General features: G+C 53.0%; 6 protein-coding genes across 7 annotated transcripts; 2 read left to right on the top strand and 4 right to left on the bottom strand.

The window, feature by feature from the left end:
• Positions 1–45,326: 45,326 nt before the first annotated feature.
• IQCF2 (IQ motif containing F2) lies at positions 45,327–46,103 on the top strand. Its single transcript, XM_075547920.1, has 2 exons — positions 45,327–45,347; positions 45,732–46,103. Exons 1-2 carry the CDS (start codon positions 45,327–45,329, stop codon positions 46,101–46,103), a joined length of 393 nt encoding a protein of 130 aa, XP_075404035.1.
• Positions 46,104–56,290: 10,187 nt separating this feature from the next.
• LOC142447304 (IQ domain-containing protein F5-like) lies at positions 56,291–56,734 on the bottom strand. Its single transcript, XM_075549001.1, has one exon. It carries the CDS (start codon positions 56,732–56,734, stop codon positions 56,291–56,293), a length of 444 nt encoding a protein of 147 aa, XP_075405116.1.
• An 18,658-nt stretch (positions 56,735–75,392) lies between these two features.
• On the top strand, positions 75,393–75,761 carry IQCF6 (IQ motif containing F6). The gene has a single exon (XM_075549000.1). The coding sequence runs from the start codon at positions 75,408–75,410 to the stop codon at positions 75,759–75,761; it is 354 nt and encodes a 117-aa protein (XP_075405115.1). The 5' UTR covers positions 75,393–75,407.
• Positions 75,762–119,218: 43,457 nt separating this feature from the next.
• GRM2 (glutamate metabotropic receptor 2) lies at positions 119,219–127,836 on the bottom strand. Its single transcript, XM_075548999.1, has 5 exons — positions 127,390–127,836; positions 123,980–124,817; positions 121,217–122,292; positions 119,513–119,693; positions 119,219–119,292 (listed from the first exon to the last, which is right to left on the bottom strand). The coding sequence occupies exons 1-5, from the start codon at positions 127,834–127,836 to the stop codon at positions 119,219–119,221; spliced, it is 2,616 nt and encodes an 871-aa protein (XP_075405114.1).
• Positions 127,837–131,919: 4,083 nt separating this feature from the next.
• TEX264 (testis expressed 264, ER-phagy receptor) lies at positions 131,920–159,051 on the bottom strand. Of its 2 annotated transcripts, XM_075547443.1 has the most exons (6): positions 158,970–159,051; positions 158,090–158,147; positions 155,881–156,172; positions 146,921–147,142; positions 135,278–135,446; positions 131,920–132,489 (listed from the first exon to the last, which is right to left on the bottom strand). In XM_075547443.1, the coding sequence occupies exons 3-6, from the start codon at positions 156,136–156,138 to the stop codon at positions 132,200–132,202; spliced, it is 939 nt and encodes a 312-aa protein (XP_075403558.1). In that variant the 5' UTR covers positions 156,139–156,172; positions 158,090–158,147; positions 158,970–159,051; the 3' UTR covers positions 131,920–132,199. The 2 variants fall into 2 exon arrangements, with proteins under 2 accessions (XP_075403558.1, XP_075403559.1); XM_075547444.1 differs by lacking the exon at positions 158,970–159,051 and having other exon boundaries at positions 158,090–158,438.
• Positions 159,052–165,165: 6,114 nt separating this feature from the next.
• On the bottom strand, positions 165,166–256,731 carry RAD54L2 (RAD54 like 2). Its single transcript, XM_075547441.1, has 22 exons — positions 256,561–256,731; positions 213,016–213,199; positions 191,608–191,809; positions 190,718–190,821; positions 190,256–190,372; positions 189,810–190,036; positions 188,906–189,088; positions 188,677–188,810; positions 187,330–187,526; positions 186,144–186,486; positions 185,466–185,643; positions 184,496–184,747; positions 184,224–184,342; positions 182,972–183,090; positions 178,723–178,822; positions 177,481–177,686; positions 176,923–177,095; positions 176,333–176,529; positions 171,707–171,906; positions 170,631–170,720; positions 168,436–168,528; positions 165,166–166,509 (listed from the first exon to the last, which is right to left on the bottom strand). The coding sequence occupies exons 2-22, from the start codon at positions 213,143–213,145 to the stop codon at positions 165,515–165,517; spliced, it is 4,359 nt and encodes a 1,452-aa protein (XP_075403556.1). The 5' UTR covers positions 213,146–213,199; positions 256,561–256,731; the 3' UTR covers positions 165,166–165,514.
• Between the last annotated feature and the right edge of the window lie 28,821 nt (positions 256,732–285,552).

Genomic DNA, 285,552 nt, shown 5'->3' with positions numbered 1-285,552 from the left:
TTTACACCGTGTGTGTGTATTTATGTCGTGTGCGTGTATTTACGTTGTGTGTATGCATTTACGTTGTGTGTGTATTTACGTTGTGCGTGTATTTACATTGTGTGTGCATTTACGTTGTGTGTGTGCATTTACGTCGTGTGTGCATTTACGTTGTGTGTGTATTTACGTTGTGTGTGTATTTATGTTGTGTGTGTATTTATGTTGTGTGTGCATTTACGTTGTGTGTGCATTTACGTTGTGTGTGTTATGTTGTGTGTGTGCATTTACATTGTGTGCATTTACGTTGTGTGTGCATTTACGTTGTGTGTGTATTTATGTTGTGTGTGTATTTACGTTGTGTGTGTGCATTTACGTTTGTTGTGTGTGCATTATGTTGTGTGTGTATTTACATTGTGTGTATTTACGTTGTGTGTGTGCATTTACGTTGTGTGTATTTACGTTGTGTGTGTGCATTTACATTGTGTGTGCATTTACGTTGTGTGTGTATTTACGTTGTGTGCGCGTGCATTTACGTTGTGTGTGTGTGTGTGTGTGTGTGCCTTGCGCGCTCAGTCAGGTTGAAGATGGGGATTTGTTTAAAGTGGAAGTTGGGAACAGAGAGGTAAGGACCCCAGACTGTGTGCATGGGGAGCATTCTAACCCTGGGGTGGGACGGAGGAGGAGAGCAGGCTGTGGAGCCCTTGAGGCTGAGGTGGGCGGGAGCGTTTCCTGACTGGGTCCCTCTCTTGTCCCTGGAACCCAGTCAACGAAAAAGGAGCCCTCTGACTATGTGGAGGCCATCGTGAAGGTCCAGGCATGGTGGCGCGGCACCCTGGTACGCAGGACGCTCCTACATGCGGCGCTCCAAGCCTGGGTCATTCAGTGCTGGTGGCGGCAGAGCCAAGTGCGGCTACTGGCCAAGAGGCGGCAGGCAGCTCTGGATCACTATGCCCGGATAGAGTGGGCCGTCGTCCGAGTGCAGGCCTGGTTCCGCATGTGGTGGGTCCGCAGGCGTTACTGCCGACTGCTCAACTCGGTCTGCGTCATCCAGACCTACTGGCGGTGGCGGAATTGCCACGCCCGCGGCTTTGTCCAGGGCTGCTACGAACTCACGGCGACCCAGCTGCAGGTTGAAGTTGAAATCCTTTTTGGCTCACTGATTTGTAGAATGAGAGACTGCATTCCCTTCCCAATAAAGACCTGACCAGGTGTGCTCCAATTCCGTGTCATCCGACCTTTTTTCTGGCAAGCCTCATGTGATAGGTAGGTTCATGGTGCCAACCTGGCCAATGGGAACATGTAGGATTGATCAGGTCGCAGTTCGATTGAAGGACAAAGAGATAAATGGCTCTGTAAGGCCCGCCCCCTCTCTCGCTCTCCGGTGATCAGAGCGTGCTGGGACGTGCGTGTGTAGCTGTCTCTGAAGCTAGTTCTCTGCCTCCGCCTGTGAGCTACACTACCTGTGGACCAGGCCAATCTGTGGATCGTGATGCTCCACCAAGGCCTGCTTTGCCACGCCGCTGTGCGTACATTGCTTGAGCTGGAGGCTGGCGGATTCCCTGGTCTTGCATGGCTGGAGTTCGGCGTCCCAGCCGGGCCTGCTGCCTGTGGGCAGACTCCGCTTGCCTTGCCCAGGGAGGACTCTGCTGTCTGCTTCCTTGACCTTGGACGAGGCAGCCCATGTGAGTTGAAGGACTTCTAGTCTAGTAACTGTTCCATGGAAGTGAGTGGAACTGAGCCCTCTGTCCTGCTGTGTGGACTGATGAGCTGTTATGCTCCTTCTCGCTGTATAAACCTTTCTTCATGCATATAAAATCATCAGTGTCCTGCTCTTGTTTCTCTAGAGAGCCCTAACCCTAACACACCGCAGGAGGGGTCAGGGACAATGATGGCAGGTGTCTGGCACCTCACAAGGAAGTGACAGTGTTCGTCAGAAGCCCCTTGTAGAGAAGGACTCAGAGCCCCATGCCGGGTGAAGGGAAGCTGTGATTGATCCGGGATGTCCACAGTAGACGAGAGTGTTGGGGACCTGGGGCAGCCACAGCCTGCAGCTCCACGGATCCTCGTCGACTGTGGGATACGGTGCCCCCGGAGTTGTGCAGCAGCACAGGGTGTGGGGTGCGTGTGGTGGCATCCCTGCCAGTTGCCTGTGGGGCCTCGTGTCTCAGGCCCTGCTTCTTCTTCCTCTCTGTACCAACAGGCACTCCCTCCGAGGAGGCCGCCCACCCGACCCCCATGATGTCCCTCTCCTGTCCATCTGGGGGATTGTCCAAGACTGATAATTCTTAGAATGTTGATGGCAACAAATGTACAAATGTGCTGGACATACAAAGGATGTATGTATGGACTGTGATAAGAGTTGTACGAGCCCCCAATAAAATGATAAAAAAAGACTGAGAATTCTCGTTGGCTTGTTACACTGCCAACGCTGCCTGACGCTGACGTTGGTACTGGGTTCGGGTGCTGTTGCTGCAGACATGGAAGCAGACAGTACTCCCCTGGACTCGGCGTCGGGTTGTGGTTGGCTAGGACACTGACTGGAGAAGCTGGAAGACAGGGCGCCCTGACGATCCCACGGCTAAGCGGGGGGGGGCCGGTGGGGTGCTGCCAGCTGCGGCATAGGGGTGCAGGGAAGACGTTAACAGGCGGGCACCACCGGAGGGGCAGCTTCCAAAGCAGGATTTATAAGGGAGAAGAGAAGACTCGGATCACACTCCCCATGAAACACCACCCCCGAGGCAGCCACCTGCCCCCCTGTGGTGGCATAGTGTACATGTTGAGAGAGGAGGAGGACCCACGCATTACCCATGGACGCCAGCTTCCTCCGCAGCTTCTTCTGGGTGAAAGGACACTGGAGAAGCACCCCAGACGTTCCCAAGGGCATCTCTCAAGCAGAGGAAGATACCCAGCGGCATGCTGTTGAGATCTTCAGGGGACTAAACACCCCTTTCACACATGCGAGGACCTAGAGGTGGACCACCCAGAGAGATTTACGGAACCACGAGCCCCACCACCGAGACACGCTTGGGGAACCACTGGGGAGCAGGGATGACCAGAGAAGCCAGAACGCTGTATACTCTTATCTAGACAGGACACGACTGTCCAAACCCATCACACCCGCTTGGAAGCCCTACTCCGGCGGCAAGAGCCTTGGAGGTCAGAGAAGCGAGTGAGTGACAGAGTGGAAATTGGGCTAAATTTCCCACCTGACTTAAAGGAAGTGACAGCAGATGTTTGCTCAGCAGGTTCATAGCAAGTTGTAAAATGAAATCTATATTCGTCTTGAGTATGCAAGTATTAGAAGAAGAAGAAGAAGAAACGGTATCACGTCTGGATCATTTGAGATTGGTGCGTGGCCGCTACAACAGAGAGCCAGGCAGGAGTTGCTCGGGTAAATTACAGGATGATTTTTACCTTCCTGATAAAGAAGCCTGGGAGAAAGCAGCTCAGAAATGGTGCGGTAGCCCAGCCAGCAGGGAGCCAAACGCCTGTCTGCCCACCCCCTCGCCCCTCTGGCCACACTCACACTCCCTCTCCTTCCTAGGGGGCACCAACCTGCCCTTGGACTCTTAAGATAGCTGCCAAGGAGCCAGCCGCCATATCTGCATTTCGGCAAAGAGAAGGTAAAAGCGGGGAGCAAAGTGTTCTCCTTAGAGAGCCCGCGGGTCATTCGCTCGAAGGGCCAAGGAGCAGGGCGACCAAGGCTTAGCTCTCCTGGTTAGCGAGCCTGCGACCCCCATTCTGCTGGAGCCTGCACGAGGCTGTGATGAGTTGGCACCAGCCCGTATTGTTCTTATCGAAGTCACAGAAGGGAAAGGGAGAGACTAAGGAGGCGTCTCGGGCAGATGTCTTGGAAGACACGCAGCCGGAATGTCCCTTGGACGTGAGCGTGGCAAGCCTTGGTCCCCTCTACTCCGGACCTGCTGTCAGGAGAGGTTGGTCTCTGGAGAAGGACATTGTGCTCGGGAAGCAGGAGGGCGGCCGGAACGAGGAGGACCTTCAAAGGGACCAATGACAACACGGGCTCCAATGTGGCCACGGTTTCGGGGACAGTGCCAGACGGGACCGTCCTCCTTCTGCGGGGCACAGGCTCTCCACGAGTCCGTGCCAACGTGGTGGTGCCTGAAAGCAGGTGAACGCCAGTTCTCCTTGGCGGCATGGTCTTCCGGAAGCTCTCTTTGCCAAATGCGGGAGCAGAGAACACAGAGGGCAGGTCAGCACTTGAGCATTCGAGTGTCCGGCCTTTGGGGAAGGTTCCCCTCTCAACCTGGCTAGGCCTGAGAGCCCGAGAGCAGGTCACGATGGAGAAGGAATGGAGCCCAGACCCCGAGATGGGACCATTTGAGTTGAAGCTACCCTCCTCTCCCCAAAGATCTTGAATCCCCAGATCCCTCTGAGCCAGAAAAGGTGTCACACCCCCACCCCAGCTCACTGATGGCGACGGGACAGCTGGGAAAAGGAGACGCAGACTGCAAGGGGAAATGACTCAGGGAGCCTGGAGCCTCCGGGGGCGGAACCTGCTGCCACACCCGCAGCCGTGCTTCCTTCATGAAAACAACAGGATCCACGCACTAAAGACCTGGGAAGGTTTTGTGACGCTGCAGCTGAGGTGCCAGTTTGTAGTTGAAACTCTACAGAACAAGGTGCTATCTTAACTCACCCCAAATGAGCGCCCATCCGAGAGGAAGCAGAAGACCTGGATCTTGGAGCCAGGAACGGGCGGGAGTGGTCATCTCCTGCGGACTCTTCTCCCCAGGTCCCGATTCGAGGCACTGGGTTTGTTTTAGCCTCACAGCTCCCGCGGGTCTCCTTGGAAGTCCTGGTGTCTGGACAGGGAAGGTGCTCATCAGAGGGCGCCCCAAGGGTCTCCAAGTCATGGCTGCGCCACGCTGCTCTTGCGCCAAGAGACAAACAGGGCGTACAACGCGTTGCCCAAGATCACAGGTGTCGTTCATGCCGGTTAACAGGAGGAGATGAGGCCTCTGGTGGTCGGGGGGCAAAGCAGACGCTGACGGCTGCCTAGGTCATTCTCAGGGCCGTGGCCGTGGCCACAGCCCTCACATGTGGGACAGTGCGTGGTGATCGGGAAAGCAGGTCCTGTGGGACGAAGCTCAGGCCATCTGCTTGCCAACCAAGGCCAACTGCTAGAGCAACCCAGATCCTACCAGAGGGGCGGGGGTGGTTCTGGACAGCACAGCGTCAGAAGAAATCAAGGAGCGTCACTGTCTGGAGACCCACTGTGACATGTAAGCATGTCTCTCGGACACTTCTCTCTCACGTTTTCCCAGGAAACAAGACCAACCCCAATCTTGAAGAATCTGTACCTACCCCCTGCTTAAGCACTACTGGGTAATAGAAAACAAACATTTGTTTTTCTTGAATCAACTGAGAATGAAGACACCTCCTGCCCAAACCTTTGGGACACTGCAAATGCAATGCGCAGAGGATTCAAACCACAGAAGAAACGACAGGCATGGACAAACCGATGCCATCGTCCCATATCTCCCACAAGTAGAATCAGAGTCGCAGCATAATAATCTGCAGCCACCAGGCGGAAAGAAACGGTGCCGAGCCCACTCACCAAGCTCAGATCGTCACCTCAGCAGCACACAGATGAGCAAACCAAGAATGAGGACTGGACGCGAGAAGACACTTCACCAACGAAGACAGCTGGGCAGAGGCTCATCCAAACAGTGAGATAGCGTCTCACTTCGGCGTTAACAGCAAAGTTCAAAAAACCCTCAAAAACATCGGCCAGCAGATGTGGGTGAGGATCCGCCCGGAATCCTCGTACGCGGATGGTGGGCCCGCAGCAGGGTGCCACCCTGTGGGCAAGGGCATCGGATGCCTCCTTCACAAGCGGAAAATAAAAATAGCAGACGGTCCAGCGATCACAGTGGTTGGTGTGTGTGTGGCTTCAAAAAGTACCTGGAAAAATGGAATGAAAGATTACCGGAGTTCTGAAGGCCCTTGGTGTATTCCAGAGGAAGAAGCTGAAGTGTGAGTAGATAGATACAATCACACCTGCGTTCGTGGCGGCACCATTCGCAATGGCGGAAAGATGCTAACAAAGGCCCGTCGGCGGAAGAACGGACAAACAATCTCCTGCACATCTGCACATGGGATGCTGCCCAATGAAATGCACCACAGCACGGACGGCCCTGGAGGCCGTCACATTAAGTGAAACGAGCCAGTCACAAAAGGACACACACCGCATGTGTCCCCTCGTCTAAGAAGCAAGAGAAGGTTTTCACATCAACAGAGAGTCTTGGGTGCCTACCAGGGCGATGAAAAGGTAGATTACGAACTAGAGGAGGTTGCTGGGTACCATGTAGCTGGTGACGAGATCTTGCTGCCGTCGACTTGATTCCAGCTCAGAGGACCGTCTGAAACAGCGAACTCTTCACAGGAGTAGAAAGCCTGGTCTTCCTCCCATGGAAAAGCTGGTGGTTTCACACTGCTGCCCAGCGTGTGACCACGACAACACTCCCTGGGTGACAGACATGAATTTGGGGGAAGGAGGAGACAAGATACAAGAGGAAGGGAGCCAGCAATTGGCAGAGAAGCACCAGAGAGGTCCAATCATGAGGACTGCTGGGGTGGCTTCTTTCTTTCCCAGGGGCTCTCAGTACAATTCCTATGCAACCCCCTTTCACCCCCCAAAGGAGGAATGATGGAGGCAGGGAAAGACACTGGGTTAAAGGCAGCAGAGGGAAATGCTTGTGTACAGGCACTTCTGTCGCGGTGGATGCATGCCTGGACCATGCTCCACTGCAGGTAGACACGCAGGGTAGACACCCCGGTTGAATGAATGCAGCCCAGAGAGTGGGTGTGTTGGGCTACTGTCACTGAAGAGGCGAGACCAGTGACACGTGTGTATGTATGTATGCGGAGAAGCTCATATGGAGAAAATAGCTCACGCAGTTGTAGCAGGTTCCAGGCTGTGGGTGAGATACCAAGTTAGAGTTCTCCTGAACTCAAGAAGCTGTAGGGCTTGATGAACTAAAGATTGACAACAAGACCACAGGCTGTGGCTGCAGGAGCAAGGAGCCCAGGTGAGCAGGTCAGGCTCCTGCTCCAGCCGGGAATGTCCCCAGGGTCAGTAGGTCAGATTCGAGCAGTCGATGACTCCCAGGATTGGCAGGCAATATGGCAGGCCTCTGGCTCAAATCCCAAGAACTGGAGGTCAGTGCGTCTGTTGGAAGATCCAGGACCACAGATGGCCCACTCTGCCGGCTTGTGGTGGCAGTCATCCCCCCAGAACCATCAAAGACCTGGACTTGCCTGACCTTCCAACACCATAGACACACCACACAGCTCTCTACGGCACTCCCCTCCCGGAGACTCTGTGCTAAAACAAGTGTGTCTCCAGATCCAGGGTCTTTTTACAGGTGAAGCAAACTCAGGGGTAGCCCTGTAGCCCCATGTTTAGGTCACCAAGTGGGGTGGGGTGGGGAGAGGTCAACAGAGGAGGAGGAGAGAGGAGAGTCTCTTAGGGGCAGCCCTGGGGCAGTGGATCTCAGATGGGCCACTCAGGGGTCTTGGGTCCATTCTCAAAGTCCACGTGCTAGCACCTCCTGGCTGGCGTACTGGGCATTCAGAGGCAACACGACCCCTCAGATGGGGGATCCCGAGACTTTGGGAATCTACCGTTTGACCTGTGGGAAAACCACGTTCCGTCCCTCTTCCTCATGTTCCCAGCTTCTCTCATTTCTTCCTCTGCTTTCTCAGGGCCAACCCTGTTTCACCCCCTCACAGCTCCCAGCCTCCTCACCTCCGCTCTGGGGACTTTCAGCTCCAGCCTCTGCCTACCTCCATCCCCCTAGGCGGTGTGTGTGTGTGTGTGTGTGTGTGTGTGTGTGTGTGTGTGTGTTCCTGGGAATGAAGAGAAGGGTCCATGGCCCTGAAGACTTCAGGTCTCCCCAGAGAAGTAGTCTCAGGTGGAGATTCCATCCATTCGTTCAACCCTCAAGGGTTAGACACTCACTCTGGGGTTGCAGCCGGGACCCGCCCTCGGGAACCACGGAGGCAAGTTAGTCAGCAAACCATGTCCAGACTCCATGATTCTAACTGATGCAGACCCTGCAGGCAGCGTGGAACTGCCCTGTGGGCTCGTGAGACTGCATCGCTTCACGGGGGTAGAGAGCCTCGCCTTCCTCCCTCGCAGCAGCTGGCAGTTTCCAACTGTTGACCTTGGCGTCCGCAGCACGGCGAGGAGCCCACGAAGCCCCCAAGACTCCAGTCAGCAAACTACAAGCAGAGCCGATGGTCCCACAGAGGAGATCTAGAACAAGGGACTAGGGGTCCCTGGGGTGCAGATCTACACCAGGTTCACATCAGGCTCCTAGGGGAGCCCCTGGGAGTACAGCTGTGCCAAGGTCAGCATCTGAGGGTCACCTAGCTGGGATGTCGGGGCGGGGCATAGGCAGACAGCATGGAGGAGGGAGGCTCTGTCTTAGCTCACTCCTGGGGCACACGCCTTCCTTCCTCTGCTGGCTGGCGGAGGGGACCGGTGGCATCTCGAGGGAGTGGGTTTCATTCAGACACAGCGGCCCTCCCCCCATGCTATCCTTTCCACCCCTCCGTGAAGAGGAGGCGTTTCTACTGAAGCCTCTGAGGGGGTCCCGAGGAGGCGGTGGAGGAGGCGCGCAGGGGGAGATGGGAGCAGAGCCCAGGGTGTTGTCACCTCTGCCCCCGAGGGCCACACACAGTGCTCATGAGGGGCCTGTCATCCTCACCTAAGCTCCAGGCGGTCCACCCCCAGGCCAACTCACCTGGAGCCACAAGTCCGCCAACAGCCCCACCCTGGGCTTCTTCCCTCCGTCCTGGGCTCCAGCCTCCTCGTTTCCGGGCTCCAGACTGGGCTCCTCCCTGAACTTGGAGCATCGAGCTCCCATCCCGCCCGCAGCGCTGAAGGTGCCTCGGGTCCCAGCACAGAGCTAGATCTCTGTCATAACCACGACGATGGTGGCCATTTCTGCCTTTATTTCCATCATTTTGAGGGTACAATTTAGGGACATTAATGATAGGCACGGTGTTGCAAGCCATCTCCACAATCGGTTTCTCATTTCCCAATAGACATGGAACAAGAAACTGCCTATTCTTTTGACCCCTTCCGCCTAAGTCCCGGATCGACTTTTTGTCTCTCTGCATTTGCTTCTTGTAGAGCAGTGGCTCTCAACCTTCCTCATGCTGTGACCCTTTCACACAGTTCTTCATGTGGTGGGGACCCCCCTCAACCATAAAATTGTTTTCGTTGCTACTTCATCACTGTCATTTTGCTACTGTGATGAATCGTCATGTAAATATCTGATATATAAAATGTATTTTCATTGTTACAAATTGAGCATAACGAAAGCATAGTGATTCATCATAAAACAATATGTAATTATATATTATGAAATATGTATGTGTTTTCCAATGGTCTTAGGTGACTCGTGTGAAAGGGTTGTTTGACACACAAAGGGGTCACGACCCACAGGTGGAGAACCACTGTTCTGGATATTTCATTTGAGTGGAATCACATGACACTTGTCTGAGTCATTCCAGTTTAGCAGAATGTTTTCAAGATTCAACCCCTGGGGCAGCAGGTATCAGAACTTAATATCTTCTCAACAAAACTGAGTTTGTTTTCGTTGCTGCTGTGAACATGCACAGAAGAACGTGTCAACTCAGCACTTTACACCCGCACTGTTTGCGGACATCAATCGCACTCTGTGGGGTGCAGGCGTTTGCCCCACCCCGAGACAGACGCACTGCTTCCTACCAAAGCCTGGCACAGGTACAACTTCAGATCCATAGCCTGATGGAGCAGAGTAGAAAATCCAGAAAGAGAGCCTTCACCTGCAGACAATGGATTTTCCACAAAGGGCCAAGAAACAGCAATTGGGAAAGAGACACCCTCTTCAACCAACGGTGCTGGAAAAATCGGATCTACGTCTGCAGAAGAATGAAATGGGACTCGTGACTCCTCCTGCCCCCAAAGGAACTCAAAGTGGATTAGAGACCGGCATGGAAATTCCAGACCTAGAAGGAGCATCGATGAGACCACTGGGACACGCTTAAGGGTCCCATGGCAGGAACACACACACACACACACACACACACACACACACACACTCACTCACCACACGATCAGTGGAAGACAAAACAGGATCGGGACTCATTAAGAATAAGGCCCTTGTGCATATCAAAAGACCGCATCAGAAGAGTAAAACAGGAACCCACGGATCATTAAGATCCATCAAGTCTTGCAGCACCTCCATCAGAAACAAACAATCCGACGAAAAGGTGGGTGAAGTCCATGATCAGAGAAGACGCCACAGAAGACACTCGAGTGGCGGATAGATACATGAGGGAATGCTCTCGATCACTAGCCCTCCGGAGACGCACAGCCAAACAAAGGAGAAGCCACCTTACAACTGCAGCGACAGCACAGTTTACACTGACAGCGAGCGGCACTTGCTGGCGAGGGCGTGGAGAGACCGGAACTCCCTCACACCCTGCTGGAGGGACCGCCAACAGGCACAATTACGTAAGGAGACAGGATCCTTCCTGAAACACTTGAGAATAGAAATAGCGTAGCACCCAGCAATACCGCTGCTGGGCATAGACCTCAGAGAACACAAGCAGAGACGGTCTCCGATGTTCCAGGAGCTGGAAGCTGGACACAGCCCAGATCCCACCCGGTGAGGGACGGATTAAGAAACCAGGGTCTGTACATACACACGGTGAGACACCCACCACTGTCTCCCTTCCCCCACGTTTCTGTTGTTGTCTCCCTGGGTGGGGGTGGGGGTGGGGGTGTTATATGTAGATCACTGTGATTGGTTCCCCCTTTCTTCCCCCAATCTTCCCCTTACCCTCCTGGTATTGCTACTCTCATGACTGGTCCTGAGGGGTTCATCTGTCCTGGATTCCCTGTGTTGTGAGCTCTTGTCTGTACCAGTGTACGTGCTCCTGTCTAGCCGGATTTGTAAGGTAGAATTGGAGTCACAACAGGGGGGGGCGGCAGATATATTTTTCAATCTAGAATTGTATGCTTAACAAAATGATCAGATTTGAGAGTAGGCAGGAAAATCTCTACAAGTGCACCTTCCTTTCCTCTTCCTTAGGAAGTTGTCGAAGGGTGGGCTGAGACAGTGAATCCCACTGAGAGCGGACTACGGACCGTCACTGGGTGGGGCTGAGAACTACATCTCCCAGAATGCCCCTTGCTCATGGGTTTGGCTCTGAGCTGCCCAAGAGGAACGTGCCAGAGATTCTGGACAGCAGCAAGTTTCCTGGAGGTCCTTCTGAGGGTACAGATGGAGGTGAACAAACAGACACCGAGGTGCACAGGGGCATCCAGCTTGTGTGTGTGTGTGACCTACAGCGGCCCCTGCCCCATAGCCAGCCCTTTGCTGGATGTGGCCCTGCAGAGGCAATGCCTCCTGCTAGAGCAGGGGTTCTTAACCTGTGGGTGGAGACCCCCTGGGGGGTTGAATGATCCTTTCACAGGGGTCACCCGATTCATAACAGTAGCAAAATGACAGTGATGAAGTAGCAACAAAAATAATGTCATAGTTGGGAGTCAGCACACCATGAGGACCTGTGTTAAAGGGTCGCGGCCTGAGGCAGGTTGAAAACACTGCCCTAGAGCTCTCCACGACTGTCCCTCTACAGCCCATGCCAGCAGGTGCCGAGGTCTCCAATGCTCCAGCAAGCTCTCCCTTGTCCACCCCTCAGGGCTCCCTTGGGGCTGGCCGGTGACTTGCCCTCTGACCTTCCACCAGTGGCTTTCAGATGGTCACATCCTAGCTGCTCCCACTGCTGCTTAGAGCCCACAGTGGCTCTGCTTCCGGACTGGGCCCTGCAGTACAGGTCAGACCTGGAGACAGGGAGTCTTTGCGAGAGGGAGACAGCACATACGGAGAGACAGGCCTCGGGGCTCTCAAAATAGCATGACCCTGACAGGCTATCCCAATGTTAGTAACATGTCCGGGGATAAGTGAATGGAGATGAAGTCGTTGAACAGTGAAGATAATCATGAAGCCCGGGAACAAGAACAAGAGGAGGTGTGGTCCAGCACACTGCTCCTGAGCCACGCACAGCCGGCAGCCAGTCACATTGGCGGAGGCCCGACCTGTGGGGCCTCTCACCACCGGGGAGAGACTGAGGGGGGCAGAAGCTCCCTTCGAGGCAGGGTCGGCCCTTGACACTACCTGGGAGTGAGAATTAGGAATTTCCCATGGAAACGTGCTCTCAGTGTAAATGGAAGTATAAATAGTTATGAGTTGGACATGGTGGCCCCAGACAGGGGATTCGGTGTCCGAGAGACATGTCAGAAGGCACCTTAAAAAATGCTTTATGGAAATAATTTTTAAAGTGATTTACACGAAGTCTTTTAAACAAACACTTCACAATGGAATGCAAATTCCCTTGATGGGAAAGATCACCTGCAGGCTAATAGAGAGCACGAGGCCAGCTGCGGATGGCTTGTTTCAGAAGATCCGCGGGAGTGAGGCTCTGTGGCGAGGGCGGGCGGTTTGAACAGGAGGAGCTTCGAGATCCTGTGAAATGAGCAACACCGAGGGGAGCATTAACGGATGGGTGACAGTCTGGAGCGGGATCGTGGCAACAGTTTTAGTCCACAGAGGGGATCCAAGGAAGTCATGCAAAAATCAGCCAGAGAATGAGGGGAATCGGTGAAAGTGTGGAGCTAGGCTAGGGACGGGACCGGGCAACGATGCCCAAGCGTGCCATGTGGCCAAGATGAGGGAACAACAACAAGCTGCAGCCACAAAACGCACGTGCAGCAGGAAGGCCCCGACCCGGTCCAGGGGCTTCCTCTGGAGGAATCTCCCTGCGGCTCCAAGGACAGCAGGAGCCATCCCGCCCTCCACTTTCCCAGCAGGAAACAGGCACAACGGGGCCACAAGCCACGTGCCTTGTCAGAAACATGCAAACGAAGACAGCAAATGACATCAGGTTGCTCAGCAGACGTTAGGAAGTGATGGACAGAGGTGAGGTGGCCCTGCCTTGGTGGAAAGCCAGCTGTCAGCTTGCAGAGCGCCGAGCTGGTGACTCGGCAAGGCCAGCTCCCTGGAGATTCGCAGCCAGGTGTCTCCCTGGAGAATAGCTCCCACAGCTGCTCAGAGACGTGGGGGAAGATGGCCCGGCAGCTCCATCTGCTATCGAGACGATGGAATGTGACAGGGACGGTAATTCATCCGAGGAGAAAATCAGAGATCGGCTGGGTCCTGGCTACATATGGAGTCCTTATCCGGTCGGCCAGCTTTCATATGTGTGTAAACATTGTCCAAAGGGGAAGCAAGCAGAGGGAGCCCAGGCCATCCGGGCCTAGCACTCCTGTCGCCATGGTGATAGCAGCTCAGAGCACACCTGGCCCAGGTGACATTAACCCCATTGGGCAGAGCGGGGAAAGGAAGTGGGTGGGCCTGTTTGGGGGTGAGCAAAATGCTCAATCATCTTCCGGGTGGGGAGCTGAAGGCCACTCTCATGAAATGGAGTGGGTTTGGCTGCGAGTTCCCCAAGGACAGTGGTCTTCCACCTGCCTCACACGACCCTTTCATACAGTTCCTCGTCGTGGTGACCCCCCAACATAACATTATTTCCGTTGCTACTTCGTCACTGTTATTCTGCTACTGTGATGTATCGGGTGACCCTGTGAAAGGGTCATTTGACCCCCAAAGGGGTCGAGACCCACAGGTTGAGAACCACTGCCAAGGACATGAAGGTTAGCTGGCGAGGGCGTGGTTGGGAAAAGCAGTGGGGGAGGGGCTGCCAAGCTGGAAGATCTCACGGACTCTGCAACGGGTGCCTGTTCGCTGCTGTCGCGCAGCCCCTGAGCCGTGGTGAACTTTGCTATGAACTTCGGCATGAACCGGCACCAGCGCCGTGGTCGCCATCTTCACAGGGCGACTGCGCCCACTGCTCTCATTGAGGACCACCCTCCACTGCACTGTCCTGATACCTCCCTCCTGCATCGGCTCCTCCTGGCCCCTGTCCTAAGCAAGGAGGCCAGACACTAAGTTTTGGTTATTCGTAAAGCTACGCAGGTGAGTGGTGTTTAAATGCAGCGACCCAGGAGGTCAGGCTCCTCCCCTTCAGAGCTTCCTCTCCAGTTGTTCCAAGGTATAGATGGCCGCCTTCACCTCGCACAGCGTTCTCACCATTCCCACCGACCCGTTTCCCCTGCTCCCTGAGAAGGAATTCTCAACTGCTCAGGCTCCTGCAGGTACAGGTGGGTGACAGGCATTACTGTGATAGCAGGGTGCTAGTCAGTGACTGGCTGACCTCAGGGGTTCCTTTTGGTTCAAGGTCTGAAGAAGAGTACCCCAGGGAAATGGGCCCAGGGGGTCCTCTGATCTCAACCAGGACAGGCAGTCTGTGCTTGTGCTCTTTTGCTTGGTTTGGGGGTTTTGTTTTTAGTATTTGGTTTATTTTTTGTTTGGGGATTGGAGGGTTTGTGCGACAACTTCATCTGTGCTACAAAGGAGAGCCTTCTCTCCTCTAGTAAAAGAGCTGACATTGCTGAGAACCAGGTCCAGAGTCTCATTATACGAGTGGCTGATTTACAAAGACAGCTGAATTGCAGATCTAGAGTAGCGTCTGAAACCAAAGTAAGGGCATTAATTGGGAAAAGTTGGGACCCTGAAACATGGGATGGGAATATATGGGCTGATGATCCAGAAGAAGAGGATATTGAGCCCTTAGAAACACCTGAGCAGATTAGCCAAACTATTCAAGTTGATATGCCAGGTGGGGCTGCATCAGTAGCATTACCTGAGGAAGATGCCTCGAAGATATTGCTGAGAGCACCCAGGAAACACTCTCACCACCCATTATTTCCACTAGACCTGTCACTAAAGTCTCAGAAACCTCCTACAGGTGAGGTTGAGAGGATAATCCAAGAAGAAGTGCGCTACACACATAAAGACCTGCTCGAGTTCTCAAATACGTACAAGCAAAAGCCTGGGGAATACCCCTGGGAATGGTTACTCAGGGTGTGGGATACTGGTGCACGAAATGTAATAATAGACCGGTCTGAGTTTCTGGATATGGGACCCCTAAGCACAGACTCTTCTTTCAATGTCTCTGCGAGACAGGCTAAAAAAGGATCTAAGTCTTTATTTGGTTGGTTCAATGAAGCATGGACTGCCAGATGGCCTAGATTAGACCAACTTGAAGTACCTGACCTCCCTTGGTACACTGTAGAGGAAGGCATCCAAAAGCTTAGAGAAATTGGGATGTTAGAATGGATCTATCAAGATATTCCCATAGATCCAAAAAGGGGGTGTCCTGAAGACATACCCTTTACCACAAACATAAGGAACAAGTTTGTGAAGTGGGCCCCAGCATCTCTTAAGACTCCTGTAATTGCTATTTTATGTGCACCAGGATTAACAGTGGGCACTGCCCTAATCGAACTCCGACATTTGCCCACAGTGGGGCTGATTGGTCCCCGTGATGGTAGAGGGCAGGTGTCAGCACTGAATCAACAGAGACAGGGTGGGCGTGGTTATAATAGACAAGTTTTCAATAATAATCAAAGCAACCTGTCTCGTGTGGAATTATGGCATTGGCTACTTAGCCACGGTGTCCCTAGGAATGAAATAGATGGGAAGCCTACTAAATATTTACGTGATCTGTACAGGCAAAAGAATGGTAGATCAGGTGAACAGCAGAATAGACAGTCACGATTGCTCAATCAATTCCCAGACCTGAGCCAGTTTACAGACCCAGAACCCCTTGAATGAAGGGGAGGTCAGGTCCCTTGTAAGGAGGATCCTGCTACATCACTGAAGGTTTATACTGTTAGTCTTTCTTCTAGCCTTCCCCAAAGGGACCTGCGGCCTTTCACAAGAGTGACTGTTCATTGGGGGAAAGGAAATAATCACACTTTTCGGGGCTTACTAGACACCGGCTCAGAACTGACACTAATTCCAGGAGACCCAAAATGTTTCAAAGGCCCACCAATCAGAGTGGGGGCTTATGGAGGTCAAGTTATCCATGGAGTTTTAGCTCAAGTACGCCTCACTGTGGGTCCAGTGGGCCCCCGGACCCATCCTGTGGTTATTTCCACAGTTCCAGAATGCATCATTGGAATAGACACCTACTTTGGATATGGATTTGCCTTCCCTGCACGTGATGCTTCTGCCAAAACTACTCTTCGTGGATTTACAGAATGCCTCATCCACCGGCATGGCATCCCACATAGCATTGCTTCAGATCAAGGAACTCACTTTACAGCAAATACAGTGCGGCAATGGGCCCATTCTCATGGAATCCACTGGTCGATCATGTTCCTCATCATCCTGAAGCTGCTGGCTTGATAGAACGATGGAATGGGTTCCTAAAGACACAATTACGGTGCCAACTAGGTGGCAACAACTTGTGGGGCTGGGGCAATGTTCTCCAGGAAGCTGTATATGCTCTAAACCAGCGGCCAATATATGGTGCTGTGTCTCCAATAGCCAGAATTCATGGGTCCAGGAACCAAGGGGTGGAAGCTGGAGTGGCACCACTCACTATTACTCCTAGTGATCCCTTTGCAGCATTTTTGCTTCCTGTCCCAGCATCCCTGTGTTCCTCAGGCCTGGAGGTCCTGGTCCCGAAGAAAGGAACTCTCCCACCTGGAAACACAGCACGTATTCCACTGAACTGGCAGCTGAGAATGCCCCCTGGGCAATTTGGACTTCTCATGCCTTTGGATCAACAGGTCAGGAAGAGTGTCACCGTACTAAGTGGTGTGATTGATCCTGACTACTGAGGAGAAATTGGACTGGTGCTACATAATGGAGGTAAAGAAGAATATGTCTGAAATCCAGGAGATCCCATAGGCCGACTCTTAGTGTTACCATGCCCTGTGATTAAAGTAAATGGTAAGTTACAGCAACCCAATCCTGACAGGACTTATAATGACCCAGACCCCTCAGGAATGAAGGCCTGGGTCACCCCGCCAGGCCAAAAACCACAGCCAGCTGAGGTGCTTGCTGAGGGCAAAGTTAATACAGAATGGGTAGCAGTAGAAGGTAGTTCTACCTATCAATTACGACCACATGATCAATTACAAAAGCGAGGCTTGTAATTGTCAATGTATAGTCTTTGTATGTGATTATTGCATATATTTCCTTTGTTCAAGTATGATATATCAGATATAATTTGACTCAGTGTGTTTTCATTTATATGTATGATAGATGATTGATGATAAGTATAAGTGTGATTTCATTAATATCTGGAAATTATATAAGTATGTATGGGTAAAGAATTATGTACAGGTGCCAGGTTGGCAAGGGGTAGATTGCGATACTTTATTGTGCCAGTCTGGCCGATAAAGACAAGTAGGATTAATTGAAAGGCAGAGGGATAAATGGCTCGGTGAGCCTCACCTTGCTTGTTCTGTGCCTCAATTTAAAGGGGTACACTACCTGTGGGATGCCTAGCCTGTGGACTGTGTTGCTGTAAGTTGAGGTCCCTCCAATCCCACAGGATTGGAATATTCGTCTCTGGAGCTGGGGACCGACAGTTGGTGACCTGCCTTGCTGTTTGCTACCTGGGTATATATAGCCCAGCTCTCTCTACAGAAGGGGACTGGCAACTGGTGGCTCTCAAGCCTTAAAGGACTGCTAGTGTCTCACTGCTTTATAATTTAACTGTTAATTTCTTGTATCATCTATCTGTATATAATTTAACAGATCATTTCTTATATTATATATCTATCTTTATAAATATATTTATATATAATTACTAGCAATCTGGTTTCTCTCTCTAGAGAACCCTGTCCAACACATAGTTCTTCTGGGTTAAGGGTAGATGAAGCTGTGGTTGGTGGAGACTGGTGCTTCCCAAAGTAGGCAACACCATCTTTTTGGGGTTCTAGAATGATCCAGGGGCTGCCTACACTCTATCCTGGATTATGGGATACAGAACAAAGGTTTCCATTGCGAGGAGGGGCGCTGTAGCCAAATAAGTTTCAGGACCAATGGCACAGATGATATCCTGTAGGTGAATTTCTCCTTTGAGTATTTGGATTTCTTCTTCCTATTTTGTTCTACACAAGTCAGGACGTAAAATTGTATCATATGCCCATGTTTCAGACCCCAGACCCTATCAGAATGCAGAACATCACATCAACTGCACATTGCCAACTGACTGAGGTGTCCCATAGGACTAGGGTCCTCTAGCGGGTGCACAAGCAAATGTGGCGAAGAAAGCTGATGGTGCCTGGCTATCAAAAGAGATAGTGTATGGGGTCTTAAAGGCTTGAAGGTAAACAAGTGGCCATCTAGCTGAGAAGTAACAAAGCCCACATGGAAGAAGCACACCAGCCTGTGTGATCATGGGGTGATGAAGGGATCAGGTATCAGGCATCAAAGGACGAAAAAATCATATCATTGTGAATGAGGGGAGTGCGAACCCAAAGCCCAACAGTGGGCAACTGGACATCCCCTTACAGTAGGGGTGCGGGGAGGAGACGAGCCAGTCAGGGTGCAGTGTAGTAACGATGAAACATGCAACTTTCCTCTAGTTCTTTAATGCTTCCCCCCTCCCACTATCATGATCCCAAATTTGGCTAGACCAGAGGATGTACACTGGTACAGATAGGAACTGAAAGCATAGGGAATCCAGGGCAGATGATCCCTTCAGGACCAGTGGTGGGAGTGGTGATAACGAGAGGACAGAAAGAAGGTGGGGTAGAAAGGGGGAGACCATTACAAGGATCTACATATAACCTCCTCCCTGGGGGATGGACAACAGAAAAGTGGGTAAAGGGAGACGTCAGACAGTGTAAGACATGACAAAATAATAACTTATAAATTATCAAGGGTTCATGGAGGGGGGCAAGGAGGGAGGTGAAAATGAGCTGGTACGAAGGGCTCAAATAGAAAGCAAATGTTTTGAGAATGATGATGGCAGCAAATGTACAAATGTGCTTGACACAATGGATGTGTGTATGGATTGTGATAAGAGTTGTGTGAGCCCCCAATAAAATGATTAAAGAAAGAAAAAGACTAGGGTCCTCATCCCTCAAACCCAGACACCCAATCCTGAAGGTATCCCTGACTGTGAGATTCATAAAGTTTTCATTTGCTAATTTTTGGAAACAAATCCCAGGGCTTTCTCCCTAGATTACCTTAGTCCAGAGCGCTACTGAAACCTGTCCCTGTTGGTGGCCCTGCTAGTGTATTCGAAAGACTGGTGGCATAGCTTCCAAAATCACAAGCAACTCACAAGCCACCGCAGTCCAAAAATCTGACCGGGGGGCGGGGGGGGGGAGCTGTTGTTAGGTGTTCACAGCCACCCTGCGTATAACAGAACTAAACACTGCCCGTGGTCCTGACTCATGCTCACAGTCGAGCCATTGCTGAAGCCACCAAGCATGATGTCCTTGTCTGCGGACTGTTGTCCCCTGTGAGCATGACCCAAAGTGTAGGAAGCCAAGTCTCCCCATCCTCCCTTCTAAGGAGCATGCTGGCTGCACTTTACCAAGACGCAATTGAGTGTGGTCTGGCAGTCCACGGTACTTTCAATACTCCTCAACAGCATCTTCATTGAAATTCTTTCCTCCTCCTTCAGCCTGTCTTATGCGGTGCCCCTAAGTTTCACATGCATACACGGAGACTGAAAACACCGTGGCTTGGGCCAGGCACACCTTAGTCCTCAGTGACATCCCGGAGGACTTCGAAGACGTCTCGGGCAGCAGGTTTGCCCCTGATGCAATACGTCCTTTGATTTCTTGACGGCTGCTGCCCTGAGCATGGGCTGGGAATCCAGGCAAGACGAAATGCCTGACAGCTCCACTCTTGTGTCCGTTTACCATGATGTTACCAGTTGTGAGGATGTTTGGTTTTCTTTACATCGAACTGCAACCCATACTGGCTGCTGTAGTCCTTGATCTCCATCGGCAAGCAAGGTGGTGTCATCTTGCATATTGAAGGTTCTTAATACGCTTTCCTCTAGTCCCGTTGCCACCTTCTTCTGCAAGTAGTCTAGCCTCTCTGATGATTTACTCAGAGACAGATCGAATTAATATCGCGAAAGGATACAATCCTGATCCACACCTTTCCTGATTTTAAGCCACACTGTATGCCCTTTTCTTTTTTTTTTTTTTTAACATTTTATTAGGGGCTCATACAACTCTTATCACAGTCCATACATATACATACATCAATTGTATAAAGCACATCTGTACATTCTTTGCCCTAATCATTTTCTTTCTTTCTTTCTTTTTTTGCTGTATGCCCTTTTCGGATAGAAGGACTGCCTGTTGGTTGGTGAACGGGCTCCTCCTGGTTCGTGTACAGGGTCTGCACCAGGACAATGAAGCGTGCTGGAATTCCTAATCTTCCCAATGCTCTCCATGGCTTGTGGCGATCCACGCTGCCGGATGCCTTTGCATAGCCAATGACGCACAGTCAACAAATCTCTGGTGCTCTCTGCTTCCAGCCAAGATCCATCTGACGCCAGCAACGATATCCCTCATGCCACGCCCTCTTCTGAATCTGGCTTACATTTCTGGAGGCTGTCAACAGACTTGTTAACTGATATTCAGCAAAATTTTGTTGCAATTCTTGTTGACTAATATTCAGCAAAATTTTAATTGCGTGATACCGGCGCTACTGATAACTTCTGAATTCCATTGGGTGTGTTCCTCTTGAATGGGCACAGATATAGGTCTCTTCCGGTGGATTGGCCGGGTAGCTGTCTTTCAAATTCCTTGGCATTGACAAGGGAGTGTTTATAGTGCTTCATCGACCTGTTGAAGCAGTTCAAATGGCACTCTCTAAATGCCTGGAGCCTTGTAGTGACACGGCGGTTGGGCATGAGGCTACTAACCGCAAGGTCAGCAGTTTGGAAACCACCAGCTGCTCTGCAGAAGGTGGTCAAGGCTTCCTACTCCCACAAAGGGTGATCGTCTCAGATGCCCCCAGGTGCTACTGCGCCAATGGGAATATGCTGGCAGCGTGCTTGCTTGCTGCTGACTAATGCCTTCCATGCAGCTTGGACTTTGTCCTGGGCCCCATCAATTCCTGATTGTACACTACCTCTTGAAGGATAGACTGGTGACCAGTCCTCTCTGGTAGGGTGACTATGTATTTCTTCCTTCTTTTGATGCTTCCTGCATCCTTCAGTATTTTTCCCATAGATCTCTCGATACTGCAACTCAAGACTTGAATTTTTCCTTCAATTCTTTCAGCTTGATGTGTGCTGAACAGTTCTACTTTGTTGTGTTCTGATTCCATGTATTTGCTTTTTTGTAATACTTTATTTCGTCTTCTCCATCTGCCCTTTGAAGGTTTCGTGCAGCGTTTTGATGTCGTCATTTCTTCTTTTTGCTTTAGCTGGTGTACAATCAAGAGCAACTTCCAGAGTCTCTTCTGACATCCACTTTGTTTCTTTCTTTCCTGTCTTTTTGATGGTTTTTGTTTTCTTCTTGTATGATGCCACTGATGTCTTCCAACAGCTCATTGGGTCTCTCTCTGTCGGTAGTGTTCAGTGAGTCGCATCTGTTCTTGAGATGTCCTCTAAATTCAACATAGAGGACATTTACAAAACTCAGAAAGACATGACAGCTAAGTTGACACAGGTTTGTTTTCTGGGTGGTGGTGGTGGGGGAAGGGGAGGGGCCCATGTCAGTCTAACACAGGGTCACAGTTGCCCTTGTGACATCATGGCTACTTCCTCCTCCTCCTCCTCCTCCTGCTTCTCCCAGGCAGCAGCAACCGAAAGGGCTTTTGGACACCTGAACCACTGTCCCCAAACCATGGGGAAGACATACTCTGTAAGACGGGCTAGACCCCCCGAGCAGGGCGGGGGTTGCTCTAGGACAGGGGAGGCACTACATGACTCCCAGAACCCAAGAAAACAGACTGCGGGACCTTGGGGGCTGCTCACGGAGGCTCATCCTCACCATGCGCTCCCCACGTTCTAATTCCAGAAGTCTCCTTCATCTAAAAAGTCAGTAAAGAAAGTGGGGTTCAAGGTAGGTGGGGCCCTAGAATGAGAGAAACACAGATGTCTGATCCTCTGAGCCCAGGGACCCGGGGCGGGGAAGATCCATCTCTGGCCCCTTTGGGGCGGGTGTGTGTGTGTCAGGGTGTCATCTCAGTATTATACTTTTGTCCCAGGACCCCCCTCCCCTCCCTATCCTGATCAAGCTGAGTTAGGAGTGGAGGAGATGGGGGTGGGGAGTAGGGGGCTGAGAATCAGGGTGTGGAAAGTCCACAGGGGAGCTGGGACTTAGCACAGTGGAAAAGAGAGAAGAGGGAAAGGCAGTGGCCTGGACTTGGCCGTGTGGCAGTGACTCAGAGGTAAGCGATGGTCTTCTGGAAACAAGTGAGGTCAGGAAGAGACCCCTTAGGGCAGCATCGTGGGCAGGCTCAAGCCCAGGTTCAGGTGATGACTGCCGCCACCGCCACTGCCCGTCCTCAGGAGGGCAGGAGAAAGGCAAGGCTGGAAGAACTGGTGGGTCCAGTGTGAATGCCAGGGGTTTCTCACACCTGTGTCTGGTGGGCTGAGTCAGAAGGTGACTCCCCTTCTCCTGTGCACCTGGGAGCCCCACGGGGCAAGCACAACCTCCTGACAGATGGGGCCTCGGCCGCTCAGTAGGTGGGTGGGCGCAAGCACGCCCACCATCACCAACAGGAGAGCAGCAGCGAGCAGACTCATGTATCTCCTGGGTCCTCGGAACTCATGGAAGGAGAGAAAGTCGGACTGTAGTGCTTGAGGGTCGGGCATGTCTGGCAGACCCGCGGGGCTGCTGTGAGGCACGAATCCACCGGGAGTCCTTGGTTTTGCTTGCCCGCTGGTTTTTGGCAGAGCCACACTAGTGGGTCGTGAAGCTCCAGGCCTGTTGGCAAGGCCTAGGGACAGATTGGTGACAGACATTACAGTGATAGCAGGGTGCTAGTCAGTGACCGGCTGACCTCAGGGGTTCCTTTTGGTTCAAGGTCTGAAGAAGAGTACTCCAGGGAAATGGGCCCAGGGGGTCCTCTGATCTCAACCAGGACAGGCAGTCTGTGCTTGTGCTTTTTTGCTTGGTTTGGGGGTTTTGTTTTTAGTATTTGGTTTATTTTTTGTTTGGGGATTGGAAGGTCTGTGTGACACTTTCCTGCCATGTCGTGGCTGAGGAGAGTGGTCAGTGGCAGTAGCCAGGCACCATGTAGTTTTTCTGGTTAAAGGGTAGATTGAGGGTGTGGTTGGTGGAGACTAGTGCTTCCCAAAGTAGGCAATACCACCACCTGGCGGTTCTGGAATGATCCAGGGGCTGCCTATATTCTGTCCTGGATCATGGGCTACAGAACCCATCACCAGGAGGGCACTGAGTTAAAGGGAGCAGTGGCCAAAGAAGTTTCAGGGCCCATGGTGCAGATGGTGTGTCCTACAGATGAATTTGTCCTTGTGTACCTGGCTTCCTTCTTCCTCTTTTGTTCTGCACAAGTCAGGGCGCACTGTTGTTTCCTAAATGGCCACACGCCCGTGTTTCAGACCCCAGACCCTACCCACCAAGCAGCATGCAGAATGTCACAGTAACAGCGATGCGACACCAACTGACCGTGGTCCTCCTCCTCCAAACCCGTTGCCGAGGCTGCAGATGGAATTCAGGCAGGGGCTCTTGGGGAGGGCCTCCCCTGCTGTCAGTGCTGGAGGAGGGCCCTTTGTCTCCGCACTTCTGCTCCTGGGTCAGCTTTAGCTGGTGTGGCCTCAATTGCCCTCCATCTCAGCCTCTCTCCTTAGCTTCAAGATAAATCTTGAAACATGGAATTCATTCTTAAATGTTACAGTATCCTTGAATTTGTCGCTCCTGGCGCCGTGAATCCTGTGAGAGTCTCTTTTCCATCAGTGTCTGCACAGCGAGCTCAAGTAGAACAGGGTGGGTGGCTCAGGGCTGGGCTGTGTCTCCCTCCATGAGAGCGAGGGCCACGATGAGCTGGGACCGGCTCACAGGCACCTAACAGCGACAAAGACAGTCAGCCCCTCAAAGGGATTGCCTTGAGACACACTCCCCAGGTGCAGTCTCTCCAACACGAGGTCGAAGCCATTCCCAAGTCAGCCGGCAGCCAGCAGCACACACAAAGCAGGACCCACTCAGGGCCCTGGGGCCCAGCCGAGGCTCCGAGACTCTACCTCTGTGTTGTTGTTGTTGTTTCCCCCCTAACCTTTTGAGTAGGAGCTAATCCAGACAGCGCATCATTCCATCGTTCGATCATAGCACGCAGCATCGTGCAATTGCTACTCAAATCAGTTTCAAACGTTCTGTTCCTTCTTGAACTCCCTGCCCCTCAACCCCCGTAGGGAGCCTTATTCTAGTTGTTTCCCTATCGGTTTATCAATCCCGGGTGACTGTCACTTTCAGGGAGTACAGAGCCCTGTCTTTCTGTGGAGAGGCCCGTGGTTTAGAACTGCTGACCATGAGGGTAGCAGTCCAACATTAACCACTACACCAATAGACTCCTGACCACTAGTGTACATTTGAGAGAACGCAATTCAACCTATAACAAGCCTCACGTCCACTTAGACGACTGGTACTGATCTGTTTCTGGACTCTGTCTGAAGACACACACACCTCTGACGTCTCCCAGAGGAGAGCTCTGCAGTCCACCAGGCCTCTGCCCTGTGCTCTGAAACACCACGGTTCTACCCTGCCCACTTCTCACCTGCTCCCCCCAACAGGTGTTTAGTGACTGGTCTTGTTTGTGATGGGTCCTTGGATAGCAGAAGACTGTTCTGATTGGTGTGGGGCTGGGAGGTGGCGAGGAGTTGCCATGGAGCACCCATACAGGGGGTGCTCGGAGAAGCAGAGGACAGAGGGCATTGCTGTTGTCAGGGTTGGGTGCCGTCTAGTCAGATCTGATCCCTGGCAACCCGGTGAACCACAGGACCAAGCACTGTTACCCTCGAAGCCATTGTGGCAGCCACTGTGTGAGTCACTGCCTCCTGAACACCAGAGAGATCAGGATGCAGGAAACATGCAATTGAAAAATGGAAGACCATTGCATATCACTGAAAGTCAGGACTTACCCAAGTGGGCACAAGTTCCGGGGGAGCGGAGGTGCTCCCCATTCAGTACACAACACGGGGTCACAGTGGCCCTTGTGACACAGAGGTTACCTCCCCCTCCATCCTCCTGCTCCTCCCCCAGGTAGGAACAACCAGAGGGCTTTTGGACACGTGAGCCACTGTCCCCAAACCGTGGGCAGTAAATGTGTGTAAGACGGGGCTAGACCACCTGAGCACTGGGGAGGGGGGTTGCTCTAGGACAGAGGGAAGCACTAAACAACTTCTAGAACCCAAGAGAAGTGGGGGAATAGTGTGGAGGGGCTGTGGGGACTCCACAGAGGCCCGTCCTCACCACACTCTCCTCATGTTCTAGTTGCAGAAGTTTTGTCTATCTAAAAAGTCATCTTCAGCTGAAGAATCAGAGAGAGTGAAGCTCAAGGTTGGTGGGGCCCTGAAAGAGAGAAGCACAGATGTCCGATCCCCTGAGCCCAGGGACCCAGGAGGGGGTGGCATACATCTCTGGTCACTCTGGGGGGTGTGTGGTGGTTCAGGAGTAGTCTCAGTATTATACTTTTGTCCCAGGACAAGCCCCCCCTCCCCGCCCCATCCTGGTCAAGCTGAGTTAGGGGTGGAGGAGATGGGGGTGGGCTGAGAATCAGGGTGTGGAAAGGCCACAGGGGGGCTGGGACTCAGCACAGAGGAAAAGAGAGAAGAGGGAAAGGCAGTGGCCTGGACTTGGCCGTGTGGCAGTGACTCAGAGGTAAGCGATGGTCTTCTGGAAACAAGTGAGGTCAGGAAGAGACCCCTTAGGGCAGCATCGTGGGCAGGCTCAAGCCCAGGTTCAGGTGATAACTGCCGCAGCCGCTGGTACCGCAGGTCCTGGGGGGAGAGGGGAGCTGGATAAAGGCAAGGCTGGAGGAACTTTTGTGTGGAAACCAGGGGTTTCTCACACATGCGTCTGGCGGGCTGAGTCAGAAGGTGCCTCCCCTTCTCCCGTGCACCTGGGAACCCCATGGGGCAAGTACACCCTCCTGACAGACCTGCGGCGGATGCTCAGAAGGTGGGTGGGCGCAAGCACGCCCGCCATCACCAACAGGAGAGCAGCAGCGAGCAGACTCACGTGTCTCCTGGGTCCTCGGAACTCGTGGAAGGAGAGAGTCGGACTGTAGTGCTTGAGGGTCGGGCGTGTCTGGCAGACCCGCAGGGCTGCTGACTGGACAAATCCATTGGGAGTCCTTCGCTTTGCTTGCTCGCTAGTTTCTGGCAGAGCAGTGGTCGGTCTTGAAGATCCAGGCCTGGTGGCGCGGCACCCTGGTGCGTCGGACCCTCCTGGCGGCGGCCCTGCAGGCCTGGGTGATTCAGTGCTGGTGGAGGTCCGTGAAGCAGAGGCGGGCGCAGCAGCGTCTGCACAGGCTCTTGAAGGGCTACGTGGTGCAGGAGCAGGCCGCCGTCCGGCTGCAGGCCTGGGCCCGCATGTGCCTGTGCCGGCAGCGCTACCTGCACCAGCGCAGCGCGCTCTGCAAGATCCAGGATCCAGTGAGTCCCCTCACCTTCCACACCAACGACCTGGTACCTGCGGAGGGCAACCCCGTGGAGTTCCACATTGAGATCCTATCTGTCTGAAGTCCCTGCGGGGTGGGGAACGGGCTCCTCTGCCCCAATAAAGGCCTGACTGGGTGCTGTGTGTGAGCGTAGTTCTTATGAAGCCCACGGGGACCTGAAGCACGGAGCCCGGGCTGCCTCCCCTCTGAGGTCGGCTGGTACTCCTGGGCCTGCTAGCCACAGGTTCCGCAGTTCAAATACCCTGGCTGGTCCACGGGAGAAAAATGAAACTTTGTAACATCCCCAAAAGAGTTACAGCCTCAGAAACCCCCGCAAGAGTGGTTCGACTCGGACATACAGGGGAGCTTTGAGTAGGAATTGACTCAATGGCAGTGAGTTTGGTTTTATTGGTTTTTTTTTTGGGGGGGGCGTAGCAATTGAGAAGTTGGGAGATACTGTTTTCCTTCTCCAATTGGGGAAGGTTTCCATGGGGGTCCGTCCCTTGCCCCAGCCCTGTAGTGCCCAACACCCGCACTCAGGCCTGGCAGCGCCCATCAGCCAGACTATGTCCAATCAGAAACAGAGCCCCACGCAGGAGCAAACGCAGCCACAGCACAGCCCACTGCTGGCTCCTGAACGTGGCATTGACAGGCATGTTCCTGACTATTCTGGGGGCTGCAGCTTATGAGGGTCTAAGTGCATGTTCTGCTAGCCTATCAGGTCCGCTGGGCCCTGGACCTGGCACTTGGGACCTCCCCGGAGACCAGTGCGTGAAGTTCGATCCCGGGCTGTCGTCCACGAGGAACTAGCAGGCTCCAACCCCGCGTGGCTTGTTGGTGTCGGCGATACGCCACGCTCACGCACGCCCGGCAGCCAAGGGTAAGCCCCGGCTTTACGAACGCAGAGTCCCTCAAGGAACGGCGAGAAGGACCACCTTAAGCAAAGACGAGAGACACTTCGCTCCAGAGAGGAAGCGCGAGATGAGAGGGGACGTCGTCTTGGGGAGCGAGGGCTTCTGGCACTGTCCAATGGAAGGGGGTTTCCGCTTGGCCGAGGGCCAAGCGACTTCCTGATTGGTTTGCTGGCCGCTCTGCCGATGGCCAAGCGACTTCCTGATTGGTTTGCTGGCCGCTCTGCCGATGGCCAAGCGACTTCCTGATTGGTTTGCTGGCCGCTCTGCCGATGGCCAAGCGACTTCCTGATTGGCTGCTGAGCCTGTCTTTGGGTCCAGCGGAGGCTTTCAGCTTTAGCTGGGCTGCTGCTCTGGGTCAGGCTGTCTGAGGCTTGTCTCCGATACGGCGCTGCGTCAGGACTGTCACGAGGGCCTGGCTTCAGGGTGAGGTGTCTTCGAGGCGAGGTCTCATCGGGCCCTTTGGTCATTCCCTCGGCTGGCCGGCAGGTTCATGCCCGTCACCGTGCAGCACAGGAGGCAGGCCAGCACGGGAGGCTGTGCCTGGCGCCCTGTTTGGCAAGCAGCCTGCAATCGTGGGCGTTACTCCCCTAAGATATTATGGTCTTCGGGCTCTCGATCCGGCCCTCTCCTTGCTGTTCAGGACCAGCTCCTCCAGGGGCTGAACATCCTCGTAACTGGATCATCATCCCTGCGCCATGCCTGCTGAAAGCAACGTGAGGGCGCTGCTCCCGGGCCCGCCCTCCTGACCCCAAATGATTTTCGCTTCCAGTCACCCCCTCCTGTGACAGCATCTTAGCCATTGCTTCTCAACACCTACGGCGGGGGGGGGGGGTGAGGGGGGCGGGCAGGACCATCTTATTAGCAGATCCGATCCCCCCATGCATGAATTCCTTTGCAGAACACAGAGTAGATGGGAGCGTCACAGAAGATAAAGCTTTTATACAAAAAGATTTTATAGAAAAAGCTTATATAAAAGTTATCTCTCTGTGTGTGTATAAGAAAGAGCTTTTTTCTTTGATCTCTCTATTTTTAATCGTTTTATTAGGGGCTCATACAACTCATCACAATCCATACATACATCAATTGTGTCTAAACACATTTGTACATTCAATACCCTCATCATTCTCAAAACATTTGCTCTCTACCTAAGCCCCTGATATCAGCTCTTCATTTTTCCCCTTCCTCCCCAACCCCCATGAACCCTTGATAATTTATAAGTTATTATTTTGTCATATCTTGCACTGTCCGATGTCTCCCTTCACCCACTTTTCTGTTGTCTGTCCCCCAGGGAGGAGGTTAATGTAGATCCTTGTTATCAGTTCCCCCTTTCCTACCCACCCTCCCTCCACCCTCCCAGAAAAGCTATATCTTATATTAAATGCTTTTAATTAAACGTTTATTTTATAATCTTCTATTTTCAATGACGAGATTGAACACACATAAGAGTATTCTTGCAAATCACTATGAAAGTTTCCAAACGCTTGCTCTCCACCCCTGTACTCGTCCCACAGCCAACAAACCATCCGGGCTTGACATCTGGTACCCTAGGCTGCATTTCTTTTTCCTAAATGTTTTTTGTTGTTCAGAATATGCACCCCCAGTCACACCGATGCCCCTCTTTCTACATGTGCCAATTGGTGACACTGATTATCTTCCTCCAGCTGGGGCACTAGTCCCGCCCTCCTCTGCTGAGCCGCGTCTCTTAGTGACCACAAGCTCACTCCCCCTAAGCTTCCTGTCTAATCTCCAGAGCGGCTGTTTTCAATTGGACCCAGGTAGATCTTTCCAGAGAGCGCAGTGCTCAATGCAGAGTTTTCGTACCGGTCAAGCTAAGCCATCATTCCGAATTGAGATGACTTCAGGGGCTATTTTTGGCTTAAGTTTTAAAGTTGGCCTTGGGGCACTCATTTCAGGGGTTCGTCCTTCCTCTATGTCTCTGGAGAGTCTAACGTTCATGAGAATTCGATTCTATATTCCCCCCTCTTGGACCAAGGTGTTTCTATGGAATCTTTGTAAAGGTAGCTCAGTGCCACCCAGTTCTTGTCTTAGGCAAAAAGGAGGCAACCATTGTGGCAGCTTCATCATTGCCTCTTATTCCTGACCCTCCTGCTGTTTGCTCTCCTCTGATCCTGCATGCAAGCGAAGACCAACTGTTGTGCCTTGGATGGCCACTCAGAAGATTTTAGGACCCCAGGCACGACAAAACGAACTATGAAGTTGAACAGAAACAGGAACATGCTCTTAGGTCCATGGATTGGTCTGCCCCAAGAAACCAAGGCCCAGCCCTCCAAAGTAGGGACCGAACTCTCACGCAGTGCTCGGATGTAGCTATGCAGCCTCAGCAGCCATGCTGTTTGTCTGCTGGGGTTAATATGTTTATCACGTCACTTTCATCGATTTGACTTTTGACAGGTGTGCAGCAGTTACAGCAAGTACAATCATTGCTATGCAGTCCTACTCTCAACTATGTGCCTGTTCTTATCTTGTTAGTAGCTTTAGTCATACAGTAATTGCCCTCACTTATTTCACTCAGCATTGTGTCTTCAAGCACCACCCACGCTGTAGCACATATGAAGACTTTCTTTCTCCCACTGATATAGAATTCTATGTTGTCTATCCATTCATCCACCGTCTCCACCTTTTGGGTACTGTAAAGAGTGCTTCCACGGGCAGTGCCATGTTGCTGTTGTTGTTATTGTTGTTGGCTGCCATTGACTTGGTTCTGACTCATTGCAACTTTATATATGACACACAGAAAACACTGCCCATCATGTGCCACCTTCATAATATTTTTTTGAGCACAATGTTGCAGCATGTTAGTCCTTTTTAAAAAAAATCATTTTATTAGGGGCTCATGCAACTCTTATCACAATCCATACACACATCAATTGTGTAAAGCACATTTGTGTATTCATTGCCCTCATCATTCTCAAAACATTTGCTCCCCACTTAAGCCCCTGGCATCAGCTCCTCATTTTCCCCTCCCTCCCCGCTCCCCACTGCAAGTTAGGCCTTCTATCTCCTGGAGAGTTTTCCTCTTCTTCACGGACCATCCACCAAGTATGATGTCCTTCTCCAGGGTCTGGTCACTCCTGATAACATGGAACAACATCTCATGACCCTCCTAAGGAACATTCTGGTTGTACTTCTTCCAAGACAGATTGTCCATTCTTCTGGCAGGCGGTGGTATAGTGCACACCCTTCTTTAACACCCTCCTTTGAATGCATCTGTTCTTCGCTGGTGTTCCTGACTCCTTATCCAGCTGTGAAGCTCTTGAAAACACTGCTCAATGCAGGTGCCCCTTTGTCCTCGAAGTGCTCTTGAACACTTGGAAGAGGTCTTCTAGATTTGCTCGATGCCAAGGTGTCATTTGACTTCTTGGCCGCTGCTTCCGTATTGAGTTGTGGGTCTGAGCAAAATGAAATCTTTGACAACTTCAATCTTTTCTATTTATCACGAAACCTGTTGGTCCAGTTGTGAGAATTTTTGTTTGCTTTGCACTGAGGTGTGATCCATAGAAACGGTAGTCCTCTTCACTTTTGGCAAGGAAGGTTCTTAATAAAATGGCCTCTCCTCCTGATGCCAGATCTTCTCCAGAGAGTCCAGCTTCCTGGCTTCTCTGCTCAGCATGCAGATTGCATAAGTGTGAAGCAAAGCTGCAACTCCAGTACATACCTCTCTGAATTTCAAATCATGCCGTATCCCCTTGTTCTGGTCAAATGAGGGCCTCTTGGCTGTGTCCAGGCTGTGCATGAACCATTCTTCACAATGTCATCTTTAGTTTGCTATGATTCACAGAGCCAGGTGCCTTTGCATGGTCAATGACCCCAAGCAAACATCTTTTTAGTGTTCTCTGTCTGCAGCCGAGATCCGTCAGGCATCAGCAATGATCCCCTCTCTGTAGCCTCCTCTAAGTCTGGCGTGAGTTTCTGCCCTCTCCCTGTCAATGTACTGCGGCACCAATTTTTCAATTATCTGTAGCAAAATTTTACTTGTGTGCGATATTAATTATGCTAGTCAGCAATTTCCACTTTCTGTTGGGCCCCCTTTCTTTGGAATAGGCCTAAATAGGGATCTCTGGCAGCCCATCGGGAAGGTAACTGTCTTCCAAAGAAGTATCTTGGCTTAGATGAGCGAGCAGCTTGAGTGCTGCATCCGTTTCTTCAAACATTTCATTAATATTCCATCCACTCTTGGAGCCTTGTTTGTGGCCAACACCTTCAGTGCAGCTTTGACTTCTTCCTTCAACACCACCAGTGTTGCTACTCCTGAAGTGGTTTGTTTAGTTTAATGTCGATCGATTCCTTTTGTGGGCAGTGAACCTGTGCTTTTTTTGCGACATCCTGTGTGGTTCAGTATTTCCCACAGGGTCCTTTACAATTGCAGTGCAAGTCGTGAGTGCACTCTCGGTTCTTCCTGCTGGAGAGGGATGACTAGCTGGCGCGCTCCTCCCTCCGGGCTTTCTAACTCCCGGTCTCGGCACATTGGATAATGCTGGACTTTCTTCTCAAAGTGCCGCCACGAGTTCTGTTCCCCTTTTATGTAACAATTCCTTCCACTTGCTTTAGCTTTCCTATCTTCAAAAACAGGCTTCAGAATCTCTTCAGACATCCATTTTGGTCTTTTTGCATTTTCTTTCCTGTCTTTTTAACGCCTTTTGCCCTTTTCATGGATGAAGTTTTCAATGTCAGCCCATAACTCATCTCACCTTCAGCATCAATATTCAGTGCATCACGTCTATCCTTGATATAATCTGTGCATTCAGATAGGAGCCACGCAAACTCGTCCTTGGGCTCTCATGGGCTTGCTTGGATTTTCTTTAGCTTCCCCTTGAACTTGTATAGGAGCAAAGCGGTGGTCTGTTCCACAGTCAGCCCTTGAGACCTTGTTGTGGCTGTGATATTGAACTTAACTTCTCCAGTATGCCTTTCCACAGACGTAATCAATTTGATTCTTTTGTATTCTAGCTAGCAAGTTGCACATTTAGAGTCACCATTTGCGTTGCTTAAAAAGAAAAGGCATTCACAATGAAGAAGTCGTTGGTCTTGTAAAATTCTATCGTATGATCTCCAGCTTTATTTCTATCACCAAGACTCTATTTTCCAAATATGCATTCTTCCTCTTTGTTTCCAACATTTACATCTCAGTTATCCATACAGCCTGACTGCATGTTTGATCAATTTCAGTTGAAAGAATTCCGTAGCAGTCTTTCACTTCTGCGTCTGTGGCTTTAGTAAATAACAGGGGTTGTTGCTGGTCTTCTTGTAGGGGTGCATCACAATACATCAAGATACATCCTGAAGTGTTCTTTGAAGTGATGAATGGGACGCCATTCTGCTCCTACTTGTCATTAGCGAACTATATGATTGTCTGATTCAAAATGATCAATACCACTCTGCTTCTGCTTATGAATGCCTAGGATAGGATCATTATGCATTCAATTTCATTTTTAGGTCAATGTCACGTCATATGCCTGTTCCAGGGCTCAGACCTTGTGCGTCCCCCGTTCCTCTCACTAGCTGGCATTTGCAGCTGTTGCTCTTCCTTTTGAACCCTACGCCATCTGCAAAGGAAAGGCCTGAAAGCTTAGTTTGTTTACATCAGTGTTCCCACGGTGGGTAGTCATGGCCACGAGACGGGTGAGGGAGGGTGGGGACGCTGGAAGGAGCCATGCACCTCAACGTGTTTAGTTGCCAGGGGCAACTAAAGCAAGCACATGTGGGAACCTATGAGCCACAGCCTTCTGGTCGACTCTACTTTGCGAGGCAGCTCTTCCTTCGTCGTCATTGCAAGCGCCTTCCGACCTGTGAGGAGCCCGGCGTGACTGCTGGCCATGGGCGGGAGGTTCCACTCTGCCAACCACTCTGCAGGAGAGTGGGGACTACGTGCTCCCTTAGAGGCGGACCCCTCGAGAGCCTGTGCAGTGTTCCTCTGGGTCCCAACTGGCTTGATGGCTGAGGGCTCCGACCCGAGGGGCTCAACCACTGGCCCTCGATCAGACCACGGTCCTGTCGTTGCCATAAGGTTTTCCAAACAGCCCGCCTCTTTGGTCTTCCTCCGCCTCAGCACCCCAGTGGAAACGCTCTATCCCCAGTGACCTTGCTAGCATTTGCCTCAGTGGCATAGCTTCCCGCATCACAGCCACGCAGGAGCCACCCCAGTAGGACAGACGGACACACCGGGGGTGGGGGTGGGGAGCTTTACAGCAGCGGTTCTCATCCTGAGTCGAGACAGCTTTGAGGATTGAACGACCCTTTCACAGGAGTCTCCTGGTTCATCACAGGAGCAAAATGACAGTGATGAAGTAGCAATGCAAATCATTTTATGGTGGGGGGGGGGCGTCAGCACACCATGAGGATGTGTATGAAAGGGTCGCGGCGTGAGACAGGTTGAGAACCACTGCTCTACAGGATGGTTTTAAAAGTAGGGAGTGGAGTCTTCCTGCTTTGTTCTTTTCTCTCAGCAGGGCTAGTTATGTGCGGTCTCTTGGCATGCCTAAAGGTCACACACTGGACTGCTACCTCCAAGGCCAACAGTTCAAAACCATCAGCCCCTCCGAGGAAGAAGGATGAGGCTTTCTACTTCCATGAGGAGTTAGAGTGTGAACCCCCAGGGAAGCTGTTCTACCCTGGACTACAGGGTCGCCATGAGGAGGGAGGGGCCTGGGGGCAGTGGGTTTGGAGGAGTCAGCTGGTTGTGAGATTACAGGACAGTTTCCCAAGATGGTACCATTGGGAGAAATTGAGTGAGGGATGCGTGAGATCCTTCTGAATTATATTCACAAGCACTTGTGGATCTGCAATCCTCTCAGCATTAAACACCCACGACCACAATTCTAGTGTTACATTGAGTACAATTAACAAGCGTTCTTGATCTCACCTATTATTCAGTCGTGGCTCACGGCTCCCAATTAATTGACTTTTTGGTTGAGGCGATGTATTTTGTTGATCATTTCCTCCCCTCTGGGCTATTTATTTATGATTGATTTGTTGAGGACGCTGGGTTGGTGGTTCTTTAGGAATCCCTTCCACGTGGAAAGTGCTGGTGCCACGTCTGGGTCCCCGTTACCCTAGAAATCCATCTGTTTTGGGATTCCTTGTTGCCGTCTCATCTGGCTTGGTTTGCAAGCCTGCATCCTGAGTGGGGTTTCCACATCCCCTAACGTTCCGTTGCTGTCATCTCCTTCGTTGTGAGGCTCCGACTCCCAGCCCCCCACAGACAGCCACACACACTCCACCTTGCTGGAGGCTCGCAGTTGCGGTGTGTGAGACCACTGCTGCAGTCGCAGTGCGAGCCACCCCTCGAGGGTCCCCTCCGCTGTCACCGCCCTGCCGCTTGACCGAGCGTGGTGTCCTCTTCCAGAGACTCCTTTGTCCTGGTCACATGCCCAGTCTCGGCATCCGCGCTCAGGGAGCAGGCTGGCTGGACTTCTTCCCGACAGATCTGTGTGTTCTCTGGCAGTCCCTGGGACCTCCGTTTCCCCCCGTCTTCCTTATTAGTGCCCAGTTTTCACAGGCGTGGGAAATGCTGGAAGATACCATGGCTCGGGTCGGGTGCACCTGCGTCCTCAAAGTGAGCCCTTGAGGAGGTCTTGTGCGACGCATCTTCCCAAGGCGACAGGCGTTTGATTTCTTGGCGGTGGCTTCCATGAGCAGTGGTCGTGTGGACCAGCACCTTAGGAAGCTCATAATGTATGGTCGTCTCTCTCTCTCGAGATATTATGGTGAATGGATGGCCTCTGGAATTGAAAACATGTTCACACAAAAACTGTCCAGGAATGTTCTGTCTTGATAATCACCCCAAAGGGGAAACCATCCAAAGGTCCATCAGCTGGTGCCTGGATAAACAGAATAGTCCATCAGCCATAAAAATATGTATCATAATAATGCACTGATGTGCTACACTCTGAATAAACCTGAAAAACATTATGCCAAATGAAAGACCCCAGACACGGAAGACAACAGATTGAATGCTGTCACTTCTAGGCAGTGTCCCGTAATGAGCGACCCACAAAGGTGTAGTGACTGGCCATTAATAATAATCATAATAATACACATGCAAGGGACTGCCGAGATGATGGAACCCAACAGCGGCTCAGCAATTTTACTGTGAGAGGGTTATTTTAGCTACTATGTGCATATATGAATAGGATTTTCTATTTTAAAATTTCTAACCAATGTTATAGTTCTCTTGCCAATTCTTCAAATAGCATGTCACCCTTAATATAGCGTTTTTAAAGATGGAGGTTTTAAAAATTCAGCGTTTCAAATGCGACAGAACAATTCTAGGCATTTCAAAAAGGATCCCAAGTCATGCTCTTCCTAAAACCTCCTTCCCCCTTTTTCTTTCCATTCCCTAAAAGTACTCATCAATGTCATGTCTTCGTTTAGCAATCCAATTTGTTACTGCGTGCTGCCACGTCAATCCCGACTCACAGTGACCCTGCCTGACAGAGTAGAACTGCCCTCGTGGGCTTCAGGAAAGAGTGGGTGGGCTTGACCCGCTGACCTTTCCTAGCAGACGAGCACTTCAGCACTGCACCCTCAGGCCCGTGCCATTGCTGTACGAAGGCTCCTGAAAAGCCAACGCCAAACCCAAGCACACGGCCAGCAAGTGATTCGGTCTCATAACGAACATGTAGGACCAAATAGAATTGCTTCTTGGGGTTTCTGAGACTGTAAACCTTTACCAAAGTAAACAGCCTCATCTTTCTCACACAGAGAGGCTGGTGGGTTTGAACTGCCAACCTTGCAGTTAGCAGCCTAATGCTTAAACAAGGGTGCCACCATTGACTAAAGCTGATGGGAACACACACATGAAGCTGCTGGTGCAGGAGAAACAAACACAAGGAAGTTGGGGTCCATATGTGGGCGGATAAGAAGGGAGGCTTGCCGGTCGAGAGATGATTTGCCTACAGCCAGACTGAGATACTGGGAGCTAGCCTTTGCGAAGAGAAGTATGCTCATTGGAGGGAAAACTGACTCCATAAATCCCACGCTGTTGGGTTGGCCTTGGAAGCATTGGTGTAATCTCACAGCTGTCTACATGTGTGCATAGATACATTCAGGTGCACATGTGTGTATATATTGTTGCTGTTAGGTACTGTCCAGTTGGTTCCGCCTCGTAGCCAGCTTGTGCACAACAGACTGAGACACTGCTGGTCCTGTGCCGTCCTCGCCATCGCTCTTCTGTTTGTGCCCACTGGCGACCCAGCCACCGTGCCAATCCGTCTTGCAGAGCAGTGCTTCTCCACCTTCTTCATGCTGTGACCTTGTCAGACGGTTCCTCCTGTTCTGGTGACTCCCCAACCATAACAATATTTTCTTTCTTTCTTTTAAAACACGTTATTAGGGGCTCATACAATTCTTATCACAATCCATACATAGACATACATCAATTGTATAAAGCACATCCATACATTCTTTGCCCTAATCATTTTCAAAGCATTTGCTCTCCACTTAAGCCCTTTGCATCAGGTCCTCTTCCCCACCCCCTCCCCACTCCTTCCTCCCTCATGAGCCCTTGATAATTTATAGATTGTTATTTTGTCATATCTTGCCCTATCTGGAGTCTCCCTTCCCCACCTTCTCTGCCGTCCATCTCCCAGGGAGGAGGTCACATGTGGATCCTTGTAATCATTTCCCCCTTTCCAACCCACTCACCCTCCACTCTCCCAGCATCGCCCCTCACACCCCTGGTCCTGAAGGTATCGTCCACCCTGGATTCCCTGTGCCTCCAGCTCCCATATGCACCAGTGTACAACCTCTGCCCTATCTAGTCCTGCAAGGTAGAATTCGGATCATGGTAGTTGGAGGGAGGAAGCATCCAGGATCTGGGGGAATGCTGTGTTCTTCATCGGTACTACATCGCACACTGACTGACCCATCTCCTCTCCTAAACTCCTCTATGAGGGGATCTCCAGTGGCCGACAAATTGGCCTTGGGTCTCCACTCTGCACTTCCCCCTTCATTCACTATGGTATACACACACACACACACACACACACACACACACACATATATATATACTTTTTTTTCTCCTTGATGCCTTATACCTGGTCCCTTTGGCACCTCATGATCGCACAGGCTGGTGTGCTTTTTCCATGTGGGCTTTATTGCCTCTGAGCTAGATGGCCACTTGTTCACCTTCAAGCCTTTAAGACCCCAGACACTATCTCTTTCGATAGCCGGGCACCATCAGCTTTCTTCGCCACATTTGCTTATGCACCCATTTGTCTTCGGCGATCATATCATGGAGGTGTGCAGCCAATGATATGATTTTTTGTTCTTTGATGCCTGATAACTGATCCCTCCGGGACCACGCAATCACACAGGCTGGTGTGTTTTTCCATGTGGGCTTTGTTACTTCTGAGCTAGATGGCCGCTTGCTTATCTTCAAGCCTTTAAGACCCCAGACACTATCTCTTTTGATAGCCGGGCACCATCAGCTTTCTTCACCACATTTACTTGTTCACCCACTTTGGCTTCAGCAGTTGTGTTGGGAGGGTGAGCATCATAGAGTGCCAATTTAATAAAAGAAAGTATTCATGCATTGAGGGAGTGTTTGAGTAGAGGCCCAAGGTCCTTCTGCCACCTTTATACTAAACCTATAAATATGGACACATAGATCTATTTCCCCATCCTCATATATATTTGCATGTACATGTCTTTGTCTAGACCTCCATAAATTCCCCTTGACTCCTAGCTCTTTCCTCCATCTCCCTTGACTTTCCTCCTGCCCTACTACCACGCTCTGTCCCCACCTGGGCTACAGCTATCCCTCTTCTCTATGCAACCTTACCCTTGATCGTTCCCCATCAGGCCTGCCACTCCCCCCTCACTACCATTTTGGGTTCCATGTTGTTCCCTTGTCCCTGGGTTTGTTAACACCACTTCCTTACCCCCCTACCTCCCCCACCCCAAGTCCCCCCAGAACTGTCGGTCCCATTGTTTTTCCTCCAGATAGTTCATCCAGCCTGTCCTAATCAGACAGACCTGTGGAGACACTAACATGCACAAAAACAAGACAGAGGAAAACAAAGCAACAGTATACAACCAGACAACAAAAACAAACCACTGACAAAGAACAAAACAAAACACTTCACGAAAGAAAAGCTTGTAGTTAGTTCAAGGATCGTTTGTTCGCCCTTAGGAGTGTTTTCCAGTCTAGTCTGTTGGGGCACCACGCTCTGGCCCCAAAGTCCACTTTCAGCATTCCCTGGGGACCTTGCCACTCCATTCCCTTGCTGTTCCACTGCACATCCCCAGTGCTTTGCCTCGGTGTGGTGGGATCAGTCAGGTGCAATTCCCACACTGTGTCTCCGGTGCTGTCCCCTGTATCGCCCTTAGTCACTGAAGGGCATCATGTCTCATAGTGGGGCCAGCCATGTTGTTCTCTCTGTGGACTGGTTGCTCTACTCAGGAACATCATCCTCATGGCCTGGTGGGCCAGGCTGTGTTCTACTCTCTCCTCCCTCCCCCTTCATTTGCTCCCATGTGCTCTGATCAGATATGTCCATCTCCCGGAGCTGCAGAATCAATGTCGTCCTTTGAAACAAATTCTTCTCAGGGGAGGGACAGGAATCCACTTAATTTTTGGTGCTGGGGCCAGCCTCCCAGACCTCTCCACTGGTTCCCTACTCCATGCCGGGATATTGCATTCACACCTTGCGGCACTGGGTTGAAGTCTGGTCCATAATATTATTTTCATTGCTACTTCATCACTGCAAGTTTGCTACAGTTATGAATTGGGCGGCCCCTGTGAGAGGGTCGTTCGGCCCCCCTAAAGGGGTCACAGGTTGAGAACCACTGCCTTAGAGGCTAGGATGGGGAGGCTCGGTCTCGCCTACTTTGGACATCATGTCAGGAGAAACCAGTCCCTGGAGAAGGACATCATGCTTGGTAAAGTGTCAGGGCAGCAAAAGAGTGGATGACCTTCAGGGCGGTCTATTGTTTCTTCTGACAGATCTGTGTGTTCTGCTGGCCACCCGTGGTACGTTCACAATTCCTTACTCGCCCCGTCATTAAAATGCCTCCATTCCTCGTTAGTCCTCCCAACTCAACAGCCACCTTGCACATGCACACGAGGCAATGGAGAACACCATAGTGGGGGTCATATACACCCCAACTCTTCAAAGTAACCTCCTGCTTTTCAATACTTTAAAGAGGTCTTCATTTGATCTCTCAACTTCCGCTTCTGTGAGCAGGCATTGTGGATCCAAGCAAGACAAGATCCGTGACAACTTCCACCTTGTCTCCACTGATCCGGATGCTGCCTACTGGTCCCGCTGGGAGGGTTGGGTTTTCTTGACATTGAGCTCTCATCCAGACTGGAGGCTGCCATCCTTGACCTTCACCAGCAAGTGCTTCAAGTCCTCCTCACTGTCAGCCAGCAAAGGTGTGGCACCTGCATTCTGCAGGTTGTTAATAAGCCTGCCGTCGGTCCTGATGCTGCATTCTTCAATAATATATAGACAAACATATTTTAGCTCTAGCAGCGAAAAGGGAATCGGGCGGGGAGGGGGGGGCAGCAACACACCAGTTGCATCGACTGCCCAGACAGTAGATTCTAAAGACCATCTCCTAGAGAAGTGTCGGCGATCCTTGGAGAGTGTCTGCTTCCAAGCCTGGGTAAGAGAGCAATTCACAGCTGGAGTGACTCAGAACCCTGGGAAGGAAAGGCATCACCAGGCCGGGGTGCCACACACCAGAGGGACGCACAAGCTAGCCTGAGAAGGCACTCACGGGCCAGATGCTGCGTGCAAGCAGCAGAGTATAAACTGTTGAATACAATGCGAGCCCACAAACCAATATGGGGGAGTTCTCGCAGCGCCGGTGGTTACTGGTTGAGCTGCTAATTACGAGGCCAGCAGCTCAAACCCGTCAGCTACTCCACAGGAGAAATCTCAGGCTGCCTGCTTCCAGAACCATGGATAGATACCCTTTGAAGCCCCGGGGTGGGGGGTGGGGTGGGGAGCAAACAGCTCCACTTTGTGCTAGCACGGTCACTGTGAGTCAGAACAGGCTCAATGGCAGGTTTTGGGGGTGGGAATGAATCTATACTGATTGAAATCGGTCAATGAATGAGTAAATGAGAAATTCAAGCTCGCCTTACAGTAGAGAGATAACTGATACGTAGAGAAGAAAAGGAAGTAGAAAAATTAGTGCTGGAGAGCCTCATAGTAAAAAACGTGATTGTCCAGAGAGGAAAATCAGGGCTTACTAAAACTAGTGAGGAAGAAAGGGCAGGATCGGCTTGAGCAGTCTCCATGTTCGAATCCTTCACATAGAGTTTGTGATTTAGATAGTTGATTTAAAAAATGTTTTTTTTTTCAGTTTATTTTTGTTGTTGAGAAAGTTCACCAAAGGGCAGACATGGATGCAGTGACTTCCACGTGTTCAGCTCCGTGACATGGACCGTGGTCCTCAAGCAGTAGAACTTTCCCCACCCCCTTTTCTGAGTTGTTCTTTTCCAGTGACCTTGAACTCACGGTCTCCTGGTCTTCTAGTTGCTGTTGTCCATTTCATAGTTCTTCGAGGAGACACAGACCAGGATCGCTGGTTCTTAAAAGAGCCCCCTGCTCCAGCTGGGTCCGTGTTCTTAGGTGCCACTGCGGACAGCAGAAGGCAGCATTGCCCAAGCCGGCACGCCCCTCACCACCGTCCGTCCGCACACCTCACCGAGGGTCTTCCTCTTCTTCTTCGACTGTCCCTCTACTTTGTCAAGCATGATGTCCTTTCCAAAGGACTGGTCTCTCCTGACAACAAGTCCAGAGTGCGTGAGACCGATAGTGTGCCATCCTTCCAAGCCAGACTTGCTCGTTCTCTTGGCCGTCCATGGTCCTTTCCATGTTCTTGTCAGCACCGTTGTTCAAAGGCATCGCTTCTGCTTCGGGCTTCCTTACTCAATGTCCGGCTCTCATAGGCAGGGTTGGTGGTAGAGAAAGATCAGGACTGGGGTCAAGCATATCTTAGTCCTCAAAGAGGCAACCTTGCTTCTCAACCCTTGAAAGAGGTCTTGGGTGGCAGACTTCCCCATGGCAATGCTTCCTTTGACTTCTTGACGGCTGCCTCCAGGAGCACTGGCTGGGGATCCCAGAGAGAGGAAGTCCCGACAGCCTAGGTCTTGTCTCTGTTTATCCTGATAAGATCTATTGGTCCCGTTTGAGGATTTTGGATTTCTTTATGTCAGATGAAGGTCAAGTGCTCCCCACTTCCAGGAACCACAGTTGTGTCATCTGCATATCAAAGGTTGGGGAGACCATGTTCCTCCTCAGGTCATCTGGCACCCAAATGATCGATTGTGCATACAGATTGAATAAGTATGGTGAGAAGATAAAATCCCCATGCAGTATTCCCTTGTTCTGTTCCCAAGATTGCCTTTTGACCCATGTACAGATTCTTCACGGGCACCATGAAGTGTTCCGGAATTCCCATTCTTCTCAAAGTCACCCATCGTTTATTATGATCCACAAGTCCAATGTCTCGGCAGAGTCAATAAAGCACAAGAAAGCATCTTTCCTGGTCTTCTCTGCTTTCAGCCAAGATCCATCTGACATCAGCAATGATATCCCTTACTCCCCAGCCTCTTCTGAACCCAGTCAGAACCTCGGGCCACTCCCTGTCCAGGTACTGCTGCCCCCAGTGTGGATGATCCTCAGCAAGCTTCTCCTTGTTATGGGAAAGAATTGTTAGGCTTTTAAGAAGACTGCACGGGGGGTGTTTAGTTTGGGGATAAGGCCTCAGTTGGTTCTCTTTTATTCTTGGTCAGATTTATGAGTATTATCTTAAATACTTGTCTTTTCAAAATACTACCTTTAAAAATCATTTTATTAGGGGCTCATACATCTCTTATTCCAATCCATACATACATCAGTTGTGTAAAGCACGTTTGTACATTCATTGCCCTCATCATTCTCAAAGGATTTGCTTTCCACTTAAGCCCCTGGCATAAGCTCCTCATTTTTCCACTCCCTCCCCACTCCCCCCTCCCTCATGAGCCCTTGATAATGTATAAATTATTATTTTGCGATATCTTGCACTGTCCAACGTCTCCCTTCACCAACTTTTCTGTTGTCCACCCCTCAGGGAGGAGGTCACATGTAGATCCTTGTAATCGGTTCCCTCTTTCCAACCCACTCTCCCTCCACCCTCCCAGTATCGCCACTCACACCACTGGTCCTGAAGGGATCATCTGTCCTGGATTCCCTGTGTTTCCAGTTCCTATCTGTACCAGTGTACATCTGCTGGTCTAGCCAGACTTGCAAGGTAGAATTGGGATAATGATAGTTTGGGGGTGGGGTGGGGGAGGAAGCATTTAGGAACTAGAGGAAAGTTGTATTTTTCATCGTTGCTACATCGCACCCTGATTGGCTCATCTCCTCCCCGAGACCCTTCTGTAAGAGGGTCTCCAGTGGCCTACAAATGGGCTTTGGGTCTCCACTCTGCACTCCCCCCCCCATTCACTATGGTAAGATTTTTTTGTTCTAATGATACCTGATACCTGATCCCTTCGACACCTTGTGATTGCACAGGCCGGTGTGCTTCTTCCATGTGGGCTTTGTTGCTCCTGAGCTAGATGGCTACTTGTTTACCTTCAAGCCTTTAAGACCTCAGACGCTATATCTCTTGATAGCCGGGCACCATCAGCTTTTTTCGCCACATTTGTTTATGCACCCATTTGTCTTCAGTGATTGTATCATGGAGGTGAGCACCCAATGATATGACTTTTTGTTCTTTGATGCCTGATAACTGATCCCGCTTTATTCACTTGCTTTCTCTTCAGCAGTTGTGTCGGGAAGGTATTCTTGCATTGAGGGAGTACTTGAGTGGAGGCCCAATGTCCTTCTGCTACCTTAATACTAAACCTATAAATATATGCACATAGATCTATTTCCCCATTTGAATATATAAACAGATTTACATATGTACATGTCTTTATCTAGACCTCTATAAATGCTCTTTGCCTCCAGATCTTTCCTCTATTTCCTTTGACTTTCCTCCTATCCCACTATCATGCTGAGTCCCCACCTGGGTTTCATCAATTCCTCTTTGTTACATTACCCTTGATCATGCCCAACCAGGCCTCCCACACCCTCCTCAGCACCAATCTGGGTCACTTGTTGTTCCCTTGTCTCTGAGTTTGTTAACACCACTACCTTTCCCCCCACCTCCCCTCTCCCATGTCCCTCCGGAACTGTCGGTTTTGTTGTTTTTTCCTCCAGATTGTTCATCCAGCCTGTCTTATTTAGACAGACCTGTGGAGATAATAACATGCACAAGAACAAGACAGAGCAAAACCAACAACAACATACAACAAAACCACCACAACAATAAACCAATGACAAAAAACAAAACAAAACACAACAAGAAAGAAAAGCTTGTAATTAGTTCAAAAAGATTGTTTGTTGGCCTTTAAGAGTGTTTTCCAGTCTAGTCTGTTGGGGCACCACGCCCTGACCCCAAAGTCCACCTTCATCATTCCCTGGGGATGTCACCACTCCATTCCCTTGCTGTTCTGTTGCACCCCCTTAGTGTTTTGCCTCGGTGTGGGGGATCAGATTGGGTGCAATTCCCACATTGTGTCTCCGGTATTGTCCTCTGTAGGGCTATGGATCAGTGAGGGACATCATGTCCCATAGTGGGGCCGGCTATGTGGTCCTCTCTGTGGCCTGGCTGCTCTAATTGGGAACACCATCCTCACGGCCTGGTGGGTCAGGATGTGCTCCACTCTCTCCTCCTCCCCCATCATCTGCTCATGCGTGCTCCGATCAGATATGTCCCCCTCCCAGAGCTGCAGATTCAATGGCGTCCTTTGAACTAAATTCTTCTGGGGGGAGGGGCAGGTGTCCACTTAGTAATTGGGATTGGGGCTGGCCCCCTTCAAAATACTACCCTTTAAACTTATTTCCCACAGCCAATTTTCAGTTCTTTGTTCGTCCATTTTTCTGTTTCATCCTGCTTTCCAGATTCATGGGCTGATTTGTGTCTCTCTTTCCTGTAAAGACTTACTGTGCCCATACTGATGTCTAAGTCGAGAGAGGGCAGGACGTGTGTAAGCCCAAGAAGGTGCTGCAGTGCTGAATGGGGATATCTGGCCATGGTTCCTCCCGCTCTCCTGTGGGATGGCTCCCGACAACGGACTAGGGGAGAGAGCTGCGGGTGGAATGGGGCACATGCCCCATCTCCTGTGCTCTGCCTCCCACACCTCTGGCAGGAGTCACATAGAGACGTATGATGTGCTCCCAGGTGACTTGTTTCTAACAGAAACACGCAGTGTGTGCTGCGTGTTCTAATCCCACATCAGAGCTGCAATTGTGAACTCACAGTCCGCCCCTCGTGCATTGTGGGGATACAGAGAAACCAGGACTAATGAAACCGCAATAGACAGGGCAGGAGGATTCCATTTTGTGTAGGAGAAGACACAGCCAACCACATCTACCGGGATGCTGGGGGGGGGGGGGGGATCGCCCTGGATTTACGGGGGTGGCGGCGGCAGTAGTGTGTGTGTGTGTGTCTGTGTCTGTGTTGCCCTCATGCAAAACCAGATGGAGAAACACCCGTCTTATTTTACCCATGCATTTTCCAGTCAATTCTGATTCTAGAAGGAAGGTCACCTCTGTACAATTATAGGTGAGGATACAGAGGGAAGACCTGACTGAAAGATGCCCAGCAGACAGGTAGGTACAGCTTCCATGGAGTTGAGAGACATGCAGACCCTCAGTCTCTGAGTCCCGAGGGTATGAGATGCTGCCTTTTCAGGGCCCTGGATCTAAAATATTTAGAGGTCGGCTCAATCTGGGTTCCTTTTCCCTGCACTCCCGTGCCTGAGTGTGGGCTTGACTTCACCTGGAGAGTGACTGGGGAGAATGAAAGCCGTCAAGAACGGATGGGGCTGGGAGGCGAGAATGTAGGCTCTGGAGGAAAGAGTAGAAATTCAACATGTGGGCAGACTGGGCAAGGACATGGTGCTGGAAATGCATCCGGGGCCAAGGACGCCGCTGGGACAGAGGTGGCAGTTAACTGCGGTTTGGGATGAGAAGGATCCTTCTAAGTAGCTGCTATTTCCCCCTGATCCACGCACCCGTGAGGCAGTGAAGCGGTCGTGAACTCTGAGTGCAAGATGCTGTGTCCAGAGAGGCCGAGAGTGATTACCAGCCAGGCTTCCTGCCCTGGGTCAGTGTCTCCGGACCCCCCTGAGCTCTCTGCGGAAGGCCTGCCCATTGAGAGGATCCAACTCTTCTGGAAGTTGCTATTGGATGTTCCCTGAGTGGCCTCTTTTGTCTCTGTCTAGAAAGAAGAAAAGTCAGCCATCAAGATCCAGGCCTGGTGGCGCGGGACGCTGGTGCGGCGGACGCTGCTGCACGCGGCGCTGCGGGCCTGGGTCATTCAGGGCTGGTGGCGGCTGGTGCTGGCCCGGCGGCTGGAGGGGAACCGACGGGCCACGCTCATCACGTCCACAAAGAGAGTCTGGGCTGTGGTTAAGCTCCAGTCTTTGGTCAGGAGGTGGCGCATCCATTGGCGCTACCTCCAGGTGCTCTATGCCATCTACCTCCTCCAGTGCCACTGGCAACGCCAGTCCTGCCGCACCTGTGCTCTCCTCCGGGCCCACTGTGAGGTCACGGCGACTCACCTGCAGTTCCACATCGAGGTCATCAACCCTTGAGGGCTGCTCAGAAGTTGCTCTCCGTCTTCTGCCTCCAGTAAAGGTCTCGCTAACCTACTCTGCTATGTCGCATGGTCTCCTCCGACACGGTGACATCACTGCGGTAACTCGTGATGCCAGCCCACCACCACCCCTACCACCTCCTTCCATGCTGGTAGCCTCAGGATGCTGGGTCCAACGCCTGGCATGACCGAAGTTAACCCAAACACACCACGGTGCAGTGCAGACAGACAGCTCTACGGAAACGGCGCACAAACTGAGACCGGAAGGTGAATTCCTGCAGGGCCCATCTGCTTTCGGGGGTTTCCGAGCTTCTCCGGTAGGGTAAGGATCACATCAGAATTGCGGTACACAAACACTTCCAGGTGCAGCACAGAGACTGAGGGTCACCGAGAGGCTAGCTCTTGGGGCTGCTGGGTGCCACCATGTCAGTGCCAAATCACAGTGACCCGTGCCAGCCTCACAACTGTTACCTCCAAGCCCATTGTTGCAGGCCCTATGCCGATCCATCTTGTATGTGTTAGGGGTAGACTAGAGAAGCCAGCTGATAGACACACTCATATGTGTAAAAGAGAGGGTTGTATGTCCAAGAGCAATTGAATATTGAGAAAACATCGCAGCCCTGACCAGATCATGTCCATAAGTCTGATATTAGCCCTTATGTCCGATACCAATCTGTATATTCCTCTTCAGACTCACAAAACACATGCAATAACACTGAATACAGGAAGATCACAGGCCAGTGGGTTGGAGGTCTTGTGGACCCAGTGGCGTCGTGAGCATCTCAGTGCTGACAGAGGACTCTATGTGGTTTCTCTGGCTCCCGAGGTCTGGTTGCATCAGGGTAGGTCCATGTGGCTTCTCCAGCCCCCAGGGCGTAGCCCCATGTGTCTTGTCGGTAGAGCGTCTCTCAGGGAGTGAGCAGAGAGAGAAGTGTCTCCCACCTCCAAGGAGGAAATACAGGAGCTCCCAGAATCCTCAGGAGAAGGCCATGCCCACAGAGAGGCCTCACTGGCTATATCCTGATTGACAGACTAGACTCCACCCCTTCACTCTTCATCCTCAAATTGACACACGATTATATAACCACCACACAAGGGTGGCCTTCTTTCATGCTTCCCTCTACTTTACCAAGCATGGGGTCCTTGTCCAGAGACGGGGCATGTCTGATAACATGTCCAAAGTTCATGGGACCGAGTCTTGCCATCCTTCCTTCAAAGGAGCATTCTGGTTGGACTTCCTCTGAGACAGATTTGTTTGTTCCTTTGGCAGCCCATGGTCCTTTTGAATTTCTTTGCTGGCACCTTAATTCAAATGCATCGATTCTTCTTCAGCTTTCCTCCTTCAGTGTCCAACACTCGCACGTATATCTGAACACCCCGTGACGTAGTTCAGACGCACACACTCCTCAACATAACACCCTTGCTTCGAGGTCTTGTGTAGCAGATTTACTCCTTGTTAAGTGTTGCTTGACCTCTTGATCGCTGCTTCTATGAGCATTAATTGTGCATCCAAGCAAGGTGAAATTCTTGACACCTTCTGACTCGTCTCCATTTCTAAGGATGCTACCTACTGGTCCCGTTGTGAGGACTGGGGACTCTACATTATGTTGCCATCTGTATTGAAGGCTGCAATTTTGAAGTTCATCAGAAGAGGGCTTCAGACCCCCCTCCTCGGTTTCAGCCAGCAAGGTTATGCTGTCTGCATGTTGCAGGCTGTTGACACACCTTCCTCAGATCCTAATGCTGAGCTCTTCTTCAGCTAATCCAGCTTCGTTGAAGGTTTGCTCAGTGTGCAGATTGAAGAGGGATGGTGAGAAGACACAACCCCGCCACACACCCTTCTCGATTTAAAACCAAGCAGTGTTCCCTGGGTCTCTGCCTTTTGATCCATGGTCGGGTCTCACGGGCGCACAATGGAGTGTTCTGGAATTTCCACTCTTCTCAAGGCCACGCAGAGTTTGTTCCGATCCACATAGTCAAATGCCTTTGTAGAGTGGGCAAAATGCAAGTAAGCCTCATTCTGCTGGTCTCTGCTTTCAACCAAGGTCCACCCGGCATCAGCAATGATCCCCCTTGTTCCACGTCCTCTTCTGGACCAACCTGAACCGTCAAGGTCCTGCAGCGATGCGCTCCAGCACAATGCGCTGCACTGTATGAACGCGGTGATTTGGTTCTAGAATTTGAGAATGCTGTGGGGTCGGCTTTCTTTGGAATGGGTTCAAATGTGTGTCTCTTCCAGTCCGTTGGCCATTGGCTGTCTTCCAATTTGGGGGGCTTCCAGTGTTTCATTCGCTTGCTGCGATGTTTCCAATGGTGTCTCCTCAATCCCCGGACCCTTGTTTCTGGCTAATGCCTTCCATGCAGCTTGGACCTCTTCCTCCAGTACATTGGGACTTGGGCGTGTGCTGCTGCTTGAAGTGGTTGAATGTCGATCTGTTCTTTTTGCCACAGGAACTCTGCATGTTGTTTCCATCACGTTTCGTGCATCTGTCAAGTTTGCCCATCGAATCTTTCAATGGTTCAACTTGGAGCTTGAATTCCCCCCCGTCCCCCCGCCCAGTTCTTTTGTGCTGAGTGCCTTCTTTTTGGTCTCTAACCCGAGGTCTTTGCACAGTTCATTAGAGTGCATTACTTTATCTTTGTCAGCTGCCCTCTGAAAGTTTCCATTTAACTCTTGACTTCGTCATGCCTTCCACCTGCCTTAGCTACTTTGCAATAGAGCAAGTTTCAGAGTCTCTTCTGACACCCACTTTCACCTTTCTCTCTCTCCTTCCTTCTAACTGATCCTTTGCTTTCTTCATGTATGGTGTTCTTGACGTCACCCCACAGCTCATCAGCTCTTCTTGTCCTTGGAGTTCAACGAGTTCAATCTGTTCTTGAGGTAATCTCAGAGTTCAGGTGGGATAGCCTCAAGGTTGGAGTTTGGCTCTTGTGGACTTGCTTCAATTCACTCCAGCTTCAAGTTGAACTTATATTTGATAATGTACGTTGTCTCTTCCATAGCCCGTCTTTGGCCATGTTTTAGCGGCTGGTATTGAGCTCCATCCTCTCTTCCCGCAGATGCAATCAGCTTGATTTCTGAGTATTCTTCTCTTTGAAGAAATTCAAAGGTGTCATGGCCATTTGTGTTGTTGAAAAAAACAGATGTTTTCTATGAAAAAAAAGTCATTGGTCTGCAAAATTCTCTCATCGGATCCCCAGCTTCGTTTCCGTCACCAAGGCCCCATGTTCTCCAACGGCCCTTCCTTCCTCTTTGTTTCCAACTTTGGCATTCCAATCACCAGTCGTGATCAATCCATCTCGACTGCACACTGGATCAGTTTCAGACTGAAGACCTTGGCAAATTGCTTCCATTTCTGCGTCACTAGCCTTTGTGGTTGGTGATTGAACTTGAACGATAGCTCTCTTAGCCAGGTTTAGATGATATCCTGTCACAGACAGCTTGTACTTCAAAATAGATCTTGCACCCCCCCCCGTTTTTTTAGTTCTTTAAAAAAATTTAAAAAAAACACCTTTTCAACAGTCTTACTGGCCCATACTTTACACATCACAGAATCCAATAGTTGTGTGGCCACATCAAGGAGGATTGTGCAGTCATGCCCCCGCCAATTTTAGAGCATTGCCCCCCAACTGTCCCTTCCAAGAATGGGTGTGAGGTCGTTCCTCTTGACTCTGCCGCTCCCGGCACAGTGAGCCATGTGACTGCCTGATCCCGAATGGCCGGTCCCCGGGCAGCTCAGCTCACTGACCTTCATGCAGTCCGTTTCTTTCTTAACGCCTTCCGCTTTTCCTAACATCACACTTACCTGTCCCATGATGAGTAGACACTTGCAGTTGTTTCTCCTCACTGAGTGAAGTGCCATCGTCCAACAAAGTCCCCAAGGCGTTGCTCCACCCATGCCACCACGGGCCACTCTGCTTTGAGAAAGAAGTTCTTCCTTGGCCGTGCCTCGTGCCCCTGCTGACCTGAGGGGCCCAGCGTCCGGCCTGTCTGTGACGGCGATCTGCTGCTGCTCCTGCGGTCTTAGGAGAGGGGCCAGGCTCTGCCCTTTTCACAGTCTGCCCTAGCCTGGAAGCTGTGCGGAAGGTAACCTGCCCCCGCTGGGGTCCCTGCTGATTTCCAAAGCAGCAGTGACACAGCTTCCAGCATTGCAGCCGCACAGTCACCACAGGTAGGAGGGCTGGCAGATACGCGGTCTGGGTCAGTTAAGTGTTGAATCTCCACCCTGGGGATTCATGGTTGGGGACTCATCAGGAAGCGTTCCGATGATCTGAATTTTTGAATCTAATTTAATTTTAATGAAGTGCAAATAGCCATCTGCAGCTGGCCCATCATGCGCGAGTCATTCTGAAGCAGCTTGCATACTGCTGGGATTCTGGACGTGATGCTGCGGCTGTGTCCATAGACCGGTGGGGTCACCAACGTGCACAGGTGTCAGCAGAGCTGCCAGACGAGGAAGGACTTCCAAACCCAAACCGAATTGACCTCCACCGAGTCACCGCCAGCCCGGAGAGACTCCCTCGCACAGGGTGGCACGGGCCTGTGGCTTTCAGAGACTAACTCTGTAGGGGAGTAGAAAGTCCCTCCTCTCTCTCATGGAGAGGCTGGTGGTTTAGAACCGCTAACCTTGCAGTCAGCACTACACCACCTGGGCTCAAGGAGAGAGGGACTGGGTGATCTCGAAGCCTGTGGCCAGTGAGAATCTCAGGATAGTGGCCGAGCATCGTCTGCTATTCTTGCAAGAAGACATCCCCGCGGCTGGAGGGTGCTCAGAAGACCTGCCTCCTCAAAGCTGTCGGGGCCGAGTGCTGACTCACAGGGACCCGACGTTTGACCGAACAGAACACCGCCCCGTCCTGCACGGACCTCACAACTGTGCTGATCTTGGAGCCCATAGACCAGCCACGGGGCCCACCTGTCCTGCTGCCGGCGGCCTTCTGCTTGGCCACCGCTCCTTTATCAAGCTCGATGTCCTCCTCCTGGGCTGTTCCTGACATGTCCAAAGGCTGTGAGATGAAGGAGCATGCTGGGGGCTTCCTCCGAGACAGGCACTATTGTTGTCTCTCTGCGCAGTCCATGGTTCTTCCGGTACCCTTCACCATCATCTCAAAGCAGAGTCAACTTAAAGACGGGACGGAGTGGATCCTTCAGGACATGTCATTGCCGATGTGGCGTGAATAAAAGGGAGAAGCAGCCGCCGAGCACATCCACTCGGGATGAGAACACGGAATGGATGGCATCTGAATGGAGTCAAGCTGGGAGTCACCAGGGAGGAACAGATCCATGCGCCTCTCTGGTCACGAGCCTGCCCTGCTGACCTGGAGGTACCCACCTCTGCAGCCTGTCGCCCTCCTGTCAGTCATGGGCGCATCTGTCTCCACAGCCTCCAGCTTAGCATCCGACCTACAGACTGGGAACACGTGACTCACGCTTCCCCACGTTTACAACGGTGCATGCCATTGCCTGAATGGAAAACTACACACTGTCAACACGAATGATTTTGCTTCTCTAGAGAACCCAGCCTAAGACCGGCCTCAGACACCGTGCAAGTCGAGAATGCCGTTGGTACCGAGTGGTTTCTGGAGAAACATCACAAGGAGGAGTTTTCTCAGCTGCCCCCGTTAGTGCTGGTCATCCTGCCTGGAGGACAAGGGAGCTGTCGGAGCACACCGTGAGGTGGCGATCTGATACCCAGACGACCACCATCAACAGAGCAAGTGTGCGGGGCAGGAAGGTTCTGGGAAACGGGGGGGGGGGGGCGGGCGGGGCTGACGTTTCCGGCGGTTCTGTCAAGATGAGAAGTGTGGGGTGGTGGGTGGCCTGGTTTTACTTACAAAAGACTAAGCGGTCAAGCAAGGACTTCAGCTCAGGGCTTCAGAGCCGCAGCCCAGGTGCTGCAGAAAAGACCTCCAAGAGTCCACTTGTGCCTTAAAGAAAGCCTTGCCTATGACAGTCACAGGTAGTGCCTGAGCCCAGACAGAGTGCTACAGCACACCGGCCGAATTCTCCGCTTGACTGGTGTCTGATGTCAGCGCGTGGGCACCGATTGGGTTACAGGGACACATGGACAGAAAACCAGGAGGAGGGGGCCATTGGGCCCTTAACTTCCATTTGATTGCTTCAATCAACAGCACTGCCCCTCTCATCAGAAGAGGTCATCATCACAGCTCATGCAGGATTTGTCCACTGTGCCTGCTGATGGGGCAGCTCGGGCTTCTTCTGACCTGCTCCTAAGAAACGCCTCATAACCCGTTCCTGCCTCTAGATGGACGAGACGGAATGTTCCAGCAAGCCCCCAAAGGGAAAGTACAAATAACGACCCAGGAGGAGGGGCACTACACTCCTAAAAAACTGCTGGAGGTTCCTGATACGTACAAACAGATCCGATAGAAAGTGCGGGAATGGGTAATGGTGCAAGGAAGGTAAAGTTGGTACCGTCTGAGTTGGTCGATGTGAGATGATGAAGCATGGATTCCTGTGTGTGTGTGTGTGTGCGTGCGTGCGTGAGAGAGAGAGAGAGAGAGAGAGAGAGAGAGAGAGAGAGAGAGAGAGAGAGAGAGAGGTTTGTTCAACACATTGGTGTCAAGAGCTCGTGACACAGGGAGCTCAAGAAAGACAAACCCCTCAGGAGCAGTGATGGGAGAACAGTGATGATGGGAGAGCAGTGATGATGGGAGAACAGTGACGGGAGAGCAGTGATGATGGGAGAGCAGTGACGGGAGAGCAGTGATGATGGGAGAGCAGTGATGGGAGAGCAGTGACGGGAGAGCAGTGATGGGAGTAGCGATATGAGGGCAGGAGTGGCCAGGGAGGGTGAAGGATGAGGAAAGGGGAACCCATCACAAGATTGTATACATACCCAACCCACCCCCTGTAAAGGGAACAATGACAGAAATGTGGGTGAAGGCAGACAAAGGACAGTGTAAGATATGAAATAACAATGACAATATATAATTGCTCAAAGATGGTGGGAGGGAGGGGGGAAAGAGGAGCTGATACCAAGGGCTCAAGTAGAAAGAAAATGTTTTGAGAATGATGATGGCAACAAATGTACAAATGTGCTTGACTCAATGGGTGGATGGATTGTTATAAGAGCTGTAAGAGCCCCCAATAAGATGATGGGGGGATGTCATTCATTAGTGTTTATTATTATGTCACGTTCACCTGTGAAAACCTCTATGCCTTCCGCTGCTGATCAGCCCCTGAGCCGCTCTCAGAGTGGAGCCATTGAGAGTGAGACCGCTGAGAAGGGCCATGCAGGTCATGCATGCTCGGATACAAAACACGCTAACAGGATGTACAATAGGCGCTAAGCGCAGGTCCTACATTTAAAATCTCAGCCAGAAAGCAGGCGAGGAACTCCTGGTTGATCTCGCTTGTTGGCTGAAGCATGGATTTGGGGACGGTCCACCATCAGTCAGGTGGGGCTACCAGACCCACCTCGCGAGACCGTAGGAGGAGCGCTCCAGGGGCGTCGGGAAGTGAGCCTATGGGAGTGGCTTCTTCATCAGGACAGACTCTCTGGCATGGTCTGCTCGAGGACAGCGGTGAGGACAGGTTTGTGAGGGGACTCCCACATCTCTGAAGACTGCTGTGAGGGCCATTGTAGGCATTGAACGGATTGCAGTCAGGCTGATGGAGTCCACAGTGGGAGGGCCGGCAGGCCAGGGGTGTGTGGTGACCATGTGGACAGCAGTCACTGACCTAGCCTGACTCGTCCTGACTTATGGCATTGGCTACTTATGCAAGGTGTCCCCAAGACTGAACTAGTAGTGGGATAGGGGTGGTTCCTCTCCATGCCTAGGGGCCCCCTGTGGGAGGTTGGAAGCCAGGGCAGGCCCCTGAGCCAGATGAGCTTAATTCAGCCAATAGGGTCAACCAGTATCCCTCGAGCACGCCTCCCAGCGGGAGCCCCCCAAAACTGGAACCTGGAGACCACTGCCCTCTTTTCCAGCTGCTCCTCTGCCTTCCGCCGTGCCGTGCCATGGTCTCTCTCTCTCTCTCTCTCTCTCTCTCTCCCCTTAGATCACCACGTGGGAGAATGCACTTCTGTGTTCAGCGACTGTAAAACCTGGAACAACTTCTCTCCTTTATAAAAACCCATTTGGATCACACACCTGCCTTTGGCGTGAATTCTTTCTCGTGTGAAGCCAAGAACCGAGGTATTTCCCACCCGAGGAACCTAACAGGTCCCTTTGAGGAAAGGCCTCACCACTACCACCCCCCTAACACAATGTGTACATTTAAGTGTTTCTTCTGGCCTCCCCAGAGGGATGCATGGCATGTTACAAGAATGACCGTTCATGGGGAGAAAGGAAATAATCAACCCTTTAGGGATTCCTGGACACTGGCTCTGACCTGACACTGAGTCCAGGAGACTCAGAAGGATTTGAAGACCCACCAATCAGCGTAGGAACCGAGGGAAGCCCTTGAAATAGCCTGCCACCGTGCCTGCTGACCCTGAGACTCGTCAGAGGCCCCGCCACCTGCCCTGCCCACCGTGGACCCCAACATCTCTGCAGCCTGTGATCTTCTGACCCATCGTGGTCTCATTGGTCCCCAAAGGTAGGCAAGTCAGGAGAAGCCTCCATGCCGCACATGTGACTTAACCGGGGTGCGGAACCCGCCTGGACTTTCCCACTCCCCGGGGCGTGCGCCGCGTTTCTTGGTAGGGATACCGCATACGTGCCTGGATACCCATCGCTGGCTTGACTTCTCTAGAGACTCAGTCTAGGGGGAGCGGCATGTGACCACATAGAAGAAGTGTCCTGAGATTCCGCTGAGCACTGACATTCCCTGGACCAATCCTGGGCTGGGTAAGTGCCTCCATCCCCAAGGGCCACCTCGCTGCGCTGGCAGCTCCCCCTGGGCTCCTCCATCCCACTGTTCCAGACCTCCGGACGACGAGGCGGTGACCAGGGTCCAGAAAAGCAGAGCCACGGCTGTGGGTTGGCAGGTTGAACGGCAATGTTCTGTTCTGTGCCGGCCACTCAGAGATCTAGAGACCCAGTGAGTCAGAGAGACACACGATTGATTATGAGACTTGTAGATGAGGGAAGTAGACCCAGAAGCATAAAAACACTGAGGAAGGCAAGGGGTCACTGACAGACATCGTTTAAGGGCGAGAGAGACCGCGCTGGGTAGAGGCAGCGTTGCAAAGGCAGAAGGAAGGCAGAAACCAGCACCAGGAGCCAGCACAGGCACGCACGTGCACACACCTTGCAGACAAAGAAACAGGAACTCAGAGAGGTTGAGGGCAGGCCAGTTGGGTGTGTGATGTGAGACCTCGCTCAAGGGAACCATTCAGCAAGGAGACAGCTGTACCTGGGGCGGCGGGCGTGTGTTCATTTATCAAGTAAACACTCCTGGGCGCTGGCTGTGTGTCAGGCACTGCTCCAGGTTCCAGTGACACCGCCCTGATCGCACTCTACTCTCCTGGGCCTCGCCGTCCAGTGCGGGGAGAGAAAGAGTGGGATTGGGCACTCAGGTCGTGATGCCGGCTCTCAAACAAAATCAGTCAGGGGCCGTCGAGAGGGCGCTCTTAGGGACGGTGGCCAGGAGAAGTCTGTCCACGTAGCCACAGCCTTTGCTCAGAGACAGCCCTGAAGGGACAGCGAGGATGAGGGCGGGCACGTCCTGAGCTGGGGGATGCTCGGAAAACTGAAGGACCCAGTGGCCGAGAGGACCAGAAGTGGGGAGGGGCCATTGCACTCGGAGGGTTGGCCAAGGCCAGGCTCTCAGTGTGACGGGCAGACGGTGCAGGACGAAGAGACTCATGAAGCGGAGCTGCACGGCGTTGCAGCCCTCCCCCCGCCCCCATGCCTGCCGGCGGCTGCCGTCACCACCACCAGAGTCCAACTCAGCACGGGTGTCCCTCAGGGCCCCCCGTGGGACTTCTACCAGTGGGCACTTCTGGATGGACTGGGCCTTTGGGCAAGAAGCCGGGGGCATTGACCCATCTGCCCCCCTCAGGGGCTCCGGCACAGCCAGTTAATCACAGTCCTGCTCTCCCCGCCCGGCTCACTCCGAGTCTTCCACGTGGGCCCTGCTGCGTGCTCAGAGCTGACTGTGGGCCCCACTCTGCCATCCTTGGTTCCGACAAGAACCTCCTGCGGGGATAGGTGATGGGGGGCGGGGGACGCCGACAGAGAGGCCTGGAGACACGGAGGTGACAGCAGACCTGGTCACTCCTTTATTGGAAGAGGTATGCATTGTGTCACCCGGTAAGCCTGAGACCCCAACAGGATTTCCAGTTGCAGATTCAGAAGGTTCGCCTTGAGCTCATAGCGGCCCTGGATGAAGCCCCGCGTGTGGCAGTTGCGCCAGCGCCAGTAGACCTGGATGATGCGGACGGCGTTGAGCAGGCGGCAGTAACGCCTGCGGATGCGCCACATGCGGAAACACGCCTGCACTTTCACGATGGCTTGCTCTTGCCGGGCGTAGTGCTCCAGGGCGTCATGCCGCCTCTTGGCCAGCATCCTGGCCAGCACATGCCGCCACCAGCACTGGATGATGTAGGTCCTGAGTGCCGCGTGCAGGAGGATCCTGCGTACCAGGGTGCCGCGCCACCAGGCCTGGATCTGAATGGCTCCCCTCTCTCTCCTCAGGGTTTCCTCTTTGCTCTGCATGGGTTGCAGGGGGCAAGAGAGGGCACTCAGGAAATGCTGCCAGCCCCCCTCATCCCCCAGGGACCCAGGAAGGGACTCTCACCCCCTGTCCACAACCGCCCAGTCCTCTGAAAGTTGCGAGGGCCGGCACTGGAGCCAGGAGCTCAAGCGGGCCCCTGCCACGTGCGGCTTCACCCACGCCCCACCCGGTGCACAGCCTGCTTGCCTCTCCTGCCGCACCCTTGCGTGACGTTTCTCTGGCCCACACAGTTCATGACCCTGGCGTTGACCTGGAAAGTCAAGTCAGGCTCCCCTTCCCAACCCAAGGGCGTCCCTCACCGACCTTTGACGAAGGGGGTGGGGTTGCCTCCTTTTTCTTCTTTCTTTTCCTGGTTTTTTTCTCTTTAGGTTTTTTAGACTTTTTAAGGCTTTGGGATGTTTCTGATGTTTCACTGGAGTTTGCCCCTTTCTGTCGTCAGAGATGAGGGAGAGTGAATTTAGGGGGGGATTGTTTACTCTACAGTTTGGTGCCAAGTTTCCCCCGCTCAGCCTCCTGGCTCCTCAGAGACTCTAGACCTAGATACACATGCTGGGTCCACTGTGGAAATCGTCCCTCCTCCTCCTCCTCCTCCTGCTACTTTGGGTGGACTGGCTGTCGCTTACGTTTTGTTTATTGCCCATGGCTTGGGGATGGATGGTTCAAATCCCTCTGGGTGGGTAGTCCCCTAAATTGCCCATGTTTAGGGGCCAGATGGTTCCATTGCCCCCAGGTCTGCTCTGCTGCCCTGGCTCCGGTGAGGAGAGGGGAGGAGGAGAGGGGCCGTGATGTCATAAGGGCAGTTTATGATTTAGGCAGCAGGCTGCTTGCCCCTCAGTCGACATCCACCAGGAAGGCTTTGTCCATTCTTTCCTGTCCCCCCTGCCCCCCAAAATTGTCCAGAATTTGCCCATGAAGGCAGGACCCTAGGGACACTGACCTGTTGGTATGTGTACAGGTGGCCTCCATGTCACAAAACCATGCAGCCTGCAGCCAACTCCTCCTTGCCCTTTGACATCCTGTAAGTTCACCTCACTCTGAACCCGCAGAACCAGCCACACATTTTCACCCTCCATCACCTCCACTGGTTGCCTGCGCAGACTTACTTCATTAAAAGGTGTTCAAGCTTCTTTGTTCTGGCCATCAAGTACAGCTGGACAGATGTGTCTGTTCTTTGGACAGTCCACGGTGCCTTCGATAGTCTTCCCATCATTCAAAGGCACCGACTCTTCTTCTGCCTTCCCTATCCAGTGCCCAGCTTTCCCATGCCTCAACTGAGTCAGGCGCACCTTAGTCCTCAAAGTAGAATTCTTGCTGTTCAACACTCTACAGAGTGCTGGTACGGCAGGTTTGCCCAATGCCCTGCCCCGTGGGGTCTCCTGACTGCAGCTTCCATGAGCAGGAACTGTGCACGGAACCAAGATAAAGCCCTGGCAGCGTCCAGCTTTCCCATCCATCCTCGCCCGGTGGCGAGCATTGGGTCTTGGTTACATTGAACCATCATCTACTCTGGAGGCTGCAAGCCTTGACCTTCATCAGCAAGGGCTCCAAGTCCTCCTCATTTCCAGCAGTCAATGTTGTGAATAAGCCTGCCTCTGATCCCCATGTTGCTGCCTCCTTTACGTAGCCCAGCTTCTCTGGCGACTCGCCCAGCACACAGACTGGATAAGCATGGTCAGAGGGTACCACCCAGACGCACGTTTCCCGATTTTAAACAACGCAGTGCGCCTTCGTCCTGGTCAGACAACTGCCTCTGGATCCACGTACAGGTTCCACGTGAACACAATGCGGTGTTCTGGAATTTCCATTTTTCTGACGGCTGTCCATGGTTTGGTATGGCTATGGTCTACACCGCTGAAGGCCTTTGTTTGATTTTGTCCTCAGAATCCTTCAATATTGCGACGGTAGGCTTGAAGTCTCCCTTCAGCTTTCAGCGTGGGTGTCCTTCCCTCGAGTTTGTTTAACTCCAGGTCTCGGCACACGTTCCTGTAACCCTTTACTTTGCCTCCCAAGCTTCCCTCGACAATGTTCGCCTCGTTCTTTTATTCCATCAGTTAGCCAATTTGCTGTCGTGACTACATTCAAGAGCAAGCTTCAGAGTAGCCCCTGCCCCCGCTTTTGTCGTTCCTCTCTTCCCGCTCTCTCTAATTGCCTCTTGCCTTTTCATTAGGGTGTTCTTGACTCCTCCCCACAGCTCATCCAGGCGTCTCTCTCGTTTGTGTTCCGTGCATCAAACCCCATCTCGAGATGGTTTCTAAATTCAGATGGAATAGTCTCAAGGCAGTACGTTGCTTCTCATGGGCTTGTCTTCATGTTCTTCAGCGTCAACCTTCATCTGCAGGTGAGCGGTTGATAGTGCGTTCCTCAGTTGGCCTCATTTGGGCTGCGGCATTGGGCTTCCCCACCGCCTCCTCCCACAGGTGTGTCGATTTGATTCCGGTGTGCTTCATCAGGCAAGGCCACATGTCTCGCCTCCACGGATGTTGTTGAAAAGAAATTTGCATGAAGAAGTTGTTGATCCGGAAAAATCCTATCATGCGATCTGCAGCTTCATTTCTTCCACCAAGGTCGTGTTTCCTTCCTCTTGCGTTGTCAGACTTCACACTCCAGTCACCAGTAATTATCAGTGCATCTTAATTTCATGTGACTGATTGATTTCAGACTGAAGGTGTTAATAGAATCCTTCGATTTTTTAAATGGAAATCTTTTTATTTCTTCCTTTCATATCTTTTTAAAAGTTTTATTGGCACTTTATATATTCTATAATTCAATAGGATTGAATCATATCAGGGAGAGTTGTACAATCTTCACCACAATCAATTTTAGAACAGTTTATGTTTTCCCCCATCAATTTCTTTATCATTAGGTTTAGTGGTTAGTGCCTAGATTTGAATAATAGTTGTAGTCACTGGTCTTCTCTGTGGGTGTGATGTTATCCATCACAGACAGTTCTGTACTTCAAGAGAAATCTTAAAGGTACTTTAAAAAAAAACAAACCAACATTTTACTGGGGCTCATACAACTCTTATCACCATCCATCCATCCATTGTGTCAAGCACATTTATACATTTGTTGCCATCATCATTCTCAAAACATTTGCTTTCTACTTGAGCCCTTGACATCATCTTCTCATTTTCTCCTTCCCTGGCCCCTCCCTCATGAAACCTTGATAATTTATAAATTATTATTATTTTGTCATGTCTTATCTTACACTGTCTGACGTCTCCCTTCACCCACTTTTCTGTTGTCCGTCCCCCAGGTAAGAGGTTATATGTAGGTTCTTGTGATCGGTTCCCCCTTTCCTCTTCTTTTAAACATTTTATTGGGGGCTCTCACAGATAGTGTAACAATCCATTAATTGATTCTATCACGCGAACTTGTGATAGGTTGCCATCATCATTTTCAAAACATATTATCTTTTTAGTTGAACCTTCTGATATCAGCTCCTCTTTTTTCCCTCCCTCCCCATCCTCCCACCCTCACGAACCCTTAATACATTATACATTTATTTATATCTTTTCATATCTTACACCGTCTGCTGGGCCCCTGCACCTGCATGTCTGTTATTCGTCCCCCTCGGTGGGGGGGGACTATCAGTTCCTCCTTCCTCCTCTGCCCTCCTCCCACCCCTCCCCTCCTGGTATCGCTACTCCTGCTACTGTTCCTGAGGGGCTTCTCTGTCCTGGATTCCGTGTCTCCAGAGCTCTTATCTGTACCAGTGCACCTGCTCTGGTCTAGTCAGAGTTGTGAGGTAGAACTGGGGTCATGGTAGTGGGGGGAGGAAGCACGAAGAACTAGAGGAATGTTGTGTGTTTCATCAGTGCTATATTGCACCCTGGCTAACTCGTCCCTTCCGTGAGGGGATGTCCAATTGTCTACAGATGGGCTTTGGGTCTCCACTCTGACCCCTCTCCTTCACATCGAGACTATTGTTTGTTTTGGATCTGACACCTGATCCTGTCGACACCTCAAGCCCCTATATCCTCCGTGTCCCCTTCCTGAGAGTGAGTATCACACAGGGCCATGATGTAAGAACTACTTGTTCTTAAATGGGATCTAGGTTTTAGTGTGAGCCCACAGCCCATTCCTGGACCTATGTTGGGTTTTTGTTTGTTTGTTTTTAATCTGTCTTTGGCTCCCTTTAGAGACTTCCTGTGAATCTACAGTAGAGCGTCTTCTCGATCATCTCCCTGGAGCATAAAGACTTTTTGTTGATAGTGTCATTGATTAACCCCTGGTACTAATTATTGAAACATGTTGAGAGAGGGAGAGGGAGCCAATGTGGGCCAATGATATATCAAAATACCTGAAGCATTCACATTGCACAAAATAAATATTTTCTTGGCTGGATGCTATTTACACAAACAATGGGGGTTGGCTGTCAGGGGAAATTTACAGTATTCACCGAGGATGCCAGTCACAGGTTTGACGTTATAATATGCATCTTCATACAGCCTCTAGGGCATCGATGCTGTAAGTCAATGATTGCCTGCCTACGGACAGTCGATGAGCTTGGCACGGCCGTTGTCTGCTTCCTCAAACACCACGAACGCTCAGTCTAAGTCCCCGGGTTACAGGTGTGTCTGAGGAGAGCCCAGCTCACCTAGCCCACATCGGGGGGGGGGGGCCTCTGGTGCAGCCTTTGGAGCGAGTGGGGGCCTTGACGATCCAGGACCCCGTGCCCCGGGGTGCTGTGGTACCTGGCTGGGCTCCCCAGCGTGAGTCCAGAAATGTGGGCCAATCTGGCTTATTCAGTGCATATTACCAGGGATGCTTCCCACTTAGGTCCTTGTAGGTATTGTTAGTCACCCGCCCCCACATACACACATACGCACACTTGGAGGTCGGTCCTTGCCCCTTCTACCCACAGGTGTGCACTGTGTTCTCCCGAGCGTGTCTGCTCCCTTCCACCCCCACCCCACCCCAGGACTTGCCTTTCCCTTGTCAATATCCCTCACCCCTCTGATGGGGCAGCCTACCTGTTGGGGGCCTGTCAGCACTGTGCCCAGCAGCCACTAAGCCAGTGGTTCTCAACCTCCCTCCTGCTGTGACCCTTTCATACAGGTCCTCATGTGGTGCTGATCCCCCACCCCTAAAAAATTATTTTCGTTGCTACTTCATCACTGTCATTTTGTTTCTGTTATGAATCGGGCGACCCCTGTGAAAGGGTCGTTGGGCCCCCAAAGGGGTCTGGACCCGCAGGTTGAGAAGCACTGCTTTAAGCAGTCAGCGTGGAGGGCAGCGGAGAGTCAGAGAGGTGGAGGCACCGCCCTCCGTCCACAGCATGTCGTACGAGGTGGAGGGCATGTGGAGGAACACCGCTCACATTTCGGTGTTTCTGGTTTAACCGAGGTTTCTGCGACCTTGTAGCAGCCCTTTCTCTGTGGCTTTGTGTCCCTTGTGCCACCCTAGAAGAGCCCCCACCTCCTGGCAGGTGGGCAATGACAGGCCCTGAGGAGGTTTCCGTTCCTGCTCGTGACCTGACTCTTTCTTGGGAAGTGATCCTCCAAAAGGGCGAGCAGGGGTCATCTTTGGAAGCGTGTGTGTGTGTGTGTGGTGTGTTTGTCGGGGGAAAGGTCTGGGTTTGCCCTTGTGGTAAGATTCTTCCTGGGAAAACTCTCCACCATGTTCTCTAGGATGGCACAGTCTAATGCCACATCTCCTAATTGAGCTTTCTCACTCCAGTCCTACTTCTCCGTCCTCCTGACTCTGTGGGTGCCGCTCGGGCCTCCGTAGTCTTCCTGCGAAGCCTTTCTGAGGTCACCCAGATAAAACCGCAATGGGCGAGAGAAACAAATCCACAGACACGCATATGTGTGTAAGAAAGAGTTTATGTACAAGAGAAGTTGAACATTGAGAAAACGTCCCTGCCCAGGGCAGATCAAGTCCATCAGTCCGATATTAGCCCATATATCCAATACCAATCTATAAAGTCCTCTTCAGACTCATGCAACACACCCAATGATGCCGAGTGCAGGAGGATCACAGGCCAGTGGGTGGGAAGTCTTGTGGACCCAGTGGTGGTGGAAGCACCTCAGCTCTGGCAGGGGTCTCCACGTGGCTCCTCAGGCTCCATCAGGCTCATTGTCCATAACGTCTAGTCATGTCTCACAGGGAGTCAGCCTTGTCAGTAGAGTCTCCAAGGGAGTGAGCCGAGAGAGAGAGAGAGAGAGAGAGAGAGAGAGAGAGAGAGAGAGAGAGAGAGACCCGCCTCCAAAGAGGAAATGCCAGATTTCCCTCAGGAGAAGGCCACACCCACACAGAGGCCTCATTGGTTATATCTTGATTGACAGGCTAGACTCCACCCCTTCACTCTTAATCCCTTCAAGTCCCAAATTGACACCAGATGACGTAACTGCCACACCGGCCCAGTAAGACCTTTTCCTCTTCCCTGCTTGAGCTTCCTCCGTAGCAAGGATTACCACATACTGAACAATCAGACAGACAAGAAGCCAAACTCACTGCTGCTAAGGCAGTTCTGATGCACAGAGACCCTGCAGGACAGAATAGAGCCGCCCTGTGGTGTCTGAGGCTGTATTTCTCCCGTGGTGCTGCTGGTGGGTTCAAACCACACCTTACAGGTCGGGGTCCTGCCTGCCTTGCTCACCCTGGGGTCCGTCCCCTGCAGCAGTGCATGGCCCTGACTGGGTGCTCCATAAATATTGAGCAAATGGATTTGGTCCAAGCATTTTAATCAGATCCCACCGGTGACTTAGCCCAGGCCACTCCGACCCACTGCGCATGGACAGACGCGTGCCCTGCACTGTCCACTGCGCTCAGCTGCGGCGGTGGGTCCTGAGCAACACCAAAGGCAGTGCTTTTGTGCAAAGGGCCCTCCGGGTGCTCAGCTATTGCTGGGCCCTTACTATGTGCCACTGGGTCCCGGGTGCCGGGAGAGGCATTTGGCATCTGTCAAGGCAAAGACGGGCAAGGCCTCAATGCGCACGGAGGTCACCGTGTGGTGAGGGAGACAGACCAACAGAGAAACGTGCTTTCTGTGGCCTGGGACAACTGGCCACTTGTGACCACTGTAAACAAGTGTGGTAGCTATACAATCATCTGTCAATTTGAGAGGATTAAAGTGAAGGGGTGGAGTCTAGCCTGCCAATCAAGTCATAGCCAATGAGGCATCTGGGTGGGCCTGGCCTTCTCCTGAGGATTCTGGGAACTCCTGTATTTCCTCCTTAGAGGTGGGAGACACACTCTCTATGCTCAGTCCCTGCGAGACATTCTTGTTGACAAGCCACATGGAGACAGGCCGATGGCAGTCAGAGCCTTGGAGCTGAAGGAACCATATGGAGACCCCTGCCAGTGCTGAGATGCCTCTACTGCCACAAGACTTCCCACCCACAGGCCTGTGGCCCTCCTGTATTTGGCATCATTGCAGGTGTTGTGTGAGTCTGAAGAGGAATTTATAGACTGCTACTGGACATATGGGCTAATATCAGAATTATGGACTTGGACTGGCCTGGGCTGGGCTGTTTTCTTACTGTGCAATTGCTCTTTATATAAAGCTCTCTCTTACACACATACGCATGTCTATGAATCTGTTTCTCTGGTCCACCCAGACTCACACCACAGCAAAGGGGTTTCTGGGTCACCTTGCCTGGTTTTAACAATGCCAACCCTGGCCGCCATGGGTAGGTGTGCTGAAGAGATTCCTGAAGAAACAGAAACCTGGACTGTCCTGCGGCTGGCATCCTGAGTGGTTAAAGGGTTGGCAGTTCGAATCTACCCACCGGCAACCACCTGAAAAGCCAGCTGAGGGAAGCCCTCGGGAGCGTAGTGGGACTCTGGCTCAGAGAGGGTCGCTGGGGCCCCAAGACCCAAGGAGTCTGGAGAAATCGGGGTGCTAATTCTTTCCGGCCCCTAGGGGGTGCTCTCCGCCAGTCGAATGAACACGCCTTGGCAGAGGCTTTCTGGGAGGTTGCTTTGCAAGGGTTGGCTAAGTCCCCTCTCTATTTGGATCCATCCCAAAGGGCTGCGGCTCCCTCATCAGAACCCCGTCAGACGCACACGTGAACCTCTGGGAATATCATTTTCTGGTCATACATCGACCCAAAAGGTTTGCTCGAGTCCAGGTCCATTTGTCAGCCATATACAAACGCAACCCCATTTTGGTTCATTCATAGGCTACCTGATGGTCCTTGGGGGATGCGGCGTGGGGTTTGCCGGCCAAGTCCCAGAGAGCCTCTTGACACAGCCGAACCCTGAGTGTCTATTGGTAGAGACCCCTCCCCTGGCCCCTGCCCCACCCTTCTGCATGTCCGAGCTTCATGAGGGTGTTCTCAGCCCCGACGGCCACGGAGACCAAACCAGACCAAACGCGCTCAAAGGGAAAGAGCCACTGCAGGCCCACGGGAAGACCACCGGCTAAGCCAGGCCATCTCCAAACAATCCAGCAGAAGAAGGGAGAGCTGCCACCCAACAGAAACACCGGGGGGTGGGGGGCGGGGGTACAGAAAAAGAAACTGCTGGGAGATGAAGGGACTCGCGATCTTGGCCCCCCCCCTTCCTGACACGGTGAAGTCTGCAGATCCGGGACGGATCAGCACGCGGTCGGCTTGTCCAGGGGGACACACAGGCAGGATCTATGTCGCTGAGCGGAATGGACGCCGGCAAAGTCCTCACTCACTCGCAGTCTGATTATTGCCATCGAGACGGAAATGCGCACAGGCCACTCGGTCCCTGTCCTTCTATTTTGGAGGGTCCTTCCTACAGAAACCTGCCAAGGAGCCGGCTCTCGCTCTCTCTGGCGGCACCTTGGTCTCCCTCCACCCGGAGGAAAGGACGAAGGAGACCAACGGGCTGACAGAGCCTGCCATCCTCCTCCTCTACTGCCCTGAGATCAGAATTGCCAGGACCACATGCAAGTTCCGGGAAAGAGTGGGAGAAATGTGGCCGGAGGCCCGAGTCATGACAGACCCCAGGGGGTCTCCCAGGTCAGGAACTGAACTCACCACCACCACCACCACCCATTAGAATAACTACAACCCAGTGAAGATCAAGAGGGCAGCGTTCACCTAAAGTCAAAGAAGGAATGGGAACAGGAAATGGGGGGCCCTCGGTCGGGGTACATGAAGGAAAACAGAACATATATGAATAGCTGAAGGCCAAACGGATGCTCTGTTCTCTAAGCCTTCCCTGAATTCCTAAGAACAAGTAAAATTAAATAAATGCAACAGCACCTCCACTTGGGACTGAAATGCGATTGGGACCGTGCACAGAGAGGTGGGGGCCTGTCTGATTTACCAACTCAGATCCAGACACCAACGGTGACATCACGCAATCGCTCAACAGAGAGGACGTGTCCCAGAGACACAAGTACACTGGCCGGTCCTGGTTCTTAACTGTGGACAAGATGGACAACGTGTCTTCCATGCAATAGAAAATAAATGTGGTGAGACTCTGTGCAGGAGCCACCAGGTCGCTCGGAGCCCAGGGCCAGGCGAGGAAAGCAGGCAGGTCCGAGAGCAGCGCATGTCCGGAACGGCAGCCCACACCAAGGGCTCCTTCGGCTGCACCAGGAAAGCTCCCTCTCCCTGCTTCCGCAGAAGTCCTGTTTCCAGGATGGAACTCCTTCGCAGGGCCATTCGACGGGCCAGGCCCAGCCACAGGTCTGTGTCAGCAGCCAGCGGGTGGGAACTGGAGAGACTGGCCTGCTCATCCTCTAGCAGTGGGGCCCTGGCGGTGCAGTGCTGATGTGCTGGGCTGCGACCCTCATGGTCGGCAGTTCAAAACACCAACAGCTCTCCAGGAGAAAGACTGGGCTTTCTACTCCCATTGAACCCATGGGGACTCACTGTGCGTCAGCAGCCAGTGGGAGGCAGATTGTTTCCCATTAAGACAGACACGGGTGAAGTCCCCAAACTTGGGTCAGAAATATGACAGTACCACGCAGCCAAAACTATGCCGAGTGCCCACCACTGGGGCCAGGGGCATGGCTGTAGCCAGGTGGGAAATCTGGATTGGATCCCCAGCTAATGCACCTCACACTATCTGTCAGAGACTAGGTGTTTGCTTTGAGGCTGAATAATCGGTTTCAGTAAATAGGTCTGGTGATCTAGTTCTGAAAAGAAATGAGAACCCTACAAATCACAACTGCCCCATCCATGATCCATCAGAGGAAGGATCTGCCGTACATGGGGTCCCCGTTCCAAAGCTCACACTCACTGCCACCGTGGCCCTGCAGGACAGGTCGAGCGGGCCCTCCAGCAGGTGACCCCAGGCCACCTGGCTCCTTCAGGGGTCGCTAACACACACCTGGGAGGCGTCTCTTCTTGTCATCTCGGTGGAGGCTCTGCCGCAGTCACCACATGAATGGCTCACGAAGGGCAGCCAGGCGATGCTCTTGCCGGTTGTAAACACATTCCATCAAACTCCGGGTTTGAGAATTAGCCAGGATAATGGGAAGTGTACTTTGTTTGAGAAGAGGAAGTCAGAGGAAAAGTGTCCCCCCCCCCCAACTTTGTGCTGCAGTCATTATGAGAAAGTGGAACGGAAGCGTGCATGTTGGGGGGATCCTACGAAGTTGTCAGCGTTGCACTTGATACTGTGGCCAAATTTAATAAGCACTGGCAACCAGGAGAGAGAGCAAAGGGTCCTTGTTGAGAGAGTTCAGTAGCAGGAGCACGGGAGAGTTCCTGTCGTCAGGATGGCAGCACTTCCCAGAGCCGCGTGCAAGCGCAGAGCACCCCACCCACATTCCACAGCATCTTTAGTCCAAACGAACAAGCTGACCAGTGATCAAGAGTACCTGACGATCTCAAAAATACCCCCAAACACACACACAAAGTGGGGCTCATCACTGGACTTCGAACCCACACTGCAAAGCTGCAGGAAGACAGACAGTGCGATACAACCACGAGGAGAGACAGACGGATCAATGGACTAGAACGAGAGTCCAGAAACTGTCCTGTGGCGTGCTACTTTTGACAAGGAGCACTCAGCGAGACAAAGAGCAGTCTCTCGAGCCAGTGACGGAAAAAAAAACCCCAGAAACGAATCAGGGCTCTTACCTCACAGTGCACAGACTAAGCCAGACTCGGGGAGCAAGACGAAAGAAGGGGGCATCTTCAGAACTTTTGACTTGGCAAACATATTCTTAGAGATGACCCCAAAAGCATGAGGAATTAATTAACTAATAAACAAACAGATACAATAGGCTCCATACAAATTTAAATGTCCGTGTTTCAAAGGATATCATGTGGGGGGCGAGGCAGAAGGGAGGAAGTCTGTGTCATGCATCAGTCTGCGTTAATATCAAGAACAGAGAATTTTTATATCAGGAACAGATCGTTTTAATATCAAGAGCAGAGAATTCTTACAACTCAACAACAAAAATACAAATAGTCTAATTAGAAAACGAATAGATAGGTCTCCAAAGAAGAGACTCACAGGGCCAACAAGCATGGGGGACGATGTCGGATATTATTAGTCTTTAGAGAAACAAGAATCCAGGCCAGAAGGGGAGACCACTTTGCACTCTCTAGGACACAGAGAATGTGGACCCTTCCTCTGTTGCTGGTGTGATGATCACATGGAACTCCACTGTTAAAAGTTAAAGGTAGAATTGCCAGGTGACCCCGCGTTTTCACTTCTAGACGGCTGTTGACAAAACTTGAACACAAATACCCACAGCGTATTGCTCATAATAGCCCAGAGAAAGCGGAAACGATCCAACTGCACCCCAACTGATGAACAGACAAATAACCCACACATGGAATGTGCAGCCACAGTGTATCCACACACGGAATGTGCAGCCACGGTGTATCCACACACGGAATGTGCAGCCACGGTGTATCCACACACGGAATGTGCAGCCAGTGTATCCACACACGGAATGTGCAGCCACAGTGTATCCACACACGGAATGTGCAGCCACGGTGTATCCACACACGGAATGTGCAGCCACGGTGTATCCACACATGGAATATACAGCCACGGTGTATCCACACACGGAATGTGCAGCCACGGTGTATCCACACATGGAATAAGCAGTCACAGTGTATACACACACATAATATACAGCCACAGTGTATCCACACACAGAATGTGCAGCCACAGTGTATCCACACACGGAATGTGCAGCCACGGTGTATCCACACACGGAATGTGCAGCCAGTGTATCCACACACGGAATGTGCAGCCACAGTGTATCCACACACACACACACACACACACACGGAATGTGCATCCACAGTGCATCCACAGTGCAGCCATACAAGATAAACCCGGATACGTGCTACATCATGCATGAACCTTGAAAACATGATCAGTGAAGTAAGGCAGACACACAAGGCTGCGTATCGGTGATTCCCCGTGGTACATAGAACATCCAGAATGGGTGCCTCCAGAGAAAGGAAATCGGCAGCACACAAACTAAAATGCAAACGAAACGGGGAAGGATCGCGTGGCCCCTGTGCACAGATACATGTAAATTCACGAAGCGGTCATTGATGTCTTTTCTACTGATTTCAGAGCCATGCACCGCCCCTGACGCTGCTGACTGCTATGTGCCCTCACGCGGCAGGTCCAGCACTCACTGGGGATTTGAACTGAGAATCCAGAAGTTTTACACTCACCCAACTAGCTATGCTCAGCATCCCAGACGCACTTGAATTTTGGAACTCCAACCTGGCTCACTGAAAGAGGGGGCTGGGAAAGTGCTCATAATAACTCATTGTGGTCGTTACATCATCTGGTGTCAATTTGAGAGGATTAAGAGTGAAGGAGTGCAGTCCAGTCTGTCAATTGCGTTATAGCCAATGAGGTCTCTGTGTGGGCATGGCCTTCCCCTGAGGATTCTGGGAGCTCCTGTATTTCCTCCTTGGAGGTGGGAGACACTTCTCTCTCTGCTCACTCCCTGAGAGACGCTCTACTGACAAGACACATGGCGCTGCACCCTGGGGGCTGGAGAAGCCACAGGGACCTACCCTGATGCAACCAGAGCGCTGGAGCCAGAGAAGCCACATAGAGTCCTCTGTCAGCACTGAGATGCTCACGATGCCACTGGGTCCACAAGACCTCCAACCCACTGGCCTGTGATATTCCTGCACTCGGCATCATTGCACGCATTTCATGAGTCTGAAGAGAACTTTACAGATTGGTATCGGACATATGGGCTAATATTGGACTTGGTCTGGACAGGAGCGGCGTTGTTTTTTGGGGTGGGGGTGGGGGTGTAAGTAGCTATGTGTCTAGAGCTGTGTGACCGTTTGTCCAGGGTCCCCTCCACCCTGGGTGTAGTCAGCATGTAAGGGAAGGAATCTAGTTTTTGGTGTGTTCGTTGTATAAGAAGACATGCTCTGCATGGTTAGTGAAAAATAAATGACTTCACAGCAAGGTTGAATGAGTGTGTGCCCAGCGTTGGGTCTGAAGGAACCGCTGGTGGGGCGGGGGGGGGGGGGGCGCAATTCTGTCGGAGATTCATTTTCTGCCTCAGAGATTTGAAATGCTGGCCACCGACATGAGCTGTTTCCCTCATCTTGGACGAAGCAGATGAGATGGGAGCGGAGCGCTTTGGGAGGTGAGGGGAAACAGAGCCCCAGCACCACAGTCTGGAGACCCTGGTAAGGTTCAAGGTGTTCACTTTATACCTCACCGCCTCCACCTGCTGGCGCTTCGTGACCAGGGAGGCAAGGCTTCTACGGGGACATGTAAGGTCACAGAGCCAACATCTGGCAAGTGCGTGCCTGTCAAGACAGGGAGGAGGTGGGAGAGGAAGTCCGAGGAGAATGTGGGACGTGGCATCTTGGTCCTGGAAGCCAGGACGGGCCCTTCTCAAGGACCCCTTCCGTAGAATCCGGAGGCTCGGTCTGAGGGTGGACCCTGACTTGAGCCCTGGTGGAGGCATGCGGGGAGAAGGCCTTTGAAATGACTGCGCAAGCTCACTGCTAACTCAGATTGATGACCATCAAAGGAGGCGACAGGCCCCTCACCCCTGAGAAGGCTCATCCACGCCCCACTGCACAGCATCCCCATCCCTACAAGGACTCTCAGCGACGGGGGCTCCCGTCGACCAGGGCGGCACCGCCTCTTTCAACGACCTTTCCCGCACTGCTCCAGCACCAGGGACCAAGTGTCCATCTGTTTGTCGGACCACACAGAGATCAGTAAGCGAGAGAGAGAGAGAGAGAGAGAGAGAGAACATGGCGAATGCAGAGACTCTCTGATGCTCGAGGCTGGGGGTCGTTGTCAGCTGTGACTCCTGGCAGCAGAACAGACGCTGCCCCGTCCCCTGCGCGCTTGGCTGGTGTCCTGTGTGAATCATCGCTGCAGCCTCGGTGCTGTGCATCTCACAGAGGGCCTTCCTCTTGCTCCTGGCCCTCGGCTTTCCCCAGCGTGAGAGAGCTCCTCGGGGATCCTCACTGGGGGTGGAGGCCATCTGTCTGTCCTCCACAGCCCCACAGAGCCCAGTGCACCCACTCTCCCGGGACTCTGAACCTGAGGGTCGCTTGGGTGACAACAGGGCCCAGAGCCGCAAGGTGCTCGAGTGGACTGTGTCATGGCGGCCAAACCCACAGACCAGACTCACTGACTCACAGCGACCCTGCAAGGTAGTGGTTCTCAACCTGTGGGTTGCAATCCCTTTGGGGGAGGGGGTCAAATGACCTTTTCACAGGGGTTGCCAGATTCATCACAGTAGCAAAATGGCAGTGATAAAGTAGCATCAAAAATAATTTTATGGGGGGGGGGTCACCACAACATGAGGAACTGTATGAAAGGATGGCGCATGAGGAAGGTTGAGAACCGCTGCTGTAGGGAGACCTGCCCTTGTGGGTTTCCCAGAATGAACTCCACAGCAGTGGAAGCCTCACCTCCCTGCTGGGGAGCAGCTGGTGGTTTCGAACAGCCGAACTCTCGGTTAGCAGTCCAACGTGTCAGCTCTATGCCACCAGGGCTCCCGTGCACAGCGGCAGGAGCACAGGAACAGAGCCACACACGGTGCGTGGAATGTCACAGGCAACGGGCTCCCACCCGGCAGGCCCCCGTGCAGCAGAAGGAGCAGTAAACCATGTGCTAAGGCCGGAGCCACGGTGGCCTTCCCAATCCCAACAGCATCCCGGTGTCTGGGCGTCACCTGGGTCTGCAGTTCCCCTCCCCCGACTCCGGAAAACGCAGCCGTGAGTGTGACCTCCACAAGCCTGGGCCACGGTTGCTTTCTTACGGCGTGGCCGGACAGATTCAGGGACCTGACACTTATGTAAATGGGAAGGCAGCCCACTTCGTGAAAAGAGAATACAAAACTGCATTTATAAATTTAGGTACGCAAGTGAGACGAAGAAAAAGAGAGCACCCCAAATCACAAATTTTTAGAGGTTGACCGACCCCACAAGCACAACACAGACCTTCATTAGCTGCCTGTCACGCCCAGTACTCGTTTTCTACGATCCCATGACGCGGGAGGCTTTCTTCATGTGGCGGTTCTGCACAGGCCTCTCCACAGAGACGTAGCTGATTAGTGACACTCAGGCTGCAGAAAACGTCCTTTCTTTCTCACATTTGCATTCATCCGGTGCATAGTAGCTCTACTGGGTTGCGCCCTTCCATCACAGGAATTCTTTAAAAAAATCATTTTATTCATACAACTCTTATCACTATCCATCCATCCATCCATTGTGTCAAGCACATTTGTACATTTGTTGCCATCCTCATTCTCAAAACATTTGCTTTCTGCTTGAACCCTTAATATCTGCTGTTCATTTTCACCCTCCGCCCTCTGCTCCCACCTCCATCATGAACACTTGTTAATTTATAAATTATTATTTTGTCATATCTTACACCATCCGATGTCTCCCTTCACCCACTTTTCTGTTGTCCATCCCCCAGGGAGGAGGTTATATGTACATCCTTGTAATCAGTTCCCCCTTTCCACCCACCTTCCCTTCACTCTCCCGGAACCACAACTCTCAGCACTAGTTCTGAAGGGATCATCTGTCCTGGATTCCCAGTGTTTCCAGTTCCTATCTGTACCAGTGCACATCCTCTGGTCTAGCTGGATTTGTAAGGTAGAACTGGGATTGTGATAGTGGGAGGGTGGGGAGGAGGAAGCATTTAGGAACTAGAGGAAAGTTGTGTTTCATTGTTGCTACACTGTCCCCTGACTGGCTCGTCTCCTTCCCGAGACCATTCTGTAAGGGGATGTCCAGTTGCCTATAGATGGGCTCTAGGTCCCCAATCTGCACTCCCCCTCATTCACAATGATATGATTTTTTGTTCTTTGATGCCTGATCCCTTATCCCTTTGACAGCTCATGATCACACAGGCTAGTGTGCTTCTTCCATGTGGGCTTTGTTGCTTCTGAGCTAGATGGCCACTTGTTTGCCTTCAAGCCTTTAAGACCCCAGACACTATATCTTCTGATAGCCGGGTACCATCAGCTTTCTTCATCACATTTGCTTATGCACCCATTTGTCTTCAGCAGTCGTGTCAGTAAGGTGAGCACACAATGATGATTTTTTTTTGTTCTTTGATGCCTGATAACTGATCCCTTTGGCACCTCGTGATCACACAGGCTGGTGTGCTTCTTCCATGTGGGCTTTGTTGCTTCTGAGCTAGATGGCTGCTTGTTAACCAAATAAGATATTCTTTAAAAACAAAACAAAGCAACCCAAACTCTGTCTGCACACAGGTGTATAAAGAGAACGTGTCTCTCCCCAGAGGAGACTGTTGACTCTGCAGATCATATCCCACTAACTCAAACTGTGTGCGAGGCTAGATCGAAAGGGGCTGCTGCAGAATCATAGGAACTTTCACCAAAGAAAGACATCAGGATTGTTTCTCCACACATCCTCCGTCTAGGTGTGTACACTTGATTCTGGAGGTGATGTTCCTGTCTCCCCTGCCCTACCTCAAACATTCTGTTTTCTTTAGCTTACGGGGTGTCAAAACGGTGGTCGGTGTCCTTGAGAGACTCACAGCATGCCCCTCCGCAGGGCCCCTTCGTCCTGTGGAGCACAGAAGCCCAACGAAGGCACGAGAGCAGGAAGGCAGGGTGGACAGGGTGAGATCTCCCGACAAAAGTCTCCTCCTTCAAACGGAGGGCCATGCTTTATGTTCTCAGCACAGCTCTCCTGGCCTTTGTCTCACCCACAGAGACCTCTGTTTTCCTAACCCCATGTTCTCTGACACAATCTGTCACGATGACTTCTTTTAAGTCCTCCCTGCACACCCCCCCCCAAAAAAAAGAAAAGACAGGTGTCATAACCTTCTGAGCCGTGAATAGAATTGTCCCAGCAGGCCCCCTGGGACACTACTATTGGGGTCTTTTTGATGGAAGGCTCCTTAATGAGACAAGGACAAGCGTGGCTGCAGCCATCCACTGATCACAGCCGTGTCCAAACACGGCTTGTTTGTAGTGAGCCCATGCACACACACTGGAACCTGACCACGGCACTAGCCCTCACGGTATCATGGTTTGCATTCCGGGCTGTGACCCACAAGGTCAGTGCTCTGCACCCACTCGCTGCCCTGCCAGAGGAAGAGGAAGCTGTCTGCCCCCGTGAAGATGTTCAGACCCCACGGAGCAGCTCTACAGGATGCCATGAGTCACAACTGACTTGATGGCAGTGTGTGGCGTTTGGCTTATATTCCAACGCAGCTTCTCCTTAGTCACACTCCAAAAACGGCTGGAGCCACCCCATGCCACCCAACAGGAGGAGGGGGGCACGGAGGGAAGCCAGAGGGGAGTGAGACAGAGGGCCTCTCCACGCGTCGCTGGGACATCTTGCGTTTGCGCATCCTGAGCAGAGCACACGGCCCTCTGACTGTGCCATTCAAACCTTTCCGCTGACTCCGACCCGGAAATGGCAGGAGCTCCAGCCGGCTGTGAGGGTCCTGGCAGTAAGGAAGGGCGCTTCCTCACGGAAGAGCTGGGTGGAGGCCCCTTCCTTCGACCCAGGAGGACTAGAAAGCTGACGTGTGGAGCCAGAGAGCAAGACATAAGCTACCGCCGGGTCTGAGAAATGACCAGGAGGCAGGCCAGAGACCAGGGTAGGCCTTAAAGCCTAGAATAAAAATATAAACCAAACACGCTGCCGTGGACTGGATTCTGACTCAAGGCAACCCCGGGGGCTTGGCAGCACTGCCTTGTCAGACTTTCCACAAAGGCCGGGTCTGAACTGTCCCCCTTTCTCTGGGTTTGTGGATCAGGGCACACCCGTCAGCTCGCCCAGGGATGGGGACCGATATTACAGAGAGTTGCCAAGCCAGAGGGCCACACGCTGATGAGGAGAGGAGAGGGCAGGAGAGGGCACTGTGGCTGGGCGGACCTGCCATGAAGGGCTGGCTTGGGTGCAGATGGGTGGAATCTGATGATGAAGGCGTGGTTCACAGTTGAGGGCGGGGCTGGGACTCAGGTAGCCCACCTGAGATGAGTGGGCCTCTACGGACCACGGCCATGGACGGGAGGAATGAGCGTGAAACCCCGAGTGGAGAGATCCAACCCACAGATGAGGAACAGAGTCTGAAGGTGAGCGAGGTGGGGAGGGTGGTGGAACTCAATTGGGTGGGTTCTGGACATAAGAGCTCAGGGCCACCTGGGACAACCCCCCTTTCCCCCAAGCACTGGCCGTGGACACGGGGCATAAGGTGGGCCCTGCGCATCTCCGTATTCTTCCTCCCTCCCCCGCCCCCAATCAGTTAGAGAAGGCGGCCATGAAGATCCAGGCATGGTGGCGGGGCTCCATGGTGCGCCAATCCTTGCTGCACATGGCGCTCAGGGCCTGGGTGATCCAGTGCTGGTGGCGGTCCGTGCAGGCCCAGAGGCTGGAGCGGAGGCGGAGCCTGGCGCTGAGACTCTACACCTGTCAGGAGTGGGCGGTGGTGAAGGTGCAGGCCCATGTGCGCATGTGGCAGGCCCGCCGGCGCTTCCACCAGGCCCGCCAGGCGGCCTGCACCATCCAGTCCTACTGGCGCTGGCACAGCAGTCAGACCCGAGGCCTGATCCGGGGCCGCTATGAGGTCAAAGCCAGCAGGCTGGAGCTAGACATCGAAATCCTCCTGACCTAGGGTCCTGGCGGGTCAAGGAGGCTGGGTCTCTTGCCCAATAAAGACATTTACTGGCCACAGACTTGCCCCGTGGAGATCAGACACGTGGAAGAAGGCTCGGCTCCCAACTTTCCGGCTTCCCACCCCAAAACACCCCCCACCCCCATGTAGTTTGCACCCTTGGTCCCGGGATGACACTTTAGGTCTGGCTCCCAAATGACAGGTCTGACCTTCCTGGGGGTGGGGGTGGGTCTAAAGACAGGGCCCAGGCCAAACGCAGGGGCCTCAGCCAGCCCGTGTCCAGCTGCCTGGCCAAGTCTGGGTGGAAACTGGGGTATGTTTTCCTGCAGCCCCTGCCTGGGCATCTCCACTGGGGCAGGACCTCGGGGAGTCTGCCGACAGCAGGGCACTCGTGAGAAGACCAGGGCCCCTCACGGCTGTGCTTGGCAGGGAGCCGGAAGGACAGGACACCTCAGCTGAGCAGCCACAGGGTGGGCACTGTGCCTCATGGTGGGGGTGGGAGAGTGTGCATGCCAGCCAGAGCCAGCCCCCGGGGGAGACAAGGCAGGAGCTGAGGAGCAGCAGTGCTGCCTGTCGCCTCCCCACTCCCCCCTGTCGAGCAGCAGGGCTTCCTCCGTTCTGCAGGGCACTGCCTTCCTGGAGAACCAGGCACATGGTGGGGGAGGGGCGAGGAACAGGGGAGCACAGTGGGGAGGGAGGTGGGACATAGGCCTGGGGAGCCCCCCTAAATCCTACCAGGTTCGCAGACTCAGTTATGCTCAGACGCTGCTCCACCCACTGCTGACCCTGCCCTGCAAGCGAGGATAAGGGGGTGCTGATGGCAGAGGCTCCCTCCATCCCACAGGTATAACCATCTGGCACCAGGTCTCTCACTGTCTCTGCTTTGTCACCAGGCCCAAGAGCCCCCTCCTCACTGTCCCTCAGAGGCCTGAGGGCTGTCACCCTCCCCCAGGGCTGCTGATTAGTGGGCTCTGCACAAGTGTCGGAAAACCAGTTAGGGGGGTGTGGGGGTGAGCAGGGGTCTGTCTGGGCCTCGAGGCTCCATGAAGCTACCCCTAATCCCAAGCTCCTCGTGCGGGGGCCAAGGTGAGAGGTTTTCAGAACTGTGGCAGATCAGAGATCCAACATCCACTCGTAGCTGAAGGTGGCCATGACGTAGTGGGTCCATGGCCATATTGGCTGGACTCCATCCTTAGACTGACATCAAGACAACGAGCAACACCCAGGGGAACCCCTTTCAGGACCATTGGGCATTCCGCTGTCCTCCATCAAGCTGAGCAGCAGGAGAAGGCCCCCTCGCTTGGCTGGTGGGGACGGGGTCCCTGCAGGGTGAATGTCCCTGGAAGGCGGCCTGACAAGCCCTGCCAATGCCGCTCTGGATGGGGTTCGTCTCTGGTGCCACACACACGCAGGGCACTGGAATCACCGGGCAACGTTGCTGTCGTTGTCCTCGTGTTAGGCGCCTTCAACTCACGTTGGGATCGAGTCTCGTTGTTCCGACTCACAGCGACCCGATGCTCCACAGAACAAAACCCTGCTGGCTTCTGGACCACCGCACCATGGGTATCTCCGAGCCACAGAGCCTGAACCATGGAGCCGCTCCGGCTCATCAGGGGCCTCCTTCTTCCTCTACCCGTCACCTGTACCAAGCAAGATGCTCTTTGCCAGGAGCATCCCCGATAACCTGTCCAAAGATCTTGGCGAGGCCACGTTTCACCGTCCGCACTTCTCAGGAGCATCCTGCTTGCTCTTCTGGAAGTCTGTGGCCACTCACTGGCCTCCAGCAGTGTCGTCCAAAGGCATGGAGTTTTCCTATTCAATGTCCAGTCCGCACATGCAGAGGGGGCCACTGAGCACGCCATGACTCGGGTCAGTGCACCTTAGTCCCCAGAGCGACGTCCTTGCTCCTCAGCACCCGAAAGATGTCTTCTGCAGCTTTGCCCAATGCAGCGCATCAGCTTTGATGTCTCGCCTACCGTTTCCACGAGCATTGATCACGGATCCCATCAAGATGAAACCTCGGCACATCCAGTCTTTTCTCCGGGTGTGATCTACTGGTCCCTTGGTGTGATGGTTGGGGTTTTCTTTACGATGCACCCTGAAGGCTGCGTGCTTGGTCTTCAAGTCCTCTGTCTCTCGTCAAGCTAGGCTGTGTTATCTGCCTGTCAGCAGTTGTTAATAAGCCCTTCTCCGACGATCCCGTCTCCCGTTTTTCTCCATGGAGCGCACCGTCTCAGAGGATCTGCGCAGCACACAGACTGAATAACGACAGTGAATGTCTACAACCCCGACTCACACCTTCCTGCGTGGAGACCACGCCGCGTCCCTTTGTCTGGTTAGGGTGGCCGTCTCTAGGTCTATGCACAGGTTCTGCAGGAGCCCAGTGGACGGTTCCGGACTCCCCGGTCTTGGCAATGCCGTCCACAGGTTGTTGGGCGCCTTTGTGTAGACAACAAAGGCACAATAAACATCTTTTTGGGGGTGTCCCCCGATTCCAGCAAGAGCCCTGTGACATCAGCGGTGGTGTCCTCTGCCGAATCTGGCTTGGATTTCGGTAGTCTGACCCTGACACGCTGCTGCAGCCACTGTCGAACGAGTGTCAGCAAACATCGAATCACGCGTAATATCGAGGTGATGTTCTGTAATTTCTGAGTCTGGTGAGTCGCCCCTCTGGAAAGGGTGCAGAGAAGCATTCTCTTCCAGTCTTTGGGCCAGGCAGCTGTCTCCAGATTCCTTGGCAGAGGCCAAGGTGTGTTTCCAGGGCGTCATCCGCTTGCGGAAGCCTGTCCTTTGGCATTCCACCAGCTCCTGGGGCCTGTTGTTCACTGATGCCTCTGTGCACCGTGGACTTCCTCCTCCAGGCCCAGTCAGGTCTCCACCGGATGCTGCTCTTGGCACAGTGACTCAGTATTCCTCCCCTTTTCTTTGGATGATTCCTGCATCCTTCGAGGTTTTCCCAGAGAATCTTTCAATCTTTCAATATTAGAGGCTTAATTCCCCCCAGTATTTGCAGTTTGAACATGTTCTTCCTTTTGGCTTCAGCTGCTGATAATTGAACTTTTCCATCGTGTCTTCCCAGAAACTTCGTCCATTGTATCCCCGTGTATTCCATCTGGAAAACCCCATGTGTGTAGATTTCATTTATATTGTTGGAAAAGGTATTCACAATGAAAAAATGTGGGTCTTACAAAATCCTATCATCCATTCTCCAGCATCACTTCCACCAATGGGGCCATATTTCCCAACTATGGTTCCTTCCTCTTTGCTTGGAACTTTCACATTCCAATCGTGAATAATGTCAATGCATCTTGATCGCATGTTTGATCAACTTCAGACTGAAGAAGTTGGTGGAATCCTCGATTTCTTCATCACGACTAGCTTCGGTGGACAGTGCATCGACCTGTGTAATAATTGTAGCGACTGGATATCCTTGTATCATATAGACATTTTCCTATCCCAGACAGCATTGTGCTTTTAACACTGAGGGGGCACCCCCAAAATACATGAATTGTGCTGGGCAGAGCTGAGCTCTCATAGTACGTGAGCACCGAGCAGCTTCTCGGAGGGAGTGCACCCAGTGGCATCACCTGGGAAGTTTCTCTCTGGTCACAGTGAATTTTTCATAAAAGCAGTTTTGCTCAAACCTTGTTTTTTTTGTGTGATGGCTGTTTTAAGAGAACAGCGTGTGGCCGTGAAATTCTGTTTCCTGATCAGGGGGAAATGCCGCAGAAACGACTGCGAGGTTGAACACAGCTCACAAGGACAGCGCTGTGGGAGAAACTCCAGTGTACAAGAGACCTTCTTGTTTCGGGAAAGGGGAATGCCAATTGATGACAAACCCCGTTCTGGACGTCTGTCAACTTCCGGAATGGACGAAATGTTAACTCATCATGCATTTGGAGCTCATTCCACCGGGTCAGATTGCCAATCAAGCTTTCTATTTAGAGGTTTTGAAAAGATCGAGACCAAAAAGCCTGATTTGTGACAGCTGGGGGACTGGTTTTGCCACCATGGCAATGCACCTGCCCACACGGCCATCTCAGTGCACCAGTTTGGAGCAAAAACAGCATGCCTCTCTTGCCCCACACACCTGACTCACCCGATCTTGCTCGGCGGGACTGCTTTTTGTTTCCACGAATGAAGAGGGACCTGAAAGGACGGCGAGTGGACAAAGCAGAGGAGGCTAGGAAAAGAATGAGGGAGGTGCTGCAGCCATCCAACAGAGGAGTTTGAAGAATAATCCTGAGAATGGAATCGCAGGTTTGACAAATGTCTTAAGCGTCATGGAGAGTACTTTGAAGGTGATACGGTTGTTTTTAAAAAATATTTCAAATACATAGCTTTATGGGGGGTGGTCTGTTTTTGGGGGGGCTCGTCGTGTAGCTATTAGGGTGTCCTTTGGGGCAATGACTGTGACACCAGTTGTCTTGGGTCTGTCCCTGTGGTGTCTTCTGATCCACACAGCCACCACCCCGCCATTCCAGCTCGGTCATGGCGAGGAAGGCCAATCTACATGTTTGACTTCAGTTCTGACAACTCTCAATTCATACTTTCTTCTCATTTTGAGTGCAGCCCCACCGGCCAAGCACGGGTCTGGAAACGCTACTGCACCCACCTCCCTGCGGTAAGGGCTCTACTGGGAGAGGGCAGCTCTTCCTCGGTCCGCCTTCGAGAGCCTCCTGACCGGGGGCGGGTGGGGGTGCTCGTCACCCTGCACTTGGCCTGACAGTGTCCCAGGATGGTTCACCAGGACCTCAGGGGCCGCTTTCTCTGACATGAACAGCCTGCTTCTCACAGGCCATTCGTAGCCTGGAAACCGCCGGAGCCAGTCACCCTGGACCCTGCTGGTGTTTGAGGTCCGATGACACCGTTGTCAGCATCATAGCGACATGCAAGCCACCACAGGACAGCAGAGTGCCGGACGGACAAGCAGCGGTGGGAAGCCTGGACCTGCCCAGAGCCAATGTGGTTGCCCTGGGGGAACTCTGGGCATCAGGATTCCCAGACCAAGATTTAGGAGCCACTCCTGTAAGCCTGCCCTGGCCCAGACCATGAAGCAACCCTGGCGGCACTGTGGGTTATACACCGGGCAGCTAATGGAAAGGTCTGTGGTTCAAGCCCACCAGCCTCTGCCCGGGAGAAAGACCAGGCTGTCCGCTGCCACGCCATCTTGGAAATTCTAAGAAGCAGCGTGGTACTCGGTTCCACGGGGTCACTATGAGTCAGAATGGACTCAACTTGGATGGGTTTGCGCTCGGGTCATCAGGAGCCCTGGTGGCGCACTGTGACAGTGCTCCGCAGCTAACTGGAGGCTGACGGTCCGGACTTACCAGTGGCCGCTTGGGAGAGCTGATTTCCTAAAAGTTAGACACGAAAACTTGATAGGGTGTTCTCTGACAGATGCTCTGTCATGTGGGGTGGCTATGAGCCAACATTGACCCTTCAAGGGCCCAGGTGATGCAAGCCAGCACACATCTGTGCAGTCACACCTGGGGATGGTCGTGCAGGTCCCACACTGAACCCCGACGGCTTCGAGAGAGAACTGGGCAGGAAGACAGTGCCACTGGTGAATGGGGGAGGAAAGCGGGGGGCCATTAACACAGGTCGGCAGGACCCCAGGAAGAGGTAGCTGCTGCTGGAATCACACAGGTGTGAGCGGTGATGACCCGGCCCAGCTCGAGAAGGCTGAGGCTCAGGCAGGGGGCGAGGGGCCTGAGCACTGCTGCTGCCTCTGCCCTGGGGCATCCCGCTCCTCCCTTGGGTTGCCCCGCAGGGATGGAGGGATCTGAAAACAACCTGGCGAGACTGCAAAAGGGGTACCGGGTGGTTGGGTCTCAGCGCACTGCCCCCGCTGAGTTTGCGCACTTCCTCATGGGGCTGAGAAGTAGCCACGGGTCCCTGAACACCAACACAGACACAGGAAGTGCCCAAAGGGCCAGTGCCTCCACGGTGCCTACAAGGGAGACACAACGTTACAGGCGTGAAGACCTCGGTGACACGGGCATCACTGTATGGAGAGCACGAGTGGGTTCAGCTGTGAGGACGGGCTGGGGACCACTGGGAGGGAGCCCGTGGGAATCGGCAGGACGGGCTACAAGACCCAACCCAGGATGCCCAGGAAAGAGGCAGTCCAGGTCAAGCTATCGAGGAGGCTGAGCCCCACAGATTGGGTGAGACAGTCCTGGGTCATCAGCATCCCACTCAGAATAGACCGGCTGTTCCTTTCTGACGGTCAGGACAACGAGCCAGCCCCAGGGGCTCAGAGCAACCTCAGGTAGAGGAATGGTGGAGCGAGACCTTGAAAGGCCGAGGATTTGAAAGGCTAAGGAGCTTGAGCTCTCCGCCTGGGAAGCTGTTCGAAGATGGGACTGATGAGCAGCACGGAGCAAGCGGCTCACCGCACCCCTCTGCTGGCCGGTCACCCCTGGGGCTCTTGGGAAAGATGAGCCCAGAGTGGACGGGGCGGCGCCCTCCGCCTGCTTGTGCTCTGCTTGATGCCCCATGCGTGAGTGCCACAGTGGTTCAGTGGCCCCTTTAAAAAAGCACAGAGAAGGGAGCCGTTTGCAGAGGAATGGCCCAGTTACAGACGGAGCCCCACTGCAGCGTTAGCATCCCGGATCTTACGAAGACTCTTGGGAGAGTCCCTGAGAATCGTCCAGGATGCTGTGGTGAATGCAGGCTCTGGCCAGGCTTCATTCCTGAAAATTCACAGAGCTGGTACATTCACAGGGAGAACCAGACGCATTTCCACATGACATTCCTGATGAATTTCAAGATGCGGGGCACACGCCTCCCGCAGGGCCTGAGCGCTGGCTGTGACCTCTGGACATCCCTGAGGCCCACTGGCTCCCTCCAGTTTCAAGCTTTTGCTCAAATGCCACCCTCTCAGTGAGGTCAATTCTGCCACCTTATTCCATGCCACGCCCCGCGTCCTATTTCCAATCTCCCTTTGGAGCCTCTGCTTTCCCCCCTTTTCCCTGTGGCAAGTTTCACCCCTAAAACCTCCAACAATGGACCGCCTCCTCGGTTGCCAATCATACTAGTCATAATATTAATACAGCATCAACTATCATATTGTTCGCTGGACAGGGTGGTTTTGTTCAGCGATGTTTTCCAAGCGACCCACACGGTGCCTGGCACGTCGTGACTGCCGGTTGCCGGGTGCTGGCTGCTCACGGTGACCTTCCAGACAGCAGGTTGAAATGGTGCCCGTCCTGCAAGACGGATGTCTCAGTGGAGGTTTTGTGTTCAACCTTCCCCTATTTCCACGGACCCCCTACATTATCCAACGCATCCTTTTCCACCCATTGGTTTTTCTTTATCCGATGAGACGCCCAAAGTTAAGCAAGACAAAGTCCTGCCGTTCCTGCTTCTAGGAAGCATGCCGGCCCCATTTCTCCGGGGACTGGTTTGCTCACCCTCGCGGCAGCCTGAGAGTACTTCGTGTTCTTCTCCAGCACCGTTCTAAGAGGGGCTCAGCAAATATGTGTTGATTTCATGAATAAAAGCCCTGAAAGCCCGCTGGAAACCAAGCATATTGATCTCTCAGCTTTCTCACTGGCGGGCCAGGAATGCGGTGGTGACCTGCTCACAGAAGGCTCAATGGAAGGGATTGGATTCCACTTCTTTCCAAGAGAAAACCTCCCGAGAAGCAGCCAGGGGTCAAACTTAGGGCTCCAGGTTCAAAGAGCCATAGAAGCTGTGCGCTCCTGCCCCGTGGGACACTGGTTGGGAATTCCCAAAGGATCAGGCAGGGGTCAGCCTCCTCTTGCTCTCTGGCTGAGTCACATAGCTGCCAACAGAATAAGAGGCCCAGGAAGGCATGGCGGGGCTTGAAGGTGAATGACACCCAGGCCCAAGAAGATGTCTGCCCAGGCGGCTGGCACCTCTAGCTGTCCACCCACCATTGCAGTTTGTGGAGGCAGGGACTTGGCTCTCCCGACGAGCTAGAGACATTGAGCACCTGGTCGAGTGGTGGAGGAAGCCCCCGCATGAGGAAGCGTCCCCTCACTCGGCTCGCAGAAACATCACGGCCGGAGGAACCATCGATCGATCGAGAGAGCATTTTAAAACAGCAAAATCAATGTCCCCCGGGGGACGGGAGATACCGTCCTCTCCACAGAAGAACAAGCCATTATCAGAGCGATAAGAAGGACAAGCGTGACGGCAGAAACTCACGTCTGAATGAATCAAGGAGCAGCAGAACGGACATGAGCCACAAATGAGTGAGCGTCGAGCGCGCACTGAGCCATTTTCCTGATCGGCATCCTGAAAGAGTGGGCCAGTGGACGCGTTGAAAGAGGAATTAATAAGGAACGAGGACACCGATTCTGAAGTTCCAAATCCACTGAGAAACATCCCATAAAGGATTTGAGAGAGTTGTCCACCCCTGCTACTGAGTCACCTCTGGCTCACAGGGACCCGGTGCCACGGGAGCAGGCAGCCTTCCCATTCTCCCTCAGAGTGGCTGGGGGCCTTGAACTCCCAACCCTGCCGTTCGCAGCCCAATGCCTGCCCCACCTGAGAAAGGCACTGAGGCTGCTCCTTTGGGCGCAGAGGGGGTGCAACTGTCCCAGCAAGGAGAGAAGACGATTTTCCAGACCTTACCGAAGATGAGTCAAAAGCAAATATCCTCAAACCTCTGAGATACAGATTATATTTAATGATTTCAGGACCCAACAACCAACACACAAATCCAACTGGCCTCGGCTTTCTCATCGGCCATCTGGTTCCCAGGAAGCTGGAACGCCCCCTTGGAGGTTCAGAGGACGATCATTTCTAACTCAGAGCTCACTCTGGTCTCACATGGGAGCCCTCCTTTGGGGGTCAAGGTAAACTGAGAAGGCCGACAAGCATTTGGAGACTAGAATATTTACCACCGGTCAGAGCTCACTGGGAAATCATGGCAGTGGACGCACAGGCCTCTGACGGTGCCGCGTCTCGAGTCCTGAGACCTGTGGGTATGTGAGGTCACATGGCAAAGAGAGATGAAGGTCGCGGGTGAAATGAAGCCAGACAAACAAGCGTAGAGATAGCCCTGAGGTCCTTGGGTGGGGTCTTCCAAGAGGAAGAGGGAGGCACAGGAGCCTGCAGAGAGTCATGCAGCCCCGCTGGGACCTGGACTTTATCCCACGGAGACACTTCTGAACTTCAGACCCTACGACAAGGAGCTTTCCGTTGTGCATCCCGAAATGGACTGGGCCCTGGACACCGCCGTGGGACAGTAGAAGCCACCACGAGGAAGAAAGGGGAACAAGCCGGCAGCAGCTCCTGCTGTCAAACCCAAACCAGGGGTGGTCAGACCGCATGCCCAGCCGCGAGCTGCACATGAAGGCCCAGGCAGCGCGGAAAGTAGGGGTGGGGATGGGGACGGACCAGTTAGGAAGGAGTGGCGGACACTCTTTTTCTCCGGATGTTAGCAGCAGAGAGGGAGTTCCAGCGTGGCCACCTGGTGAAGTTCAGCATGAAAGCTCTTGGACACCGCTTCCTGGAGTCCAAAGGAGCGAAGGCCCAGCCTGGCCCAGGAGAGGACGCCATCCGCGCTGCTCGACCGCTCGACGGACGGCTGGTCAAGCTAGGTCACGGCCACTCTCGGCTGTGCAGGTTTGCCAGAACGCTTCACACGGAGAAGCAATAGCCCAGGGCAAAGGCTAAAAGAATAAACATTAGTTGGGAGTCAAATAGGGCTATGAGGAAGAGAGACCAAGAAGCAGCAGCCTAACTGTGAGTCTGGGTGGACGAGAGAAACAAAGCCAAGGGACTCACGTGTGTGTAAGGGAGAGCTTCATATCAAAGAGCAGTTGTAGATTGAGAAAAGATCCCAGCCCAGTCCAGGTCGAGTCCATCAGTCTGATATTAGCCCATATGTCCGATACCAGCCTATAAAGTCCTCTTCAGACTCATGCAACACATGCAGTGATGCGGAATGCAGGAAGATCACAAGCCAGGGGTGGAAAGTCTTGTGGATCCAGTGGCAGTGTAAGCATCTCAGCATGGCAGGGGTCTCCACGTGGCTGCTCCAGCTCCAGGGCTGTAGCGTAGCTCCGTGTGTCTTGTCATCAGGAAGACCAAGCAGAGAGTCGGTGTGTATCTGGTTTCCAGTGAGCTATTTATCCCGGAGCACCTCCAAATGAGGCCATCAAGCTGAGACCTCATAGACAGGATAGACTCCACCCCTTTGCAAGGCGACACCAGATTATGCAGCCACCACTCTAAACAAAATAGGGAGTCCTGATGGTGGTGTGCTTACGCCTTGGGCTGCGATCCTCATGGTCGGCAGTTCAAAACCACCAGCAGCTCCGGAGGAGCAAGACTGGGCTCTCTACTCCCATCAACAGTCACCGTCTCTCAGAAGCCCCCCGGGGCATTGCTGTGCGCCAGCATCAACTCGATGGGAGTGAGAAATGAGACCAAAGTGTTTTTCTCTGTTCTAAATGAAACCCAGCACTGGGAGGCCCAGAGTTTGGCATCTGTGAAGTGTGAACGGGGTCCCATTTTCTTCCCTCGGTCAAGGCCACGCGCATAGGGTGGGCCCTTGGTCACGGTGCCCCAGAACTCGGCCACGACACCTGTTTCAGGTAAGAGAAGAAGCAAGGGCAGAGAAAGGAGCTCCTGCCCCCGAAGGCTCCCTCACCTGTGACCTCTGACCTCGGCTTACCTTCCATTGACTCCAAGGCTTCCTGGGCCCGCCCAGCAACAAGAATGCATGTGGCCGCCCTGACGTCATGCTGGCCTATCTGAACAGGCATGATTCTCCTGCAACACAGACAACGTCCAAACCTCACGTCTTCACCAGAGCGTGTTTCTCACGTGCACAGAGTCTGCTGGGAGCCCACAACTCCCTATGGCAACACCCCTAACAAACCAAGTGTTTGCTCCGCATTCCATGCAGCGCCCCCTCACAACACCTTCACGTGTCTGTGAGCACCTGTGTTTGTGCCGTCAGACCAGGGGTAGAGGGCTGGGGAAGAAGAACACACCAATTATAGGCTTGCACCTGGAATGTCTCTTCTGCTCCCATTTTCCTGGAGACATGGGCCCGTGTAGCCGTGTCGGACGTCAAGGAAGACTCACATGCCTGCAAGGGGAGGAGAAGGAGACCCCAGGGAGCGGATTCCTGCCCCCTACATCCTGGCTCTGTTTACAAGGCAGAGAGAGAGTGGCTGTTGGGGAGCCTCTGCCACAACTCCTAAAATATTAAATTAAAGAAAATTCAACCAATTCGGCAGATGCGTGGGACAGGAGAGCAAAGATGTTCAATAGGTAGAAAGCCCAAAGATAGAAACACGTCTGTGCTTCATGAAAACAGATGGAATTCATCTATTGAAAGACTCTCACACGGGGTTAAACATTCAATTCTTGATCATGAATGTGCTTGAAGAAAAGGAAGCTGGAAGTTGAAATTAAAACACGGAACTAGATCAAGCAGGAGAGAGAGGTTAACCGTCAAGCAGGACACATTTAACACCTTCTTTCCCGAGACTCAGGGGCCCTGGGGGGTTAGTGATCAGACGTGTCTGCCAACCACAGGTCAACAGTTCCAAACCACTAGCCGCTCCTACAAAGGAAGTCAGTGCTTTCTACTCCCATCTCGGAAGCTCAAAGGCACAGTTCTACCCTGTCCTACAGGGTCGCTATGAGTCAACATCAACTCAATGGCAGTGGGTTTAGTTTTGGTGTAGTTTCATAACCTGGTGTCAACTTGTGAAGGGGTGGAGTCTAGCCTGTCAATCAGGTCGCAGTTTGATGACCTCATTTTGGAGGGGCCAGAGATAAATAGCTCACTGGAGGCCAGACACACACAGACTCTCTGCTTGTCTCCCTGTGAGACATTCCTGTTGACAAGTCACATGGAGCTACACTGATGGAGCCAGAGCCCTGGAGCAGGAGGAGCTACATGGAGACCCGTGCCAGCGCTGAGATATTTCTGCCACCACTGGATCCACAAGACTTTCCACTCACCAACCTGTAATCTTCCTGCATTCAGCATCATTGCATATGTTTTGTGAGTCTGAAGAGGAATTTATAGACTGGTATTGGACATATGGGGTATTATCGGACTTAACGGACTTGATCTGAACTGGGTTGGAATGTTTTCTTAATGTACATTACTCTTTGATCTAAAGTTCTCTCTTACACACATATGAGTGTCTCTGGATTTGTTTCTCTAGTCCACCCGGACTCTCACAGGTTGGTTGGTTTCCTGTGATCCATGTAAGATGAGGTTAAAGCAATCACCTTGACACACACCACACACACACACACCAGCCCTCACAGCTGTGAGGAGAGGGGGATAACGGCCATCAGAGTGAGAGGACCCCTCTTCTGAGAAAGGGAACATGAGAGGGGAGCAGCTGGCACCAAATGAAGCCAGAAAGAGAAAGCTGAAGAACCGATGGCTCAGAGGAAGAGTGATGATGTCGGAGGAAGAGTGATGATGTCAGAGTAAGAGTGATGATGTCAGAGGAAGAGTGATGATGTCGGAGGAAGAGTGATGATGTCAGAGTAAGAGTGATGATGTCAGAGGAAGAGTGATGTCGGAGGAAGAGTGATGATGTCGGAGGAAGAGTGATGATGTTGGAGGAAGAGTGATGTCGGAGGAAGAGTGATGTCAGAGGAAGAGTGATGTCAGAGGAAGAGTGATGATGTCGGAGGAAGAGTGATGTCGGAGGAAGAGTGATGATGTCGGAGGAAGAGTGATGTCGGAGGATGAGTGATGATGTCGGAGGAAGAGTGATGATGTCGGAGGAAGAGTGATGTCGGAGGAAGAGTGATGTCAGAGGAAGAGTGATGTCAGAGGAAGAGTGATGATGTCGGAGGAAGAGTGATGTCGGAGGAAGAGTGATGATGTCAGAGGAAGAGTGATGTCAGAGGAAGAGTGATGTCAGAGGAAGAGTAATGGCATAGAAAGTAACAGAGTGGGAAGCTCCAGCAACTGGTCCCTCCATTGAAGCAACCATGAAACTGGAAAAAATCCATTTAAATAAACTATTTTTGAACTCTGGAGCTTTGTGGACATGTACAGCCACTCAGAGAATGCTCGATGGAGGAGCAGGCTGCTGAGCCTCGGGAAGGGAGGGGTGTGCACATCGCCTCTGCTGCAGCCATATGGGCAGAATCCATGTTCTCAGAGCATCTGATGCCTCCAGGGTGGACAGGAAGGACCTTGTCCTCCCAAAACTGGGGGCTCTGCCTTTTAATTAATCCAGTGGTTTCAGCTCCATCAAATGGCAGTGGCTCTCCTGGACATGTCTACTGAAGACACGGAGAAAGAGACACACTTTTTAAATCCCCACACTTAAGGAGACATCTGCCAGGACACAGGCTCACCACAGGGTACACGAAACAAACTTCCGAAGCACTAACAAGTCCAACAAGGAATGCAGATATTGCCAAAACAATCAATTTGGGGGGAAAACCCCACTATGTAAATGCATGATTACAACCCTCAACAAGTAACAAAGCCAGTTCTTGAGAAGAGGACCTTTTACTTTCCATAGTTATTACCACATTATACTCTTCAAATGCCAAGTTAGCGATCAGTACACAAAGCACATAGAGCACGTGAAGAGACGGGGCAAGGGCGGCTGCGTCAGATGAAGGAAGAGACCACAGCCAGCGCGGAGAAAGCATGGACATGAACCTACGAGTCAAAGGTTCAAATCAGTGGAATTCCATATGCTCAACGAGACCAAGGAAATCACGGATAAAGACAGTAAAGGAAACCAGGGACCAATAATGGAACAAATAAAGAATATCGATAAAGAAATAAAGATTATGAAAAGAAACTAAATGGCAATCCTGACGCTGAGAAGTGGCTAGGTAAAACAACAGTTCACTAGAAGCGTCCCACTGGCAAAATAAGATGTAGTGAGAGGTTCAAAGGTAGATTGGAGTGAGTACAAGAAAGAACCCACAAGCTTGAAGATAAGACTGTTCAAGTGCTCTAAGAGCTGGATGAGAAGAAAGAAAAAGGATACAGAAAATAAACAGAACCGGGATGGAGCTATGCAACACCACCAAGCTTACTGACATGTGAATTTGGGGACGATGTAAACAATGTTGCTGAATTATACACGTAGAAAGTATTGCATTGGCATATATGCTGCTGTGCATATCCTCAACAACACAATAAGTCAATTATTAACAAGTGGTTACGAGAAAAGGTATATTGATCAAAGTTTCACTCTATTGTGAATAAATGCATAACCACTATAAATACAGAAGTGCTGGCCACAGAGCTCCAAGACACATGAAGAAAGCACAGACAGACTTGAAGGAAAGCAGTTTTACAATAACAGCTGAACACGTGAATATCCGTACTCAATGATGGCTAGACCAACCAGTCTGAAGATCGGAAGCATACAGATGAATTGGGCAACAATGCGAACTGATGAGTCTTAACACAAACACAGACCGAGCCACGCACAGCAGCGTCCTTCTGAAATGCGCAGGGAACATTCTCCACGCTGAACTACAAAACAGCCTTGGGTCATTTAAATAAAAAGATGGGAATCACACAAGCATCTCTTCCGGCCACAAAGAAATTAAGCTAGAAGTCAGTCATGGAAGGAAACCTAGAGTGCTCAGTCACAAATATGCAGAAATTAACAGCATACTCTTAAACCAAAGATAAGAAAAAAATCACAATTTTTGAGACAAATTAAAAGAAAAGCACAATATCGCAAAGTTTATGGCAGAAGCATGTGACAGGTAAGGCTTTGTGTAAATTTGGCTGAGCTGAGATTCTCAGTGGTTTGGCAGTGAAGACGAAGAAATTCCCATGAACACATCTCAGCATACCTTCAACTGAAAGAACCGAAGAGAAAGTTCAAGTCAGACGTTGCAATATTGAAACATTCTTTGAGCAAAACATGGAATGGAGAGAAAGCATCAAAAGAAAATGGAAAAAGTACCCAGAGTCACCATACCAAAAAGAAGTGGTTGCCATCAGCTAGCACCAACGGATGGTACCGAAGGAAGAAGTTCAAATGGAACTGAAAACTTTAGCCAGAAACAAGGTCTGCGGGATGCATGGAATACTGCTGACACGTGTCAACACGCCGATGCGGCACCGGAAGCACTCAGGAAGCTGTGCCAGGAAATCCGGCGCTTAGTTACTAGGGTGCAGAGCTGTGCCCATTCCACAGAGAGGTGACCCGATGGAACGGTCCGATTATAGAACAAGAGCTTCAGCATCACGTGCAGGCAAACGTTGGCAGCAGGAGCAGCAGTGTACTGAGAGGGATTGATAGGGTTCCGTAGAGCAGGCGGGACAAGAGGCATCATTGCTGGTGTCAGAGGGTTCTTGGGCTGAGCCAGCGAGAGGCATGTTGTGTTGCCAGCTGATCCGGGGAGCTGTTAACAGCCTGCCTTCTTACTGCCAACCTGGGATCCATTCACCTGTGCAGCCAGAGCCTGCCGCCTGAGCTGCCCACCTCAGGTCCGTCGAGCCCTGCAGTCCGTAAGTCACAAGTGCCCAGTCTGACGTCTCACCCACAGACTTGGAACGGGCTCCCCTTTGCAATGGTGCAAGGGTTTCCCTTGAGCTCTGCGTCTATAGGGAGTCGTGTGGCCCTGTGGGGTGTCTGGCTCCCTGGTGTTGCTTCTCTAGAGTACGGCCAAGCAGTGCTCAGCAAGAAACGTATAGATGTCAAGGCCTCCGTTTCAAAAAATAGAAAGATTTTAACCAAACTTTACTCCTTAAGAAATTAGAATGAAAGACCAAGCTGAGACCACAAGTAGCAGAAAGAAGTATGCAGTAAAGACCAGAGCAGAAATCAACAAAATAGAGAAAATCAAACCATAAACGTTTAAGAACGACCCCAAAATGGGTTTTTGAAAAGATTGACAAAATTGACAAACCTTTAGGGAAAACAAGATTCAAATAGCTAAATTCAGAACAGAGAGCGAGGACAGTATCACCAACGTCTAGAAACGAAAGGAATTCTACGACCGCACCCTGGAAACCGTGCATCAACACACAGAATAACTAGTAGAATGAACAGCTTCCTAGAAATGCACCAACTACCAAAACCGGTTCCTGAAGATGTGAGAGATCCAAACAAACCCAGGGGCAAGGAGGCTGGATTGGAAACACAGCAGCAGCAGCTGCAGCAGAACCACCAACGAACCAAAGGTCAAGATTGGGTGGCTTCGCTGGTGAATCTGGCAAAGCCTTGAAGAATTAAGGAGCCCTGGCTGCCAGCAGCCGACTCGTCGGGCTGCTAACGGGACGTTACCATTCGGAACCCCCACCTGCCCTCGGGAGAGAGACGAGGCCTCCACTCCCATAAAGATTTACAGCGCAAGGAAAACGTGCTGGCCTGGTACCCGCCCTTCTCGAGGCCTTTGCACTGAGAGCTGGCGTTGCTGTTTGCCTCGTTTCACTCTTCTCCCTTGGGTGCCACTGTGTTTTGCAAGCATGAGTCACATTGGCCAACAGATGCAGACAGTCCATTCGTACGTGGACAGACGGTGGTACGTCTACACAATGGAACATTACCTCGCTGTGAAAAGGACCGTGTGGCTCAGAATTCATGTCAACTTGCACCTGTGTGGACCTGCAGGGGTGGGGCCTGATGACGCCTCCCTGGGGGCGTGGCCTTTGTAAGAGATATGCTGGGAGCTTCTCTTGAGCTTACCTTCCCCTTTCCTCCTTGTGGGGTTCTGTGTCCGCCTCCAGGAGGCAGTCCGGTGCAGGCCACTAACCCAGAGAGCTGCCGGTGCCCCCTACATTCTAAAGCACTCTACAAGACTGGCTTCTTGGGGAAACTGCCTTGGAATTGATGCTGACCCGTCATGGTGACCCCCTAGAACAGGGAAGATCTGCTCCTGGGGGTTTATGAGATTGTAACTCTCTACAGGAGTAGCGAGACTCCTCTTTCACCCGAAGCCCTTAGAAGGGGCAGAGGGACCTGGGTGACAGGGAGGAAGGTGAGCTCTAGGAGGGGAGTGCCCCAGCCCCTCTGGAATCCAGCCGGGACCCAGGAGCCTGGGGCACTGAGCTGGGCTCACAGCCTGGATGAGGTCACAAGCAGGGCCACTTCGTCCACATATCCCACCGTTCACTAGCGTGGCCACAGCAGGAAGAGTTGGGCAATCATCTCCACAGTCAATTTTAGAACTTTATGCTCATGATTAGTCTAGTAACTTTTTGAATTGTGGCAAAAAAAAAAATCCACAACAGAACATCCCCCAGTTCAATAACCTGTGTGTATCATTCAGGGCCATTGATTATACTTTTAGTGTTGTACAGCCATCATTGATACCCTTTTCCAAATTGTTCCATCACCATTATCCAAAGTCAATGCCCCCTAGGTGACGACTCTTCCTCCTTCACCCGTGGTAACCATTGGCCAATTTGGCTTTTGGTTCCCCCCCAACCCCCAGTAATTTTCTTGATATAATATTCACATATCATACACGCCCATGGTTAAATTGCTTTTTAAAAGAGTTGTATATACATCATCACAATCCGTTCTAATGCTCCCTCCCCCCTCCTGCATTCATTGTTTGCTCCCTAATTCCCCTCACCCTGCCCAGGAGCCGCACCCCACCAGATAAACCACAGCCTCAGTTAACGCCCCCACACGTCCACTCCTCCCATGCCTCATCAACTGGAAACCCAACAGAACAATGAAAACAAAACAGAGGGATGAAACAATAATAACAATCTAAGGATGACATCTTGGTATCTGCCATCGGACCGTCCTCATCTCAGCTTCCCATTTCTCAAACGTTACACAGCATCGTGCTTTAGGATGAAGAGCCAGTGGCATTTTAGGTCACACGAGTGCAGCGTGTGGAGAGGGATCTGTATGGGAAATGGGGATGGCTTCCATGACTCCAAATAAATAAAGGAAAAGTTACCTACCTGTCTTGCCTCAAGGATTTTGAAAAAGCGATTGCTTTCTTAACAATCTTTTTTCCTCCTCCCCACCAGGGACTTAGCATATGGCTGTGACTTGACCTAACTTGAAGAGCCGTGTCCAAGTGCTCTGTCTCAGTAGATCCACAGGAGCAGGTGATGCTCAGTTTCCTTAGAGTTCTGTTTCTAAGTCAGCTTCTAGTTGTCGTGTTTCCTCTCCTCCACCTGCATGTTTTCTGGGGCTGGTCCTGAAGAAAGGACAGAGGAAGGTATGAATTGTATTGTCTTCACTAACTCTTTGGGATCTACTGGTAAATCTCTTTTTAGGTTAGAGTACTAGAAAAAGGAAAACTTCGTCTCCTAAGCTGAAAGTCTAAGAGATCAGGGCATTTGACTTACAATTTATTCATGTATTTACTACCTTCCCAACAGATCTGTTTTAAACACAAATTATGGGCTGCTCTCTCCCTTTCTTCCATTCAGTGTCCAGGTGAATAAATCCCAGCTGGAGCAGTGGAAAAATAATAAGATAAAGATAAAGCGAAAGATGAAGACAGAAAAGGCCAGCAGTACTGTAAATGGCAGAGAAGAAATTTCTGTTGTGGAACATGCAAAAACTATTTGAGCAAGTTCAGGTGTGTCATGTCAAGAGGAAAGTCAACGGAGAAAGCATCGCATTACGCCAGGTCCCGGGTACCATGGCCAGGTTTACAACCATCTCTGAGACCCTTGTCTGTGGCCCGAGGGGCTCCGTCAGGGGCTTAATCTGACCAGAGCCCCTGCAGATGGGTTGGGGCTCCCTCTGTCCTCCACAGGCGTAACTTACACAAATCGGGCGCTGACAATTTAAGCTCTGACACTTTCCCCTCCAGCCTGTTTGCATCTGGTTATCAGCATCTCTTGATCTCACAGGCTGGTGGGCTTCTTCCTTGTGGGCTTGGTAAATGCCTCACTTAGATGGCAGCTTGTTTGAATACAAGCCTTTAAGACCCTAGACGCTATTCCACTTGATAGCCGGGCACCATCTGCTCTCTTCACCGCACTTTTCTGTAGCACCCGTATCGTCCTTGATCTCTTCATGAAGGTGGGGATGGGGCACGGCCGTGTCATAATAACAAACTGATCTTGGATTGGGGCTGGAACTATGGGGAGCCCAGAATCCACCTGCTTGTCCACGGGATATTCGCACAACTCTGGTTTACTTTGGCAGTCATGTTATGACAAAAACAAAGACCACCACCAACAACAAAAGGAACAAAAGAGAAAAGCAAAGGCCATCATCCCGCAGGGGGATTGCACGGACCACATGAGTAATTTACTGGATGACATAGAAGGTAAAGTTGATGGGAGCAGTTTATACAAGTGCAGCCCGGCTGCAGGCTGCAGCCCACCAACTGATGCTTTGTACAGATTGACCTCATCCCGATGGCGCTCTGTGACAGTGACTGTGAGCACGGGGTTCGTGCTGGGCACTGCCCCCCATGCCATTTCTCACAGGGCAGACCCTTGACAAGCAGGTTCTCCCCAGGGTTGGCAGAAAGGAATCCATCCTGGCCAGTACCTTGATTTCAGCTTTGTAAGACCCTGAGCAGAAAATCTGGCCGTGTTGTGCCCTGAAGTGGTATTTATAGAACGGTGAGATAATGGGCGGAGGTGCTCAGCCAGTGGATTTATGGCCACTTGTTACCTAGACGTGGAAAGCCAGGGACTCGCAAGTCCAAGTGTCCAAGCCCTGCACCAAGTCTCACGTCTGAGGAATGAAGTGCTCTGTGTGAGCCAGTCAACTCTGAGAGTGTTCATCGATCGATGGATCCGCCCCATAGGAGAATTCTAACAATTAATGCATAAAGGACTTGTAACAGTGTCTGCCCCCAAACAGTCCCATCTGTCAAACGGTCGGCAGACTCACCCTCCGGAGAGGGAGGAACCAGCTAAGACGCAAAAAGCAAAGTGGCTTCTGGTTTCCAGACTAGGTTCTCGAAACTCACAGCAGAGACAAAATCTTGAAAGCCGGGGCCTTTTTAAGGAGGGGAAAAAAGAGAAGAATTTTGAGTTTGAGAAAGTTCAGGTTTCAAGGAAGCAAGGCCTAAGCTTACCTCAGAAACGTGAGATGGGAAGTCAAAGGGGGAGCGAGCGAGCTTGACCTGAAGTGTGTCCCTGGTAAAGTGGCCTGTGGCCATTCTCCACAGCACCACGGGAGGGGTAATAAACAACCCCTTGACAATCTGCAGAGTGGGGTGTGCCCCCAATAAAGCAAGATATCAGTCTGTACCCATTCTCAGCTGACAGGCATGACACCAACTGTGTGGAAACAAACATATGGTGGCCTCAGAGATGATGACTTGGGACACGTTAACACACACATGCACACCCATGCCCACGAGATGGCCTGTCTGCTGTTCTTCCAGGAGAGAGAGGCAGCTTGGCTCGATGGTGTTCCGTCAGGCTCGGCACTCAGTCACCCATGTGAACGGACAGCTGTCCACAGCCAATGCCAGTCGGACGAGGTGTGACCTGCCAACAACCAGGCACCTTCCACGTCTGCCACGAAATCACTCAACTCCCAACCAGGGAGGAAGGAAACTGCAGCAAACAATCCAAGCCCCGAGAACAAAGAAAAGCCAAACGTGGGTGCATCAGGAATCCCTCCAGTGGGGGCTTCGTGCAGGAGATGGAAAGATGGGCTTGAGTCTGAGATGGAATTCCAGTAGGGAAAGTTTCAGGTTAAGGAGCTGTGGTCTTGAAAGGACGCTTGCTCTCTGGCCGTCTAGACCCCGCCACACCCGAAGGTGGTCTGGGAACAGACTGGGGAAGCTGTCCAGGGCGGGAGGCTCTAAGAAGACTCCCGGGACGCATTCAGGACGGTCCGGGAGCACCCTTAGGGAGCCCTGGAGGGATATTCATTAGATTGTCGACCCACCAGCCGCTCCACAGGAGAAAGACGGGGTCTCCTGATCCTGCAAAGCTTTCCAACCTCAGACACGCACGGGGGCAATCCCACTCTGTCCCGTGGGGCTGCCGTCGTCCAAAGAACTCGATGGCAGCGAGTTTGGGAGTTGGCTTAAGGGCACCTCCAGCTTAATTTGAATTACTGGACTTCTGTGAAAGGTAATAGACTTATGCATTGTTTATGAAATTTAAATAAGTTGTTAAGTGAGCCAACAACATTTTTTTTTAATGTTGGAGATAAATGTTCTGGAGTGAAAGAAATATTAAAGCCAAAGAATAAAGTCCAAAACAATCAAATATAATCGATGGCTCTGTTTGGGATCCTGGTTTAACAAATAAACTATAAAAAATATTGCGTGTAAAATCCAGTATATCTAAGTAGGAAGTGTGCATTTGATAATATTATGGGATGTTATTATTTTGAAAGAACGTTTTATTGATTTTCAGATTCATATTGAAGTACTTGAGAGTAAAGTATCATAAAGCCTATGATTTACTTGAAATGATTTCAGCAAATAGATACAGAGGAGGCAAGGGTGGAAAGGTGTTAATTATTAACTCTGTACTGTGAGTATATAGGGTTGATGATTCTGTTCATTGTTTTTACGTGTTTGGAATGATCAGAACAAGATGTAAACTAATTTTTATCCGAAAGTGAAATGGAAACAGACAGTGGGGAGCCGTGTAGTCACACAGCAACAGAGCAAACCTTCCCCGCAAAGTAACTAAAAGATGGGGGGTCTGGGGAACTATCAAAATGACCATTGAAGCCCTTTGAACTCTGACCAAAGGCATACAACAGCCTGAGAAATGTTTATTCAAGAAAACTGCTGAATCTGGGAAAGAATGGTGTGAATTTGAATCCTTCTCGCTTGCAAGTGCTCCCTAGCTTGCCCTCCCTCCCCCGACACACGACAGACCACAAAACCTCACCCCTAACCTGACACACAGGCCACGGCAGATGACAAAAACCTCACCCCTAACCCAACACAGGCCACAACACAAAGACCACAACACACGAACCACGACAGACCACAAAACCTCACCCCTAACCTGACGCACAGACCACGACAGACCACAAAACCTCACCTCTAACATGACACACAGACCACGACAGACCACAAAAACCTCACCCCTAACCCTACACACAGGCAACAACACAGGACCACAGCAGACCACAAACCTCACCCCCTAACCTGACACAGGCCATGACACACAGACCATGACAGGCCACAAAAACCTCACCCCTAACCCGACACACAGACCACGACACCACAAAAATCTCACCCCCTAACCCGACACATAGGCCACAACACAGAGACCACGACAGACCACAAACCTCACCACCTAACATGACACACCGGCCACAACAGACCACAAACCTCCCCCCTAACCTGACAGGTGAGCACCCTTCCGGCAGCCATCAGCAACCTATGCAAAGTCGCCAAAGAAACTATGTTTACAGAAACAAGGTAACTGCCACAAACTGACAACTGCAGTAAAGGCATAAAAATTGGCTGTTTGATTTTTTCCCTCCCAAATTGGAGGCTGACTAGTAATGGAAATGAAAGTTTCACTAAACAGGCTCAATCACAGATTTGAAGTAAGGGGCGGGGGTGATTCAGCAGATTGAAAAGAATTGTCCTATCTGATGAACGGGGGCGGGGGTGGGGTGGGCAGGGAATGAAGAAGAATGAACAGAGCCTCAGAAACCTGGGAGAAAACATCAATAGCAAAATATCAAGAAATAATAGTCAAACGCATCCCAAATTCTGAGAAAAACATTCATCTGCTGATCCAAAATAACACCATGAACACAAAGAGCATCAACACAGAAAGATCCATCCGTCAATGCACCGTAGCCAGACTGCCAAACACAAAAAGAGAAAAACGTATTCACTAGCAGCCGAATTCCCCTCAGACACCATTGTGCCCAGCCTGCAGCAAGCGGAAGATCCAACGGCTGGGGGAAGTCTGGTGACCAATGTCCTGTCTGTCCAGAGACAACCCACAAATAAAAGCAAAATAAATATATTCCCGGATCAACACAACTGTGTGTTAGAAACAAAGCCAGAATGCTAATATTTTCATATCTATTTATACAGATAGACATATAACATAAGAAATAAACCGTTAATTAAATGATAAAGCAGAACAAATGACTCAGTGCAACTCACTCTGGTGAGACAGTTGTGAGACACTGGCAGTCCAAGTCTTGAGGGCCGCCGGGTAGTCCTCCGTGGAGCAATTCAGGCTCTCCAGGCACAGACAGCAAACAGCAAGGCAGGTCACCAACAGTCAGATGACAGGGTCCGACAGTCCCCAGCTCAAGAGATGTAAATTCCAATGGTGTGGCGAAGCAGGTCTTAAAGGAACTTCAAATTACAGTGACACAGTCCACGGGTTAGGCGTCCCGCAGGTAGTGTAGCCTGCAAACTGAGACACAGAACAAGCAAGGCAGCTGCACACTGGTCGGATGATCAAAGAGCAAGAGACAAGGAAGGCGAAGCTCACCAAGCCATATTTCTCTCTGCCCTTCAATTAATCCCACATGTGTTTATCAGCCAGGTTGGCACAATAAACTAACTACTGCAAACTGAGAATTCTGTACTGGCAGAGCTGACTGGCAAGCAGCCATCAGCAACCCAGCACACTAGAAAAGGGAGGTGGGGGGTGGGATGATTGGGTATCAATTTGAATATGTATGAGAGTGTGGCAGTCCATCCTGTCAATCATGACTCCTTTGGGTGTGGCCTTCTTATAAGGAAGGGAAGTTGGGAATCTATCTCTATCTCCATCTCCATCTCTATCTCTATCTCTGGCTTTGCCTTCCTGCTAACTGGGACTCTGCCTGCCGGGGGCAGCTCTAGGTGGGTCGCCTGACCCTGAGAGCTGTGGGTACCCCACCAAGTTTCCACTGGCTGTGGATCCATGAGCCTGTGACCGTCCTGCTCCCGGCTCACCCTCCTCGATCACCAGGCAGCAACTACATGAGTCTGAAGGGGGCCTTGCGGACTAGCATCAGACTGACGGACTCGAGTCGGACGAGATCATCATGCCTGGATATAAAGTTCTTTCTTACGCACAGAGGAGGGTCATAGAATTTGTCTCTCTGTGACAACTCGACCGACCACGGGGAGCTGCAGGAGATCCTAGAGCAAGTCTTCCATGTTAGAGGGAAGTGACACTGGATCCTAACTTGAATGCACACTGTGTTAGGCAAGGTTCTCTGGAGAAATGAGACCAGGACCCTTAAGGTTTTATATGTATATATGAGAATAGTATAGGACTTGTGTTTCCTTCCGGGGCTCTGATCGTTTCTAGTAGAATGGAAGTGGACAGATAACAGTACAACAATATCCTGCTCCATGACACTCGCTCTAGAAAACTCAGAACTGTGTGGTGGGCGGACTAGCCCTGGAGCCACTGCAGCAATGGTCACACGTATGAGTGTCTCTGGATTTGTTTCTCGGGTCAATCCTGCCTGACACCGTGATCTACCAGGACAGCGCTGCTTCCAGCCAACCCCTACGTCACCTCTCAAGGCATTTCAGAAAGCGCACTCTGTTAGGCAGTTCTGGGCCCCAAAGGCGACACAGGAAGCCCCATGTGGGTCGGCACTGTCACGTCAACCCTGACTCTGAGCGTCCAGTGCAACAGACCGCAGCTCCACGCAGTCTGACGACCGTGGCCTTGAGCTCATCCTTGCAGCTGCCGTGTCCGTCCATCCGTGGGGGGTCTCCCTCCTCTGTGTTGTCCCTCTTCTTCACCGAGCATGATGCCCTTCTCCAGGGGCGGGTCTCTCTCTCTAACCTGCCCAAAGAACGTGAGACAAAGTCTTGCCATCTGTGAGAAACAAACCCACAGCAACTCATGTATAAGAGAGAGTTGTATATAAAGGGCAAGTGCACATCAAGAGAACATCCCAACCCAGTGCTGCCCAAGCCCACAAGGCCAACATTAACTCATATGTCCGACACCAGTCCACAAAGTCCTCCTCCAGCTCACAAAACACATGCAATGATGCTGACTGCAGGAGGAAAGCCAAGTCAGTGAACATGTAAGCATCTCAGTGCTGACAGGGGTCTCCACACAGGTGCTCCAGCACCCAGGGCTGCATCGGGGTAGGTCCATGCGGCTTCTCCTCAGGGATGTCTTGCAGGAAGTGAGCCTTGCCAGCTGAAGCAGGGAACTTCTAAGGCAGCTGCACCCTGGCCCGACCATCAGAGAGCAAGAGAACCGAGAACTAGACAGGCGAGGCTCAGGGAGCCCTTCATCCCTCCGCCCTTCAGTTGACGCCACGTGAGTGTATGGCCAGGCTGGCACAGTAAACCTTAACCATCTCACCATCGCTGCTTCTAAGGCGCATCTGGTTGTGCTCTTTCCATGACTTCTGTGTTTGCTTTTGGGGGAATCCACGGTACTTTCCATATTCCCCACCAGCATCTTCAAATGCATCGATTCTTCCTCCGACTTCCTATGGGTTTTATAAATACGTACAGCCTCAAACTTACTCTCAACTAGAGGATCCAGGGAATGCTGGGACTGGGCTAGCACTCGGCAGCTTAGTGGTTACTTGTTGGGCTGCTAAGTACAAGGTCAGCAGTTCAAACCACCCGGCATTTGAGTGAGAAAGATGAGACTTTCTACCCCTGTAAAGATGTGCAGTCTTAGAAACTCACAGGGGTGCATCGACTTTGTCCTGCAGGGAAGCTGTGAATGCAACTCGCTTCTTTTTTGAGGGACTAGATGTGGGTCTTTGCTGCTGATTAGGACCAGACAGGGCCTCAAGAGGCCCCGGGGGAGTCGTGCTCATGAGCTGGGCTGCAAACTGCATGGTCGGCAGTTAGAAACCGCCATCTGCTCCCGGGGAGAAAAAGGAGGCTTTGTAGCCCCTAAAAGTTCTGTTCTTGGCAACCCACGCGGGCAGGTGGTTCTACTCCGACTTCCAGACTCGCTGTGAGCAGGAGTTGACTTGAGGGCAGTGAGGTGGGTGGTTGCTGTTGTTGTTGGTGGTTTGTTCTCTTTTGTGGTGACCTCGGGCCATCATCAGGTGACAGCAGGAGCCATGGATGTGGTCGCAGGCCCCAGTGAAGACCTTCTAGGTAGGAAAGGAAGCCGTAGGAGTCTGACTTCTTGGATTAAGTCAGACCGGGTTTGGCCTTTACCCAGTGTCCGCCCACAGTTCTAAAATCACAGAGTGGCTGCGATCTCAGTGCCCTCGGAGAAAGCGCAAGTCCAGTGGTTTGGGCATCTCTGGTGACACTGGACGATGTAGGCAGCTCTGAGAGCCTGGTAGCACCACCACTGGCGCGCCGACATGGGGGGCCATTGCTGCAGCGTGACACTTCTCCCCTTGTGCTGTGTTGACGATCAGAGCTGCCTCCTCCTCTTCTCCAGGAGCTTCCCCCCATCGGCCACTATCATCTCTGAGGCCCATTGCCAGGTCCTGAGATTCGCATGCAGCCTGGCCCAGCATGCTGGGGTACCATGACACCGGGGTACCATGCCACCAGGCCTGTGTGTCCATGGTCTTAGCTGGTTTTATGTTCTTATTAACAAAAACCAAACCAGAGATAAGAGAATCCACCCAAGAGACTTCCTACTCCCCATATCTGCCCCGGGGTCTCTGGAAGGGCCCTGGATTCTTTCTTTGCACGGTCCACCTTTCCTTAGAGAATTCCGCTGAGCGAGCCGGACCCTAACTTGGAGCCAGTAAACCTAGATGGTCTCTCCTCTATAGGAACATCACTTGCTCTTTGAGTTTTACCCCCTGTTCTTTTGGGGACAGAGATCTGGAGGACACTCTGTGAGTGCTAAGACGTATCCTGGGCCAGGTGTCATAAGTACAGACTTCCCTTTATGGAGTGATACCCTTACTTGTGCTGCCTTTTATGATTAAACTTACCAGCCCTGGCCCAAGACTTGTGGCTTCCCGTGTGCTGAACCACGTGACTTACTCGGGAACCCTGCAGTCTTTCTAGTCTTCGCTCCACACTCTTCTGGTCGTTACATCATCTGGTGTCAACTTGAGACTATTGAGAGCGAAGGGGTGGAGTCTAGCCTGTCAATCAGGCCACAGTTGGATGACCTCATTTGGGGGTGGCCAGATACACTGTCTCCCTGTGAGGCATTCCTGTTGACAACCACATGGAGCTACGCTGATGGAGCCAGAGGCCTGGAGCTGGATGAGTCACCTGAAGACCCACGCCAGTGCTGAGATGCTTCCACCACAACTGGATCCACAAGACTGTCCACCCACCGACCTGTGATCTTCCTGCATTCAGCATCATTGCATGTACGGCGTGAGTCTGAAGAGTAATTTATAGATGATATTGGACATGTGGGCTAATATATGACTGATGGACTTGATCTGGACTGGGCTGGGATGTTTTCTCAATATACAATTGCTCTTTGATATGAAGCTCTCTCTTACACACATGTGTCTATGACTTTGTTTCTCTAGTCAACTCAGACTAACACCACAGGCTAGAGTCCACCCTTCACTCAGGCTGACAGGAGAGTAGGTGACTGCCACAACCACAGAGCACGATGTCAAGGTCTGGTCTTTGTTTTTAAACATTTTATTAGGGATTCATACAACTCGTATCACAATCTACATATACATCAATTGAGTAAAGCACCCTTATAGATTCAGTGCCCTCATCATTCTCAAAAGTCGCCTTCCATTTGGGTTCCTGGAATCGGCTCATTTTCCTTTTTTCCTCCCCCTCCTCGCAAAGTCTGATCTTTTTAGAGACTGGTAACAGGAGAGACAAAACTCATGCCTTTAGAAATCCCAGTAGTTAGATCTGTGAGTGGGTTTGGAGCCCGCACTTGACCATAGTCCTCATCTGAGAACAATGAGTTCTTATGACAGATGTGCCCCCATGAAGAGACCACTGGAGAGAAGCATGCTCTATAACGAAGTGGGGTGAAACAAAGCCTGGTGGATGGTGCTCAGCTATCAGAAAGAATAGAGTCTGGGCCTTTCAGGATGGATCAAAGTGGAGCATCCACTGGCTCCCACAGCACACGGCGTCAGTCACCTGTGTGACCCAGGGACGGGAGCTAATAAAGTGCAAGACCAGGGAGAGAATGTATGAGAGCTTACATTCTGAGTTTCCAGGTTGCAGAGAGCTATGGATGGCAGTGAATGCCTAAAGTCATTTTGCAGGGCCGCGCACGGAGGAAGGACCCTCTGGCCCTCGATCAGCAAGAGGACTGCCTCTGCTACCTGACCGAGGACGTTGCGAAGCAGATGGATGCAGGTGCAGTTAGGCTGACACGGAACACCTTATCATTTGTTCTCCCGCTGACTCATTTCATATTTGCTCTCGGCTTTGTTATTTTCTGCTTTATTTTCTATTGAGGCTTTTTCCTATTTTGTTTTGTTATTGTTGTTGGGGCTTTCTGGGTTTTTTGGGGGTGGGTGTTGGTATGTTTTTCTTTGTGTGAATCCAGGATAGGTAACTGGACTGATATTTTCTTAGGATGGCGGCAGGGAGGCTGGGGCAGAGGGAGCTAATAATAATGAGCACAAGAACGAAGCAATGTTCTAAACTGATTGTGGACAAACTCAGAGATGGCACCGAGTTAGCCTCCCTCTCCTCTCCCCTCCCGGCTGTCCAAACGAGACCTGCGCTCTTCCGAGATGTCTCCAAACTCTGCCAACCCAATTAGCAAGGAATGTGCACTATCTGGGAAGACCTTGAAGGACTACCTGCAGCTGCGCTGTCCCCCGACCCCGTTACCCTGCCAACCTGACGAGAATGTGGCCGCCAGCCGGAGAGCCAGAGCAGAGCTCTGTCTTCCCCTGCCGTGGACCCCGAGCTGGGTCCGTTTCCAAGACATCCTCAGCCGATGGCAGCTGAGTGGACACACTGCCCGCCCTCTCGTCCCCTTCCAACCCCGACCATCAGAAATGCAGCCAGTGTGACCCTGCGGGCGTGCACACACGCGCGCACACGCACACACACGCGCATACACACGTACGCACACACACGCGCGCACACACGCGCGCATACATACGCACACACACACCATGTACACGTTTAGAATTTCTCCAATCAGGTACCAGTGACCAATACAAAATGAAATTGATTGATCGTGGTGATAATCACACAACTCTCTTTAATATGCTTAAACCATTGGATTATATGACATGTGACTGACATGTCAATAAAACTGTTGAAATTTTCAAAGTAAAAACACTGTAGAGTCCCAGACACAGAGAAAGAGAGGGAGTGGGGGGGGGGCGCGCCATGGGCTCTCTGCAGTAAAAACAGATCGCAGCCATGTAGACGGGCGAGCTGCACTCCCTGCTCCATCCCAGAACACTTCCCAAGTCTCCAAGCAACCGCTCAAGCTCCAAGAAAGAGAAGACGTGGAGGCCACAGGGTCCAGGGGAAGGCGTGTGCTCTGCGCGCGCACACACACACACACACACGTACATTACTTGTCCCTGGAGATAATGTGAGGATCGTCTCATATGACCGTCCCTCCAGGGAAATGACTTCCACCTCCAAGTCTCAGCACACGTCCCCCCCCCAAACTTCACCGTCTCCTCTGGCTGCCCTTTGAAAAACACCTGTTTTCAACAGCACAGCTGGACCCTATCCCTGTGGGCATCGCAGACGGAAGGCACAGAGATCAAACGGGGCCCATCTGTGGGAAGAGGTGGCGAGAAGCCCCGTATGGGCTGCAGAATGAGGCCGGGCGACCGTGGGGCAGACCGTCCGCCGCTAGTGCACGTCGGAGTGTCAGGGAATTCAAACAAGTCCACAAGAGCCAAAATAGGACCCTGAGTGTCTCCCCTGAACGTCAGGAACATCTTTAAATTCTTGATCGTGAACAATAGAAGGCCCGGCGTGCTGTGGGGCGATATCAAGAACACCGTACGTGAGAATGTAACAGGTCCCTGAAACCACAGGAAAGGAAGACAGGATCCAAGTGGATGACAGTCGTCAATCACAAAACGCAGATCATCCTGAGGCCAGTATTCTAACAAGTCAGTCAAGGGTTTTCACACCAAAAGAAACGTTCTTGGATGGTTGCCAGGGGCAGAAGGGGAAATGCGGGGGGCCCGGGGGGAGGGGGTCCTGAGCTAGGGGGCAGGTCCTTGTGGATCTGGTGAGGGGAGGCGACATATAATGAGTGAGCTGGGCAAATGGTGGAAGCCGAGCAAGACTTTGTAAAGTTTGCACAAGTTAAAAGCGGCAGAGACAGATCCTGCTATAGAAATTACCCTGTAAGAGTGGCTGTCTACCAGGGTAGACCCACAGACGGAACGGGGCGGGAGGCAGAGAATGCACGTAGATTCAACAGTGGACATGTTATGTAGCTAGATTTGGGGACAGGGGGCTTGTCCCTCCCATGTGTTCCAGGGCCCCCACAGAGAAGGCTGAAAAGAAGTTCAGGCACCCTATTGGACCCCCATGGAAAACCCAGCTGAGCATGTACCGACACAAGTCCCCTAGGCCCAGGTAAAGCCAGTACCTTCTACATGCTCACTTTAGATACCAGCAAATGACATCACACAGGTGGGCCTAACTCCGCCAATGCGGTCAGCCAATCCCCTGCCTGTGGGTAGGTCTCTCTCTCTTTCTCTCTCTCACACACACACACACACACACACACACACGCATGCGCGCGCTGGCTCTGGCCTTGTGGCAGGCCGGGGCAAGGTGCGCACCCCCGCTCTGGGCCTCCTCAGGGCCCACGTGCTTGTGGATTCCAGGGATCCCCCAGTTCCACGTGTGGACACTCTAGTCCACGTGGTTTTCGTGCCCAGTTGTGAACAGCGTGGCTTCCACTTGGCTTGGCTTGCTTTCCAGAAACAGCGTGCGCCCTTCTGAGGCTGCAAAAGCGGAAGCTTTTCCTTTCCTTCGTAAAAACTCCCTGGGATCACAAACGTGACTCCTTCTGGTGCGTGAAGCGTCCAAAACCAAGGCACCACCCACTCCAGCCACCAGCAGATACTGTGTATTTCTCTGTGCTGCAAACATATCCTCGCATGTGGTGAGCCGGGTGGGGAAAGGTTATGACACTTCCTAGGCATAACCAGCACTTTGAGGCATGAGTTCCTGAGACCCAGGGCTGGCGGGTGGGTCAGAAACACAGCCCGGGGCCACGGGGCCACGGAGGCTGACGGACGCAACGCGGCTCACGGAAACGGCTACCGGGTCTGACAGGCTGATGGGCAGTCGTCTACGTGGCGATGACTGGTCTCTCCTCTGGAAGAAGTAAGCCAGTAAAAGATGGAAAGATATGCGGAAATACTAGTCCACGGGAATGCAGGACTGTCACGCGCTGCCCTCCACGGCCCTGAGACCAGGACTGGACAGTGTGTGCTCTTACGGCCACCTCTCTGAGAGGCATGCGTTGGCAGGTCCTGGAGAGAGAGGAGCGGCGAATGCAGACTACTCTAGAATAAACCCCAACCACACGAGAGATGGCGCTCACTGGTCAGCCGAGACTGGTGGGACCCCGAGACTGGTGAGACCCCGAGACTGTGGCCCTCTTCATCCTTCGGGTGGGGAATGTGTTAGAATCATCAACCATTTAAGGACCAAAGGGCAGCAGTCACCCAGGGACAAAGCAGAGGCGTGGGGGCAAGACAGGTGGAGAACCGGAAACCCAGGGAAGGGTGTCCCTGCCCCCGGCCACGCTCTGATGCACCCACCAGCCCAGGCTCGGTGCCTCGTTCCTTCAAGGTGCTTGGTTCTGTGCTGAGGAACGCACTTTGAGGGGGCTGCGGTCGATGGGGCACGAAGCGTGGGCTATGAAACATGATCTGTTCTGTACAACGTCACCAAAGTCAGAGCAGAAACCTCAATATGTGCTTCTCTCTACATCAGAACTACAAACGGCTTAGAGAAAGGAGAGAGCAGATGTCCAAATAAGTGGAAAGGCGTGTTGTCATCGTGGATTGGAGGACTGAGCCGTTTCTCCGTGCAGCTCTTGTGTCTCTGAAACTCCCACCAAAAGTCAGGATGGAACCGCGCCCGTGTGGCCTGCGTGGCCTGCGTGGCCCGTGTCAGCGCTACGAGAGGGGGTTGGTCAGTTGTCCTTCTCCCTCCCTCACCCCATCTATAAACGTCTTTGAAGCAAGAACAAGGAGAGAAACCCCAGGACAATTGTCAGTGGCACATTCAAGCTGTCCCAGACCAGAGGCAAGGAGACAGAACAGAGAGGAGGCACTGGGAGGCAGAAGACAAGAACCCGTGTGGCTGAGAGGCTGGGGAGGAGAGCAAGACTTGGCTGCTGTCTGAGACGGGGTGTTGCTGTAGACAGACCCCTCACTTTGACTAGTCCTGGCTCACGGTGGCCTGTCCCTTCTCCCATAACTGCCTCCCTCGTGAGGATGGTCTGGGAGTTCTGTGTGGCTGTGGCGGAGAACGACGGGGCACAGAGGTCGCATGCTGTGGGAGAGATGGAATGACCCACCTCTGGGAGGCAGCAGGGAAGCCAGGGGAGGTCCGATAGGGCCCCCAGGCCACTTACTGCACGATCTCTAACAGGATTTTGGTAAGACAAAAAGAGAGAGAAAGAAAATCTGGTTCTAAAGTGTATATAGAAATACAAAGGACCTAAATTACCAAGCCAGTCTCGAAATGGAGGGTGGGGAGAGGCAATAATACAGCTAAAAGGATTACACGACCTGGTGTCGACATGGGTAGCCAGTGACAGGGGCTCAGCCAGGTGGCGTCTCACGTTATAAAGACAAACAGGTGTGCGAGGGCTTCAAACGCTCACGGAGAAGCAGAACGGGAAGATCGTGAAAACGCTTTCTTGAACTTTCTGGAGCCCTTGTAGCCGAAAGCCCAGAAACAGAACAGCATTCATTGCAAAGGTGCCAGTATCCACCAAGGGGAAAGGAGACTCTTTCCAACAAATAATGCGAGAAAAATGGAAGATGGGGGTGGGGGTGGGGTGTGTGTGTGTGTGTGTGTGTGTGTGTGTGTGTGTGTGTGTGTGTGTGTGTGTAGCGGAGACCTAAATGTACAACCCCAAACTTCAAAACCCCAAAACGTCCGCTGCCATTGACTTGCTCCCCACTCAAGGCGAGCCCAGGTAGGGCTTCCCAGGCTGGGGTTCTTTACCGGAGCAGACAGCCTCCTCTTTCTCCCTCGGCCTAGCTGGTGGGTTTGAACCGCCAACATTGCCGTTTCTAGAAGGGAAAAAAAAACAGACTAGGAGCAAACGTTCATGAACGTGGAACAAGCAATAAAACACAGATACATCGGACTTCGTACACACGGAAGTCTTGACCTCTCCACAGACTGTTGGGGGAATTAAAGGCACGCCGTTGCTCAGGGTGGGCAGGCAGGCTGCAGCCTGAAGGGACCCGGCAGCACAAGGGGACTCTGCCTGCCTGGTCCTGGCTGCGGACGAGGAATAAGAGATCCACTCACAACGCATTTCTCAGACAAAGAAAGGAGTCACTGCAAACCCACAAAGAACTCCCACCAAGCAGTATGAAGAAGAAAATAACCCAACAAGTGTGAGCAAAGGATTTCAACAAGCACTTTAAGGGAGGGGGGGAAGGTGAATGAACAGATAACACGTATCTGAGCGGATGCCCAGTATCACTAATCAGTAGGAAAACACAAGTTAAAACCACAGTGAGCTGCCACCACGTACTCACTACGACCGGAGATTGACAGGTGATGCGGCGGTGGAAGTGCCTGGATCCTCACACACTGCCGTCAGACTGCTTGAGAAAGCAGCCCAGCAATTTCTAATAAAGTTGTTGTTCTGTTTTGTTTTTAGGTTGGCCCTGTGACTCAGCCGTCCCATTCTCAGGCATATACTCACAAGGATTGAAAGACCTGTGCAGAAATCTTCATAGTAGGCATAGTGATTACACAAGCAAATAACCGCCCCGTGGTCCCTGTGGGCTCACAGCACCTGCAGCACGGAGCGGGGCTGGCCTCACTTGTCTTCTGAGGAGGGACCCCAAGGGACCTGTTAGGTGACAGAACAGGGACCAGGGTGCCCACCAGGCATGCCCCAGTTCAGGCCCCAAGGCAGGGGGTGGGGGCACGCGGTACACCTGGGTGGGCGGTGCACCTGGATGCCCAATCTCAGCCAGGTGGGCTTAATTCAGCAATGGGGTCAATCAGCAGCGTGGACCACGCCTCCCAGCAGAGGGCCCTGAAAACCAACCTGAAAACCACTGCCCTGCCCTCTCTCTCACTGCCCCTCTGCTTGCCACTGGGGCCCTGCCCCCCCCCTCTCTCCTTCTCTCTCTCCTCTCTCTTATTCTCTCTCTCTCTCTCTCTCTCTCTCTCTCTCTCTCTCTCTCTCTCTCTCTCTCTCTCTCTCTCTCTCTCTCTCTCTGCCCTCAAGTTCTGTGTTCAATTAAAACTTGAAACTTCTGTCCTTTCTAGAACCCACTTGGATCAGAACCCAGGCTTCAGCGTGAGCTTCTTTCTCCTGCGCAGCCAAGGACCAACGTATTTCCCACGCGAGGTGCTAACAAACCCACTGTGGCGGAGGCCAGGCCAGTGCAGAGCACCCCGACAGGACAGGGTGGGACTGCCCCGGGGTTCACAGGACTGTCGCCCTGCTTGGGGCTACAGAGAAGCCCCAGCTCCTCCCGCAGACCGCTGGGGCTGGCTTCTCCCAGCAGGTGGGTAAATGCAGGCGACATTGAGCTCCCACATCTGCTAGGACCTGGCTGAACCTCGAGAATCCCGTGCTGCCACGACGAAGAAATGTTGTAGAAACATCTCCCTCAGTGCCCGTCGAGTCCAGGCTGACTGCCAGCGACCCCGAAGGGCAGGGTAGGACTGCACCTGGGGGCTCCCCAAACAGAAGGCCTCACTGTCCCCTGCGTATTTGAGCTTCTGACCTGAGGTTGGCACCCAGCGTGTAGCCCACATCTGCCACCAGACTCCTGGGAGATGTCTAGGATGGGCAAACTGCCCAGGAGCAAGGTGAGAAATGGCTGACTATGAGTCTCACTTATGTGTGGTCACGTCCCTGGTTCTCCACTACCTCCAAGCGGATTCAATCAGCAAAAGGCAGCCCGTGCCCACCTTGCTTACCGGTTCCTCGGTCACCTGGAGGGGGGCGGGACACACGTGTGGGGAGGCCTCAGTTCTGCAGGAAGAGGGTTTGGGAAAGACGGTGCCAGCCAGACCTAGAAGCTGTGTGTGTGTGTGGGGGGGTGCGTGTCTGTGGGTGGGTGTGTCTGTCTGTGTGCGTGTCTGTATGTGCGTGTATGTGTGTGTGTGTGTAAAATGGTTCACTATAGATTAGTAAATAAACACTAGGAAGCCAGCACCTACGGAGTAATCTGACACCGTTGGTTACAAGGGCCTGGGAGCAGGGCTGGGAGGGGAGGGCTCTGTGTTGGGGGGCGGGGGTGCATGGAGCTTCTGTTGAAGGGGATGCAAACACGAGCATCCAGGAGAGGAGGATGCTTGCACGTGATAAACACACGTTATGCCACCATGTCACACACGTGAGGAATGTGGAGACGCTGAACGTGTACACGTATGGGTTTCCAAGAACACACGAAAAACCAACCTCCCCCCCAAAGGCACCATAAGCTGGCCTGGCACCCACTGCATGAGCTCTCCGGGAGCACGGGCACCACAGGGACCGGATCGCATGGCCTCCTCCCACGTGGCCATCCTTGAGAGGTGAGGACTAGCCTAGCGTAGCTTCCCGCAGCACTGAGAGCCGCCGACCTGGGGTGTAGCCCCCCCCCAACCCCCGCAGCGCTGCGCACCTGTGGCCGCCTGGCCCTGGCTCCGCAATGCATGGCTGCGGTGCGCCAGGCAAGTGTGGGCAGCGCCAGGTTGGGCTCAGCCCCCAGCCTTCCCCTAGGATGCACCCGCCCCCTCACTTCCAGGAGGCTGGGACTCCCCTCGGATTCCTGGGGACTGGAGGGCTGTTTGTCTCTGGAGGTCACTGTCCTCTTAAACTTGGGGGAATCTTGGCGGGGAGCAGGGGTTGGTGGTGACGACATGTGTTTGAAGCATAAGCACGTTGCTTCGGGTTCGTTTTCTTCAATTAGATTCAAGTAAAATTAAATCTTTGCCACTAAAAAATATATAAAGCAGACATATGGCATGATCCCATTTTTATTAAAGTATTTCCATCTCTCCTCCTGTCTGTAGGAAAGATGGCTCGGGTACTGTTATATTTGAATGATGGGGCTGGGGGGACGCCTGCTCCGCTTATGCAACGGTCAGACTGTTTATAGGGGCATATACGGCCTTCACTGGGAGAATTAAATCACTTTTCTTTAAAATAAGTTCGTTTTTTTAAACCTGACGTCTCAGGGGTTCCAAGCTGTCCTGTTGTGCTTCCTCCTCCCTGCTCCTCCCGCCCCCTTCTCCTCCTGCCCCCAATCTCCTCCCAGCCCCCATCTCCTCCCAGCCCCCCATCTCCTCCCAGCCTATCTCCTCCCAGCCCCCCATCTCCTCCAAGCCCCCAATCTCCTCCCGACCCCCATCTCCCTCCCACCTCCCAATCTCCTCCAAGCCCCCATCTCCCTCCCACCTCTCAATCTCTCTCCCAGCCCCCCAATCTCCTCCTAGCTCCCAAATCTCCTCCCAGGCCCCCAATTTCCCTCCCAGCTCACCAATCTCCCTCCCAGATCCCCTATCTCCTTCCTAACCCCTAATCTCCTCCTAGTTCCCCAACATCCCTCCCAATCTCCCTCCCAGCCCCCTAATCTCCCTCAGAGATCCCCAATCTCCCTCCCAGCTCCCCAATCTCCCAACCCCCTAATCTCCCTCAGAGATCCCCAATCTCCCTCCCAGCTCCCCAATCTCCCTCCCAGATCCCCTATCTTCCTCCTAGCCCCCAATCTCCTCCTAGCCCCTAACTCCCTCCCAACTCCACAATCTCCTTCCTATCTCCCCAATCTGCCTCCCAGACCCCCAATTTCCCTCTCAGTCCCCAATCTCCCTCCTAGCTCCCAATCTCTCTCCCAGCCCCCTACCTCCCTCCTAACCCCCGAATCTCCTCCTACCCACCCAATCTCCTCCTAGATCCCCAATCTCCTCCTAACCCCCAATCTCCTCCTAGATCCCCAATCTCCCTCCTAGCCCCTCTATCTCCCTTCCAGATCCCCAATCTCCCTCCCCGCCCCCAATCTCACTGCCAGATCCCCAAGGACCCCTCCTCCTTTGCCCCCTCCTTCATCCCCTCCCATTTTCCTTCCCTTCCATCCCACCTCCTGGCCCTGCATCCCCAGCCTCTGGCTTTCCCCACATGCCAGAGAAGTGTCCTCTGTCCAACCAGCCCCTCCCTGGTCCTTGAGGGCACATGATCACCAAGAGTCTGCAGCTGGGCATTTTCAGAGGGTTGGAACCCTGGATGAACGCGGCTCCAGGGGGGTTTCACCCAGAGGACCCTGGGGTGTCGAGAGCTTGAATCCCATGCAATGCTCTTTGTAATCCCCCTCTCCCCCAGAGACCTTGCCCGGCTCATCAACATCCTCAAGGTCCAGGTCACCTATGGAGTGCCTGTCCCTGGAGAGGGCCCCAATGGGGGATAGCACCCCTCCTCAGAGCAGCCCTTGGGGCAGGACCACCCTCCCCTCACCCTTTGCGCACACCCACACTGGGTCAGACTTGGGGTGGGGAGCAGGGAGCCAAGTGGCCTCAACCATCCTCAGGCCACCAGGACTCGCTGTGGAGGAAGAGCAGGTGAGCTCACCCACATCACTGGAGCCCCACTCTGCAATGTGCACAGTGTCCGTGACTAGAAATGAGAGACAGGACCAGGCACACCATAGCTACCGAGGACAGCAGGTGGCTGGTCCCATCCTGGGACAGTCCGTTCAGGGCAGCAGTCCTCAACCTGGGGGTCGCGACCCCTTTGGGGTCCAAACGACCATTTCACAGGGTCACCTAAGACCATCGGAAAACACATATTTCCCATGGTCTTAGGAGCCGAGACACCGCTCCTCTCTCCGTCTCCAGGCGGGTCTGCCCACATGCAGATATGCCCACCTACGAGTACCCTGCGTGAAGACTGTTACCCACACTACACCATGCTTCAAGACAACATTTCACTTATTTGTCAGTAGAAATAAATAATTCACAGTATAGAATTACACATTGTTTTTGTGATGAATCACGGTGCTTTAATTATGTTCAATTTGTAACAATGAAAATACATCCTGCCTATCAGATAGTTACTTTATGATTCATTACAATAACAAAATGACAGTGATGAAGTAGCAACTAAAATAATGTGATGGTGGGGGGGTCACCACAACGGGAGGAGCTGCATGAGGGAGGTTGGGAACCACGGGCTCTGGGGAACGGCCGCTCCACATAAGATGGGAGAGGAAAACTCAATGCCTCCTGTTTCAGTGGCCCTGCCAAGCGTGGGCGCCGAGACTGCTGCCCGTGGGCCTGGTCGCCTTCAGCCACAGGGGGCTCTTTGCTGTGCTCCAGGTCTGTGGGCGAGGTGGGGTGGGCTCTGTCTCTGTGAGGTCCTGAGCAGAGGAGGCAAAGAAGCCTGGCTGGGCAGAGGCAGTGCCACCTCTCCTGAAGTTGGCCAAGGGGCCCAGGGACCGGAGCTGCAGAGACCGCCCTCAGAGCGCACTCAGAGGGGCACCAGCCATGCAGGCCCTGCGTCTAGAGCAGGGGTCGGCAAGTCTTGGAGATGGAGGAACCGATCCTAAATTTAAACACTATTCGCGGGCCACAAATATGTTTTCCAAGCAGGTGAAATCACCATTATTAGAATAATGTCCTTAAATTTTTTTCAATTTTACATCAGAGCCACATCACCTTTCTTTCTTTAGGTTTTGATGGGTTTTGTTTATTTAAAATTTTTTAAATATATTTTTATTGGGGTCTCTTACATCTCTTATCACAATCCATGTAGGATGCCTGGTGAGGTTTGATCAAGGGCCATGTAGCAGCGAAGAATTACTAAACCTGAATGAAGGCCGAACATGATGGTAGGACAAGAAGAAAGTAAAAGAAAATAAGAGGAAAGAACCAGGAGGCAAAGGACATTTATAGAGGTCTAAATACAGGCATGCATATATGTAAATAGATATATAACGAGAGGGGAATAGAACTATGCACTCATATCTACATGTTAAGAATTAAAGTTGCAGATGGACATTGGGCCTCGACTCAAGTACTCCCCCAACAAAAGAACACTTTGTTCTAACAATCTGTCATTCTGTGATGCTCACCTTCCCGACATGATTGCTGAAGACAAAGCATGTGCATAAGCAAATGTGGTGAAGAAAGCTGATGGTGCCCAGCTATCAAAAGATACAGCGTCTGGGGCGTTAAAGGCTTGAAGGTAACCAGCGGCCATCTAGCTCAGCAGCAACAAAGCCCACGTGGAAGAAGCACACCAGCTTTCAACCCCTGACTTAGAGCCGGCACATAGTCTTCAGACTTCTAGCCCTTCAACCCTGAGGGGATGAGTTCCTATGTCTTCAAGCCACCCGCTGCGGTGCCTCTGTAATAACAGCACCAGAGAACTGAGATGCCGCCCTCGGGCCCTCGGGCCCCAGGAGGGGCAGGGCTCTCTTGTGAGAGCTCCCAGTGAAACATAAGCTGGGTCTGCCCACCAGGATTCCCTGGCCCCAGTCCTGCTCACGGGGAGGTGTCAGGGCTTCGTGGGACTTGGACCACGGTGTTGGAGAGGAGTCATGCACGGTGTTGGAGAGGGCCACTGGACACTAGACAGAGAACCACAGGGATGGACATGGAGAGGCTCGGCATTTCAATCCCAAATGTGCGTGGGATTGAAAGTGGAGCGATGAGTGTTTGGAGAATGAGGGAATGAGGGAGGCCAGATACCTGTCACGCTGGGACGGTGGTGTGGAGGTGGCAGGGACGCAGCGCCCTGAGGGGCTGTTGCAGGTGAAGGGGACTTGGCCCATCTGCAGGAGCCTGGGGGGCACCCTGTTAAGCCCTCTATTGCTAACCCCAAACGATGTGGCTTGATCCTGCTCAGAAGGACCCACCTGGACACTGCTGTCAAAGGGTCCCTGACAGCCCCTCCCTGGGGTGCAGTCTACTCTGCACACATGGTCAACGTCAGGGGGTCACTCAACAGCAGCCGGCTGGGGTATTGATTTGGCCCCACGGTGGTGGGGGCTTCACTTCCTTCCTAGCCTTCTCTTCAGATCCCCACATCCTTCACCTCGAAAGGGCAACGGGGGGGGGGGCAGGGGAGGGTGGGGAGAGACAAACCACAGAAACATAGGAGAAGGGAAGACAGCAGATGGTGTAAGATATGAAAATAATAATTTATAATTTATCAAGGGGTCACAAGGGGGGGAGGGAGAAAAAAACCAAGGGCTCAAGTAGAAAGAAAATGTGTTGAAAATGATGATGGCAACATACGTACAAATGTGCTCAACACGATGGATGGATGAATGAATTGTTGTAAGAGCCCCAATAAAATGATGTTTTTAAAAAATGATGGCAACATATGTGCAAGTGTGTTTAATACAATTGAATGCTGGATTGTCATAGGATTTGTAAGAGCTCCCCCCAATAAAATACTAATAAAAAAGAAAATGATGATGGAAACATATACACAAAGGTAACTGATACAATTGATGTATGGATTGTTGTAAGAGCTGTAAGCGCCCCCAATAAAATGATTAAAAAAAAAACAGACAGGCAACAGGGATGGATGGATAGATGGGTCTTCACCAATACCTTTTTAGCTGTGAACCGTGTTAAATACCTTAGGTACACACGGCCCTAAGAAGGGCTGCTTTCTGAGGGTGGGGAAAGCAGAGCCCCTCGGCCACCCCAGGAGCAGGGAGGGTGAGCAGGTATTTCTTTGGGGCAGTGTGGCAGGAAGTCCCAGAAAAACAGCCACAGGAAACAAGGGCCAGCCCAGTAGGTCCCACGCACAGACAATGTGCTGGTCTCCAGCCGCCTCTGCTGGCCACGTCCAGACCTGGGTCATTGGTGGTCAGAAAGCTGGACCAGAGACCCCCCCCCCAATATGGTTGCCAACGTGAGCAAAGAGGACGGGACACTCATTTGGGGTTTCGATCTTAGATGGATGCTTTCTCCCCAGTGTTCACGGCAGCACGTGTCGCAACAGCCCCAGAGCCCAGCCGGCACCCCGCACACACAGCATGGAATTTTACTCTGGCAGCAAAAGACGTGGCCACCGGACACATGCTTCTGCATGGGTGGAATTTGAAGGCGGTGTGCTGAGAGAAGTCACTCCGTCACACAGGACAACTGACACGACTCAGTGAAGCAGCCAAGACGGGGCTGCTGTAGGGACATCAGCACTGACCAGTGGTCCCCAGTGACGGGCGGGAGAGGGAGGCAGGGTTATGGCTGATGGACGGCTGACGATTGGTGAGCAGCCAATGGAGGCCCCGGCTGCTGACAAGCTGCGCACCTGGAAAAGCGGTGGGATTGAGCTGTGTGGTGGGGCTATTGCCGAGGCTGCTCGGCGTCCCGCGGGGCGGGGTTCCTTGGTTCGGCGTTTGGGGGCGGGGTTTCATGGGTCATCCCAGCTTAATTGGCCCAATAACATGTGTAGTGCTTCTGCTCAACATCCTAATTAGCTGCATCGGTCTTACGAGCTCACAAGTGGCCGCAGAGGCCCAAGGCTCGGTCTCTATCTACCTGGAGCACTGGAAGAAGACAGAGCCGGAACGGGAAGACGTGGGACACCTGGGACAAGTCGGCTCTGGGAGCCACTGCCGCCTCAGCCGTGAAAACAGAAGACCTGGACAGGGCCCGCTATCCGCCATCACTGAGCACGCCCTTCAAAGAGCCCACGAGAGTCCCGTCACAAAGAGAAAATGCAAAAAGATATGAATAATAACGGTGATAAAATAACAGGAGAGAGTAAAAGGCAGACGAAACTTCCAATTCTCACGGAATCCAGACTGCCTGGACTCCGGATGAGTCCGGAAACCAGTGTCCTGATGGCGACGTTGGACCTTAGACTAGCAGTGCCCGGACGACTTCTGAAAGCCAGTTTAGCTGCAGGGAGTGAAGAGGCCTTCCTGGAGCCCTGCTCTTCTGGCCTCTCTGCACCTGGGCTGGAACTGACCACGAAAGCCGGGGGTGGGCACCGAAGGGCAGGGAGTGGGCGCTCCTGGGGGAAGAAGAGCGGCGGGCGGAGAGCTGGGCGGCTCGGCGGAGGATGCCCACATCAGCCGGCGAACTGCACGTTTGGAAGTTGTTGAGCCGGTGTGGCCTTCGCTGCATCCATTCCCAAGAAGAGCAAAAATAAAACAAACCACCAAAGGAGGAGGGAATGGAACTTCAGGGGAGCCAGGAGTCAGTGTAAGCGTCTCCCAAAGATGGCGTGGGCCGTGCACAGACTAAACGAGAAGGGAAAAGACCCGGATGATCTGAAAGTCAATGCAACCGTGCGCTCTGAATTTTCATCTAGCCACCCTGCACCCCAAGCGCTGCTGGCTGGGGAGAGGGGACCGTTCCCCGAATTCCTCTTGTTCCTCCTTGTCTGTCTAGTGATGACCCCAGTGTCCCCAGACTTCTAGGAGTTTCCCTAAGGTGGCCCCCGCCTCTCTGAGGTGCTGCAGTCGGGGGGCTCCCCTGAAGCTGCCCCCGGTGCTCTCCTACTTCAGGGTGGTGTCTGCAGCAACCCCATCCCAATACACGGGAGGGCAGCCATTGTCTGGCCCGAAACCTGTGGCCGAGAGTCTGCCTCAGCACCCACTCCTGAGGGTGCTCACACAGGGACACCCCGGACACCAATCTGCACACCTGGACCCAGGCCCATAGCTGCTCAGGAACGGAAGAAAGTTATCTTCCCACAATGTTCCATCAGGCCCAGCAGCGAATGGCCCCTCGAACTGCCGAGGCTCTGCACCCCATTTCCCCCACCTCCCTCTCATCAGAGCTGGCAGGGTGCTGACCAATGGTGCCTCTAAACTCCAGGCAAACCAGCTCAGGGCTCAGCAAAACCGGCCACCCTCAGCTGCCCTTCTGCCCGCACCCCTGTGTGGCCAGCCAAAGGAGGTGGGCTTATTCCTCCCCGTCTCCCCACAGGCAGGAGAGGGTCTGTCTGTCACCACGGCGGGGGACACGGGACCCTCTACACAATGACTCAGTCCTTGGGGAATGACGGTTGGAGGGCTGTGTCCGGTGCGAAGGGGTCCCGCGCTGGGTGAAGCGGGCACGGGATTTGGCTTGTTTTTCTGTTGTTGTTGTTGTTTTTCTTAGTAAAGACACTTTATTTCCAGATAATACAAAATAAACCACAGGATCGACTACAGGTCAGGAAGAGGAAGGACTCACATTAACTACGTCCCACCCCGCCCGCCCCGTCCCATCCCAGAATAACTTATATAAAAAATTTAAAAGGCCCTAGAAGTGGGTAGGGGCAGGGCTGGAAGCACCTTTGCGGATTGGGGAGTCAGGGCCTGCAGTCTTGGCCCGAGGGCCCACTGCACGCCCCCTCCCACCGCTCTTGGCGCTGCCTGGGCCCTGGCCACCTCTCTCCACACCCCCTGGACCGGTGAGGAGGGATACAGATGCCAGGACTGGGGTGGGCCTGCCTCTGGAGATGGGCCGGTGGGCAGCGGCGACTCTGAGCAGTAGGCTTAGGGTGGGCCCTGTGGCAGGGCTTCGGCCAATTCCTCCTGGCCCTGGGTGTGGAAGCCGCCTTGGGGCTGGGATTCTCAAAGCGACGAGGTTGTGGAGTCGACCACCTCTCGACCATTGCAGATGGTGGGGACAAACTGGGAGGCGGAGCCTGGGGAGAGGAAGACTTGGGTGGGGGCCTGCCCTCAGTCGCATGGACCCTCCAGACAGCAAGAAAGCAAGGCCTTGGAGGGACCTTCCACCCGCCCGACCTCAGCTGGGCACTACACAACCTCACCCCACCCCTGCCCCCAGAGGAAACTTGGGGGGGCCAGGCAGGGCTCACAGTGCCTGAGAGGCTGGGGTGGGGAGGGCTCAGGGTGGACGCTGACCTTGGCCGACAGTGGAGCCAGCCCTGGCGGCGGCGCTGCCGAAGCGGCTGGTGGGTGCACGGTGGCTGACCACGTTCTTCTGCGGCTGGAAGAGGATGATGTGCAGCTTGGGTGCAAAGAGGCAGCCGAGCACCACGGAGCCACTGAGGCTGACCGAGACACACATGGTGGTGGTCTGCACCTGTGGGCAGGCGGGGGTCACAGATGTGTCTGTCCTCCTGGAGTGGGCACAGCTGGACCCTGGTTTCTAAGGAGCCTGGACCGTTCTGGAGTTAGCCAAAGTGGACCATGTGTCCCAGGGAGCCCCAGGTTACAGCCCCACTGCGGAGCGTGTCAGCGTGCAGGTGGGGAGTACAGGTACAGGATGTGTACATGTAAGGGCGCATGTATCTACCTGTGCAGCTGGGGGCACACCTGCCTATGGGAGGGTGGTGAGTGCGTGTGTGAGTTCTGAGAGATCTAAGATTGGCATGCAAATCGTATCCAAATGCAGGCTGAGCCCCAGCAGCTCCGGCCTCTACCGCCTGGCCAGGTGGCCCTCTGGATTCAGGCAGAGACCCTGGAGCCCAGCACGGTGCTGCCACACCACTGTCCTGCGGGGAAGACACCCAAGAGGGACCCTTAGTCCCTTTTCCTGCTCCTTCCAGAGCTCGGAGTATTGGCTCAGATCCTGCTCTGCCAACTGGGTGGCCTCCTGCGAGGAATGCAGCCTCCCCGAGCCTCCATTTCTCTGCCTGTGAAATGGGGAGAGTCATGGAGCCAACTCCAGAGTTGAGTGTCAGGGAGGGGCTCCCTTCTGATTGTATGGAGTCCAGCCCCCCCCCCACCTCCTCCAAGACACCCCCCATGGCCCGATCTGAGGCAGCAACCTCCCCTCGAAGCCGGGGAGGGAGACCCCATGGGGAGACGTGCTGGGGGTCAATGTTCAGCTGCTTTAACCTCCTTGGCCCACCCTGTGGTCTCCCCACCCTTCTTGCTCACCTTCCCTCCTCCCCCAGCCTCTCTCCCAGCCCCCCTTACCCCCCAAGCTGCCACATTGCACGACTTCAAGGGGTTCTGTGCCTTGGTAACAGCCGGAGCTGAGTGGCTGTGGGCCTGACCTTCACCCCCACCCCTCGCCTTCCCCCCTCCGTGGGCCTCTGCTCAGCAGCACAGGAGGCCAAGTCAGACCCCTTGCTCCAACCAGCCTCTGTGTGGCGGCCCTCCCCACCTCCCCCGCCCACCTCCCTCCTCCAGCCTGTCCCCACCCAGGTGCTCCTCTCCTCCTCTTCCTCCTCCTCCTCCTGATTCCCAGCATGAACCCACCCACATGTCCTCCTCCTGCTCTCTGGGAAGGGGTGGGGGGGTCCACCCAGAGCAACCCACAGCACAGCAGCATCTCCTGACCTCACTCCTTAGCTCATCCCCAGCCAGCTCCCCAACTCCGCCAGAGGGGGGACTAGGTGTCCCCTCCACAGCAGGCCCAGGCCTCCGGGAACCGAGCTCTGCACCCCTCTGCTCCCAGCTTAGGGGGTGACAGCTGAGTCCTGGAGTCCCCCCTGCCCCCTAATCCCTCCCCCTTACCCCCTCCCCACAGCCAGGGCCCCGTCCCCACTGGGCCACCACCAGCTAGGTGGCCCGTCTCCCCTGTCCAAGGTGGGGTTGGGGGTGTCCCAGCCCCGCACGGCTTCCGCGCCCACCGCCCTCGGCAGGCAGGCAGCTCACCCGGTAGTCGCTGGAGGTGACGTAGAAGATGGGCAGGAAGGCCAGCCAGATGATGCAGGTGGTGTACATGGTGAAGCCGATGAACTTGGCCTCGTTGAAGTTCTCGGGACACTTGCGCGTCTTGAAGGCGTAGAGCGTGCAGAGCGCGATGAGGAGCACGTTGTAGGAGAGCGAGCCCAGCATGCTGCCGTCCCCGTGGTTGCAGCGCAGGGTCACCACCTCCCGCCGCTCCGGCGCCGTCTCCTTGCCCGTGCCGGGGGCCTCCACCACCAGCCAGGCAGACACGATGAGCACCTGGCCGGAGATGAGGGCCAGGCAGATGGCCACCTGGGAGGCGGGGCTGATGAAGCGGGGCCGCTGGGCGCCCTCGCGGGCCCCGCCGAAGATGCGAGCGATGCGGTTGGTCTTGGTGAGCAGCGCCGAGTAGCAGATGGAGAAGGCGGTGCCCAGTCCGAGGCGCCGCAGGGTGCACACCGCCGTGGACGGCTTGGCGATGAAGACGAAGGTCATGCCGTAGCAGAGGAAGACGCCACCCAGCAGGATGTAGCAGAGCTCCCGGCCCGAGGCCTTGACCACGGGCGTGGCATTGTGCCGCACGAACACGCCCAGCACGAAGAGGGTGGCCAGGGCGCCCAGGCAGGCGATGGTCACGGGCCCCACGGCCCAGGCATCGCCCCAGCGGATGTACTCCTGCGGCAGCTCGAAGCAGCCGGTCAGGCTGGCGTTGGGCCAATAGCCCAGGCCGCAGTCGGCGCAGGTGAACTCGTCCAGCCGGTACTCGTAGGGCTGGCACGGGGTGCAGAGCCAACAGCAGACCTCGCCCGGCTGCACGCTCTTCACCTCGTTCCGCAGGCAGGGCTCGCTGCAGCGCGAGGGTGGCGGGGGCCCGGCCGGGGGCGAGGCCCACGGGATGCGGCTGGTGTCCAAGGTCAGGCCTTCCGCCCAGTAGCCCACCTTCTGGTAGCGATAGCGCCCATTGCCCGCCCTCAGGTAAGTGAAGATGTTGTAGCGGCCGATGCCGTCGCCGAAGCGGTCAAAGCGGACCTCGCTGTGGGTGTCGGCGGGGCGGAAGGGTGCTGGGGCCAGGGGAGAGAAGTCAGAGAGGGTTGGATGGGCCCAGCTGCTCGGACGTGTCTTCAGCCCCTCCTCTAACAGGGAAACCAGGCCCAGAATGCAGGACCTCCCTGCTCCTACTAACTGTGCCTCCAAACCGAAGCCCCGCTGGAGCCTGACCCTTTCCCCAGATGAGAGGCAGTGACAGGCCCCTACCCCTAAGCCCCAGCACCAAGGAGCCTTGGTGGTGCCCTGGGTGGAGCCCTGGGCTGCTAATGGAAGGGTCAGTGGTTCGAAGCCACCAGGCGCTCCGAGGGAGCCAGAGGAGGCCGCCTGCCTCTGTGGAGAGTTGCAGCCTCACAAACCATAGGGAGCAGCGTCCCCATGAGTCAGAATATGACTCCACAGCAGTGGGCTTGGGGTTTAGGAGCGCTCCAACATCACACTCCGACTCTCACCAACCTGGCCCCAAATAGAACTCCAACCGCAGAGCCCAGATACCTCCCTAAAACAAATGCCTACACTAACCACCAACTGCGACGTTCAAAGCCAAAGCTGAGACCCGGTCATGAGCCAACCATCCCCAAGTCAAACGCCAACCCAGGCCCTTGCCCCACCTGGCACCGGAACACAGCACAGCCCTCTCCCCGCACTGAACACCGGACTCCCAGTGAAACCTGGCCAGGGGTCAGCCGGGTCCCACACAGTCCCAGAAATGCCAGGCTGCTCCAGCCCCCACAGTCCTGACAAGGACTGCAGTGAGGCACGCACCACTGGCCCTGCACCCTCGCACATCCCACCCAGTCAGGGGCCAGGACCCCTTCCCGCTGGGCCAGGGAGAAACCAAGGCACTGGCTGGCAGGTGACCTGCCGAAGGCCCTGTGGGGGTGTGCACACGGGTGAGTGGTAAGGCGTGAGTGCGTGTGTGCCTGTCTGCATGGGTGTGTGTGTGTGTGTGTGTGTGTGTAAGAGCACTGGGCAAGCCCAGAGGTAGGTACTCTGTGTGCAAGTATGTGTGTGAGCATGCATGGGTGTGTGTGTGTCCCCTGAGTCCTCATTACCCAGGATTGACATGCAAATCATAGGCAAACGCAGGCTGCATCAGAACCATGCCCTCCCTGGCCTGTGCCAGGAGGCTAAAGGCCCCTGCTCTTTCAACCCCAACATAAACCGCGCCCGATCCCCGCCCTGGCCCGACCCTAGTTCTGAGTGCTCCTCTTCCTACAACCATTGCGATGTCCCAGCCCTGGGGCAGCACCTCTCAGGCCTCACAAACCCTGGCACCCTCCTCTCCCGCCATTTCCACTGAGACTTCTATCTGGAGATTCTGAGACCAAAGGGGAAAAAACCCTGTATTTTTAATTAAAATCGCCTCTGCGAGGAGGAGACTGGTCACGTGAGAGGCAAACCCAGATGGGGGGAAAAGTCCCCCCCATTCTGATGCACACCAGACCTGCAGGACCCAGCCTCTGCCCCTGACATGAGAGGGGGCAGGAGCAAGAGGGCAAGGGGCACGCAGGAGCCAGAAGAGGACACCACACACACACACACACACACACACACACACACACACACACACGGCAGGACAGGCTGTCTGGAAGGGCCTCGTGTGCTGGGAACCCAGGCACTGGGGATGGCTTGGGTTGGGGCCTCTCTGCCCGGCCCTGTGGATCCCTGCCCTGCCCCCTCCCTTAGCGGGCAGCACCCTACCGTCGAACTTGACGTTGAGCACGAAGTCCCTGTAGAGGCGGCGCCCGTTGACGGGGCGCATGGCGTCGCAGAGGCGGGTGGTGTTGGGGCAGAGCGCACGGTGCATGTCGTGCAGGGCGTGGGCCAGGGCATACACCGCATTGACCACGAACATGATCTTGGACTCCTGCTCGAAAGGCACAGCCCGCAGCGAGTGGCCCGCGCAGCCGCGCTGCCGGAAGCTGCAGCGGAACCTCTGCTCCCAGAACTCGCGGAACCAGGGGTTCCGGCTGTTGTTCCAGGGGTCCAGGCTCCGGAAGTAGGAGGCGAAGTCGCCAATGGGGTAGGAGGCCAGCTCGATGGTGATGGCGCCCTCCGCAGTGCCCTCGCGGCCGGCCACCACGCTCTCCAGGGCCCCCCAGCCGTCGCTGGCCACCCAGGTGAAGCTGGCATTGAGGCGCTGGGTGGCGGCGAGCAGCTCACGGGCGTCCTCCGAGCGGGTGAAGAGGACGGCCACGCGGGCGCTGGGCTTCTGCAGCAGGGCCCGCACCACCCCTTCGAAGGCCGCCTGGCTCATGGCCCGGCCCACCTTCTCCGAAGTGGCCACACAGATGTTGCGGGCACGGGCCTCCAGCTCGAAGGCCTCGATGCCCGTCTCCCCGTAGTCTCCCTCGGATGCCACGGTGGACACGTAGGTCCAGTTGAAGAAGCGAAGGATCTCTGCCATGGCCTTGGCCTGGAAGAAGTCGGGGGGCACTGTGCGGGCGAAGTAGTCGTAGCGGGACTTGTCACTCAGCTTAGCGCTGGTGGAGGCGTAGCTGATCTGTGGGATCTGGAAGAGCCGCAGGAGGTTGGCCACCTGGGGGCAGAAGAGCGGCCGAGAGCTGAGACAAGCCGGGCACGGGTGCTCCCCGCCCTTAGTGGACCTCTGGGCCGACGTCCTTCCATGAGGTCACTCTCTCCCCAGAGACCTGCCCTCCCAGCTCAATGTATCCTTCCCTCCCGGAAGAAGGGAGCCTTCTATCTATCCTTCAACCAGGGCAGGAAGGGAGAGGGCCCAGGGACCAGGAAGAAAGACTGAGTACCCTTCTGGGTGACTTGGCCACCCCTCCAGACACACAGCGTGGCAGAGACAGGCTGCCCAGGGAAGGCTTGGCTGCTGGGGTGGGGAGTGGGCACATGGCTGCTGCCCCAGGAACGGAGGGAGGCCCTCAGTAGTGTGTGCATGACTGACTCATCTGTTCTCTACCTGCTTCGGGATGGGAAGAAGGGGTGACGAAAAGGCAGAAGGAGAAGACCCCCCCTGCCCACCCAGGAAGGGGGACCCAGACCTGAGGGGCACACAGCCCTCGGAACTCCCCTTTGGCTCCCTGCTCCGTCACCACCCACCTGCCCTTGGGTACCTAGGGCCCCACCCACAGGCATGGGACCCAGGTGCCGGCAAGACAGAAGACAGGCAAGGGCAGGGCTAGGCAGGTTACCCAGAATCCCGTTTACCTGCTCCTCACACAGCTCGTTCACCACCAGCATGCCCCATGGGCGGAAACAGTGAAAGTCTGCTACCTGACCATGTCACACGTTGGTGACATGTACCGGCACCCACAAACGCTGAGGCGCCAGGCTAGCTAGAGTCAGGCTGGCGGTGAGGTTCGGGTTATGGGTGGTGATCCTCAGTCAGCCACGTCGGGGTTGCCACCCCGTAGTTATGTAACTGGATTTGGTCATCCTCTGCTGCTGCCACATGCTGATCACCCATAACTGTCACTGGAACCCAACCATGGAGGGGGAAGCAGGCACGCTTGCAGCTAGGAGCACAGGCCCGGGACCCCTCCTCGCTCCCCACCCCACGCCACACTTTATAACACTAGGCCTCTGGGCCAGACACAACGCCCATCTGAGCTTCTGAGAAGCCAAACTCAATTCCACGCGTGTGCATACACACAGAAGGTGATAGAAGCGCAGGCAGGAGAGAAAGGCAGAAATGGGGGTTGGGAGTTAGTAATGGGCAGGCGCAGCCAACAAAGAGAGGACTGGGCCTTGTGTGTGAACCAGGACCAGGAGAAGACAGGCAGCCCGTGAGATGGGCGACGGCAGGCCGGCACCTGTGAAGGCAGGTGAGCATCCCTGGGCCTCTAGAGATGAATGCATGGGACCCAAAAGAGAAGTTCTGGGAAAGCGCCCCAGAATCGGCAGACTGCAAATGTCAGTGCCGGGACAGCCACACCTGCTCCAGCTGCTACCTGGCCACCTCCAGTGGCTGGGGCCGGCAGGACCGGCAATCCATCCCATCCTGGCCCCGGTCCTCCTGCTCACGACTCTTGAACAAACGTTCCAGCACTGGGCCCCTGGTCCTGCCCCTGATGGCACTGCCCTCGGCCTCAGTCAAGGTCTTCCTCCACCTGAGCCAGGTCTGGCCTCATCCTGCAGCAGCCTGGGTTTGACACGGAGCAGGGCAGGAGAGAGATGGGGTCTATGGGGCAGGAGAGTCAGCGGGAGCAGACCGCTGACACTGAGCAGCAGGGAGTCGCTCTCTGCTGACCCCTTGTGGGAGAGCAGGAGGGGAGGAGCTGCTCACCTCAGGCAGGTATTGCACGGAGAGGGGTCTATTCCCCATCCCTCTCACTCCCTCAGAGCCAAGCCCCACTGGAGCAGCCTACCTCCCTGCCCACCCACCCCAACACGTTCTTCCCAGAACCCAACCCTCTGGCTGCCATCTCTGCTCTGAACACCCTTATCTGTTCACCCTTCTCCCACCCCGGGGAGATGGTCTGGCAGACGGGCGGTCTGGCTTCTCCGCTCTGCTTGACCAAGTCTCGCCCATCAAGGGGGTGCATGCGGCCCCACAGGGCAGAGAGCTTAGAGCTTCCTCTTTCTCCTGGGGGTAGGAGGTGTTCCAAATGGTGACCTTGGGATTAGCAACCCAACTCTGCCACCAGGGCTCCTTGGGAATGACAGTGAACGCAGATGTGACGTCTGCAGGGCGTGCCAGGCCCCCTTTGTCATGCCTGGCACACACCTCTCCTTGGATTTCGACCACAGCCAGCCCTGTGGGGACAAGTGTCCTTCCTGCACTCTATTTCACACGAGGCACAGAATGGGGAGCTGACCGGCCCAGGGCCATACACACACACTCACATACATTCAAACCTGGTTCAGAAAGACTGGCTATTGTTATTAAATATTGTTATCATTTCTAGTAGCCGAACGGTCAGACAAGAGTAGGCGGGGCAGGCGCGGCCGGTAAGCAAAAATAGTGGAAACCTTCTCTCAGCATCCACCCTATCCCGAGAGAGGGCAGTTTTTTAGTGACCCCGAAGGGAACCTCTACCGCAGATAGAGCACGGCATGGCAGCGCCAAGCCTCGGTGGGCTCGGCGGGAGTTCCGGCCCTCCCCCTCCTGCACCCCTCTCCAGCGCCTGCTGCCAGCCCACCTGGATGGAGACATCACTGTAGGAGCCTCCGATGACGCCGGCGATGGCGGTGGGCGCGTCCCCGTGGGTGGCGTAGGAGCCGTCTGGGCAGACGTGGCGCGAGCCGTCGGCGCCGCGGCTGAGCGAGGCGCGCACGAAGTCGAGCGCCTGCTCCAGGGCGTGCGTGTCCTTGGAGCAGCTGTCGAGGATGTGCGCGCCCAGGCGCACCCCGGGCAGCAGGCGCGGGTCGCGGTTGATGCGGTCCAGCGCGAAGAGCATGGCCTCCAGCCGCTGGATGCCGCGGTGCTCGTTGACCGGCCCGCACTCCTCGGCCGGGCCACCCTTCTGGTGCACGGGGAACAGCCCGCCCAGCACCAGGTCCCCCTCCAGGGTCAGCACCTTCTTGGCGGGGCCCTCAGCCACGGCATGCGGTAGCAGCAGCAGCAGGAGCCCCAGCAGCGACCCCATGGCCCTGAGGAGGGCGAAGGGGCCCAGGGGACCTGGACTGCTACAGGATTGGGGGGCAGGATGGGGGTAGGCACGGCTGGGAAAGGGGGCCAGGAAAGGACAGGCGGGAAGAGAGATGAGAACTGCCCAGCTCCTGCAGAGAGAGATAGACAGACGGACAGACAGACAGACCCAAAGATGTGGAAACAGAGAAATCGCCCTTTGGCTCTGCTGCCCCCACGCCCCACCTTCCCAGGGAGACGGGTGTCACTAAGAAGGCAGGGAAGCTCGTGTGTGGGGGTGTGTGTGTGTCCCTCTGTCTCTCAGCCCTGCCCTGATCTGGGGCTGGGGATGACGGTCTCTGTGCCCATTCTGAGCTCCACAGGGGGTGGGGACAGAGGCATAGAGTGGGGACAGGCAGAGGACAAGGGACCTCCAGCCACCATCATACTGGGAAAGTCAACACCTGTGACTCATCAAGGCAGGGAGCCGGTCCCCATCCTGGTCCCCATCCTGCCCCTCGGATCTGCAGCCAGGGGCACTGCTGGCTGTGGTCCCCACCAGGGAGGAGGGAGGGGGCCTCTCCCACACCTGGGAAAGCTGAAACCCAAGGGCCTTGGCCCTGGGGCTCTTCCAAACTCCTTCTCAGGGCTGCCCGACAGAGGGGCACCTGGAGGCCTGGGGCCCAGGGGTGAGCGGGCAATGTGGAGAGGAACCCCAGGGAGGACGCGCCTTTGCTCAGGGCCTGCAGAGGGCTCTTGGAGGCCCCGGCTCTAGGCAGGCGATGGTTTTTGGGACTCGGTTTTCCATAAGCTCAGGACCAAGCCTGGAAGGACACCACCTACAACCCCCCTACCGCATGGCCCCAGGCCTCATGACCCTCATACCCACTGCTTCCCCCTGCCGCTCTGTGGCTCTGTGCCCAGTCCGGCTGCCTTCCCAGACACACACCGACCTCCGACCTAACGCTCACTGGGGCAGCAGGAGGGGAGGGGTTGCATCTCTCCCCAGGATCCAAAAAGAAACTGAGGCTGAAGACTAGTTCCAGGGTCTGCCTTCCTGGCCACTGAGGTCGGGACTCCTCACTCTGTCCCCTCAGTTCTCCAGGGCTAATGTCCCTGCCGGTGCCCAGACCGAGGGTCTCAGTCCTATTGAGGGGGGGGGGGAGGTGCACGGAAAGAAGCAGAGCAGCCAGGCAAACAGGAGAGGGGGCCAGGGGCAGGGGTCCGCACAGGACAGAACAGGGGCGGAGGTGGGCTGACACCAAACCACTCCACACCGACCGCTCCACAGGCGAGGCCGGACCCAGCAGAGAGGCAGGCGGTCTCAGAGGGAGCCAGGACCATGGACACGGTCAGTCCGGTGCCTGGGCCACAAAATGCGGGCAGGAAGGCAGCAAGCGAGCCTGAGAGGCTGAGACAAAGACAGGAGGACACAGACAGAGAGACAGACGGCCCAAAGGACAGAGGGGCAGGGGCGGCAGGAGCGAGGGAGCGCGGTGCAGTGCAGGGCGCGCGTCCTCGGGGGAGGAAAGGCGGGACGCCCCGGCTGCCTTCCTGCTGGTCGGAGCTCAGCCCGGCCCGGGCCGGGGGCCGCGGTACCTCGGGCTCACCCTACCTGGCGCGCCCGGCTCCGGCGCGGAGAGAAGCAGAGCGGGAGGCGCGGGGCTTCGGCTCCGCTCGCTCGCTCCCGCTCAGCGGCTCGCGCTCCGCGCTCTGCGCTCGCCGCCCGCCCCGCCGCTTTCAATCGCCGCCGCCCCGCCCCCGGCCCCGGCCCCGGCCCGCCCCCAGTCCCTCCTCCGCTCCCTCCCCACCCCGGCGGGTCCCGGGCTCCCAACCCAGCCCTCCTCGCCGCCCCCCACCCGCCCCGGCACCACACCCAGCGCCGCTCCTCGCCCCGCGCGCAGTGGGCCCCGCTCGGCTGCGGGCCCGGAGCTGTCCGCCGCGCGGTGCTGAAACCGCGGGCACTCTCGCTCGGGCTGGAGCTGGCACCCACGAGAAGCCCGCTACACCCCTCCGTCTGTGTGCCCCCGCGCAGCGGGCGCCCGGGGCGGGACCACTGCGCCCTGAAAGGTGCGCGCCAAGCTTTGGGTCCCTGTCTTCCAGAGCAGAGGAGCTGGCCTTGGGGTTGAGGGGTGCCAGCGGGGTAGTTGGAGGGGGTGCGGGGGTAGGGGAGTCAGAGGAGGGCTTGGCCTAAGACCACAAGTCTGGCGCCCGGCAGCACATCCATCCTTCGAACCCAGCAATGGTGCTTGTCTCCACATGCTGGCTCCAAGCTGGAGACCCTTCTGCTCCAAATCCCACAAGGAGCAAGAGGTACAGGACGGGGTTCAGCGGAAGGTGAGGTCTCCCCTTCCTTCCAGCAGATGACCTTTAAAGCTGCCACCTTCCCCCACCCCACAGCCCCCCAACCAGAGTCTCTTGTTCAAAGGGTATTCATGTCCCCGGCACAATGAAGCCAAGCCATACTGTGGAGGGGACAAGCAGTGTCAGGCCGGGACTAAGCAAGGTCAGCCCTAAGTGCCAGAGGGATGAGCAGGGAGACTTGAGAGGGGAAGGCACTGGGGACAGGCTCCTGGAACTGAGTGTGGGAGGACACAAGAGCTGGAGGCTGAGCAGGGGGAGGACAGCTTTGAGAAGGCTCCCAACTGCCCTCCTACACTAGGATGGAGAAGGACGCCCCTGGGTAGGGGTGGTGGGTACTCCAGCTGTAGTGCCAGGCTGAGCTGAGGGGCTGGGGAAGGGCACTCCCTGCCTAGACCCTGTGCCCAAGACTGTGCCATCTGCCCCCAGCACACACACACACATAGGGGGCACAGCAGCCCAACACAGTGAGGTGGCACCGCCCTCCCTTCCACAGGTGTCAGTCGCACCCAGGCTGGCTCAGATGTGCGTTAATGAGCACACAACACACACACACACACACACCACCCCATGTGCCTGTGGCAGTCAGGGGAGCTGGTCACTGAAGACAGGCTTCCTCGCTGGACACAGAAATCCAAGGCCCCAGGGCTCTGGAAAGAACAGCTTCCAGACAAACAGTTACATTAAACCCAAACACACAGCAGGCCGACCGCTAATGGGAGACGAGGTGGCAGCGGGATGAGGGTTCAGAGCTGTCAGACAGGCTGGGGAGGCAGACACCGTCTTTCAGTTCTGGCTGGCTGCTGCTCCTGGGATGGTGCAGGGCACAGCTCCCTGGGGCAGGTGAGTGATGGGCCGAGCCCCAGCCACAGGGGGGTTGCTAAAGTGAGAAGAGTCACCCAGGGATCCCAGCCACACACCCATGCCCACACAGCGGTGATGGCGCCCAGCCCAGCAGGTGGGCTGCAGCACAGACCTGGGTTACACACACACCGTCACAGCTGCCACTCACCGAGCCAAGCACACAGACAAGGGCACTTGCCAGCCTCCTCCCATACATAGCCTTCCACAGCCATACACACACACACACACACACACACACACGGCTGTACTTAAGGACATACGGCAAAACCCACAGCTTTACATGAAAACACAGCCCCGTGTACATGACTGTAGACACAGCACACGTAGGTAGCTTAGTACAGGAAAAAGCTCTCAACAGTTATGTTCTCAGCACACCAGGGGTGTGCAGGTACGTACGCGCACACGCAAGCACACATACCCCACAAAGCAGTCAGATACACATCAACACATGGCCCCACAGCCACCCCCCAAAGCACAATCCCATCCAGCTGTCCACTCAGGCACAGCCTCCCCGCCGGAAGACAGCCACACCAATGTGGTTACACGCACGTTACAGGCAGCAAATGTGCGCGCGTGTGAGACACGCCCTTGAACACAGCCCTGACACAGGCCCAGCAGGCCGTCCTCACCTGCCGGAGGTGTCAGCCAGTTGGTGAGTGCCGGCACATAGGCAGGCTGTGCACTCCCACACGTGAGCCCCAGGGCAGCCTGTGCTCAGCTGGCTCTCATACCTCTTGCAGAGTAGCCCAGAGCAGGGCCTTTCCCCACCCGGCCACGTGCCCTCCACCCCTTGTACTACAGGGGCCTTCTGCCTCCCTGCTGCCACCCCCACGGCTCCCCCCTCCCAAATAGGACAAATGCACAACACAGATGCAGGTGAAACAAGAAAAGCATTGCTTTATTCTGGGTCCTGGAAGTTCCTTGTGGGTCTGAAAAGACCACGGGGCAGTGTCTTGGGGGCTGGTGCAGGAACAGTGCCTGGCTCCTCTGGCCCTGGAAGCCGAGGGGGCAGTGAGGAGAAGGCTTAACTAGAAGCCTAGGGCAGGGAGAGGCAGGCCGTGCTGGACCTGGCCCAGGCCCAGGTGGAGGGAGAAGAGGGCTGGAGGGTCTGCTGCCCAGTTCCTTAGCAGCTGCACCCCGGAGGGTGTGGCGTGGGGTTACTCCTCACCCTTCTCAGGGGTACTGGGCTCCCGGGACCACTTGTCAGCCCCTGTAGGCTCTGCCTCTGAGCCCAGATGTGGCTCCCCCAGGGGGCCCTCGCCCTCCAGATCCAGCTCCTCAAAGGATGAGCCGCTGGCGCCCGACTCGCTGTAACTGTGCTCGCTGCGGGTGTCACCGTCGTCCCAGCTGCGGCTACCTGCCCCGGGGGACAGTGTGGTGGCTGAAGTCTCCCGGCTGCCGGGCCCCACCTCCAGGCTTACAGAACTTGTGTCACTTGTGTCAGCTCCTGCAGCCAGAGAGAACAGAACATAGGTCAGAGGAGCTAAACCGCGCACCCCTTCCAGGAGAGGGCAGAGGCTCTCCCACCGGGCCAGCTACTCATGAATAATACAGCTGCCCCTGGCTCAGGAGGCTCCTTCCAGCTGCCCTCTGCCCTGCCGGGGAGGGGGGAGGAGGGAGAGGCAGGGAAGACAGCCGCCTGCTGTGCACTCCTCTCCTCACCGGGAATTGGCCTCAGCCCCCTGTACTCTCACAAAGCCACTGCACCCGCCCCACCCAGTCCATTAAGGGCCAGTCAGCCCCTAGGAGGAGGGTGCAGGCTAGAACAAAGAAGCCCAAGTAATGTGGCCCCTCCCTCCCATTTCAGGCTTGGAGAGCAGCTTGTTCAAGGGCAGCTACACAAAAACACTGCCCAGGAGGCCTAGGCCTGCCCTTCCCCTACAAGGCCCAGGAGGCACAGCCATGCCCAGCAAGTCAGCTGGTTCATGGTCCTGGCCCACAGAGGGGGCTCGCTGAGCCTTCCTCCGAGGGGTTGGGGCAGGAGTGGAGAAAACTGAGAGGCTCAGCCCGAGGAGCCTTGCCCACACTGGCGATGCCACAAGCACCAAGCTTGCCCTCTCTGCTGGTGGTCGGAGCCCAGACCTGTTCCCAGCACAACCTCAGCTCATCGCCCCAGTCATTCCGGGACACTGGGTGCTACCTGTGGAAGTGGCCAGGGGGTGGTGGGGAGCACAACACAGAGGTACAGGAATGGGGATGGGGGAGCTGATGAGGGGTCCTTCTGTGGAACATCCAGGGGTGTTTCCATGGCAACAGAACCTGGACCAGGCACAGCTGGAGCATAAGCTTTCCTTTAGCCCCCTCTGGGGCCTGAGGTAGGGGTGAAAGAACTTGGGATCTGTCCCTCTGGGCCTGAGAGGATCCTCTCAGGGATCCACCAGCAGGAGCATTGGGAGCGCTCAAGTTCAGGACCCTCCTCTTGCTGGGACCCCGAGTAAGGCTCTGGGGGTGGAGGGGGCAGAGGAGGCATGTACACAGAAACTCAGACTAAGTCCTGAGTGCCCGCCCTTACTCCCATCCTTACTGCATACCCAGGACCCAAGGATGGCAGACCTGGAAGGGGAAAGGGGCATCGCTTCTCCCTGACCCAGCAGACTACCATATCCCACCTGCCTGCCTGCCAACCCACCCACCGGCTCTCTGGAGGCTCCAAGGGCAGAACCTGCCAGCTAGCCGGCTACCTCCTCCACCCTCGCTGCTGAGCCAGGGCAGGCCTCCCCGTGCAGGCCTGGGTCCAGCTAGCGTGGATGCCTCCCGAGGACCCTTCTGCTAAGGAGTCCTCGACAGGGAAGCAGCATCCATCCCTTGAGACCCCCTCGAGTTGCCTGGGAGCATGGCCTCAGGATGCTGGGCAAGGCAGGGCAGCACCAAAATGCCCAGGGCTGCTGGGGCAGGGATGCGATGCTGCCACCGTCACGCTGGTCCCCCCTTCCCCTGTGCCCACAGCCGGCGCAAGGAGATCAAGTATTCATCACCTCTCTGGAGCTAAATAATACATCAGTGCAAGAGCAGGCGCAAGGCAGCTAATCACCCCCTTTCACCTCCCAGCCCAGTGGGGCCCCAGCGGGGAGGCAGGCAGTGGCAGGCCGAGCCTCGGGCAGGCTGGGCACCCACTGCATGCTGCCGTGCAAGTGGCATGCACCTGGTGGGCAGATACCCAGGCTGCCCCGGGTGGCAGCACAGCCTGTCAGGTGGGCAGACCTCTAGGGCCCCCACGCCAGGGAGTAGGCGGGCAGGCGGTGGGGAGGACAGGCCAAGAAGCTGGGGGCGTGGGGAGCTGTGGCTACAGGCAGCTGCAGTGGGTGTCAAGCAGTCCTTCAACACCCCTGGCAGGCAGTGTTTGGAGGGAAGGAAGCCGGGTGGGTGGGTGGGCCGAGGAGCGGGTGGCAGGCAGCAAAGGGAGGTCACAGGAAGGTCAAGCCTCTTCTGCTTCTTGCCCTGGGGACTGTCTGGGCCTGCTGACCTTGTGCCATGTTCTGTGCCCACAGTAGGGGCACTGGGGAGTGTCTGCCGGGCAGCCCCATGGAGGTAATTAAGTGGCAGATGAAGCTAACTCCGTTTGACGCGGGCCCCAGGGAGCACCTCCTGCCCTGGCCAGCACACGCCTCTCTTGGGGGTGACCTTGGCTGCTAAGGGCTGGATGGGCAGGCAGTCTGCCCCTGGTCTCACCACTCCCAGAGATCACTGACTTCCATGGATGGCCAAGGTCTGACCCCAGAACCACTGTGGATGTCAGCAGCAGGCTCCTTGTACCTGGGGGTGGCCATGGGTGACAGAGGTCATGGCGATGGCAGGCAGGTGGGCTGAGAGCAGACAAGCCTGCCGTGTGCATCTGGCTCATAAGGTTTACCGCTGGTAGCAGAGGTTTGAGCCCTGAGGAGCCTCACTCGGAGCCCCACTTGACCGCCTTCTGCCAGCGTCCCTGATGGGGCTTGTCCTCAGCAGCTGGCCCTGGCTGAGACCCGTCTCCTCTTCTTACCTTCTAAACCCACCCCCTCAGGCCCTGCTGTGACCTGGGTCTCAATGGGGCCCTGCTATATACGAAGGGAACATGGGTGGGGGCTCTCTACCCATGTGCCAGCCTACATCCACCTGGGCCCACAGGTCTGCATATGTGAGTTCCCGGGTGGGTCCGTAGGCTCTGCCCAGCACAACCTGGACTCCCATGGTACCCATCCAAACTGGGAGAGGGGCATCCTCAGCCCTGCCCACCCCCACTCCCCCGGGCCCTGTACCTGTGCTGTCCATCAGGGTGGCATGAGCCTCCACAGGCCCCCGGCTCTTGCGCTCGGTCTCCTTCACCTCAGGCACGTAGAAGTCCCCCTGTCGTGCCAGGGGGCACATAAAATGGATCTGGTCTTGCTGGTAGATCTCCAGCCACGGGTGTGCACACAGCTTCCGTTCCTGGTGGGGTGGAGGGGAATCAACTCTGCAGGGCCCCATCTCACATGACCTGGGTGACCCCAGAAATTGGTCACAGCTTCCTCCCTCCTAGCTCCACCTCCTGCCCCAACTCCCCTAAGTCCAAACTCTGCTGAGGAAGTACACAGGCGCCCCAGACTGCCAGAAATGGTCTGACGACCCAGGAGCCCTTGGGACAAGTTCCCAGGGTGAGTGTGAACCCAGAACCCTGGGCCTCCATCTGGGGCCAACAGGTGGCTCCAGGAAGCACTGGTCTCCCGGCCACTAAGCTTGGTATTGGAACAGGAACTCATTATGGCTATAACCGGAGATGCTTCCACCAAAGCAAGGTGTGACCAGTGAGGGGTGCTCTCCCAGGGTCCTGTCTCTGACCATCTCTACCCTGAATGATGTGGATTCACACCCAGGCCCCTGCAGAGTCACCACCAACACCACTCCCAGAACCTGGACCTCATCTGCAGTCCTCCCCGCTCCATGCCCCTGGGCCGAGCTTCCGCAACTTCGGTTTTGGATGTAGAGGCTGTGGCGCAGGAGGCCAACCCTGGGGTGAGAGGCAGGCCTGGCAGTGGGCACAGCCCTGATGCCCGGTAACTGAAACAGCAGCTGGCCTCTATGGAAGCCCTCACGTCCTGAGACGGGCACGGTGGGCCCGAGTGTGGGCACCCACACGCCAGCACTGCCCCGGGCAGGCTAGAGCCACGAGAGCGGGGTCCAGAGTCTGCTCGCAGAGCCCACCTCCTCCGCTGCAAGAGAACGCAATTACCCACTGAGATGACTGTGCGGCCCCTGCCCTGTCACTGCTTGCTGCTCACCCGCCAACCTTCACAACACGGCTATTTATAGCACCCACCCGGCTCTCACCAGGAGCTCTGAAATGAGCCTTCCACTTGGCAGTAACAAGAGGCTCAGCGCCTGGCGGGAGCACCCGCTGCAGGACTCCGCTGGTTGGCCCACCCGGCCTGCCCTGGGCGAGCAGGCCCTCAAATGGAAGGAGGCAAAGCCTAAAAATAAAAAGCTAATCCCCATGCCACCGAGTTGCCTCTGACAAGTGACCCTACAAGACAAAGCAGGTCTGCTCCTTTCGGTTCACCAGGCTGTAACATCTCCGCTCGGGTAAAGCGTCCTTTCTATGGAGGAGGAGCGGCGGGTCGATCCACCGCCAGCCTGCAGGTGAGCAGCCCAGATTAAGCTGACCATGCCACCAGAAACGACGAGGGCCAAAGGAATACGTGCCTGCAAGGAGTACCTGACCAGGCAGCTAGCTGGCAGAGGGTCTAGGCCAAGGTCCAGCAACAGCTCAGTCACTAAGCTTATGGGGGGGCCAGACTAGGCCTTCCATCCATGTCGGCTTGTGCTCATTGCAGTCGGTGTCCGTATCCCCATGCCTCCAGGGTCAGGGACAAACCCACCCCCATGGAGTCGGTGCCGACTCACAGCGCCCCTGGTGTGTTTCACAGGAATAGGAAGTACTGCCCCCTGTAGGTCCCCAAGGCTGCTAACTATTCACAGGAGTAGAAAGCCCCGTCTTTCTCCAGTGGAACTGCTGGTGGTTTTGAACAGCTGACCATGTGGGTCACAGCCGCATGTGTAACCACTACCCCAGCAGGGCTCAGTGAAGGAAGTGACGAGCATTGCATCCTTTTAATAACTGGTGCTGTTTTTGCCATTAAGAATTTACACTGTGGGTGCGCACCCCTCCGACCCGGAGGGCATTCCGAGTCGGGTGGCCATCTCACCCTCTTTTCCCGAGGGCCTCCTCTGCACCGGTAACTCCATGCTCTGCTCCAATCCTCCTAGTTGGACCCCACAGAAGGACAGGACTTTGCCAGTCCAGGTGCTCTGGGGCCCGTCTCGTGAGTGTCCCCGGGCCATTTCTCAAGGGCGGCTGGTGGGGATGGGCAGGAGGGCCTGAAAGATACTGCCTCGGCAGCACTTCCCAGCCTTGGGGAAGGGCCAGCACCCCCTAACACACCAATGACGGCCTTGCCTTTTCGCACCAGGGTGGGCATTTGGGGGCCAGTTGGTGTGGTGGGTACAGGGTGGGCCGTGATCCGCAAGGGCAGCAGTGTGAAACCACCAGCCACTCCTCAGGAGAAAGGCCGGACTTCCTTCTCCTGTAAAGAGTTCATCTCTGCATCGGACAAGAACCAAGCTGGGTCAGTGAGGAGCCCCGAGGGCTGGCACACAGCTGCCCCGGCTCACTAGCGGTCTGTCATGCTGAGTTGGGTTAAGACTTTGCCACCGTCTGATCAATTGAACTTGTACTGGCAAATCATGTGGTTTCTTCCTTGGTTTTTAATACTTCCTCATTGAGAGTTTAACAGTAAGTAATGTAAGGCTATCAGACTGGAAAGAAATAAAAAAAGAGATCGTCTCAGAAGTTCACTGGGGCTGTTCTGGCCTGCGGATGGAGGCTCCGGGTTGCTATTGACCCGGTGGCAGTGAGTCTGGAGTGTGGTTAGCACCATTTAAGAGGCCTTGGTGGGGCAACGGTTAAGTGTTGGGCTGAAATCCACGAGGTCAGAAGTTTGAAACCACCAGCCGCTCCTTGGGAGAATGATGGGGCTTTCCACTCCTATAAAAAGTTAAGTCTTGGAAACACCCAGGGAAGTTCTATGAATCAGTGACTCCATGGCAGCGAGTTTGGGTTGTTTTGTTGGTTGGTCGGTTTGTCAGTGGCATGGTAGTCATGTGTCCAGCTGCTGACCCACAAAGTCAGCACTCTGTCTACTCCGGCAAACAGTCTTGAAAGCCCACAGGGACACATGGCAACCCTGTCCTCCAGGACTGCTAAGAGCCGGAACTGATGGGATAGCAGGGAGAGTGTTTGCAGCCTGTCACCAGAGACAGGGGGCTTCCTAGAAGTCCTCCAGGGCCTTTCTGGGTGTTTGGGGGAAACAAGAGGCCTCCCAGGTCCCATCAGGACAATCTTTCGGCAGCATCCAAAGGGGCCACAGGGTAACAAGCAGGTAAGAGACTGGCTGTTGGTCCCCCAGTAGCCCACCATTCAAGGAGGGCCCTACCAAAGCCGCCACTGCCGGTGCCTCGGTGCCCCCAGCTTCCATTCTGGATGAACTTGGCAGCAGCAGGATAAGAGGGAGTAGCGCTCTTTCCGCCCCCCTCTCGAGGCCAGGCATAAGGGTGGGTAGTGCTAGGCAGCCACCCTGTGCCACCTGCTCTGCCAGCCCCCTTGTTGGCAGGCAGGCGGCAGCTCTGCGGCTGCTCTGCGCATCTGCCTCCTCCGAGAGCCCAGGTCTGAAGTTGCCTGGCTGTGGACAGCCCCGTTGCCATGGAAACTGCATCCTCCATCCTTGCCGTCGCCTTCATCTCAAAGCCATCGGGGAGAACAGAGGAACGGGTGAGACAGAGGAGGGAGAGAAGACTATGGCCTGGCTACAGAACCCTTCCTTCCCGCCCAGCCCTCCCTCCTGACAGTGCCCCACACAAGGAGTGCCCGCCGCCCGAGCCTGTCCCCAGCCCTCTGTGGGGCCATCCCTGGACTCCAGCCAGTCACCACCACCAGTCTCTCACCCCTCAGAGCCCCTGGTCCCCTGCTGGAGCAAGGCCTACAGCTAATTAAAATCTCACTGATGGTTCAGCTCCAAATCACAACACATAGCGAGCCCTGTCAAACACAGAGGCCCCGATGGACACAGAGACAGGTAGCAAGCTTCCCACGGAGGCCCACAGGCAGGGAAGCGCCGATCTTCCCCCTGTTCCTCTTCTGGGCACCCCCATGCTCGGCCCAGTGGGGGTTTCGGAGGGTGCGGGGTCAGAGCCTGCACGTCTGTCCCTGAGAAGTTGTTCCCTTGCCAGACAGCTGCAGCCAGGGGAGGGGGGGGGGTGTCTTGTTGCACAAGAGGCCTCTGGCCCTGGGAGCATGTCAGTGGGGTGGTAAGTATTGGGGCCTCCTCAGACCGGAAGGCCAGCTGCCTCTCCCTCAGCTCGCCCCGGGGAGCACTGGGAGAACCAAGCACAGATGGCCGAGGACACAGGCTCAATGCCACACTGGGCCCTGAATGGGCCCGTCGTCCTCTGGGCCTGAAGCACACGCCTCCCACAACCCAGGTGGCCAGTGGCCTGAGGAAGCCTTCCTGGGGCAGGGCTGCAGCCCTGAGCAGCCACTACACACACAGAGATGTGCAGAAGCCAGAAGAGTTCTCCCTAAAGTGGGAGAGAGACAGAGGTGAACAGCACTCCCCACCTAACAGAAGCCAGAGTGGGTCACCAGCAACTGCTAGAACTGTACTTGGAGTTCTGGTCCGGTGGACAGACCCCAGAGCTTCCCTCCATGGCTCTGCCCAGGCAGAAAGACAAGGCAACCTGAGACACACCATGGTACTGCCATGTCCAGGGGCGGGTCTTGGCCACCAGCACTAGTTCACTCGCCCAGGGCTTCTGGGGACCAAGGGAAAGGGCCACTCAACAACCTCACAAGGGGCCTGACCTTCCCCTCACTCAGACTGAGCTCACCCTGCGAGTAGCAGCGGCAAGCACTCAGCCCACTTGGTGCAAGGTTCTACCAAGAGGTCAGATTAGCCTGCTGGCAAGGTGCCCTACCCCCGTCCATTCCCTCAACTGCCCCAGCACCTCTCCCGAAGGTGTGACTGGCCTGGGGGCAGGGAGGCACAGAGCACCTGGAGCACGAACCTGTGTGCTTGCTTCAGAAAGGGAGGGGGAGACACGATACAGTCGAGGCCAGGCCTGGATCCTGTTGCCAGGCTGCCTAGAACGCCAAACCCAAACTCACTGCTGCTGAGTGAATTCTAATTCCAGCTATGCCCTGTGGTTTTCTGAGACCGACCAGAAAGTCTCACTTTTCTCCTACAGAACAGTTGATGGTTTTGAACTGCTGATCTTGTGGTTACCTGTCCACTGCATAACCCACTATGCCCCCAGGGCTCCTCAGATCCCCTAAGAGCTGGGGGAGAAAATGCTCTGGGGTCAGAAAGATGAGGGCTGCCTGACCAGAGCCCCACCCTCTGCCACAGCCCATTATCTCCTGCCCCTGGCCCTCCCTGACTGCCCTAAGCTGCCAAGTCCTGCCTGCCCGGTAGTGCAGCCACACAGCCAGCAGACAGCTGTTGCATCTACCCCCTCTGCAGCCCTCCCACCCCCCGAGATGGAGGCATCTCCTTGCCGGGTGAAGCGATGCGTGCTCATTTTTAATTACAGACACCAACATGCCCCTGCCTGCAAGTGCACAGCGTTCCTGAAAGGAGGGGCTCAGACCCAGGAGCCCCCCCCCCCCAGCAGCTGGTCTTGGGGGAGGCACAGCAGGGAGCTGTGGCTGTAATGTAGCCTGTTATTATTCCACCCAGGAACTTCCCTCAACTGCCTTCTCCCTGGCTCCCAACAGTTTCTGGCCAACAACCTGAGCTTGGCTGTTGAGCAGACAAATGCTGCACAAACCAGCTCTGGGGGGGTCACATAGGACCCACAAGGAGAGCTTGCAGATGGGCTGGTGAACATCTCTGAGCCCTCCCCATACAGCAGGGGGTGGGGCGGGGGCAATGCCCAGCCACAGGAAGTAAGAGAGAAGAGGCAGGAGGTGGCAAGAGGATCCAAACAGGAACCCAGACTACCAACACACGTGTGTCTCTGGGCCTCAGCATGAGCAGCTGTGAACGAGGCTGGAGCAGACAGGCTCTGTGGAGGAGGAACCAGAGAAGGTGAGCAAAAGCACCCGGTGTCCGGAGGGTCCGCTTGGAAAACTCTGCTGCAAACTCTCGGAAAAGCAGCAACGTTTACAAACTATCACAAAATCGCCGAAAGCCATTTTCCTGCGAGCCAGTTAGACATCATTCAGGAGCAACTCCATTTTCCACGAGCTTGCTGAAGTCCCCGTGTTTAATGGAATCAAGGAAGGAAGGCTCTCTTCGAGCTGGGTCTAGTCCAGGGCTGGCCTGGGGGCTCCAGACTCGGGAGCAGGTAGACTTGGCGGGAGCCTGGAGAAGTCTGAAGGAGGGGAAGGTGTGAGGCAGAGAGGGGTGGGAGAGCGGGTTGCTGTGCCTGGCACCCCAGCCTGCTGTGCCCACTGCTGCCGCTGCCGGAGGCCTTTTCATTTTCACCTCAAAGCCAGCAGCTCGCCACTCAATTTACACCTCTGCTCATCTCCCTGGCGCTACCTAGCCCAGCATCCCAGGCAGCCCGCTGAGGGGGCCTGGGCCACGGCTGAGCACCAGTGGGCTGAGGCCCTGAGGAGGCCCTCGTGCTGGGTGGCTTGCTTGCAAAGCCCCTGGTCCTGCAGCCACACCCAGTCCTTCCTTGGCCCGGGCCCAGCCCAGCTCTGCCTTCCTGGACTCTAGAAGAGCAGGGCTTGAGGGCAAGTGGAACTGTCTAGAACAAGGGTCACCCCCGGGTGTCACTGCTCCCGCACCCTGTCCTGGGTCCGGCGACTGTAGCCATGTGTGCAGCCTGGGACCTTGAGTCCTGTCCGGCTCACGCTGGCACAAGCGCGGCTGAGTGATCACCCGGCAGCAGGAGGGCTGCACAGTGCAGATGGAGCCCCGAGCGGAGCACCTGGGAGCCGCGGGAGCCGGGGACGAGCCGTCAGCGGGGAAGGGCAGGTGGGCAAGGGCTGGGGTGGGGGTGGACAAAGGCCCTGACGTCATCTTCCACTCGCCCTTCAGGGAAGCCCTTTCCATCTAAGAGTCTCCTGAGTTCTGTCTGCTAGTATCTCTTGAGCAGAGGCACCTGCTAAGGGCATGGTCCTCCTGGCCCTCCTCAGTATCTCCCCGCTCAGCTCTTTCAGGAGATGGGCAGCATGGCTCTTCCTCGGTAAGTCCCAAGTGCCTGGGGACAAGCCTCTCTCCCTTGGGGGGCTGTTGGCACCAGCCAGACAAGCCTCAGCCTCCAGTGGCCTTCGGGGCTGCCAAGCTAACTATCTGAGCTTGTGCTTTCAGAGCGGTGGCTCCTACACCCGCCCCGGCAAAGCCTGGCTCTGTGTTTTCTGAAAACAGGGGTGAGGTAGCGAGGCGAGAGAGGCTGGGGAGCAGGTAAAAGTGCCTGGCCTCCTGTGGGCTCTACTCTCCACCTGCCGGACAGCTCTCTAAGGAAAGCGAGGGTGCCACCGGGGTGGGCGTGGGGTGAGATGTGCGCACATGTCTGCTCTTGGCATGGAGTCTCTGAGGGCTACTCTCAGCAGATTGCTGGTACCCTCTGGCTCTCCCCTCGCTCCTCTCCCTGTGCCATGCCAAGGCCGGGCTCCCTCACTTACCTGCCTCACATGCCCTGGGTCTCACAGGGGCCACTCAACTCCCAGTCTTCCTCTGCACCCCAGCGCCTCAGGACACCAAGCCCTGGCCTGTGGCCAAGCCCTGTTCCTCACCTGGCTCAGTCCAAATGTCACCAAAGCACAGCGGGCTGCTTTGCCCTTCCCAATGAACCCACCCTCCTCTCCACAGGTGGGGCCAGGAGGAGATGGGGGATGGAAGTGTCCAGGGGCCTGTCCCCAGCTCCAGGCCATGGCAGCGCACAAGGTACCTTCCCTCATGTCAGGCGAGCCAGCTCTGGAGCCCCATGAAGGACACCTGGAAGAGAGCTGCTGGACAAAGGGGCAGGCAGGCTCCCCTCCATCTCTCAGACTGACTGCTTCAGCCCCCAACTCTGCCCACCAGGACCAGAGAGAGAGGGTCAAGTGGATGTTGGGCCCCAGTGCTGCTACCCCAGCTGTGGGCACTGCCGGGGGACAAGGGAGCCTGGGCCCTCGTCTCCTGGGCCAGCCCCACTCATGACAGGGGCAGAAGGCGGATGGCCATCAGCATGCTGCTCAGCTCAGAGGACCCTGCTGCCTCCTCTGACTCCAGGGGGGCCCCCTCCCCAGGCCTGTCTCCCGGCCTGCGAGATGATGCGGGACCCGTGTTTGGTAAGGACCCCTGACTGACTCCCAGCTGGCCTGCCCGCCGCACAGAGGAGAGTGTGGTAAATATCCGAGGACGTGCTGAGCTGGCAAGGGGGTCTCCCTTAGTAAAAATAAAGCTTAGAACACACTCCCACATGAGCTCAGCTAAGGTGACAGACATGCGGGGAGGACCCCAAATCTTCCATTCCCAGTGGGGCTCCCTCCCCCGGATTCCCACTGCCACAGCCATGCTATACCCCCATCCCTGGTGTTCTGGCCCTGCCCTCCCCCTGGCTCACTCAGAATCTCCGAGGAAGGCTAGGGAGAAACAAAGTCTACCGACTAGCACCCAGGTTCTGACCATGCTGCTGACAGCTTCCTCAGCCCCACAGCGCAGCCGGCCGAGCCACGTCTACAGGCACGACCTCTGAGCCCTCAGGAACTCATCTCAACCATCTCAGAGAAGTCTGCACCCAGTGGATGCCAGGGCTGCTCTCCAGGCCCAGCTTCTGGTCAGTCACGCCCCCAGAGCGACTGGTCCGCCCTGGCCCACACAACAGCAGGCCCTGCCGCCCAGTCCCTGGCTCTGCAGTGGCCACAGCAGCTTCAGGATCCGGAAGAGCTGCCGGGTGAAGGGACATCTGCCCAGTAGAGCACCTGCTCACTGAAGCAGACCCTTCAAACCAACTACACCTCAGAAGTCCCTGCAAACAGGCGCCCCGTCGTCAAGTCTGTACAGGGCAGGGGCAGGGCCGTCTAGCGAAGGCCCTACAGGTCCAAGCTCGACCCCGCCCCTGGCGGCCAGCCACAGGGGCCTCAGGCACAGCACAGGCGCACCTTCGCCTGCACCCTGTCCAGGGGTGCTCTGCCTGGGCCCCTAGCCACTTCTCACTGCGGCAGCTCGGTCTGCCAGGTGGGGGAAACTGCCCAGCGGCAGGAGCTGCCTCGCAGACCACAGAGCTGGGATCCAGCCCCTCTTCCCAAGATGGCGACACGCCAGGCCTCCGTTGTCCCAGGACATCCATCCTGCCCACCGTAAGCACATCTGTAACCTCCAGAGCATCACCTGCTCGCTGAGGCCCATCACCCTCCTCCTGGCCCCAAACTCTGGGTGGGCGGGTGACACAGCCTGACCTTCCTCGCCCTCCTCCTGGCAGCAGGGCTCCTGGCCTCCCTCCTGCCTCCTTCACAGAAAGCCAGTGGCTGCCATCATTCCTTCTGAAACCCCTCCACGGCTGCCCGGCCTCAGAGCCGGAAAGAAGGAAGGGGAGGGGGTGCACACCCTCGGCTAGCAGCAGCCAGCCTGTCAAGGCTGGGATAGTCAGAAGCTCCCAAAGCCTCATTAGTCTCAGCCCTACTCTGACCCCAGGGCAGCGGGGAAGAGGGCGGGGAAGTGAGGGGGCTGTGTACTTACTGCCTTCACACTACGCTGACTCCTGGGCTGAGAGCCACAGAGCCAGCCCCTGTCACCAACATGCAGAGGCCAGCATACCGGGCCAGCCTGTTCCTCACTGTACCTGGCTGGGTGCCCCACAACACAAGATTAGACTCAACACTGGAGCGCAGGGGACCCTACCAGAGGGCCTGGGCCATCCTTCCCTTTTGGGCAGCCTGCAGCCTCTCCCTCTCACCGCTGGTGGCCAAACCCACACCAGCACACCCATACCACCTGCCTACCGGGGATGCCTGTGCTCTGGCCCCATGGCCTGGGCTTCCTCACCCAGGGAGGAAAGGGGGTGGGTACTGCCCCAGCCCCCAATCCAGAGACTCCAGACCAGAGCACTGCAGACAGGCTCCCACAGGAGGGGGAGGAAGGAGGAAGGACTGTCATCAAAGAAGTGACGTCAAAACCAGGCAACTTGTGAAGCTGTCAGGGGCCGGGAATTTTGGACAAAGGTGTCTAAAAATAAACCCCTGAAGCCAGGAAAAGGCTTTGATGGCCGAGTTGCTCGCTGCCACCCCCATGCCCGTGCTCTGCTCTGAGGCCTCTTCCCAGGGCCCTCATCCAGATGGGGCCGGCACACGCAGGACTGGAGACAGTACAGCGCAGCTGGCCGTGGGGGAGATGGGCGAGGCCCACCCTCAAGAGGAATGCTGAACATCCAGCCCACAGCTCTGAGGCTTTACTTCCTGTCCTCCCTCACCTCTAGTCCACTCACCTAGCACCTGTCTCCCTCTGCCCATAGCTTCCAGCCCTTGGTAAGCACGCCCTGCCCCACAGCTCCCCTCTGGCTGCCACCGTTCAGCATGGCGAGTGGGTCTCTCCAGGCCCTGCCACAACAGCCCTGCTCTCACCCCGTTTGTTTCTTCCTTTGTGCAAGGCAACCAGTCACAGCTGATGATCCCGAGACTCAGGGACTCATTCCTCACCCTGACCCCAAACTCCTGCACCTCAGTCCCCAAGCCCTGTCTGGTTCCCCTTTCCATCAGGGCCAGACCTCCTCTCCCACGTCTGCACCAGGCTGCTCCATGTTCAGTTTCTCCTCTTCCTGCTCCCTGTTCCTAATGGCAGGGACCACACCCTCCATGTGGGCCACCGACTGCCTGCCCAGCCCGAGAGAGGCTCGGAGGCTCAAGACAGCCCCCCAGTTAAATACTACCCATCTGCAAACACGTTCACCACACCTCACCCAACTCCACTCTGCGGGGGTCACTGTCGACCCCCACCCCCTATGGAGAAGTCTCTCCTCAGGCAGCCCCACCTAGAGTCCACAGGGCTAATGTGCACCCCAGGTCCCCTCCCCTCCCTCAACATGCCCCATAATGCCACACAGTCGAAAGCACCACAGCATGCTGTGCAGACCCTCCCGGCCTCCCCTCCCACTCACAGTCCACCAGACCTGCCCTAACACTAAATCTACTCCCTGTCCGCATCTCTCTGACTGCCGCCAAAGCTCCAACTTACCAGTCTCCTAAGCTCCCCGCCCAACCTGTGATCCAGGCCCAGGCACACCCTCGTCAAAGAGGGGACAGCTCATGGTATACAGACATGGCCGTCTGGTCCTCCTCCGTGGACACTCTGACCACTCTGTCCAAGCTGGACCCTGGCTTCTCACACCTGCATCCTGCTCTTTTCCAGCACCTGCCTGCCTGCCTCCACTGCCGACTCACCAAGTCTCGCACAACACATGGCTAAACGAACCAACGAATGGCTGCCAAGTCCACATTGGGGTCAATTCCCTGGGACCCCACTCTAGAAAGGGTTTGAGAGAAGGGACTTTGTGGACAGCGAGCCCCATTGAATTGCCTGTGGCTGGCTCTCCTCGCCCCCTGTCCTCCCTCCCCCCACCCCCCAAGCTGGGCTGCCAGTACTACCAACAGCCAGCCTGGCAAGGGACAGAGCCAGCCATCGGTGCCCCATGCCTGGGCTCAGGGGGCAGCCCTGGCTTATGGAGCTTCACCTGGGACCTGCCCAGCAGGTGAGAGCTCTTTGGGCCTCCAGTGGGATGGGGACATGTAAGCATGCCCACCCATCTGAGCACTCAGATGGTCTCAGGTTGAAGCCAGGGCAGCAATGACAAGCCAGTTTTCTGAGCCAGCACCCCAAAGAGCCCAGGGCTTGGGCCTCCCCAAACTACTACATCTCCCACCTACACAGCAGACTTGGGCTTACCTTGATGTAGGCGTCCACGGCAGGGTAGACACGGCGGGTGGCCAGCCAGATGGACAGGGGAGTGGTATAGGGGAAGGTAGCCGTCACCACGTGGCTGGGCGCTGGGAAGGAGAATACCTTGAAGCCAAACTTCTGGTAGAGGTGGATGAGCTCAGGGGACGGCGACTCCTCGCCTTCACTCAGGATGCTGCCCACTGCACAGCGGCACTTCTCAGGCGACACCTGGGGGTGGGGGTGGGGAACAGAGAACGGCTGTCAGAGGTGGCCCCTACACTGCCTGCCCTGTGGCAGCTTGAACCTGGCAGAACCACCAGCTCCAACAGGTCACGCAGTCCCAGACCCCAGAGCAGGCCATATCCCTGCTTGGGGTCTCCTGCAGCCCATCCCTTCCTTCTTGCTTCACCAAGTGAGCCAGAAACCAGCCAGTCTCCGTCCTCCAGGAGCCTGGGAGAGGGAAGGCTCTGTGCACACAAGCCCAGGGCAAGGGCCTTCCAGCCACCCAATGTGACCCTCAGTCCAGGAGCCACAGGCAGGCTGATCCCAGGGTCTTGATGGCACCCCACTCTTAGCTCATTTCGATCCTACCTCCTGGAAGAGAGCAAGTCTCACTGGCAGAGAAAACGTGGCAGGCAGAGTGGGTACCAGCAAAACTGGAAGATGGAAGCAAGGCAAAGAGCCCAGAGCTCTTCATGGAGGCAAAAATGTGAGCGAGTAAGTATGTGTGAGCATACGTGGCAACTGGCTGGGGGAGGGGGCTACAGGATGTGCTGATCAGAACAAGAGTCACTGTGTAAGGACAGACACACATGCACACACACCTACAGGCAGGCCAGACACCATCTGGGTCTGCACACTATCTCTGCAGCCCATGCCCAGCCGGCCCCACTTCCTAAGTGACTTCTTGGCTGACTGAGAGCTGATCCCCTCCCCGGATCTGGACCCTAGAACTCTGCTCCCCACCTCACTCCCTAGGATCCCAGAACCCCAGCCTCTGGACCCTTAGGTGAGCACTAGGCCTACCCCAGGCGTAGAAAGTCCAGAACCCACCACCATTCCCAGCACAAGGGAGCCTGCTGCTTGGTCTCACTTCCTTGTCACCTTCCTTCACTTGGGTCTGCGTGAGTTCTCAGGCTGGGCCCTGGGGCACCCGACCCTGAGCCCAGGAGACTAGCTCCCCACAGCCTCATGCTCTTACTCCTGTTTAAGAAACCCTTTCTCTCCTGCCACTTAAGCCCAAGGTCCTCCACATTGACACAGGTCATTCCCTTAGCCCCACCTTCCCTGTCCCCAGGCCTCCCCTCGGTGCACCTAGCCGGGCCCCTTCCAAGGCACCAACGGCCATCGAGTTGACGCCACTGAGGGTGCCCTACGCATCAAGCTGCACCCCCCGGGTTTTCCAACGGCAGGTTTTCCCGCAGCCCAAGCACCAGGCGGTATTCCTGAGGCGCCTCTGGTGGACACGCACTCGGCCAGCCTTCTGGTGAGGTGAGAAGTCGCGTGCACATGCGCACTACCCAGGGACCCCAGGCCTGCCAGTCTGAGCACCCCTGCGGTCCCCACAGCAGCTGTGGTTCTAGTATCTGGGATCCAACAGCATCCAGTCTGGTGGGAGCCCAGGTCCTTGATGTCCACTACTGAAGCATGGCTCCGTGAGTGACTGCCCATCAGCACTTGGCCTGGGGACAGCAAGCATTCCATCACCGTGGTGGTTACAGCCGAGGGTCCTCCTCACCCACCCTCTGAATGCAGTTCCTCAGGCCTCTTTCTCTTTCAGACTAAACACCCTCTAAGGAGCCCTTCAGTGTCCTCCCCCACCCCACTTGACTGTGCATATCCGTGGCCCTGTGTGGTCACGTCTACCTTAAAGCAGCCACGTCTCTCACCTCAAAACTCCTCCCACCTACCAAGCAAAGGGGACCGATGCAATACCACTTCTTGTCTCTAGATGGTGCAGCTGCCCCACTCTCGCCCAACATGAGGCTTGGCCAGACCTGGTGGTTGAGACAAGGCTCTAGCAGGTCTCTGGCTGACAGACCAAGGGGCAATGCCTGTTGTCAAGGCCCCCTTCATGTCCCTGATCCTAGCCACCTGTGCCATCCAGAGACATCCAACAGAGGAGGATGGAAGGGCAAGCAGGTCACCTGACCTCTCCTCTGCCCGCATTGTCTGGCCAGAGTTCAGGGGCCAGCCTTTCCTGAGACCACTTCAGCAGTCCCTGTGGGACATTTGCAATCTCTCACACTCCTGCTCAGAACTTCTTCAGGATGAACACGAGCCTAGGCCTGGCACGTCCTGGTGTGGCCCACATGGCACTACCCAGATCTGTCCACACACTCGTCTCACTCTTTTGGCAGCCCCGACCCCAGCGTGGAGCAGAACCCAGGTGGGCAGGCGCCCACGGAGCATCTGGGTGGCAGAGGGAGGGAGAGCTCCAGGCTGTGGCCCAGCCTGCCTCCTCTCCCACCACACCCCTGTACACGCCCACATGGAACTATTTGCGGCTCCCCACACATGCCACGTCCTCCCAGGCTTCCTGCTTTGCGTCAGCTACTTCCTCTGCCTGGAAGGTCCTTCTTCACCTTACTCCAGAGCTCCTTCTTCCCGGGAAAATCTTGCCCATCAACTCATCCCTCCTCCTCTGAGCCTTCTGTTCCTCCCTGCCAGGCAACCCGTGCTACTTTCCCCCTCCCCCCCCCCACTGCACCGATCCCAGAAGCCCCCAGGAGGGTGGTGGAGTGCTACACTGTCACCGACGGCTTTCCCATCACTTCCTCCCTTCCCAACACCAGGCCTCTCAACATGAAGGTTCGGGGCTTCCTTGAACCCTACGTATGCCCAAAGTTCTTGGGGTATGCTCAGCAGAAGCTCATGCACGCACACATGGACAAGGGTCCTGTGATGCGAGCAAACATCTTCTCCCTCCACCTGGAGAGAGGGAGGGGCTCCTGTCCCTGCAGAGGAGCAACTACCAAAGAGGCAGGACTCTAGGGAATCTGGGAACAGGGGAAAGGGGTGGGGGCACAGTGCTCTGGTCCTATCTCAGCACAGCTGAGGGCTTACTGCTCCCTCCTCACGGCCAGCGACTAAGAGGAGGTCCAGGAGATTATTCAGCAAGTCCATGCCAGGCTGCAGCTGGTGGACAGCTGAACCCGGCGCTGGCAAGGAGACAGGACAAGCTCTACAACAAACCAGTGGCAAGGGAGGGCTCCCAGGAAAACACAAGGTCACCCGGGGTGGGGCGTGGGGAGCTACTGAGGTTGCCAAGGCCCCAGAGGTGGAGGTGTCATGCTGAGACCCCACCCACTCTGGTCCTAACCCTAGAAAAAGGAGCCATGGTTGTGGCTTAATAGTTGTGTGTTGGACTAACTGCAAGGCCAGCAGTTCGAAACCACCAGTTGTGCCTCGGGAGATAGGGCCTGCTACTCCTTTAAAGAGTTACTGTCTTAGAAACCAACAGGGGCAGTTTGGCCCCATCCTATAAGGTCACTATGAGCCAGCATCGACTTGATGGCAGTGAATTTTCAGCCCTGTAATGTCAGCCTAAGCCACCCAGCTCCATCTGCCAGCTGGCCCTTTCCTCATAGAGAGTGATGTCTCTGGGTAGTCCCTGAGCTGGAGCAGAACGAGCAACAGGAATGATCCCTGCTGGGGAGGCAGGGCAGTGGCCAGACCCAGAACATCTTCTTCAGAACTATGGGGTCCCAAGTCCCAGCACTGCAGACAGAGGAGGGTCTGCTTGGAATCCAAAGCTTTCAAGTACATGCTGGTCCTAAAGCCGGCCCTACTGCCCCCTCCCCAAGAGGTCTCACAGTGCCCTCCAGCCCTGCTGTGTGAAGTCGAGTGAGACAGGGAACTAGGAAAGGGGAAATGGCATTGGCCAGCAGGCAGACCAAACCTAGCCCTTGGGGTCGGTAAAAAAGGCCAGGCCCATAACCTATAAGGCCTGGCAGAGACAAACAGCTACACCATCTGCCAGTGCCAGGCTCAAGAGCTGCCTTGACCTCCTCCCCAAGTGGCCCACCCAGTCAGAGCTGCCATGGTGACGAGACGGAGGAGCAGTCCCTCGATCTACACGGGCCCCCCCAGCAGCTCTACCTGCCCCATTGCTGGGCGGACACCAGGCTTCCTATGTGCTACAGGCCCATACCGCGGACTGCTGGTGCCCAGGCACTGGATTGACAGAGTTGTACAGCTGGGCCAGTGGACGACACCAACGCTTGAGAATGCCAGCCAAACTTCACGTGTCTGGGGCCTCTCTGCCCCTCAGAAATGTTTCAGGAAATTTCCTCTTCTAACATCGGCAGCTCGTAAAACCCCAACAGCAGCCCTGGGCCGGGGCTTTATTACCAACCATCCCGTAAGGTCCCGGAGCCAAGCCACGCAACACGGTGGGGTTAGAGGGAGGACTGGAGCGATGGCAAAGCCTTGCCCCACACACCACTCAGGTCACTCGGGGGCCTGAGAACCGAGCCTTGCCTAGGGACACTGCGCAGGGCCCAGGAGACAGACCTGTAGGAGGCTGAGCCGAGATGGGCGCAGAAGGGCAAGGGTCCCACAAGCCCCAGTGAGAGGTAGGGTTGGCTGTCTCGTGTGCTAACCACCACCTCTGTGCCAGGCAAGCACTGGGCTAGAGCTCTTAGTCACCACACCCAGAAGAGTACATCTAATGCCCCCCGCCCCCTTCCAAGGGCAGATCTGGTGGGCGGGGAGGCCCAGCCTTGTCCGAATTTGTCCTACAAGACGGGCTGCTCCAGGCAAAGCTCAGCACTCACCTAACAGCAAAATAACCCACAGCAGACAAACCAGCCCAACAGAAAAAGCACCCACTGTCCTGGAGTGGGCCCAGCTCACAGCCTCAAGGGCAGAGGGGAGCTGCTTTCTTGGGTCCTGGGCTGCACATTATTAGGGACGCAGAGGGCCTCTGCCTTCTCCTGGACAGGGGCTGGTGGGTGGACACTGTCAACCTTGGGATGTGCAGCCCGATGCTTAACCTGCTGTGCCACAGGATGCCTCCACAGAAAACAGGCAAAGGAGGAAATGAGGGAAGTATCAGCCCAGTCCTCACTTCTACTCCTGCCGATGGCTCCCTTCCTGCTGGGAATCCTGTCCCCTTCGCTCCTCATCGGCCTCTGTCTGACCTCAGTGGCTAGGGAGCAGGGGAGGCACAGGCCAGGCGGCAGGGGGGACCCTCTCCATACACATGGAGGGGGCGGGCTGTGACACAGGCCTAAGTCTGAACTCTCAGGTAAGCCTCAGCCCCTGCAGACCCAAACCTTGACTCTCACTGGACTAAGGGGGAAAGGGGCCCTCAGTGGCAGCCTAGTTTTCTAAAGGCAGAAAAATGAAAAAGGTCCCTTAGGTTCTCACCTACTCCCCGCCTGAGGAGGGTGCCCCTTCCTAAGCGGTGGCTGTAAGCCCAGATCCAGGCCTGTCCCAGACAGGTAAGCGGAGCTGGCTGCCCGCCCTTCTTGCTTCTAATGCCAAGCTCCTGGAGAGGGCGGGCAGGCAGGTTGCTTAAGCCCCAAACAGAAGTGGAGGCGGTGGCAGCAGAAGGTGGGCAGGGCCCATGAGTGAGGTGACAGCAGCCTAGCCACTGGAAGCTGTCCCTAGAGCAGAGCTGGTCAGGAACAGGTGAGGAAGGAGCTGGCCTCCTCCCCACTCTTTCCCAACTAGGCACCCAGAACTGTGACTAGACGGGAAGTTAAAAGTCACTCCGAGGCCCTAGCCTCCAGCCAGGGGAGATCATTTTCCCAATCAAGTGGGTAGGGGCAGCAGCAGAACTGGACGTGTGTGTGTGTACACAGATCTGTGATGAGGAGATGGCTCGCACCCCATGAAGGCTAGACCCAGGAGCAGGTATCACCTAGGAGCTGCTATCAGGGTCTGCCCACCCTACCACCCAACCCCTTCACCTGTGCCACACCTACCAAGGCCTCAGGGGTGGCGATGGACCCCCTCCTCCTGCCCCACAGGAACTGCTTGCCCAGGCCTCAAAGCCACACACACGGCTCTGAGACGAGGCTGATGACAGCCACAGCACCTTCTACAGGCGAGCAAGTCTGCAGTCAGTCGCCCTCCTACCTGTGGTGCCTGTCAGCTCCCGGAATGGGGAGACCCCGGCCAGGCCAGGTGGGGCCGCAGCATGTCTTCCCCCTGGGACCAGCCTCCCCTCCGCCTAGCTAAGGTCAGGTATGAGGTGTGGCCAGGGGGCTGTCAGCCACCATACCTCACCCCGGTGGCAGCACCCAAAACCAGGGGGTGACCTCTCTCTCACCTGGCCGTTGCTACCTCACACAGAGCCTGGAGTGGCCTCACTTCCTCCCCACACTCAAGGAGCAGCAGCTCAGGACACTACTTGCTAGGCTGGGAGTGGGGACAGGACGCTGTCACAGGCCAGCCTACACCCTGTCCCCTCCCTCCGTGTGAGAATCTGAACTTACAGTGCCCCACACTGGGGTCAGCACACTTGGTTTCTCGGCCTACCTTAGAACCAGGAGCGGGGCTCTCCTCGGGCCACTCAGTGCCCCCTCATGCTGAGACCCCCAAGGCTGGTCCCTGCAGTGCCAGGGTCTCCCACAGGGGGTGCTCTGACTGTGGAAGGGGAACAGATGAGCCTGCGTGCTGTGTGAGGCTGGTTCTCACTCCTGACCTTATCGGCCCTGCTGTCCATCAGCAGAGGGCATCTACAGCCTCCTCGGGCCTCCATGGACCTCTGCCAGGCACAGAACACACTGCCAACCATCAGAGTGCATGAGGGCCCCAGCTTACTGGAACTGCCCCAGATGTGTGAAACTGACCCGGCTTTGAACAGGAACACAGGTGTCTCTGGCATGATGCAGGACCAAGGGTGGAAGGGGCAGGGGCAAAGGGGTCACCATGTTCTCTTGGTCTGTCCTCCTGCCAGCAAGTCAGCCACACCCAGGAGCTCGGCCTGGCCCTCAGCACACCTTGGGGTGGACATTCCCTCACCTCCTTCTGCTGTCACTGCTACTGTGAAACACCTGTCAAGGCCAGGTGCCGGGATGAATCCCTCACCACCTGTGTTGTTTCGTGTCATCCTCGCCAGCGGCCATTGAGGTAGCTATTCCACCACCACTCTCCGGAGGTTCCACATGCCAGGGTCACACAGGGAAATGGAGCACAGAACCGTTCACCCCCGAGATTGACACCATGTCAGGCCATGCTCATCTGACCCTGGGCACTGAGGGCCCACCCTCTGGGAGAGCAGCAGAGGCCAAGCCAGGAAGCCCTTGGGGACAGTGTCCAACTATGGACCTGCCTCCAGTCCAGACCCTAGGGTTGGTCTCCTGCCGCCTTGGCCTTCTCTCACCCTGGAATGAGCACCTCCAACCCAAGGGTGGGTGGCACACTGTTTCCAGAGCTGGAAGACATGCCTACAAGGAGAAAGAGGCAGCCACAAGGGCTCCCCACCCTCCTGAGGGGCCCTGGCAGATGGCTCCACCTCTGTGGGGCAGGGAACACAGGGAATTAAGTCACCAGACCCCTTCAGGCATGGGGGCTGGGGGCTGCTCCAAGAACTGCCCACAGCCCACCACCTGGTCAGGCCACATGGCCCTGGTCTTCCTGATCATGCCATTGCCATCATCCCCCCAGGCCACGTCCACTCAACCTGCACCTGCCAAGTGCCAGCTCCTGACCCCACCCACATCACCTCTCAGCCGGGCCAGGCTCCCTGATCTGGCCTCTCTGCCCCTTCCCTCCCCTCCTCCCCTCGATGCCCCTTGGCGACCCACCGCACCACACCCTCCCAGCCTGCCACATGTACCCCCACAGCCTGGGTCCGTAAACTCTTCTGCTTCTTTCTCCACCCACTGTCGTCTCACGTCCCTGCCACTTAGAGCAGGGAGGAGACCCACCTGTTCCGACGCTGGAGCACACCTGAGCCACCTTCCCTCCCTCAGTCCCGAGCTCACAGCTGCATCTTTGGAGGACTGGTGGTTGTGCAGAGGTGGCTGCCAATCACAGACCTAAGGGCAGGGTCAGGTCCGTCTCTTGTAGGCCACCGTGATACTTGCTGCAGGTCAAGCCGAGGGCGGCCCAGAGAGGGAGCCAGCACACCCTGGTTTCGAACAAGTGCCCAGGGAGATCTGGGAGGGCAGGTGGACCGTCAGTGGGAGGTCTGGAAGACTTGCCCACCTGAGCTCTCCAAGAAAGGAACCTGGGGTTGGAAACGCCAAGTGCTCATCTTGGTCTGGCTCCAAGCCAGGCTAGGGCCTGCAGCCCAAGAGGCCAAGGAGCCCTCAGCAGTGCTTCAAGCCCATCCAGCTATGGGTAGCACCACCCCATGGCATGGTTGGAGACCACATTGGCAAGCCCTGACTCACTGTAGGCTGTGCGTGTAGCCAGACGCCCACAGGGAGCCGGTGAGGCTGCTAGGTGAGTCTCTGGGCACTGTGGGCAGCTTCCCTGGCCCCACTTGCCTCGAGGCCCTCCCGCCCCAACAAGGCATCTTGAGGTCCAAGGAAACACCATGTCATCTGTGTCACTGGGCCAGGGAGCACCAAAATGGCTAGACAAGTAGGATTCTGAGCCCATGACAAGAGGTCGCCCTCCCAGTCCAGACAGGCTTCCATCCATGGCAGAAAAGCCAAGAACAAAAGACCTGACTCTAATATAGAGAGGGCAGCGTGGGAACAGCCTGGCCACGCAGTGCTGGCCCCCGAGGGAAATAGGAGAGAGGAGGATGGCAGAATGGAGAACTCGGGAGCATAGCCACAGCAGAGGCAAGGGACTCACAGTGTATACATTGGGAGGCCCATGGGGAGCCAGGGGAAACGGATCTGAGCAGTACATGTCATAGGTGTATGGAAGGGGCCTAGAGCTCGTGGTCTGCAGAGCCAGCTCAAAGATGTGTCCACCTTTTCCTCAGAAACCACCACTCCCCTCCCACAAGCCTGTCCCAGGTCGTCCAGGAGATAGACGTCTGTCTGTCTTCTTACCGTGTGGGGGTTGTCATAGTAGATGGCGATGGAGCGGAGCTTGGGGCAGATGCTGCAGCTCTGGTTGAAAAGGTGACCCGTCTCACCAGAGGGTGCCTTGTGGAACTTGTAGGCCACAGTGATGTTGCGGACAGGGGATGAGCCAGCGCTCACAGCCACCTCGGCCAGCAGCCCCGAGTACCCAGCGAAGGCCAGCAGCGTCAGCAACAGCAACAGCGTCAGCGCCCCAATCAGGCCCAGGAGCAGCAAGTCCGACATGGCTCTGGGCCCCCCGGGCCGTGCCCCAAGGCAGCTGCAAGGGAGACAGAGGCGGAAGGAGGCTGGCAGCCTGCTCTGATCAGTGTGCCCACCTGCCTGCTGGTTGGTTCTGGCCCTGTCTCCGCCCTGCCTTGGGTGTTCTGACCCAGGAGGGGGAGGGGCCAGAGGTGTTTACACACCGTGACCTAGAAGAGAGCGAAGCATGACAAAAGCCACAAGCCTCTGTGTTTCTTCATCACAAGACCTGAAGCTCTCTGAGCAGCTTTGCCTGTCAGGGGGCAGCGCTAGTCACACCTGGGGAAACTGAGTCATAGAAGGCACAGGAGTGAGTCACCTGGGGAGTCCAGCCCGATGGGTCAGAGGTCAGATGGCCTGCCTTCCACCCACCCTCTCCAGCTGCTCACCCCCCATTGTGTCTTTCCCCACAGCTAAGCCCACTGTCAGCCCAGCCTCCTCATGGCCATGGTCAGGTCCAAGCACTTATTAACAGAGAAACCACAGGGAGCAAAGCCTCAGGGGAAAATGGGACACAGAAAGAGTTCATAGAAAGCGCTCCCTGGCCAAGCCTATCCAGCAAGTCCATCCATGCGGGACCAGGGGAGGCCACAGCAGGCCAGCCCCGGCAGCTGGAGCAAAGTCCGGCCCAGAGCTGTCTACCCTGGAGCCACCAGGCCTCGGACACCATTCTGCCTGGGATGGACTGAACTGTGTCCCCTGAAAACAGATGCTGGAACCAGGGCCTACCCCCGCGGACGGAATTCCGTTTCAGAACAGGGATTTCCTGGAGGTGCGAATTCAGCCATGTCAGTGCAAGGTGTGTCTCACACCTAATCACGTTGGGGCTGAAAACAGAGGAGACTCGACAGAAATAAGAGGGGAAAGAGGAGGTCTCAGGAGGTTCTGAAGGACACAAGGTGAGAGACACAAAAACATCCCGCCCAGAGCATGGGGAGCCAACCTTCCCTAGGGCTGGTGTGTAGAATCTGGACTGCAGGTCAACACAGTCACCTTACCTAGGTAACCAAGGTGCCACTACCAGGCCATAAGAGATGAGGAGGAACATAGAGGGGAAAGACAGGCTGAGAAAGGGTCAACCCCACAGTGGCCCCACGGCACAAGTACACACCCCAAAAAACCGCAGAGCAAGAGTACGATCCAATCTGGGCAGAGGCCACAGTATCACCCAGCGTGGGGCCAGACCCTTAAGCCCCTTCCCAGGACAGCTTGCCCTCAGTCAGTCACCTCAGTCACCACCCCCACAACCCCCTGGGAATAGTGTCAACACCACACAGCACAGAAAAGATTTTAAAGAGGCAGAGAAACACCTGATGCACTGGGAGAACATTCCCTTCCCCCAGATTTTAATATTTAAACATGTCAAAGGTTTGGGAGCTTTAAAGGCAATGGCCTATGGAAAACAGTCCCAGGAAATCCGTTTCCTTGGGTTTCCAGGTGTCATGACTCTACTCAGAAAAACATCTGTTTTGTCTCCTAAAGGCTCTGGCTTCCCATCAGCTCCCAGGATCCTTTGCACAACCATCCCGGGTCCTACTCCTTTGGCTCTGGGCACTAGGTGAGTGTGGAAGCCACTTCGACTCCGGTGGGCAGGTACAGGTAACAAGCGGCCGGACTCAGAGACGTGCCCAAGGTCACACGCCACATGGAAGAGGCCCTCCATGTCCATGCGGGCAGTCTGACCGCGGCCCCGTGTTGCGCTCTGCCCTCCATCCTTGCGACAGGTTGCTGGAAGGACACTCTCCGTACCTGGGCCACCCCACCGGCCCTGCAGCCGGCAGCGCTCGCGACGCACACTTCCGGGCCGTGCCCTCTGGTCCCTCTCCTCTTCCCCTGGCCCCCTCCACGGCGGGAGGCACACAAGGGGAGAGCCGGGGCCAGCCTCTCCCACCTTCCGGAGGGCGAGGAGGGAAAGGCGGCGGGGCGGGGGTCTCACCTGAAAAGCCAGGCTCCCTCTTAGCAGCGCATGGCGTCCAGTCCCGGGGCGCTCCGTGCTGCGGACGGAAACGGGCGGTCAGGGGCGGCCGCCCGCCTCTCCCAGGGAGTCCCCATCGCGCCGGACAAACCCCCGCCGGCTCGGCACGCCTCCTCCGCCGGCCCTCGCGGTGTCCGGACCCCGAACCCGCCTCTTGTGTGGAATCAGTCGGGAGGTCCCTGTCCAGGCCCCTCTTCCGGGGAGCCCGCGCCCCTCCGTCCTCCCGGGAGCGCCTCTGGCCCCGGGGACCAAAACGAAACAGAAAGCCTGCGGGCCACCTCCGGCGGCCGGGGCTTCGGTGGCCCCCGGCGGGCGCGGCGGGGCGGGGCGCGGCGGGGCGGGGTCGGGCCGGCGCCGCGGAGGGCGGCGCGCTCCCCTTCCTGGTCCGCTCACGTGCGCCGGGCCGGCGGCCCCGCCCTCACGGGGACCGCCGCGGGGAAGCCCCGGGCCGGCCGGCCGGCGGCCAGACCGCGCCTCCCGGGCAGCGCCTGCGCGGCCGCGGCGCCCACCCGAGGCCCGCGCCCCGCCGCCCACTGTGGGGCCCCCGCGCAAGTTTGCAGCGCGGGCTGCGGGGCGCGGCGCCCGCCTCAGACTCCCCCGGCTGCGCGGCCCGCCCTGCGCCCGCCGCCCGGACGCCGCGAGGAGGCGGCCCAGGGGCGGGGGCCGCGCACGGTCAGCCCCCGGCCGGGCCCCTCGGACGCGGCCGGCACCAGTCGCGAGGCGAGGAGCGGAGAGCGGTGCGGGCCACGGGGGCCAACGGTGGGGCGCTGAGGCCCGGCCCGGGCGGGGGTTTGCGGGCTCCCGGCGCGCGCGGGCCGCCTCCCCGCCCCCCGGCCCTCACCTCAGCCGCCGCCGCCGCCCCGGCTCGCTCGCGGGCCCCGAGCGCGTCCGCCGCGCACGCTCGCTCCGCCCCCTCTCGCGGCGGGACGTGGCCGTGGCCGTGGCCGTGGGCGCGTGCGCCCGGGACCTGGAGGGCGGAGGCCTGCGAGCCCGTCGTCATAGCAACGGGCGCGCGCCCGTTCCGCGCGCCCCGCCCCCGAGCTCGCAGGGGCGGGGCCCCGCGCGTACCCTCGCCTCCAACAAACTTCGGGGTTCTGGCGGGGGAAGGGGGGCGGCTTAGCCAGGATCCCTCGGCTGTAGGGTTGAGGGGAGCACCTTACCAGGGTCTGACGCACACACAGCCCCCAGGAAAGGAGGGGCGTCAGTCGGGTGGAGGGCAGGGGGAGCAGGAGCCAGGTCTAAGGGAGCGCTTGGAGAGGTTAGGGCGGGGCGCGGCACAGCAGCGAAAATAAGCCTTTCAGCGAGGCTTCCAGACAGTCCTGGGAAGTCCAGAGGAGCCGCTGAACAGCGTTAATACCAGCTTCCCGCCTCCCGCCACAGCCCAGAAGTGATGGACGGTCCAACCAACTGGGGCGCCCCTGCCCACCAGCCCGTCTGGACGCTGGGCCCCTTCCTCGGTCCTGCTGCTCTCTCGACCTGGAGAGTGGACGGAGGGCCGGTCTGCTCTTTCTGGCTGTTCTTGGGAACCTTCTGGTTGACTCCAAGCCATGGCGACCCTATCTATGCACAGCAGAACGAACGAAACACTGCCCAGTTCTGGGCCATCCTCGAGCTTGTTCTTATGTTAGAACCCATTGTGGCCCCATCTCCCTGAGGGCCCTTCTCCTCTTTCCCTGCCCCCTATCCACTTTACCAAGCACGTTGTCCTTCCCCGGGATGGACCGGTTTCTCCCGACAGCACGTCCACAGTCCCAAAGACAGTCTCGCTATCCTGGCCCCTAAGGAGCAATCTGGCTGTACTTCTTCCAAGACTGGTGTGTGTGCCCTTTTGGTGGTCTGTGGTACATTCAAGATTACGTCTACCTAAAGGGGGTCTCCATCAAGGTCGGCAGTAAACTCTTTGCAAATACAATCTCCAGCTATTTCTGTGCACTTGAAAATGATGGAGCACTCGCTGGGGCCCCAAAGGTCAAAGCCCTGCCCTTTAAGGGTGTGTGGGTGTGTGTATGTGATGGGGAGGGAACGGCTCAAGCCACCTCAGTGGTCCCTGATGTTTGGGAGGGGACCACTGGACACTGGAGGAAGTCAGCCACCACAGGTTCGGTACAACTTGTGGAGCACCCGGCCCCTCGTGCACTAGCACACTCATCTTGGCTCCTTCCACAGGCTGGGAAGATGGGGCCTTGTTTGCCAGAGCCAAGCCTAACCCGCCCTCTGGGCAGGCTAGGAGAGTGGGTAGCTGCCTCACCCCACAGGCACTTTGGGCAGGCCTGGCACAGTCACAGCAGTCTGCTTTGCCTATGAAGGGCCAAGCCCAAGCCCTTCTGTGTCCCAGGCACTTGGCTATGGGAAGCATTTCCTGGGACACCAGGAAGGTCCAGGGCACTGGCTCAGAGACCCACAGCCTCTGACCATGGGGTTTGCCCATTCTCTGCTTTCTTGCTTCCCTGAGGCTGAGTTTCTCCCCAGAAACCCTCCTCTGCAGCTGCCCTTTCTTGCGAGAGGTCTCCATCTGGTTGGGGAGCGCCAGCACTTGTGACTCACTCCCCACCCCCTCCAGTGAACCTCAGGATCCTAACCCACCCTGGCCCTGTAGGTGTAACCCCACCCTGAGAGAGGGCCTGCCCGCAGCTGGGGCTGCAGGCCTTCAGCTAGCCAGGCTTCATCCCCTGCATGCCTGAGTGGACACCAGGGGGCAGCAGGCACCCCGCAAGGCCCTGCTTCTCCAGTAGCCAGGCAGCTAGGGATAGCTATCCATCGGCCTCACCCACACTCCCCCCTCCACCCCACCCCGGGTCTGGGGCCCCAATAGCTCGAGCCTGTCTCATCCCGAGCCCAGACTTGGCTTCTGTCTCCTCTGTTCAAAGAATCCCCAACAGAAACATCTGAATTCTCCCTTAAAGCCTTGAGAGGGTCTACCGTGAATCTGTTCCCCACCCACCCCCTGCAGAAACTTTGGTTAATGCTTTGTGGGCCAGCTGGGTGAAGACCAGGGAACATATTTGGGAGTCTGAAGCATTCTGCAAACCCAGTCCTGGACAACCGCAGACGTTGCCCCCCCCCCCTACCAACTAGCCCGCCACCAGGAGCCCAGACCTCCATGGACCCGCCAAACCTGCAGGGGCTGAGAACTGGCCCAGCGTCAGCCACTCGGGCAGGCTTTGCCATCTTGCCCAGAACCCTGAACATGCAGTGCTCCCCAAGTGAGTGAAGGCACTGCCAGCCTCTGTTGAATCAATGGCACAGTGCGCCCAGTGACCCCAAAGGACCTCCCAGGAGCACAGCCCCTCTTCCGGCCCACCCTGCCAGAGGAGCCTTGGTCCAAACAACACTGCTTTCTTGAGTTTAAATTTTTATTTTACAAAAAGAGAAATAAAGAAAACTGATAGGCAGTTATACTGACTTAAAATTGTTCTGTTTGCTTTTTTAAAAAAGTGACATGAAACACAAGTAAAAATAAATACGTCATAGAAACAGCCAGTTGCCCAGTCTCCAGGGCAGGAGCGCCGCCCTGCCGAGTGAGGGGAGGGAAGCCCGTGATCGCGCCCGCCGCTGGCACACCCAGCCAGACACTCCTCCAAGCCGGGTGCAAGTCACAGGGGTGTCCTGAGGAAATGAGACAGAAGCCAAAGCCAGGGCCCTGGGCTACTTCGTCTCCCCTCCCCCTGGCAGCGGTGTGGCCTAGTGGTTACCCATGGTAATCCCCGCATGCCTGGACCCCTCAAGAGGAACAGCAGGAAATCAATCTTGCTTGGGGAGGCTCGGGGGGGGGGGGGGTTCTCCAGATGAGCCCCCAGCCCCCGAGTAGCCCAACCAGATAACGGTCAGTTACACCAAGGTACACGTACACACACACTCTCGTGTCTCTCTCTCACACCCTGGGCTGAGCTCTCTTCCAAGGACGTGGTGTCAGGTCACAGTATGAGGTCCCCTCTTCTGAATGTCACCCCACTAGTGGTGACAGGAGAGTTTCCAACCCTCCCCTGCCCTCTGCACTGTACTTTGTAGTCTGCCAAGCAACCAGATGAACGGATGTCCACCTCCAACAGACCTGCCCCAGGGGAGGAGTGGGCCCAGGACCCTGAAGAGCACAGTGCAGGGCTGTAGCCAGCTCAGAAAGCTCATTGTCTTAAGACTCGGAAATTCATAAGGGCCGGGAGCCAAGGTCATGGCACAGGACAGACAGATCCGAGGTCACAGAGCATACACAGAACGGGAGTCAGGAGAAGGGGGCCAGAGTTGGAAAGGGACCGATGGAGAGCAGGGCAGTCTGACAGGCTGAGAGACTCCCAGGGTACTTGGTGGGGAGGACCCCTGCTCTGGGGAATGTGGGTGGGGTGAGTCACCCCACCCTGCTGAATGCACAGGAGGCCACTCAGAGAGGAGGGAGGGTGGAGGGAGGGTGCCAATCTAGCAACCCTGGGCACGAGGAGTGGACAGCCTACAGAGGACCGAGGGAGGGGTCTGTGCTGTGGGCGCAGAAGAGAGGGGTGCCACAGAGGGCAAGGCCCTGCCCTGCTGCCTCCCAACTACTGTGCAGATCTGGGGTTGGAGCACTGCTGGGGGGGGGGGGGAGACCTCACATGCTGGTGCCTTGGGAAGAGTTCTGGGGACCCCATGGGTTGTGTTTTCAGTCAGAGACGGTGAGATGGATTCTACCCTCCGTGTACAGTCTGAAGGGACGACCCCAAGCTGACGCGGTTCGCTCGCTTCCTCTCCGGCTTGGCTCCTCTGCTCCTGTCTAGTTTGTGTCCAGACGGCGTGAAGACACTGGCGTGGACACTCACTACGCCAGCCCTGCGACCCCTGGGCTCAGCATCGGGGCGAAACCTAACAGACAAGGCTTGGGGAATCCTGGGAACCAGCCATGAGGGGACACAAAGGCCTGCACCTCTCTCCTGTCACCACTGCCCCTTCACTCAGCCCGTGGGGGGGGGGGGCACAAATGTTTCTGATCAGAGGCTGTAAAGCAGGGTTCCTGGGCTCTGCGACGTCTCTGCCCTCCCTCACAAAGCTCCAGGCGGCCATGCACGCTCTCACACCTACCAGCAACAGGAAAGCCAGGAAGTGTTTTCAGGTTCCGTACACCCCCAATCCCCCAACACACACGTACATACGTACATATATACGCTGCACATGCCAGAGAAAGCCTTCTCTAAGCCAGGCCAGCGCCCTCAACCCTTGCCTCTCCCAGTCCTGGGACCTCCCAGGGAGAGAGCAGGCCTCTTGGGCACCCAATTACTTCGGGGCAACTTCAAAGCCCCTCCGTGCAGTGACCGGTTTTTGTTCCCTTTTGGGATGGGTTCTGGATTCTCAGAGCCTCCTGCCATGGCTTCCTGGAGGTGAACACAAAATGCTCAGCAGACTGGGGACTGTGACTAGCTAGCTCACGATGATGGCTCCAGTTTAAACCCGAGCCCCCCCACCTCAGTCCCATCCCCCTCCATCCCCAGGACACATCTGAAAAAGAAAACACTGGTTGGAACTGCTATTTTTAAATTAAGAGAGTAATTTGCATAGCTAAACTGTAGATCTAAGGCTTCTATGAGTAGCAGTGTTAAGGGTTTAACAGGGTGCTGATGAAACTGAGAAAGAAAGCTCTGTAAGTTCCACTTTTGGTGTTCCTGGACAGCATACAGACACAGACAGACAGACAGACACATGCACACCTATCCACCGCCTCCTTGGGGACCACCGTCCCAGGGTGTGTCGAGGTCTCCAACAGCGCACCCGGCGGCTACTGGCTGGGCTGCCTGCCCCTGGGGCCGGGGAGAGGCAGGAGTAGGAGCTTGGCGGTCAGGCAGTAAAGCTCTGGAGCCGCAAAGAAGGCCCGCCCACTCAGTCATGGGGCGCGGAAAAGGGAGGAAAGCCAATTGGAAGACAGGATGACCGGCATCATCAGGAAAGGGGAGACCCACCGGAGCGGTGTGTTCTTCTAAGGCAGGTCCAGGCCTAGGGCTCCTACAGCTAGCTAATGGCCTCCTCCTCCTGGGAGGATGGAGGCTGCAGACAGCAGACCCACATGACCGTCTGGCAGGCTGGAGAAGCCAGCTCCCCACCAGAAGTCAGGGAGTCCGTTCCCTTGGGCCAGCAGCCTCCATTCTCCAACTTGATGGCGCAGAATCGAGGGCCTGCCTCTAAGGGGATTTCGCTCCAGGAGCTCAAGCTCCGAATCTCCCGGTCCCCGGACGCCCCTCCTCCTGCGGTTGGCTCCCCACCACGGCGCTGTGTCGTCGTCTAGTTTGGTCAGGGCTTTCTTTTTTCCCCAGTCAAGTGGCCATCCACTTTAAAAAAATAAAATAAAACAACACAGTAGCTATGGGGTCTGGACTATCTTAAACTCCCTTACCCAGTACAAACACGCACACCAACAAACAAAGGGCACAGGGAAGCCCAAGTAATAAATAACTGCCGTGAGAAATAAATTATCATGGAGCTTGCTCGGAGGGAGGGAGGGGGCTGGGACAGGCCACCAGGACAGGCAGTTTGGGGGTCAGGTCCGTGTCCGGGAGAACGTCTCTTCCAGCCACAACTCCGGCCCACTCATCCACGGCGCTGCGCCCTCCCAGCTTCTGCGCTCATCCCACGCCCTGCGGAGGGTGCCGGCTGCTCACACGCTGCCGCCGGGCAGAGACGCAGACCCTGGGCAGGCCCATTCGCTCATGATTGCTCAGAATTCTAAATCGACGGTGGCTCTGGACCCACGGGCTGGTCAGCCAGACTTCTCTTTGCCAACTAGGAGACTGGCTTCCACGGCTCCTGTGTTGGGCGCACCCTGAAGGTCCCACAAGTCATCACACTGATTTCCATTTTCAAGAGGAAAAATTCCGTTCCCCCCTTAGTCCCTCACCCCCCTCCCTCCCTCCCACCATCACCCCAGCCTGTTACATACATGTACATACTTACATAAACACACACGCACACACGCACACACAAACATATATACCTGGTCTGCTTCCTTCCCCGCCCCCCTGGGACCCCCCTTCACATGGGATCTCAGTCTGCTCCCCTGCCCACCCTCCCTCTCCCACCCTCCCTCCCCTCTGAGGGCCAAGCTACGTCACCCAGTAAGGCAGCCTTCTGGGGAGATGGCCTTTCCAAAGACAGATGGGCAGTGGGCCTCTCTCTACCCTTGGGGGGGGGGGTGATTGAGCGAGCGAGCGAGCAGACGGTGAGAGCAAGGCAGGGGTGGGGGCAGGCTGTCCGCCCTGTCACCACCCCAGGTCCCCGTCTCCCTGCTATGGCTGCTCTGTCGGCACTCCGGCCTCTGTCAACAGCAAGAGTCCTGCCACCATGGTCACCGCCCCCCCGGCCCTTTTGCCAACTGCCCTGTTCTCAGAGAGCCCACCACTGCTCTCAGCTCTCGGCGGGGCGGGCTCCCACTCGCTACTTCCCAGTGACCTCAATCACGTCGTCGTCCTTGTCCTCGTCCTCATTGGAGCTGAACCCGACCTCGGCGACCTCGTGCGGGTCAAACGGAGGCACCTGGGACCGGAGGAGGCCACCAGTTGGGTAGCCTGTGTGAGGGGACATGTAGCCTGGGTAGACAGACACGCCCCGGGAGAGGGGGCTGGGCAAGACCGGGGATGGGAACGGCGCAAACATCCTGGGCTCGGGCAGGAGCGGCTGAGAGAAGGGGAGCGGGTAGTTGGGCAGCATCCCTGACACAGAGGGGTTGAGCATGAAGGACGGGGTGCTGGCAGTGACTGAGGTAGCCGTGGAAGAGGAGCTGACAGGGCCTGTTGGCACCAGAGGGTCAGTGGTCACTGGGAACACCAGGCGGGCATCTGCCAGTAGGTTGGACAGCTGGTAGTAGGAGGGCGGGCTGCCCATGAACAGGGAGTTCTCCCCAGCCTGGGAGGTGAAGGGGGGGGTGAGGTTATGGTTTAAGGAGACGGGTGGCATGGCAAGCCCGCCGGAAACTGGGTACCCGTGTTCATAGGGCTGCAGGGGGGCCGGCAGGTGGCCCTTCCTGGACCGCCGGCGGACTGACTCCTGGGCAGCAGGCGGGGTGGCCAGTTTTCGCTTGTGGCCCCTCAAGTCCAAGACGGAGTGTCTGTCCCCACAGGGCTGGCCGGTCACCAGGAGCGAACTGTTGAGGCAGTGACCCCCAAGGCGAGGCTCAGTTCCAAGAGCCGTCCCAGGAAGAGCGCTGCTGTCCACAAGCTGGGCCGGGGGGCCAGGCAGGGTGGCGTGGGTGCAGGGGGAGCTCTGGCGGGGTCCCCGGGCTGCGGCCGCTTCCGCGTACTGCTGGAGCTCACTGAGGATCTCAGGGCTGTCAGGGGAGACGGGCCTGGCCAGTCCCTCAGGCTCCGGGACTTTGGGTGATGAGGCACTGTGTCTGCCGTTGCTTGTGGACTCGTGGGAAGGCCCCTGAGAACCTGGAGACAGAATGTGCAGGGAGCTGAGAAGGAGGGGCGAGCGCAGAAATCCCCCCCAGGGACCCTCAAATCCAGTCACCGTTGCAGGGTCATAGTTCTCATTTACCAGAGTCAGACCCGGCAGGGGCAGGAAGGCCCAGGTGACCAGCCAGGGCGGGGAGGGGCACTGACGTCACAGAGCAGCCAGTTCCACCCCCGTTCTGAGAGTTCTGAGAGTCAACTGGCACGACTGGAGAGGTCACAGTGTGACGCGATACCAGGTGACAGGCAACTGTCACGCTTACCTTTTTAGGGTGGCAACTGTGTTGTAGGTAGGGGACAATGTGCTTAATTTTCGTGGCATCAAGCCGATGCCAACTGACAGGTGACCCTGTAGGGCAGTGCTCCTGTGGGTTTCTTTACGGAAGCAGAAAGCCTCATCTTCCCCCGTACGGGGCAGCTGGTGGGCTCACACAGCTGACCTCGTGGTTAGCAGTCCAATGTGTGACCGGTATGCAGCCCAGGCCCCTTGGTCTTAGGAGAGGACTACTGCAGCAGTCTCGACAGGGAAGGCCCAACGCCTTCAACTTGTAACTGGGCCAAGCAGCACACAGGGAGCTGGGGAGGGATCTGAACAACAAATGTGCGAGGACCCAGGTGTACGGGCGTTCACTCGGTGCTCTTGCTTCGATCCGTCTGTCTGTCTGTGTGTCTGTCTGCGAGGGATCTCGCCACACCCTCACACCTGGGTGGTCTCACGCGCTGTCTATTCCGTTTCGTCCATGCCCGAGCCTGTCCATGTGGGTTCCCGAGGCTGTCCCTCGTTAGGGGAGCAGCACAGTGACCGAGGGGCTCAACCCTCCAACCTCGTGGTCGGCAGCTCCCTGCGGCCCACACAGCACACCCCTCACCCTGGCAGGAGGAGGACACGTGAGAATCACGCCCACCAGGGGGAGGGTGGCAAGAGTAACGTGCTATCCATAACACCCTTTAACCCGGCAATTCCACTTCCAGGAACTTTTCCTATCCTACTGGTAGATCCACTCTGTGGAAGCGACCCTGCCCGGAACTGTGGAGACAGACACCAAGCTACAGCGGCACTGTTCCGGGGTGCCGAGGCCACAGGGAAGCAAGGCTGGGGTCTTTGCTTGGTTCTCAGTGTGTGCAAAGGTCTGCTCACTTTCGACTGCAGTCAATCAAGTGTGCAATGGCCCTGTGAGAGTGTGTAAAACCAGCGGTTGTAAAAAATGCAATACAATGACGTTTCCGAGGACCAGGTAAATCTATGCCCTCTGACATCCGTGCCCCCGGGCACACCTTCCACAAGGTACATCTACAAGGCACACAGACAGGCGAGTGAAGGGGACTACGGAGAACTCGCATGCTAACACACTCACAACAGTACACTAGTATTTGGTTGTTAAGTGTAAGGATCGCGGAGCTTCAAAGAGCTCAAAGGAGAGTACAGCATCTTTGTGTTCCCTTTTGAAGCCCCTATCAGTAGAAAGGGCTACCGTCTCGGGACCCCTCCAGGGCAGCTCTACTCTGTGCCACAGCCGCTAGGAGTCGGAATCAATTCGATGGCGGTGAGTTTGGGTGTTGTAATCACCAGACACGGGCTCCACCTCCAGGGAGGCACACGGGATGGTGGGGGGCCAAACACCTCTTGCCACTGAGTGAGTCACCGCTCATGTGGACCCTGCACACAGGGCCCGAGACTCTGAATCTTTACAGAACCAGGCAGCCTCGTCGTTTTCCCGAGGAGCAGCTGGTGGGTTTGAACCATGGACCTGAGGGGCAGAGTGGAAGGGAAAGTCACTCCTCTCTCTGCCCTCCGCCGTGTCTTTGGAACGTTGAACCGTTGAACCAGGAACGTTGAACCAGAATACACATGATCTACTGGGAAAATGAATAAGCTGCAGGTCCCGGGGAAGAGGGGTGACCTACCTGAGGCGGCGGCCCGGCCGTCTTCGGGGGCCTTGGGTCTGCCAGTGGCCCGGACAGCAAAGATCCGCCCGTCACTGGTGCGGATGTATGTCCCTACGAAGAAGCATGGGAAGACTGCTAGCGGCAGGTGTGTGCACAGCCAACCCTGGGAAGCCCCGCCCAGTCACGATATGAAAGTTGGTCTACGACCCTCTCTTAAGCCCCTTGAAATGAGAGAATCCCGCCCACACTGGTGGTACACCAGTTTGGAGCAGCATAGCACTCCCTCAGAAAGTTGGGAATAAAATGCCACCTAGCCCCATACCCCTCTACTCCTACATCTGAATCCTGAAGCAACAGAGGGGCTCCTCCATGCCGCTGCTCCCCTGGCTGCAGCCCAGAGAGCGGCTGTCGGAAGCGGGGACCATGCTTCCACACATGCTGAAGGCCCTCGACCACTACAACCCCACCCGCCAGCTTCCCCTGCAAAGACCAAAGAGAATGTAGAGGTTTCACAAGACTGAAGATGGGGGTCTAAGAAACTTGCCCGGTGGCAGCTGGCCCACATTCTTCGAAAAGTACCTCAGAGATGCTAGCTGCCTTTCAGGATCCACCATCAACCAGAGACCAAGGACCGGCTTCCTAGCGTAAAACCCCAGTAGGAGGCGGTGTTGAAAAGTGCAAGGACACAGGGCCCGGTGGCAATGCAAAGAATGCGGAGAGTGCAACTAAAGGGGCAGAGCCACGGGCCACCGGGGTGCAAACAACCCTGGCTTCAGCGCTGTGCACTGGCTTTGGGGAAATTTCTTCCGATTCAGGGCCACAATGATTAGCCGGTAGATGCTGAGGGAGATTCGAGTTTCGGCTCAGGGTTGCCTGCTCAAACCAAGGAGGGTTTGTCCGCTGGCCTGGACCAGCATCGTCTGCGTTTGGCACGGGAAGCTGCTCAGAGAAGAGCTCGGGGGCAAGGATGCCATCGCTGCGGATGCAGAGACAGACCGCAGACTGGGCAGAGTTGGAAGATGATGAACAAGCACTATGGGAGTTCAGCGCCTCACCGTGGGCACCCCTGGCATGTGTGTGGTAATCCAGTTTCACGTTTCAGAGGGAAGAGATTTACCCTCTCTGCAAGTGGAGAAGAGGAGGAGGAGCTGAACCAAGAACAGACAAGCACGACACGAGTCAGTCACAGTCACGGGACGCGCCTGAAGCCAAACAAGGAGCCGCAAAGCCCCGCAGCACGGCGGAGCCCGGGGGAGCGTGCTGAGAAGGGCAAATGCTGCCATCCAGAGAGAAGGCCTCTCACAAGGGAATAACAGCGCACAGTCCTTGATGACTATCAGCCGTGGGGCACTGAGGCCTGGGGGGACACCCATTAACCTGGGCAAGCGGGAGCAGTCGGCAAGGAGAGAGGGAACATGATGGCAGCTGAGACCACACTGCGGGGTGTGAAGGGCCTGCAATGGTGTGAGCGATGAGCAGGTGCTTGGGCAGACACCTGGCTCTGGAGGGGGGTAGCGGCATGTGCTCATGAAGCCACCGCAGGCTTGACCATGTGTATCTGACTCGGTTGTAAACTTCCACGAGTGGGGGCTAGCCTACAGGGGATGGAAGTACGAAAATGTCTTAGACAGCACCAAACACTTGGGGGAAATGAGTCTCCGGCACAAGTGGGGGCTCAGGACCACAGCAGCAGAAGACACCAAGGTGAACGGCATAACACAGTCAGTCCTAAAATACCGTGTTCTACAGCCTAATTTGGTGGGTAGTTACTAGAGTCTTAAAAGCTGGCGAGAAGCCATGTAAGGTGCAAATATTGTTCTCTCTGGGTCAGTAGGAAAGACATGCAGAAGCTGTGTCCAATGGACTGAGCACGGCCCCACCACCCTGGACAGAAGAACTAGGGGTGCGGCTCTGTAAAGGATCACACTGGAAGGGACTGGGTAGAAGGAGAGGAAGAATGGACAAGCCAGAGCTCCTGCCTTCAGTCTCGTCTCCCCGTGTCCGCTCAGGCCTATCCAAGACGATTCATCACAATGACGGCGAGAGTCAAGCCACTGACCAAACCCAGCTCTGCTCCATGTGACCTCTCTCTCCTGGAGAAATGACCCCTCGCTCCCTTCCCGCTTGTGCCACACCTCCTCCTCCTGCTTCTCGGGCCAGTGCTCAGACCAGAGGCAGGACAGGAGTGGGCACCTGGTCAGGTGCTTGCTTACCTTTCGTCCCACGGATGATGTGGATACTCTCGCCAGCAGTGATTCTGGCCTGGACATCCGTGGAGCTGTTCAGTCCAGGAATAACAATATCTGGGGAAGACACAAATTTCAAAGTTTGATTACGCTGGGCCTGGCTGAGGGCGGAAAAGAAACGGCCTTCTCCCGTCCACTTGTGCTCCTCACTGCTTCTCTGGAAGCCTCTCAACTGACCAAGGGCCAGCGGCCAGGAGGGTGAAGATGGCAGACCTTCGCACACAACAGCCACCCCAGAAACAAGAAGCTTTCGGGAACGCCACCCGCCTTCCCATCCGGTCCCCGTGATTTGATTTAAAATTCGTGGAGTTTGGGTTTGGGGAGAAATCCGTTTGAGTGGCTTTTCTCTCTGTTTTCTTCGTCCTCCGGCTGCATACCTGCATGACTCTGCACCCCAGCACCAGAAGCTCCAGAGTAGCCTGGTCCTCTGCCGTACCGGCATTACCCAAATGTCTGCCTAAAGAGTATTTTCAAGAACCAGCAGAAAAGGGGGCTAAGGTGGGGGTCTCGTTTCAAATGCTGTAGATGTACCTGAGCAGAATTAAAAGATTCTCAACCGAGTCTACATATCATGCATAGTTCTACGTAACAAGGTAAAATAAAAAGATCATGAGCTGCCTTCCGTTCCAATCCCCCTGAGTCACAGCGCGAGGAGGGGCCACCCAAGCCCACTGACCCACCACCCACCTCTCCTGGCTCGGGGTGGGATGAGCCTTATCCGCTCCCTCCTTATCCAGCTCACAAAGGAAGGAGCGGGCGAGGTGGGTGGCTGGCGCCACCCGCATCTGACCCTAGGCAGGCAGGGTAGACGACCTGCGCGTCCCCGTGGTCGGAGGCTACCCCGCCACACGCAAAGAAGGCCTGGCTCTGAGTTCTTCTTGGACAAGTTCGCAGACTGCACCCTCGAGGCCAGGGGCTGCTTCCTTCTCGAGGTTTACTGCAGCGGCAAGTGCAGGCCGGCCTCAGAGGCACAGTCTGTGAGAAACACTTGCTGGACGCACACCGCCAGCGAACTACACAGAGACCAAAGGCAGGAGGCTGACCTGTGGTGGTGACCACCTTCTGCACAAGGACCCCTGCCCGCTGCAGGTAGTTGATCGGGAAGTTCGTCGATGGACTGGTGGCCGAGGCGGCGCCCATGCTGCCTCCGAGGGGGACGTGCCGTGGCATCATGGGGATGGGGGTGGACTGCACAGGTCGCACGCTGGCCACGGGCTTTTCGTCACTCTTCAGGGCTGGCTGCCTGTGAGACAGGGACACACGGGCTGAGCGGGCTCGGCACCAAGGCCATCCCCCCTCTCTTCCTTTCCTTTCTCGAAAGGTTTCTCCACTCTACCCTCAGTTGCTTCCGGAGGATCAGAGGATCTCTGCAATTGAATCAATTGAAAGGGAAACCAGGGGCGTTGGTGGAATAAGAGGACATCGTCCTCTAGAATCTAGACTGCCTGAGCGTCCTCCGACAACTTCCGAGAAAACACATGGTGGGGGATATCCCAGAGATAGATTTTGGGGAGCAACTGTGCAATGCTAGGATATCTCACCAGCTCCCAGGTACAACGGTGCGACAGATAAACCCATGCACAAGACCACACCGGATGCCATTTTTGAATGTGGATTTAGAATCCATTTTGGTGGCGGCCAGACTGCAGACTTCGGCACGCTCACAACAGGACAGCAAACCCACCGGCAGACTTGCCAGACATGGCCTGTGTGAGAAGACAGACAGACAGACGGCCTGCCTGCCTCAGGCAAACAGCAAGGTCGGCAAAGCCAGCGGGCTACAGAGGCAACATTGGTGCTGGAGAGAGAGCTGGCGCCTGGGCCGCAGAGAGGATGCAGGCTCTTCATTGGGAAAAAGAAAACGGGTGTCCCAGGGAGCACGAAAAATAAGACGCCGTGGCTCAGCACTCCTGAAGGTCAACAAACAGACCTTGAACTATTTACACCCTTTCCTTTCTTGGTCCTTGGTTTTTGTTGTTGTTTGATTTCTTTTGTAGCTTTGTTTTGCTGTCTTGTTTTTGTGCATATGATTGTCTCTGCAGGTCTATCTAGATAAGACAGGCTGGACAAACAATCCAGAGGAGAAAACAAGGGGACCAGTGGATGGGGGAAAGGGATATGGGAGAAGGGGAGTGGGGAAGAGGGTATTAACAAACCCAGGGACAAGGGAACAACAAGTGATCCAAATCAGTGGTGAAGAAGGCGTAGGATGCCTGGTAGGGCGTGATCAAGGGCAATGTAACCAGGAGGAATTACTGAAACTCAAATGAAGGCTGAACATGATAGTGGGACAAGAGGAAAGTAAAAGGAAACAGGAAAGAGCTAGGAGCAAAGGACATTCATAGAGGTCTAAATACAGGCGTATACATATGTAAATATATTTATACATGATGATGGGGAAATAGATCTATGTGTATATATTTATAGGTTTAGTATTAAGGTAGCAGATGGACAATGGGCCTCCACTCAAGTACTTCCTCAATGCAAGAACATTTTGTTCTATTAACCTGGCATTCCATGATGCTCACCTTCCCGACACGATCGCTGAAGACAAAGTAGGTGTATAAGCAAATGTGGCAAAGAAAGCTGATGGTGCCCGGCTATCAGAAGATACAGTGTCTGGGATCTTAAAGGCTTGAAGGTAAACAATAGGCCATTGACCTGGGAAGTAACAAAGCCCACATGGAAGCAGCACACCAGCTTGTGTGATCAGGTGTCGATAGGACCAGGTATCAGGCTTCAAAGACCCAGAACAAAAAATCATATCATTGTGAATGAGGGGGAGTGCTGAGTGGAGACCCATCTGTAGGCAATTGGACATCCCCTTATAGAAGGGTCACAGGGAGGAGATGAGCCAGTCAGGACGCAGTATAGAACCGAAGAAACGTACAACTTTCCTCTATTTCTTTAATGCTTCCTCGCCCCTACTATCATAACCCCAATTCTACCTTACACATCCAGCTAGACCAGTGCATGAACACGGGTACAGGTTAAGAGCTGGAAACCGAGGGAATCCAGGACAGGTAAACCCTCAGGACTTATATTGAGAGTAGCCATGCCAGGAGGGGAAGGGGAAAGTGGGGGGAGAAAGAGGGAACTGATCACAATGATCTATCGACAACAGAAAAGTGGGTGAAGGGAGGCATCGGACAATGTAAGACATGAAAGAAAAAAAAAAACAATTTATAAATTATCAAGGGTTCATGAGGGAGGGAGGGTGGGACAGGGAGGGGAAATTAGGAGCTGATACCAAGGGCCCAAGGAGAAAGAAAATGTTTTGAAAATGATGATGGCAACAAATATGTAAGTATGTCTGACAGGATGGATGGATGGATGGATGGATGGATGGATGGACGGACGGACGGACAGATGGTAACGAGAGCTGTGCGAGCCCCCGATAAAATGATTACAGAAATTAAGTTTAATAAAGAGAAGAGGAAGAGGAACCTCCATGGGGTCCCTGGGTGAGCTCGAGGAGGAATAGCCCCGGGCTGGCCCTGCCCGGAGGGAGGCACGGGAAGGCCAGGGAAGCAGAGCTCTTCAGACAGGGCGGCAGGAGCTGCTCAGCTGAAAACACACGGTGGAATAGCGCACCACGCAGCCAGAACCAGCCACGGGAGCCGAGTCCCACGATCTCTCCCTTCACATTCACCCTCTTGATTCTGCAGGCCGGCCCTCCGAACATGACTTTCTCCCAGGATCCCTCTGGCTCCACAGGGCCTGACCAGAGTGCTGTGCACCCAGATGGGCCCTCTAACGGGCACCACTAGTTTGGCGGGCCTGAGCACCGGCTGAGCATGTCCACAGGTCGCGCGGCCCACCGCTCAGCTCACTGGTGAGGTTTCCACAAAGCTGTCCCAGCAAACCACCCTGAAATCAGGGATCTGGGCATCTGCAGACATCTGACTCCAGTCTGGACGGCTGCACAGACCATGGGGCAGCCCCCTCCACCCCACCCCCGGCCCTGTGCCCCCCCCCCCCCAGTTTCTAGGCAGGCTGACAGTCACAGAGAGCCCCTGCAGGTCCAGGGGCCCGTTTCCTTAACACCTGCCCCGGCAGTTCTGTGGGGGCTAAGGACCCTGGTGAGTCGCTGAGAATCAGCCCGACCCTCATACTCTGCCTCGGTGGGAAGGCCTCTTCACAAACTCCCAGAAAGGCACAGCCATGGTGCCAGAGTGGGCCAGGGATGGCACTGCCACATCTGCAGTCCAGCCCACTTGTCCATGTGCCTCCCACTAAGCTCCTCCCACGGTGACAGGGGAGGGGACCAAGGGAGACGAGGGAGGGTGGCTGCACAGAAACAACGCTGGAGGCTCTGAAAGAGCATGAGCTGCTACTTGAGATGAGAGCACTGTGGACGTAAAATGTCATGGACGGACTGATCAGAAGCCAGGTGCTGAGATCTGACATGGGCTCAGTGCTGTAGCTCTCTCTCTGACAGGTTTCCAGAGAAAAACGGGTTAAAATAATTCCCACAGATTGAAGAATGATCTTGACTCATGATAATTAGATGATTTTAAATGCAAATGACTCAGTCAAGCAGCTGCCCTAGCTGCTCCCGAGTGGGAGGGGGAGCACCGTCTCAAGCAGGGAATGAATGCCGGGGATCAACAGGGGGGTGTGGGAGGGGTAGGCGCATCCCTGGGAATCCTTACAGGCTCGACTACATGTGTATGGTATCCATTAATGAGACAGAGCACAAGAGGGCGCAGTCATGAACCTTCACTGACAATCATCAAATACCTGAGGGAGGGGGGAGTCACCCACTGCACCTGGGGACTCGGGAACACAGTCTAAGGGAACCCCAAGGGCAATTCCACAGTCCACAAAGATGACACTCTACACCCTGCTCTGGGGAGCAGCCACTGGGACGTTACAAGCTCTTGAGTGGTCCCTAAGGAACAAGGACCGGTCCCTCCCCACCTGGAGCTTATCTGTGCAACAGGCTCCTAGCCCAAAACACCAGAGCCAGGACCGAGTGGTGGCGCTCAGCACCAGACACGGCTCTGGATGGGATCCCAGCAGAAAGCCCAAGTGAAGCTGGGAAGCCTGGGAGACCAGGCCCAGTGGTCGGGTAGAGTCTGCGGCCTACAGTCACCCTCAGGTCTGGACTGAACTCACCCATGGCTCAGCGCAGGTGAATTACTCAACGGAAAACCCATCCGCTCTGTAAACTTGCTCCCGGTTCACAAGAAAAACAGAGTTGACTACAAAAAGAAAGCCAGTTGAACGCAGATGACTCTTCCATGTTTTCTCCCCAAAGGCCTTTCTCCCTAGGCACTTCTCAGCCAGCGTCCGTGCAGTGCAGACTGAGAACCGTGCTAGGATGGTGCTCACGGGACCTCTGCCTGGGCTTGTAGCACACTCACACGCCACGCGAGGAAGCCCTCGACCGCAAACTTGGCTTTCCTCCTTGAAGCTTGCTGCCAAGGCAAGGGCTGGGGCCAAGGTGCCAGGAGCAGGAGGCAGCTATGCACGGGCAGGGACTGGGCCCCTGTGTGTGGACACGCTGCAACCCAGTGATGCTGACCTGCCCGTGCACGTGACCCAAGAACAGAACCTGTTCGCTCACAGCAGGGAAACCCTAAGTTGCCGGCTGTCCTTTGGTTAAAGAAGAAACCAGCGCAGAGATGGAGGGAGTCTGGCCTCTTGCCCCTCCCACGACTCACCAATTCCTCTGGCTGAAGGCAGGGATGCTGGCCAGGCTCTGGTCACTGGCGGGGTAGTACTGTGCGTATGATGGGCGGGTGTAAGGGACGGACGTGCGCTTGTCTTCCTCGTAGCTTTTCTTGGCTGCTTTCTTCTCGGCCTTGGTCAGCTTGTGATCCTTTCGGTTCAGCAGCAATGACTCGTGTTCGAAAGGCTCCTGAGGACACGGGAGGACACCGAGTGAATTGCCGGTCTCTGCGCCAAGAGGCCGGTGCCTGGTGAGCCTTACTCTGAAGCCAACAGAGAACTGCCCACCGCGCAGACACACAGGCATGCGTGCCCATCTCCGGGCGAGAACACACCTCACAGCTCTTACCCCGCACCCGGCCTTCACACGCAAAGACGGGGACTGCTCAGACAATGCACAACTACACCTCCGGGAGTCTCCCTCCGTCTCTGCTACTAGGAGAACTCACACTGACCAAAAGATGCACCTGGCTGAGCTGTCGGCACTCCGGCCCAGGGGAGGATGGAGCGTCAGAGGCATGGTGCAGGGGACGGGAGGGGAGGGGCCTCGCTGACAAGAGAGAGCAGGCCGTCAGGGCTTCACCTTGGTGATGAGGTGAGGGTACTTGAGACAGGCAAGTTGCAGGACGGGCTCCTTGACCCCCTTGGCGTCCCAGGATGACTGGGGCGCGGGCTCCTTCTCCACAAAGTGCAGCAGGTTCTCCACCTCCTTCCGCGTGAAGTTTAGCATCGGATTCAGATCGTCCACCACCCGGTCTGGGACGGAGAGGAGGAGGTGTGAGTGCCGGCCGGCTGGCCGGGAGGACTGCAGACGCGCAGGCCAGCGGGGCATTCTCATCGCCGTTTGTCTAACCCACCCCGGGCTGGAGACCCCGGCTGAGGCTCTGGGCAAACGGAGACGTCCCAGGACCGAGGCTGGTGTCCTGGCTAGGCTCTTCTAGTCAGACCCACTCTCGGTCAGCTGAGGACCTCTCTTCCCAGCGCAGCAGTGGGTGAGGTGGGAGGGCGGCTGGCTGTCCAGGAGTTGAAACCCTCTAAGCCGGAGCCCACCCCCACCCGCATCCTCCCCGCCACCACTGCTGACTATTAAGACGTGGCGCTGCAGGGGTGGGCCTCTCCCTGGGCCTGCAGGCCGGCCCACCTGACATGCCCTGCTTGGAAATCTGCCGGTCGTAGATCTTCTTCTCGAGGGTGAAGTCGGCCACCAGGCGGTAGATGTGGCAGGGCTTTTTCTGGCCATAACGGTACACCCGGCAGACTGCCTGGGCATCGTGGCAGGGATTCCAGGAAGCATCAAACACCACCACTCGATTGGCACCGATCAGATTCACACCCAGGCATCCAGCCCTTTAAGACACCAGTCAACAACCACGGAGGGTCTTTAGTCTCAGGGTGGTTTCCAGTCAGCACCACCACTGGGTGCCTGCCCCACCCAAATGTACCTTCTAGCCTCCCCTAAGCACCCCACACAGAAGACCCCTCCACCCCTCTGCAGGCAGCAAGGCCTCACGTCCTGGCCTCTGCCGGGAGAAACCCCTGTGCACAGGGGGTGCCTTTGGAGAGCGAGGGGCTCACACCCTGACGGGGCATTCTGTGGGCACAAGGCAACACTGCCCTTGGGTTGCTTGGGCTCAGACAAAGGCCACCAGCCCTACAGTTACACTGGGACTTCATGGTCACATTCACCGCATGGCCTAAGTCTCAGGGCACTCTTGAAAGAAAAGCAAATTGTGATCACTGTTGGGATTTTTCCTTTACTAACTTCCTTTTAGCTTATTCCGTAAATTTTCAATAAACCAAACGGGGAATAAAAATAATAAAAACCGATTAAACAAGGGCATCACATGTTTTATAAGTCACATATTCTTTAAAAAACAAACATATTTTAACTGGATCAACAGGGAACTTGAATGACCAGGTATTACATTGGCCATAATCGAGTTTTCAAAGCTCTGCCTGATAGCAAGTCTATTCACATCACTCCAGTACAGTCAGGGGATTGACCCGAGGCTTAATCCACGCAGAGACCTTGCAGATGGGTTTGGGCTCCCGCCTCCCGTCCTCCACAGGCATAACACAAACTGACTGTTCACAATGTAAGCTCTGAAGCTTCCCCTCCGTCCGTCACCCTTGGATTCTGTTATCGTCATCGATCACAGAGGCTGGTGTGCTTCTTCCACATGTCTGAATACAAGCCTTAAGGACCCCAGACGCTACTCCCAACGATAGCCGGGCCCCATCTGCTCTCTCGCCCACCCTCGGCTGCAGTGCTCCCTGCATGAGGGTGGCAGCCTGGGCAGATTGGCTCTCACTGAACATGAATGAGGCTCTGGGGTCCTTGCCCAATGCGGTCAATGCCTGGCCTCCTCCTGGTTGTACTCACCGCGTGGACAGGAGAAACAGCCACGTGGCGAGGTTGCTGGGGTCATTGAACTGATTGATGAGCCGCTCCCTCTCAAAGGCAGGGGTGCTGCCATCCAACCCTAAGGGGGCGGGAACCACAGGAAGGGAAGGCGTGAGGGCGGGGCATGGAGCAGCATGGCTGGAAAAGTACGCTTCAAAAACACAGCAACCATGAAGACCACTAGGCTGCTGAGATTCCCACCACTGGACACTCCAGAGGCACACACTGAAATGGACACATCAAGTTACAAATGGTTCCCGGGAGGTGGGGATGTGCAGAGATTATCAACTACGATTCCCTCCGTCTTCAAGTATTTTGGGTCAAGTCTAAGGCCAGGTTTCCCAGACTTCAGAGCGCATACGAATCACCCTGAGAGCTTGGTATCCACTGCCTCTCCCCGGGCCCCAGTGAGTGCGTGAGGCCAGCAAAGGGTCCTGCACATTCATACGGATGGTGCCCCTCCACCAGGACTGTGCACTCCCCCCCCACCCCCCCGCTCAACACTATGCTATTTTCAAAGGCATTGCCATCACTTGATTGCAGGTCACAATGTCCCTACAGGACAGAGTGGGAGTCCCCACAGGGCGGGCTGTGGACATGAATGCCAGTCTTCCGGTCAGCAGCTGAGCACTCAGCCACTGGGCCTCCTTAAACCTCGCTCAACAGAAGCAAAGTGAATCAATGGAGAGTGGGGGAATTGGGGTGGGGGAAGAGACTGGATGACAGCTTAGAAACACAAACAAGACAGTGGGCAACCTTTGCCTCTGGTGCAGTGAGCACGAGGGCAGGAAACGCCCCAGCAGAGCCAGGCTGCTACACCAGCTGTGCGTCCCTGTGTCTTCAAGAGCAGAAATGTCCCCTGGAGTTTTCCTGGCTGTGGTCCTAACCGGAGCACATCTCCCGGTAGTTCTTCCTCGGTACCACTAGAGGAAGTCTGCCCCCCCTGGGGACCTACTGCAGGCTCTCCCCTGCAGTCCCTAACCTCACTCTCCAACGTTTGAGTACAGCTCAATGGTGCCGCATGACGCAGGCATGCACTGAGGATCGACGGCATCAGACAGAGCAAGGTCAGGAACCAACTGTTGGCCAAACAAGCAATTACTCATGTGCAAGCACAGCTTGAGGTTGAAGAAAAAGTTTAAAGTCAAGACGTGCGTGAAAGTCGAGGCACAATCTGGAGCATATACCACGGAACCAAAGGCCACCTCCACAGAGGGTCTGACACCCTGAAAGCCACCAAGCTGTGGACCAGCATCAAGGACACCCTGCCTCCAAAGCCAGAAGATCATTACACAGAAAGAAAAAACCAAAATGGAGTCCAGCAGCCTCAGAGAGCTCCCTCTAAGTAGTGAAGTCAGAGAACTGAATGGGGGTTTCAAGGGGAGCGTGAGGAGAGCACCTACAGACTGTGGAGGACATGAGCCACTGGCCCTCGCCCACCACTGCAGGGGCAGCAGGTGAGCTCGCGTAGGAGCATGGGCAGAAGACGGCAGAGCTGCCCTGAGGCCTGCTGACCGACCGATACTGCGCTAGCTGGCGGCACTGCACAGGGCAACTCCAAAACGGCTTCCCAGAACCGTGCTGTGCCTTCTAAAGCAAGGCCAGGTCCGGCTCCCGTGCGCTCGGGGCCCTGGGGGAGCGCTGACTCACAGCAGAGAGACACGGGCCATCCCGCGCCACCTCCCACCATGCTGTCTGAGGCCACCTTGTCACGGAGCCACCCCTCTGCTTTGCCAAGCAGGGGGTCCTATTCTAGGGACCTGACTCTCCTGATAGGTCATACAGGAACCATCTCAAGGAGGGCCTTGTCCGTTTTCACTGCCCTTCGACTTTAGCAGGCCTGACGTCTTTTTCTAGGGATGGGCCTCTCCTGCCAAAGTCTTGCCACCTTGCTTCGAAGGAGCACTCATTCTGGCTGTCCTTCTTGCAAGACAGGTGTGTGTGTCCTTCTGACGATGGTCCGTCAGACTCTCGGCATTCTTCGCCAGCACGCAATCTTCCCCAGTCAATGTGCAATCTTCACAAGCATGGGAGGCGTTTGAACACGACACCACAGTACCACTAACACGCACACATGCAAAAGCCACAACTAAACCCTTCACAGAATCCGGATCCTTGGTCTGAAGACTGAGGGAAATGGCTTCATGGACAGGCCAGTTCATGGGGCGGGTGACGTGCTGGTGCTCAAGCTCAACTCCGAGCTCACTTCACATGGCCCCGCGGGAAAGCTTGCGGCTAAGACACAGCAGTTGGTCTGCCGTCCTGTGGATCGGCAAGGGGAAGGAACATCAGGAACCGAACGAGGATGCCGAGTGAGTGGCTGAGAGCCTTCATAAACTCGATGGCCCCCCCTCACCCACCCCGCCATAATCGGACAAGAACCAGATGGTGTCTGGCGACATTTTGAACAAAGATTTCACAGAAGAATCCTGATCCAGAGGGGGAAAACACACAACAAAATTTCAACTTCTCCTAAACCCGAGGCCATCTGGAGCCTTGGAGGGCAGATGATCCCGACACTGCTGTTCTGAAGACATCTTGACCCTTTAAATCAAAGCTGCCCTGAAGTCTCGTCAAAGCCAGACGATAGTTCGTCTAGCTGAATTTGTAACACAAACCTGCCCCATCTAGTTCCCAACAGCAACTGAAAGGATTCAGCACGGCGCTGGGGGCAGTGAGTGTATGTTCCTGAGCGAGGGAGAACTCAGGAAAGGTCGGTGAGGGTGGGGAACAGCTCAGAGAATGGGGGTCACTGCGTGTTGTGCAGAGTATGTGCTTAACAACAATAAAGATAAGCATAATTCAGAGGGAAAACAGGCAAATAACACGCTGTATTTGGCAAACCTCCTGTAAAACACCTCTTTAACGCAGTACAAAGCAAGTGTCACTCTGGGGAGCCAGCCAAAGCCCCGGTATCGTGGGTCACCTCATGTGCGCGACACTGAGAAGGGGCTGAGAAGAAGGGAGAGGAGCACAAGCAAGCAGGACCAGCACGAGAACCAGCGGGTCTGCCTGGAAGAAGTGAGGGTGGCACGTCGCCCCACGTGCTCCAGGCTCGTCCTTAGGCAGCGCCAGCACCTGGAGACAGACGGACCTCACGCTGGGTTCAGCGAGGCCCACGGGCAAGAGGAAGGTCCCGAGGAGGCAGCTGGCCAGCAGCACACCAATGGTCTCGAGCACGTCAACGCCGCCGAGAAGGCAAAGACCAGGCCCTAGTCTGCACTGCTGGACACGGGACGGCCACTCAGGGCTGGAACGGGCCTGGTGGCACCTGAAAATCTACTGAATGCAGGTTCCGGGCACAGGGCGGCCTCCCACTGGCCTCCAGCTCTCTAAGCTGGAAGCCATCAGCAGGGGGTGATTTCCCCTCGGCCCTGCCCGCCTTCCTCCCCCACCCACCCCAGCGACATTTGGCAATGTCCGAACACATTTTTGATGATTAAATTGGAAAAGGCGGGGAGCTACTGACATTTAGCAATTGGGCACCCAGACGTTGCTGAACATACTAGATGGAACACGCAGCACAGCTCCCAGAGAGCTACCTGTGCTGGGCCCGAGCTTCTCCATCTTTCCCCACTGCCCCCCAAAAGGGGCCCTAACCTCAGTGTTGGCGGTGCAAGCCCGCCCGACAGGCCCGAGGAAGGCTGAGTGGCCTACTTCCATAGAAACCGGTAGGTATAGCTCCACTCTGCGACACTGTCAGAGCAGGTCGGTGACACTGGCTGGCTGGTTTTTAAGGGTCCTTTCTACACACGCTGTATCGCATCGTTGCCCCCTTGACATGTGAGTAAGAGAGACATACCTGTTCCAGTGTTTGGGACAAACATGGAAGGGGCTGTGGGTTCTTCATACCCCTCCTCCATTGAGCATGCACTCCAGGTCTGGTCCCTCTGCCCCACCCACCCACTGGACTGAGCGTCCAGGGCGCTCATGCGCTTCTGCTTCCAGCCCTGCCTCTTGGGAAGTCTCGGTCATGCTGTGCTGTGCTCCTGAGAACTCTGCTTTGCACGCTGTCCCCTCTCCGTGAAAATGCGGCCAGCGTCTTCACTCCTGGGTACCGCCCCCAGCCCACCCCACCAAGGCCCCGCAGCCTCTAGCCAGTGGCCCGTACAGAGCAGCTGGGTTTATAACCCAGGACTTGAGGGAGAGAGTCTGGGGGGAGAGGAAAGGCGCAGAGCCCTCCAGCAGCCCTCCCAAGACTGCAGGGAGAAGGCAACAATGAACTCACGGAAGTAGCTGACGTTTCGGACCCACGTCTGCGGCCCCTGGCCCTCGGCGCCGGGCAGGCTGGGCACCTCCCGTTTCCCAAGGAAGTCCTCGATGAGTGCCAGGGTGGACAGGCTCTGGCTGAAAGGGACGGCATTTGGTTCAGAAGGCCACACCGCGAACAGCAGGAAGCTCAGCGTGTCCTCACACACTATTGTGCATGGCCCCCCAAACACCTTCCATTCATCCCCAGTGACCCGCGGCACCCTCGGTTGGTGGTGGCACCAATGGCATTCAGCAGGAAGACCGAGAAGGCCTGCGGGAGGGAGCAGTGGGAGGTGGGAACAAGCATGCACACTCAAAGAGCCGCAGCACAAGGGCATCCAAGGCGGAACCGTGCAGCACGGCAAAAGCCAGGCCGTGCGGGAGGCGTGTGTGTCTTATTAGGCACGGGGCTACTCGGCTGCTTCCAAGTTCGCCAGAGTCCGTTTCCCCCAGAAAGGATCAATGTAAGCAGGCGAGGCCTGGATTCTCCCGGGCTGGGCTCACTGCTGTCCTCAGAGCATGTCACGAGAGGAGATCACCATGGGGCTCCCCTGGGGCCATGGTGCCTCCAGCAGAAAGAAGCGGCCCCTGGACGTCCATCGGTCTGAGGACACAGACCTGGACAAGCTGCAAAACCTGGGCACGACTGAGAGTGTGATTCTGCAGTAAACCACAGCACTGGTGCGGGAGGTCTGCCGGGCGGGGCAGGGTATGTGCTAACAATCTTGGGAACCAGTTGGGGCAGGTCTACCCTGTCTTTATAGGGTCCGATGACTCAGCGCCAACTTGAGGGAAGGGACGTTGAGGCAGGTTTTTCAGGAGCTGAGAGCCCTGTCTTCTCCCACAAAGAGGCAGGTGGTTTTGACCACCCTGTGTAACCTCCCTGCCAGCAGATCCGTTAGCAAAGAGGCCCGGGTTTGCACCCCAGGCAATCTTGATAGTGTACCCTTTTGCGTTCTGTTTAACACATGAAACCGATGCTTGGCTCTGTGGCCAGAACTGGCCTGGCCAGAGTTTGCTCGTCAGACCAGGATCTGCTCCTCTAAGCACCCACCCTCCACCCATGCTGTCGGCAGTTCTACACCGCTCCCTGCGGAGAAGCCACGCTGGGGGAAGGTCAAACGCAAGGGGTCAGGACCATCAGCAGGGCTGCAGAGGCGTGGCGAGAGAAAAGCGAGGCCCCGGCTAGTCTCGCTCTGAGGGGCGGTCACTCCTTTCATAAGACGCACCTGAACACAAGGATCTTGTCCCCCAGCTTCACACTCTCCTCAATCAGGTGGAAGAGCAGGACCATCTTGGGGGAGTTCTCTAAGACGCCGGTCTGGTAATTGGTCAGAAGGTCTTTGGCCTGTAAGAGAAAAAGTAGGCAGCTCCGGGCAGGTCCAAGGACACACCTCGAGTCATGAGCAACTTCGAGGTGGCAGCTGACCGGCCTTCATCCTGGTTCTCAGTGGTGCTCATGGTGTCCCACCCCCGCATCCGTGGCCTGGGCTTGACTCACCCACTCGTAGGTGACAATGCTGTTGCCGCGCTCCTGGAAAGGACTGAAGCCGACCCCCTGCAGGAACTTGCTGTTGGTGGCCTCTCCCAGCGAGGAGGCCAAGGCACCGTCCTCCCCCTTGCTTTTGGTGCCCTGCGACGGGCAGCGCGTGCTGGCTCCCGCGGAGCCAAGGTCTTCCACATCCAGGTCCTGCTCGTTGGCCAGGCTCTCCTTCTGAAGGGCTTCGTACAGGACATCGGGGTGGTTCCAGATCTGGGGGCCGAGGACAAGGTGGATGGCACAGGGCAGAGGACAAGCCCTCCACGGGGCCCCAGGGCCTAGAAGCGTGCACCTGCTCAAGCACACGCCCTCTCTCTGGCTTCTGCCGAGTGGGGCTCACAGTGTGTCTGTGCACAGCCCAACACTACCTCAGGGGCCTTGCTCTGCCATTCAAATGCGAGGCGGAGTGCCCCCGTGTCTATCAGACACCCCCGACTGCCCACAAGACCAAGCTGTCGCTACAAATAAGACAGAGCTGACGCACGGCTGACCATCCAAAAGTCACGTCAGGACTGTCTGACAAGGGCTGAGGATTGCGGAAGGGTCGGCGCTGCAGAGACCTGGCTCAGGGGTAAGCACTACGCCCAGCTTCGGGTGTCCCTGGGCAACACAACTGCGGCTGCCTGGGTGGATCGGCGGTCAACTGGCAATAAGCCCTAACAGGTCAAAGTCGGTCAAGGTGTATCAACCTGCTCAGGATACTTTGTGCTAAAGACAACTGACCCTCGGTCCAAACACCCATGCCCTGCTGCCCCGCACCATCGCAAGCAGTGCGGAGTCATTGCATCTGGAACCGAGTGAAAGCTGTGCCTGCAACCCCGTTTCTCCGCCAGTCCCCTTTTCTTCACATGGGACACAGAAAGGCAGCACCGCGGACAACAGCACGGTCTCTGGAGCTTTGGGCGGCTGCTGCCCGGGCTCTCCCACCCACCTTGCAGCACACGCAGAAAGCCTTCAGGGGGTTCAACCCCAGCCAGCCGCTGCTGCCACAGTCCCGGAAGCGGTCCATGAACTGCGTGTACAGATCCCGCTGGATCTTGGAGAGCCGCACCAAGATCACATTCTCCTCCTTGGCTGGGAGATGGATTTTCAGCACAGTGTGGCCTCTCCTACAGAAGCCAAGAAGTCAGCCGGGGCTGGCAGGGTGGCCAGGAGGGGTCAGTGCCGAAGGGACCTGACGCACCCGCCACCCCTGCCCCAACCTCCCTCGGGATGGCCTTGGCACCCATGGTGAAGAGGAAACAGATGCTCCTCGGGATGGGAAACTGAAGCCAAGGCAGAACCACCTGTGCCAGGTGCTGTCTGAGGGACCGGCGTTTGCCCCGAGCATCTCTGCACATGGCCTCAGATGTGGAAGAGCAAGGGAAGGAGCCCCAGCTGAGCGCCTCCATATGGAGGTCACGCCCTGCCGCCACCAGCGCTATTCTCCCGCCACAGCAGCAAGACTCCTGCTCTCTGCTTCTCGGGGCCTAAGACGGGTGGACCCCAGAGGCCCCCCGGGCTCACTTCTGCGAGCAGCTCCTCGGGCCTGAGACCGTAGGCTTCCGTCTGCACGAGGCTCCCCGCCCCCCTCTGGAACAGCACCGCGCTTGCCCTGAGGACCGCTCACCGCTGCACAAAGCCCTCCAGGAGGCTGTGCAGGACGTGGCTCCGGTACCGCATGAGGCGGACGTCCTGCGGCGTGCTGTCCACACACTGCCCGTTCAGGATGGGGCGCTCAAACATGTTGCTGAACTCCTGCCTGGTTCCGAGGAAATCAGGGCGCACAAAGTCCACCATGCACCAGTATTCGATGAGGTTGTTCTGCAGGGGGTACCCGGTCAGCACCACGCGGCGGCGGGAGCGGATGCTCTTCAGGGCCTGCGAGGTGCTGGCCTGGCAGTTTTTGATGCGGTGGCCCTCGTCACAGATGACCACGTCGGGGCCAGGGCGGCATAAGGCCTTCTCAAACTCTGCAGAGGGAGGGGCCGGGGTCGAGGGAAGCAGGGTCAGCCCTCGGGAACAGCGCCTGCACGTCCGGTGTGCTGCCAGCCTGGGCTGCTGACTCCTGCGTAGCCAGCTAGCTCCCCCTGCCCTGCCTGAGGGTGGCTGCTGTCCTTTTGGCTAAGAGTAGAACTGATTGGCCTTCCTGGGGTTTAGACCAGTGGTGCTCAACCTTCCTCAGGCCAAGACCCTTTCATACACCTCCTCATGTGGTGGTGACCCCCCCCCCCCCGAACCATAAAGTTATTCTCGTTGACACTTCACAACTGTCATGAATCATCATGTAACTATCTCATAGGCAGGATATATTTTCATTGTTACGAACTGAACATAAAGCACAGTGATTATAAAATATTTATGTGCTTTCCCATGGTCTTAGGTGACCCCTGTGAAAGGGTCGTTTGACCCCCAAAGGGATCACGACCCACAGGTTGAGAACCTCTGGTTTATACCAAGTAGTAAACCAGGCCCAGATTCAAACAGCATTCCAGGACAAAGCCTGGCGGGGCTGATCCTGACACGGCATGGACTGTGGCTGTGCACTGGCTGAGGGACTAGGTCTCCCAGGCTAATCTGCCCATCACTAATCAGTGGCAAGCTCGCTCCACAAGACACCTCTCCCCAGTGGCAGACCAAGGGAGCAGCTACTCTCATCTGCTCCATGAGAGGAGCCGGAGGTGGCCCCTGACCCAGCCCTACCAGAGCCCCTGAGAGCCAGCCAGGGTCACACCAGGAAAGCATTTCAGATGTCGCCAGATGCCACTAGACGACGCTACTGCTTGGTCCTGAAACGGGCCCCTGTGCACGCCCACCTCTCCGAAACTCCTGCTGCCGGTCTTCCTCATCCAGATCAATGATGACCGGGAGAGAGCGTTTCTTGGTTTTCTTCGGTCTACCTGTGGCAAAGGACTTCTTCAGGGTGAGCAGTCGGTACATTTCATACCCCATCAGCAGCACCCCACCCTCTGACACCCAGTCGGCCATCACTTTAGCGCGAGCTGCCGTCGTCCTGCAGAAGGGAACAGAGAGGACCGTGTGACGTGTGTGTGCCGCTCCACGAAGGTGCCTTTTGAGACGAGCAGAGCACACGAGAGGATGGCTGCTCTGCCCCCCCCCCCCCCGGAGCCCTCACAATCTCGCCGGCTGACAGGCACTCAGGGTCCCTTACTGCCCAGACTTCACCAGGCAGCAAGCCCTGGGCTGCCAGCTGGTGGCTAGAGCACTCCCTGGCCTCAGAAACACTCTCAAGAAACCAAACCAGATGCACATCGATGCCGATGCACAGCAGCCTTCCCGGACCAGTTGGGTTTCCGAGATCAGAATTCTTTACCGAGTAGAAAGGAAAGGAGGAGCTGCTAGGATTTTCCCGTGAACTTTCTGAAGCCGCCTTGCCCTAACTGCACCAAGGGTGCACGCGAGCTCCACAGCACCGAGCAAGCGCAAGGACTGTCCTCTTGGAGGTCTACACACACGGGGGTCGTTTTGCGTCAGAAGGAGACTTTCAAGCCCTCCTTAGGGTAAGAGAGGTGACATTCTGCACTTCCCCTGCCCAGGTCGCCGTGAGTTCAGAGGCAGGACAAGCGGTCCAGAAGGAGCGGGAGCAGAGAACGAGTGGCCCTGTGCGGTCCCTCTCTCTGCCCAGGCTGCACTTCATTAACTGCGTGTGGCCCAAGAGTCCCGGAACGCCTGTGAGCCACTCAGTCTGCTCACTGGGACGGGGTGAGGGCGGCCTCTGCAGGAAACAAAGCCTGTCTATGCAAGGACTCAGGCCAACGAGCAGACAGGGCAACACAGAGAGCTGGCTTGGACCCAGAAAGGGCTTTACATTCTTGGAAACCGGCATGATCTGCTGGAATGGAAACAGAAATCCAAAACAAAACCGAGGCTTGCCTCTTTGGAAGCCCTGGAACACGCACCCCTAGCGGTCAACTGCGCTTCGGTGCTTACAAGAGACGCGGTGACTAGGCTTCCAGGGAAAAACAGAGGTCCCGTCTGTCACCACTGAACACGGGGGAAGGGTGGCCGCCCTCAGACTCGGCACATAAGAGCCTCTGCAAACAGGCTACATCTCAGTAACGGGAAATGAAAGACAGCAACAACAGAGAGCAGACACTGACAGGAGTCTCAAGAAGGGGAGGTGGGGGCGGTGAGCCACCTACTTGTGCTCATCGTTCAGGATGTGGACTTTGAAGAACCGGGGCTGGACCTCTTCGGGCTTGTTGTCAGCGGGAAGGGCTTCGGGAGCTGGAAGCCACATGTTGAACTCTGCCAGCCAATTCTGCAGAGTATTGACCTGTCAGAGAGCCAGGCCAAGAGAAGGTTTCACAGATCGACCCCAGAGCTGCTAGCAGAGGCTCGCCCCCGAGCCCTTCAGCGGGAAGCCCTTACCGGCACGATGGCGAGCACGGTCCTGGCAGGCGTGTGGCGGAGGAGGACGTCGACGAAGGAGACCACCTGCAGCGTCTTCCCCAGCCCCATGCTGTGGGCCAGGATGCAGCCAAAGCCACTGCTGGTCTTGAACCGCCCAAGGGACTCCACCAGGTTGTCGTACAGGAACCGGATCCCGCCGATCTGACGGGCAAACACCACCCCGTCAGGGGCCGGCCAGCACCAGGCTCCGGAGACACGCTCTCGGGACTGACACGGGCACGCATGATGGCAGATGGGCAGAGGCTTTTCCCTGCACCCTGACTGGTCTAGTAAACGGTGGGAGCCTTCTTGGAAAAAGCAGAACAAAACACACGAAGAAAGCATTCGCTGGTGCCACAATCAAGCAGCACCAGATTCCCGGCCGGGTCTGTTATGCGGCCTCGGCTTGGTGGCTCCCAACCTTGGGACATCGCCTCTTCAGCACAGGCCATTCCATAAAGAGCAGGTCTTGTTGTGAGAATTCTCACGTCACACCACCTCTGCTTTATGGAAATTCCACGCACTGGTGCAGGTTCTCGAGACTGCAAAGGGCCCTAGACCTCTGATTCCCATGTCGTTTCTGGAGCAGCAGGTTCCTCGTCCAAACTGTCCTTGAGACAGGATCTGCATCCGTCTTACTGACCCCACAGAAGGAGCCTCTGCTCTATCAAGCCAGGAAATCCAGGGCCTCCCTGCTGACGGGGCAAACCCGAGACTGGCCTCCTCCCTTTCCTCCGGCTTCCAACATGTCAGCTGCTTAGGGGAAGGACCAGAGCTTCCTGCCCACTCCCGTGCCACATGAGAGCTCCACGGGCTGTGTTGTTGCTCACAGCCAGGGCAGCAGGCAATGCCAGCGGCAAGGGAGCGTGGGCATGGGCTGTACCTGGTGAGGCTTCACTGCTCGTGCCAACTGTGGGGCCAGGAAGACGTTCTCCTCCTCCGGAGGGTGGTTCAAGTTGACGAGCACCCGGCCCAGAGCATCGCGCTGATTCAAGACGTCGTTGACGTGGGTGCCACCCTTCTCCTCCTCCTCATCCTCCTCGCTGACGGACTCGCTACTGTCCACAATGTGCAGCGTGTCCTCTTCGCCAGAGCTCAGCTCGATCACCTCTGCGGAGACAACAACAAAGCCCTGGGAGGCAGGGCCGGCTGACACCCGCTGCCTGACATGAGGGCACTTCAGAAGCCTCAGGTGAGGGCTTGTCAGCATCTCCAAAACCTTGGGTCTGATCTTTCCGTCTACTGTGGAGACCCAACTGCTTTTCTTATCAAAGGTGCGGGCGGGCCACTGCTCAGGAGGACACGAAGGCACCGCTGGCTGGACCTTACCGTCTCGACTGCTTTTCTCGTCCTCGCTGCCGCTGCTGCTGTCCAGACAGATGACCTCCTGGGCCAGGACCCGAGGCGGCAGCTGGGGGCCATCACCTGCTCTCAGGGCAATCTCCTCTAGGAAAAGAGCAGCCAATAGAAGGTCAGCGTGACACACAAGTCCCCCCAAATGAGTCCTCCTCCGGTGGTGCTCTCAGGGGAGGAGCCCCTGAGAAGAGAAGACCACAGGCTCCCTCCAAACCCCCTTTCTGAACTGGTTCCTACTTCCACTACCCCGTTAGTCGGGAGGCTCAAAGTCAGGGGAGGGGATCTGAGTCGAGGAGGTAGAGGGTGGCTTTCTACATGCAACCCTCTTGACCACACCCTCATTCAGCAACGGGATGATGCCACAGGGCTCCCACACTGCCCTCGGCCACTGCGGAGGCGTCCCAGGGGCACGGGAGTTATGGGGGCATGGGGCACCTGCATAATCTTTCCTCTGCTGCTCCAGGCGCTTCCTCCTCTCCAACTCTTCCTGCTGTGCCGCTTTGGTGACCGGCTCCAACTGATCCTCCCGGAGCAGCTTTCTAAACGAGAGAGAAAATGCTCCGTCACTGGAGATCTGGGCAATGCTAACGGCAAGGCGAAGGAGGGCGCTGGTCACCGCCTAGTTCAGAGAGCTAAGCGGGGAGGAGAATTCTGCCCCCCCCCCCCCAGCCCCTCCTTGCAGTGAGCAGGAAAACAAAGCAAGACTTCAAGTCACAAGTGGTTCTGGGAGAGTAAACGGAGAGATACCCCTGCCATCGAGTCTCTGCACATAATACATTATAAGAGTGCCATGGTTATACATGTCATTCACAAAGCTGCAAAGCAGTGTTCAGAAACACAGCTGTTATGCAGGGAGGTGGGTGATGCTACTTCCTTATTTCCCAAACTTGAGGATTGGCGATCAAGTTGTGATGGGGGCGGGTGGAGGAGGGGCAGCCTCAGCCTCCCTCCAACAGCACCAGCAGTCAGTGGCAGGAAAGAGCTGCTGGGTGCTGGGAGAGGTCAGGAGCGTCCCCACTCCAGGAAGCAGGCCTGGTCTTTCCTTTGGGCTGGACAGTCTCCTGCCCCTGTGAGCTGAGCTCTAAGATCAGGACTTGGCTCACTTCATTTCCCGAGACTGGGAGGCAGAGCATCTCACAAGAGAGTTGCCTCCCAGAGCCCTCCCCTAGTGGTCAAGGGTCTCCAGCAGCCCAGCCTGCAGTGAAAAGACATGCCTGCCCTGCCCTCCTCTAGAGAAGAGACCCTCTAGCTCGCACAGGTCCTCCTGCTCCCAGCAGACCTGAGACGTTTGAAGGGGTGAGGCCTCACACCCACGCTCAGCTCACCGGATGTTTCTCCTCATGTGCGAAGGTTTCTGGGCTCTCTTCTTCTTGGGGTCCTCGGAGGCCAGGCTCTTGTCTTGGTGGGGCCTGAGTGGCTCGGAAGGCTCAGACTGAGATGAGGTAGTTGAAGTGCACCGTGGTGGCTGCTGCCCATCTTCCCCCGACTGGGCACACTCCGTGCCACACACGCCATCGAGGGATGGCTCTGAAGAGATGGGGAAAGAAACACCAGCACTGAACTTACCGGGAGGAAAAATGGGTTTCAGTGTCAGGCATACCTGGAGTTCGAATGTCAACTCAGGAACTTCATCAGCTGGAGGCCCAGTGTTTCACCCTCTCTGAGGTTTGACTGGCTGATCTACGGAATGGGGGCGGTGCCGCCTCTCAGAACAGGGGTGGGGGCTGTGTGAGTGCCGAGACCTGAGCCTGGTCCCAAGTGGGCCCACACGGAGGTGAGATCCGGCATGCTCCCGACTTAGCAGATATTTCACGGCCTCCTCCTGCTCAACACGAGATAGGGCTACCGCAGTCCACACACTGAGCAAGTGCCGTCACCCTTCAATCAGGGAGCATAACCTCTCCCTTCAGAGTCTCATTCATTCATTCATTCATTTAACCCATCAGTCAGTAAATGGGGGCTTAGCATAACACAACCACTGTGCTGCATGCCTCAAAGGTATCCGGAAGCTTCCAGCCATGGTGGCGTAGTGGTTACAGGTTGGGCTGCAATCTGCACAGTCGGCAGTTCGAAACCAGCAGCAGCTCCGTGAGTCACACTGACTCCATGGTGAGCGGACCCACAGGAGGCACCGTGAGTCTCACTGGCTTTGTTGGTTGGTTGGAGTTCCCTTCAAGGGGTTTGAGTTGCTTAGGGAAACAGAACATCTATGAATGCAGACACAACAAAGCAGGATATCAGAGGCAGGGCAGGCCAAAGGACCTCAACAGTCCAGAGATGACGGGTTAGACTAAGGATAGTGGTGCCAGGGTCACAGAAGGCACCACTCACAGATGATCACATAAAAATTACAGGGAGGTAAAATCTGAGCAGAACGTCTAATGGTGATGCCCGGGAGTAGAGGCAAGGGGAGGTAGTGCCTTTGCCCACAGCTGCCTTCCACTGCCCAGCACCCCACTCTGTGGCAATGGGGCTTTCCCTGCTGTCACCCAGAACCCCCTCCTATGGCAAGGGCCCTCCCCATCTTTGCCTGGCACCCCCTCCCACACGTGGTAACGTGGCCTCTCCCACTGTTGTCCGGCACCCCCACGCACAGGGCCACACTTGCCACCTGCAACCACCCGAGCCGTGCGCCCTGAAAGGGCACCAAACCTGCTCTCCAAATAGGGGATCCTGGCTGCCTAAGGAGAGTGAAACCCTAGTGAGATAAAGACATAGCCTGAGCCCCAGCGCCTTAGTGATTCCTACTCACAGAAGCACTCTTACCAGCCTCATGATGAGAACCCAGGGCTCTGGCTCCCTGAAAAACGGCACCAAGCTCCTCCAAAACGACCCTCAAGCAGCAAGCTGCCTCAACAAGCTCAGCAAACAATCAGGAGAAACAGTACGCACTGTCAGAGGAAGTTCCAGATCCAGTGGCATCCACAGGACAAGCAGAACTTGAGCTACCACAGAAAGCAATCTTCAGAGTGCTGCTTGGAGTCATACAGGACATGAGGGAACCCTTGCAGACAAAAGATGAAGCGATAGGAGATAGAGGCCACACATCAAGATGAAATAGAGCACCAAAGGAAAATACAGGCGTTAAGGGACAAAGTAACAAAAGCAAATCACAAGTTAACAGGCTTCACCAACAGACTAGAAGAACCTGAGAACAGTACCAGTGACCTTGAGGATAACCAGGCAGACTTCAAGAAACAGGAAAGACAATCAAAGAAGATCATCAAAGAAGCTGAAGAAACCCCGAGAGCCGTGTCAGGCACTATGAAGAGGAACGACATGAGACTAGTTGGGCTACAGACGTCAACAGCAAAAATAGTGAGGGAATTCCTGGAGGAAAACTTCCACAACTTGATAAATGAGAATCAGGCGACCATCCAGGAAGCCGAGAGGACACCAGCTAAACTGAACCCAAGGAAGAATTCGCCAAGAACCCTCTATCCAGCCAAATTATCTATCAAGATAGACAAGTAACAATCTTACCAGACAAGGAAAAACTCAACTATGTCACACACACACAAAAAGCCGGCTCTACAAGAAACCCTTGACGACCCAGTGTGGCAGGAAACCCCCACATACAGCAACTCCACCCAGCGGACAACACACTGAGCAGACCCCAAGGATGAACCTCACACTCATTAGCACACGGCACTGATAAGAAGGGAGATAGGAAAACTCACAAAAGACACGAGATGACATCACAGAGTGCACTGATGAAGGTTTTAACTGATTATCAATGGACTGGACTCGCCCATTAAAAGACAGAGACTAGCGGACAGGTGTAGAAAACACAACCCATCTATCTGCTGCCCACAAGAGAGACATCTCAAGTTTGCAGACAGAAATAGGCTGAGAATCAAAAGCTGGAGAAAAATACACCAAGCAAATGACAATTCAAAAATCTGAATCTCTGACAAACTGATCTCCAGGTGCAAGTCATAAGAAGAGATGATCATGGGCACCAAGAACCAGAGAGCGAGTACACATTTACGCATCTGAGACCAGCGAAATTCATCAGATGCTCCAAATGATGGAAAAAGAAATCACAGGCAAACAATCCCTCCCTAGGTTCTCCCAGATGGACATCAAGAACCTCAACAGACCCATAGCAATAGAGGAAATAGACAAGGTTATCAAGGAACTACCAACTACAACTCCTCCAGGCCAGACAGCTTCCCAGGAGAAATCTACCAAGCACTCAGGAAAGAACTGACAGCAATCCTACGCAAACTCTTTCAGAACATAGAAAAAGACACAAACTCCCAACCCAACCCAACGGCAATGAATGTGGTTGACTGTGGGTCAGATTAGTCAGTGTTTCACGAGGGCTCAGTGATGTTTATGAGCTCTCTGGTTTCTACGTGACGTAACAAAACATACCACACCTCAGCACACCATTCTTAATACAACTGTAAATTTCTGCAATTAATTTCCCCTAAGCCAAAACATGACTTTTGTACATTCTTAATATTGAATCCCATGAATTTACAGCACAATCAAAATAATAAATTTTAACTTTCAAATAATATCTCTATTTCATATTCTATAATATAACCCACCAGCAGCCACTCGGGAAAAACCACCAACAAGAAGGTACAGAAACATGCGCTCTGACAGGCCACTGGGGTAGTAATGAGCGCCAGACTGCCAGCTGGGGCTCCACGACTCCTGCCGCCCCTTTCAGGAACACAGGCTCAGACCTGGCCACAGACACCTGTGAGCCAGCTGTGAGCAAACACCACCAGAGTCACACAAACATCAGAGGACACTTCCACACAAGTGCCTCGGCAGAGAGTCTGGAACGCCAGCACCTCCAGTTCAGCTGGGCAATGGGTAGCTTTGAAAGAAGGCCCCCTCTCTTCATTCCCTGTGGGCACAAAGTGCAAGCCTCTCCTGGGCTCTCTTCCGCTTTCTTCTTGCTCCACATCCCATCTGTGCCTGCTGTAGTGGGACAGGAAGCACACGTACGACCAAGGAAGTATGTGGACCCAAAACAGAACCGGAACGGCAGCATGCCGTACAATGTCATTCTCAGCATACGGAAATGCCAGGTGGCTAAGGGCTATGTGAACGAGACCAAGGGTGCCAGCAGCATGATGTGGCATGTGGGAAGTTACGGAACATGGAAGGGTTCTTTCCTACAAATAAATCATAAGGAAAAGACAACAAGAACAAGGGCAAGAAAGAACACTTACAGATTCAAGAGATGCCAAAGATGTATCAACTAGGAACTGGCAAGTAAAAATATTTTTAGAAAGATCATTGGAGATTAGCTGGCTATTTAAATATATTAAGGAATCATTGTTTGAAAACACTGAGGAGTAACAATGATACAGAGGGTTTAGTTACTGTTGTTGTTATTTTTCAGGAAAGATAGGAATGCATTCTGAAGCAGTTATAGGCTACAGTCTACTGTTAAATAACACAGGGTTGGCAGGAACGCAGACTGGCTCTGCAATCACAGCTACTGAAGAAATCAATGAGTTTCCTTTTTATTTTCATTGTTTGAAATTTCCCACCATAAAAAAAGTGACATTAATTTTCATTTTCAAATTTTCACAGAAAAAAACATTAATAATGTAATCAGCACTGTGAGTTAGGCGTAGGCAAGGTCATGGTTGAGATCCACCAGCTACTCCTTGGGAGAAAGATGAGGTTGGCTGCCGCAGGACAGATTTACAGTCTCAGAACCCTGTGTAAGACTGCTAAGAAGGGCAACCAGCTCACTGGCAGGGTGGGCCTCTAAGCAGAAGCCTCACAGTCCCTACCCGGTGGTGCCTGGGAATCAACTTGCTGGCGGTGGGTCAGGTTGAGGAGCCCTGCTGGTGCCCCCGGTCTAAGTGCTCGGCTACTAGTGGCTAGGTTCGCCTTCAGACCCAGCAGCGACTCACCTCCGTGGGAGACGGCGAGACAGGGCTCCCGCACAGACCGCGGCCTTGGAAGCCCGACGGGCCAGAGCTAGAGCTGACTCAGCAACAGCAGGGTGGTATTTGGGGCATCCCCTCTAAAATCACAGGGTCCCTAGCTTATTTGGCCTGCCGCCGCCTCTTCAGGAGAAAAAGGGCAAAGACTACTCACTGCCTCATTCCCACCCCGGGATTACCGTCCAAGATCGTGCACGCTAGCTACTCTCGCACCCCCCCAGGGGCCAGGAAGCACTGCCCTACAGAGAGTCCCCGGGTGGTACAAACGGCTAAGGGCTCAACTATGATCCAAAAGACTGCGGATGTGAACACACGCGGAGGCCGCCAACTTGTTTCCTAAAGATTTCAGGCTTGAGAAGCCAAGAGAGCAATTCTACCTGCACAGCTGGGGCTGCCGGGGGACCAGGCCCGGGCACTAACAAGGACTGCAAGCACAGCACATGCACACGGGTGCCACTGCAGCCACTCTGGGAGAGCAGAGCTCAGCAGGCCGCTGGCTGTTCTGGGTCTCAGAGGCTTCTGCCTTTGACAGGAGCAGCTTACTGCTTTCCCACTGCCGTACACACTCCGGTATAGGCCGCCCCAAATAGCAGCCGAAGCACCTAACTTTACCACAAAAACTGCATTAAAAATGTGCTGGGAAAACTCGGCTTATACACGAGTACATACGGTACTATTCAGGGGGAGATAGTTGTGTCTGCCTACGATTGTTAAGATTTTGTGTCAACTTGGCAGGACTCAGTAAGGCATTGACAATACCTAACACAATGTAATTACTTCCATGGTGAGAACTGCAATCAATGGAAAGGAAGCTTCTCCGGGGTTGTGGCCTGCTTCCAGTGTATGTGGGTGCTATAGGAAAGCTTGCTTGCTTTTTACTGGATCTGGATACTGGATCTGGCTAGTCATTTGACCTACACTTCTTTGGCCTCAAGCCAGCAGCATGCCTTCCTGCACTGGTTCTCAACCTGTGGGTTGTGACCCCCTTGGGAGTAGAGTAATTCTTTCACAGGGGTTGCCCGAATCTTCCCAGTAGCAAAATGACAGTGATGAAGTAGCAACAATAATGTTATGGCTGAGGGTCACCACCACATGAGGACCTGTGTGAAAGGGTCGCCTCGCCGCAGGAGGAAGGTTGAGAGCCACAAGCCTGATGATCCAGGAGTCACTCCTGCCAACTTCAGCTTCATTCACCTCTGCGGCCAGAAGCCTGCTGCCTGAACTGTCGATCCAAAGTAAACAAAAGAACTCTGATGCCTGGCATGTGTTTGGTGCATGCTTTAGGCTGTGTGGCCCCTGCAGTTCTGTGAGTCAGGACTTCTGTGAGCTTGACTTCTGACCCACAGACCCACAGACTTGGAGCGTGTAAAGCATCTAGATTTCAGAGAGCCACTTCCCAGATTAAAACTCTCTCTAGAGAAGCCTCACTGTTAAAAAAGAAAGAAAGAAACTTCACTGTTTTCCCTTCTTAGATACCACCTTACAGAGATTCAGGTTTAGGTTTGTTTTCTTTTGTTTATGCTACCGGCAATCAATGAATTCATATCACGATATTGTGTTCCTCTTGGTCACATTACGTTCGTTACCTTACGTTACGTGACATTTTACTCTATGGTGGTATAAGATAATATTGTATCTAACTTGACACAGTCCTCAGTTCTTGGCCTTTTGCTGTCAGCCTATCACCTTTGACTGCTGGCCATTTGGGCTGCTTCTTTCTTTCTATTTGTAGCAATATACTGCAAATACCTTTGTACACATCAGTGTTTCCCTTTTGATTGACTAACTAATGGTAGATACACTACCGTTGACAACAAACAAAAAAATTCAGGTTCCGAGTACAGGAACTGGCCAGCACTTCATGTCAAGGACCAAACAAAGAGTGGAGATTTTAGGTTGTATGGGTCATCCCTGTTTGCTCTGCATAACTCTGCCACTGAAGCAGCAGAAGTAACTCTCTAGAAATGAGTGCGTGAACAAGAGCAGCATAGTGTGTGTTCCAATAAAACTTTATTTAAAAAACAGGCAGCGAGTCAGATGTGGCCTATGGGCATTAGCTTACCAACCGTTGGTCTCTCACAATGGGGATAAAAAAAGAATTCTATTTTTTCTTAGTTTTACTGTACGCTGAATAATCAACACTTAATCACTAGGAATGTGTTATTTTAATATAAACTGAAATTTGCATATGTTCATCAAAGCGGTAACCACGTAATTGTGAGATTACAACTGTGATAAAGAAAACTAACTAGAGCTGTAAGCGCCTCTCATAGAGGCGACATTTCCTAGAAAGGACACCCAGGGAGTCGGGGAATGAAGACCGGCTGGGATCTTCATCCTAAACACGGGAAATAACTGAGGAATAGCGACATTTCCAGGAAACAACGGGAGGCAACACTTGGAGGCAGGAGGAGCAAGTGGAGTTCAAGAAGCTGAAAAAGGGCGAGGGCCTCATCTTGTATTCTTCTCTCCGTTTTCTACAAGTTTCCAGATGTCAAAAACTGAGCTTCAGGTAAGGAATATGGATGAGAAGATGGGATTTAGAATGGTGTCAGCAGTCTGATTTGTGTACAGCTGAAGATGTAGGCCTTGCTAGCAGTACTAAATTGGGCTATGCCAGTAATTTACTAGTCCCAACAGCACACTACAGCTTTGACAAGAATTCAGTTACTTTAACAATTAATGTTTCACATCACCTGGTCACGGTGCCAGTGAAAGACTGGAGACACAGGACAGGTATCCAGAGGCAGCAAGAAGAAGAGCGTTGCCAGGGGCTGCGGACACAGGAGGAGGGCCCACTTACAGCTATGGGGCTTCTCTTTTTCATGGTGAAAGGTTCTGGAATCGGACCGTGGTGGTGTGGCGGGCTGCCTGGTGGACTGCACCGCAAGGTCAGCAAGTTCAACTCTACCAGTCACTCCCAGGGACAAAGATAGGGCTTCCAACTCCTGTCAAGACAGCCACGCTTTGACACTTACTCTATGAGCCAGAATTGACAGCGTGAGTTTGGTATTTTGAGTTTGGTAAATGCACAACCTTTTGCGTATACTACAAACCAGTTAATTCTTTTAAATGATGTGCTTTGTGCAATTTTATAACTTAATTAAATATTAAGTGTTTCTACTTCCGGCTAAAACAGAATAGCTTGGGGAAAACAATACTTGCACCAAGAAAAACTATAAACATATCATCAACTAAAACAAAGCCAAAACATTTCCCTAGTGACTCACGAGCCCTGGGAGAACTTGCTGCAAATTACAGAAACCCAAACAGAAGGGAGAGCGCTGATAGGAGGGGGCCGTTGATGCTGGAGATGAGTGGGCAGCACTACAGACGCTGAGGCCAACAGGACTTGAAGAGCAGAATCGCTGAGACGGTGAATCAAGGAGACACCCCAGTACTCTATGGCCATTCTCTCTCCTCTCTTGGATAAGTCTGGGTCCCGGGGCAGAAGCTGAGAATCCAGGACACCCTGCCATGCATCAAACTACTCTCCGTGGCTCTTCCAGCCATAGTCCCCACTGTATGATGTGCTATAAGCCTGCGCTCCCCGGCCCATGGTTACAGCCCCACTTTGGAGTGAGCGGTCCATTACGTTAATGAGGCTGGACCAGGGCGGGGTGCATGTGAGTCACTTGCGACAGTCTCACTTCTGGCTCGAGTAAAGAGAGTTCCTGTGTGCATGCTCTGACAAATGCTCCCTCTGGCTCTGGATTCTGCACGTGGCTCGACACCCCGACCTGACTCGGGCCCTGCGTCAGGAACCTATCATCGGACCCGATGCAGCCTCTCCCTGGGCCTTTCGAGTCTGGCCAACTGATCTGGGACAGGCCTCCAGAATGATGTCTGGATTTGGGATCTGACGACCTAAGCAACGACTCGGGAGTCCTGGGAGAAACAGCAGCGAATCACAGGAGCGCAAGAGTATAGGTGGGAGGGAGGGCCATGAAAGTTAGAGATGACAGTGACAGGGCAGTTGAACAAGTTAGACATTAGGAGCATGTTTAACTCCCACTTCAGAAGCCGCTCTGGAGGATCCCTGATGGCATAGTGGGTTACACATTGTGCTGTGAACAAGAACCAGCTCTGGTATGGTCCTTCTAAAAGAAGGGATGTGTGCACACTGAAACAGAGGAGTGTTGCTAGCAGGTAAAGAAAATCGGCAAGTTTGTAAAATATGTAACAAAATTGTCACCATTTTAAGCATTTAATTCTGCGACATTAATTGCATTTATCATGTTGTACATTCATAACCACTATTTATTTCCACAACTTTTTTTCATCACTTCAGAAGGAAACTGTGAACACATTAAATAATCATACCTCCCCTATTTCTTGCCCCCCCTCCCACCCCTGCCATCTCTGGCAGCCAACCTCTAAGAGACTGTCTCCCTTTGGCTGCCTAGTCCACAGGTTCCGTGTGAGTAGCTTGGCACAATTCCAGTCCTTTTGTACCTGCCTCATCCTGCCCCTAGGGTCGGTCCCTCAGGTGGTACCTCGAGGCTTGGAATGTTTCTTCATCTCTTTCAGCTTAGACATATTGTGTTCTTCCACGTTGGCTTTCTAACTGCAGTTCTCTGTATGTGTCCTTATCACACGTCCCTTGTCTTCCTTCTTAAGCTTCCCTCCACCATTTTGTCCAGTGTTTTAGCAATTCTAGGATCAAGAGTAGACTTGATATCTACTTTGATATTTCTTCTGATAGCTACTTTGATCTTTTTCCTGTTTTGTTTTCCTTTCTCTTTTTAAATTGGGAGTTAATACATATATATCATTATAATGCATAAACCATACCATTCCATAGTTCAAGCACATCAAGCAGACTTGTACAATTGCCACCACAGTCAGTTTCCAAACATTCTTTTCCTTCCTGGACCCCTTGACGTCGGCTCCCTTTCACACACAAACCCCCAGCCCACCCCTGTACTGCCCCCACCACACACACACCAGAAACCCTTATTCTACTTGCCATCGCTGTCGGTTCATCAATCCTGAGTTTCATATCCCGAAAAACAGAAAAACATGTAACGCAAATTCAAGAGGGTGACCCCCACAACATGGACAATTCCTAATATGAAACACAAACAAAAATACAGAAAATGTTGAAAACCAGATCAGGTCCAGTGTGCATCCAAGGAGAGATCCAGCAAGGAAGTGTGCTTCTTCCACGTGGACTTCGTTGACATCTGTTTGGGGTTTTTTCTAACTCACCTTTTGAACTTTCTTTAGATGTGATGGTGCTTTTGATGCTGTCTGTACTGTTCAATGAGTAAAATCTGTTCCTGAGACAGTCTCTAAATTTAGGTAGGACATATCCAAGGTCATATTCTGCATCTCAAGGACTCGCTTTAATTTTCTTCAACTTCCACCTGACCTTAGGTATGTGCAACAGATGCTCTGTTACACAGACCTGGCCTTATTCTGGCTGATGATCCTGCGCTTCTACCCTGTCTCCCCCCCTCAGCCACAGTCCCCTCTGCCTGATGGGGTGCACGTGCACAGCCACCGTGGGTGCGGTGGAGAAGGTATCTGCAATAAAGATGTTTCTCTCGTGTGGTCTCCAGTTTCATTTCTACCACCAAGGCCATATTTTCCAACTACTGATCCTTCCTCTTTGTTTCCAATGTCCACATTCTAACCACCAGTGATTATCAATGCATCTTGATTGCATGTTCGATCCACTTCAGACTGAAGAAGTTGGCAGGATTCTTCAATTTCTTCATCAACAGCTTCAGCAGCTGGTGCATAAATCTGAATGACGGTTATATTAACTGAGCTTCCTTAGAGGCAGAGAGATGGTATCCGATCACATACAGCATTGTACTTCAAGATCTGAAATGTTCTTTCTGACCACTAATACTACACCGTTCCTTTCCGTCTTGTTATTCCTGGCAAAGTTAAACATGAACCATCCATGCGGATGAGAGAAAATCTGATGCAACTGAGTTAGGGGCTGGCAAAGAACACTGAGAGTCCCACGGCTGACAGGGGACACACACACATCTGTCTAAGAGCAAGGGCAGTCCACATGGTGCTGAGAAGTAAGAATGGCGAGGCTTTGCCTGTCACGGACTGTGAAAGTGTGCTCAGGAGAGACAAGTCCCTGGAAAAGGGCATCCTGCTCAGTAGAGAAGAGCATCAGGCAAAAGGTGGGGCTGCTCGCAGAGATGAGGGCTTGGAGGTTACAGTAATGGGCGAGGCCAGGCAGGACCAGGGGCTGCTGCGGAGAGTCAGAGCACACACCGCCGATGGTCAGGCTCTGCGAGGGGCCGATACTTTCCCCACAGGCGGCGCTGAGTTTGCATTTCCAGCAATGCATGCGCTAAGTCCTGCATGTCCTCACCAACACTCATTATGTCCATCTGCGCGGGGGTTGCTGGTCTTCAATGACAGCCACGCTAACGAGTGTGGAGTGGCCTCTGACTGGGGCTTCGATTGGAGCTTCCCTCAGCATCTGGATGGGTGTTTCCAGGGTTGGTAGGACCTGTCTGCAGCCAGCCCTTGAAGCCAGTCCTCCATACCCTGCTACAGAGGCAATTCCTCAGAGGCTAACAGTGGGGTATTGGGTGTATTCACATTGTTATAAAGCCGTGAGAAATGATTTAAAGTATTGGGCAGATATGGGGGAGGGGGGGATTTTACATCAAGGCCTTGAGTGTCTGCAGCTTCTGGTATCCGCAGCAGTCCAGAGACCTACCGCCGGGCAGCTACAAAGGGACACCTGCATTTGGATCTTTGCCCTCAGGTATGTTGAATACATGACAGCTTCACGGGCTAACGAAGTAAGAAATAAGAAACACGGGGAGCCAAGATGATCCTGACGAGAAGAGAAACGTGGAACTAAGTCAAAAGCTCAGCCTGTTTTCTGCTCAAGTCACCTGCTGCATCCTGAAGCTCAGTGAGGTGACTGACACGGAACAGGGGGGCGGGTAGTTCTAGGTCTTCCTCTTTTCAGCTGACCCTCCCTTTTACCAGCAGGATGTCCTTCTCCAGGGACTGGTCACTCCTGATGACGCCTGCACACGGGGAAGTCACAACACCATAGAAACCTGTACTGATCGAAATACCCCCCCCCTCGCCCCCGCAGGCTAGTGCGTCTCGGCATCCCCTCCATCCAGGCGTGTGTGCGTGGAGGGGTGGGTGCCGATCTGGCACCCTCGGGTAACTCGCATCCTGTCCCTGTGTCCTGGGAACAGAGACGTCTGGAGGGGAGATCAGGCTTTAGGGCAGAGTCTTCGGGGCTCGCCCGCCCTGGCTGCCCTCGAAGAAGGTCCTTGATGCTATGTCCTCGCCTCTCTCTCTCACAGTGCAGTCTGCAATTTTCTTTAAGACTTTTTCCATGGTAAGTCCCTTGACCTTCCTATGCCCTTCAAGAAAATCCATCAAGATTTCAAGATTACCCCTTTGGAATCTCACCCCCCACCCACCCCCACCCCCAAAAATAGTGGTGTTAACTTTCCGAGCTCCCCTGTCTGCCTTGGACTGAAGTCGCCCAGGGTCGCCCTGGGAAGCACCCCGTGGGTGGAGCCCTTGTCCTGTGTCAGGGCACGCTGACGGAGACCACAGAGGCATGTCAGCACCTGCTTGCTTGAATGCACCACCCATACATGGATGAGCTGGTGCGCTGACAGCGACACTTCACTTGCCCCAGGAATCCCTCAGTAATGACGCCAACACTTGAATTTTTCTGTCCTTCTGTTCTTTCAGGGTGTTCTTCCTTCTTTCCCTTTTAAGTTAGTTTCATTGGGCTATCATGAACGCATCAGTCGGTTCAGTAGTTCAACTGTGCCTGGTTTTCCAACTCCAGGTCCCCACATGCCATCATAATCCTTGCTGGCGTCTTCTCGCGCAGCTTGTTGGAACCTTCAGTTCAGCGTGTCTGACATCGTCACCTGTTCCTTTCACTCAGCAATTCTACGGGCAAGAAGAAACCCCAGTCTCTTCCGACATCCATTTCTTTCTTTCCTGTCTTCTCAATGACTTTGTTTCACTGCAACGTCCTCTCTGCCACCCCGCAGCTCATCAAGCTTTGGGTCATTAGTGGTCTCTATTCAGGTCAGAAATGCTCGCAATCACATGGATGGAGATCACCCACACTCCCTACTTTTCGTAAATATAAAATGTCACGCATTCAGTGAAAAAGCAGCAGATATGTCAAAAGGCAAGAAGAAACAATTTCTAAAAAAACAGGAGGGAAAAATCAGACAACAGAACCAGTGCTACTGCTAATCTAGATATTGCAAACTAAACTGACAAAATATACAAGAAAATAAATTAACAGATGGTGGATTTTATCCGATTGTGAAAAAAAATCAATGGGAAAGATGAGGCAAAATATATAACAAGAAATCCTCTGGATGTCCAACATTTTAGTCCATATACGCCGTGGCACATTCCACAGAGAATAAACAAGCAGCCCCGTGGACCGCAAGCAGAATGCGCAGAGCGCATCCCTACTGAGACGCAGTCAGTCACTGAGCACAGACTGCACCCATCAGCTGCTTAGCCTGGAGCTATCATCCCATTTTGGAGGGCGTCCTTTCTAAAAGGATTAAGCTGGGATGCAACCTTAGTCTCCAACTTACTGGAGGGTGTGACTTAATTCGCCCTTTGTTTTCCTTAGGGTAAGGCGGCTGAAGACCAAAACCACACCTCCATGAAGAGTCATCCTCAGAAGCGAGAACAGAGCAAGCCCAGGACCACTGGAAGAAGAGCTTCCGCGATCTCTGTCTGCAGCAGTGAGCAAAGGCCTGGCGACGGAGGCACAGAGCACAGAAAGGAGCCAGACTGGGACCAGAGGTGAGGGCAAGGGAACCGTGAGACAGAACAGAGAGAAGAGCAATGTGAGACAGACGGGAGGATGGACAGGGTGCGACCCGGTCCAAAAAGGCAGGGGCCAAGGGACATAGAGCAAAGACAGTGTGAAGCAGAGACGTGGCTGTTGGCTGAGGAGAGGTATTGCTGTGGACCAGGGACCATAACCGTACAGTGTACTGATCCTGACTGGTGGAAACCTACTGAATTCCCTAACAAAGCCCCCAAATTGTGAGCACTGTGAGCTCTTCTGTGTGGCCATTGCAGTGAGTTATGAGTGTCGTAGGAAAAGAGGAGCTGATACCAAGAATGATGATGACAACAAATGTGCAAATGTATTTGACACGATGGATGGATGGATGGATGGATGGATGGGGCCCATACAACTCTTATCACAACCCATACATACATCAATTGTGTAAAACATCTGTACATTCATTGCCCTCATCATTCTCAAAACATCTGCTCTCCACTTAAGCCCTTGGCATCAGGTCCTCTTTTTTCCCCTCCTCCCCACTGGCCCCTCCCTCATGAGCCCTTGATAATTTATAAATTATTATTTTGTCATATCTTTCCCTACCCGACGTCTCCCATCACCCACTTTTCTGTTGTCCGTCCCACAAGGAGGAAGTCACATGTAGATCCCTGTAATTGGTTCCCTCTTTCCAACCCACATTCCCTCCACCCTCCCAGTATCGCCACTCACACCACTGGTCCTGAAGGTACCATCCGCCCTGGATTCCCTGTGTTTCCAGTTCCTATCTGTACCAGTGTACATCCTCTGGTCTAGCCAGACTCGCAAGGTAGAATTCAGAGCATGATAATGGGTGGTGGGGGTGGGGAGGGGGAAGCATTTAGGAACTAGAGGAAAGTTGCATTTTTCATCGGTGCTATATTGCACCTTGACTGACTCATCTCCTCCCCTAGATCCCTGTGAGGGGATCTCCAGTGGGTAACAAATGGGCTTTGGGTCTCCACTCTGCACTTCCCCCTTCATTCACTATGGTAAGATTTTTTTGTTCTGATGATGCCTTATACCTGATCCCTTAGACACCTCGTGATCACACAGGCTGGTGTGCTTCTTACATGTGGGCTTTGTTGCTTCTGAGCTCGATAGCGCCTTGTTTACCTTCACGCCTCTAAGATCCCAGACGCTATATCTTTTGATAGCCGGGCACCATCAGCTTACTTCACCACATTTGCTTATGCAGCCGTTTGTCCTCAGCAATCGTAACGTGGAGGTGTGCACCCAATGATATTTTTTGTTCTTTGATGCCTGATAACTGATCCTTTCGGAACCTCATGATCACACAGACTGGTGTGCTTCTTCCATGTGGGTTTTGTTGCTTCTGAGCTAGATGGCCGCTTGTTTATCTTCAAGCCTTTAAGACCCCAGACACTATATCTTTTCATAACCGGACACCATCACATTTGCTTATGTGCCCGCTTTGTCTTCAGCAGTTGTATCGGGATGGTGAGCATCATATAATGCCGATTTAATAGAAGAAAGTGTTCTTGCATTGAGGGAGTGCTTGATTGGATGCCCAATGTCCATCTGCTACCTTAATACTAAACCTATAAATATAGGCACATAGATCTATTCCCCCATCCTCATATATAAATATATTTGCATATGTACATGTCTTTGTCGAGACCTCTGTAAGTGCCCTTTGCCTCCCAGCTCTTTCCTCTATTTCCCTTGACTTTCCTCCTGTCCCACTATCATGCTCCGTCCCCACCTGGGTTTGAGCAATACCTCTTCGTTACATTACCTTTGATCACACTCTACCAGGCCTCCCACACCCACCTCACCACCAATTTGGATCACTTGTTGTTCCCTTTTCCCTGGGTTTGTTAACACCACTTCCTTCCCCCCACCTCCCCTTATCCCATTTCCCCCCCCCCCCCCCAGAACTGTCGGTCCGGTGTTTTTCCTCCAGATTGTTCATCCAGCCTGTCTTATTTAGACAGACCTGGGGATATAATAACATGCACAAAAACAAGACAGAGCAAAACCAAGCAACAATATACAACAAAACAACAACAACAAACCACTGACAAAGAACAATACAAAACACAACAAGAAAGAGAAGCTTGTAGTCAGTTCAAGGATCGTTTGTTGGCCTTTAGGAGTGTTCTCCAGTCCAGTCTGTTGGGGCACCACACCCTGGCCCCAAAGTCTACCTTCAGCATTCCCTGAGACCTTGCCGCTCCATTCCCTTGCTGTTCCGCTGCACTACCCCAGTGCTTTGCCTCAGTGTGGTGGGATCAGGTTGGTCGGGCACAATTCCCACACTGTGTTTCCGATGGGTCAGTGAGGGGCGTCATGTCTCATAGTGGGGCTGGCCATGTGGTCCCCTCAGTTGCAAATTCTTTGACTCTTTTCTGCTCCTCAATCTAGGTGATCTTGTGACTTCGTCAGCCAATAGACTAAAGTCCATAACCTCTGAGACGAAGCCACATAGGCCAATGCGAAACTCTGCGTCGTGCTGTGGAAAACTATTTAAGGCACCAAGGACTCACCACCAAGCAATTAGCTTCGACTCGCGTCACCTCTACAGGACAGGGTGGAGCTGCACCTAGGACTGTCCAGTAATGTCAATCTTCACAAGAGCAGCAAGATTCATCTTGCTCCGGTAGATCAGCTAGTGGGTTGGAACCATCAAACTTGCAGTTAGTCTCCCAGACAGTAACTCGCCATGCCACCAGAGCTGAGCCACTAGTTAAAAAAAAAAAAAAAAAAAAGTCTGACTATCCAGAGGCTGCCCGGCCGTGTGGAAGCCCAGGCCACGGGGAGTGGCTGCATGTGTACGCCCAGAAGACAGAGCAGTTGAGTTCTAAATTCCCAATCAGCATCAACTGTCAGTCATGTGAGTCGACTTGATGTCTTGCCCAGCCACATCTTCAAAACTGGGCAACTGTCTGAAAGACCCCCGCTGAAGACCATCGCAGCCACTGCCTCCCAGAATTCCTGACTCACAAAAACAACAAGACTGACTCGAAGTTGTTAGGTTTTGGAGTAGTTGGTCACGCAGCAATAGTAACTGGAGCATTTTCCCTTTGGGAATCGCTATAGAAGGGGACAACCTATGCCAGGAATGTAGTGTCAGGCATTATCAGGGAAAGATTGCCTGCTACTCCTGTACAGAGCGACTAGCTCAAAAGCTCACCAGGCAGCTCTCCTGACCCACAGGGACGCTGGCAGTAGGAACCGACTCGATGGCCGCGGGTGGGAGTCTGCAGTTCAAGAGGACAGATCACATTTTCCTCTTTCTTTGTACCTAGTAGCCTTTGATTGCCGCGTGGGCTTTGTGAATGATACGCTGCAGAGACAGCAGTCTGTGCTTAAGAAGAGAGCACAATTACTCTGTGAACACCTTGAACTTGGGAGGCCTTGGTTTTCTGCTTTTCTTAGCATGGGTCTGTGAAAGGCCCAAGTGCTTCCAGGGCCCCGTGTGGCAGGCATGCCTGGTCTACGAGCCAAGGCTGGCGGTGTGGGCCTGCTCAGTGACACCGACCGCAGAAGAAGAACCTGCCGGTCAGGTTCTGAACGGGATGGCAATGCTACTCTGTTAACACGGAAGGCCACCGTGAGCTGGCATTGACCTGCTGGCAGCTGGTTGGTTGTTTAACCTCTAAGTTCTGTCTCTCCGCAGAGCTTGTAAGGGCTTGGTTTTAAGAGTCCTACATAGGCACAGTAGTTGAACAATCTTCAGAAGGAAATGGCAGGATTCGAAGTGTCTACAATGTATTGTTTGCAAGATCTATTTACCATTTAATAGCAAAACTAGACATACAAAGCAACTCAGGAGGAGAAAGCTCCTCACCAGGAGCCTGACCTCCACGGCCTGCAGCCAAGCCCTCTGAACTGTGAGCAAGAACACCGCGACACATCTCTGAGAGCACTGCAATGATAATACTGACATGTATGTGGCACCCGGGGTACTGTCACAGTAAGGACATCAAACTGCGGCCCTGTGTTTGGAATCCAGCCTCAGAAGGTCTTCGAGCAGACTGTGAGGAGGGCTAGTAGGGGCTACGGGGAAACTACTGGAAACTAGAGAAAAGCAGGCATTGTACTGGCGGCTGGTAGTTTAGCTGGCCTGTCACTTGCAGTAAAACAGATTACCGTAGATACTCTAATATAAGCCGACCCAAGTAGAAGCCAAGGTACCTAATTATTACCCGGGAAACCAGAAAAACTGATTGACTCCAGTATAAGCCTAGGATGGGAAATGCAGGATATGAATTAACACAGAGACCAGAGGGGAGAGATGGAGCGCAGCCACAGACACATCCTTACAAGTTCAGCTGCCGGCGTAAGTGAATCACTAAGGTGCTTCTGCGAATTGGAGCTGTCCACGTCATAGGACGGCTCTGACTGGTTAGATGTGAGTAACCATTCAAAGCCCTGCAGTGTCAGTGGGGCTTTGAATGAACAGGGGAGGAACGGCAATCACCCGCGAGATGTTATACCTCGCTGGGGTACCACTGACCCATGTATAAGCCGAACCCTAGTTTTTCAGCACAATTTTTTGTGCTTATACATGAGTATTTATGGTATATGCTGGGTGGGCCTGTAGATCTCGGTAATACTTACCAAAAAAAAAGGGAAAGGCCTCACTGTCATCCAGGCCAGGGCATGGCAGCACGGTCACCCCGGGGCAGCTGGCGGCTTTGAACTGCTGACCTTGTAGACTGCTGCAAAACTTGTAAGCACTACATCAGGGCACCTCCAGGGATACCAGGGTGGTGCCGTGCTGACTTTCTCAAACAGCTTCTAGTCTACACCGCCACGAGCGAGGGAGCAAGGCGTCAATGTCCAGAGGGTCTTTATCCTCTGCAGTGACGGGCTGGTGCTCTCTGTAGGTCCTAGAATTCCCTGATTCTACACGGGCCACGAAAGCCAACAGATCTGCCAACAGGCCTGAAGAAGTTAAAAACACGCACAACTACCCTGACTGACCTTCACGATCGTCTGGGAAGCCAGTCGGAGGGAAAGAGGGTAGACATCATTAATAGTAAAGATTTAAATGAAACATATGTCTACAAAATGATATCTGAGAGCAATGGGACTAACAGCACCTGACTAATCCAAGAAGCAAGCGAAGATAGGAAGAAGAGAAACACACACACACAGAGAGAGAGAGAGAGAGAGAGAGAGAGAGACAGGAAGGGAAAGGATGGCACATAGCAGCCCTCGTGCAGAGGTGACCTGTCCGGGAGCAGTAGGTACTGAACAGCACTTCTGGCATCTGTGTCCTGGGGACCAGGCGCACCGCCCCAACTGTGACAACCAAAACCACCAGACGTCTCCGAGGGAGCAAAATCACTCCCGGTTGAAAACCACTGGTTTTAGCAGAATGAAGGCTAAAAATAGTAAAGAAGCCAAATCATTTGTAAACAGTTACACATTTTTTCAACCCATCTGACGTCCTCGCTGAGTGCTGCAGGAGAGCTTAATTTAAACTCAGCGTCACAAGGGAAGATTTTGGGCCATCTCTGCCACCGGGCAAAAATTCCGGCATGCCTGGCCCGCACAGAGAAGGGGCTCAGAGTCACAAGCGGAAAGAAGAAACATACACTGATACTGAGAAGATCACAAAGTGAAACCTTCATTAGCCAAGGAAAAGGTATGAGCAAATGCAAAACTTATGCTCGGCTCTCTGGAAATCTGACAGACGAGGTCCAGTCGGTAAGAATTTCACAAAGTTTCTTTTAAAGCCACGTTACTGTCAAAGACATTGAGAAAAGCCATGTTTCCATCTTTAAAAGGAGCCTTTCCTGTGTCTTCTTGAGCAAGGAACTGGGAGCTTGGTCGCTCAGACCCCTGCCACGCTGCAGCAGAAAGATGAGGCCATCTGCTCCTGTGAAGACTCACGGTCAACCGGCCCTGAGGCACCTCGTCTACCACCCACCCGGTGGTGGTGGTTTTCGGCTGGGTTTTCTGTCCTCTTACTCCCTCACAGTACAAATCCCAATCAACGCTGGGAAAGATGACTTAAACCGGCCACAATAAAATGGCAGATTTCTTTACAACAAAGAACCCCATGAGCAAAGGTAAAAGACAGGCTAGAGCAGTGGTTCTCAACCTTCCTCAGGCCGCAACCCTTTCATACAGTTCCTTGTGGTGGCTGACCCCAACCATGAAATAGTTTTCATTGCTACTTCATCACTGTATTATGAATCAGTTGTCCAACCTCCAAAGGGGCTGCGACCCACAGGTCGAGCACTGCTGGACTAGACACTACTTACATCACAGAAAACAAAAGATCAGTGTATCCATAATATAAAAGAACACCTATAAACAAGAAAGACTTCGTTGCCACCTCAAACAGCCACACTGCCATCACTGCTTGGAAGATTTGAGTTCACCCTGACAGTGGCCCCGGCCTGACGACCCAACTTTGTGATCCCATCAGCCAGGAGCGCGCGCCTGCTCGCTGCCCCACAGCAGGAGGGGGCGTCCTGTGGAGTCCCTATGGGTGAGTTGCGAGGCTTGTCTTTGTGACTTCTGAGTCATGTGCTGTGTATCCCCCCCTCCTGTGGAAGAGCAAGCCCACACCTCGTCACCCCTCACATCAAGGCGGGAAGCCCCCCTGGCTAGACAGCAGAAGGCAGAGCAAGCAGCGGGCCATATCCAGGAACAGCTGCCGCGCGGCCCCCACTCGGCAACCCTGGGCCAGTGTCCTTCAGGCTCCAATGAGCTGGCCGTGCGTTTCTCAGGAGCTCCCCTCCCAAGCTTAGCTCCAGGGCCTCTTGACTCCCTCGTACAGATCTTACGTAAGGGGAGACGGGACTAATGGCATGTGTTCTTGTTTAGTCCCCTCAGTGTGCGTGGTCCAGACATGAGAAGAATAAAAAGGAATGAGAGACTCGGCCATTTGTGCTTGGAAGCTCTGGCAGCACGAAAGCACGGTGCTTCTTCCACCTGCCTTTCCACAGCACGGGGAATAAAGTGGTTGCAGACACTGCAGCTGCCTAACGCTACATCACCAAGGGGAGCTGTGTCAATCCGGGCGGGTTTCCTGCCCTGCTTGGGGGCTCCAACTGGCAGCTTCCCCTGAGGAGGCCCGAGAGCCACCCCTGGCATACCCAGGGAGCCTGGAAGCTGAGCATGAGAGGACAGCCAGACTCCTACACAGTACATGCAGGGCAGCCGGCTGGTTCCCAAGCCACATGGCAGGCAATTAGCTGGAGGAATGAGAACGGCATGGGGAGAAGAGGATGGAGGAATTCAGAGGGTATCAGGGGTACATGTTCCTGAAAGCCCCTTCACACCACAGTGCATAATGGTGCTCTAAGACAATGGCCCATTCCATTAGGACAGACTGTTATAAATAGACAAACACGCTATTTTCAGTCAGTAGGACGCTTACAAACAACTAAAGCCATGCCATGAAAGGCTGCGATTAATTGAGAAACCCTGTGGCCATTTGGCAAAGGAGTGGGCAAACTCAGCAAAGCACACCAGAGGGTGCAGTGGGTGAGCGATGGCAGAGTGCGTGTGCGTGCATGTGAGGTCACGGGAAGGGGCTGGGAAGCAGAGCAGCACTGCCCCGGGGGCAGGCCACGCTGTGGTCATGGCACTCCCTGAGAATCTCTCCTGGGGAGGGTGGGGAACACACACACACACACACACACACACCACCCACCACCCACCCCCTGTGGGCGCCATCCAGGAAGCTCATGGACCAGTCACAGTTGTCCCCATGTCTAGGCATGGCCATCTAAAGGGTCCACAGCAGCCAAACGACAAATTCGCATCGAGAGGCTCTGCCACTGACACACACACACACACCCATGTCAAACACCAGAGTACAGATCTTCCCAGCACTGAAATGAGACTTCTAGGAAGAAGCAACAATTCCCTCCTGAGAATGGTCACAGGAGTTCTTGGGGGGTGCTGCCCACCAATGGCCGGCCTGAGGAACCCAACTGGAGACACCATGCTCTCACAGCCCAGATGCTGTGACACTGTCACCTGTCACTCACCATCCAGCAAATCCTCCTCGTCATCATCCCTGTCGTGTTCCTCCTCCTCCTCCTCCTCCTCTTCCGCATCCTCCAGCTCCACGTCCGGGTCCAGGTCCGGGTCGCTCCCCGAGGCGGATTCGTCTGACATGGCTCCCAGAGGTCCTCAGTGGGCATTACCGACTCATGGTCCACGCCACGGAGCCTGAGGGGGGACAAGAGGCGTCAGCATCACCGCAGGCTCCTTCAGAAGGCAACCATGCCGAGAAACCACCAGAGCTGAACTCCCGGGAGCTTTGCTGAGCAAGGCAGGCTAACCTCGGGAAGATGACAGCCTTGTCCATAGTGCACTGGTCCCAGCTCAGGCTTCACTGAACTGTGTGGACAGGACACCTTAGCATGACCCAAAAGTTAACTGCACGTCTCAGCGCCCCCTCACTGCAGCCCAGTGTGCATAGTCTGCTTCCTGAGGGCCAGCCTCTGCAGTACTCTAGACGCAGGCAGTACTCTAGATGCGGGTGTATCTAGAATCGTAGGGCTGTCCTAAGTGTGGGGGGCACCGCAGGAAAGTACTGCTGGGGCTAGGACGTGCCAGCGGTACTTTCTGAGACCTCTGGAGACGTGTGTTCCTGGAAGAGCCTGCAGCAGCAGTCCCTGGAAGTGCTCAGCAGACAGGGCGCATTCCTGCCACAGGAGGTCCACCTTCCAATCAGCTGACTGTTCACCCCCTAACATGCCTCCCAAGCATGGGTGGTGGACTGCCATGCCACTGTGGGCACCTCGTTCTTGGACCCTGCCCTCTCTTGGCTCAAGTCCAGCTCCATCGCTTCAAAAAGCCTTTCCCAGTCTTCTGGGACGAGGTGTACTCCCCATGGTGGCCCTGAGGGCTTCACTTGAGCAGAGACCTGGCATGGAGGGCTGCCCTCTGTGGCGCCCCCCTCCCCCCAAAACCAACAGTAAGGCTGTAAGAGCAGGGATTGGGTCTACGCGGCCTGAACCAGAAGGAGGCAGACTGTCCCGGATTCACACCCCGGATGGCTGACCTGCTCCCCTACTTGTCAGATGCTGTATTTGACCTGGACACTGGGAACCCAAGTACCCGAGACTCAAAAACACTGTCCAAAGAGCCCACATCTTCAGACAAGGTTCTCCCCTCACCACTAGAGAGTAAAGCAAACTAGTCTACACTCGATTTGATCACAAGGGGGTCACTTTTTCGGATTTCTCAGAAAAGGAAAGTCCCTTCCATACAGGAAGAACCAAGGAAAATGGTTTAAAAAAAAAAAAGACCAAGTACTCAAAGTGCCATTATAATTTTATAGTTCCTAACAGACAGAAACAGAGGGGTTGGGGTCCCTCTCTGTCCTGTCATTTTACTATTTCAGGTACTAAAAAGGTAATTTCTTTTTCAAGATAAAGAGAAGAAGGATAATCATGCGATAAGGTAAATACAAGGGGAAATCAAAAAGTTTGTGGAAATATCCCAATATCTTTTCATTACATTTTTCCTTGAAACTTTTGAAGCTTCCTCATAGAGCAAGATGTTAACATTGGCCAATTCTGCCCATTTTCCTGCATGTTCAAAGTTTTTATCACAAAATATTGGAGAGGGACCAACACAACATGGTTTAATGTTACATACAGATTTGCTAAATGCTGATCATTTCCGAGCGTGCGGTGAACTGCATGTCACAGTGAGCGGCGACTGCCAGGGGTCCTCACATGCACAGTAAGCCTTGGCCAGCACCGAGAGACCCCTGCAAAGTGCCACCGTGTCACTGGGCGTGCCCCCAAGCACAGCCACGACGTGCCCAGGAAGCAGTGACTTGGCTTGGCAGACTGAGGTCAAGACACACAGACTGCGTCCAGCGCGGTGCTCTTTGTAAAAGAAAGGAAATCTGGGGGCTGCTGCTGCCGCTACCTTAGCAGCCATGGAAACCCTTGCACATCTGACAAGGTACACCTTTCCATCTCGCCCTGGACATGCGGTGGTTAGGTAAGAGCAGCAAAAATACACAACACAAGCCCAACTCACAGCGAGCCTGCAGGGGGCCCAAGGGCTGAGCCGTGGGGGGGGGGGGGGTCGCTTCATCATTCTCCCTCACAGGAGCTGGGGGGTTTGAACCACCGACCTTGTGGTTGGCGGTTCAATGCTGACCCTACAGCGTCATCAGGGCTCCTTGGAACACATGTAGCACCTAACGTGTGTGTGGATCCCCATTTACTGCTTCCAAGGCTTCTAGTCAGCAGCAGTTTGGGGGAATCAAAAGGTCTGCGTGGGGTTTCTGGATTGTCCAGGGCCACAGCCCGAGCCCCTGCCTTGTTCACGGATCAGCCCCAGCAAGAACTCAGGCTGTCCTGAAAGTCCTTGCACCTCCCAAATGAAGGCTGGAACATCGGTCTCTAATTACTCCACACAAACTACTCCAGAACTGAAATCTCTTCCGGTCTAGGCAGTCTGAAACCGCTTCAATATTCTCTAGACATGAAGCAAGCTGGATCCTTTAGGATTGCTCGGTTAAAAATAACGACTGAGAGAGAGAGAGAGAGAGAGAGAGAGAGAGAGAGAGAGAGAGAGAGAGTGTGTATGTGTGTGTGTGTGTGTGTCCAGAGGGTTGTGTGTCTAGCTTCTCAGGACAAGCACAGCCAAAAACAGCTGTGTAGTGTCTTGGTAATGAAGTTTTTAAAAGTCAAGATCCCTGCACTGTAGCTGTTACACAGCATCTGCTAGGACAGAGAAGCAGGTGACCCAAAAATACAGAGGGGCATGTCCACTCCGCTTTCACCAAACTTGGTCAGGTCCCAAAGACCAGGTCGTTATGCAAAATTGGTGTTCTGAGGGAAAATAGAGGATGGCCTCATCACATCACAAATGGAGGACAGCTCCATCCTTATGTGACCCCAAGTTCTGTGGTGTAACTGCTAAGCCAAAGCCACAGGGGATGCTGCTCCACCAGCTGACCGCCGCTGCCAGCACGGCTCTCCCTGCACAAAGACCCTGCTGCTGCCAGGCATGCGTCCTCAGTGGAAAAACTCATGCCATCCGCCCACTGTGGCTCACAGCGACCCTGCAGGCCAGGGCAGACCGCCCCTATGGGTTTCCACAGCAGCAACTGCTTAGAGCAGTGGAAAGGCTCCCCGTTCTTCCCAGGAGGGGCTGGTGGGCTCAAAAGGACCTTGCGGCTAGCAGCCCCACCAGGGGCCCACCGCACCGGCACGGCCGTCCCAAGGACTCCCAGGCCAGGGGCGGCGGTGAGGGCTAGCTGGACTGCCTCCACTTGCTGCCAAGGCAGGTTCCAGAGCTTTGTAAGGATGACCCTGTGTCTTTGGTTCATTTAGCGGAGTTCAGGAAGGAAGTCATATTTCAACTAGATGTCACCACCTCCGAAAGTAGGATTCACGGCTGAATATTAGTGTGACAGTAATTCACCCGCAACTGCTCAGTGTCTGGAAGCCAACTTCCATAATCAGCAGAGGCCTTCTCTGTCATCAAAGCCGGCTGGAGATAAGTGTTTACCTTGCAGCCTGCTTAGCTGATTATCGTGTGGCTTTTATAGAACACTTTTTAATTAGCAAGTGCCTTCAAATAATCTGCACGCCTGTCATTCTGGAGAAAGAAGGAGGAAGGACAACCCCCTGGGGAGGAGCAGTGACAAGAGAAAGCCGTCTACACACTGCAAGTTAGCAAAGAGCTCCAACCCACCCCAGCCAAGCCCCTGCTGGCCGAGGCTAACGTCTGGCAACCACACATAGGATCAGAACAGAGACCCAAGGGGACCCGCCCCACCCCACTCAATGCCCTGTTCACGGCAGAGACCCCCTAACAGAAAGGGCACCCACAGCCTTATCAGATTTGGTTTCCCTTCTCTCTTCCACAGACCACCAGCTTTCTTGAGGAGACACCTTAACAAGGTGTGTTCTCAGCTCTTTAGAACGAGACCAAGGACTTGGGGAGATGCTGCCGTTAGGGACCTCCTTCAAGAAGACGGAAAAGGATGAAGTCGGAAGAGAGCTGGCTTTGGGGAGGGCAGCAGGAGGGTCAGCCACATTTGGTCTCTTAAAAGTTATAAACGAGAGAGACTCCAGGTGTGAACCCAGGAGGAAAGGCAGCCCCAACTGACAAACTTAGCTCTTAGCAGAAATGTCACACAGAAATGAAGAAAACAGTTGACAAGGAAATGAGTAAGTCTCCCCGGCTGGGTCGCCATTCCCCATGAAGCACTGCCTCACACACTCGGCTCTGCCTCAGAGACGGAGACTTGGCAAGTCATTGAGGGTGTGCTGTACCTTAATTGGGACTTATGTTCCTAAGAAGCAAATTCTGGGAAGCAAAATCTATTTTAATGAACCTGGAGAACTAGCTCTTAAAAAGAACTCTAAGAAAAAGTACTTTAAACAAGCAAATGTCCAAGCCCTAAAGCAACAAGTTAATAAGTCTACTGTTTAATATGTAATGTTTGTTAAAACAAAACAAAGAACTATAATTATGAAGAAACCCACAGCCAGGCCCAGTCCAGCCTCTTAGAGCCATCCTGAGAATGAAAGAAAGGTTGTTTTCAAGACAGACAAAGACATTCGTCTGTAGATTTACTCATTCGCTGGCCCTTAGAGACACCGTCCCCAGGGTGGTGGGGGAGGATGACACAGGAGGGAAACCTGTACACACACTTAGCAAAGCCTTTGTTCACCAAACAGCCCACAGGAGGAGAGGCCACCCGAGGCCCAGCGCCTCCCCACTGCTGTCCCTTCTCAGAGATGGCCTCACAGCTTCAGCAGAAGCCTAATCTAGCCTTAAAAAAAACTTTTCTAAATTGCCATTTCCTCTTAGTTTCAGTGACCTTGAGCTGCACTATTTCTCCAATTGATCTCAAAGCAATTTCACAAGTACAACTGATGCCTTTTCCTCCCATGAAAAATATAAAGCTCTGATTTTATGCTCCTATACTGAGTGGGGGTGGGGGGTGGACAGTAGGAAAAGTCTACAACTTTCAGCGACACCCCTTCAGAGACACACACGACCCAGAGAGCGATTCACTGAACAGCCAGCCAGTTCCTACCAGAATGCTGAAAGGTCCCACTGTGGAGCTTCACGGTTATTTCAAAACACCTTCCTGTACAAGGAGAAAACACCACCCTGGCCCCACCCAGTGTGTGCTTCCAGCTTCCGTGAAGACCAAACACCTGTCAATTACCCGTCAAATACTTTGAAACACATGTCAATTCACACAAGGCAAGCACAAAGCTAGACAAACAGTTTTACCTATTTCACTTGGAAAGAGAATGAGATGTTGGTGACACAGAATTTAACAGAAAATAAGGAAGGCAAGGTAAATACTCTCACTCAAGACTGAAGCCGTGTCTGATCCAAGATCAGTGCCAACCACAGTGAGGGACACTGCGGGGAGGGGGACATGCTTACAAGACCCGTCTAGAAATTCTACCTTCCAGCCACGTAGCCGCAGCTCTGCCCTAAGAGCTGTCAAGAGCCCATGGAGTCTCCCTCTTATTCCAGTCAGGGTGAGGGACAGACCTGGGCGAACTGCCAAGACCCTCAGGTGACAATTCCCAAAGTCCGGTCTGGGGACCCATGAGGGCCACAAAACCAAATTCGCGCACAGGCTAAAGATCATTCGTATCATGGAGCACAAAAATTTCCTGATACCATTCCAAATTTCACGCTGGAGCCAACCTTTTCCAAACTGCCGCTGGCCTGGGGCTAAGCACAGCAGCTAAGAAGACCCACTGCAGTGACCTGCGGGCATGGCCCCCAGGGGCGAGGGAGCAATCCAGAGGGGTACAACGAGACACTGACACTTTACCCTGATGTTGTGGGCTACAGTACAGTCTTTCATTGCTGGGGGGGGGGGGCAGTCCGAGTAAAAAAATATTTCGTTCTTTAAAGGGGGCAGGGAAGACCAAATGAGTCTGAGACTCTACTACCTCCATAAACGACACCACCTGTTCTGATCAGAACCACAACAAAGGGACCTTGATCGAAAGGGGGACACATGTGGAACAGAATCCAAATCCTCCGAGTTCACACTTAAAGGGCCAGTCGGGAGTGGAGGAAAACCAGAACTATTCCCTGAAGACATCCTGCAAACGGTGACCCTAAAGCGCACCACGCTCGCCTTTCCACTAAGTAAAAGCGTGGGTCATACAGCAAAGACTTACCACTGAGCACTGTACTTTTTTTAAAATCAAAACATACGAGACCAAATTGTCAGTAATTACTGTAAAACCAAGATGAAAGGGACCGGGCCGTGAAACCAGACTACTGGAAGGGAACCGTGCAGAAGACACTGAAGGGGAACACTGAAACAGTGGAAAGGTAGCCAGTCTCCGTACAGTCTAGACGATGCTCAGACGCGCTACAGCTACTGAATCAGACCCCGACTTGCTGTCTCCACTTTCACCACAAATATTATTCAACAGCTCTGTATCACACTCCGCTTGTTCAAATGCGTGATCTACCAACACACGTATGTTGTTCAACTCACGGAGACCCCACAGCACAAAGGGCTTCCTAGGGTGCAATCTTTACGGGAGCAGAACACCAGTTCTGTTCTCCCGTTCAAACCGCCCACCTTGGCTGTTGGGAGCTGAGCCACCGTACCATGCAGGCTCCTTACAAGTGACCTACATCGGCGATCTCAGAAAGAGAATCAGCCATCAAAGGCAGACTTCTCAATGACGAAAGTTCTTATTACATTTCTAAGTCAAGCTGTATTTTTCACCACTGAGTCTGTGTTGTCTACACACCGGACAATGGCCACAGGTTAGGTTTCTGCTTTTCCTCTCAAAGCACCCCTAGCTGCGGCCCTGCGTACCCGGGTCACTGGGTGACTTTGGGTCCACCCCAGGCATTCTGGAAGCAGGGCCAGAGCTCTGGAAGGGCCCTGCAAAGGATGTCCAGAAAGACTCGCTTCATTCTCTAGTCGGCCAGGCTCTCCTCTGAGAGCTTCAGACAGGGGCGAAGGCAGGGACTACGAGAAAAACCCTGTATAACACAGGCACTGCTGCACGACTTACACATCTAGATTCTGGAAGGTACACACACACACACACACACACACACACACATCAAACCCAAACACACTGCCACTTGGTCAATTCTGACTCACAGCGACTCCACAGGATAAGACAGAACTGCCTTTTGAGTAGAAAGTCTCATCTTCCTCCCACAGAGCTGCTGGTGGGTTGGACCTGCTGACTGTGTGGTTAGCAGCCCAACAAATATCCCACGACACTACTAAGTCTCTTCAGAATCACCTCAAACTCAAAGCCCCCGTGGACAACTCACAGCAAAGTGACCCTACAAGGGCAGGGTTTCTTCTGGTAACAGCTCTTTTTTGTTTTACTTGAAGTCATTTTGTTTTTCATTTGAGTGCTCTGACGTAGATGTTTCTATTTTAAAGACTTAATGTTTCTAGTATAATGCCCAGGGCCATTATGAGTCAAAATTGACTCAACAGCTTCAACAACAAGATATATTTAGTCCAAAGTGTGATGTAGTGTTTGTTGAAGAGCATTTCCTGTTGTAAAACTAACTGGTGGAACAAAATACCTATGTAGACCAACCCACAGCTGTCTATTAGAGATACCGCCGCCCTTCCTCCACCACATCCCCATATCCATCTCCCCCGTATCAGCTGTCACTGGAGCCCATTCCCGCTCATGCTGGAACCCAGGAGAACCAAACCATTACACCAGAGTTCTAAAGGGACACCATCACTCCCACCAGAATACCATGAAGTCAGGGTGAGAATGAGCTACTAGGACAACTAGAGAGATCTTGTAAAATCATCCTCCCAGAACTGAGAAGAGCGGAGACTAGAGACACACACGGAATGTGTGACTCCAAGGTAGGCTCCGTACAGGGGGCGGGGAGGTGGGGGAGGGTTAGCCGGTCTGGGCACAATCACTGAGGCAAACTGAGTATGAGCTGTAGGTTCAATAGCAGGAGGGAGTTTCAAAAAGCTCGTAGGAAAATGTAATTAAAAGATAACAGAATTTATTATTGAACTATGGAATGATATGATGTCTGGATTAGGTCCTAATAAAATGGTTTGAAAAGAAAGAGAAAAAAAAACACAATCTTCCCACAAACTCTTTGAAGCCCCCTTGTAGTTCTGTATCAATCTTAAATTTCCTGATTTTGATAATTATCCGGTAGTTACACAGAGAATGCCCTTTGGGAATCCACATTGAAGTATTTAGTCACAAAATAAATAAGCTTCTAAAAGATAGTTAGCAAAGAGGAGAATTCATTTTTCTGTTCCTAATTCTCCATAGACTTAAGCACTGGAGAAGTACCAAAATATCTTATTTCACAGTACCAATCTGAAGCATTAGCTATCTTCTACAGTAAATGAGTAACAAATTAATAAGTCCTTTCCTTCAAGATAGTGACTTAGGGTTAAAAGGCTAATTAAGCTTTCCAGGACCCCCCAGGCACAGACCTGACGGCCTCTTGCTAAGCAGAGGGTCTCTGCCCTCTTCTGAGAACCGAGCAAGAACTGGAATCTCTCTGATGTAGACACCTCACCTGGGGTCTCTCTGGAGGGTCTGAGCCTGATCAATGTCATCAGCAATTAACATTCCGAGGGCAGGTAGAAACTGGATTCACCAACCTGTCCTCTTTGTGTAGATGTGGCCCAATTCTGAACAACCTTCTAAGATGTACGTAACTCAATCGAGACTACAGGTTTACAATTAACTTTGTAGCTGGGGTTATTCTAATGTCCTTGGTTCTGTCAGGTTCTCTTACACACACACACACACACACACACACACACACACACACACACAAAAAACGATATCTTAATTCATACCATTCCGTTACTTGTGTGCACATCAGGTCAGTCTCTGCTCGCTCTCTGGCCTAATGCTGGACGTAAACAAGGAAGAAAGCAGTGACATCTGAGGATGAGCCATTTCAGTGGACAGGAAGTGTGAAGTTTCGGGCCACGAAGCCAGAACCAGAGTGAGAACTGGAATGCAAGCTTCACCTGAGGCACAGGCATGCCTGTTTCCCTGCTCTCTGGCTTGCTGGGCTTCACGAACACAAAGGCTTTTACAGACTGAAGGTCTGCAGAAGCCTCAGTGGGCATGACGGTCCGCCCCTTTTCCCAACAGCGAGTGTGCACTCCGTGTCACATTCAGGCAATTCGCACATTATTTTGAGCCTTTTCCTCCTCCTGTTGCACACTTACAGTAGTGATACACATAACTTTCTATTTTAACTTTTATTGTGAAGAGAAGGTTCACAGTGCATATCCGTTTTCCCCGCCACATTTCATACACATCCGTTTCATCTCACGGATTGCAATCCCCAGTGTAGCAGCTTTCATCCCACTGCCTCCCTGTGCTTCCTATTTCCATTCCTCCCCTTTCCTAACATGACCTTTGTCCTTCGGTAAATCCTGCCCTTTTGAACCCCAATGGGTAATTGGTTCAAGGGGTGCATACGCCTTCCTGGTCCCTTTACAGCCTGTCTATAAGGTTGGCTGAAAATGGAACCACAAATGTAGGGTCAGTTCCAGACCTGAAGGGTGACTAAGGGTCCTGTTCTCAGTGGTTCTGCTGTCTCTAGCAGACCAGGAAGTATGCCTGGTCTTTTATGATTTTGCTCCACATTTTTCTTGCACTTATCAAGGAGTGATTAAAGTGATCCTTTTCAGCAGTTGATAGCCAGGCACCATCTACTTCTTCTGGTCTCAAAGTCCTTGAAACAAGGTCCCACTGGACTAATTGTTTCCTTGCATTTCCTATTTTCTTCATTCTATCCTGCGTGGTGAGAGAGCAAAGTACTACACCTTAAAAGACTGCTAATGAGCTTCTAAGGACCCAGCAACTACTCACCTAAGTCTGACATAGCACACTGTCCCATGGGTTTGTTGTGTGCGCTGAGCTTGGTTTCTATCCCGAGATAAGCACCACGTTTGCATGCACTAGGAAAGCAACCATCTGTGAGCCTCGCTTTAGTGAACTGCAACCAAACCCACACCACCTCCGGGTGTGCCTGTGGTAAAGGTGTCTTTCAAAGTTTATTTTGATAACTCGGTAACTTTCCTAGGGAAAAGCACTTGGAGTCTCAAAGTCCAAGCTATAGATACTGTAAGTAAGATGTGAACCTGCAGGAAAACTCCATTTCTGTAAACAGGAAATAACTGGAGCTCACCTTTGGGAGGGGCCGCTGTCTGGGACACGGCCTGTGCCACACCCCCATCTACACCTTCTCCAACTCAAAAGCTGTTCCAGGCAGGTGTGTGTCTTCCGTGTGGGCTGGACACTCCTCTGCTAGATGGCCACTTGTTTAACTTCAATCCTTTAAGACCTCAGATACTTTTGATAGCCGGGCACCATCAGCTTTCTTCAGCACATTTGCTTATACACCCATTTTGTCTTCAGCAATTGTGCTGGGAGGGTGAGCATCACAGAATGCCAGGTTGTTAGAACGAAGTGTTCTTGTATTGAGGGAGGGTTTGAGCAGAGGCCCAAAGTCCATCCGTCTACTTCCTCAATGTATTGCTATATAAATATATGTACCTATGCCAATACTTCTATTTTTGAGGTGTCAACAAGATCGGGTAACAGGCATCAGAAGACCCCAAACAAACAAACAATATTGTTGAGAACAAGGGGGCTTGGAGCAGAGACCCAAATCCCATCTGTAGGCAAGGGGACATCCCCTCACAGAAGGGTCGCAAGGAAGCGATGAGTTAACCAGGGTGCAGTATAGCACTGATGAAACACAGTCTTCCTCTGGTTCCTTGAAGCTTCCACACCCCCCACTATCATGACCCCAGTCCTGCCTCTCACTGCGGGCTAGACGGAGCATGTGCACAGGCACAGATAAGAGCTCAGGACACACGGAATCCAGGTCAGATCAACCCCTCAGGAACAGAAACGAGTAGGGATTCCAGGAGAGTAGGGGAAAGAGGGACTAGATCGCAGTAAGCGACACAACCTCATCCCACGCCACCCCTGGAGTAGCGGAGTATGAACAACAGAAACTGGGAGAAAGCGGGAATGAACTAAAGCTTCAGGAAAGATTATGAAGAAAAAGTGGCTGGCAGTTATTCTGGAAAAAGAAGAGTCAAATGAGAAGTCTCAAAGACTAGTGATTTATTCAGGCAGTAAGCCAACTAAGCACTCTCTACGATGACGACACCATGCCAGGCACTGCATGTTGTGCCAATACATGCTTTAAAGAAATCTCAGCTGATGAACAAGAAACAAGAAAATCATCCAACACCAAAACAGAATCAATAAAAATGCCGTATCAAATCTAATTATAATAAAAGTGACAACAGAATAAAAGATGGAATTAGTGTCCCATTAAGGAACGTATAGTGTATCTTCTCCCCTGATTACTCCTGGTCCCAAGGATGCTCACTGCAGTTAAGGATGCAGTCTGGGGCTGCACGGCGCTCTCTAACCAAGGCAAGTCTTCATCCAGGAATTAAACTCCCAATCTCTGCTTCATCTGGAGTAGATTCACCATGCTGTCCTACGACTGTGAGCGTAACCACTGTTCAATGACAATCTGGTTGGCTAAGAGCAAAGGGAAGGAACAAACGTGAATCTCCTCCTAGAGAAAACTGTCCAGTCTCAGGGACAGAGACTCCAGGCTTGCATTCTGGGAAGGAAGGTCAATGCCCTTAGTCAATGAACCAAAACCAAACCCACTGTCAGCGAGCCGATTCCGACCCACAGGAGGCACAGAGTCTCCACAGGAGGCAGCACAACTACCCCAGCGGGGTCTCCCAAGGCCAGACAGCTCACGGAAGCAGACAGCCACGTCTTTCTCCCCCACAGCGGCCAAACCCAACTGTCTTCCCAAAACGGGAGGAGGGAGTGAGAGAAAGGACTGGGTACGGTGCAAGCCCCCCTCCTGCGCACCCCATCATCAAAGCACTGTGACATAACCTCGAACAAGAGGCCCAACAAAAGGAGACCGGGGCTGCCACTCAGTCCTGCTTGCTAATACGTCCACTGCAGAGCACCCCCAACACAACCATTTCCAGACCCCTCCTCAACACCCCAAGACAGACCCACCATTAACGACACAATGTGAGCTTCCAGAACAAACACTATGACACTCAAATGGAATCCCCATTTTAAAATCCCCTGCTCTTCACAAAGTCCCTGCCATGACGGTCCTCTTGCACACATTTGCATGGACATGATGGGCAGGCCGCGAGGATATCTGTCTGTAAAACTGAGCTTCGCTCCTTTCACTGATTAACACGAAGCGGTTAGAAGGTACATTCGAGCTTGGACAGGCTTCTAATCAGCATCGCTCATGAAAGAAGGGAAGCAACCAGCAGCCCCTCCATTAGTAAAGCCTGTTCTCAGGGCACCTGCACAGCGTCTTCATCGGGTCTGGGGCAGCGGTTCCCAAGACCAAGAACTAAGATACACCACTTTTCAAAGTTCACCAATAACCCAGACCAGAATTAACTGCCATGTTATAGCTTCCTGCTGAGGGCATTTTCCTAGCAAAGGCCTCTGGCATTATCATCTGCAAAAGAAATGGTTGACTGAGAGTGAGCACTTAAAATACTGGCTACAGAGCATGAACCACAGCGAGAGAGAACAGAGACTGATCCACCACTCAGAAACTGACCAGGGATGGCAGGACAGGACCACAGTGGAAAAGAGTCACCAAACAAGCCAGGCCAGAGCTTCCTACATCTTGGCAAACAGGAGACCTTGCAAAGTGCCTCACGGCAAAACACGGAGGCATGTACATAAAATTCTAATAAGCTTCCTTTTTAAAGGCACAGCTGGGTGAACAAAGGTAAGAAATCCCCCAGGAACACAGGATGAAAAGCAAAACACAGACCAATTCTCCGGAGAGCTGACACTGCAGCAGTCCTGGAAGCAGAGGAGGGCGTGGATGCTGGGGGAGGGGCGGGGAAGGGAGGGAAGACAATGCCTTGGGATCAAGGAAAGAAGCCACTGCCACCTCTGCCTCATTGAAGAGCTACACTGGGGGGGGGGGGGAGGGCGGGAAGACACACCATGAAAACCTGGAGGAGAGAGGGGAAGTGGAACTGAAACCCTGGTAGCCCTGTGTAGGTCACTCACTGGGCTCCCAGGCACCGGTCAGCGCGGTGCAAACCCATGAGCCACTCCAGGGAGAAACAGGAGGCTGGCTGCTCTTCAAAAAGATTTACGGTCTGGGAAATTCTTTATTTACAGCCATGGTGGGCAGTGGTTATCACTGGGCTGCTGGCCACAAGGGCAGCAGTTTGAAACACAGGAAAACAAACAGGGCTTTCTACTCCCAGAGAGTTACAGCCTCTCCTACAAGGTCGCTTTGAGTCAGGACCGAGTGGTGGCATTGAGTTTGAGTGTTAGGAATCATAGTGGTTTCAACGATACTGCGTTTGGGGGGGAGAGGGGCCTACATTTATGAAACTGACTTCAAATCAGTTTGAAGCTTAAACTTACCTTAGCGGACCTAATGGTTACATGTTGGGCTGCAACTATGAGTTCGGCAGTTCAAAACCACCAGCCTCTGCATGGGAGAACGATGAGAGTTTCTACTCCTGAGAAGAGTCACAGTCTCAGAAACTCCCAGTAGTTCAGGGCACCAAGAGTCAGAGTGAAACACACAGGTGACCAACGTTGGCAGCTCAGAAGCAAATGTAAACCAGCTGAGTCACACACCTCTGCATAAGTAACCTAAGATCCTCAAAATAAAGTCTTGCTGAAGATAAGTTTACAATCCAAAGGCGCAAATAACTGAAGGGTTCATGAAATACAAGTAGGAAGCAACAGGATTAAGTTCCTAAAAAGGATTAATAAAATTATTAAAGAAGATAAACTACATGATTATCACAAAAGATGTAGAAAATATTGATAAAATTAAAAATCTATTCGTGCTTTTGAAAAGCAGAAACTAGCACGTGTTGAAGAAGTGAGGGCAGGGGAACTCGGGTGCTGCTAGCCATCGGTGCTGAGAATGCACTTGACTGCGGGGACAGCCTGGGGGCTCATCCAAACAAAACGCTAAGCACAGACTTACAACAGAGCCAGCCAATTCTACTCCTAAATGGACACCCAGAAAACTGAGAACACGGACATAAACAAACGCACATGCATGCTTGTTCACCCAGCACTGTTCACGAGAGAGAAAAGGTGGGAGCCGCTCAGCACACTGTGGTACATACATGTAATGAACTATTACTCAGCCACAAGAACGGTGTACTGCTGAACGCTACTATGTGGTTGCACCTTGACCGCTTGAGGCTGAATGAAAGAAGCCAGGCACGACAGGTCACCTCGGATGTGCTCTCTGTGGGAAAGGTCTTGCATGGAGAAATCCAGCAAGGGCAGAAGAGTGGTTCTCAGGGGCTGGGCGAAGGGCTAGGAGATGGGAGTAACTGCTTACTGGGCATGAGATTTCCTTTTGGGGTAATAAAAATATTTTGGAATGAGATAAAGTCCCTGTGTGGTACATTAATGCACTGCCACTCAACTGTTCATTTATAAATGATAAATTGTGTCATCGTTTCCTCTAAAAATTAATCTAAAACATATGATTAAGTGACTAACATACTAGAAGGAAATTGTATTCATTTGGTCAACAGCCACCAAAGGACCCACTACCCTCAATCTCGAGACTGGAAGCACAAGCTTCGCATTCCGACACCAGACAAGTTTGCACTGGGTCGTTTCCATGGACGTCAGGGTCCAGACCAGCAGGTAAGACATTTTTAAAAAGAAAAAGACATAAGATGTGGAATAAAGAAGGGAAAAAAAACATCAGCAGTCAGGGACTACCAAGATCCTCTACAGGCACATTGTTAGGGATGCAGTGCTCAGTAAGGGTACTACTGGGCACAAGATCGGTATTCACAAAGCAATTATAGAGTGACACCCAAGCAATACCTACTTACTAGAAAGTGGGATTGCCTAAAAGCACTACTTACAAAAGCAACAATAACTATGACAAATCTGGCAAAACAGGATTTTACTTTACAAAACTTTACTGAGATATGAAAAGAAACCTTAAAAAAATCAGAAAAAAGTTGCATGTTCACGGATACTAAGAGAATTTCATAAAGTGACAAATTTCCCTATAAATTAAATGCGACTTTAACCAAAAGCACAAAACGCATAATATAAGACAGATAAATTTCACTATATCAAAAATGGAAATGAATATTTGTGTGTGCATACACACACATACACACACGTGTATAAGCCAAGTTTTTCAGCATATTTTTAATTCCGTTTTTGTGGTAAAATTAGGTGCCCTGGCTGGTATTTGGGTTGGCTAAAGCATTAAAAAGTACTGAAAGCCTCTTTTTATACATGAGTATACACAGTACCATAAACAAAAGCGGCCAAGCAAGCAGTCACCTCAGAGAGGACACGTGAATGTGCACAAACAATCAAAGAATTAACATCGAGAATATGTAAGTATATACCAACGAAGAGCGGTTGGATGAGCTAGCGTCATCCTATGACACTATTCAGCCACAGGGGAAATGAAGTGATGACATGCACGAACCTTGAACACTTTATGCTGAAGAGGACAAGTCCTGTGTGAGTCCACTTGTACACAGTAGCTAGCAGAGACGGCCTTTCCTTAGTACTAACCAGGGACGGTAAAGGGGAGAAGGAACGGCTTGTCTGACCTCTGCCCGCAGCTGACGACTGGGAGACAGAGGTCAAGCACGTCTCCCCTCCAATCGTCTTTACCTTATCCTGACAGCAACTGCGCCCTTATGGCATTCTGCTCCTCTGGTGGGTCCAAAAGCCCACTGCCATGTCCGCATGAATCTCGCCTGCAGCCGATACGCAGGACTGCACGATGTGTTAAGGGCAGCTGACAGGTTACAAAATGTGCAGGTCTAATGCTTTAAGCCTCGACGCCTCTTCTCGGCCACGCTCAGGCAGGTAGGTCTCTCTCTGGCTCGGGGCCTCTGCCCTCTGGGGCAAGTGTTACACAGCGATTCTAGTGCTGGCAGGGGCCGGAAAGACATCTCCTTCTGCAAGCCAGCCTTCTACCCGAAGGCCCTCTGCTTGACTCACCCCGTGGGCCAGGAAGCCCACAGCTCTGCCACACGCGCTCCACACTGCTGCCTCTCCGCTAAGGGATCTCGAGCCTACTGCATTCCTGGTTCTTCCTGAGTTACTCACTTCCATGTGGTCAGTGCCACCTCGAAGCGTCCCGTGCGTCATCTACGAGACCACAGCCGTGTGCAGGAGAAGGCCCAGCCTGGCCATTCGGATCACACCCCAGAGCCTAACCACCACGCCACCAAGGTGCCGCTCTTTCCGACTGCTTCTGAAATGGCTCACTTCATACCGAGGGATAAACAAAATCTGCCCGTCCCGGCTCCGCATCATATTTGCAAGGACCCAAGTGGCTGGGTGGAAGTTCCAGAGACTGTGGAGAGAAGGGCCATTCAGACCAAGTCGTTTCAGCTCACCATGGGGCGGGGGGGGGGGGGGGGGGCGGGAGAAGCACTGCAGCTGCATGGGCACTGCTGAGGGCAGTGGGAGGAATGGCAACAGGTGATGACTGCACAGTAGTGACGGCGATCACTGCACTGCACACGCAGAAATGGTTGAACTGCCAGCTACTCTATGATACACGCATGTCGCCACAATAAAGTAAGTTCAACATTCATAAAAAACTTACTAAGACAAAGGTAGGTCTAGAAGAAAATCAGTCAAAAAATAACTGGGCAATTCATGATAAGGAACCCCACCCTGTCAACCCATTGCCACCCATAGGTGCTGACTCACAGACACCCCCCAACAGGAGAGCAAACCTCTCATGAGCCTCCTGGCTCACTTTAGATAGGGCTGCGATCTTCCACTACCTCTAACGGAAGCCCCTGGAGCGGGCCGGAGGCAGTCCCTGTTATCCTGTGTAAGGCACCAAGTCTCCCCTGTCTCTGGAGAAGACGCCACAGGCCTGTGGGTTCCAAGGCCATATTAGGAGCTGGGAGCAAGTCTCTAATACGTTAGAGGGCTGACAGTCACACAACCAGGAAAAAGATGCTCTCTCTCTACCCTGAAAAGCCCATCAGCAACTGGATCAATTGTTTTTGTTTTCCAAAAGTTGCTTCCCTCTGGGCTGTCTCTTGAAAAGGAAGTAACAGATTTTTAAGGAAAATTCAGAAATAACTACAGCGTGTATAGCAAATTGGTAAGAACTTCAGTGAAAGGAATCGTGATCGATAGGGGGGAGTGGGGAGACAGGGAAAATGAGCAACTGATATATTTTTTTTTCCTGAATGTCTGAAATTTCTATAACCTTGCTCTGTAGATATTGTAGAGCAAGGCCTCAAACCACTTCAAAGCTGCTCTTGCAAGCACTGAAGGAATGCACAGGGTTACTCCAAAGAGCAACTGATATTAAGGACTCATGTAGAAGGCAAATGTTTTGAGGATGATGATGGCAACAAATGTACAAATGTGCTCGACACAATGGATGGATGGATGAATGGATTGTGATAAGAATTGTACGAGCCCCCAATAAAATTATTCAGAAAAATAAAAGAAAGGAATCTGACCTGTGAGGGGCATGCTGATTCCCAACTGCCCAATAGCGAGTCCTCCCACACTGAGACTGTTCCAGAGCAGGGAGCGGCGACCCTCTCAATTAACTGCAGACTTAGGACTCCATCAAAGACTCACGAAGTGTACTAGGAAATGCTTATGCAGAGAAAAGTTTTGCCTGGTTTTTGTTTTTTAAAAAAGAGAAATAAACCCTTCTCAGCAAAATGATAAGGCAAACGTTGGGAATTACTGTGCTAACTGCCAACCTAGATAGTTTTTTATAAACACACTGGAAAAGAAGCATGAGAGAGAAGCCAGTGGGCCCGTACTGAAACACACAGACTCTGTACTCTGGCTGGGAGAGGGTCTGATGTCTCGGACCAGGTGACCCATGAAGCTAAGGCCTAAAGACACAGCCTCCTGAGGCGCTGGGCACAAAGAAGACTGAGCAGCAACAGTCTACAAAGACCATTCTAATGCCCAAGTGTCAAAACCAGAAACACGTCAGGGTTTTCAAAAAATTCAACAACAAAAAAAGCTGAATTCAGAGATAATGGAATCTTCCCGTTAACTTTTTAAAGGCCCCTCATAATGGGTTATACCATTCACAACAGAAATTGATCCTTACCTGTTCCAAGTTGCTTAAATTGGCAAAAGATATCACTACTGTGGAAGCTTTGGGAGTCTCTGGAATATCTGCTTCCCAAGAGAGGCACATCTCCAAAAGTTCAGCTCAGCCCCACAAAGACTTAACAACCCCTGACTATAGACAAAGGACACGGAGATCAAGAGAACGCACAAGTCAGATCAGAAAAGTTGTCCCAAAGGGTGAGGCCCACGGGAACTTTGAATACAGATTGGACAGTTAGGTAATGGAAGGGATGGGGTGGGGGATGCAAAGGGGACACCTGAAGAAGAGGGAAGAATTTAAACGTAGAGATTTCCATGAACAATGATTGAGACACAAAAGAACAGAAGGCGTTTAAGGCAACCCAGTAATTTCCTATCACAGGAACATAAAACAGGAAGTATGGAGGAAGAATAAAAAGTGGGCCCAGAGAAGGAAGAGGGCCAAGATCATGGGGTATCTGGATGCACACTTGAGGAGATGAGGTTTTATCCATCAAAGGAATAATTCCTACCCTGTCTGAATCACAGATCCCACCTTTACCACACACGCCTAAAGTGCAGTCGTGGGTCCCAACTATGTACAAGGAAGGTCCTTGCACTCCAGAAAGAGGAATGTCTGTGACTGGCTAAGTAAGGAAGCCTTTGAAGGGTATGAAATAGCAGCATGGCATAAAAAACCATCGGCCTCTTACAAAGACCTTCTTACAACCACCACAGGATGGAAGTTGGTTAGATGTACGGGTGTGTGTAGTTTCAAAGGGAAATCTCAGCTCCCTTTGCTGCATAACTTTGCGCAAGTCACTTAATTTCTCTGAACCAGTTTTCTCATCTGTAAGATAATTCTACCTTTGAGAATTACAGAGAGTATCAATATAAATGTACTTTGTAGGTACTTAGCACATCCTAGGTGTTCCAAACATGGCCTTAAAAAATTACTAGAATCCATGTGGGGGCTGGAGTAAGAGTACAGCCAGCAAACAGCCAGCAAAAGGCCAGAGCGGCCAGACCAGAGAACTGTCTTGGAGGTAAAAGCAATAGGGCAAACAGAGTGTTGTTCTTCAAGTCTCAGGGGAAGAGTAGAAGACAGGATGAGGTCTCCCCAGCCAAGACACGGGGTGCTACTAACACCCCAGCCCCAGATACACACAGGCTAGAGACCAGATGGTACACAATGCCCCAGCCTTTATTACCGGCCCCACTGAAGAGGCAGTTGGTGGATCAGAGTCCATCTTTCTTGATGTCAGAGACTTGGTTCGATGCCATCCCTTAAATGAAGCAAGTTACTTAGCATCTCTGAGACTACAAGGGGTCCCCGCCAGTGCTATGTATTTAAATTTTTTTCACAAAATAACCTTGTCACCGTCAAAGTACTCTCCATTACACTTATGTAAGACATTTGTCAAATCTGCGATTCCATTCTTGGAAACCGTTTTCAAACTCGTCTGTTTGGATGGCTGCCAGCACCTCCCTCATTTTTCTCTTCACCTCTTCTACGTCGTCAAGTGGCCGTCCTTTCCCATGTGCCTCTTCACTCAAGGAAACAAAGTAACAGGGAGAGAGGACAGGAGAGTAAGGTGTGTGGGGAAACAGAGGCATGCTGTTTTTTGCCCAAAACTGGTGCCCTGTGATGGCTGCATGAGCAGGTACATTGTCGTGGTGGCAAAACCAGTCCACCGTCGGCCAAAAATCAGGCCTTTTTTGTCATGTACTTTTTTTTTTAAGACAATTTATTAGGGGCTCATACAACTATCACAGTCCATACATATACATACATCAATTGTATAAAGCACATCTGTACATTCTTTGCCCTAATCATTTTTTTTCTCTTTTCTTTTTTTACATTTTATTAGGGACTCATACAACTCTTATCACAATCCATACATATACATACATCAATTGTATAAAGCACATCCATACATTCCCTGCCCCAATCATTCTCAAAGCATTTGCTCTCCACTTAAGCCCTTTGCATCAGGTCCTCTTTTTTTTTCCCCTCCCTCCCTGCTCCCCCCTCCCTCATGTGCCCTTGGTAATTTATACATCGTTATTTTGTCATATCTTTCCCTATCCGGAGTCTCCCTTCCCCCCCTTCTCTGCTGTACATCTCCCAGGGAGGAAGTCACATGTGGATCCTTGTAATCAGTTCCCCCTTTCCAACCCACTCACCCTCCACTCTCCCAGCATCGCCCCTCACACCCTTGGTCCCGAAGGTATCATCCACCCTGGACTCCGTGTGCCTCCAGCCCTCATATGCACCAGTGTACAACCTCTGCCCTATCCAGCCCTGCAAGGTAGAAATCGGATCATGGTAGTTGGGGGGAGGAAGCATCCAGGATCTGGGGGAAAGCTGTGTTCTTCATCAGTACTACATCGCACCCTAATTAACCCATCTCCTCTCCTAAACCCCTCTATGAGGGGATCTCCCTTGGCCGACACTTGGGCCTTGGGTCTCCACTCTGCACTTCCCCCTTCATTCAATATGGTGTGTGTGTGTATATATATGTATATATATATACATATATATACACATATATACACACACATACATACACACATATATCTTTTTTTTTTTTGCATGATGCCTTATACCTGGTCCCTTTGGCACCTCGTGATCGCACTGGCCGGTGTGCTTCTTCCATGTGGGCTTTTTTGCTTCTGACCTAGATGGCTGCTTGTTCACCTTCAAGCCTTTAAGACCCCAGACACTATCTCTTTTGATAGCCGGGCACCATCCGCTTTCTTCACATTTGCTTATGCACCCATTTGTCTTCAGCGATCCTATCATGGAGGTGTGCAGCCAATGATATGATGATTTTTTGTTCTTTGATGCCTGATAACTGATCCCTTCGGGACCACTCGATCACACAGGCTGGTGTGTTCTTCCATGTGGACTTTGTTGCTTCTGAGCTAGATGGCCGCTTGTTTATCTTCAAGCCTTTAAGACCCCAGTCACTATCTCTTTTGATAGCCGGGCACCATCAGTTTTCTTCACCACATTTACTTGTTCACCCACTTTGGCTCCAGAAGTTGTGTCGGGAAAGTGAGCATCATAGAGTTCCAATTTAATGAAAGAAAGTATTCATGCATTAAGGGAGTGTTTGAGTAGAGGCCCAAGGTCCTTCCACCACCTTAATACTTAACCTATAAATATAGACACTTAGATCTATTTCCCCATCCTCCTATATATTTGCATGTACATGTCTTTGTCTAGACCTCCATAAATGCCCTTTGACTCCTAGCTTTTTCCTCCATCTCCCTTGACTTTCCTCCTACCCCACCACCATGCTTCGTCGCCACCTGGGCTAGAGTATACCTCTTCTCTAAGCAACCTTACCCTTGATCATTTCCCACCAGGCCTGCCACTCCCCCCTCTCTACCATTTTGGGTCCCATGTTGTTCCCTTGTCCCTGTGTTTGTTAACACCACTTTCTTACCCCTTGTCATGTACTTTTATGCAATCTTTTCAGAACCTCTAAATAGAAAGCCCAACAACATCTGACCTGGTGGAACAAACTCCAAAACAAACCAACAACATCTTTGTCTGTTTGAGAAGTTGACAGATGTCCAGAACGAGGTTTGTCATCAATTGACATTTCACCTTTTTTGAAATGAGAAAGTCACTCGTGTACTTGACTTTTTCCCAGAGCGCTGTCCTTATAAGCTGTGTTCAACATCACAACAGTTTCTGCGGCGTTTTTCCCGAGGAGGAAACAAATTTTCACAGCCACACGCAGTTCCCTTAAATTGGACATCACAAAAAACAAAATTGAAGTGAAACTGCTTTTATGTAAAAATTCACTGTGACCAGAGAGAATCTTCCCAGGTAACACCACGGAGTGCACTAATTCAGAGCGAGTTGCTTGATGCTCACCTAGCAGGAAAAATGCGTACTACGAAAGCTCCGGCCGGCCCAGCGCAACTCTGGGGGCTTTGGAGGGTACCTCCTTGCATGCAAGTGAGTGTAGTGCCTACCATCAAGGGTCCTGAAGGTCTGCACACTAAACGCTTAATCACTTGGCCAATCTAAATCCTACACAGCTACATAAAGGTTATTTTCTAGAGTATCTCTCATGGAAACGTCGTGCAGCCTTATCATGGTTCCAGCCTGTTTGGAAGCCCCTCGAGCCTTAACCCTGCCCAGTTACACAACATAGAGCAGCTCTCCGACAGGCCACCAAGGTTCCATTTTGGGAGCGTCTGCCATTTCCACTAAGGGTCTAACATCTTCCACCATAAGATGTGCTCTCTGGGTTCTAAGCAAATAAAGCTGGTTTCAAGAGCTCATCTCTGCAGACAGAAGCTGAGATATTATAGGCTTACCAAAAGTTACGTTAAAAACTGGAACCAGGCCCAGAAAAGAGGCACTCCCCCCAACAAAACTGGATAAATCACGTCTGCAAACAGTGAGCGAAGAGCACAATAGATGGGGGAAGAACACTGGGATAACCGGAATCACCACACAGACAGTCTCCCAACATCAAGAAGACTCTAAACAGCATTGGCCTGGATCTGAAGCAAGCAGGTGAGGCAAGATGGTAACACAACTGAAGGTGCCCACGTTCCTAAATGTCAGCCACGTGGGACACAACCATTCTTTCTCCCTGTCGCACCAAGGAAAGGTTTACGGGGACAGTGGAAGCCCAATGCTGTGCCCTCAGGAAGAGTCCGGAGTCCGGAAGGGAGGGGAAGAAGCTGGAGCAAGGGTGTCTGGGGGAAGGAGGGAGAGCAATGGCGACAAAACTGACACACACGACTTCTACAGTCCATGATCGTTGTCAGCGCTGGAGCTGTTACACGGGTTGAGTGTTCCTAAGAAATATACTGAAGGGACAATCTCAAAGAATTATTTGCTACGTCCCACTTAGAGAAGTGAAGTCTTCACGGAGAATCTTCCTCCGGTGCCCTCAGCATGGGAGCGTGCTCTTACGATGCTGCCATGGCATTTAATTTTGCTTAAAAAAGCACGCCTTCCTCTAAACATATATTTAACACGCTTATGCATTCCATCTGAAACATCTACTGCTGAGTCAGTAGATGAAGAACACGTCTAGCAGGGGCTCTTGACAGATGAGACCTGGTGGCAAGGACCTGATGGAAGAATTCAGGCAGGCAATGGTTAGTCAATCAGGGCATCTACAGATGTCCTGAGCAATCTGATTAATACAACAATACAGATGACTACACAAATTAACTGATGAGTGGATAAACATAATATTGTACATTCACACAATGGAATATTATTTGGCAGGGGAAAAAATGCCACTCTGAAAAAGGCAAAATTATCCAGAGTCAGAAGACTGCCAGGGACTTGGGTAAGTGAGGGAAACGTAATTATAAGGAGGCTGGGACAGTTCGTGCAATCCTGTAATGGTGGGCACAAGACATTATGTCCTTGTGCACACAGTACAGAGCGAGCATCCTAAGCACTGAGCTAAGAGTCAAGCGCCTATCGCGACGGGAGCTGGATCAGCAGCTTCTTGGAGCTGTGGCAAGGGCGGGCGGCTGGAGGGAATGGGGAGCCACTGAGTACAGGCATGAAGAGAATGTTCTAAAACCAATTGTGATGGTGAGTGCATAAATCTTTTTCAATCTATGATGTGTGAATTAGACATCAATAAAACTGCTAAAATAAAACAGGTTTCAAATAGTCCAAGCTTTATCCAGGGCCCAGGTTTCCAGCTTGAACAATGGGATAGATAACACTGCTATTAACAAAATGAAAACTATGCACGTTAAGTACTAATGTATCAATATTCATCCTCCAATCTTAATAAATGCACTACACAAACACAAGATATTAATAATAGGATACACCATGTACAGAAGGAAGAGGGGGTAAATGAAACTGCTTTCTGAACAGTTTCTCTGTAAACTTAAAGCTACTAGAAAGAAGTCAAGTCTTTTTGAAAAAGAAGACAAGCTTTTAAAGGGCAGAGGCTACAAGTGCGCCTTTCTTCAGAAGGCACAGAAGAGCACAAGGACGGTTCCTTGGCCTCACCGGTCACTCAAGGAAGGCCAAGCAAAGCCACAATGCGATACTGCTGCTTTCACACCCACCCGGTGAAACGGACGCACCGCCCACGCCCACTCAAGGAAGGAATGAGCTTGACCCATAAGGCTTCCCAGGCCATCACATCTTTCCCCAGGGGAACTACTGGTGGCACTGAGCCCCCGAGTGTGGCATCAGGAGCCTTAGCCACTGTGGCACCACTGCCTCTTCCCACGAGGGTAGGCAGGATTTAACCAGATGAACAGTAATTCATGTAAGGGTGTGGGGAGCCGAAGCACTCACATGCCACACTGAGGAACAACGTGAAACAGTGCAGTCCTTCACGGAAAGTCTGGCAGTTCCTCGGAAAAGTAAACACAGGGTTACCAGATGACGAGCAATCCCACCCTACATCAGACACCCGGACTGAAAAACGTAGCTACAGGAAAACTCGTGCAGGAGTGCTCACAGCTACATCACCCACGGAATCAAAAAAGTGGAGACAACTCAAATGTCCACCAACTGATGAATAAACAAAAGGTGGCAAGGTGGAATATCACCCAGTTATTCAGAGGAATGAAGTTCTGGTACATGCTACAACACAAATAAACCTCTGGAAAGCATTATGCAAAGTAGAATCCGCAGGACACAAAGGCCACCTATGGGAGGGTTCCTTTCACCTGGAGTGCCCAGACCAGCAGACAGAAGGTGGCTGCCAGAGGAGGAGGATGTGGGAGGGGACTGATAATGAGGACAGGATGGGGCCTCTTGGGGGGAAAAAATGTGCTGGAATTAAGACGGTTGCAATGGTCCTAAGTCCCTGTGAATGGACTAAAGGCCACAAAATGTGTATCACTTAAAATGGTCAATTGTATAGGGTGTGAATTATATCACTTTAATAAAATAATTAAAAAATAAGACAGGCAGGCTGAATGACTAAAGTTCTACGGGAGGACAAAGAAAGAAATAATTCTGCCTGGACCTGGGCTTTAAGGACAAGCAGCTTTCCTTGGACAGAGAAAGACAGTGTCTGCCAGGAGAGGGAAGGGGTCTGCAGAAACACACAGTCCCAGGGGACAGAAGGGGGTGGAGGGCGGGTAAATGAGAGGGGTGGCCAGTGGATAGGCCAGATCTTGATCCTGCGGTGCCCTGGAGACCTTGCTAAGGAGTCTTAACTTTGTCCTCTAGAAGGACTGGCAAGAAGGTGGCACTTAGCATGCCTTGTCTGCACTCACCTCTGGCAGACAACTCTTGCACCCTTCTCTGTTGCGCTGCGGTGGTCTCAGTATGTCTCCTACAACCCTCCCATCAGCGAAGGAAGGGTCTCAAGGAAGCACAAGCGATCAGCAATGCTCTCAATTTAAAACACACTCGGGATCTGGGGGGGCCAGGAGACCAGCTGGAAGCTGTTGTCGTTGTCTGGGCAAGAGGTGACAAGGTGCAGACCTAGAGCAGTGGCAGTGAGCAGGCAGGCAGGGAGAAGCAGCGGGTGCCAAGGAGGGACAGCTGCTAGGACTTCAGTGCCCAACCGGAGCCCCAAAGACACCTTGCTCACCACTGTCTCCCCAGCACCTACTACAGTGCATGGCACAAAGGAAGGCTCCACAGATATTAACCAAATTATTACGTGTCCTACCTACATCCTCACACGGAATCTTCACCCTATACCATGTGGACAGCGCTGGTAATTAATCCCCTCCCCCCCACTGCAGAGATGAGAAATCTACGCCTTATGGAGGCTGCATGGTCTGCTAGAAAGTGGCAGGCTTCGATCCCAGCCCAGACTTCTAACTCCAGCAACCAAACTCGCTTCCAAGGCCCTGGTTTCCAGCTCAAAGGATGAAGTAGGTCTCAGTGTTCTTAACTCTCAAAGGCAAGCGACAGCTAAGACTATGCTGGGGTGCAGATGTGGGTGTTCCCATCTCATCCCAGTACGTGGCAGATAAATGTTCAAGATGGGATTTGCTCAGGGAGTGTATGCAGCAGGGCACGGACAGCCAGGAAGAACCAGCCCAAGGGGAAGTAAAGGAGTCCCCACAGAGAGGAGGGAACGCAGGAGAGAACCTGCTAGGGGTCCCTGTGACGCCAAAAAAGGCATCACACAGAGAGGCATGATCAATAGGGTCCCATTTTACAGCAAGGCCAAGTCCGGCCGATAGGGAGTCTCGCTGGAACCAAAGAGAAATACGGAGTGTGATAAGGGGAAGGGGGGAGGGGAGAGAAAGGGGACTCGATCACAAGGATCAACCTATAACCCCCTCCCAGAGAGACGAAGAACAGAAAAGTGGGTCAAGAATGGCAGAGGACGATGTATGAAAATAACAATCTATAACTTATCAAGGGTTCATGAAGGTGGGCGGGAGGGGGAAGGAGGGGGAAAAAATGAGGAGCTGATACCAAGGGCTCAAATAGAAAGAAAATTCTTTGAAAATGATGTTAGCAGTATATGTACCAATGTACTTGACACAATGGATGAACATTGAACATCACAATTGTGATTAAGAGCTGTAAGAGCCCCCAATAAAAGTATTTAATAATAATTAAAAAGAAATACAGAGTGTAGGAGACAGATTTTAAAAGGCTTTAAGGACTTCCTGGTGCTTTTCCCAAACCTGGAAGAGCATCCAAATCTGGGGAGCTTGTGACAAATACGGGTCCTAGATCCCCCCAGTAATGACGGTACACAGGTGACTCAGCTCTAAACTGGGAGTAACAGCACTGACCCCGGATGGCAGTAACACGGATTTCAGAGAAGTCCCTGAGGGCGGGGGCACGACATGCGCCTTGGCTTTCAAGAATCACAGCTACGTGAACCACGAAAGGAGCTTCAGCAGGAGAGATGGGGGAGAGGCATTTCTTTCTACTCGGAGCAGGAGGAGCAGAGGAAGGGGACTTGGGTGCCGTCACCCAAGACTAGAATGGTGCTTAGCAGGTGCAGAAACGGTTCCAACAAACGTAAGCTCCCGGCGTGGCGTCAACTCCGACACCGAGCCCACTAAGGAACGCCCGCAGCGTCTTCTGCTGGAAGAAGAACGGCAGGGACTCGAAGGCGACTCTAGAGCAGCAGTTCTCAACCTGGGGGTCGCAACCCCTTTGGGTGTAGAGCGACCTTTTCACAGGGGCACCTGATTCATCACAGTAGCAACATGACAGTGGTGAAGGAGCAATGAAAATCATGTGATGGCTGGGGGTCCGCACCCCATGAGGAGCTGTGTGAGGAGGCTGAGAGCCGCTGCGCTAACGCTTGCAGGCTGGTGGCTGTGAGAGTGGTGTGCACCTTTCACCAAAACTGGAAACAGAGAAAGCTGGTCTGGGGAGAAAGGAAAGAATTCCATGCAAGAACTATGTTGACGGGTTAGTGCCAGAAACATTCTCAAACAGCACCGCCACAGCAGGCTGTGGCAGGAGGAAAGCAGTCCCCCAGTTAGGAGGACGGGTTCCAGGGTGAATCCCGACTGCCACTCCTGTCTATGGGGCAGCAAACCAGTGACCGAACCTCTCTAACCTGCTTCCTTCATTTATAAGTAGTGGTGCATATCTCTAAAGATTATGAAAATCGAGCGTAAAACCAAAGCGGCAGCACAGTGCTCAGGTCATGGTGCACTAGCTTTCATGCGGGTTAGCTTCACAATGACGACAGGATGACGAGCTATGCTCTGCAGACGCCGGCGCGCAGCATTGTCAGAAGAAGCAAACAGTTCCCCAACTCTGAGGCAGGTCAAGAAAGCAGAGCCCTCTGGGGTTTTGAGACCCAATCCGGGCCCTATTCCACAGGCCAGGCCTGCTTCATTCCTCACTCGAGCACTACTCACAGCCTTGGGCTGGGCTGGTTTTTGTTGGTTTTTTTTTAATCATTTTATTGGGGGCTCATACAACTCTTATCACAACCCATACATCCATCAGTTGTGTCAAGCACATTTGGACATTCGAGAAAAAGGGCTGGGCTTTCAAACTGGTCCCCCAAACACTCTTCATGTGTCTTTCAGCTCAATCACTTATTCAACCGTGCTTTACTCTAAAGCAGTTCCTACAAGACATGTACTAGTGCAGGACACGGGATTACACACACTGCAGTGACCGTGCTCATGGCTTTAACAATCCAGGTGGCAAGGGGTGTGTATCCAGCCACACAAATACCCCAAGTGCCAGGCAGACCACAATGCCACTGACCACGGCCAGTCCTGAGCACGTAGAAGGAGGCTTCACCAGCGGACGATCGGAGAAACAAACTTTGGCGTGTACATACAACAGCATTCTAGGCAACGTTACACAACACCTCAAGAAATGGGCAGTGTGCGGAGTGAAATGTGTCAGTCACAAAAAGACAAGTATTGTACGAGGCTACTGCCATGACAATGCCAAGAAAAGGTGCTCACATCTGAAGGCTGGTTACGATGGGTAGATAGATGGAGGAGAAGTCCTGGGCTCGATGGCAGATCAGCTGAGTGTTCATTTGGGTGGGAGGGCTGCAGGGTTGCAGGGAGCAGATGTGCATGCCGTCACACACACACACCAGCCTGCGCCCCGGCAGTGGTGATGCACACGGAGTGCCTGGATGGCCTCGCCCACAGCTGAGCAAGCACGGAGGGGTGCTGGGAGTCGACTGACCAATAGCGAGGTTAGACAGAGGGCATCTGCGCGTGCGCATGTAACTGAACTGCAGCACGCCCATGTGGAGGATACGGAGGAGCAGAAGCAAAACCCCATGTCCACTGCCATGGAGTTAGCGGGTTCCCAAGACTAATTCTGCAGGAGGAGAAAGCCTCATCATTCTCCCAAGGAGCAGCTGGTGGGTCCAAACTGCTGACCTTGCAATTAGCAGCCCAGAGCACAACTGACTACGCCCCCGCCAGGCTCCACAGGGAAGCACCGAGCGTACTGCATTACAAAACCTTCTCAGACATACCCAATACCCGGAGGAAAGGAGTCGCGTGCCCTGGGGGATTATAGTCAGACCCTTGGGACCGCCAGAGACAAAGGACATCACACTTTGTCCCTACTTTGATGAGCAGCCTTAAGCACTCCAGAGCAGCCACTTCAGGCGCAGCCACTGGTCTCTTCCCCATGCAGAAGAAAGACGAGCCCTGGAGATGACCAGTCCAATGGACTGGGGGACAGGCGGGCCTCATCTCCGAAGAACTGGATGGTGCCTGGCTGCCACAGCCAGCTGCCCTGAGGAGGGCGGTTAGAGGGTTCTGGAGGGTGCAAGGAAAATGTGAAACGGAACTCAGAATCATGGGGGACCAGGGGTGTTGGTCAAACACGGGGTGGGTGCCCAAGATCACGTCCTTGGTCGCCCCCTTCAGGGCTGGAACTGAATCACCACCCCCACTCCTGCGGGAGACTAACCAACCATTTCAGATGAAAAGGGCAGCATTTCCCCACGGCCAAAGTTCAGAGCATTGGGGAAGAAAGAAGAACGGAAACCGGAAATAGCCAGAGGAAATGGGCTGAGTGCTGTTACAGGGAGGGAATGCAATGAATGAGCTGAAACAAAGTATGAATGGTTGGATGCCAAGTGGTAAACTTTCACCCAATTCACAATATGAATTTAAAAGAAAGGGGGAGCTTACTTCCAAAGGCTAAACCTAAAAAAAGCACCCACCAAAGAGGGGGAAAGGGCTGTCATCTAGTGAATTCTGGCTCAGAGACCCTATAGACTTGATGCTATAAGTCTTATGGGAGCAGAAAACTCTCAATGCATAAGCTGTATGCCTCCAGGGCTTCTAGAAAGGTAGTCCTGATTTCAATTGGCCAGGAGAAACCCTGGGGAAATGGCAAAACTGAAAAAGGATGGACCAGAAATCTGGATGGATTGAAATCATAACCACAAAGCAAGGGCCCTGCTGTGAAGAGCTAGCTAAAGGGAGGAGAAAGCCGGAGGGTGGCGGCTGACTTCGCGGGGAGAACAAGGCTGGGGGTCAGAGGCTGCTGGACATGCTGAGCCATTTTTGAAAGCACCTCATCACCGCTGATAGATAGTCAAAGCTGGAGAGGACCCCCGGCTCTCCTCCAGCCCCTTCATCCTTCTTTCTGACTGCGGACACCAATACCAATTTGTCTAAGCCAGGCCGCTAGTGACCGAGCTTCAGCAGGAGCCAACCCCAAAATGCCCACCAAACTCACAGCCACCAAGTCGATTCTGACTCCTATTGACCCTACAGGATAGACTAGGACCGTCCCTGCGGGTTTGTTTCTAAGACCGCAGCTGTTTATGGGAATAGGAAGTCCTAGCTTTCGCTAGCAGAGTGACTGGTGGTTTCAAACGGCTGACCCTGTAGTTTACAGCACAATCATAACTCATTATACTGCATCAGGACTAGAAACGGCCAACAGCCAAAAGGAAATGTGAGGCTGTGCTTGGTAGAGACCAGGAGTAGAGATACAGAACTGAGTCACTGGATCGCCCGAAGCTATGGAAGGCTAATGGTGATAGAAAAATCACACTAAGGGTAGGGTTGCAAAGCCAATTATTTTAATTATTGCCAGTAAATGATAGACCCGTAAAAACTTGAATTGGCCAAAGTTGTGTGATAGAAAAACTTGAACTGCACAAAGTTGTGACAGGTGTATTTACAATGCCAAAAAAAAAAAAAAGAGTAGCTGCTGAGCCTGTGCAAACCAAACTACTGCCATTAAGCTGAATCCAACTCATAACGACCCGATACAGGGTTTCTGAGGCTGCAAATCTTTAGGGGAGAGAACAGCCTCATCTTTTTCGTGCGAAGTGGATGGTGGGTTTGAACCTCTGATCTTTCCGGTTAGAGTCCAATGCTTACCCAACAGCACCCCAGGGCCCCTTAGATAGATAGAACCAAACACCTTTGGTTCCTTGGTTTGGAGGCTGAGAATCATGGTCTAATGAACATCCCAGTTGACTGGTCTACTGTGTTCAGTGCTTTGGGTCTGCTTCCTAGTTCATGGCACCGTGCCTGAGGGTTCCAAAGTTCGCATGTGGCCTTCTGAGGCGTAGCCATCGGTCCCTCTGCACCAGGCAGAGGAGGAGGAGCTGGAATGTGAGGCTAATGGCCTCCATGAATAACTGCCTCCTTTGCAAAAGGGCTACTTGAAAGAAAAAAAAGGGTGGTTACTTGATACCCAGCTCCCATTACTGAACATTTGGACTAAAGATTTCATAGAAGACTCTTAATCAAAAGGGGCAAATGAAGAACAAGATTTCAAATTCTCAGGTACTAGACTTTCTGGAGCCATGGAGAGTAGATAGATAAACCCCTGAAACTATTGCCCTGAGATCATCTTTAATCTTTAAATTAAAAATATCCCTTGAAGTCACCTCAAGGAGAAAGACAATGTTTTGAAATTGATGTCAACAAGTGTACCATGTGCTTGACACAATGGATGGATGTACAGATTGTTAACATGTTGTACGAGCCCCCAATAAAATGATTTTAAACACACACACTCACACACCCCTTGAAGTCACAGCTGAAGCACAGCTTAAGAGTAGTGAGCATTTCTGCATGGCTGTTCTAGGATGTGTCTAAGGTAGCTCCCTGATGACTGCACAGGACCAGACTGACCACAGCACCAGTAAAGATGAGGCGGGACATTATGGGGGACCACTAGGGGAGGGGTGAGAAGGGCTGCACAGCTTGGAGGACGTATTATAATCAGTCACCAAGTTGCACATGAAGTGGCTGAATTGGGTATGTGGTAGTTACATAATCTGGTGTCAATTTGAGAGGATTCAGAGTGAGGGGGTGGAGTCTGGCCTGTCAATCAAGGTATAGCCAATGAGGCCTCTGTGGGCATAGCCTTCTGAAAATTCTGGGAACACCTGTATTTCCTCCTTGGAGGCGGAAGACACACACTCTCTCTATTCACTCCCTGGAAGACACTCTACTGACAAGACACATGGAACTACCCTAGCGCCTTTAGCTGGAGAAGCCACACAGAGACCCTGCCCGCGTTGAGATGCTTACACAGTACCACTGGATCCAAAGACTTTCTACCCACTGGCCTGTGATCGCCCTGCACGTGGTGTCATTGCATGTGTTTCGTGAGTGTGAATAGGACTTTATAGATTGGTATCAGACATATGGGCTAATATCAGACTTAGGCACTTGGGTTGGACTGGACTGAGATACTTTTTTTTGTTGTTAATATGCAAATTTTATTATTTACCGAGTACAACCACTTTTAACAAAAAACTATTTTTCTCATAGAAAAAATGTATACTGCCTAATACTAATAATAGACATTATATATGCATTTATATGATTAAGACATACACATACCATCACATTCCTAAATATGTTTTCATTTGTTTGAGGAACTGAACCAATTTTTTGAAGTTCTTGAGTCTCATGGGCCCACCATAGAGGTTAGAGCATCATTCTGTTATAATGAATAATATGTCAAGCTTGTTCTATTTGTTTGAAATGCCCAGTATCCAATTTTCTGTTAGCACACACATTACATGATTTAAGCAAGTAATAAATAGTATACATATGGATCTAATATTTCTAGGCAAATGAAAAACAAAACACCAAGATGATTAAGATTCGTATCAGATAAAACACTCCCAAGATAGTTTGTCTGCCATACATGTCCTGAGATACTTTCTTAATATATAATTACCATTTACACAAAACTCTCTCTTATACATGAGTTCCTTTTTAAAAAAAATTTTAATCATTTTATTAGGGGCTCATACAACTCTTATCACAATCCACACATACATCAATTGTGTAAAGCACATTTGTACATTCATTGCCCTCATCATTCTCAAAACATTTGCTCTCCACCTAAGCCCCTGGTATCAGCTCCTCATTTTTCCCCTCCCTTCCCACTCCCCCTACATATGAGTTTCTATGGATCTGTTTCTCTAGTCTACCCCGACTAACACAGCATATGTTTGCTGTGTACAGGCTCAACAACAAAACTATTTTTTAAAAGAACATTTTAAAAGCTTGATAATGTTTTAAGTGTAAATTGATAGAGCCTTTTGCAGCAAGTTTATAGCCTCTAGCAAAACTGCTTTTCCTCTAGCAAAATTTTAAACATATATAGCCTCTGACCAGAAATCCCACCTTCTACAAATTCATCCTAAGAAGTAAACAAATTATACCAAAAATGTACATGGCGAATACAAAAAAAGTATACAAAGCACCAGGGACTGGATTAACTATGATGGAAATAGGCAATGTAACATTATATAACTATTAAAGAATGAGAGATGGGGGAGGGAGGGCTGAAAAGGAGGTAAATATATAGAATGATGGCAACATATTTACAAATATGCTGGAAACAATTGATGTATGGATTGTTATAAGAGCTGTAAAAACCCCCAATAAAATGATCTTTTAATAAAAAATAAATTTTTAAAAATGAAATATGTAAGCCCTAAAGATGGAAATATGCTCCAAAAAAGGCAGAATTTTTTTAAAGCATTTTATTAGGGGCTCATACAACTCTTATCACAATCCATACATATACATACATCAATTGTATAAAGCACATCTGTACATTCTTTGCCCTCATCATTTTCAAAGCATTTGCTCTCCATTTAAACCCTTTGCATCAGGTCCTCTTTTTTTCCCCTCCCTCCCCGCACCCCCCTCCCTCATGAGCCCTTGATAATTTATAGATTATTATTATTTTGTCATATCTTGCCCTATCCAGAGTCTCCCTTCACCCCCTTCTCTGTTGTCTGTTCCCCAGAGAGGAAGTCACATGTAGATCCTTGTAATCGGTTTCCCTTTTCCAACCCACTCACCCTCTACCCTCCTAGTATCGCCCCTCACATCCGTGGTCCTGAAGGTATCATTCACCCTGGATTCCCTGTGCCTCCAGCTCCTATATGCACCAGTATACACCTCTGCTCTATCCAGACTTGCAAGGTAGAATTCGGATCATGGTAGTTGGGGGGAAGGAAGCATCCAGGATATGGGGGAAAGCTGTATTCTTCATCGGTACTACCTCGCACCCTGACTGACTCATCTCCTCCCTTAGACCCCTCTGTGAGGGGATCTCCAGTGGCCGACGAATGGGCTTTGGGTCGCCACTCTGCATTCCCCCCTTCATTCACTATGGTATTTTTTTTTTTATGATGCCTTATACCTGATCCCTTTGGCACCTCGTGATCGCACAGGCTGGTGTGCTTCTTCCATGTGCGCTTTGTTGCTTCTGAGCTAGATGGTCGCTTGTTCACCTTCAAGCCTTTAAGATCCCAGACACTATCTCTTTTGATAGCCGGGCACCATCAGCTTTCTTCGCCACATTTACTTATGCACCCGTTTGTCCTCGGCGATCATATCATGGAGGTGTGCAGCCAATGATATGATTTTTTGTTCTTTGATGCCTGATAACTGATCCCTTTGGGACCATGTGATCACACAGGCTGGTGTGTTCTTCCATGTGGGCTTTGTTGCTTCTGAGCTAGATGGTATCTTCAAGCCTTTAAGACCCCAAACACTATCCCTTTTGATAGCCGGGCATCATCAGCTTTGTTCACCACATTTACTTGTTCACCTGCTTTGGCTTCAGCAGTTGTGTCGGGAGGGTGAGCATCATAGAGTGTCCATTTAATAGAAGAAAGTTTTCATGCATTGAGGGAGTGCTTGAGTGCAGGCCCAAGGTCCTTCTGCCACCTTAATACTAAACCTATAAATATAGACACATAGATCTATTCCCCACCCTTATATATATATTTGCATGTATATGTCTTTGTCTAGACGTCTATAAATGCCCTTTGCCTCCTAGCTCTTTCCTCCATCTCCCTTGACTTTCCTCCTGCCCCACTACCATGCTCCGTCCCCACCAGGGTTACAGCTATACCTCTTCTTTATGTAACCTTACCCTTGATCATTCCCTACCAGGCCTGCCACTCCCCCCTCACCACCAATTTGGGTCCCATGTTGTTCCCTTGTCCCTGGGTTTGTTAACAACACTTCCTTACCCCCCCTACCTTCCCCTATCCCAAGTCCCCCCAGAACTGTCGGTCCCATTGTTTTCCTCCAGATAGTTCATCCAGTCTGTCTTATTTAGACAGACCTGTGGAGATAATAACATGCACGAAAACAAGACAGAGGAAAACAAAGCAACAGTATACAACCAGACAACAAAACACTGACAAAGAACAAAACAAAACACATCAAAAAAGAAAAGCTTGTAGTTAGTGAAATATGCTCCAAAAAAGGCAGAATTTTTTTTAAAAAGGAAATTACAGAAAATCACATGATCCCATTGGTTAAAAAATAATTCAATTTGTATGACACAAGCACACATGTTAATATACACTCTGGAAAAATTCTAGGCAAATACATCCCCAATTTATATTAGTTAACATTGAATTGTGAGATTGAGTTTCTTTCAGTAATTACAATCTCTGGATATTTTTACTGTTGCCATATTCTTGTGTGATGGGGGTGGGGGGTGGGGAGTCAAGAACTTTTTCTGAAAGTGAGAGACTCTGGAACATGAAAATGTGAGAAGAAAATGGGGAACGATGGGGAGCACAATCCTAAAGTCAGATTGCAGATCAGGCAGTTGGGGAAGGGTGGAGCCCCCATCTTTGGTTGGAGGGAATGCACAATGCTAGTGTGGAAGGCAGCTCCTCACTCACACATGACCGGTTACTCCAGACCCAAGACGGTTCTTGTACACCAGCCACAGTGCACTGCAGCACTGTTCCTAAAGGCTAACAGGTGGGAAAACACCCCTGCCCTGCAATAGGTGAAGGTATATACAATGTGGGCTATGCAGGAAATGATAATCAGCCGTAAAGGGAAACAAAGTCCCGATGCAAACCACAGCATAGGCAGACCTTGGAAACAAGGGTGGGTAGATGCTGATTGAACTACGTTGGTCACAAAAGTACAAACACTACACAATCCCACTTACTAAAAAGATCTAGACTAGGCAAATATATAGAGACCAAGGGTTATGAATAGTTACCCTGGGCAAGGTGGAGGGGTGGAGGGGTGGAAGGGAGAGCCATGCTTTAGACATCACTGGGTGTCTGTTAATAGTGGTCAAAAATTTGGCAACAAACCCAAGTGAGAATTGCACAGCACGGTTAATGTCATCAGAGTAACTGAACTGTCATGCAAAAGGATGCTGACCTAGCAAATGCTGTGCTCTGCACCAGCACGCCAATCAAGAGAAGGACGGAGTAGAAGGCAGAGCTGGAGCCTGAGGAAGAAGTGGGTGAGCCCTGGAAGACAGAGGCGGCTGCTGTGAGGATGGGGATGAAGAGGGCGAGCAGGTTCAGCTCCAGGGAGGCGCTGGGAATTGACGCCAACAGGAAAGCCCACTGTCCTGCGTTCCCCACCACACTGAGCAACCTAAACAGAAGCCGTGAAGGCAGCCAGCGGGAGAACTCCGAGAGGGCAGAGCAGCAAGTCAGGCAGGCATCCCAGCCTGGGTGGGGGAGAGAAAGGTGGAGGGATGGGGTGGAGGGGAGAGCAGAGGGCACAGAACAGAACCACGCCAACTCCATTTTCCTCCCAATTTCTATCCAATATCATGTTAGGAGGAAGTCTCCCTAACTTGTTTTGTCAACACATGGTACAGCCCAGGCTTGTGACCAGTGAATAGGGGGTCACAATGCTTCAAACGAAAAGCCATCTCCACCTGGTGCTGGCCGCTTCTCTTGACCACGCTGAGCTCTCGGGGTCCCTCCCCATCTAGCTCTCCCAGAGGGGTGATGGGGCTGTTGCTCAGAGCAGAGGCTGCACCCGGGGGGCACGCCCTTCATAACACGTACCCTCAGCATTGGAGGAGAGGCAAGGGTCACCCTAACGATACCCCATAAGGGCATCAAAAAGGCCCTACACTTGGAATGTACAAAGCTGGTATCCCGTCCCGGCTGTTCTCTGGGTTCTGTACACTTGAAAGCCAGCCACTTAACCCCTTTGTGTCTGCTTCTGGGTTTGGGGAATGAAGGGCACTGACAGGAAGGTTTCATAAACTCTGGCATCATGCACGTGAAGAATAAAGCAAGCAGTCTTCATATTCACCAGTGGTGCTCTAAAACCATTAGTTCTTGTTGGCACAACTGAGTCCGGTCCAACTCATAGCAGCCCTATGTACAGCAGAACAAAGCACTGCCTCACAATCACACTACGGTGCAGCCAGTGGGCCAATGCCTCTCAACCGTAGTCCTCCTCTCTTCCACTGACCCTCTACTTCAATCAGACCTAACGTCCTTCTCCCAGGGACCAGTCTCTCCCAACAACATATCCAAAGTACAGGAGACATCATGCTCACTTCTAAGGCGCATTCTGGCTGTACTTCTCCAGGCTGTTTTACTCTCTCCCACAGGCCCCTGTGAGAGAGTGTCGACCAAACTTCACGTAACAGCAACAAGCTCGGCCTCCGTTCCCTTTGCATCTCACGTTGATTTTTATCGTTAGCCTACGACGGCTGCTTCTCAAGCTCTCCTCCTCGCAGTCTGCGGTTTAAAACACACATGAAAGACTAGCAGCTCTACGTAGACACCGAAGCCTGCCTCCCTAGGTGACCTGATCAAAGTAGTGTGGAGCGTTAACTCTCAAGTTATCTGGCCACGAAGAAGAACCAAGAGGATGGCTGAACGAACTGGCAGAGTCTATTACTTCCTGGACACGTGCCATCACAGAGCTCACAGCCTGGGCAGCATCAGGATTAGGACAGTGCTGGCTGAGCTGCAACTTCCTAGTGCTAAACCCATTAACCACTTCCAACCAGACACCTGTGGCCCAGAGTGACCGGTCACTCCTCTGCACTGGAGGACAAAGCACTCTGAGTAGTACATGCCAACTGCAGACACAGATTATACCAAGCGTCACACCCTTCCCTAAAGGAAATGCTGGCAAAGCCCAACAAGGCCAACACAGTCTTCAGTCGCCATGAACATCTGGCAGAGGCATGGGGAAGCCAGGGCCAAGGGAGACACAGAGTCAGAGATCTCACCGCTGGAATCCCTCCCTGCCCTCTCACAAGCAGATCCTCCACCTGCTCATGGAGCAAATGTTTACCCAGCAGCCGCTCTGTGCCAGAGCTGGCTAGGTACGCACTGGGATAGAGATGCAAATAAGCCAAGTGCCTGCCCTAAGATAGGTCACAAAGTAGGCGTGGACAAATGCAAACACATCAGAACTAAACAATACAGTGCTAATGGCAATGGCCACACAAATGTGAGGCGCCCTCAGCTCGCCTGGAAAAAAACCAAAAAAGTCTTTGAAGACACGGTGGCACCTAAACTCTCCTGCTAAGTTGCAGCTTGAGAGTCAGCCAAGCATCAGAACTGGGAGAAACAGCAGCAGGAATCGCCTGCGCACACAAGGACCTTCAGGAGCTCATTGAGGCTTGCACACTGGAGGAAGTACCATAAGGGGCCGGCCAGAGGAAAGATCCAGTCTGGATCCAAGGTCCTTGTGAAACACTGGGGCAGAGATGCCAGGATCTAGATGGGCATGGGGTTTTACGGTCACAGAAATAAACCGTATTTACCTTCAACCACCCCGAAAGGAAAGGGGGGACAGGGGCTATAACCACGAGGGGAAGACTGGAAAGGATTTAGGGGTCATTTATTTCCAATCACTTTTCGCCTCTACTTATTTTTCTCTTGAATATTAAAAAACAAAAAACAACTCACTGCCAGCGAGTGGAGTCTCACAGCGCCCATTAGAGAACATTAACTATCCCTCCCCCGCCCCCACCCCACAAGGGAACAACAAACAGAAAACTTCTATGATAAAGCCTGTGAGCCTTCTGCTCATAAAAACATAGCTGAGCTGAGGGCTAGATTCTATCACAGTAAAATCTTTCTACCAATTTAGAGAAAGAGGACAAACTGTTTCAGCACCTGGTGCCTTCCAGACAGAAGACCAAAGTCCGGTCTCTGAGGCCAATAGAGAAAGCTAGAGGAATGCTCTGTCAGGGCCACACAGAGCACGACGCTGCCCAACCTAGGCTAGTGCTCTGTCAACGAGAGTGCCCACTTGTCCCCAAACAAGGAAAAGCACACTTACCTCCTGGCTTCTCCATAGAAACTGCCAGGAAAATAAACCTACCAGTGCCAGAATGACCTTGGACTCTGGAGTCGGGGCTGCTCTAGGGCTGAACAAAGACTCCCCATGGTCTCTCACCGGTCCAGCCCGCCAGCAAGTGCAGACAAGGGAACTGCGTCTCCCTCCCCGTCTAGCACCCAGCCACACTCCCACTCCCACTATGGAGAACAGCAGCTTCCCTGCTCTGCGCAATAAGAGGATTAAGTATGAACAGCAAGCAATTGACCACTCTCTGGGCCTGCTACATCCTCTCCAGTCCTCACCACAACCTGGCCAAGAAAATAACACTCAGCCCAGCTTACATACTGGGGAGGGGGGCCGGGCGGAGGCAGCTCCTGCAAATACTCAAAGTCTCAGAAACCCAAAGGGCGGCTCTGCTCTCACCTACAGGGTCACTGGGCATCAGAATCAATCGGATGGCAATATGCTTTTCGGTTTTGGGTTTTTTAAAAACAAACTGCATCTCCAAGGTCAAAAGGTGAGCAAGAGGCAGAGGTGAGATGACGCCAAAGACCATGCTATTTCCACTGAGGAAGAATGTTCCGAGGCTTCCAACAGTTAAGCCTACTTTCCAAGAGTTTCTGAAGTTGATTCACTTACCCAGAGGTAGTCAGAAACATTTGTTCCCATCATCATCTTGCTTTCAAAGCAACAAAATGAACCAAAGTTTTTATTTCCTCTGATGAACTGAATATGCCAGATGAAAAATGAGGGCTATTTTAAAGAACATAGTTATGATTCAACTTGATTTTAAATTTCATTTCTCTTTTGCCAAGATATATATTTAGAGAAAGGGAACAAAGGACAGAATTTCATTTTCCTGGATCAGAACAGATTAGCAACTCAAGCAAAAAATCCTCAGGTTTGTAATGTGATGCAGTAAAAACTGGGAGGCAAGTGACTTAAAGAACCCGAACCCTACCTGGACCATATTCCTCCTGCCAGCAGACACGGGAAACCAGATAAAGGTCTGGGAAAGCATTGACTTCTTGCTCCCAAAACCACTGTGGAAAGGAAAAGTGTGGCGGCTTCCTGGGGGGCCTGTCTTTGGAAGTAACCGCTCACCCAGACGCATACAGAAGCCAAACATTCTACCTTGTGGTTTTCCTACAAGAGGGCACTCCAAAGTTAACAGAAAACTCCAAATACCAGCCTCAAAGCCAGAGAGTCCATGCGGACTCCCAGCGGTCCTGCAGAACAGGGCAGCACTGCCCCGTGGGCTCCTGAGACTCTGTCACTCTCAGAGAGTAGACAGTATGGTCGTGCTCCTGAGGGCGCCCTTAAAGTTAGCAAGTGTGTTTCATTAAAATAATGCAAAAACAACCCCAAACCAATATGAGCACAAAGTTGTAGAGAAACCTTTGTCACAGAGACCTATAATCAATTGTCACTAATACAACTTTATTCAATGGCTTGCGGATGATGAAGTTTGTTGTACCTGAATCATCCCTTTACACTAGAGCCCACCTCTGAGCTAAGAGCCAACACTATTAAAATACCAAAATCACCATCATGGGGGGCGGGGGGGGGGGGTCAGCACAAAGTCTGGCACCATTCAGTGGATAATGGCTTATGAAACAGTAAATTACCTAAGACGGAAAATTTTAAAAGAAAACACACACACCGCACCATCCTAGGCAAATACAGAGATTAAGAGAAATAAAACCATCCCTGTAATCACTGGAGCAATCAGTACCACTGCAATGGTGAGGGGAGGGCGGCTCAGGACCTCGGTGCAGTGCTTGCTTCTGTTGCGCTGTGTCGCTGGGTCGGAGCCGATGCCGTGGTATCTAACAACGACAAGTACTCAGAACGTCCCTCCCATCTCGCCTCACAATTCCCCTCCCAGGCGCCAATGAAGCTGATCCTTAGAATCAGGAGAGAAGCAAATTCTAATTCTGTTTTCCTTCCGGTGCGCTCCCTTTGACATCTGTAGACAACACACCAACTTTTGCCCATATACAGAACTCTGGCACACCACTACAGGTCTGAGCCGGTGTTCTGCGTACCACCTGTGAATGACAGATTCACAAGAGGGCACGGGGCACAGACCAGATTCACGGACGGCAGCTAATACTGAAGTGACAGTCGCTAAGATTCAAGAGATTAACTGAATCGCTTTCTGGCAGCAGGAGAAACTGAAGTTCTGTGTATTTAGAGAGACGTAAACAACTTGCAACAGCATAAACTATTAAGGTAAAAACTTTTTGCTAGACTTGCACCTATTAAACAATGACACAGGCTTAGTGAAAATAGGCTTTAAAATCAATTTAGATTCAAAAGAACTTGACGGGAAGCCCTTTAAGTTTACTGTTGTGTGGTGTCTGGGTTTGTCCATCATCACGTGTCATAGCTACAGTGCTGGAAAGAAAGAATGAGTCATAATTCAAGAACAAAGGAGAAAAGAAAAACAAACAGAGAGGGGCTTTGGATCCAGATCTCACAATGGAACTTCTGAAGCCCTGCCAGTGTCCATCTTCTCAGGGGTCACCTGGGTCAACTGACAGCGTTCTACATCCTCCTCTGGTGAACAGAAGCCAGGGCCTTAAAAGCTTTCAAGCAACCATCTAAAATACAACTATCCGTCTCTTCCTGTTGGAGCAGAGAGAGAAGAAAGTCAAAGATTCAAGGAAATAAGGAGTCCAAAGGACTAAGGGACCACATAAACTGCAGCCTCCACTAACTGAGTCCAGAAGAAGCAGGGTCACCCAGCCATCAGAGCCGGCCACTCTGATGGGAATCACAACAGAAGGAAAACTGCAGAACAAGGTCACTATCCTACAACCGACTAGACTTACTAATCCGCTAACAGACCAGTCGAACCCCACAACTCAAGCCCTTACACAACTTTCAAAGTGGAACCGAACCCAACCCGGGAGTTCACCTTTCAGTCAAACAATAGACCAACCTACAAAATTAACAGTAACCCACGAGGAACGTGCTCCCAAGAACAATCAACCAAATGAGACCAAAAGGGCAACCTTTGCCCAAAAACAAAGTTCAGAAGCCAGAAGGGGAGCCAATAGAAACAGGGAGCCCAGTGAGGAAGCGGAAAGAATGGTGTGACATTGAGGAAATGGCAACTAATGTCACAGAACAAAATGTGCAGAAAATGTTAACAGCAAACTCCAAACTCGCTGCTGTGGAGTCAATATTGACCCACAGTGACTCCATAAGGCAGGGTAGACCTGCTGCTGGGAGTTTGCCAGCTGCTAACTGTTTATGTGAGTAGAAAGTCCTGTTGCCCTACCCCACCCCATTCCCACCCTGTGGGAGAGTTGCTGGAGGTTTCAAACTGAACTTGCTGGACGCAGTGCTCCCATAAAATGTTCGGTGGGAAACTTAATTTGTTCTGTAAGCTTTCACCCCATCTAGTCAGTAAAGGAAACACTCTGATTTGAAGGAGTCGGACTTCTGACTTCTGCTCAGAAACAAATATCCATTTCGCTCCCAAGAGCCCCTTCAGCCCTCGCCACCTCATTGCCTAACACCAGTACAGTCAGCCACACCAGCCAGCAAGAGGCAGGAATTCTAGCAGATCTGAGTCACCCACTCCTCCGCAGTAAGAGGTCATTCTCTATAGGAGAGCCCACTCCGTAGAGTTCCCTTGTTCATCTCCCAGGCTGCCTCCCCCAAAGCTCACGAAAATCTGCTTCCCCAGCCTCAGCTGCCTACCAACGGTCTCTGCACTCCCCAAGCCTGCCCAGCACCCACCGGCCTCACACTAACATCAAGGCAGCCGGCATTCTTCAACACGACATTCTTGTGACAAGTTCTCTTCCTGAGAACCTCTTGATACCAAAGGGGAGCCGGGGGCCCCGAGTATGCAGCTCTTTGCCCAACTCCCCTCTGCCTACCTGAGACCTGCCTCTCCACCCGCTACCCTAAAGAAGCTGAACTCTCACAGCCGCTTCTCCGCACAGCCGGACCCCAGTCGGCCACATTTGCAGACCCCGGAAGAAACGACGCGTTCTGGCACACTTTAAAGATCAGGCACAGAGGACCCCCCACCCCCACCCCAGTAAAATCCAATCACAAGCCTCGCACCCACACCCCGCGGCACGGTCAGCCTCCGGGAGGGCAGCATCCAGCGCCAAGAGGGCACACGGCCCCTAGCCTAAGTCTCCGCGCCCCTACAACTTCTTTTCGCGGCTACAAGACTATCGAGCTACCCAGGCCCCGGTCGAGGTCAAGACCCACCCCACCCCCCGCCAAGCCTCCAGGCACTCGAGTTCCCCCCCATTGCACTCAACGCCCCCAGGCCCTCGCCGATGGGACCCGTTTTCAGCCCCGCGTAGCCGTGCGCCCGGGGCCTGGGCCGCGTCCCCGCTCCGCCCCCATTGTTGCGGGTCCCGACGGCCCGGCGAGGAGAGGGGGGCCAGTGCCGGTCCTCACCTCCCGCGCCGCGGCTCCGGGCCGCGCCGGACCGGCTAAGGCCGGGCGACTTCGGGCGCTGCAGGGGCGGCCTCGGCGTGTCCGCGGGGCGAGGGCAGGCGCGGCGGCCGCGGCGGGAAGCAGCCGGCCAGGCCCGGGCGCCGCGGGCTGGCTCCGGCGGACCGTCGCTCTCCTCCGGCGGTGGCGCTCGCAGCCTCCGCTCGCGGTCCGACCCAGAAAGCGTCCCCCTCCCGGGCCGCGGGCCGCGTCGTCCGGGCGGGAACCCGTGCCGCCGGCACAAAGGTTCCGCTGCGAGCCTGTCCTTCCCCCGCGCGCGGTGCAGCACGATTCCTCCCCGGATGGAGCCATGGATCTGCTTCGGAGGGTTTATTTTTATTCCGGGAATGAAGGCGGCATGAAAACCCCAGGCCAGAACGTTCCCGTCCTGGGAGTCGTTCCAGGGGTGTGTGGGACAGGACGGGTTTGCACCCCGCCAGCCAGCAGCAAGGCACTACTGGCCGCTTAGTGGTCAACTGCATCTGGCTTTCTCATCACCTCTCACTTGACACTTTGGGAATGGTTGCGATTGAATAAAGTGACGAAAATATCCTAGTACAGAGATCATGAAGTTCGCCATTAGGAAGCGGTCACTGTCAAGACGGCTGCTAATGGTTGTTGCTACCCCCGAACGCCTCCTCCAGAGATTGTGTGGACGCTGGTGGACCCTGAAGTTGATGAGCATCGTGTCTTGCCTGCCTGTTTCCACATGGAAGAGAAGCGGGAGCTCCCCGGGGCTTTCTCATCTCTGACTCTCAGCCTAATGCTAAAGCATGCAGACTCTCCTCCTTTCTCACTTAGGTTCAGAATGGCTGCCACGTGGATCCCATTCACTAATGGGAGTTTATCCTATTGGCTCTCCCCCTGTTCTCTTCCTCCCAGGGAGTAAACATTGGCAAGATGAAAACGTTCAGGAAAAGGGTCATTTTCTACAGTCTTCCCATAAAATCAGGCGGGGAAGGAAATATATTATTCCTACCACCTCCCTTTCTTCTGGGCTTTCCCACCTCTAGAGTCCAGATATGGCTATTCTGGGAGCAAACTCAGTTAGGAAAATACAGGTGTGCCCCCGACCTGGGGGAACTTAAATCTCATTGGGAATGTGAATCCTCAGAAAGTGCTCCAAAAAGTCTCACAGCGTTCACATGTTCTCAAATATTTCCATTCCCACTTATTCCCTTGGCTCTGGAGCTCTGGAAAGTTTGCCTCGATATTCTTTCCCCTTATCGGAAGCTACTATCCAATTGTTAGTATATGTGCCCCCTGAAGCAAGCACTGGAAGCTACTCTCCAGAAAAGCCCTGGAGTCAATTGCAGATGAGCCAAAGTTTGACACTGTGTCTACCTCACAATAGATTAGATTTCTGTTTTGTTTTTGTTCTAATCTAATAGATTAGATTTCTTGTTTTTTAAATGAATGTTTTCTTGTGAACTGGGTGGGGGTAGATTTCCATTTGGGGTTATCCTTCAGAGGTGGGGAGAGGTATCTGTTTGGGTATCTGTGATAGATCCTTCTAAGGGGCGAGGCTGAGGGGTGGGGTACGAAGTATGATCAAAGCCCCTGGAGACCCTCTCAAGTAAAGAAAACTTCCTTCTGCGCGATTGGGAGGCCTAGGATGTCTCGAAAGTCGGCTTGTTTCCCTCATCACCCTGAGATCAGCCCTCTGTCCCCTGCCTGTTCACTGTCTTACATTTCCCCAGTAATTTGGACTGTCTGAGTGAAAGACATTGGGTTGAAGTAGATGCAGAGGAGAGTCTCAAAGATGACCACAGGGAGGATGTGTTAGACCGGAGTTGACTAGAGAAACAAATCCAGAGACACTCATCTATGTATAAGAAAGAGCTTTATATCAAAGAGTGACTGTATATTAAGAAAACAGCACAGTCCAGGTCAACTCCGTAAGTCCGATATCAGTCCATAAATCTGATACTAGTCCATAAATCCCTCCTCAGACTCTCAAAACCACATGCAATGATGCAAAAAGATCACAGGCAAGTGGGTGCTAAGTCTTGTGGATCCAGTGGTGGTGGAGGCATCTCAGCACTGGCTCGAGGGTCTCCACATGGCTCCTCCAGCTCTCTGAGACTCTTCAACAGGAAGGTGGAGCAGAGTGAGGGGTTCTCACAGATCTCAGCAAGTCTCCAGGTGGCTTATCAACAGGAAGATGAAGGCAGAGAGAGGGAGGCCAGCCCCCAGAGAGCCATTTATCTCAGTTGCCTTCCAATCAAGCTGCAACCTGATTGAGAGGCTAAGCTCCACCTCTTCACTCTTAAAACCCTCAAGTTCACAGGAAATGATGTAACCACCGCAGAGGAAAAAGAGACCAAGGATGCTGCTGAGAGACTTGAGAAGGAAATCTTGTTTAACCCCTAAAAGACGCAAAGCACCTGTACAGATTCAACCAGCAAAGACATCCACATTTACCTTCCTCTCCTGTCACTGAGGTGAGACCCAGGCTGACTCCCTCTTCACAGGACACCATGTCCCTCTCTGACATAATCACTCGTTTGCTCTCCCTGAGCTCCCCTGACTGATTGGGGTTCACAGCCAATTGTGAACCCAATTTCACTGGCAAATAAGATCACAAAAATTGCACCCACAAAATTTTGCAAGTGAAACATTTTTCAAAAGTGAATCCAAAGTCACTTGCTAGGAAACTGACTCTATTTGTAAATGGGGTGGTCCCCCTGTGGAGGCACGCACACACACTTGCCTATGGATGACTGCACCTTCAAGGGAGGTGAGAGAACTGTGACCTTCCTGCTGGAAGAAAGCAAGGCTCATCAGTGGCCGATGAATCACAGCTAGGTCTAGGCCTCTTCGTCTCCATCAACTCAAATCTGAAAAGCCACCCTCATCCTCTCACCGGTTCCACCTTCTCCCCATTTCACAGGAGCTGGTCCAGTCCTTCCTCTGCCAGCGACACTTCCACAGATGTCCAGGGAGCTGATGACTATTGGGTTCTTTGGCTGTATAAGTCCAGGTAGACAAGAGAAAAATCCATAGACACTCGCATGGCTATAAGAAAGAGTAATTGTACTTTATGAAAACATCCCAGCCCAGTCTAGATCAAATCCATAAGTCTGATATTAGCCCATATGTCCAATACCAATCTCTAAAATCCTCTTCAGACTCACAAAACACATGCCAGTGGGTGGGAAGTCTTACGGATCCAATGGCGTTGTAAGCATCTCAGCACTGGCAGGGATCTCCATGGTTCCCTGTGCCTTGTCATCTGCAATATCTCCCAGGGAGTCAGCAGAAAGAGACAGTGTCTCCCGCCTCAAAGGAGGAATACCGGAGTTCCCAGAATCTCAGGAGAAGGCCATGCCCATACAGAGGAGAGGCCTCATTGGCTATGACCTGAATGACAGCCCAGACTCAACCCCTTCACTCTGAATCCTCAAACTGACACCAGATTATGTAAATACCACATCAGCAGTCATTCCACGCATACAATTTTGAAAACGTTCTGCTTGTGCACTACTTCCCTCCTCACCCAGATGATAATCACCTAGGGAAAAATGATTCTTTAATCTACCTCAATGTCTAATGAAGGCCTGGCAGGATGACTGACTGCACCACTAGTGGCCCCATTAAACCACTGCTTGTTGGTTATTTACCTTATACCAGGCACTGTGTGCTGCCAAAGAACAGTAGTCAGATATGCCAGGCATGACTCTGAGCTCTTTACAGCCACCAACTCACTTGATCCATACATTGCCCCTGTGAGATCTGCACAGTCACCACAATTTTCCATTTCAAAGATGGGAAAAGGTGGATTGGGAAGTGACTTCCTGATGGTAAGGAAGGGATGGGGCTGGGGTTTAAGTTAAGGGCGCTCTAGGTCCCAAGTTCACATTTACACCCATGAACTAAAGTGCGTGAAGAGCTGGCTATTAAAGATGGATTTGGAGGCTTCCAGCCTGTTACTGAGGCTGTAGCTACCACGCACGGACCCGCTTGTTGTCCTCTGCTGGCTTGAGTATTGCTGTGATGGGGAAGCTATGTCACCGGTTGGTATTTCAAGTGCCAGTAGGGTCACACGTGGGGAACAGGTTTTATTGAAACTCCCAGACTAGGAAAATGGACTTGACAATCTACTCATTTAAAAAGCATGTGGGGACACCTTCTGCATGGATGTTGTGACTCAACATGAAGAGAGAGAGGAAATCATGACAACCAGGCCAATAAACAATTAAAAAAATGAGGAAGACAATGAAGTTGTCAGGGATTTCCTTTTACTCGGGTCCACAATCAACACCATGGAAGTTCCGGTCAAGAAATCAAATGATATATTACATGAAGGTGTCACTTGCAGACTGAGAAGTGCCTGACTCTGGCCATGGAATTGCCTCACGTGCATGGGAGAGTCAGACACATGCACAGACAGTAAAAAAGCTTACAAGAACAAAACAATGCCAGTGGGTAAGGGAGACACCAGACAGTGTAAGACATGACAAAATAATAATAATTTATAAATCATCAAGGGTTCAAAAGGGAAGGGGAAGTAGGGAGGGAGGGGAAAAATGAGGAGCAAATACCAAGGGTTCAAGTAGAAAGCAAATGTTTTGAGAATGACAAGGACAATAAATGGGCTTGACACAATGGATGGATGGATAGATTATAAGAGTTGTATGAGCCCCCAATAAACTGATTTTTAAAAATAAATAAAATAAAAGAACCGATGCCTTTGAATGATGGTGTTGATGGAAACTGGAATATTCCACGACTTGCTAGAAAAGCAAGTAAATCTGTCTCAGAAGAAGTATAGTCAGAATGCCCCTTAGATGAGAAGAGGGCAAGGGCAAGGCTTCCTCTCGGGTATTCTGGGGCTGTCCTGAGGAGCCAGTCCCTGGAGAAGCTGCATCATGCTTGGTCTTGAAAGTAGAGGGTCAGCAAAGAAGAAGACCCTGCATGAGATGGAGTGGCATAGTGGCTGCAGCATCCGACTCAGACAGACCAATGATTGTGAGGATGGCACAGACCAGGCAGTGTGTCCTCGAGTGTATGTGGGCCACTCTGAGTCAACAAGCACCTACTTACAGTTTTACAGCATCATCAGTAGACGGGGGACATGGGGGAGGGAGATGCTTGCTTTACTCTGATGACACCTCCCAAGGGCAAGTCTTGGCTGCAAAGCATAATACACAAAGGCCTGCTCTGTGTGGCTATGCGTTCGTTGGCCATTCATGGTGCCCTACCTGTGTTTCGGATGATGCAGACCTGGAGGGATGCAGCAGTGAAAATGAGAGAAAGGAGCTCTGTCTTCAGGTAGTTCACCACCTGAATGGTGGTGGCAACAGTACAAAGAAATACCTCGAGAATCTAATCAGTGCTAAAAATCACATACAACACAGTTGTGCCGGAGAGAGGCTGTTGGGAAAGGGGAGGCATTGATTGGGTAAAGGTCTCCCTTAGGAGGTGATCTATGAGTTGGCATTTGAATGCCAAGAGTGCTACAGAGGATCATGAGAACCTGGAACATTAGCCTCAGGTCCCATGGTCTTGAAGGGATCATTGTTCGTCCAGACCCTGGAGAGACTGTGAAAGGTGCTGTTGACCAACAGGTGCAAAGAAGCTGCACAGACTGCTGGGACTTATGCAACCATGTACATTGGGGATAATCATGTCGCATCAAAGGCATTAGAGCAGTTGGCCAGCAGAGCCCTCCCATCCGCTTTCTCAGAGAAGCCCTCCCGGACCACCACCCAAATAAGCCGCTCAGCACCATCACACTGCCTGACGTCTCTCTATCTGCAGGACGCTTGCTGCTACCTGACAGGCCTGTCTGTTTACCTTCGTTCTCTCTCTCTGAGCCTGTGAGCTCCGCAGAGGCAAAGGCCTCGTTTGTCTTCCTCACCAGGCCCCCCGACACCTGTTCAGAAAAGCCCATCAGTATGCTTCATAAACATGAACCTGTGTTGGGCTCATCCTCGACACAGGGCTGTGGAGGACTGGGTGAAGTGGGGTCAAGTGGGGTCCTTTGGAGCTTCTAGCATGCCTGGCAGGGCTTTCAGGGACTATGGTAGTCTAAGCCTTAAGGACCTAAAAGGAGAACAAATTAAGCCCCAAACTAGCAGAAGGGAAAAAAATAAAAGTGGACCTAGAGCCAAGATAGCAACCGAGAAAATCAGTCAAGCCAAAGTTGGTTCTCTGAAAAGATCAATACAATCGACAGAAATCTAGCCAGACAGACAAAAAAAGACAACGACTTCGATGACTAAAGTCAGAAATGAAAGTGAATGTGTGACAACTGACCTTTTCTCAACTCACTGCCGTCAAGTGGCCTCTGACGCACAGCAACTCCACAGGGCAGTCAGAGCCGCGCCGGGGGCTTCTGAGACGGTAAATCATTATGGGAGTGAAGAGCCGCATCTCTGTCCCGCACGACTTATCTCACAGAAATAAAAAAGATTCTAAGAGGATGCTGCAATGTACCAACAAATCAGGTATGGGCGGATGAAATCGATATAGTTCTAGAGAAGACACAGTACAAAAACTGACTATAGAAAATTATCCATCCACCTATGGACAGGGCCCAGGGTCAAGACACCTTCAATGGGGAAGAGACAGTTTAACAAATGGTGCTGGCAGAATTGCCTATCCATCCTCAGAAAAATGAAAAAGAATCCACAGATCTCACCACACACAAAAATTATCTCAACATGTACCAAAGACCTAAATGTAAAACCTAAAACCATAAGTAATATCACAGCAAAACTATGGGTAGACTTAGGGGCCTAAGACATAGCGTAAACATACTATCCACCTTAAATAAACCTGCACAAATGGCAGGAAGCCATGGAAAACCCATGCAGAGCTCCTTAACAACCAGGAGAGTGAATCAGGAATCAATCACCTCCCAAAAAGACAGGTCGAAGATCAGATCATTCCACAGGTGAATTCTACACAAAATTTTTTTTTAATTTGACACGAATCATCCTCAAACTTTCCCAGAAAGCACAAGAGGAGGAACCATGAGACTTAGTGCTGTCAAAAAGTCATTTAACACCAGGATTGGGGAAAGTCAAGGTCAGACATACCTTCATGCACCAACCTTTATTTTTATTTTTTCTAAAACCAGTTCTGACACCGGCTATGCTCCCCAGAATTCTCTGCTTCTCTGCTGCTTTCCATAGTTTATTTTAATGGATAGCAACTCAGTGGTTTGTAATGAAGAGCAAAACGGAATTCAGAGATCATTCTGGCAGTATGGAGTGCATTAGAGAAGTAGCAGGTTACAACTTAGGATCAGGATCAACTGTAAAGTAACAGGAACAATTCAGGAGATAGCTTGTCAACCGGGACAACTTCCAACCGATGTAGCTCTCAGGCTTCTTCCTGACCAGGGACCAGGTATGCAGCTAGGCCACGCTGGCAGGCTAGACTGACTATGTGCTTGGGCTGGTCTCCACAGCTGTGCCTTTGCTCTACTTCAGCAAGTGCAACAGCTTTTAGTTCTACTAACAAGTACCTGGAAGCACCGTACCCTACCAGTGTTCAGCTCTCACGCCACAGGCCAGTGAGCCCACTGCAGCAATCTTTCATTTCATGCTGACCTCTTTATTAGGTTAAATATTAGGCTAAAAAAATATTAGGCTTACCACAAAGATAAACTGAGGCCAGGCCCGAGAGAAGGAGAAGACATTTATTCTGTGCTCCTGCGCGAGATTCACAGGTCCAAGAGTGGAGCCAGTGAAGTTGCACCTATCTGTGGTGAAGATAGGCAAGTTTTTAAGCTGGTCAGGAGGGAAAATAAGAAGGGAGGGACAGGGGGCTGCAGCTGCAAGGGCTTAAACCGTCTCCTTCTGTGAAATTCCAAGATGGAGTAGTGCCTTGATCATTCTGCCTGACTCCAAAAAAATAGCTCCTTGTCCTGAAGTCCTTTCAGGCTAACAGGTCAAGTTGCTCCTAATGTCACCGACCTGTGCCTAACCTAACATTCTGGCCTTTTTGGTGATAATGGGGTGAAGCAAGTATGTCTGGCTACTTCCTGCTGGATGGGGCAGCAAGGGGTGCACTGGGTCAGATTTGTTGGACAGAGGGCTGTAAGGGTGTAAAAGAGGGATGGGGGGAAAAAAAACAGGACCTGATGCCAAGGGTTTAAGTGGAGAGAAAATGTTTTGAAAATGATGAGGGCAATGAATGTACAGACGTGCTTTACACAATTGATGTATATATGGATTATTATAAGAGTTGTATGAGCCCTCAATGAAATGTTTTAAACAAAAATGGTGCAAAAGAAGCTTGTTGACATTTAAGTTGGTCATGGCCCTTATCATGTTCTGGAGAAATTTGAAAAGACAGGGGCATATTAGTAACAAGAAACAGATAGCCGCAAGTGGCCCAATGAAAGGAAGGATCCAGGCTAAAAGGGGGTTTTAGAAGGAAGAAAGTGGTGAGGCATTGTCCCTCTGACAGTTTTTAAGATCTTCTGCCAATTTGGTGAGGGTCTCTATGTTTTGTTCTACCAGCCCTGATTCATTCTCATAATAGCAGCACCCTTCCCTTAGGAACAAGCAGGCAGCGCCCTTTGCTGCAGTTATATCTAAGGCCCTTCAGTTCTGGAGGGCTGCCTGCACTAGGGAAGTGAGGTGCGGTGGCAGGGAGGCTAGAGAGACTGAGGTGGATTCCATAGCCAGCTGGAGCTTCTCCTCAAAGTGCTGTGCTTGGATCACGCTGTTGCCTAAAGCCCCACCAGTAACCTGGTGTCATGACTGAAGAGGCTGAGCTAAGATCCACCATTGCAGGCATGAAGGCAGCCCTTTTTTGGCAGGAGGCAGTGGATGGATTCAGCAATCAAACAAGCTCATGCTTTCCCAAGACAGGGAGCTGGGAAACTATGAGGGTAGGGAAACATAGACTGGAATTAGAAGAATTAGGTATTTTGTAAGAGTGCCATTGCCGGTGGGCCATGTACTGTGGGTGATCCAGTGGTGTTGAGACACACCGCCCATGTGACAGGGACCCCGGTGATGTGGTGGGTAAGGTGGTCTGAAAACAGACCCAAGAAGGGACAGTCTGGTTGGCCTCCTCTGGTCCCCAGAGGGGAATATTAGGGACTGACTATGAGCAATCCATCTTGGAGCACGTGGATAGCGTGGGGAAAAATTTGTTGGGACTGCAGCCAAAAGGAGCCACAAGTTCAGGGAGTCACAAAGAAAACAATGAGAGAAATTTTTTATTTACAGAGAAAGTTTCATTTAAAAAGGAAACAGAATGTTGAATTATTTTTAACCCTGATGTAAGTGCTACCCAATGGGGGGTCTGGGGAAGCTGGCTCTGCAGCGTTTTTTCAGCCTCCAAGATATCTGTTGAAACTTGAACCCGGGTGTTAGCCAACAGGACATATTCCAGGCTTTCACTAAAGGAACCCTTTGACTAAGAGGAATCTGCCCTGGTGGCGTAATAAAACCTCACTTCCACCCCTGACACCCATCTCTGATCCCACGGGTCCATGATGGTGAAGGCAGCATTGTAGGTGCTGCAGCTGTTGTGCTTATGGTAAGTTTCTCTTACCCTGAATCTCCACATCTGGAAAGGAGGGGAGGCCTGACTGAGAGGCAGGAGTAGGCAATTTAGTAAAACAAAGGCAAGTGGGCCCCACAACTTGGGTTGAGTTATAGGCGATCATGGCTGGAAGCCACCTGCTTGACCCAGCAGAGGTGGTGCCAGTTGGGGTCCCCAAGTACCTTGACCACCATGGGGGTGGTTAGGATAAAAGTGTAGGGTCCACTACAGCAAGGCAGTAAAGTCTGGGGCCATAGTTCTTTTAGGAGTACTGAGTCTTCTGGTTTGACCCTGAGCAAAGAGTCAGGGTGTGTTGGGTCAGGGCTGAGCAGTAGACACCAGTCTGCATGTTCCCAGAGAAGCTGCCTTAAAAGAGCGAGGTAAAGTAGGTAGGTGGCTAGAGGAGGAGCCTGTGTTGGCAGGTTGTGGCTAGGGAGGAAAGGCCTGCCACACATGAACTCAAATGGGCTTAAAAAGGAAGGAGAGCAGGGAGTTGCGTGAATGCGCGCTAAGGTTAGGGGTATCAGGTCCACCCAGGACTTGCAGAGTTCTAATGACAGTTTTGATAGCTGGCTTTTTATAATGCCATTCTTGCTCTCCACTTTTCCAGAAGACTGAGGCCGATATGGCATGTGAAGCTTCCACTTTATGTCCAGGGAAAAATAAACCTGTTGGGTGATTTTGGAAACAAAGCCCGGTCCGTTGCTGGACTGAATGGAGTGGGGGAGGCCAAACCTGGGAGTAATATCATTAATGATGATGGTGGTTATTGTGTCAGCTGTTTCATGCCAAGTTGGGAAGGCTTCTAACCAGGCTGAAAATGTATTAACAATGGTAAGAAGACACTTATGCAGTGGCATAAGGGTGAAATCAATCTGCTGGTCCTGACCTGGCAGGTGACCCCGCATTTGGTGAGTTTGTGACAGGGGCTTAAAACTTCCTCGAGCATTTACGGCCTTACAGATCTGGCAGGAGGAGCTTACAGCTTGGATGGACTAGGCTAAGTAGGGGGAATAAAAAATTGGTTGCAAGAGATGAGTTAAGGCTCAGGCCCCAAGATGGAGGGATTGCTGGATGATATCTAAGCTCTGTAAGTGGGGCAGAGCTAGCTTGTTCTGAATTATGATCCACTCTCTGGTGTGGCCTGACTTCCTTTGCTTATGAGGGAAGTTTGTTCCTGAGACGTGTATGAGGGCTGGATGTTAGGTAGAGTTAAAAACATCATGGGGCAGGCTGTTTGGGGTTTGTAGACAGGCATCTGGTTACAGCATCTGCCTTGTTAATGCCTTGCGTGACTGTGGAGTTGTCAGTCTGATGGCCTCTGCAGTGGATGATAGCCACTGGAGCAGGCAGTGGAAGGGTTTCTAAAAGGTGAGACATCAACTTACTGTTGACAATGGGGGACCCTCTAGTAGAAAGTAATCCCCTATCTTTCCAAACTGCAGCATGACAGTGGGCAACGAGAAAGGCATACTTGGAGTCCGTATACATGTTGGCTGATTTCCCTTCGGCTAAGTGGAGTGCTCTGGTGAGGGCGATAAGGTCAGTCTTTTTTTTTTTAATCATTTTATTGGGGGCTCTTACAATTCTTATCACAACCCATACATACATCCATTGTGTCAAGAACATATGTACATTTGTTGCCATCATCATTCTCAAAACATTTGCCTTCTACTTGAGCGCTTAATATCTGCTGCTAAGTTCAGTCTTTTGAGAGGTGGTCCCTTCAGGAAGACGTACTGCTTCCGATGTTTGATTAAGTGAAGCAACCACATATGCAGCTTGTCTGTGCCCTTGGGGATCCATGTAAGAACTACCATCTACAAAGAGTGAAGTCTGGATTAGGTAAAGGCTGATCCAGGAGCTCAGGTCAGGACACGGTGAGCTCCTGGATTACCCATGGGCATGAATGGCTATAGGAGGCAGAAGAAGTACTGGGGAGGAGAGTAGCTGGATTCAGTGAGGGGGAATGGTGAAGGTCTAAATCAGGATTTGCAAGAAATGACAAGTAGATTTCCTGCATCCTGCCCGGAGGGAGTAAGGAGAGGAAAGGATGTGACAATAAGTCCTGGAGCCTGTGGGGAAAGATCTGAAGAGGTTCTCCCACGGTGATTTTAAGGGCTTCTTCGGTAGGGCAGCTCTGGCCACCGGGGCACAGAGACACAGTTGCTACCCCCTGACCACCATGTCCAGCTGTTTGGATAAATACAATATCAGTGAGTAGGTGGGTCCCAGAGGCTGGGTGAGGACTCTGATTGTCATGCCCTGCTTCTTGTTCATGAAAAAAAGAAAGGGCTTATCAGGGTTTGGCGAACACAATGGTGGGGATTGGCAAAACATATCTTGGAACTTTTTAAAGGCCTCCCCCACCACCCTCGGGGAGTCTGCTCAGAGTTGCCTTTGCGGCATTGTATAATGGTTTAGCTATAAGGGAGAAATTGGGGGGTCCAATGTCTGAAAAAACCCACACAGCTAAGAAAGGAAAGTATTTGCTAAGCCAAAGTTGGAGGTTGGAGGTCCCTGATGACCTGGCGCCTATCCAAAGCTAAACGCCGAGTGGTGGGGTGAGGCACAGGCCTAAACAGATAGGATAATTGTGCCTTGGAGGGAGGGGCTCTGTAACCTTCAGAAGCTAAAAAGTTAAGGAGCTGGGCTGTGTCTGCCTTAGAGCTGTCTAAGGAGGAGCTGCATAATAAGAGGTCATTCACATATTGCGAAAGGGTGGGGGGAACAAATCACACTTCTTCAAATCAGCAGCAAGGGCTTGTTTGAAAACATGGGGCAAGTCTCAGAACCCCTGAGGCAAGACGGTCCTGGAGTATTGGGAGACCGTGTGGGTGTCTAGATCCTCCCATGTAAAGGTAAACAAATACTGACAAGCGGGGTCAAGGGGAATGGGGAAAAGGTATCTTTTTACCTTCAGGACCAGGGGTGTGAGGGGCGATGCTGGGAGAGTGGAGGGTGAGTGGGTTGGAAAGGGGGAAATTATTACAAGGATCCACATGTGACCTCCTCCCTGGGAGATGGACGGCAGAGAAGGGGGGGAAGGGAGACTCCGGATAGGGCAAGATATGACAAAATAACATTCTGTGGATTATCAAGGGCTCATGAGGGAAGGGGGAGCAGGGAGGGAGGGAGGAAAAAAAGAGGACCTGATGCGGAGGGCTTAAGTGGAGAGCAAATGCTTTGAGAGTGATTAGGGTAAAGAATGTACGGATGTGCTTTATACAATTGATGTATGTATATGTGTGGATTGTGATAAGAGTTGTATGAGCCCCTAATAAAATGTTAAAAAAGAAAGAAAATGATTAGGGCAAAGAATGTACAGATGTGCTTTATACAATTAATGTGTGTATATGTATGGATTGTGATAAGAGTTGTATGAGCCCCTAATAAAATGTTTTTTAAAAAGAGTTGCATGAGCCCCCAATAAAATGATTAATAAAAAAGTTTTAAAAAAAAGAAAAGGTATCTTTTAAATTGGGAGCTGAAAAATTGGTAGTGCAGGGGGGAATGGGGGACAAAGGAGTATAGGGGTGGAAACTACTGGATGTATGGGGATAACAGCTTCGTTAATGAGGCGCAGGTCGTGGACCAAGTGATAAGTACCACTTGATTTCCTTACTGGTTAAATTGGAGTGTTGCAGGGAGAGTGGCTAGGAGTAATGAAGTTGTTAATAAGGAGGCGGTCTATGATGCATTTTAGGTCTTTGCAGTGTGTTACTGAAATGGGAAACTGAGGCCAAGATAAGAAGACAGTGGGGTCCTTTAAGCATATAAAAACTGGGTGATGGTGAGTAGCAATAACTGGGGTGGTGGTGTCCCATACTACTGGGTTAGCATCGGGTAGCAATGAGACCTGTAGGACCGGTTCCTCCAGGTCGGGTGAAAGGAGAGGAAGGAGCAGGTGTGCTGTGAGACTGGAAGTAAGGTGTAAGGAGTCCCCTGGCTTATTTAAAATATCCCTTCCCAACAGAGGAACTAGGCACAAAGGGATTCTAAGGAGTGAGTAAGAGGTGTACCATCCAGGGAGCCAAACAAAAGGCCAGTACATCGGGGGCAGGTAAGCTTGCCATCAATACCCATAACCAAGATCCAGGAAGGACTGCTTAGCCCTGAAAATGAGGGCAGGACAGAGGAGGTAGCCCCTTTGTCTATCAAGAAGGAAATTTACTTACCCTCTGCCTTAAGCATTACACTAGGCTCGGCGAGGGTGATGGGGGTTTTTGAGTCTGGTTCCCATCAGTCTTCGACCAACCACAGCAGGGCCAACAGCAGGTCAGGTGTTGGAAGGATGGTCCCTCCACGTGGAGATGCAGAGGGCCTGTTGCTTTTCCAAGGACAGTTGGACTTCCAGTGTCTTCTCTGACCGTATACTGGGCAGGGTTTGGTTGGAGCTCTGAGTCTGGGGCACTCCAGTGCCCTTCTTCTCTGCACTTGAAGCAGGCGCCAGGTGACAGTCATTGTTCCCATGCACCCCTGCCCCGCGCTCCCCCATTGGGTTCACGGGGACTGCCAGCCACAGGGCTGTTACTAAGGCTTGGTTTGAAATTTTACCTTCTGCTGGAACCAAGCATCACAGGCTGACTGCCTGCTCCTCACAGCTATTAAAAACCTCTAAGGCCATAGTCACTAAATCTCAGGCTGGATTTGAGGGCCTTCCTCCACTGACTGAGTGATGAAGTGTGTGGCCAGGACTGTGGCCCAACAGGAGGGGTTGGGTCAAAACGGGTGTACTGAGTTAATGTCTTTGTTAGGCTGCTTTAAAAGGCAGCTGGATTCTCGTCTGGCTTCTGGGTGATCTCCCTATGTATATCAAAATTGACCTCCTTATGGCAAATGACCTGGAGTCCAGCCAGGACACACCAAAGGATTTTATCTTGGCTGGCTTGCCCATTTCTGCCTGCTTGAGTGTTGATCTGATAGGTCCAGCCAGGCTACTGTCTGGGAGGCCTCATTGCCGACAGGTTTGCTTGGGTCAGTTAGGTGCACCTGGTCGGTATGCTGTTGGGACACCAAAAAGACTCGTTCCCTTTTGTCCACAGTGAAGGTAGAAGAAAGAATCACAAAAGCATCTTTAAGACAAATAGCGGAACTCCTTAATGTAAGTGGTGGGATCGTTAGAAAAGGACCCTAAGCACTTTTCGATTTGGGAGAAATGTGGGAGAAAAGGGGATGTGAACCCGACCACCCTTCAGCCTTTGCCACCTCCTGAAGAGGACAGAGGAGAGGAGGGTTTTGTGACTGCGTGTGTTTGCTAGCTGGCGAGGTCAGTGAAGACTCGGGTCCATCTGGTGAGGCGGGTGAACCAGGAGAAGGGGACTGGAGGGCTCCAGGAGGCAAGAATAGTAGGAGGGCAAGTAAGGGGTGAGGAGAGGCATTCAGGTGGGTCAGAAAAGGCAGACACAGGAGGGGGGCCAGAAGCAGAAGGAGAGGAGGAATTTTCTCTAGCCAAGCAGACTTGGGAAGGGGAACAGGAAGTACAGAGAGAGGGACGGAGCTCAGATAAAAGTAGGCCTGGTCATACAGAACCTCAGACCATTTTTCAGCCTTTCAGCAGAAATTAATTGAGTCGGTTAAAATGTTAAAGTCAAATGTCTCAAACTCGGGCCATTTAGACCCATTATCCAAATTGTATTGGGGTCACTCGACCCTATCAAAGAAGCCAAGGTGCTTGGGACGGATGTCCGGCACCAGCCCCAACTTTGTAAGATTGGCCCGGAGACACCCTAGCGGTGTCCGAGGGACAATTTTTAAATTTTGGTTGCCAGGGCCAAAAACCCAGCATCCCAGTTGTTTGACTTCAGCTACGGACAGAATAAAGGGGACCAAAGGGTTGGCAGGGACGTCTCCATTGCCACCCTAGGTCAGGTAAAACCTGAGGGCTATCTCTGATGCGGCCATGCGTTTACGGACAGAGATGTCGGCGAGGAGCCACTGGGGACAGACAGGGTGAGACTCGTGGCCTGTTCCGTTGGACCTCGGCAGGCTGAAGTGCCCAAGTAACCTCAGGCGTCAGGAGAGGAGGGTCCCCCAAACACACGGGGAGTTAAGAGGGAGCTCGTCACCAAATATTAGGCTAAATATTACGCTCACCACAAAGATAAACTGAGGAAAGGCCAGAGAGAAGGAGAAGGAGATGTTTATTCTGTGCTCCTGGGCGAGATTCACAGGTCCGAGAGTGGGACCAGTGAAGTCGTGCCTATCTGTGGTAAAGATAGGCAAGTTTTTAAGCTGGTCAGGAGGGGAAGGAGAAGGGGTGGGCAGGGGCTACAGCTACAGGGGCTTAAGCCATCTCCTTCTGTGAAATTTCAAGACGGGGTGGTGTCTTGATCATTCAGCCTGCCTCCGAGGAAATGGGTCCTTGTCCTGGAGCCCTCTGGGGCTAGCCGTCTCAGTCTGATAAGGGCAGGTCCAGCTGTTCCTAATGTCCCCGACCTGTGTCTGACCCAACACTCTTGACTTCCGCTATCTTGGGTTACTGTCATTCACGTTTCTGCCACACTTCACTGTTACAGCTCCTGCCTCTCTCTGTCCTGGGTCCAGGAGGCTCTCAAGGCAGGACTCCGTGCCCAAAGGATCCACTCCACTCCAGGTTCTTCTTCACAGTATTGAGGATCCGCTCCACCTCTCTGGGTCCAGTCCATTTATATGCCTACTCTTCTCACCAAGAATTGTACTATACGCTTGGTAGGTTCTGCTCATCTAGTTTCCATAGTAAACTATCCAGTCCCTGCAAGGGTTTTACCTACCTGATTTGCACAGTATCTGCTGTCCACTCCCTTTGCAAGGTGTTCTTAAGCAAATCCTCTTAGACAATGACAATGCCAGGGCCAGGGAGACCATGTATACTGTAACAGTGGTTCTCAACCTTCCAAATACCACGACCCGGCCCTTTAATACAGTTCTTCATGCTGTGGTGACGCACTCCCCCAACCATAACATTATTTTTGTTGCTACTTCATAACTAATGTTGCTACTCTTATGAACCAGGCAACCCCTGTGAAACCCCAAAGGGGTCCCAAACCACAGGTTGAGAACCGCTGTACTATAAGGAGAAACCAGTTGTGCCACAAACTCAATCTATCAGACTAGTATTCATTATCTCCATACCAAGGCCAGACAATGACCAAAAAACTGCGTTAGCCCTTAAACAACACAGGTTGAACTTCAGGGGCTTACTTGTACATGGGTGTGGGGTTTTGTTTGTTTCTTGTTTGCTTCTATTGTTATTCAAATGAGCTTAAACGTTGCGAGTATCTTCTTAAATAGCGATGAGTTGCTCCCACAGAGATGATTAGCATAGCATGGCATTTAAGCAGATGCTGGAAACACTTAAGCTCATTGCAATACAACAGAGAAAATGGAAACAACACACAGTCACGGTACCAAAAAGAACTAGTTGTCAGTCCACAATTTTGGGAGGTCGCTTATGAGCGAGAAGAAATGGTGCTGAAGAAAGAATCTTAAACTGTACTGACTGCATTCACCGAAAACAAGGAAATGGACAGAATACGCACTGAAATGTTTCAGAAAGCTTAAGAAGCACTGGAAGCACACACTCGTCTAGGTCAGGAAATTTAGAAAACAGCTACTTGCCTGGTCTTGGCATGAGGAACTCCATTTTGAATCCAACACCTCCATCTTAGCTCTCAAACCCACCCCTTGCTGCCCTTCTACTCCCTCGGTGAACACCCCTCTCGGAATAACCACAAAGAAAGGGCAGGATGACCGTGGTCAGCACAGAATGTGCTCAGAACACCAGGTATCCCAGGCAGCCCGCCAGCTGCACCTGCTAACAATAGGAACCCCCGACCCTTCTGCCTTCTCTTCGGCATATAAAAATTTCACCTTGGCACCTGTAGGGCACAGTTTCAATAGCTCAATACCCTGAGTTGCTGAACCCGCCCGCAAGCTTCTCAATAAAACCTGCTTCTAAAACTTTGCCAATTGGATCTTTGGTTCTGTTTAGCGCCCCAATAAACCTTACATTCTTGGTGCTGAAACCCGAGATAGGCGTGTGGCTCCCCCCTCTTTTGGGGGTCCCTTGAGAGCCCTCCTATCTCCCCCAAATCTCCAGGACCTTTAGGCGTGGTGCCCGGAATAGGCGTGCGACTCCTCCCTCCTTTGGGGGTCCCGAGAACCCCCCTATCTCCTTGCCTTCCGTGCTTGGACGTGTTCAAAACCAAACTAACGCTGCCCTGGTGAGTCTCTCCGTCTCCCACACTCCCTCTCTCTATCTCCCTCTCACTCCCTTCTGGCTTGGTTTCTGCTTTTGAGCTCCGCCAGAGTCTTTCCGCCCAAGGAGCGGCTGTGCCAGGAATTCTCCTTCCGTTAGCCTTGGGGAGTGATTGTCCTTGAGACATCTTGCCAATCCCCTCCCTCACTGACGTCCCAGCCAGGACTCACTTGGGGACGCCTGGGTGCCTCCTGCCTGGTCCAGCTCACCAAGAAAGCCGAAACCTTGTCTCTGCTCACTCCCTCTCCCTCTTTTCGTGTGGCCTTTTACCTAATGCGCTGGCATTCACTTTCTGACGGTCCCACCGCTGACGGAGACTGTTAGCAATAGGCCTCGGGGCGGCTGCCCCCTCAGACTGGACTAAGTCTCAAAGGGTTAGCCTAGGAATGTTTTACCTGGCTGTGTGTTTCCTATTCACACCTCTGCGGTGTCTATAAACTGAATCTCTTTGTCTTCTCCTCCCTCTGACTCTCACCATGGGTGGCAGGCAGTCCAAAATTGACCCATTGACTCCACTAGGCTGTCTCTTAAAAAGCTTCTCTAGCCTGGGGTATACTCAAACCTTGCGGGGAAAAAAAACTTGTTTTTCTCTCAAGTTGCCTGGCCCCAATATCAGCTTGACAACCAGTCACATTAGCCTCCTACTGGCACTTTCAATTTCACAGTTCTGTGGGACCTGGACAATTTCTGTAGGAGGACTGGTAAGAATTCTGAAGTCCCCTATGTGCAGGTTTTTTGGGACTTGCGTTCCCCCCTCCCACCCCAGCTCTGTTGCCACTGTTCCACCCCTCTAATCCTCTTAGCGCAGACCCCCCAAACCAGTACTCACCCTCCCTGCTCTCGAGGAACTACCCGAGCTCCTCAGCACGCCGCTCCCACCGCCTTACCAGTCCCCTCCACCCTCTGCGCCGCCTGAACGCTCGTCTGAAAGCTCTCCCCTATCCTCACCAATTGCCTCCGAAAGCTCTCCCCTATCCTCACCGGTTGCCTCTCATGCCCGCTCCCACAGCCCTCCTGCTGCCCTCTGCCCGCTGAGGAAAGTCGCAGGCCAGGAGGGACTCATTTGAGTCCACGTCCCCATTTCCCTACGGGACCTGTCACAGATAGAGACCCGCCTGGGCTCTTTCTCGGCAGACCCCCTCTAAGTTCATTAAAGAATTTACCTACATTTCCCAAACGTATGATTTAACCTGGCATGACATCCAAGTAATCCTCGCTTCCACTCTAACCTCTGAGGAACGCGCAAAGGTGACCAATGCTGGATGCCAGGTAGCAGACAAAGACCACACCATTGATCCAGATGTCCCTCTGAGGGTGCACACCATCCCACTAGAGGACCCCAATTGGAATTACCAGCCCGGACAGGGGTCTGACCTTCCTCATAGAAACCTCATGCTCAGGTACCTCATTAGAGGTCTGGAAACAGTCTCCAACAAGGTTGTCAACTATGACAAATTGAGAGAATACTCATAAGGCAGATGAGAACCCTGCTCTTTTTCTTAACCGCCTCCAGGAGGCACTCACAAAGTACTTTCGTTTAAACCCAAGGTCTAAAAGCGGGGCTTCTATTTTAGCCTCCCACTTCATCTCTCAGTCAGCCCCTGACATCAGAAAGAAGCTGAAAAAGGCTGAGGAGGGCCCTGAAACCCCTATACAGGATCTGGTCAAAATGGCATTTAAAGTTTTCAACGCCTAGGAAGAGACGGCTGAGGCTACTTGCCAGGTGAGGGTCCAACAAATGGTTAACCTCCATTCCCAAGCCCTGGTAGCAGCCCTAAGGCCGGCAGGTAATCCCGTCCATTAACGCACTCCCCAGGGGAGCCAGTGCCTACCACCAGGAGCCTGCTTCAAATGTGGCCACAACGGCCACTGGGCAAAGGCTTGCCCCAACCCCAAGCCTCCTATGGAGCCCTGCCCGCAGTGCAAATGGCCAGGCCACTGGAAGTCGAACTGCCCGACCCTGGCTCTGCCCCCAGCCCTGCAAAGCCGAGGCGCCTAGATCCAGGACAATCCAGATGTGGAGCTGCAAGATATGGAGCTGCTGGGATTTATAGACTGAAGAGGCCCTGGCTCCTCGACTCTGGTAACCCTTGCCGAGCCCAGGGTCATGCTCCAGGTAGCGGGTACAGGGGGCTACCTATTCTGTGATCCCCTCTTACTCTGGCCCTATCTTTCCTTCCCAGATCTCTGTCATGGGGATTGATGGGTCCCCCTCAACCCCAGGCAGCCCCTCCCCCTGTTTTGCACATTCGACAAAACTCCATTTTCACACTCCTTTTTAGTTATTCCCTCATGCCCTGTTCCGTTGCTGGGAAGGGATATTTTAACCAGGTTACATGCTACTATCTCCTTCTCCAGCAAAGCTCTCCCCTTATCGCCTCTTAAGTCAGGCCACCTCCACAACCTCATGCCCGCCCCCAATTTCCAATTTCAAAAACCCACCGACTAGGCCTAAAGTTACTTTTATTGCAAACGAAACTGGAATTGTTAGGCAGACCCAAACAGAAGTAAGGAAGGAGTTAAAACAACTGTTCTGCTTCCGTACCCTGCAGCTTGTTGGAGAAACCACAGCTTCAGCAGATAGCTGCCTTTTAACTCTTCAGTGTTAGCTATAAAATAAAAAATAAAAAAGAGGGGGGATTATAGAGAATCACTGAGTTTTAACTGAAATGTATTGGAGACTCTCTTAAGACACCGGGTCTTTATGTTTTCCCAAGTTCCGAAACGCAATGAGTAAACTGAAAACACAGCTGCCCTTGTTCAAATAAGATTAGTCCCAAGGAATTGTTTGTGCTTAGAGCAATTTTATCAGGATGCTATTGTTACACTATGCAAGCTCTGTACCCTTGCCTCATTCATATATAAAGCTGTACTTTGGAAATGAAATTGGCCTTTGGATCATCAATCCACTGGCCACTCTTTTTCTTCAGGTGGACACTTCCCTTAGCATTGAGTGAAAACTCCACGCTGCACACCACCCACAATCCTCAGACAAAGTGGAAAAAGCCCATAATAGATTACTGAAACAAGGTCTGCTCAACCCTGTAAACTCGCCATGTAACACCGTGTTTTGTCAGTACAGAAACCTAATAGACAATACCGCCTCATGCAGGATCTAATCAATGCTGCAGTGGTCCCCATCACCCCTGTGGTCTCTAACCCCTACACTCTCCTTTCCCAAATCCCTGCAAGCACTACCCACTTTACCGTCCTGCATCTCAAAATGCTTTTTTTTTTACTATTCCTATTCACCCAAACTCTCAGTTTCTGTTTGCATTCACGTGGCATGATCCTGTTACTGACTTAGCCCAACAACTTTCCTGCTCCTAGCTCAGTATGCTTTTTTTTTAAAACGTTTTATTAGGGGCTCATACAACTCTTATCACAGTCCATACATATACATACATCAATTGCATAAAGCACATCTGTACATTCTTTGCCCTAATCATTTTCTTTTCTTTCTTTCTTTTTTTTTTTACATTTTATTAGGGACTCATACAACTCTTATCAAAATCCACACATATACATACACCAATTCTATAAAGCACATCCATACATTCCCCGCCCCAATCATTCTCAAAGCATTTGCTCTCCACTTAAGCCCTTTGCATCAGGTCCTCTTTTTTTTCCCCTCCCTCTCCGCTCCCCCCTCCCTCATGTGCCCTTTGTAATTTATACATCGTTATTTTGTCATATCTTGCTCTATCCGGAGTCTCCCTTCCCCGCCTTCTCTGCCGTCCCTCTCCCAGGGAGGAGGTCACATGTGGATCCCTGTAATCAGTTCCCCCTTTCCAACCCACTCACCCTCCACTCTCCCAGCATCGCCCCTCACACCCTTGGTCCTGAAGGTATCATCCACCCTGGATTCCCTGTGCCTCCAGCCCTCATATGCACCCGTGTGTAAAACCTCTGCCCTATCCAGCCCTGCAAGGTAGAAATCGGATCATGGTAGTTGGGGGGAGAAAGCATCCAGGATCTGGGGGAAAGCTGTGCTCTTCATCGGTACTACCTCGCACCCTGACTGACCCATCTCCTCTCCTAAACCCCTCTATGAGGTGATCTCCAGTGGCCGACACTTGGGCCTTGGGTCTCCACTCTGCACTTCCCCCTTCATTCAATGTGGTATATATATACACATACACATAGTCTTTTTTTTTTTTGCATGATGCCTTATACCTGGTCCCTTGGGCACCTCATGATCACATAGGCTGTGTGCTTCTTCCATGTGGGCTTCTTTGCTTCTGAGCTAGATGGCCGCTTGTTTATCTTCAAGCCTTCAAGACCCCAGACACTATCTCTTTTGATAGCCGGGCACCATCAGCTTTCTTCACCACATTTGCTTATGCACCCATTTGTCTTCAGCGATCCTATCATGGAGGTGTGCAGCCAATGATATGATGATTTTTTGTTCTTTGATGCCTGATAACTGATCCCTTCGGGATCACTCGCTCACACAGGCTAGTGTGTTCTTCCATGTGGGCTTTGTTGCTTCTGAGCTAGATGGCCGCTTGTTTATCTTCAAGCCTTTAAGACCCCAGTCACTATCTCTTTTGATAGCCGGGCACCATCAGCTTTCTTCACCACATTTACTTGTTCAGCCACTTTGGCTTCAGCAGTTGTGTCGGGAGAGTGAGCATCATAGAGTACCAATTTAATAAACGAAAGTATTCATGCATTGAGGGAGTGCTTGAGTAGAGGCCCAAGGTCCTTCCGCCACCTTAGTATTAAACCTATAATTGTAGACACTTAGATCTATTTCCCCATCCTCATATATATGTTTGCATGTACATGTCTTTGTCTAGACCTCCATAAATGCCCCTTGACTCCCAGCTCCTTCCTCCATCTCCCTTGACTTTCCTCCTGCCCCACCACCATGCTCCGTCGCCACCTGGGCTAGAGTATACCTCTTCTCTAAGCAACCTTACCCTTGATCGTTCCCCACCAGGCCTGCCACTCCCCCCTCACTACCATTTTGGGTCCCATGTTATTCCCTTGTCCCTGTGTTTATTAACACCACTTCCTTACCCTCCTCCCCCTCCCCCACCCGGAATTGTCTGTCCCCCCCCCGGAGCTGTCTGTCCTATTGTTTTTCCTCCAGATAGTTCATCCAGCCTGTCCTATTCAGACAGACCTGTGGAGACACTAACATGCACGAAAACAAGACAGCGAAAACAAAGCAACAGTATACAACCAGACAATAAAACATCAAAAACAAATCACTGACAAAAAACAAAACAAAACACTTCACAAAAGAAAGGCTTGTAGTTCGTTCAAGGATCGTTTGCTGGCCCTTAGTCAGTATGCTTTTTATCTCCCACTTACATTTCAACTTACACTGATCAGGAAAACACCCAGTATTGCTCTCTTCCTCAAGGAAAAGGGATGGATTGAAGCCTTTCCCACCTCCTCTGAGAGTGCAAGCATAGTCGCCACTCACCTTCTTCAAAACATCATTCCTCGTTTTGGCCAGCCTGCTTCAATTCAGTCGGACAACAGCCCAGCCTTCATATCTAAGGTGCAGCAGGCAGTTAGCACCTCACTAGGCATCTGCTGGAAACTCCACGCAGCCTACCACCCCAGTCTTCTGGTAAGGTTAAGCGAGCTAACGGTCTCATAAAACAACAGCTCACCAAACTCTCCCTAGAATTGCAACTTTCTTGGCCTCAACTATTACCCTTTGCTTTTACTCGCCTTCGCGCGGCCCCTCGGGAGCCGTCCGGCCTCAGTCCTTTCGAAATACTCTACGGACAACCTTTCCTTTTCTCACCTCTTGCTGCAACTAATTGCCCTCTGCTAGCTTCGTGCCTTCCATACTTGTCTTTGCTCCGCAACCTTCTTAGACATCCAACCAAAAGGCATTCAAGTGCTCTTTTGCTACTCCAGTGCATCTACACAGACATGGAATGTCACCCAAATCCCCTCCAAACCAATAACAGCTCCAGAAGGACTTTTCTTTTGGTGCAACTATACACTCACTAAGCATTTGAACATCAGTTCCACCTCTACCCTTTTGGGCCTGCCCGTCACTCTGGTTCCGCAGCTCACTACATACACCCCGGCAGGAGTTCCAGGACAAATACATCCAGGTATACAGTCGCCGTACTAAAAGAGCAGTTTTTCTCCCGATAGCAGTGGGCATCTCCTTAGCCTCAGCAGCAGTTGCAGTAGGACTCAGCAGTGGGGCCCTTGGACACTATCATCACAGCAGACAAGTCATCCGCACGCTTCCAACTGGTAGTCGATGCCTCTGCCGAGTCTCTAGCCTCCCTGCAGAGACAAATAACCTTTGTTGTCCAAGTTGCCTTGCAGGACCACCATGCTTTAGACCTCATCATGGCTGAAAAAGGAGGAACCTGCCTCTTCCTCCAGGAGGAATGCTTTTATTACATCAATAAGTCGGGAATTGTGGAAACTAGAGTCCAGATCCTCAACAAGCTAAACCGTGAGCTGCAAAACACCAGATTCAGAACAGACGGATCCTCTTCCTGGTGGAACTCTTCTCTGTACTCCTTCCTAGCCCCCATATCAGGACCCATAATTTTAGTTATAATTTTCTTAACCTTAGCCCCGTGTGCATTTTAGTTCCTACAGGCTCACCTCCGGGAAGTCACCCGAATCGCTGTAAACCCGATGTTGTTGCAGCAATACCAACCTCTCCGCTTCATGCCAGGCCAGGACCTCCAGTACTCTGCCTAAACCCCCTTGTTCTTCGTCCACCGTCAGCAGGAAGCAGTTACGGAAAAGACTAACGTTGTCCATCTTCCCTATAAGACAGAGTCTTAAATGCCTGGTCTTGGCACAAGGAACTCCATTTTGAATCCAACACCTCCATCTTAGCTCTCAAACTCACCCCTTGCTGCCCTTCCACTCCCTCGGTGAACACCCCTCTCGGAATAACCACAAAGAAAGGGAAGAATGACCGTGGTCAGCACGGAATGTGCTCAGAACACCAGGTATCCCAGGCAGCCCGCTAGCTGCACCTGCTAATAATAGGAACCACCCCCCACCCCTCTGCCTTCTCTCCGGCATATAAAAATTTCGCCTCGGCACCTTTAGGGCACGGTTTCAATAGCTCAATACCCTGAGTTGCTGAACCCGCCCACAAGCTTCTCAACAAAGCCTGCTTCTAAAACTTTGCCAATTGTATCTTTGGTTCTGTTTTGCACCCCAATAAACCTTACACTACTTGGCTAGAAGAGGACACGGGAACAGGGGTGTCATTGCTGGTTTCAGATGGACCTTGGCTCAATGAAGAGAATATCAGAAGGAGGTTTCCTTGTATTCATTAACTGTGCAAAGGCATTCGACTGTGTGGACCATGATAAACTATGGATAACCTTGGGAAGATGGGAAATGCAGAACACTTCACTGCGTTTATTTGGAATTTGTACGTGAATCAAGAGGCAGTTGGGCAAACGGGACAAGGGAACACTGCATGGCTTAAAATCAGGAAAGGTGTGCATCAGGGGTATATCCTCTCACCACATTCATTCAATCTGTACGCTGAGCAATTCGGAGAAACTGGATTATATGAAGAAGAGTGTGGCATCAGGATTGGAGGAAGGCTTGTTAACAACAATGTGCAAAGTGCAGATGACACAACCTTGCTGGCTGGCTGAAAGTGAGGAGAATTTGAAGCACTTGCTGATGCAGATCCAAGGTGGCAGCCTTCGGGGTGGATTACAACTCAATATAACGAAGACCAAAATCCTCACAACTAGCCCACTAGTAACATCATGTTAAATGGAGGAAAGGTTGAAGTAGTCAAAGATTGTTTCTTACTTATATTAACAACCAGTACTCATCGAAGCCACGGTCAAGAGATCAAAAGGCATATTGCACCAGGTAAATCTGCTGCACAAGACTTCTTTAGAGTATTGAAGACTGAAGATGTTACTTTGAGGACTAAGGTGCACCTGACCCAAGCCATGGTATTCTCCAATTGTGTCATATGCATGTGAAAGTTGAACATTGAATATGGAAGACTGGGGTGCAGAAAGGTTTCTCCCTAGATTGCCATAGTTTCTTGCTAACACATTGTGAAGTGAGCTACTTAGAAGTCACCTCCCCGAGGGCAGCAATCAGACACTATTGTCTGTCCCACCTAAGGTGGGGCTCATGCTCTGCTGATGAGCTGATAAGGCTAGTGATTGTTTCCCTGAAGGAGAGCCCAGAGACAAAGTCAAGAGAGCTCAAGGAGGATCGGAGGATCAAAGTTAGGCTGCCATTTTGAATCTAGGATTCGCCCATCTTGTCACATGAGTACCCTTAGTCCCTCCCCTTGCTTGTATTGCCTACGGGACAGCCCCTTCCTGTTATGTATGTGGTTGCCTGTAATGAGGGGGGGCTTGCATGCCTCCTAAGTATACATAAGACTTGGTTCGAAACATATACTCTCTCCTCCTTCCCTCTCTCTCATGTGGGCCTGCCCGCTGAGATCATGGCCGTCCCAGAGGTGAGCATGCTACTATGAAATATGTCTGACTCCTTTATTTTACTCTCTCCTATTTTCTATGACTTCACTAAGAGCTTTATATCTTATCACCACACCTCCGAAGTCTGCGGTTGTCAGAAGCTGGAGTACTCTGACCGAAGACTGCAGAACACTGAAATTACCATGGACTGCTCAAAGGACAAACAGATCTGTCTTGGAAGAAGTAAGGCCAGAGTGCTCCTTGGAGGCAAGGATGGCAAGACTTTGTCGTATACCTTGGACATATTGTTAGGCAGCTTAGCTTAGGAAATTGGGAAGTCCATTTACACATGCCCAGGAGAACCAGCAAAAGACAAAGCTGGATTTTCCCGCTGGTGGGTGGAGATGGGCGTTACACCTGGAGCAGCCCACCCGGGTCAGGTGACTGCAATTCAGCCAATGGGATCAACCTGGGGTCGTTCACCACACCTCCCCCTGGAACCCTTAAAAAGGCAGGAACCGAGAGGGAGAGGGTCTTGCTTGGGTGGTCTGGTCGTCTTTGTGGGAGGAGAGAGATCCTTGTGTGACCTGAGGCAGTCTCTGCCAGGCCGCATGGTCAAAGGAATCCTATGGGTGCCGCGTAAAACCTGAAGCTTCTTTTAACTCTCATTAAATTCACTTGGATTACGAGCTGGCTTCAGCATGAAATTTTTCTCATGCAGAGCCAAGGACTGAGGCTGAAATCTAGTCCCGGAGAGAGAGACCTAACAATATCATCAGGAGAGACCCGTCCCTGGAGGAGGACATCACGTTTGGTAAACCGGAAGGGTGGTGAAAAAAGGAAGGCCCTTGATAAGATGGATTGACATGGTGGCTGCATCAGTGGACTCAGGTACAACAGGAACAGGACCGGGCAGTGGTTCGCTCTGTTGGGCATAGGTGTGCTATGGGTTGGAGCCAACTCGATGGCACCTTAACAACAGCAAACATTCACCTGTTAGCACTCCTCAGAGACTCCTGGAGTGGTAGTTACATTATTTTGTGACAGTTTGAAATGTAGAGATGGAGTCTAGGCTGTCAATCAGGTCACAGAGCCTGATGGTGCCTCCTAGTGGGCATGACCTCCTCATACGGATAGTCCTGGGAACTTGCCGCTCTCTCTGTCCACAGTCCAATGGTTCTCAACATTCCTAATGCGGTGACCATTTAATACAGTTCTCATGTTCTGGGGACCCCCCCAACCATAAAATTATTTTCATTGCTACTTCATAATTGTAATGAATCGTCATGTAAATATCTGATATGCAGGATGTGTTTTCATTGTTGCAAATTGAACATAAGTACAGAATAGTGATTAATCAGAAAAACAATATGTCATTATATATTGTGAAATATTTATTTCTAATGACAAATAAATGAGATTTTGTCTCGCAGCATGGTGTAGCTTGGGTAACAGTCTTCACGCCGACACTCGGACGTGGGCGTATCTGCATGTGGGTGGAACCACCTGGAGATGGATAGAGGAGCCGTGTGTCAGTTCCTAAGACCATCGGAAATATGTGTTCTCCAATGGTCTTAGGCAACACCTGTGAAAGGGTCGTTCGACGCCCAAAGGGGTCACAACCCACAGGTTGAGAATCGTTGGTCTACATCTTTCTGTTGATGGCAGGTGGAAACCTGCAAGAGCCCTGGCGATGCATCCACCACTATTGGATGCATAGGACTTCACACCCACTAGTCAGTGGTCTTCCTGCATTCTGCATCCTTGCATGTGGTTGTGTGAGTCCGAAGAAAGATTCATAGACTAGTATTGAATGTATAGACTTGATCTGGACTGGGATGTTTGTTTGATATATAATTACCTTTTGATATACAGCTCTCTCTTACACATATGTGAGTGTCACTGAATTTGTTTCTCTAGTCAACCCAGCCTAACACACCTAGCATTATCATATGACACAACAACTCCACTCCTGGTACATGTCCAAAATAAGTCAGAACAGGTGATTAAATAACATCTTGTACATGAATGTTCCCAACCCCAAACCCATTGTGTTGGGTCCGTTCTGATGCGTATCATCCTACAGGACAGAGTAGGAATGTCCCATTGGGTGTCCGAGACTGTGCAGTTTTATGGGAGCAGACTGTCCTGTATTTCTCCTGAGGGGCAGCTGCAGGCCTCAAGCCAGCCCTCTTTTCTCTCTCTCTCTCTTTTTCTTAAATCGTTTTATTAGGGGCTCATACAACTCTTATTACAATCCATACATAAATCAATTGCGTAAAGCACATTTGTACATTCATTGCCCTCATCATTCTCAAAACATTTGCTCTCCACTTAAGCCTCTGGCATAAGCTCCTAATTTTTCTCCCCCCTCCCTCATGAACCCTTGATAATTTATAAATTATTATTTTGTCATATCTTGCCCTGTCCGACGTCTCCCTTCACCCACTTTTCTGTTGTCCATCCCCCAGGGAGGAGGTCACATGTAGATCCTTATAATTGGTTCCCCGTTTCCAACCCACCCTCCCTCTACACTCCCAGTATTGCCACTCACACCACTGGTCCTGAAGGGATCATCCACCCTGGATTCCCTGTGTTTCTAATTCCTATCTGTACCAGTGTGCATCCTCTGGTCTAGCCAGGCTTGCAAGGGAGAATTGGGATCGTGATAGTGGGGGGGAGGGGAAACATTTAGGAAATAGAGGAAAGTTGTATTTTTCATCATTGCTACATTGCACCCTGAATGGCTCGTCTCCTCCCTGAGATCCCTCTGCCAGGGGATCACCAGTG

Source organism: Tenrec ecaudatus, chromosome 4, assembly GCF_050624435.1.
Source record: "Tenrec ecaudatus isolate mTenEca1 chromosome 4, mTenEca1.hap1, whole genome shotgun sequence".
Classification (NCBI taxonomy): Eukaryota; Metazoa; Chordata; class Mammalia; order Afrosoricida; family Tenrecidae; genus Tenrec; species Tenrec ecaudatus.
Note: the sequence above shows the minus strand (reverse complement) of the source record. Positions and strands in the feature narration are given on the sequence as shown.

Bases quoted from the DNA above. Each gene is read 5' to 3' on its own strand.
- IQCF2 (XM_075547920.1), top strand. From the start codon at position 45,327: ATGGGGCTGGGAGGCGAGAAT. The intron at 45,348-45,731 runs GTAGGCTCTGGA...GTCTCTGTCTAG, and splicing joins TGGGGCTGGGAGGCGAGAAT to AAAGAAGAAAAGTCAGCCAT.
- LOC142447304 (XM_075549001.1), bottom strand. From the start codon at position 56,734: ATGCAGAGCAAAGAGGAAACCCTGAGGAGAGAGAGGGGAGCCATTCAG.
- IQCF6 (XM_075549000.1), top strand. From the start codon at position 75,408: ATGAAGATCCAGGCATGGTGGCGGGGCTCCATGGTGCGCCAATCCTTG.
- GRM2 (XM_075548999.1), bottom strand. From the start codon at position 127,836: ATGGGGTCGCTGCTGGGGCTCCTGCTGCTGCTGCTACCGCATGCCGTG. The intron at 122,293-123,979 runs GTAGGGTGCTGC...CCCTGGCCCCAG, and splicing joins GCTCAACGTCAAGTTCGACG to CACCCTTCCGCCCCGCCGAC. The intron at 119,694-121,216 runs GTGAGCTGCCTG...GCCTGCCCACAG, and splicing joins TCACCTCCAGCGACTACCGG to GTGCAGACCACCACCATGTG.
- TEX264 (XM_075547443.1), bottom strand. From the start codon at position 156,138: ATGTCGGACTTGCTGCTCCTGGGCCTGATTGGGGCGCTGACGCTGTTG. The intron at 147,143-155,880 runs GTAAGAAGACAG...CCCCACCCCCAG, and splicing joins ACTATGACAACCCCCACACG to GTGTCGCCTGAGAAGTGCCG. The intron at 132,490-135,277 runs GTACAGGGCCCG...CTCTGGCTGCAG, and splicing joins CACCCTGATGGACAGCACAG to GAGCTGACACAAGTGACACA.
- RAD54L2 (XM_075547441.1), bottom strand. From the start codon at position 213,145: ATGTCAGACGAATCCGCCTCGGGGAGCGACCCGGACCTGGACCCGGAC. The intron at 177,687-178,722 runs GTGAGTACAACC...GGTGTCTTAAAG, and splicing joins CTGTTTCTCCTGTCCACGCG to GGCTGGATGCCTGGGTGTGA. The intron at 168,529-170,630 runs GTAAGCAAGCAC...GCTTCTTCGTAG, and splicing joins CATCATCCGTGGGACGAAAG to GGACATACATCCGCACCAGT.